Source organism: Phocoena sinus, chromosome 10 (genome assembly GCF_008692025.1).
Source record: "Phocoena sinus isolate mPhoSin1 chromosome 10, mPhoSin1.pri, whole genome shotgun sequence".
NCBI lineage: Eukaryota > Metazoa > Chordata > Mammalia > Artiodactyla > Phocoenidae > Phocoena > Phocoena sinus.
The window spans coordinates 45,860,304-46,146,748 of NC_045772.1; the positions used below are offsets into that span (position 1 = coordinate 45,860,304).

Here is a 286,445-nt window from a genome sequence, read left to right on the forward strand (position 1 = left end):
AGGCTGGTGGTTAGAACCAGCCCTCCATTCAAGGTTGGTCAATTTACAACAAAGTTGAAACGGAGGCAAAGTGAAATTAAACCCAGCTACTGTTCTCCTTCCCATTTCAGAATACAGTATTTCTCTAAAAGTCTTCTCTCCAGAGAAGAGAACATCACAAAGGAAACAGATGGCTACTTTAAGGCAAGGAGAAGACGCGCCATATTGCCTTTCCTTCCCTCCTTCCTTTAACAGGAAGAGCTTAAGCAGTTATGGTTATTCCTCACATACATTTCAGCCATCCGTTTATGCAATGCAAGAGATAGGCAGATAATTGTAGTACTGCACTACAAAACAAGCAGCTGAATGTGGAAAGGGACTCAGAAATGGAAACCTTGTTAGTTAGTTAGTGAATTACCACATGAAACAAATTGTTCACTTTTTGTTCAGTCCATTAGCTGTAGGGATAAAAGGAATTGCTCTCCCAACACATAATACTCCAATTTCCTATTTTCACTTAGCACTGTCCTTTCCTGCTCTGCAAATAAAATGCGTTTATATTCTGGATGTAATTTGTTCCCTCTGACCAGGACTTTATTTTCATCAGAGACAACCCTAAGCTCAATTGCTCTCTGAAGGGGAGCCTTGGGAGTGCAGTACCTCTGTCATAGAGGGGCTTGGCTGGGCCTGCCTTTCAGTACCTGGACTGGTGACTGGAACATATACCTACCAACCACTCTGCCTTCTATTCCAGTTTTTCTGAGCTGGACAGTTGGGGAGTGGCTCAGAGTCAACTTGCCACAATCCAATGAACTATGAATAATAGTTCTATTTGCTTAGTGTCATTCTCCTAGAAAGTTCCAACCTTTATATTGTTTCATTAATTTGAACAGGTTTTTATATTTTTATTCCCATTTCATAGATATAAATTTTGATGTTCAGATAGAAATGCAAACCATCTCTGAGGTCACTGAATCAGTTAGTATCCACTGCTTTTGAATTTCCAGGTAATGATTTAAGGCCATAGTGCAAAGGACCACAGTCCTACAGATTCACAGCTCAATGAGATTCCGTCAGTGCTACTAAAATCTGGTCAAATAAAAATATGAAAAGTCATAGAAATAAAAACAATGGCCCGTAACATGGTATAACACTTCTTTGGGCCATTAAGTTACAATGATTTTATCATTTAAAAGTGTGGGAAAAGCTGGAGATGGTTAAGAGCATTTAGATTTAAAAACAAAAAGAGGAGGAAATTAACATTTGTTAAGTAATTTTTATGATTAGGCATGTATAATGTTTAATTTTCATGATAATTATGTAAATGAAGTATTTTAATTCCCATTTTACAGAAAACAAAACTAAAACTCAGAAAATGTCAGTAACTCTGTAAAAATCACCCAGCTTTGTAAGCAGAAAAATGAGAATTTGTACCTCTGTTTACCTGATTTCAAAGCCCATGTTCTCTTTGCTATACTCTGAGAATTTATGTTTAAAAGTGTCCAATTCTAATGAAAATCAGATCCTCGTAATGCTAGTTACAGTTAAAAGCTGGAACAGAAAAAGTTTTATCCAGTTATCTTAAGTTTAATTTGCTTTGATATCCTTTTCCCACAGACGAAATCAGTGGCTTAGAGATTGAATTTCAGATGGTCACCTAGAACCCAATTAGCACCTTCTACTGAGCAGTTCTGCTGGCTACATCTCACTGGAATAAGTCCTACCATTACCAGAATTAGAGGAGGATAAAAGATCAGGCATCCCAAATTTCTATGTCTTGGGCTAAGCCAAAAGGACATAAATAGTACTTCTTTAGGAAGCTGTGATTTCTAAAACCAAGAGGAAAAATGTGAAAAGAAGCAAACGTAAAATCTCCTGCCTCTCCTCTTGTGTTTTATCCTGGGTATTCGCACTTTTTTGGTGCCAGGGACAGTAAAGGAAAATGACAGCAAGGGAAAAGGGGCCACTTATTAGCTCCCAGACCTGGGAAGTCCAAAGATACATGTTGCTTCAGCACAGCTAAATCCATGAGTTTGACAATGACATTAAGACTCTGGCCCATCTCTTACTCTTGGTCCTGCATTCCCTACCCAGAGGCCCCCCAGAAGTTCCAGACTCATATGCTACACTTTCCAACCACAGAAGAAAGCACACCTCTTTCTCAATGGTTCCAGAAAAGTCCAGGGGTTGACCTTAACTGGCCCACCTCAGAGCATGACCCAGCCCGGCACCAATCATTTAGGGCAGGGGAATATATCTATATCTCATCAAAGCCTTGGTCAGAAGCCCAACCCTTGGAACTGGGAGGGGGAGTCAGCCTCATCCCAGGTATGGATTAAAAGTAGGAGGGTGTTCACAAAAGAAAAAAGAGGGTGCAGTTATTGGACAAAAAAGGGTACGGATGCTGGGCAAACAACAGCTGGTAGTATAAGCAGAGGGACAACCACCCTCCAAGGCATATTTCCAACATGGGAAAAATACCTCCATCCAGGCTAGGTAGGAGTCGTGGTGATTTTTTCCCTCTGTTCCCAGGCAGAAGCTCAAGAGGCAGACTCAGTCTGGCAATTAGCTGTCAGCTGATCACCAATTCAAATGTGCTGGAGTGGGCTGTGCTGATGATCGCTGCTTGCAGTAATCATTTGGCTGGGTGAATCAAATTATACTTTCCAATGCCACTTCAAATCAGGACTGCTATGTCTGCACTTGTTTTCAGCAGTAAGTATAACCCTGCAAGTTATTTTCTTTGATACTGACTATACGTGGGCAAGGGAGGAATTTAGGCTTCTTTTAAGTTCTGCTCAACAGGAAAGACCAAAAAGTTTTGGAGATTTGTAAGGCGGCTAATTAGGATCTATTCCAACTTAATGGCTAGGCTTTCACACTGAAATGGATAGGGGGACATGTTCTGCCCTGGCAAGGCAGAGATTTTTCTTCCAAGTTATCTGATTTGGGAACCTCATTCTTTCATAATGCCACGTGCAGTGATCAATCAGATGTAATGGTCAAAAGGAAGTTTGCCTCAATCAATCCCGATAAACAAATAACTATAGTTGCAAACCTCATGCGCTCTTCACTTCAAATTCACTTGCCAATAATTGGCCTCATTAACGTCTGTGGAGTTAGCTGTTCACTAAAATCGAGCGAGCTGTACATCAGATGTGTCCAGTGGTTTGCAAACCTTTGGAAATATTAGACCTACTGAATCAGCATCTTGTGGGTTCCATGAAAATTAACAAGCTAAAAAGTAAGGAGACTGCAAAGGATCGGGAAGGAGTGAAGGAGACACCAGGAAAGTCCTACCACCTTCTTAGAATTAATATTAGCTTTCTCAACCTATAAAATGAGGGTTAGCTTTGCAGTGTTTTTAAAGATTTGATTTTGACAGAAAATGAACTTGATTTCTTTGTGCCACTAGCTTTCAAATTACCCTGCCCACATCTGTCAGATGTTTTTGTTGTTCAATTATAAAAACTGTATCCAGACTGGATTATGAGAATGCTGTTTGCAGGCATCATAACCACAGGTGCCCTTGGGTTGAACAGCAGGCTCACTACGATCCTCCCAAAGAAGGAAATAGACTTCCAGCTGCTGCACCAGACCCATCCTTCTTAGAGAGAGGAAGAAATCACAGCAAGTGAAACTTGCTGGTGGTATATCTCTCAAATATACATTTGGGGAGATGACAGCAGCGAGAAGAGTGGAAATAGACTTAACTAATTCACTTACATTTATATGACCTATTCCTATAGAAATGGCCAGAGAGTCAGTGAACACAACTATTCAGTTTGCCTGAAGGTGAGGGAGCTTTGTTGTCCTGAATCACCTTGTCAGCACTACCAATGTTCACCAATAATGCCCCATTCTCTATTTCATTTTTGCTTATGCAGTGAATATCTGTGCGTCTCTAGAAGAAAAAAAAATTGCATTTGCTTTCCAGTCTGGCTTTTTATCCTTAAAAGCTGTCCAGGAAACGTTTCACATGATGTTGTTTTGTCAAAGGAAGCTTTACGTATTTGCAAAAGACACAGGATATCATTGGATGTCTGCTTCTCCAGCCCAATGATAATCAACCCAGGTACTGGTTATTCCAGTTTTCCCTGGTGTTTCATCTGACAGTTCTGAGCCACCTACTTAACTTTGTAACTTATTTAATTACAACTATTTTTAGTGATGTCCACCATGATCCAGTAAGATATTGACTTTATAGAGTCTCAATATTGCAATGGTCTCCTAATTGGTTTTACAGCACTCTCCAATCCCCCTACAATTCGTTTCCACACAGCAGCCTGAGTAACCTTTGAAAATGTAAATCAGATCTTGTTTACAGCCCTCCAGTGACTCCACTGCATTTAGGGTCCACCTGACCCCCTCTGGAACCCTGTATTATCTCATCCTTGCCTCCCATGCTGCCATCTTAGCCTTCCTCTCCAGCCCACTAGCAATCAATCTGTCTTCCTTGAACACATCAATCTTCTGCCTTAGAGACTCTGATCTTGCTGTCCCCTCTTCCAGAAACACTCTTTCCATGGCTCTCTTCATGCCTGGCTTCTGCTCATCCCATGGTTCTTAGTCAAAGGCTATCTGCTCAGAAAGGTTTTCCCTGCCCACCTTAATCTCTCCCCTCTCCACTGCTCTTTATCACATCACCCCAACTATTTTCTTCATAAAATTGCCACAATCTCAAATAATGGTTTTTGTTTTTTGCTGGTATCTGTCTACTAGAATGTAAGTTCAAAGTGGGCATAAACTTCCTCTGCCTTATTCACCACTATATCCTCAGTTTTTAGAACAGTGCCTGGTACAGTCCCTGATATGGTCTAAGCCATTGAATGAATGTTCTGAGACCTCAAGTCACATTATAAAGACTCACCATTCAACGTTTCAGAACTGGTTTATTTTGAACACATGCAAATCTAATATGAGAAGAAGGAATACGTCACTATTAATTCCCTTGCCTCTTCCCAGAAAAAGTCAATCTGCATAACAATCATTTCCCCAAATAAGAGAATGTCTTTGGAAATTGGAGAAGAAAAAAAAAAAAAGCACTCAAGACACACTGGAAAGCTCTGGGCTGCTTTCTTTTTCATTATAAGTAAGACAAGGTTCATGGAAGTATGCATCAGCACTTGATTCTTCAGAAGTTGAAAATTAGATCAAGTGGATTGGAGGACAACTGCATCTTGTGTTAATGGTTTCCTCCTCAAGTGAAGAAAATGATGTGAGCCATGACTCCGTTTGAACATGAAACTTTCTATTTCCTTTCATGTTAAAGCATACTGTTTTTCATTTGAGAACTTTTCATGTTGGTAAATGTTGCAATACATCACATTCGTTAGGCTCAGGCCCGTTTACTATGCAAGCAAGACAAGCACAGATATATCATCCCCATAAAGCATCATTTCTAAATTACACAGTAAATAAATGAGACTAAGCCAGACACCCAAGTTTCACAACCCTTAACACTAATGTAAAAAAAAAAAAAAAAATTTTTTTAACCACTCTGGGTCAGAGTTCCCTACTCTTAAAACATGCAATTTATGAACAATCCGCTATGCCAAACAAACTGATCATCCAAGAATATACCGGTTGCCTGACCCCAACTCATAACAGACAAGGATGCTTTAAGAAAAAAACTGGACTAATCAGATTCCGGCTGTTTTTTGCAAGGTGTGATACATAAGAAACCTGGTCTTGCTAAGAACCTTGGGTTGACTTCTGATTAGCAGATTACAGAAGACAGCAGCAAAGCCAAAACAAAGTAGCGATTCACAGTGAGATGACAGTGAGCAAGTGTCTTTAAATTTATAATTGCCCTTGGATCTATTCAATTTAGCTTTAAGTCAGGAGGCATAACTGAGACAAATGGTTACACTGAGCAGGTATCAGACATGACAAGAAGCTGGCTGTGGTTATTTTGTTGTACTACTTCCATTTGGGGACTTTTTCTGCCAACACTTTTCCTATGATGGCTGTTAAATTTTATAGGACTTTTCCCACTATTAGTTGTAATGGCATTTGCGTGTTAAATGCTCACAACAAATGAAAACCATGATTCCATTGTTTCATATGGCAAAAACCACGCTATTCCAAATGGAGAACAAATCTAAGAAGAATCAAATAATTCCTCCTCCTTGTATGATACCTATATAAGCTCTGCAGGAAAGCCCATTTACTTTGCAGCGCTTCTATTTTTGAAACAACATAGATTTTGCACATGTAAGAACACTAAAGATGCCTCTATAGTCAATCAGAAGATAGCTCAAATGTTATTTTTTGTTGAGGGAATTTGTCTACAATTAAATATAATTCTCCTTCAGTACATTTAACTAAGAAGCTCCCCTTTCATTGGGGTTAGAAGGGGGAAGCTTGATGGCTACATATGGGTTTTTTTCCTTTTTTATTGAATTATAGTGGCTGTAATATTATATGTTACAGGTGTACAGTATAGTTATTCATAACTTTTAAAAGGTTATACTCCATTTATAGGTATTATAAAATATTGGCTATATTCCCCATGTTGTCCCTGTATCCTGTAGCTTATTTTATACCTAATAGTTTGTACTTCTTAATCCCCTACCCCTATCTTGCCCGTCCCCCTCTTCCCTATCTCCACTGGTAATCACTAGTTTGTTCTCTATATGAGTCTGCTTCTTTTTTGTTATATTTACTAGTCTGATGTATTTTTTTATTCCACATATAAGCGATATCATATAGTATTTGTCTTTCTCTATCTGGCTTATTTCACTTAGCATAAAGCCCTCCAAGTCCGTCCATGTTGTCACAAAAGACAAAATATTATCTAAAGCAACAACAGAAAAAGCAGACATTAAGAGTTTCTCAGCCCACTTTCTCCTTTGAGAAAATTCAGCAACTAGTTCTGGAAATTTCTAAATTATTGTTCTTATCTGTTATTGTTCATTGGAAATTTCTGGATTCATTTTTCTGGGTTATTTTTCTAGGTTAATATTTATAAATAGCTAATTACTCAGGGTCATCTAGATCTAGCAAAGCAAGATGTAAGAAACTATGTATTTATGGATTTATTAAATGATTGGACTTGACAACTACTTGATCATTCTAGATCCTTTTATTTGGGTTCAGCTTGCTCATCATTTCTCTACCACTGATAATTCTTCAAGGCACTGTCTCATTCACGTAACGTAGCATTTAAACTGCATGACTCTCACATTCTATGCACCAGATGCCTTCTCAAAAAGTCCATTGTTCTGAGAATCTTTCAGAAATGAAAGAGCCTCAATCATTAAGATAACCGATAGTCAAGCCTCTGATTTTTCATTGTAATTTCACCTCTCTCTGATATATATATATATATATTTTTTTTTTTTTTTGCGGTACGCGGGCCTCTCACTGTTGTGGCCTTTCCCGTTGCGGAGCACAGGCTCCGGACGCGCAGGCTCAGTGGCCACGGCTCACGGGCCCAGCCGCTCTGCGGCATGTGGGATCTTCCCAGACCGGGGCACGAACCCGCGTCCCCTGCATCGGCAGGCGAACTGTCAACCACTGCGCCACCAGGGAAGCCCTGATATATATTTTAACTCTTTCTCATATTCTTCCTGAATACATTTAGTCCAAAAATTTCTGACTCACAACGGGCCATACAACTGTATAAATTAGTTTGAAATCACATGTAGTTTCCTATTTAAAGAACATCCTTAGAAATTGCTCAAGTAAATGTTTTAGAATTGCTAACTTAAAAGTCATCTCGTCATCTTATTCTTCTCTACTTTTTCTCGTCCCCTCTTTCCTCCACCCAGTATTCTGTGCTACTAAAGCAGAATTAGAGGAACAGTGATTGCATTTGTTAAGGAAATCAGAAGCTAAAATTCATTCGCTCATTCAGCAATTTTTTATTTGTTCACTTAATCACCTGATTATACCTCTTATAGCAAAGATAACTGAAATTTGTGTTATATCACTATTGTTTACCCAAATTTGCCCAAACTTCAGGCAAGTGGACAGACTCCCAGAGACCTAGCTTGGTTGGGGGGTGTGAGAGGAAATTTCTGTACTGCTGTCAACCCTTGATCACAAGCCAAGTCCTATTTAGTGATAAACATTAGTTTTGATAAGCATTAGTTTCCCTTCTATGACTACACATCATAAATACATACATACACCAAGCTGAATGTCTTAGCAATCCAAAAGTGAGATGTGATGGGCTGTAAATGTTGGTGCACTGCTAACTGTGCTACTTTGAGCAAATCACTTAACCTCTCTGAGACTCAATTTCTATGTCATTGAAATCAAAGCTCTATGATATAATTATTCTCCAAGAGAAATGGGTTAACCAGCTGAGAATGATAATCACTTTATTCCAGCATAAAATTCATAGTCCCAAGGTTTTTCCCCATTGTTTAGTCTTTCATAATGTCCTTTCTGGAAGTGTTTTCTTCCAAAATACTTTGGGAAGCATGTCACAACTCAGTTTCTACAAGGTCAATGCAACATATATTTTCTATTTGTGGAAATTTCTCTTTTCTTACATTGTATAAATAATCAACCTAAAAACCATTCCAACTAGTGTGCTCACTACTTTCAATTTTTGAAACAGAATACTGAATCTTTTGTTTATGTGATGGGAAGTTTCATACAATTGTGGGTTTATCTCAAATAATGCTGTGAAAACACTGATACTAGAGAAAATAGAAACAGTTTCACTGCTATCTTCATTTTATCTAATGAACACAGAGGAAAGGCTCAGGTCTGAGAAAGGAAAGGTCACAAGCTAGAATCATAAGAGGGCTATTTGTTACCAATTTTCAATAGCTGCAGTTTGGTTAAGGAAACTAAGCTGGAATGTCAAATCTATTTAAGACATTTAAATGTATTACGATCTTTCATACAACGAGTGGTTATCTGTCATCAGGTTCTTTATGGTGTTTCATACATTATCACAGTAAGTTGCAAGTAGGTAGAAATAGACAGAATTGCATGCTTACTAGCCAAGCCAAGACACAGAAAGCTATTGGTGTTATATGACGTGGACTGAACTGCTGCTAAGCCCCCAAAAGATCAGGCTGGCAATGACACAGGTCCCAGACATCAAATTCCCAGATAGTGGTTCATTTTGTTCAAGGCATCACACACGGTGTTCAAATCGCTGCGGAGGTCCTGCACCACGTTTTCAATGCTCCTGGTGTCTTTCAGAATTTCAATACTCTGTGTGTAGGGATTGAAGTAGACTGAGAAGGGACGGGTAATTGATTTTGCAAAGTCCCTGCAAAATAAACAGCAAAGAGAAGGATATGGGATCAATCCTCACTGGTTCAAGAGACAGAAGGAAAGAACAGAGCCAGAAAAATTAAGTTATTTTCTCTAGATGGAAGAAAAATAAATTTACCTCATCTTTTCTTTGGCTTCTTCAAAACTTTCTGAAACAAAGTAGGCTTCCTGGAAGGTGGTGATAAGGCATTCCTGTAAGCAAGTTGTCTTTGGGTCAAAGGCTTTCACACACGCCTTGTCAGAAAGAGCATGCTGCAAAACACACCGCAAAGCCCGTTAAACTCCAGAACGAGGCGTTCCAAAGCGCCACCATGTCACATTCCTGCAGCACGGCTCCATCATTTCACAGAACTATTCAGCTACTCATCTACCATGAAATATGGCACTCTCCCACGTGCAGGGGAAATTGAGTGTTAAGGGGTTTTTTGTTTGTTTGTTTGTAAGTCTGTTAGTTGCTGAGGGAAAAAAATGAGACATGGCATTATTTTATTTGTTATCAACAAAATTCATACTGAAGGACAGTTCAGAGCTGTAACCCCATAGAAATGGAATTTTAGATCTATGCTATGAATAGAAGCAGGAGAGCACAAATATGGTCCTAAATTTATTGCTATAAGCAATGTACTGAGATTTCCCTTAAATGGCAAAAGTAATAATTACCTGCATGGAGAGGTGATGGGGACTCTGACTGAACTATTTGTGGACTCATTGCGAGACATTTTGAGGCCAGGTACTGTGTACCAACAGAGGCTGGAGTAGGCCTGTATATTCAAGGATACGTGCGAAGCATTCGTTTACCTTCCCCCAAGCACAGCAGAGAAATATACAGCAAATAAATATTGCCAGGCGGGGAAAAAAAAGAGCTAGTATTAATAGTTATAGTTATGCCCACAGCAGGCATTAGGGAAACAGGAAAGCCAATGTAATTACTCTTTGAACCATCATTAGCCCCGTTCAGCTCACTACATGACTGGCACTAAGAAGAGCAAGGAACAATGAATGATTTTATTCTCAACATAAATTCAGGGATGCTAAAAGTTAGCGCTCATTTCCTGCCAGGTGCCACCTGCCTATTTATAGCCCCTGGATTGACAGTTCTCACACAGAATATGCCTAAGAATCACTGAGGAGCTTGTAGAAAATGCAGATATGGGACTTCCCTCGTGGCGCAGTGGTTAAGAATCTGCCTGCCAATGCAGGGGACGTGGGTTCGAGCCCTGGTCCGGGAAGATCCCACATGCCGCGTAGCAACTAATTCCGTAAGCCATAACTACTGAGCCTGTGCTCTAGAGCCCGCGAGCCACAACTACTGAAGCCTGCACGCCTAGAGCCCATGTTCCACAACAAGTGAAGCCACCGCAATGAGAAGCCCAAGCACCACAACAAAGAGTAGCCCCTGTTCACCACAACTAGAGAAAGCCTGTGCACAGCAACGAAGACCCAATGCAGCCAAAAAAAAAAAAAAAAAAGAAAAGAAAGAAAATGCAGATACCCAGGCCTCAATATTATTTGGTAGGTCTGGATAAATCCCAGAAATCTGCATTTTAAAGGCATCCAAAGTGATTCACACACAGATGGTTGTGAACTATATTTTGAGAAATAACCCTCTAGATTCTCTCTTTCTTAATTTAAAGGGTAAATTAGTTGGGAGAGAGAGGCAAAGAGAGAAAGGGGTAGCAGAAACAGCCTTGAACTGAGAATTAGAAAACTCGGGCTCTAGTCCAGGCGTTGCTATTAACTGGGTAACCTTAGCAAATGATTTCACCTCTCTAGGCCTCCGTTTCCTCAAGTGTAAGTGAGAGGTTTGGGCTGGGTGATTTCTGAAGACACTCTATTCCAGTCTCTGGATTCCACCCAAAGCACTTTTCAATCTCTAACTGCTAAGATTTCCTGGAGAAACGCTGAAAAACCTTTCCTGTTCAGTATTCTTGGTACATTCCCCCAACAATTTCAAAATGCATGGAATGATTTACAGCCTTCCATGAAGAAGGCTACATAGTTCCCTAAGTTTGAAAATGTAATTGTGAACCCAAGGACTGACAGGCAAGAGAAAGGGCACATGGTCCTACCCTGTGTTTGATTTGCCTTCCCACAAAGTTCCGTTGTCCAGATCAATGCATATGTGAATCAGGGAATGCAGAGGGCCCCTTGGAGTGGACTCATAGTTTTTGGCCCACAGAACAACTTCACTTTAAGCGGAAGGTCACTACACCAGCAAATGCATTTGTGCTAGGTTCAATGCAGTGCAGTGAACATCAAGGGATTTGGTGTTCCACATGACAAATAATTCTGTCCACATTTTAAAAACAATTTCACAGTTTCAAGAAACAAAATGTGCTTTGATGAGAGCTATTGCTCCTCTGCAAAGAATAGGCCCCCTACTGGCTTTCAGAGCTATTAGTTCCTTTCTTCGCAGCCACACACTCTGGGTGCGTTTTATTTAGTATGTTACTCTAATTGTCCACTTATCCATCAGTACATATGAAAAGGAGGACAGTGACTGACCCAGAGTCCTAGATGTTTCCATGTTCTCAGCCCCGCATTCAGGGGCATGGCAGAGTGGGAGCAATATAGACTATATGAACATTTAAGCCATGACTCCCTCAGGGCTTTCCAGCTGAGCCAGACTTTTCACTACGTCAAGGACAAGCAAAGGAAGAGGGTGAAACTTGTCTGCTTAGGTCTGGAATGCTGTGATAGGACATTAGCACCCTCAGCGGTCACCCTGTGTAGAGGATACCTCCAGAAGATGTGTATGTAATAACAGAGACCGAAATCAGTGTAGTTTTAGAAAAATGTATCATGTTATGATTCTACTGGATACTCAAATGAGCTCATTTCATCTTTTTAACAGGTAAATGGGATGAGAGTGGATCAAGAAAAAGCCCAGAGGGCAGGGTGCTCTGCCCCAGACTTCAAGAAAAGTCAGTGGATTCACAGCATATGATTTGAAGCAAAGACCATCAGGTAATATATCTCACGCTTGCCTAATGTACTAATCAAAAGGAAAACGGGAAGCTCACTGTTCTAAGCTCTCAACAATGCAGTCTATCCTCAAGATCCTGCTGCGTCCAATACCTGGTTACGTGCCGGGGACCTCTCCATCCATGGAGCATGGGACCAGTTCTCTCCCTTGGCTGTTACAAATATGGAAATGATAATGGCACCCAAGGATTAGCCTGGAGAGAGCCCAGAGTTGTGGGAGCAGCCACGGAGTGAGGCCAACAAATGAGGTGGTGATCACACCTGTAAGTGGTCTCATTTACTGATGGGGAGCTCTCTTGTGTGATGAATGCCAGGAACATGCATGCAGCCCATGAGGGCCGCTGTTTCTGAACACTGAAGCATAGCTCAAGGGCCATAAAATAGCATTCATGTCTTTATTGATTCCACTGTCCAGTGGAGCAAATTCCTACTGAGTTTGCTTCTCAGCTCCTATCCATGTCTCTCTCTAAGCGACCTTGGTTTTAGGGAGCAGCTATCATGCCCTCTCCTCTATGTCCAGAGTAGCTTCTCTGTAAACATTGAGCCAAACTGCTTGATGTCCCTAGAGAGCTTCACGGTGAACCCCTTCCAAAGTGTTAACAGTCTGATATCCTGAAGTCTGCAAGAATTAATCCAACTTCCTGCAGAGAGAGGCTTTATAATGCTGAGAGAATCTGGCTGACAGTTTTTTACTCTCAAGCCATTTTTAAAGTGCAGGAATACTTGAGAATCACCTCTCGTCTACATGCTCTCAAAAAGGACTGTTTTGCATTTACCCATAGGGCCAAAGACAACAACCCAGGACTTGGAGCCAGGAGACCTAGGTTCTAAACATAGCTGTCCCACAGGTTTATCAAATGAGTGAAAATTCCGCAGGTTAAGATGCAGTTTCTTCTTTGATAAACTGAAAAGGTTATATCTACATGAATTCTAAAGCTCTTCTTGCAATATGATTTTAACAGGGCCTGCAAATACACAGCTCTCATACCACCATCCCCTCCCTCCACCCCAACCAGTGTAAATTCACCATAGCAGCCTTTCCCACTGGGCCTGGGCATGGCCTTCCCAACAGAGATGGCCGTTACCAATTAATTGGCTTTAGCACACAAATTAAGACTTATTTGCCAGTTCCAGTCTTTTAAATAAAAAATCTCTTTCAACATCAAAAATTTCCCAGAACCCAATTAGCTTCTACATGATCTGGGGCAAATTATTTCACCTCTGTCAGCCTATTCCTGTGTGAATCTGGAAAACGGAAATACTTACAGTTATCTATGATCCAGGAATATGGTGAGAATTAAAGGAGGCAATACATGGAAAGAGCCTGGCACATGGGACGTGTTCAGTAAATTATGTTGTCCTTGCTACTTCAGTCTCCAGATGATGCTTGGTGTACATATGCAACCAGCCACACCTTCTACCATTGGTACAGCTCCTCTGGAACCCATCAAGAAAAGAAGCATGGCCCTAGCTATGAGGCTGCCAGGTCCTAGACCGCAACAGTTCCTGTCCTGAGTTCATCAGCTCAAAAATCTTCCTTCCTTCCAGCCACCTGTCTTTGCAATGACACAGAGTTATTATCTCACCTCTTCTAGATGTAAACCTGTGATCCTCACCCTCTATATTAGGACTGGTTAAAGTTAGGAAAAAAACTCAAGTGTGAAGTCTAGATAGTTTGGGCCCTAGATTCTGAATAAAAATTTGCATACACTCACACTACAATCATCCTTTCCCACGTCAGAACAACAAATATATACATTTGTATATGTATGTACGTATGTGTGTCTATTAAATTTTTGAACCTTCCCCGAATGTTCTTCCTGCTAACCGAGCACAATGTAGTAGCAACATCCCTATTGCCAAACTGGGTGATGGTGGCATCACACTTCTTTTCATCAGTGATGTTGACAGTTTCAGCAGTTTGAATAAGCTGCAGGAGGGAGGGAACAAACTCGCTCTTCAAGAAATCCCAGTGTAAAAGCCAAAGACCCTTCTCCGGCTCCCAGTGTCCGGCATTTGCTCTGTTATTACTAACAGTGCTACTGCAGGAAAGGAAGAGGCAAGAGGAAGGGAGCTGTGAGCCATTGGAACGCAAAAAGGTGTGAGAGCTCAGACGCTCTCAGAGTCCCAACTCCAGCCACCCGCTGACATACTGGATGACCTCAGGGAACCCACGGGGGCCTTGGGCCTCTTCTCTACAGCCTGGCAGTAATTCTCACCACCTCACAGAGTTGCTGCAAGTGGTTGTAAATACAAATGATTGTAATAAATGTAAGGCTGTTCTGTGAAGGCTGATGAATAGCTCTATAAAAGCAGTACAATAAATTCACCATACAAGGATATCCTAAAACTAAAGCCAAAATATAATAATAATTAAAATTTTAAAAACCACCAGTTTTGTCAAAACCTGAAAAGCAGAACACGTGTATTTGTATGTAATATTCCAGCAACTCCTATGGGGTAGGTGCTAAAGCCATTTACCAAAAAAATCTAATCTCTGCCCTTAAGGAAACAAAGAACTAGACTTCACCCTAACCCATGAAAAAGGAGAGATTGCCTTTTGCTTTGAGATGGATTAACTTTTTGAGATAAGACTCAGCCAACTCATCGATTAGTAATCAGTTGCTCACCACCTCCTGTGAACAAGACCTCCTCACTGTTGCTTCTCCAAGGGAACTGGATTCAGCAAAGACCCATATTCATCACTTTCTTAGACCTTCCCTTCTAGAGACTCCAAGTTTCTTGAAATCTGAACTTTCAATTTTGAGTTTGTTGAATAAAATAAATGAATGAATGAGTGAATAAAAATTTTTTAATGAGAGACTTACATAGTTAGGTCAACTCTGAGATAGAGAGAAAAAGAACATTAAAGGAAAGACACATACTAGACTGTGGGTGAACAGCAAGCAATTATTCTATTCTCAACCTTTTGTTAAAGTCAGTTTTCCAGATGAGCTAGCTCATTACTAACTGCTCCCCACAGTGGTGAAGGCATGGAAAGGCCCTTCCCAAATACATTTTTGGAATTCATAAAAGTACATCACCGAAAAAATAATTAGAACAAGAGAGAGAGCAATCATTGTTGAGATTTTTTAAAAATTGTCTTTATAATTATCAGATTTATGTTAGATTTTATAAGCATCTCCATATTTATTTTTTTCTCTCTTCAAAGATAAAAAATAAGCACTGTCAAAAAATAAGAGGGAAAAATGAAAGCTATCCTTCAAACTATAGATACAGTACTTGGAAGTGCTTGGCCAGCTCTGACGTGCAACATTTACACTCTGAAAACTCAGCCTCTTAAAGCACACATTTTAAAATGTGTTCAGTTCAAGGAAAGAAGATGAACTGTGCATAGTTATGTAAAAATTATAAGGACTACACCAAAACCTCCAACAACTTACCAGAGACCTACATATGGCCTATAACTGGAACAGCAAAAACACATTTTACCACAAAAGGTAACTGTGTTCAAAACTGTAAGTGGGTTTGCACAGGAATTATTATAATGCTATTAATAAAGTTATCCCCCGGGCTTCCCTGGTGGTGCAGTGGTTGAGAGTCCGCCTGCCGATGCAGGGGACACGGGTTCGTGCCCCGGTCCGGGAAGATCCCACATACCGCGGAGCGGCTGCGCCCGTGAGCCATGGCCGCTGAGCCTGCGCGTCCGGAGCCTGTGCTCCGCAACGGGAGAGGCCACAACAGTGAGAGGCCCGCGTACTGCAAATAATGATAATAATAATAAAGTTATCCCCACCTGGGCTCAGAACTATCATTTGTTCTTCCAAATAAAAGTTGGACAGATGTATTCACAAGCGCTGGGGGAAGGCTCTGGACGCTGACACGGAGCGGGGCAGGGATGGGGTGAGGGTAAAGCTAAGACTCTAAGGAAAGGTCTCATGTTACGTATTCTCTGTGAACAGTCAGAAGACATTTCATATAGAAGGAATTTCTGAGTTGTAAAAATGGTCTAAAGTAGCAATCATAGGAGTGTGGAAATTTGGGAATGGAAGAATGCTAGCGACCAGAGGTGGTGGACCAGAACAAGGAGATTCGTGGCAGACGATGCCCTTCACATGTTTCTGGCTGATTTCCATTTCCAGACAATTCGGTCCATACCAATAGGAACAAAAACAACAGATTCACCCCAGTGCTGCCTACACATGCCTCATTAACCAGACCAGAGGACCCTGCTGAAAGTTGGGGCAATAAGAGAGACTTGTTTCTTTTGTTTCTGGTATCATTTATAAGCCCTCTGAAGAGAATGTAAATAGATGTAGCTCAAGAGCTACATAATTTTCTGACTAATTCTTTTCTCAGGGAAATCAAGAAATAATCTATAGAAGACACGGGTCTTACAGACATATGACATCATGCTATTGCTGTGGGCTTTGAGATTAACCCCAAATGGATTTTTTTGTTGTTGAGAATTTAGTAAAAAAGAAAAAAAAAAAAAAAAAGAAAGAAAAAAAAAAGAAAAAAATTTTTAACACATTACATCAGGCTTTTGTTACATTAAATATTATCATCTATTCCAGCCAGACAGGGCCTCAGGCAGCTCCCTTAATGGGCCAGGCTTTGAGTAGAGCACACACACTGCTACGTGCTGACTGATCCAGCATCTCATCCATCCCTTATTCATCCTTCCCACTCCTCCAGCAACAGCGTGGGCAGCAGGACCCTCATCAGGAAGCCTTCCCAGGCATGGGCTAAAATGTGCCAGGCACATTTGTCACACTGTCTGTATTATCTTGGTCATTTATCTCCTGCACTAGAATGTAACCTCCTTGATAACAGGGATCCCAGGCAATAGGGCCTAATGGTCAAGGGCTTGGATCCTGGAGCCTAGACTGCCTGGACTTGGGACCACCTCCAACACTTATTAGCTGTGTGACCTTGAACAAGCTCCTTAATGTCTTTATACCTCAGTTTTCTCATCTGTGATAATGGTGTTACTTATCCCATTGGGTTGTTATGAGAATTAACTGGGTTAATATGTTTAAAGCCCCTAAAATACTAAAGTCTATTTAAGTGTCTTTTGAGGCAGTTGTTATCTTCTTCATATTCTTATTCTTCATCATCATTATTTGTCCTTGTATCCTCAGTGCCTGGCATAGTACATGGTGCATAGTAGATGCTCAACCAAATATTTGTGGAATGAATGAATGAATGAAGTCATAAAGTGAATGGACTCAATGAAACTACAGTTAAATTGCATCTTTCAAAAGTACAAACATCTAAAAAGTTCCAGTAATCATATATATCCCAGTTACATTATGTAAGGATAATAAATACTCAAAATAAAAACCCTAGGATCATCCATAATCCTGACCTTAGTCTGAATAATCAAAGAAAGATTAAATTATTTTCAGTACCGTTTCCAGATTAGATATCACAATGCATTCTAAATTCATCAAAACTTGCTATCCCCCAGTGGTATACAGATAGCAATTCTTAAGTAACCAGAATATTTAAATGATCAGAATGCCCCGGACTCCAACATTTCTGAATAAATGATTTTTTAACTGTATCTTAAGGCAAAAAAAAAAAAACAGCATCCCTTAGGCATCACTACACATATTAGATACCTCTTGGACCACATATTTAGTTAGATTTTTTTTTATTGTATATGCCCATAAATGTTTTAATTTACATTAATTCTGAAGAAGCTAAAATAACCTCTAATTCTCCTTTGGGAAGCAGATGCTGGGGAATCCATGGGAGCCATGGTGATGACAGAAATGAGAGAGGCCAAGCCACCCTTACAAGGGAATTTCAATCAGTAGGACCACTGCTAGCTCAGTGCCCAGTTTTCAGCACTAAATTTAGGCCAGTCATTTGTTACCCAACATCTGAGCATACATTTGTCATTCCTGTTGATTCGTGCACATGGCTGCTCATCCATTTGAGTCACACCACAAACCCAGAAAGGCATGACCCATTTTCAGAAGTGCAAAAAGTTAGGTCAGCACCCACATATGAGGCACCAAATCCCCTGTACTAAATATTCATGGGGTATCTGCGAGTAGAGAGACTCAGACAGACAAATCAATATCTTCCATGACCTTGAACCAGTTTGCTCGGGAAGGATATTTGCGTTTACAGCTTCATACCTTTAATTCTCCAATGGAGGAAAGCAGTCCAGCTCCATATGCCCGCAGCTGCCCTTCTTGCTTGCAAAGGCCAAACTCAATAGTGAAGAAATAGCACTGAAAAAGAAGTGGACACACAGCCAGTGAAATGGGCAATAAGTTCTTCTGTAAAATAAAATGGCACCCAAAATAAAATGGTGCACTCTGCATAATTTCTTCAGCACTGTCAATTAAAACGCATTTAAGTCAAGAAGATTTATTGACATTTATTGCCTAATAATCCCTCCCTAGTTTAAAGGTAAATGGAAAAAGTATTAACTACTAAGAGTCTTATGCTTCCTGGATTCAGAAACCCTATGAGTCAAATCATAGTCCTTGCAATGACTCTAAAATTTAAAAAAACACAAATTCAGAAAGAATGAATATGTCACAGTGATAATGCCAGAAGAATATGCTACTATATTTAATAAGTTGTGGTTCAGTAGCACCGTGTAAATGTGGAAAAATAACTTGGAATTCAGTAATCCTAAACTGATTTTTGCAGTTTGTTTATTCATTCAACGAACATTTGTTGAGTACCTACTATGCGCCAATGTTTGGTAAAGAATTGTGGTGAAGAAACCAGGAAAGAGCAAGAAAACAAGTATATACCTACCAAATTGCCACTTTCTTAGCGAAATCTTAAATGGATACCTACGTATGCACTTACATGTATACATACTTATATACATATACATTAAATACATATAGCAAGAACGATTTCATTGGCCCGAGTTTTACCATCATCAACTACTACAGCTTCCCCAAGATATTTAAATCTACACTTGCTTCTGTTGAGTTCCTAGGAAATCAACCTAGACAGACAGAAATCTCTGTACAACCAAAAAAACTCATGACGCTCTTGAGAGGGGCTGAAATTACACTATCTGTGCTCCGAGAGGAAAGTGAGAAGCTGACAGTGAGCAATAAAAAATTTCATCAAATTAACACTGTCCTGCATTAGTGATGATGGAGCAATGAAGGGGTTGAGAAAGAGAATGAAAACATCCCTGAAAAGGAGCAGAAAATACTAATTATTTCTAGCCCATGGCTATTTGCTCTATTTTTATCTGGAGGTTAAGATGTCCCTTGGTTCTGGAGGGTTTTATATTTTTATTATGTGTGGACGATCTCTGAAGTTGAGTGGTCAATGCTCTGTAGCCCTGGGCTGGACCCGAAGGCCTGGTCATTCCAGGTCATGGAGCTGAGCCTCCAGAGGCAAAATTTCCTTTCTTGATTCATCTCCCAAAGAGGTGAAAATTACAGCCCTTCCTACCCTGTCACCACCCACAGCACCCACCGGCACCCCCTCTTACTCTGTTCTGACTTGCCTTTCTTTTCTGTCCCATCACTTTTTTGACATGGTCTTTATGTATGAAATATACTGTTTGTCATCTGTCTCCCCTCACAAAGCCATGAACTCCATGAGAGCAGTATCACGGTCTGTTCATCTAGAACAGAGTTCCCCAATCTCAGCAGTGTTGACACGTTGGGCTGGATAACTCTTTGCTGCAGGGGGCTATCCTGTACACTGGAGGATGTTTAGCAGCATCCCTGGCTCTGTCCCCTAGATGCCAGTAGCACCCCCACCCCCACCCCATCTGCAAGCGACCAGACATTGAAAAATGTTCCCAGAGGGGCAACATCACTCCTGGCTGAGAACAACTGACACAGACTAGCGCCAGAAACATAATAAGGGCTCAATAAATATCCGGTGAACAAATAAACAAACAGTGAATGAAGTATTTCTAGATTAGGCTTTTTGTGTGACAGCAGGACATGGAGGAAAGACACACACAGGGAGGCCTGAGTCCTAGTCTTACCCCTGCTTCTAATTAGCTCTGTGACCACAACCTCTCTGGGTTGTAGTTTTCCTGCCTATGACGTCTATTCATCCATCTACTTATTCTACAGACACTCCTACAAACCTATTATATGCCAGACTCCGCTCTAGCAGAGAACAAGGGAACAAAGTTCCCCAACCCATGAAGCAGGTATGCTCCTGGGATGAGACAAGTAACAACAACAAAAATCAACATACAGGATGAATGTCAGGCGAAATCTGCTATATAAATCTGCTATATAAATAATAATATCATGTAAGTGTCAGAGAGCAAGCAGAGGATACGGCTGTTTTAGATGGAGGGATCAGGGAAAGCCTCTCTGCAGGAGTGATCTTTAAGCTGCAACCTACTTGAAAATGGCCCTTTCTTTAAGAAAATGAACAAGCCAGTTGTACAAAGACCTAGGGGAAAGAGTGTTCCCAGCAAAGGAAATAGCAAATGCAAAGGCCCTGAGGCACGGATAGATGTGTATTTCCAAGGGTGTCTGGGAAGCTATTGGAAGGTTTTAGGCTGGAGAGACATGTGTTCTGATTTCATTTCCAAAAGATCACGCTGGTGCTCGGTAAAGAATAGATTATAGGGGGCAAGGGTGGAAGCAGAGAGACCAGTTGGAAGGCAGTGGCAGTCAAGACAAGGGTGATGAGCGACTTAGAGGATGACTTGGGCCAGGGGTAGCAGGGGGTTGGGAGAACTCAGTATCACAGAGGCCTCATGAGAAGAACCAAAATAAGAGATGTGAAGATGTGTTGAAAAGTTAAAATACAGAGGATGAAATGTACAGCATAGGGAATACAGTCAATAATATTGTAATAACTTTGTATGGTGACAGATGGTAACTAGACTTATCATGGTGATTATTTTGTAACGTATAGAAACAATGAATCATTACGTTGTACACATGAAACTAACATAATATTGTTAAGTCAAATATACTTCAATTACAAAAAAGAAAGAAATGTTAAAATACAGCCCTCAAGTCTGTCCTCCAAAAAATTTTGCACAGTCCTGGGCATGGTGGAGAAGTGATCATAGAGTCATAGAACATGAAGCCTGGAAGTTCAGCCTCTTACTTTACCAAAAGGAAAACTCAAGTTTAAGGAGATGAAGTGATTTACCCAGGACGGGTCTAGATGGTGATATTTAAGAGATCTGGAGCTCAGTGTTTTATGAGCTCAACATCTGTCACATTTTAAAGTTTCCAGGTAAAAGATTAATAGATGCATGATTTTTTCCTTACCACCAAAAAACTGGGGAAATGAAAGGCTAAATCAGGAAAACCAGAATCTCAGGACATCTTCTTAGTGTGTCTTTGGGTGATTTCTCTAATTTGTATTGCATTTATAGCACATGATGTGAAATCCTTGGAGCCTTAACATTGAATACAGAAGAGTTTGTGAAAAAATGTGCTCTCACGTTCAAAAGCCTCCAGAATAGTACACATATGGAGCCAGCTACAGGAGCATTTAGGTCAGCCTATTGTGTGCATTTTAAATTTTGCTTACGTTATATCAATGCGTACATAATGCACGGTCATGGTTATGATCCAAATCAAAGCAGGCTGAGAGAGTCCCTGAGAAAATCTGGTGCACCATTCTCACGGGCTTCCCCTAGATCTGGCATCCCGTCCTAGTGTGAGGCAGGAATTAAAAGGTCTGCGTCAACTCGGCTAAAAATTCCAAGGTAAATCTATCAGTGTGTCTTCGATCCTTGTGCTTCTAGAATCAGGGTAACCTCAGAGGGAAGAGCCACTGGCTGTCTTCCTTCCCGTTGCTTAGAATGCTCTCTGGCCCCATCCCTCATCTGGGAATCCTTCCAGAAACTCTGACCTTACACAGTTCCATCTGCTCATTCCCTAACTGTCTTTCCCTCTGGTTTCCTGCTGTCCTTGACCAAGGAATGAGCCTAGATGCTGCTTCTACAGCCTCCTCTCACCAGAGAATTAGACCTTTCACCTTGAGATAGCTTTCCATTTGCGGCTCCATGTGTGGCTAACAGATAAAGAGGGATGATAAAATGAACCTGAAGCTCAGGTGTTGGCAAAATTTGAATTATGGACTTGCTCAGGATAATTTTTCTCTTTCTGTTTCTAATGCCTCAAAATGCATAAGGTATAGACCTCAAAATGCAGAAGACCCTGGGCACGATCACTAATGGGGAGGAGGGGGCAATTGCACATGTTTTCTGCCTGGTTTTAAGTGCAAAGCCTACTTAGAGTTGGACTGAATGGCCCCTGAAGACCCTTCAAAATTCAAGGGTAGCTAATTGCTTCTTGAAATTTTAAGAAAATATAATTTGTTTTCCTCAGAGCACTTGCCATATGTGGATCTGTAATATATTCCCAAGAGATTTACCAAATAAATATCCTACCTATTATCAAAAAAAAAAACCCACAAAAAAATAAAAAACCTGAGCCCTATAAGAATTCCTGTAAAAGAGGACTGCAGAGTCTTGGTCACTAATGTCTTTTAAACAGAAACAAACAATAATACTAAGATTAACACCTCCCAAATTGAAGGGTACCTTTCAGCAAAGCTGATGTTCATGAATTCCAAGTTCTACATACCACTAATTATAAGTAATTATTTATAAATATTTTATTCGAATATAATTACATATAATCATTAACTGAAAACCAAAACAGGAATTATATATCGGACCTCTTCCCTAGAAGAAAAGCAGAGTCATTTTACATAGTCATGAAGCAGAAGAAGGTCTGAGTGACGATCTGAAATCCAAACACGGCTGTGGAACACAGCCACAGGATGAGCTAGCAGGGAGCGTGCTTAAGAAAATGAGATAGGTCGCCCAATGCTGCCATCTTCCGATCACTACTGGTAGTGCACCACTCTCGCAACAGTTCTGGCCTAGCCAAATGGACATTGTGAGAGCAGGAAAGAACATCGTCCAGAGACACTGAACACACCAACAAAATCCACCTGGTCCCACATAGTGATTTACAAAAGGACACGATGCAACATCCTTTTTACGTTTGGTGTTAGGTATCTGAAGCTCTTGCTAAGGCACATACCATACTCCAATTAAAGAGATGTACACCTTTTTCAAATTCTTGGTGAAAAAGAAATTTATTGTTCCAATTTTCCTCTGGAAGGGTCCTGTTGCCGCCTCCCAGTTCCCCAACTCTCTGAATCCTTTGAAATAATTATATCACCTCTTCCTGAGAGTCAGTCTGTATTCTTAAATTGGATTAAAATGGTGCGCAAAGTCCTGGGAAGACAGCCAGGTATCCTACTTCTTTTACTTTGTCTGGGAAAGTGGTCTATACACATCATTTAATAAATGCCTGAGCGAGTGAGTGAGTCAGTGAGTGATGTATATTCTCTACTGCCTTCACTAAAAATATGATCTTTTCAAACTGATAATGTATACTTCTAAGTAATTGCATACATACATCATTCCACATCTAGAATTCCATCATCCACATAGGCAGGACAGACAGGAACCAAGAAGTTAGCAAAGAATGTCGGTCAGGCCCTCACCCAGACCCCATTTATCCTTATCTAGTACACAGTTCAAATAAACTTCAGTTATGTAGCTTCTAAGCCCACACCCTAACATGAGAGGGGATCTAGAAAAATATACCAAAAGCAGATCCAACAACTCAAAAAGCACAGAAATACAATATTTGGTGTTTGACTAAACAACCCTAAACACTTCCATACTTGAAGTTTTCACTAAACAACAGAATTCAATCACGACAGTAAGACATCAAAATAATAGGAAAACTTAGCCAGTAGAGCTGCAGTTTAACAAAGTGTTCGCACATATGTCATCTTACTGCACGTCTGCTCCCTTCCTACTAACTTGATAGAGTAGTTACTATTTTTTCCATTGTACTGATGGGAAAGCTGAGTCTCAATGATCAAGGGATCGGCCCAGATTCCTCGAACCATGGTTGGCAGAGCTAGGAGTCAAACTCCAGCTTCCTAACTTCAGATCCCGCCTTGTTTCCTCACCAGCAAGTGCACTTACAGGTGCAGAGCCACTACCAGCCCGTCAAACTAGCACAACAGTCCCTGTTGCTGAAATACTGAACTACTTCCAGAATGGGTATAAATAGCTATGACTCCACACTCCCCAAGTGCCCTCAGCCAGACACGCTGCCCCAGCCCTCTCCTGGGTTCTGTTGCCCCTACCCTCCCCAGCACCATCACTTCTTCATGATCGAGAAAATAAGGTCTCAACACCCATGAAGCTGGGGCCTAGAGGACCCGGCTCCCACACAAGTGTGACGAGTATCGTTCTATTTGGTACCCATGTCATAACAAGAGGATCAGTCCCAGAAAGGAAGAATGCTATGCAAAGATGTTCTTACACCAGGGATCTGCACCTCAGTAAGTGCAGATAAAAACACAGAAAAAGAGCCATGTGTCTCACAGCCTTCCTTTCTCTAACATCTTTCCATCAAACAACTAGCACGTCAAAGAATACACTTGAAAAATTGTTGAACCAGTGAAGAGGGTCCAAGATCCCAACCCACTCACTCCTCTACCATGAATCCCCAGCTATTTGAGTTTGGATTTTAGCCACATCAAATTTCAGCTTACAAGCAGCAAGTACCTTCTCACCTTTGGCCACAATTCCCTTAATCTTGATTAAACTGCAAATAATAATAGGATTGGAACAGAAATGAGGCTTGATAGCTAAGGGGGAAACTTTGAAATAGAACTGCTAAGGCAATACTGTACAAATCCACACTGGGAAACGAAAGTGAAAATGGAGGCTGCCCTACTTAAGCCATGGAGGTCACCACTCAAATGTCACAAGATAGAAAACTTCTCACCAGACATCAATTTTTGCTGTTGTTTCTTTGACCATTTAAACTGCCAGGAGTCACACATAAAGCCAAGTCACACTAGGGTGCAACGATTACCCGCTGGGCTTTGTTTGCAGAGTAAGGGTTACTGGCTAGAGACATCCTCTGGAACTGGGCTTCAAAAGATAGCAGAAAGGGGGATTTTGCAGGCTTCATTAGTTTACTCTGGGCTACTCCTGTGTGAAACAAAAATGTAAGAAATGCTAGAAACTTAGAGCTGGAAGACATTGGTTTTTTGCAGTCCTGGGCTATAGCCGCTCTGTAACCACTGGCCCCTCGCACCCCATCTCGAAGCCTCCCCTTGGCCAAAGGAAGCCACCCGCTCTGTGTTCACAGATTCGAGGGCCAGTCACTGTCTAGATCCTAGGGATTATTGTTCAGATGCCTTGCAGGATTGTCTCCACACTCATATTTTCCACGAGCCTCTAAATGAAAACCACTATAGCTCTTGGCAGGTCACAACTTAATCAATACACTTTTAAAATTTATACTTGTTCAATTCTACTGTGCCGAGCTCTACTTGAGATTACAAAAGTACCTAAAGATACGGTCTCTATGCTCAAGAAAGGTACAATACAAACGGGTAGACAAGACTAGTGTAAAAATAAGAGCAACAACAGTAATAATAATGTCCTGCTGTTTTAATCCTACCATAAATTTCTGTCAAATTGCAGTGTGCTTATCTGTCTCAGAAGACCAGGAATATGAAGTTTATGTTGGACTTTTTGAAGGATAAGTGGGATCTCAGAGGGATTTCAGGAAGACAGGAAGTTGTTGGAAAGAGTAATATCGAGGGGCTGGGGGAGGGGAGTGATTTCTGGGAACCCAAAGTGCAAATCGTAGGAAGTTAAAGGTAAATCAAAGCATAGAATGGACCAGATCACAGGCTCCACTTGAATGGTAGAGACCGTCTCCTTCTTCAGGGGTTCTCCTCAAGCCGAGACAGACAAAAACAAGTTGAGAAAAAGAAGAGGGTTGGGATTTGAGTATGTTCTGTCTGCTAGAAAACAAGGACCCTGAATTGTGAAAAGAGCAATTAAGAAGAGCCATGGAATGAATTAAAATGTAAAAACCTAAGCTCTAAGGAAACATTACGGCAATCCTTGTGGAAAACTGATCATCACAGATAAAAGGCACACCCGTAGGGAGAAAAAGCAGCGTCAGCAGAAGACAACTTTTAGTGAAGAATACATTGACACAGGCGATTTTTAGCAGCACTGTTTTAGTCAGGACTTTTCTGGTTGTTTCTTAACTACCCTTTCCTATATCTTTTTTGGTTGCTTTCAAGAAATGGATGATTTGTTTAAGTGCCCTCTGGCCATTTCAGTTTTATTGCCCCTTCTTCAGCTTATCCGAGAGCATTTTCAACTTCAAAGGAGACCACCTGCCTTAGTATCATGTAACACTTACTAGTTTTTACATCAGGCTTTAATGGTATGTTTTAATTTAAAAAAAGACAAAGAAAAAAGAAACATCTCTCATCCCTTTGCCCCCTGCTCATGGACTAACAGAATGGCAAGCATTCACTTAATATCAGGGCCACCTGAGCCGTTGGTCCACCCCTAAAACTCAGACAGGATCCACTCTAAGACACTCCACCCCCAGGGCGTAATGTCAGGTCACGATGGCCATATGGTGGCCCAATTACAAACCAGCCTAGAGTACAGGTCCATAGTTCATATGGCAGAACAGACCCTCAGGGACCTTAGGGCCCCTGCCTCCTCCAGCCCCCTCCCTCGCTTTTGCCCACCCCCCAGCGCCCCCCCCGCCCCCCGCCCCCAGGGAATTTCACAATTTGCAATTGTGCAGATGGACACTCTCTTTTCAGCTTCCCATCTAGGCCTTCGCACACCACCCTTGCTCTGCCTGCGATGCTCTTGTCATTACTCAGCCCCTTTGCAGAATTCCTGCTGGTCTGCCAGATGAGGTGCCCTTCTTCTACCATCAGTGTTGTACTTCCAGATCCAGAAAGAAATCTCCAGTCTTCTTGCCTCTCCCTCCACCAGACTCTGAGGTCAGGGAAAGGGTCTGACTTGTTTTCATTGTTGTTTCATGGCTCGTCTCTAGCCCCCTGCCTGACATGTAGCAGGTGCTTAGCAAATATGGAAGGAAGGGAGGAAATAGTGAAGCAAGAAGAATTTCCCAGCAGGCTAAGCCAACAGTGTCCATGCCAATCTTCCAGATCAGTAACTACTACCCTCAGCACATTTTCCAACATTACAGACATTTTGAAAAGATGAAAACCCCTCTACTGTAGCCATCAAATCATTTTTTACTTATAGCTTCAGAAATAGATCAGTCCCTTGACCTCTCTCTATGCCCCATTCGACAAAAGCCAATGGGCCTCTGAGCCAGTAAGGAAGGGGGGAACCGGCCTTCTCGCAGGCCTTCAGGAGCCAGGATGATGGCTGATTGGCAGGTATCTCCTGCAGAAGCTCAGCAATCTTGTGGTTAAGTGGCTTCGTGACAAGGAACAACTCTGAAAAGTCGCCAATTCTGACATCTGGATCCTCATCCAAAAACATAAGGGGGAAAGTTTTTCAGTTTGCTGTTTCTAAGACTGGAAACGAGTCAAGAAAAATGCTAACTATGCTTGGTTGGGGTATGGGGGAGTTTGTGATCAACCCCGCCCTTGAAGTGCCTCACTGCCCAGACTGTTCAGAATTAGCACCCACGAGGAATTTCTATCAGCATCCCTGCCGGGACCTTCATTTAGCAGATGATGACACATGAGATCAGACAGATACTATTTTCTCCTGGAGATGAATTTGGGAGATGACCACCCGTCCAATTCCATTTTCCACAAAAGTCTGTGGCTCTTTAAAAAAGGGCTTTAGGAATACAAATAAGCTTCTTTTTAATGTCTTCTGAACCTGCAGGTATTTGGGTTCACAAATCAAAAGCTGGTCTCATATTCAGAATTACTGCCTGGACCCTAGATGTAGTGCGTGAGCCTCCATAACAAAGCGATTCACAGAGTTTGGCCCTTCTTGTAGAGAAATTCCATCTTTTATCCAAACGACCCTTTGTTGAACTTACTGTATAACTAGCTACCTTGAAATGGCTAAACTTCACTCCGAGGACACAGACACACACACCCCCATCATTTTCGTACCAGGTGCATGGATCAGCGTTCCGTGTATATATGTGCTTTAATCTACTTTGCACAGAAGACCTACTGAAGCAAACGCTATAGGTTTGGAAGTGCCCAAGAACTGACTTTTATAACCTAAGCAACTCTGAGCTCCTTGAAGGAGAAGAAAACTGATGAACACATTCTCATCCATTCATCCTTTGGCACGTTTTAAAATGTTCTGCATCAAATCACACATTCTCCCCAGATGTGGTGATTTTAAAGGTCAGCTCTCGAATGCCTGTATGAAAAATGAGGTTCTCATTGACTCCCAAGTAAGCTGAGGGTCGTCACCACCACTTCTAGAGGGTCGTTTTATTTTTATCCCTGTGTTAGGAAAAGCAGCGCCCTCCCAGACACTAGGACTAAAGAGCTGGCATTTGCTTACCTATTTATTTCCAGGCAAGACCAAGAATCTTGCAAAATGATTGTATGTCTGAAAACTGGAGAGAAAAGTACGTTTAACAGGGAGAGCCATTTTTACCACCACATTGCACTAAGCTGTCTTCTATAATAAGCTTTTATTAATGAAGTCATGTTTCTTTTCCATTCACTAACCAACACCACTACCATCATCATCTCTCACACTCAGAGTCAACACTAACCATCTATATGGGTAAATGGGGTTGGAAAGACTTACCTATGAACTGGGGTCCCTGTGACAACAAGGGTCTATAGGTAATTGAAGCTCTAGATAGAATTTCAGCTCAGCTGAGCTCCCCTACCTCTAATCATCACTGCCAATGACTGAAACCTACACTCTACCACTGAGCTAAACACCTTACATCATGCTCACCACAACCCCCAGAGGCAGGCGAAGTGAAAGTAACATAATATGGTGGTTTGAGAGCTTGACTTTGGAGCAGAAGACCAAGGTTCAAAGACAGGCTCTGCCATTTCCCTGACCTTAGGAAAGTTACCTAGCCTTTCTGAGCCTTAGGTTCCTTGTCTGTAAAATGGAGAAAAATAAATGAATAACTAACATTCATTGAATTCTTATTATGTCCCAGCGCTAAGTCACACCCCCCATTTTACCAATGGGAAGACTGAGGCTTAGGCTGAGCTACTTGGGCAAGTTTGGGGGCAACAGAGCTGGACTGGAATCAGTTGTGCCTGACCCCCAATGTCCATGTGGTTTGTACTACACCATCTGGTTTGCCTCTGTTCTCAGCGACTGCAGGCCCTAGAATTGATGTTTATGTCACCTTTGTGACAGCTGAGCTTGGTGTGCGTCAGGAAAGATAGGGGCCTGTCTAGCTTGCCTACGGTCATCCTGGCCTGGCTTGCACTGGGTTAGGTGCCTTCAAGCTAGGGTGTGGACCCTAGATCAGTCAAGTAGCACATCAGAGACCTACCCGGGGCCAGTGGGGAACACACACTAGAAACCAGCCATAACAGGAAGCCCAGTCTTCTGAGCCTTGCCAGTGAGTAACAGTACTGCAACTAACCCAGCTCAGGAGAGCTGAGACTACAGTCAATGAGGCTGGGTTGAAAATTAAATACATCATGTTTATGCTGAAAAGACATATTACAGGGCTCCCCTGGTGGCACAGTGGTTGAGAATCTGCCTGCCGATGCAGGGGACACGGGCTCGAGCCCTGGTCTGGGAGGATCCCACATGCCGCGGAGCAGCTAGGCCCGTGAGCCACAACTACTGAGCCTGCGCGTCTGGAGCCTGTGCTCCGCAACGGGAGAGTTCGCTGACAGTGAGAGGCCCGCGCACCGCGATGTAGAGTGGCCCCCGCTTGCCACAACTAGAGAAAGCCCTCGCACAGAAACGAAGACCCAACACAGCAAAAATAAATAATAAAATTAATAAACTCCTACCCCCAACATCTTAAAAAAAAAAAAAGACATATTACACAGCACAAAACCAAATACTACATAGTATTGCTTTAAACTATAGCAATCTACTTACATTGGATACAGATGCATTATTTGATGGGCACAAAAAAGATTTGCTACAGGATAGTGAGAATTCATGAGACAGTAACCTTGAAATATTTTGGTGTCTCATGAGAAGCTATTTAACCAAACTTACCCTCTGGCTCTGGCCACCAAGAGAACTGGTATGTTTGCTGCTGCCTAGAACGCCATTCCCTCTGTTCTCTCTACCGTCCCCTGATCAATAGAGTCCCCTGAGCAGTAAAGGGCAGGTGACTGGAGATGAAATTTCACTTCCCAACTCAGTATCACGCATCCCATCTAATGGGGACACCGACTCAGCGCTTTCCAAGTGTGTCCTTGGGTAAAGGCAGTCTGACTGCCAGAGGCGCTGGTCTTTTCAAGAGAAGCTAGGAATCTAGATGGTCATGTGATAGCCTCTGAAGTGGAAATGCAGGCCATTTTTTAAGTTTAATCAAGGTGTAGACTCTATTTTGTTTTTCCTCACAGACATTAACCAGAGCAGAGGGCTCTAATTTGTAATCCCTTTAGAGGGTAGCATGATTTAAAGAACCCGAATCCCACTTCTGTCACAATAACTTGCCTCCAGGACACCAAGCGCATGTCTCTGCTGCCTCAGCTGATCACGCGTTGCCTTGACATCCTCAACTCCTGAGAAGTAGGTTGGTGCACCAGGTCAGGATGCGGAAAATCTAGTAGCTCAGTTCCTGCCATTATTGTACTGTATGATTTGGGGCAAGTCATTTAACTTGTCTAAGCCTCCCTTTATTCATTTATAAAATGGAGATTCCTTTCCTTGCCAAATTTTTACTGGGCACCAATTTTGTGTATAGCACCATGTGGATACCAAGGAATGTGCCAGGGGATAATAATATGAGTCCTGCTTATCTTGAAGTGCCATTGTGAGACTCAAGTGAATAAACACATGTCAAATGCTAAATCAATGTAAGAGCTGAAATTTCGGTGAAGGTTCCCTGCTCTGAGGTGATTAAGACCATAGTCATGTTCATCCCTTGTCTCAGGTCTCTGATTCTACAGCGAGTCCCCTTCTGGATAGGCGATGGCAGGCTTAATTACAGGTCAACAGTTCCTGAAACCCAATTTAAGGCACTTTGCAATATGAAGAAAGCCTGTTGAGATGCAAATGTTCCCTGAAGTATTAACATCTGTTCTCTCAGTAAGCATATATAACAGCAAATTAAAAAATAATAACTTGACTGCCGAGAAAGTATTCTCCCAGGAAACCACTTTTGATCATGCATTCCTCTCCCTGAACCTGACCTGACCCAAGCGCCTTCCTTTCCCTGTCTTTGCACTTAAGTTATATTTAAATCCTTATCTGTGGGATTTCCCTGGTGGTCCAATGGTTGAGACTTCGCCTTCCAATGTAGGGGGTATAAATTCGATCCCTGGTAGGGGAACCAAGATCCCACATGCCTCAGGGCCAAAAAAACAAAACATGAAACAGAAGCAATATTGTAACAAATTCAGTAAAGACTTTAAAAATGGTTCACATAAAAAAAAAAACAATAAATAAATAAATCCTTATCTGTATCCCTTACTAAACTGCAAGTCCCCAAGAAGCAGGACCATGCCTACCTGTTTTACAGTTGAATTCCTGATGCCTGACACATAGTAGATGCTCATTCACTGAATGAATAAATGAACGGGCCATAATTCATTCTATCAGAGCTATGGAAAAGATATGCAGTAGAAATCCAGCAAGGTCATGCCTTTGCTAAACATCTGTGCAAAGAAGCAGAGTCCAATGCCCCTTGCTAGCCAGTTATTGCCATGACTTGGAAGAACTCTCCTTAATTAGATTTGAGAGAAGAAAAGGTGAAAAGTGCAAAAACAGTGTTTATGAGAGCTAAACGTTTAAACGTTTCTGAAGTATGTTATTTTAAGGTATCTCCCCTTGTTTTATTACAGAGAACTTTCAAGCCTTGCTAGTTAGACACCAACCTAGGACCTCTGTGTATAAATATGGAGACACATTCAAAACTAGAGCAAACAACATCTTCTGGAATTCTTCCAATAACTTCCTTACATACTTCTGTGTTAATGCAGCCATCTTACAGCAAACTGCAAACACCTGTCTTAAATTCTCAGGAACTTGAACTCATAAGGAGTGGGCAGCCAAGATTTGAAACCCCAAATTGATGCCTTTCTTGAGTTATTCAGGGAGTGCTGCATGTACCAATGAACAGCATCACTCCCGATCTGCTTGAAAAGTTTAGTCAGGAATTCCTATTTCACGTGCTCTCACTGGCACAAACAATATTTATTCATTTGTTCTCCCCGGCGGTCTCCTGCAACCTGCCTTTCTCTATGTTCACTCAGGGGAGGTATGCTATTAACTCAGGGGAGGCCTCCTCCATCTCCAGGCAGAAGCTTGACATCATTTAGATGAGGCCTTGCCTTTATTATTTATGGTCAAAACACTTTACATTGCAAAGCAGCATGCTGGCTCCATCTAAAACCCCTTTGTAATATAAACTGTAGAGTCTGCATTTCAGAAGGGAAAACCTGAGTTGTTGAAAGTTACAGAATTAACCAGTGTCACCCGAAGAGCAGAAATACCCTCCAGGGACCTTTCCTGCACCTGAGTCTTACTGATGTGGCCACCTCGATGCCTATGAGTGCGATCATGTCAAATACACTAGCTCACATTTATTGAACACATCTCTGTGCTAAGCAGCTTTACAATGCATTATTTCATTAATCTCCAATAGAGCTACAGGACTTGATATCTTATTTTTCTCATTTTAAAGATGAAGAAACTAAGGCACAGAGAGGTTAACTAACTTATCCAAGGTTACCCAGCCAGTAAGTGATAGAGCTGGAGGTGAAGTAATTTGACTCTAAAGCCTGCACTCTGAATACCTACTACACTATACTGCCTCGCTAGCAAGTCCCTAAAGTGCACAGGCTCAAGGAAAACCACCTAGTGTCGTCATATATAGGAGGGTTCACTCTATTTCATTCCAGCTCTCCCTTTTCCTCCCTACCTGTATGATTATCTGAGATCAAGTACTATGGGGAAGGATGTTCATGATCTTACCCAAAAAAAGAACAGTAAGAGGGGTGAATATTCATTAGACAAAAGTAGCACTCACTAATGGGGACAAGAAAAATGCAAAATTTGAAGACTGAAGATTAAAATGTATATGAAAACCAAATTTTAATTTTAAGAAGTGCTATGTGCTAACGTTTTTCTCAAAACAATAAAAGGAAAAGCAAACAAAACTCGTTAGCTACATCTGATGTTCACTAAAACACTTTGCAACTTACCTGAGGGAAAAGTCATAAACCCCATATTTCTAGAGTACTTCCAATTTATTCTTTCTTCTGTTGGTGTAAAAGATAAAGTCCCTCCTGACAGCACAAGTGTTTGATAAATGGATGAACATCTTGCTGCTTCTTTTTCCAAAGCCAAGACTCCCCTTTACCAAGTTCTTATTTGACGTGGCAAAATGACCTTTCAGAAAAACTAGGAGGCTCTATACCAAAATATTAACACTGGTTATTTCTGCTGTGATGTTACAAATGATCTTTATACTCTTTTCCTTGCTTATCCATTTTTAAAAATTTTCTACAATGAATATGTGTCATTTTTGTAATAGGAAGAGAAACGAAGGTTTTTGTAAAGATTTGTAAAGACTTCTCAGTAAAAGAGTCCCTAATTCACCCTGCCGTCTCTTCATTGCTAAGGGAATAGTTTTTTTTCCAGTTTTATTGAGGTATAATCGACATACTTCACTGTATAAATTTAAGGTGTACAGCATAATGGTTTGACTTACATATACTGTGAAACGATAACCGCAAGAAGTTTAGTTAACATCTATCATCTCATATAGATACAATTAAAAAAGAAAAAGCAAAAAAAAAAAATGTGTTTCCTTGTGGTGAGAATTCTTAGGATTACTCTCTTAACAACTTTCATGATTTTATATGGACACTATAAAGGACAGACTTTCAGACTCTGAAAAGAATGATGAGGGCCTGAGGTGATGTATTCCCCCCACCCCCCCAACATTTCTTATTTACACCTAGTCTGTACCGAAACCCTCAAATGAGAGCATTTCCATTTTCCGGGAGACCTTTCCCCAGTATGATATCCACCCATCAGAAATATTCCAGAAATGCCCATCCTTACAGTGACAAATACATGAAATTCTAAGCAAATTACAATATTTCTACAAAGGGAGCAAAGAGATTTTTAATCACTGTGTGTTCAATCTCATGTTGCTTTTCTTATTATTCTTTCATTCATTGTGGCTCATAGTGTACAGTAATACATTTTACATCTACTAAATGTGTTCTGGGTTGTTATATCACAGTTCAGAAGAATAGCTTTGGAAATCCTTTCAACTCCTTTATTTGAAAACTACATTTGTGGAATGGGGTAATTAAATTCCTATAGTTCGATATAACATTACCTCAGCTATTCTTCTTCATAAAAAATATTTCAACCATCTCTCTCTGCTTCTGCTAGAAATGGAATTACACCACAGATATTTCTGTTAATACAAGTCTAAGATTTTGAAAACCTAATTTATTGTAGTTAAACAAGAAAGTTCCTTCTTTTGTACATCTTTATGGAAATTAAAATGACTGCACAAATCTTCTGTGCTTGAAGAATGCAATCCATCTTTGATTAGAGAAAGTAAGGAGGATTCAATGTCAGGGCTTTTGAATCACAGGAAGAAGTTAGCTCTGGATGAGGATCCAGAGGATTTAGGGGCTTGAAATGACTTGGAAATTATTTAATCAACAACATAACGCCTTTAGTGCAGTTAGGATTTGAGGGGTGATGGTGAGATCGATGGGATCGTGGGAATGATAATGGCACAGCATACATCACAAAAGTATTTCATCTCATTTGCTCCTCACTCAGCATCAACTGGTAGAAGAACATCTCCATTTTAAAGAAGACATTTGAAGCACAAATAAGGAATGGAATTTGTCCCTGAGTACAAGATCAAGAAGTAACAAAGCTGGCACTCAGATCATCAAAATACAAGAGACAACAAGAGTTGGCAAGGATGCAGAGAAAAGAGAACGCTTGTGCACTATTGGTGGGAGTGTAAATTATTGCAGCCACTCAGGAAAACAGTATGGAGGTTCCTCAAAAACTTGAAACAGGGCTTCCCTGGTGGCGCAGTGGTTGAGAGTCCGCCTGCCGATGCAGGGGACACGGGTTCATGCCCCGGTCCAGGAAGATCCCACATGCCGCAGAGCGGCTGGGCCCGTGAGCCACGGCCGCTGAGCCTGTGCGTCCGGAGCCTGTGCTCCGCAACGGGAGAGGCCACAACAGTGAGAGGCCCGCGTACCGCAAAAAAACCACAAAAAAACCATTTGAAAACAGAACTAGCATATGATCCAACAATTCTACTTCTGGGTATATAACCAAAGGAAATGAAAACACTATTTCTAAGAGATATCTGCACTCCCATGTTTATTGCAGCATTATTCAAAATAGCTGAAATATGAAAACAACCTATGCATCCATCAGTGGGTGAACGGATAAAAACCTGGTGTGTATATATATATATATATATATATATATATATATATATATGGAATATTATTCAGCCACGAGAAAGAAGGAAATCCTGCCATTTGCGACAACACGGATAGACCTTGAAGGTATTACGTAAGTAAAGTAAGTCAGACAGAGAAAGACAAATACTGTTTGATATCACTTATATGTGGAATCTAAAAAAAGACTTCCCTGGTGGCACAGTGGTTAAGAATCTGCCTGCCAATGCAGGGGACATGGGTTCGAGCCCTGGTCTGGGAAAACCCCACAGGCCACGGAGCAAATAAGCCCATGTGCCACAGCTACTGAGCCTGCGCTCTAGAACCCATGAGCCACAGCTACTGAGCCTGCGTGCTGCAACTATTGAAGCCCGCGTGCCTAGAGCCCGTGCTCCACAACAAGAGAAGCCACCGCAGGGAGAAGCCCCCGCTCGCTGCAACTAGAGAAAGCCCGTGCGCAGCAACAAAGACGCAACGCAGCCATGAATAAACAAACAAAGAAATAAATAAATTTATTAAAAAAGCTGAACTCATACAAACACAAATTAGAATGGTGGGTTGGGGGGAAAGGGGAGATATTGGTCAAAGGACAGAAACCTCCAGTTAAAAGATATATAAGTTCTGGGGATCTAATGTACAGCATGCTGACAATAGCTAATAACACTGTATTATATACTTGAAAGTTGCTGAAAGAGTAGATCTTAAATGTTCTCACCCCAAAAAAGAAATGGTAATTATATGAGGTGATGCAAGTGTTAGCTAACGCTATCGTGGTAGTCATTCTAAAATAGATAAGTATGTCAAATGAACACATTATACACCTTAAACTTAAATAAGTCAGTTATCTCTCAATAAAGCTAGAAAAAAAACAAAGCTGGCACTCAAACCCTGCTGGGTTCACCTCAGGTTCAGACCCTTCCTACCACATCACACCACACCATACCCCATACTCTCCATCAAAACATCCTACTAGCATCTTCATCAAGTTCTGAGACTCCAACTGCTGACTTGCAATGCTACTGTAAGGATAAAATCAAGTGGGCACAGAGCTTAGCACACAGAGAATGAACAGTTACCAAAGCAGCTCTATTTTTATGAGTTTCCAAATATCTAAAATAGGTTGTTGCGGGTTTTTTTTTCATCATCTGCAGTATTATGATAGCTCTCTGAGGCCCCCAGGATACAGTTACAAATGATGAAGAAAGATTTGAGTTGCAAAAAATGTACAACTATTCCGGATTGCAAATAGATTTGTTTCTAAACATAGTGAGCAATGGAGAGAGCTCACTTTTTAATTCCAAATAACGGTGGTATTCTCATCATAATATAAATAGATGACAAACACCTGTAATGTCAACGATGAATATTGTAAGTGAAACATACAGCTAGAGCAAAATACCTTTCGCTCCAATATCAAAGATCTCAAAAGAGAGTATAGTCAGAAGCAAGTGTGGCCTTGGAGCACTCAGGTAGAAAAAGACCAAGGGAGGGGGTAGTGAAAACAATGACAAAGGACAGAAGTGAAGTTCTAAGGGGCTAGTTAAAGAAATACAGGGCTCCTTGCAAGGCAAGACCACTTTTCTATATGCACAGAAGACATAAAAGTGAAAGCAATGAGTTGGAATAGATATTATTAACTTTTAATTAAGTTACTCTTGCAAATAACACACAAACTCACCATCCACCCAAACATCTCAATTAAGAATGTATAAAAGTGCATTCCATCCAGCTTTTTGTCAGCTTTGTCTCAAATGGTCCAAATAGCTGAACTAGTTCAAAGACGCTACATGGAATAGATAAGCCTGGGGCTTATTTTGAGCTTTCTGTAGAGATACTAAAATGGTCTTTTTTTTTTTTTTTTTTTTTTTTTTTGCGGTACGCGGGCCTCTCACTGTTGTGGCCTCTCCCGTTGCGGAGCACAGGTTCCAGACACGCAGGCCCAGCGGCCATGGCTCACGGGCCCAGCCGCTCCACGGCACGTGGGATCCTCCCGGACCGGGGCACGAACCCGTGTCCCCTGCATCGGCAGGCGGACTCTCAACCACTGCGCCACCAGGGAAGCCCTAAAATGGTCATTTTGAATGTCATCCATCTTCAGAAAGAAGTAGAGCTGGGCATAAGTCTTTTAAAAGCCGAAAGTTCCCCACCCCCAGCCAGGTAGGCAAGGTCATGAGAGACCGGGAAACAAGCTAAGGTCCTCCACAGACAGGAAAACATTAATTAGGAATTCATAAACTAAGGTTACCTTTACAATTATACTTCTAATGTGAATTATAGTCAATTGTTAGTTTAAGGCTGACTGTATATTTCATTACTGCTCTCAGCATGAAAAAAGTCCTGGTTATACCTGGAAATTCAAACACACTTGATTCATGGCCATCAAAAACCCCAAACAGGGGCTTCCCGGGTGGTGCAGTGGTTGAGAGTCCGCCTGCTAATGCAGGGGACGTGGGTTCGTGCCCCGGTCTGGGAGGATCCCACATGCCGCGAAGCGGCTGGGCCCATGAGCCATGGCCGCTGAGCCTGCGTGTCCGGAGCCTGTGCTCCGCAACGGGAGAGGCCACAGCAGTAAGAGGCCCACGTACCAAAAAAAAAAAAAAAAAAAAAAAACCCCAAACAATGCAAACTTTTTACTTGGAACTAATAAATTATTTGCTTTGATAAAGTACAAACAGAACCCTATATTACTAATTTTTTGACAGCCCTTTCCTACAAAAAAATTAGCTGGTGATCAGGTCTCTGCTCACAGCGAATTTCATCCTGTGCTCCTCGGAATATTAATAGCTTGGGATGTTAATATGTCTTCCATAAAAAGAGACTTCGGCGACCATATAACATACTTTCTTGATTTTCAAGTTCACATTTTAACGTTTCTAAAATGGAGCTTCTCACAAACAATGTCAAAAAATTTTGCTAGTTGAATCTTTTTCCCCTTTAAAAAAAAACGATTAAATTAATTTAATGGCATCTTAAAATGGAGGGAACATGGTCAGTTTGTAAAAATGAAATTTTTATCACTTAATATGATTCGCTCTGCACATTATCTTATTAAAGGGCTTGAAAATCCTATACTTTGAAAACAAAGCTGTTTACTTCACTTAACCCAGTTTTTCCCAAATATATTTGCCCATTGATCCCTTCTGGCATAAAACTCATTGTAACATTTCATGTGACTAATGTTCTGGTAACACATTCTGGTTACTCCTTCATTACCCTCGGCCAAGACGCTTTGCTCATCAGCTTTACCAAGACCCAGTGACAGAAGCCCTTCATCAGGAAGTGAAGGTAAACATGTTTTGGAATTGACAGAACTGAATGGATAACCTAAAACTCTCTGTAGAGGGAAAATTCCAATTGGCCAGAGGCCGATTTATTCTGCTTGGGAAACATCTGTGGTGTATTCCTACTGATTGCTTTCTCCAACAAATGATGCACAGCTTTGTCTGTTTCAAATGCCTTTATTATGTGACAAGTGAATAGACTGAATTGAAGCCATCTGCATCACAGGATGGCACACAGTGTTTGGTGAAAGGCGTCCCTTTACATTTCCTAACATGTGGGGAAAGAGAAATCAATAATTTTCTAGGACTAGTTCCTAAATTTACCTGATCAGCAAGTTTCTGTTTGTGCATTCCTGTAAAATTGAATGATATAAGTCATATGGCAAAATAGCAGGTGGCGGGAGAGTGTGAGAGCAGATACACAAAATGGAAGCAGTGACATGGCACTCAGAGATACAAGGGTCCATTTTCAGGCCCAGGATAAGTCCTAAATAAACTCATGTCCCACCGCACAATATTTACCTGGCAATACCCTATTAGCTTAGTTTTTAGCAAAAGTATTGAATATGGAAATAAAGCTAAAAGCTTACCACATTCCTTTTTTTTTTTTTTTTTTTTTTTTGCGGTACGCGGGCCTCTCACTGTTGTGGCCTCTCCCATTGCGGAGCACAGGCTCCAGACGCGCAGGCTCAGCGGCCATGGCTCACGGGCCCAGCCGCTCCACGGCATGTGGGATCTTCCCGGACCAGGGCACGAACCCGTGTCCCCTGCATCGGCAGGTGGACCCTCAACCACTGCGCCACCAGGGAAGCCCCACATGCCTTTTGAAAGACATACTCAAGCATTGTCTAACAGGTGCACCTGTAACGGTCACCCGCTTCTCTTGAACGAGGAGCATTAGCTTTACCTGGGATCTTATCAGAAATGCCAGATCTCAGGCCCCATTCCAGACCTACTTGGCCAGAATCTGACTCGTAACAAGATCCCTAGGTTATTTTATACACATTACCATTTGAAAAACACTGGTCTAGGGAATATACCTTTTGTCTGACTTCCTATTTATATTGATTGAGGCCCAGATGCTGTTAATCTTATGAAGACTGATAAATTGCAAGTTATTTTTGTCCACTAGACATGTAAATGATTTCTGCCAGGTAGAAAAGATAACTTCAAGGTTACAGTGCTTTGCCCTGTAGAACATAAAACATTTTGCACCTTGTTCCAGGATTCTTTCTTCCAGTGACTGGATGGTCTGTCTCTCAAATTCTTCTTGGAGCTACATTTACCATCTTGCTTCTCCCTCATGACGGAGTTAAATAAATCTTTGACACAAGCTCAGCATACATGTATGACAGTCATGCCTGTGACTGTTTAAAGCTGTAATTCAAAATCAGTCACCTCTCAATAGCAATAAGATACTTATTTCTAATGAAGATGGTAATAGCCGTCCTTTCTTGGGAAAAATAGTCAGTTGTCCAGTGAGCAGTCATTGAGAACCTCCGATATGATATAAAGATGAATCTAGCATGGGCTGGTCACTCAGCATGGTATAGTATAATGTATAATCTAACTTTAAATACTAGGGCTGGCAACTGAGAGCCTAGAGTTCTGGTTCAGCTTGCAAACATGATTTGCAGCCAAAGAACACTTTGTTTTATTTTCACTTTTGAATTTGAAGGCCTTTAGGTGTAATGTAATGTGTATTCTCTAGTTCTCCACAGGCTCCAGTACTCCTTGTTATCTTCTATCAGGCTATTTCACACATACTGGCTACCTGTCTGGCCCCTGAAGGCACTTACGATTACCGTCCTTAAAGAAGACACTAATCTATTAAATCCATGTAAGCCAGTACTACAGTGGGATATGGCTGGTCTGAAAATTACAGCACGTGCTGTGCAACCCTTTTGGGGCATCTTTTTGCAGATCTATCATGCACAGAACCTGGACAGCTATGATGATGAGTACGAAAAGGGTGCAGCTGCCAAATCCAGCGGGCTTATTCATTATCCCCCAGAGGGCAAATTATTTACATGTATAACAATGCATTTCACATACAGTTACCAAGCATCATCATCAATTTCTTCAGACACAAGAGTTTCATCTAAACGGTTCTCAGGGAGTAGGCACCATGCCCACATAAAACAACAGAGATAGCTTCATTCTCAAAAATGAGCATTATTAAAATGTCAAAATAAATGTCATGCAGAAATATAGCAAGAAGAGGCAGTAGGTATAGGCAATCACCTAGTCCCTCTGAAATCAGACCCAGAAGTTCAGCAGCAGCTTTGAACAAAACAAGAGTCTGGCGGCGCCCAATATGTTTGGGGGAGGCTGTTTTCTGCCTTAGATGGATTGGCTGACAGCACATCACAGAAAGTTATTAAGTGTCTACTTTCACCAGGCATGACTTTCTTTTTCAAAAGTGCTTAAATTCACTAAACAAGGAAAAGCAGGCACTATACAAACAGAGTCATTGATAATATAAATCTCACCTAGAGTAAAAGAATAATATGGGCTGTCTCATTGTTCTGCATAAATAGTGATTTCTGTGGTTTTCCATTTGTCCTCTCTATGGATTTTTCTCCTTTGGTGCATCTCATCTCTCATTTTATTCAAGTACTTTTTCAGGGGACTTAATGAACACAACTTGGAGGAAATCAGCTAATAATACCTCCATTTCTCATCTGGACAGCCAAGAGGCCTCGCTAACCACCACGCTTCCCCTACCATTGGACCTTTCTACCCCTCCCAGTGAGGGCTTATCTCTTAATCTCTTAGTGCTTGCAATGGGGTCCTTAAATTGGTCTTCTAGCTTCAGTATATGGCTTGACAGTCCTTAATATGCATGCCATCCAGTAGGTTATTTATTCCTGGGTTTACTGTGAAACTGCCTGGCTGGAATCTGTGTTTTCTTTTTTTTTTTTTTTTGTGGTACGCGGGCCTCTCACTGTTGTGGCCTCTCCCGTTGCGGAGCACAGGCTCTGGATGCACAGGCTCAGCGGCCACAGCTCACGGGCCCAGCCGCTCTGCAGCATGTGGGATCTTCCCGGCCCGGGGCACGAACCCGTGTCCCCTGCATCGGCAGGCGGACTCTCAACCACTGCGCCACCAGGGAAGCCCTGTGTTTTCTTTTAAAACCAACTTCCAGCAGTTTTCTATTCACTTTGTTTTTAACTGAGGACTGGGACATGGTTCTAGAAGTCAATGGCAGTTACAGTATCATTTCAGAGAAAAACCTCCCTAGCTTCCTCACACTGAGCCCATCTTCCTCCATATTCTCCCCATCACATAGAAAAAGCTTTCCAAATTTCTCTTTGGTCTGCAAAACGCTTTTCCAAGTAAGTGGGCAGTCTATAACACTGGAAAATATTGGACCTGCAAGGCTTGTGAGAGACAGAAAATCAAAGAGAGCTGAGGTAGGGGCGACATGCAACATCAGGAAAAGAGAAATGAGCAGATCAGGCAAGACCTTGGTGAGGCACCACCCCCAGCCCGAACTTCTCCACTGCATTTAGAAGAGACTCAAAATCTTTTCAGTCTTTTGAAAGTTTATACTCTCTTTGGTATAAACTTTCAAAAGATTTAAAGGCAAAGCTACTATGAGGTTCCAGACATGTTGGCTCCCTTGGGAGACCCTCGATCCTCCCTAACCTGTCATCAATTATTTCTATACAGAGAAGAACCTCTCTGCTGGTCCCTGCCCAATTCTGAGCCCCAGTCTCCAACAATGAACTCAGAATTCACACACACTTAGAAGACTGACCTTAAATCCACTTCTCCTACATATCTGCTTATGTACGTAAATAAAAGTTAACACTGACTCTGGGTTTTCTGTATTTTGGTGTACTAGATCGTGAGTTCTTTGAAGTAAGTACAACTTCTTTGTCTTTTCCCTATTCCTACCTCATGGTACCTAGGATTCTTTAGCCACTTAAAGAATATCTGTTGACTTGAACTGGCTTCTACAGAAAAGCAGGTACATTCTAGGCAAAGAACAACTGAAAAAGAGGACAAAAGAAAGTGAGAGAAACAAGATTAATGATCTAATGATCTCTAATAGATGGAAGTGGTTTTGGCTACTGGGGCTAGGGCAATCCATGGCCAGGGGTGTTGGAACCATACTAAAGAATATAAATTCCAAAAGAAAACTTACTCATTCTCCAAATTCACTGGCCCTAGTAAAACAGGTTTCAAGGTTCAATTATTAGTTTTACCTTGCAAGTGTAAAAATAGAAACAATAATGGCTCCCCAAAGATATCCATGTCTTAATCTCCAGAACTTGTGAATATGTCACCTTTGCAGACATGGACTTTGAATGAATACCTTTGAATTATCCAGGTAGACCCCACATCAGTCCTTAAAAGCAACGGTCAGGGGCTGCCCTGGTGGCACAGTGGTTGAGAGTCCGCCTGCCAATGCAGGGGACACAGGTTCGTGCCCCGGTCTGGGAAGATCCCACATGCCCTGGAGCGGCTGGGCCCGTGAGTCGTGGCCGCTGAGCCTGCGCATCCGGAGCCTGTGCTCCGCAACGGGAGAGGCCACGACAGTGAGAGGCCCACATACCGCAAAAAAAAAAAAAAAAGCAATGGTCAGTGAGAGAGAGAGACAGATGTGACAATGGTAGGAAGGTCAGAGAGATGCAGCATTACTGTTCTGAAGATGGAGGAAGGGGGCCACAAGCCAAGGAATGCAGGCAGCCCTTAGCAGCTGGAAAAAGCAAGGAAATAGATTCTCCCCCAGAGCTTCCAGGGAGGAACACAGTCCTGCTGACACCTTAATCTTAGCCCAGTGAGAAGTGTGTCAGACTTGTAACTTTATGAAACTGTAAGATAACAGATTTATATTGTTTTAAGTCAGGAGTAATTTGTTCATTGTAATCATAGAAAATGAACACAAAAGGCAATCCTTGGCTTCAGCATTGCCCTCTAAACTGGTGAACTGGCATTCCCTGTGTAGCCCCCAAACCAGAAAGATTTCTTATTCTAAATGAAACTGTCCCTCTACTCTTCCTTTCCTCCTTCACCACTTGGCTGGCTTTTTCTCATCTTTCAAGACTCAGCACAAAGTTCCTCTCCTCTGACAAATCTTAGTTTTATCTATATAGACTATGAATTTTTGAAAAGTGAGGACCCTGTCATATTCTTTGTAAATGTTAGTTTGAATGATGCGATTAATCAATCATCATTTAATGAAAGGGACAATAAAACTGCTTTCTTTCTAAGAAAGAAATTAGATCACTCACTAGGATCTACCTACATTCACATCCATGAAGTTCTACCTCATTCCTTCTCTTCTCTTTGGACACATGGGCATGCACACGTGCGCACACACACACACACACACACACACACACACACACAGCCTGGCAGGGTTGAATCCCAGTTTGTAGCTGTTCAGAATAAGACTAGTAAGCAAAACATTCATCTCTGATCAAGAGTAAAAACTGTAGGGATCAAAGGCTGAAACCAGAACATTTCAAGAGAAATTTGAAAGGCACAGAAAAGTTCCAAAATGTGGAGTCTAAAGCCGGAGCTTAGGTTTGAGAATTAAATAACAGGACTTATGTTGTGGTGGTTTTAAAATACATCTACAAATATTTTGATGCTCCTTTCTCCAAACAGTGGAGACGAATTCTCCTCCCCTAGAGTATGGGCTGAAGTGAGTCCCTTCTAATGAATAAAATGTGGCTGATGTGATCAGCATATGATCAAGCCACAAAAGGCATTACAACTTCCTCCCTCAGTAACCATCTCTGTCTGCCTGTCTCCTCCCTTCTCTTTCTTTCTCCCTCTCTGTCTCTGTCTCTCTCTCTTCTGAAGGAAGCCTGTTGCCAACAGCCACATGACTGAGCCATCTTGGAAGAACTTTCCCAAACCTGAAGACACCTACGGGCCCAGCCCACATCTTAACACCAACCACAGGAAAGTCCCTAAGCCAAAACCACTCAGCTAAGCTACTCCCAAATCTCCGAACACAGAAACTATGAGATAATAAATGTTTATTGTTTTAAGCCACTAAATTTTGGAATTACTTGTTACACAGTAATAGCCAATATATGTGAGATACAATCCCTGGAGTACAGGTTACAAATTGGAAGCCTAGCTCCTAATTCAGTCTACAAATATATTTTCCTCAGCTTGTAATAATAGATTTCTTTTTAAGAGCCAACATTTTTTTTTTTCTTGCAGTACGTGGGCCTCTCACCGCTGCAGCCTCTCCCGCTGCGGAGCACAGGCTCCGGACACGCAGGCTCAGCGGCCATGGCTCACGGGCCTAGTTGTTCCGCGGCATGTGGGATCCTCCCGGACCGGGGCACGAACCCGTGTCCCCTGCATCGGCAGGTGGACCCTCAACCACTGCGCCACCAGGGAAGCCCAAGAGCCAACATTTTTAAATCATTAAATTTCGCCTAGAAATCAAGATTTCCAGCCTCTCTCAAAATTTTGGAGGTCCAGCCACACAAAGGCCCACATTCCCATCTGGCAGCCTCGTGCTGTAGAAGAGGCATGCTCTCCTGAGTCCACCGCAGTCCCCACTCAACCCTGCTCATCCCCACACTGACGCCAACAGCATGGCTTTTGCACTGCTATTTCTCTTTTAGTAGAAAAATATTTCTCAGTTCCTGTATCTCTATCAAAATCAGGAAACCAAAGGTATACTGAAAGGGCTTTGCATCTTAAGAAATCTAGGAGAACACTTGTTTCTTGGCGGGAGTGAAGAATATTCCTACATGCCTAATACGCCATCAATGTGTGTCTGTGTCAAATACACACAATTTAGGATCCTATATTTTCTTCCTCCAGTACCTTTGCTCATTAAGGCTAACAGACTGGACCCTGTAGGTAAGTGAGCTTGCTGAACCTGCTCTTTCTTACTCCGGGCTGCTTGAAATGGGGCTAGGATGCGGCATATGAGCTTGCTAGAGCTGGCTCTTCAGCAGCTTAAAGGTAGCCGCCAACATTATACCTTTCCTCTCATACTGATTGTTTTGAGAAGAACCTTGCTGAGACCATAGTCTCTATTAACTCTTTTTCTGGCTTTGCACTTATAATAATTGTTTAGCATGAGCTGCTTATTGCTGGCTCAAATTGTGTCTGACTAAACCCATACTGACTAATCAGAAATAATCCCAAGTACAACCTCTACTTTACCATAAATGCATAATTTTCATTATTACAAATGTTTCTAGGAAATAAACATTGAACTAGAACAAGAGTTGGCAAATTGCAGCACACAGGTCAAATCTGTACCACTGCCAGCTTTTATAAATAAAGTTTTATCAGAACACAGCCACATTTATTCATTTATGTACTGTCTGTGGCTGCTTTTACACCACACTGGCTGAGCTAAGTAGTTATGACAGAGACCTCATGACCTGCAAGCCACAAATATTTACAATCTAGCCAATCCCTGAATGAGAAGGATAAAATACAAAGATTTTGACAGTTAATAGGCCAAGAACACATTGCGCTTCAAAGGAACACACATGGGGAAGAGTAAAGACGCCATGCCCTCTCCAGAGTGTTTGCCTTATCACTCATAGTCAGTAACTCTAAAACTTTCTTTACCTTATGAATGGACATAAACAGAATGGGTTTTTAGGTTGAAAATGAACTCACTGTGGCTAGTTTCTGAACGTCTTCATCTGATGCTCCCAGAGATGCCAGGCCTATTTCTTGTGAAAATTGAGCAAACTTAGGATCCGCAAGTAGAGGGACATGTCCCAGGAGTTCGTGACATGTGTCTCTGAAAAGAAAAACATCACAGAGAAATGTTAGACAAGTTAAGCTATCACTGGCAGAACAAGTCCTAAAATTCTAATTATAACTTTGCTACTGTAATTAATGTTACCAAATTTCACCAATCCTAAGATTTTTTATCAGCTCTGAAATCCAGATACATCTTACAACCATGGCATCTTAAATTATGTGATATATAATATGCTAACAAAATAACAGTGACTACTATTTTCAAGAGCGTATCATATGCCAAACATGTGTTAAGTGTTTTATTACATGCACTGTCTCTTTGAATACTCAAGAGAAACTTGAATTAAAGTAACTTATTGGTGCAATATTCTATAGACCAGGGGTGTGCAAACTACAGCTGCAGGTCAAATCTGGCCTACTGCCTGTTTCTGTAAATAAAGTTTTATTGGAACACAGCCATGCCCATTCATTAATGTATTGTCTATGGCTCCTTTTGCCTAAAACGGCAGAGCTGAGTAGTTGTGACTGAGACCATATGGCCCACAAAGCCTAAAACATTTACTAGCTGGACCTCTACTGAAAAAGTTTGCCAATTCTTGCTACAGATAATGATAAAGCCAAAACTTGAATCCAGCTTATCATGATTTCTAAACTCTTGTTCTCAACCCTTAAGTTACACTGCATCCCATGTTACACTTTGCAGGGCACTGGGAAACAGCAGAAGATCCTATTGTCATCAACAGATGTCTTTTCCCGTGGACCATTTATCTGTCTATAACACAAGCAACTCTTTTGAGCCTTCCCACTGGAAGACCCTCCCAGTCCCCTGCTTTGACTAGCCTGGACTAGGTAATAATAGAAGTTTACATCCTCTCTCATTTGCCTGTGCTTTCACTTGGAGCCAGAGACCAGGCAACGGCAGGTATGTGTCACAATGAAGCAAGGCGGATGCCTTCCTGAGTCATTGCCATGAATCACAAACCGTTTCCTGATACCAAGCTATCCTGGAATATATGACTGGAAATGAATCAAAAGGCAACAATATTTTATTTTCTTGACAAAAACTAATGAGCCAGGTAGTAACTGAAAGATGTTTCCTAATTTCACCTGAGTTCCTCGTAAGTGTATCACTTCAAATAGATGCTATAACATAAATGCCAGGTACTGCCACCAATATCACAAGTATAAAGTAAGGTGGATGGTCATGAGGCTGAAGCAAGGGAACGGTGGTCAAAGGCAGACGATGGGAGCCAACATAAGACATATGGCATTACTTGGTCAAAAAGTTCTGTTCCCACAGCTCAAACCACATGCCCAACCCTGGCCAGCCACTTCCCAGACACATCAGGTTGAAAAAGCAGCCAAATGAATACGTGGACATGATACTGAAAGAAACTCCAAATTCATTCTCTATCAACTGTGTGCCAACAGCCTCCTTTTTGTACAGAAATTGAATTTGTGGAAAAGCATATGTGGTGGTTACTCTCCAGTCACACTCCTTAAGGTGGTGAATCAGACTCATCGGATTTTAGGGCATAAGGAGAATTTAAATGTTATCAGAGCCCTTCATTTTACCTATGAAGAAATTAAAGACAGAAGGAGGAAAAAAAGAAGGCTATAACATAGTGCCTTCCCTGGTGGCGCAGTGGTTAAGAATCCGCCTGCCAATGCAGGGGACATGGGTTCAAGCCCTGGTCCAAGAAGATCCCACGTGCCACGGAGCAACTAAGCCTGTGCGCCACAACTACTGAGCCTGCGCTCTAGAGCCTCTAAGCCACAGCTACTGAAGCCTGCGTGCATAGAGCCCGTGCTCCGCAACAAGAGAAGCCACCGCTCGCTGCAACTAGAGAAAACCCGTGCACAGCAACGAAGACCCAACGCAGCCAAAAATAAATAAATAAATAAATTTATTAAAAAAGAAAGCTAACATATACTGAGCTCCTATTATGTGCTGGGTACTGGGCTAAATGTTTTCATATCCCATTAGTAATTTCATCTTCACTTACAAAGAAGTCTTATTATTCCCATTTGACAAATGGGGAAACTAACATTCAGTAAATTTAAGCATTTTTTTTCCAAGGACACACTGTTAATAAGAGACAGAGACAAGATTTGAAATCAAATTCCTCTGACTCAAAGCTGTGCTCCTTCTGTTCTATTAACTTACAAGGTGGAGTAAACGAGAAGGGCTGGGCGGGGCACAGCTTCAGTTGTGGAGAACGTTTAACCAAGCTGGTTAGCACAGGTAAAAATGTAGCCAGTGTGTCGTCCTAAGTCTCTTTTCCTGCCACTCAGTCCTCAACCCTCCAGATTACCCGAGGAGCCATTTTAAAAATACCAATGGGGCTTCCCTGGTGGCGCAGTGGTTGGGGGTCCGCCTGCCGACGCGGGGGACGTGGGTTCGTGCCCCCGTCCGGGGGGATCCCGTGTGCCGCGGAGCGGCTGGGCCCGTGAGCCATGGCCGCTGAGCCTGCAAGTCCGGAGCCTGTGCTCTGCAACAGGAGAGGCCACAACAGTGAGAGGCCCGCGTACCGCAAAAAAAAAAAAACAACAATGACTGGGCGCTACATAAGAGCAATGCAGTCAGACTCTCTGGGACAGGCCTGAGCAGGTATAAGACACAGGCAGGGTGGAGACCCTCTGTCGTAACAGACGATACTCGGAACACCCTGAACAGGCTTCAAACAACTAGTACTTAAAACTAAAGCTAAACGTGATTATGTAATTTTGAGCTGCCCAAATTTAATGCCACTAAAATTACATCATACAAACATACATACATACTGAGGAACAACGAAAGGTGGTAAGGAAAGCTCACTAGGTAGCAAGTTACTCCTCCACATGCACTTGACTCAGAGATCAGTTAAAGGTGTCTGATTCAGCATACTTCTATGCTGAGAGTGGACCCTGTAGACTCACTCCTGTGATCAGTTTTTTAAAGGTCATGCAGTCTGCATCAATGTTGGAACTGAGAGGCCCACCATGGATAAATCTGAGTACCCCCACTGTAGCTTATGATGTCATGTACTAAAACACTCCTACTGAACCAGGCAGAAAATATGACAACAATAATTTCAAAATTAGACCAGATGTCAAACTCCAGGGAAATACTAAAGATAGTGAGTATTAGCTCATGGTATGAATAAATAAATTAAACAGTAGCTAAAAGAACAACTATTGTGGCCAAGAAGTACTGAATGCTTCCGATGGGCCAGGCACAGTGCTGGGTGCTTCCCAGTGTGAGAATGGGACAGGTCATGGTTACAGTGGTGGATTCTTGTTGCAAAACTGGGTTTACTCTTGAGCTTGTTAAATACTTGAAGACAGTCTTCTACCTGCCTAAGTACCAATGGAGTCCAAAGGCTTACAGGTAGAAGGGAAAGCGAAAAGTTGGCAGAAAGAGATTCCAGACTGTTGGGAATCTGCAGGAGAAGCCTGAGCCTCCTCTCCAAACTTTGTATCAATTAATTTCCGTGGGACTGAAGTCATGCTGTCTCACACCGCTTCACAAAGTGCAACAGTTATTATGTCCTGTCTGTAAAGTAGTTCACGATCCCTATGCTGGTGTTTCATCCACAGCTGGAACCCTGAATATCTAATTATGAACAGGTTTCCGATGTGAGTCCACAACTACTGCCTTATCTCACCAGATCTCTCTTAAAAGATTCAATTATTTGGCTATAATTGCACCTGTCAGCACACGCTGCCTCCAATCTCCATCCACAACGGCAAACTTTTCTCTTTTTAACTCACATCCCTTTGATGCATTTTCGCCTGAATAATGCTTCTCAGAGCCCTTTTCACAGAAGCACTGTGTTCACTGGAAATGTAGGACCTTTCAAAACTGTTAACACTGTAAAACATCATGTCTCCTTTTGGAAAAAAAAAATAGAAAGAAAGAAAAAGAAAAGCTAGAGCTGATATCAGACACTAAACTTTTTGCTGCTCTAAATTGGAATCTTCTCTGATAAGCCCTGTTAAGAGGATTCTAAAGCTCACAAAGGGACCTGGGCAAAATGCCTCCAGGGAATTCTTAAATCATTCTAAGGAAGCTGCAATCACTTTGCTGCTGGGAAAAGAAGGGTCCTAGTTGTTAAGTTCAAATTCAAAATGGGTCTGGCATTCTTCTCAGTTTTCAAAGCTGACTCATCCGCATTGAACAACTTTTTATTTTTGCTGTAAATTAAAGCTTTTAAGAAGCAGTGAGTGGGCATGCAGCCTTTGCTTCCCATCCCAAATCAGCACACCTGTCTTTGAAACCCTATTGCTATAGGTTTTGTTTGTTCTAAATAACAGGGAAGCCAACACTTTAGCTAAATCACGAAGAGAGGAAAAGGAAGATGGGGTTGGGGGATGGGGGGTGGAGGTTGCACTGATGAAAAGAAGCTGGAGGAGGACCTGGAAGCCAAAATAGCGTACTTTTTCAGCTTTCACGCAACCTTTGGTGGGCAAGTGCGAGTAATCTGGGATAACACACTGGGACGCGTTGAAAAGGGGGTGACTTGGTTTGTTTTCACTTCACTGAGGAGATAATAACAGGAATTAATTTGGTACTGAGGCAATTGTTTTCAGTGCTTGTTTTAGAGCCATATACAGAGTTTCTTTAGATTTAAAATAGCATACTGTAAAATCTGGCCGATAAGATAAGGTTTTAGGCAGTTCTGAGGGTCACTCCGCCTTATGTCCCTGTCAGGTTATAGATAAATACATATGTGGCCCTCTTTTTATGAAGCCAAGCACCTGGATATTGCCCTGGTGGAAATCTTCTTTCTTTTTTTCCCCCTAGGAATCATAAGGAAGGCCATCAATGCTACTCTTCTTCAGTACAACTCTATTAAGACTAGCAGAAGGTATTACACTTATTTTTTTTTGGAATTTAGTTCAAGAAGCATTTTTGTGTACCTGTTACATACCAAGTGCTATGTTAGGAACTGAGACTTAAAAGTAAATAAGACATTGTTAGACCCAAACGGTCTACGAGGGATTCCAACTCGCCCAAGAACCGCCAAGAGTCGAGAGCCGCTGCAACACGCAAGAGGTTTATTAGGAGCCGATGCACCGGGGTTCCCTGAACCTCACGCAGGAGGCCGATGGGGAACCCCTAAAAGCGGAATCACATACTTTTTATAGGTTTATTTACTCATAGGGCGGGTATATTCTCACAATGATTGGGTAAATGTGGTGACTTTTGAATTCATTGGCTTAGGAACTTTTGTCCCACCTTCTGGCCGTTATAGTTGTTTGTTCATTGTGGCGGTTAGGGCGTATACCTGTTACGGGCAACTGGAAAATTACCCGCTGTCTGGCAAGTCCCCGTTAACTGAAAAACTCCAAGAATTGGTTTCGATAGGGAGAAGGAGTGGCGCACGATAGGGAGAAGAATTGGTTTCGATAGGGAGAAGGAGTGGCGCACGATAGGGAGAAGAATTGGTTTACGGGAACAAGTGAGGGGGTGGAAAGTCCCTAAAGGCCCCACAACATAATCCTAGAATAACCCTTAGCAAAAGTTACCTCATGGTTCCATAAAAGAGCAAACAGCAAGTACTAACTTTCCTGATCTAGTGAAAGAAATAGTTTCCAGTTCTTACAAGTACCACAAAAGGGCTTCAAGGGAAACTGTCCATAGGTCTCCAGTTCCCCTTCATCTCAGATATTTCTTATCTCTTGAATAAATAAGAGATTTTTTTTACTCTTTCCCCGTGTGCTCCCCCTCCCCAAATTTTCACTAAATATTAAGGAGGTAATATCACATAAGGGTTATAAGAACTGTATATAGTCAGGGGTCAGCCCTAAGCCCATGTTGCACATTCCTGTGTAGGCAAGTTACTTCGAGCAGTGATGTGCAATAGGGCTTCCTGCAATGATGGAAATATTCTGTATCTGCATCGTCCAATATGGTAAGCCACTTGGTTCAGGTGATTATTGAACATCTTAAATGTGACCAGCACTACTGAGGAACTAAATTTATGGTTTTATTTCATTTTACTTAATAAATTTAAATAGTCACATCTCTACCATATTGGACAGCACGGATGTATTGTTTTTTCGTCTGTAAACTGGAGATTAGAAGGGTCCTTATCTCATGGAGTTCTTAAACAGTATCGTAAGATAATGCATTAGAAACATAAATTCCCAACAAGTTAGGTATTATTGCACATTAAATTACACTTACACCTAAGTCTATTGTCCTTCAGTAGGTTTTGCCCTTTTGGAAGATATTTTACCACTTAAATAAGCAGCAGTAAGTTTCTCCAGGACACAGGTCATGCCATGTTCATCTCTGGGTTCCTGGTGCTTAGGAAAGCCTGGCACGTAATAGATGTTCAGTAACTGCTTTCTGGACTCAACAGAATCAAACAGAGATGGTGGGGTTCTACTGTACTATACAGAGGTGAATCTAAATGAATCCCAAGCATAGTTTTCCTAATTCCCAGTGTAGCATAAGGGCTTGGACTAGATCTTGGTTTTGGTATTTTCTAGCTGTGTGTCCATAGGGAAATGACCTGACTTCACTGATCTTTGGAATTGCCATCTGTAAAATGGTGACAATCCTGCCTACCTCGTAGCCATGAGTGGAATGACGTCAGCCGAACAGAGCACATGTGGGAAATGTCAGAAAGGACATTTTTCCTTCTCTCCTGTGGTGGCTTCTCTACCTGTCTGTCAATAGATATAATTCTCGACATGGTGGTGAAGAGGTACAGCCAGTGGTTACCTCTTCCTTGCCTAAAATTCAGTCACTTCGAATTTCTTCTGAACTTGCAATTTTTAAAAGCAAATATTCCTAAAATAATTTTTTTCCCAGGTCACCTCCGTCTTCCACACCTGAAAGTACCTAAGTGAGCTTCTCCCTGAGGACATGGCACTGAGGGACTATGAATTGTGACTCAGGTATGGATGCTTATGAGTGCTAATTCTGGGTTACAGGCACCACACAAGGAAGGCAAACCTTGGCGAGGGTGGAGCGGTAGGGAAAAAAAGGGATCCTGCTTTGAGTCTGCTAAAATATATACATACACAAGCTGAAAGCTGTATCCCAAGTCACTACCATTAACAGCCTAAGAGAACAACAGGGCTCTAGCAGGCACTTAGGTACAAATTTGGTTTCAAAATGCACAGGTTTTAAATAATGTATAGGGTTGTGTGCGGTGGGGGGGGGTGGTTTATAGAATGTCTATTGTTAGAGTGCTCAGAGCTTTGGAGACAAAAGGCTCCCATAAAAAGTCCTAGGGGTTATTTTTGCTTTGAGGCACCTCACAAAACTAGACACAGTATTATGATTGAAAACTTGGGAGTCCAGGTCTAGGAACGTGTGCCTTGTAACTAAGGATGCTCTGGAATGTTACAAGGCACCTCAGCCTCCACGTGAATTTAAGAGGTGGCAAGGAAGAGTAAACCTATTTGGTATTTATATAAAGCCTTTTTCTCTGCAAAGATCAAAGAATTATTTCATCAGCCCTCACACAGGGAGGTTAAGTGGCTTACCAACAGTCACACTGAGAGCTGATAGTGGGGCCTAGAGTTTGGGCATGTGGTCCATAGGGCCTTCTGCCTGAGGATGCAGACAGAAGGCTGCATCACTGCTCTGTAGTGAGGCACTTTCCCCTTCTTTTTCCCAGTGAAATAAAAGATGCCTCCTCTAGGGTTTCCCTGGTGGCGCAGTGGTTGGGGGTCCGCCTGCCGGTGCAGGGGACGCGGGTTCGTGCCCCGGTCTGGGGGGATCCCACATGCCGCGGAGCGACTAGGCCCATGGGCCGTGGCCGCTGAGCCTACGCGTCCGGAGCCTGCGCTCCACAACGGGAGGGGCCGTGGCCGGTGAGGGGCCTGCGGAAAAACAAAAACAAACAAACAAACAAAAAGATGCCTCCTCTTGATAAAGGGGCAGACTAATGGTGGCCCTGTGAAGATCAGAGGAGAGAGCGGGCTTCTAACAAAGCCTGGTAGTTGGACCGAATGCTGGATGGGACAGCACAGCACTAGACCATCCAATAAGCACATCTAGTACTTAGGGTTGTGGCAAAGCAGGGCCACCAAATTCAAGAAAGAAAGTGTCAGTCTCAACTATCTTACATAAAATTTATAACTGGAAAATCAAGAAAGAAGCTATTCAACTTCAGCACATATACAAGTTTGAGTTTTCCTCTATAGTGTTACTTTTGAATATAGAAGAGTGGTTGATCCAAAAGATGCTGGCACTACTCCCTGAGTTCAAATCCTGACTCCCCTATTTACCAGCTGTGTGACCTTGAGCAAGTTAATTAAACTTTCTGTGTCTCAATTTCCTCATCCATAAATCCAGAATAATAATAGTAACTCACAAGTCAGAGGGTTGTTGTGATTATTGAGTTCATCCACATACAACACTTAAAATAGTGCCTGCACATATTGATATATACATGTTGGCTCTTAGTAGTAAAAAAATATCTTATTATTGCTTCTGCTGCTATTGTTGTTGAACTTATCTATGTTGGAGAATGGAAGGGGTGAAAATATTCTCGGCTTAGGGCCTCTAACGTCTTAACTGACCCTGGGTGTAGCCCAAACCAAGTTTCTCCCGAGGGAGACAATGGCTGCTAAGCTTGGAGTGTGAGCTCCGGGTTAAAACTCAAGAAAGGGAGGCCAGATGGGGTCAGCTTTCTGAGAACATGCCATTTTCTGAGAATCGCTGGTACGATGCTGCTCTGCTCTCCTGAACAGCAAAATGATGATAGAACCATGGAGGAAGCCAGTCGGCTGGGCAGGAAGCCTGGCACTGTGCTTGGCAGGGATGAGGGTGATCCATGGGAAAGAGCAAGTTTAAGCTAAACCAGAGCTCGTAGGAATGAAGGTTAAACTCGATAAAGCTCTGGCGTATCTTCCTGGCTCTTCAGTAAGACCTTGCCCAGATGTGACTTTAGCAAGGCCCAATATTAAAAACACCCATCACGGTCAGGGCTTAAATCAGACAAGTTCACAGACCCAGAATCCCTCAGACGGCAGCAAGGAGGGAAAGTCGCAGAAGGAAAGGTCCTATCTTCCCCCTCATTACAGACCTAGGGAAAGGCATCTCTTCGATCAAGAGAGGGGCTGTCCATGTTTCTTATAAATTTGAAAGCCTGTGTCTTCACCTGCTGGTATTGTTATTTAACAGATAATGTCAGGATTAATGACTGAGCCACAGGAAAAGGAAATGAATGACATCTGCCAGCTTTAGAGCGGGTTCTGTTCTAATAAGCAAGGGCTAAGCATAAAATTCACTTGCTTAGCTTAGAAATAGATGAAAACTAAAGTTAGAAATAATTCACTTTTATTTTTCTTGTAAAAGCGGAACACAGCGGCAATGATAAGAAAAATCACCTGACTGTAAAACCTTTTTTAAACTTTAAAAGTTCTATTTAAAAATAACATTAACTGCCCCTAAAGTGTCCAACTATGACAAGAAAGATTTTCCTTAACGCAGACGCATTTAGTTGCATTATGGCAGTAAACACTGCAATATGAGTTAATGGTGACATGACTTCTTTCCTAGTGGTGAAAGTTTGCTCTCTGATTTGAAAAGTGACACAGCAGGAAAGAGCAGAAGAATACAGACCCGCATCAGTCTGTACTGAATCATCAATCATCCCAATGCCGCCCTGAATCCGAAACTCCCTGGCGGAATAAGCTTATGCTATGCTGTGCAAAGGATATTTCTGTTACTAGTATATTAAGCACAACATCTGAAAAACAAAACAGAAAGCATATTTTTTAGTGTTTTCATTAAAACATTTTTTTAAAGGGATTTCTGGTGCAAAACGGCACTATTACTTTGGCGATAGCTCTACTGGAAAGACAGATATTGTACTGGCTTGATCTCCAAGAACTGATGTTGAAGAACGTATGTTTATATTGAAAATGCCTGGTTGCTTCTCCCTGAGCAGAGGACAAGGGGTAAGAGGGTTGTGCTATGGATGTGTGTTTCAACACTGCTCTGGGCAATGTTTTATGTTCCAAAGGTAAAGAACCTTGAGGCATCTGGCCACCTCTGGTCTTCATCCAGAAATCTAGACGGGATGGGTGGGTTTGGCCTACATTGGAGAGAACAAGACTGGATTATAATAATACCTTAGAAAATAGGACCTTCTTGCCTTACCCTCCTTCATTTCCAAGACCTCTGTCAGTCCACACAGCCTCTGAAGAAAAGTATGAGATTTGGCCCCAGGAAAATATGGTTTGATTAAACCGTATTTCTTATTAAAGAGCTCTGCACTTCTAAGATACCACTGGCCGTCAGGACTACAGATAAAATTGAAAGCCATATACACAAGTACATGTGCACATGCAAATTCAGTGAGCAAGTATTTAACATCCACCTTGCACAAAACACATTCAAGAAGTCTGTTGAAACTGTGAAGAATAGAGACCACAGATCCCCTAGAAGGAAGTGTCCGGGGAGGAAAAGCCAAATGACCTAAAGAGGAACTGGGGGTGGGCGGGTAGGATGCATATGACAGGTGAAAATCCAAAGCGCCCTCTGAACACCAGAAGGCTGACATCAGAGACGAGACCAGGCCAGACAAGACCAAGGAGTGAGGGAAGGATACCTCCCTCCAACTCTCTTCTCCCTGCAGTGTGCCCAAGACCAGTTTAGGAAACACACTGGATCTCCACCGCCCCTCTCCAGCAAGAATCTTCTAGAGGCAAGTCCAGAGATGCTCCTACCACTGTCCTGGTACACTGTCCCCCCCCTCACTTCAGACACGCACAGCACACCCACACACAGGACAGTCCTGCAGGGACCTGCACCACTGCTTGCCAATTTCAGAGCGTAGCTTCTTGATCACATTTAAGAAGTTCAAATATAACTGAGAACACATCACAGACTGACACTGTTCTTTAAGAGAGAGCAATGAGCTTTGCTGCTGTTAAGGTGAGACTATATTCAGGGTTTGTTACCCAAAGGGGGAAAATGTCTTCTTAGCACCATGTGAAGTGCAGTTGGGTCTCTCTCTTTTTCCTTCCCTCCCTCTGCCTCTGTCTCTCTCTCTCTCTTATTTTCATAAGGGGGAGGTGGGGACAAGCTTCACATTTCCTTTCCCTCCTCTCCTTCAGCTTCACAGTGAACAACCACTTTTTTCTTTTGAAATGATCTTCATTCCCAAAGCAGAACAGATGAGCAAAACAGGTTGCCCCTCCTGGGTATGATTTATTCTGGTCCAAGTGACCTATCCTCACAGCCTCAACTGGTGTCTAAAATCCCACCATTAATGGTTCATGACTTTGCCTGAAGACACTGAATATATAAAAATGCCTTATTGATGGAGGGGTGTCCAGCAGCAGTTCTTGAAATCAAAGTAGAGCTGCAGGAAGGAGTGGAGGGGCTGCAGCCCTGCAGATGGAGGTGCTACCACCACACAGGGTGCAGCCGGGACTTCCCCTGTTCCCTTCACTCCACAGATCTCAGACTGAGCCTGGGACTCTGTGCATGTCTCAAACCTGGCACCTTCTGGTGGCAGTGGCATTCACGGCTTCAGTCCACTGTGGACTCAGTTTTTACTTTATATGCCAGGTTCGGGGATCCACTCCAACCTCAGTCTGGATCTTCTTGTTCCCGTATTGCCTTTGCCAGCTGGCCTTGAGTTAATCACAGTCTGATGAAGGAGACCGACACATGAACAAATAATTACCATGCAGTGTTGTAAGTGTTAAAATACAAGTAAGGAAAAGTACTACAGGAATATCTAGCTCTGCCTGGCAAAGTCTTCACAGAAAAGGTTGCTACTGAGTTGTAATCCTGAGAATTAAAATGATTTCACAAGAGTCATTCCAGGCCAAATGAACCACCTGCGCTGGCTCATGCCTGTGCAAAAGCATGAACCAACAGGCTCATGGGGATGGTGAGAAGTCCAGTATGGCTGGAGCATAAGGTTTTGGAGGGGGTAGAAAGAGAGACAGAAGATGTGATTTGATGATATCAGACACTTTTTACTTTTTCCTTGTATGTAACAGGGAAACAACAGAGGTCAAACCAGGGAAGGCTACAGTCAGATTGGTGTTTTAGAAAGGAAACAAAGTCTACAGATTGCTTCTAAGAGAAAAATAACTGTCAGACAGAACAACAATGACCTGCCAAACTGCTTCTTCTCAAACAGTGGTTCTCACTGGGGAAGATGTGTCCCCCTGGGGACATCTGGCAGTTTCTGGAGACATCTTTGGTTGTCACACCTGGCACGGATGGGAGTGTACTCTTGACGTCTAGCAGGTAGAGGCCAGGGATGCTGCTAAACATCCTACCACAACAAAGCACTATTTGGCTCAAAATATCAATAGTGCCAAGGTTGAGAAACGCTGTTCTAAAAGATAAAGTGGCCAGAGGGTGCAATATGACACAGACCACAATGGACTTCCCAGAGAAGCAAAGAGGAGAGCAGGAGATTGGGGGGATGGCTTCTCAAATGTTTGTCCTGCCACTATTCGCATGCCAGGTGATGCTCGCACACCCAGGTCACTTAGAGCTCTGTCTCTTTCCCTGTCATTCCACTGAGTGAGAGGGATGCTCTTATTGGAATAACCTTGAATTTGACCCAACTGATTTTTTTTAAAGAAATCATTTGTAAACTTCAATACTCCATTAGTGACAAAGTTGCTCGCGATCACAGCTGATCAAAATAAGTAGCTATGCGACAACAGTGTACAGAATCCCTGCCTCAGGCAGTGCTCCAAGGGAGAAAGAGCCTCACTTCTAGCAGAATCAGTGACCTTTCAATCCAGGTAGAAACACATGGAAAAGCAACTCTTCCCACCAAGAAAATCAGGAGTCACTGATTCTCCAGGACTTTCTCCACTGTCCTCCAGGCCAGAACCTCCCCAGGGAAGCAACCCAATCTACCACTGCTTTTTAAAGTCAAGCCCCAGTACCTGACCAGTTTTAAAATGTAAAATGGTAAAAACAACCTAAGTTTAACACCCCATATGTGTTGAGAGCTAGGCTATCAAAATACATTCTTCCCAGACTGAAGAGGAAAATAACAAAATTCTTTTTTCGGATAGTGTATTTTCGCTGCTTTCACTCCCATTTCTAGCTGCCTCTTCAGGGCCCGCCTCTGTCTCATTACTGCTGCCTCAACTACAACAGTTCAGCAATTAGAAGCAGTTACTTGGAAGCAGCGTACAAGCACCAAACACAGGAGCCAAGCTGAACTTCACAAATTGGAGAAGCTGCCCTCTTGGTTCTCAATAGAGGAAATGGGACTGCATTTCAAAGACAATGCCTGTGAAAGTGCTTGGGCAGGAAACGGCACTCCCGATCTAGTGTTTCATAGATTCAAACTACAGCATGTGGCTGGGAAGAGACTTGGGACTTTGTTATACATACGGATTAAAGGGACCTTTACAGAGAACTGTGTCTGCACAGAGTATATCTGGAAGGATGCAGTGGAAACTGGTAGCGGTGGTTGCCCCTGGGGAGGATGCAACAGGTGTCAAGGGAGCAGAAGAGGGAAAAAAGTCACTGTTCAGAGCGTGCCCTTTCGTAAGCTTCGAAGGCTAAATCATGTGCGTGTGTTACCTACTCATAAAATCATAACAATAATTTAAGAATCAAATGAATGATATAAAACCCACAGAAAGGAGCCTGCCAAAACAACCCCAAGGTAGTGAATCCCGAGTTTCCATGCTCTGACTTAGCTTCCTCTTGCCTGTGTGGTCAGAGGAGTCATGGAAGAAGAAAACACTCAGATCGATAGCAGGAGCTCTAATTCACTTCTGAACTCTCAGCCCTTATTTCCAACTGCCAGGGGCTTCTCCAACTGGAGGTCCCACCCATGGGCCCCTCAAAGACAGGATACTCCAAACCCAAATCCTCCTCTTTGCTCCCTCTTTTATTCCCTCTTGCCTCCAAGCCTAATCCCCCTCCAATATTTTAGAAAAAAACTACCCATTCAGCCTCCCAATCTATTGATAAAAACCTTAGCATTGGGCTCCCCTGGTGGCGCAGTGGTTGAGAGTCCGCCTGCTGATGCAGGGGATGCGGGTTCGTGCCCTGGTCCGGGAAGATCCCCCGTGCCGCGGAGCGGCTGGGCCCGTGAGCCACGGCCGCTGAGCCTGCGCGTCGGGAGCCTGTGCTCCGCAATGGGAGAGGCCCCAAGAGTGAGAGGCCCGGCGTACCGCAAAAACAAACAAACAAACAAAAAAAAACCTTAGCATTGCCTTAGGGACCCTCTCATCTCCTGGCCCTCATTATAGTCACCAAATACTGTTAATTCCATCTTGATGACCTTTCTCAGAGGTGACCTCTCGTCCTATCCCACTGATGGCTTATAAACTGTATCCCTTCACTGGAATGGGAGCTCCTGCTGGTTTTCCAGCTCGTTCATTCTCCATACTTCCAAGTCCCCACCCTCATCATCCTTCTCAAAGACGATTATCTGATCACGCTTAGGAGCCTTGGACAGCTCCCTGCTGCCTACAGAATTAAGCCCAAAGGTCCTGTTTTGACAAATGACTGCTTACATTGTGGACAGAAGAGTCATTTCATCCCTAACACATACCTATGTTCTGGCCCCTCTAAAGTAACAAGCCTTGTTCATTTATGCCTCTTTTGTGCCTCCACATCTTTGTACTGGTTGTTTTCCTTGACTTGAAAGCTTTCCCCTCCCTCCCCACTCGGCTTTATCCAAAAAAGAAATTCCTACCCACCCTTCCAGACCCCCACTAATTTTTCACTTTCTCTGAAATGCCTTTCGGGACTGTTCCCTCCCCTTTGCCCCTCTGACACTCTGCACACACACACCCTTACAGGCCTAAACACATTCTTTCATAATTATTTATGTTTCTATCTCCCCTGCCAGAACGCGACAGGCTTTAAGAAAACAGCTGCGACATTTTATTCATCTTTGAATCCGCTGTGCCTCCGTGCTAGCACTGCACATAAATGTTTGCTGAATGAATTGGTTGAAAGTACTTTGGTAAAAATGTAACACATTATTCCCCCAATTTTATAGACCTCTGTGGCTAAAATCTCATCTCTTTGCCCTCTCTCTCTGCATACATTTTGGTAGCTACCACGGGTCTCAGGAGGGCCAGTTATTCAAAGGCAACTAACAAAGTGCCTGCTATTTGTAAACCCTCTGGGCTAGATTTAGAGATTGCCTTTCTTAGCTCTGACAGCTCTCCTTTGAGCATTCATCCACTCTAAGAAACATTTCTCTCCCAGTGTCTGGAGTCCTATAAGTAACCTTTGTTTACCCTGAAAACACTTTCAGGGATGCTGAAAGGAGCTAAAAAAAGAAAAGAACAATGTAGTGACCCTGCCGGGTACCCAGCTGGTCAGTGAGCCTCTGTCCCCTAGGAAGAGGAGGGGACTTCGGAGACTCAGCTCTAATCCCCACCCACTTCTGTCACCATCAGCTACTTTACTGCTCTCTGCTCCCCAGTGAAGACCTTGGCAGCCCATTCATCATAAGACTATTCAGGTAAAACAGCATCACAAGCAAAGTGATAACCTCGGTGGCCTAAGGAACAGTGGTCTTTAGCGTTCCTGGACCCAATTTACTCTCAAGTGAAGTGAGCCCTGACCACTTTCCAATGTGGCGGTCCCCATCCAGCCCAGCTTTACAGTGTGGGTACTCACGGTTCCGGGGTGTAGAGGGGGTCCGAGCCATGGCGGATGTACTGAGTACAGTGGAACACTCTGTAGGCCAGTCCTGCCAGAAAGTCTCGAGGACTCAGGTATCCAGCCACTGGTCTCACCGTGAAGCCAGACCTTTCTAAAGAGGCAACAGAAAGACTCAACTAAATATTAACCCGACAGGACTTGATGGTCCAAGCAGGGCTTCCTATTATTTATAAGGCTGTTTTAGAAACAAAGTAATCAACGTCCTAAAACTCTTGACAATTGAATGACATACACTGTTAACAGCTATCGTGTTTGTGGTTTCGGATGACTAAAATACACTCACGAATGATGGTTTCCAGGGGCATAAGACATTCATTAAAATGGAAAGAAAGGCAAAAAAAACCTTTAAGGATTTAAATTCAGAGGTTGAATTAGGATAAGAAAGCTCAAATACACAAGAGAAGATTACAATCTAAAGTGATGTAAACTAAATTTTTGGTGGTGAGCACAAGGCAGTGTACATAGAAGTAGAAATATAAGGTTGTACATGTGAAACATATAATATTCTAAACCAATGTGACCTCACTAAGAAATAATTTTTTAAAAAATACATCAGATGCAAAAGACTACACATGTTGTGATTCTATTTATATGATGTCCAGAAGAGGAATATCTATAGATAGAAAGTAAATCAGTGGTTGCCCAGGGCTAGGGGTAGGAACAAGGATTGACCATAAAGGGGCAAAAGAAAACTTTTTGCAATGATGGAAATGTTGTAAAACTGAATTGCTGTGATGGTTACACAACTCTATAAATTTACTACCATCACTGAATTGTACAGTTACAGTGGGTAAATTTTATGTTATGTCAACTATACCTCAATGAATGAAGCTGCTAAAAAATATAAATAAATAAAGTGATGCTTACTACAGATTACCTGATATCTTTCTAAAGACACACCTAGATAGGGATTCTTCCTGCGTGTATGTGGTCAGTGAACACAAAGCTAATTCACCCCCTTGACGGGCATCCTGGAATCAGTTCACACGACAGCTTTCTATTGTCAAAACCACCTAACCCCTTCATTCCACACTGCAATATCCCATTTCTGTGATATTATGAAAACAATTATATTAATTACCGCAGTTTGAAAAGGTACTCGAAGGCTCTGCATGCTTTGTTGGTTTATGGTAAGAGGAAAAAAACAAAATAAGCAGAATACAATAAAATCTATGAAATCAGCCTAGACTGCTAACCCAGTTAAGGACTGCTTAATACTTCCTGCTCATGAAGGCCCAGAAAATTTCAACAGGAGGGGGTCTTCTTCTGATATCAGCACTGTAAAGGCTCCCATTCTGAAAACCTCAGCTCATTAGAAGAGCATCTCAGAATGGTTAGAAATGGTTTTGAAAGATAAAAACCAATTAAGCGTATAAAACAAGTCCACTCTGGGATTCTGGGTACCTACAAGGAAATAACCCTGTTCTCAGGCCTCCTCAGACCTGTAATTCTAACAGTGTTCAGTTCATTCCAAAAGTTCTCAGGTGGATTGATTGCTCTCCACTGAAAATCAAAAAGATAAGTGTATTTTTTTCTTTTTGAATTTTATGTCAATTAAGCCAGTATCCCACATGTGGGGTACAGGGGAAGCATCCTTTAGTTTAATAGTTATGTATTTTATTTTCTTATAAATTTAAAAATATATGTATCTATCACATCAAGAAATTTGAATTTGTGACTACCATTGCTTAAGTTTCCTATTAAAATAAATTTGGTATTTTAAAAGTGAGTCAATTAAAAGAAATAAAAATACACACACTTACATTGTGCTTGCTGTGTACCAATGAATGATGCAAACTGAGTGCCCAGTACCCAGTTCATCAAAGGTGTGAAAATCGATAACAATAATAGTAGTAATAGTAACTAAAACCCTGCTATGCTTAATATGTGTCAAGCAATAACTTTAGGGCTTTAAGGTATATCAATTAGTTTCCCCTCCCAACCCTGTAAGGTAGATAAAATTATTATCTCTGTTTGCAGAGAGGAAACTGAGGCACAAAGAAGTTAAGGTAATTCATCTATCTAAGGTCACACAGCCAGGAACCGGCAGAGCCATGACTCAACCCCAGGCATTCTGCATCCAGAAACTGTACTGTACTGTACCCCTCATAAAAATATTAAGTTGGGTGACAGATACAGCAAAACTCATGAGATGGTAATCTAATTCCTGGGGTTTGAGAAACAAAGCAGTAAAAAGCATCCCCACATAGGAATAATCAAGACCATGGTAAATATATAATACGCACATAACTCCATGGGAAACAGAGGGACATGCCAGAGGCAGGGCCGTTAGGGAGAATATAATCTAGTTAAACAACAGCATAAGGCATTATGTATTTAGGCGCTAATTAAATGACACTGATCACTGGTCCTCAATCTCTTTCTCTCGGTAACACGTATCATGGATGACATCCACACAGGGGGCCCTCCCATCATGCTAAGTGTGGTTCTCAGTGAACCAGCTGTCAGGCCATGCCCACCTCTCTCCTTATACACACATGAGCTAGGATGAAACTGTGGTGGCTCCTATGATGAGGATTCATAAAGAAGGCAGGACTTGTCTGAGCCTTGAAGAACAGGTAGAATCTGAGCAGGTGAAGGAATGGCTTTTCTAGCAAGGCACAGAGCCTAAGCAGTGGTATGAAGACCCACAGCTAGAACAGAGGGTTTGTGCGGTGCAGTCATAGCAGCAGACATAAACGGTTATAATAAGTACCTGCCTAATAGCCTCGATTTTGCCTCTTGGCCCACAAAGTCTAAAATATTGACTATCTATCTGGCCTTTTACAAAAAAATAAAAAGTTCGCCAACCCCAGTAAAATCAAAGGGGAGCCACTGATAGCTTCTGAGCAGAGATGTCAGGAACGAAGAGATGCTTTAGGAAGCTTCATCTGGAAACAGTGGGCAGGCGAGTAGAGAGGAGAAACAGGTGTCAAGGATGCAGTGACGGGGACCTCAGTGTGGATGGCAGCAGCGGAATGGAAAGAAAAGGACAGGCTCACCATGGGTCACAAAGCTAGAAGTGGCAATACCCGGAGACTGGGGTAAGCTCAGTCCTAACTAGGCTCTCCTAATTAGCCCCTACCCTAATGCCCTGAACCTGGGAATATGTTACTTTAGATGGCAAAATGGACTTTCAGATGTGATTAAGTTAAGGGTCTTGAGCTGGGGAGATCATCCTAGATTATCTCGGTGGGGCTGATATAATCACAAGCATTCTTATAAGAGGGAGGCAGGAGGGTCAGAGTCAGAGGACTTGTGACAATGGAAGCAAAGGCTGGAGTGAGGTAAGAAAGGAGCCACGAGGCAAGGCATTGTGGGTAGAGACTCTAGAAGCTGAAAAGGCAAGGGAACAGAAGCCTTCAGAAAGAACACAGCCTAGCCAACTCCTTGATTTTAGACTTCTAATCTCCAGAACTGCAAGATAATACATTCATGTTAAGTCACTAAGTTTGCGGTAATGTGTTACAGCTGAATAAGAAGCGTATACAAAGGCTGATTAAGTGTGGCAGGGAGGGGAGTGGGGGTAGGACTTCAGAGGAGTAGTGTAACCGAGCAGAACCCTATGAGGGGGCTTCCCTGGTGGCGCAGTGGTTGGGAATCCGCCTACCAATGCAGGGGACACGGGTTCAAGCCCTGGTCCGGGAAGATCCCACATGCCACGGAGCAACTAAGCCCGTGCACCACAACTACTAAGCCTGCGCTCTAGAGCCCGCGAGCCACAACTACTGAAGCCCACGCACCTAGAGCCCGTGCTCTGCAACAAGAGAAGCCACCGCAGTGAGAAGCCCGTGCACCGCAACGAAGAGTAGCCCCTGCTCGCCGCAACTAGAGAAAAGCCCACGCGCAGCAACGAAGACCCAACGCAGCCAAAAATAAATTAATTAAATTAAATTTTTAAAAAAGAATAAATTTAATCAGAACTGAGAAAATGCAGAAAGAAAGGAAAACAGTCAAGCGAGACAAAATAATAATACTTTAGCCATTAAACAAAGTCAAGGACCTTTAGTTCTTCCTCAAGGACTATATAGATAATATTCTGAGCCACGTCCTTTGAGCTGTTTTGCAGACACTGAAACCCACACCAGGTGGAAGAAGTTAACTGTATGCTGTCCACAAGCACTAGACCCCAGACCGGCTGGAGCCAGAAGGTTGATGATGCTGGCTCCCAATTACGTCCCCACCGACCAATCAGAAGAACGTCCACGAGCCGACCACGCCCTGCTCCTTGAACACTGTAAGACTGCTCGCTACCCCCTCCAGGGCGGGCACACAGTCTTGAGGGCATTAGCCCGCTGTGGCCCCCTTTACCTGGCAAAGCAATAAAACTATTCTTTTCTACTTCACCCCAGACTCTGTCTCCGCGTTTCTATTCGGCACCAGCGAACAGAGGCCAAGTTTTGGCAACAGGAATCCCTAGAGCCTGATGAGTCTAGAGAATCTATCATCACCCATAGAAACAGGGAAGACAGGTGAGGAAAGGAGCTCCAGGGAAAGAGGTAGGCAGCAAGGCTTTAGCTTTTAGAACTGTTGTGCTCGAAATGGGGAAGAGAGAGAAAAGAGGAGAACCCGAGGACTTACCTGCCGTGAAGGACACAGAAGGAAGTGCGGCCGCTGTAAAACTTCACCTCCACCCCCATCCCCGCAAGAGCCTGAAGTTTTCCCAGTTGCTGTCCCGGGAGGGTCAGTGAGGAGAGTGACCACACAGAGAACGTGGACGCCAGGGGACTCTGCTCCACCTCACTCCCTGCTCTCACACCAGCACTACCGTTCCGGGCACGGTTTATACTTTACAATAGCGATCTGATTAACTGACTGACCTCCTCCCCAGAGGAAAGTCACTATGCTCAACGTTAATCCGTGATACTTCTTCATCCGGTACAGAATTCTTAGCAAAGCAAATACAAAGCTACCTTTGAGATCATTCCATGCCTATGTAGCCCACCAGAGTCGCTCCCGGATCAGAAAAAGCTCAAAGCTGAACTTGCAAATGTCGGTTGGGGTTCGCCGTATAAAACAGCCCAGCAGAGAGACCTCACCAAGGCCCTGGGCTGGGTGAAGAGCTGAGTCCATCTCCCCGCCCAGAGGCCCTGCTCTGCTTCCCACAGGTGGCGCAGGCAACTGTTGGTGCAGAGCTCCTCTTTTTAAATCAAAGGGAGCTCTTAATTGGAAAAAGGGTGATTGCTGTCACGTGTGTCCTTAGACGGCCCATGAGGATGTGGGGTAGGAAGACAGAGCCCGTGTGAAGCTTACCTTTCAGAAAAACCGAGACGTCTTCAAGTTGGGGCACGTTGTCCTCCCTGTAGCCACAGTATTTAGTCAGCAGAGGGAAGTTTTTCAAATACTCCCGGCAAGCATGAGTAGGATAGAGTTTGGAGAGCTCTCGGAACACGACACCCCAAGTTTTAGTTTCTTCCTCTGTGTACTCCACTCTGGGGATGGGCTGACCACTAGGCAGGAGAGAAGAGAAATGAATGAATCTGGCTCTGGGTCACTGGGCTAAGTGTTTTCTCACCTTCCTACCTATGTGAGTCAGATTCCTGTAAAGTGGGATGCCTGAGTGTCCAAAAGGATCCCACGAAGTGTTATTTTTTGAAGAAAATGCTAACCTTCTAATTTTGTGTATGTGTTTAAACTTGCATATAAATGATTTAAGTAACGTCTTCACACATTCTTATGGACATTTGATAAGATTCTTGTTCTGACACTGGGATCAGTAACAAGAGTTCTGGGTTGGAAGGAACTGGTTTAGGTCCAAAGCTGTGCTCTGAGAACCTTTTCTGCAATCACCTGACAAGAGTAATAAATGGATGTTGTCTTTTGAAAATAAAATTGCTTGTGGGTCCCCTTTGTCCTTTGTAGGGAACTCACCCCAATCTCCTAGTGTAATTTTGAGGTTATTTATTCAGTGAGAGAAATGTCTGAGAAATACTAAAAGCCTACGCCAAACTTAAGTGAGAGTTTTGCAAAGTGCAAAATTGGAACATTTATTATACATCATACTGAGAGGTGCACACATTAAGCCCTGTCAGTTAGGAGAGAGGCCAGCAAACTTTTTCCATAAAGGTCTAAAAGGTAAATATTTTAAGCTTGTGTGCCATACAGTCTCTATCAAAACTGCCCACGTCTGCCACTATATCTTGAAAACAGCCACAGATAATATGTAAACACATGAACATAGCTATGTTCTAATAAAACTTGCATTACAAAAACAGACCAGATTCAGCCTGTAAGTCATAGGGAGCCAGTGCCTGGTTTGGAATATTGAGAGGCAGCCCTGGACTGGGGTGGTCAGGGAGAGCTTCCTTGGAGAAGGTACAACTTAAGCTGAGACTTGTTGGCCAGGTAGGATCTGCAGGTGCCCTGACAGAAGGAAAGGTGAGTTTTAAAATGCTCTTCTAACAGCAGCCAGCAGCCATGAGCAGGGACCATAGCTCCTGAGGCCACGTGAGGTCAGGAGAAAGGAGAGAATATGTACACGTGCTTTTGCAAACTATGGCTTGAAGAGCCAGAATCTGAATTTAGCCTCTGATTAAGAAACCTATCCTGAAAGTGAAAACTTTTCATGACCTGCTCAACAGTAACCTGCAGTAGTCCCCCACTGCCCTCCCTGGCCACTTGTCACAGATTCTGCCCCTGCAGTCAGCAAAGACCCACACGACATATGGAAGTCCAATATATACACATAAACCTAGGGATTCTGCCCCTGTGAGCTCTGTAATCCAGTAACCCAGCCTGCATAGGCAGCAACTGGCCCTCAGGGCTGCTGCAGCCTCAGGCACCTTCAGCAAGCTGGGGTCATTCAGAAGTGCCCCCTTAGGTAGAAAAAAGGGCAGGAGGACAGTAACAAGATCAGGCTCATAAGCAGAGCCCTGTCCCCAGCCCTCTGCACACTTCAAAGTATTCTTACCGAAATCTTTTCTGTTGAAGGTTCAGGTCCAAATGTGATTCTTACTGCCTCAAATTATTTTTACTGAAAAAAATTAACTGCAGTACATGAGGGATGAGGGAACAACACATACTGAAGAAAAAAACAGAAATTAACATTTATTTTCTCTACGTATCAAGACTAGGGCTTATGACAAACCGAATTAGAACAAGATTAGCCTTGTTTAAATATGGCTGTTGATAACAAATAAAAAATTACAACCCGACAAATATTTGCTGAGAAGATCAAGACTGCTAAGGCTTAGCCTCTGTGATGAATTTAGAAGAAAGCTTGAAATGGAAAGATAAAAATAGAAAGGATGTAAGGAAATAAAAACATGAACGGTCTGCCTCTGGTACCAGAAAATTCAACAAAATCAATTTGAGTCGGGGAAGCCAATAAAGCTGATAAGGGCTGTGCACAATCAGAAGGTGGAAAGCAATGAGGCTGAAACAATAAATGAAATACTGAGAAGCCATTTGAAAAGAATCATTAGGTCAAACATTTCCCTTCGATATCAGTCTGCAAACATGCAGCGTTTCAAAGGGGAACTGACTGTAGACAACAGGAAGCTGCAGAAGAAAGACGAGTGTGAGTCTGGATAGGAAGAAGGAGTTATACAGACCTTCCTCCACTTACAATGGGGTTACCTTGTGATAAACCCAACGTTAAGTTGAAAATATCATCAGTCGAAAATGCCTTTAATACACCTAACATACCAAACATCATGGCTCAGCCTAGCCTACCTTAAACGTACCCAGAACACTTACATTAACCTACAGCTGGGCAGACTCATCTAACACAAAGCCTATTTTATAATAAAGTGTTGAACATCTCATGTACTTTATGGAATACCGTACTGAAAGTGAAAAACAGAATGGTTGCCTAGCTACAGAATGATTGTAGGTGTTATCAGTTGTTCACCCTGGCCATCCAGCGGGGGCTGACCATGGCTCCCTGCCGCGGTTCAGCATCACAAGAGAGAATTACACCGCATATTGCACTGAAAAAAAAGGTGCAAATTCGAAGTATGTTTCTACTGAACGCATTTCACTTTCACACCATGGCGAAGTGGAACCATCCTAAGATGGGCCTGTCAGTGCGTATCTGTTACTTAATAATGAATTCCTAGCATCACGACCTTGGGAATACAAACGACCATGCATACAGTCTCATCTGTTTCCACTTGTCTGTCCTGCCTGGGTAACTAATGAGCCTGCTCTTTAAGTGAATAGCTGGTGCAGTGCCCTGCAGCTACCCTGAACGGGTCTGACTGGTCACGCCAAGAGATTTCTCACACCGCTCTGACCCCCATATCCCGGGTAGCTATTTAAGGTAAATGTTTAAAAATCAACTTCACACAAAGTAAAGGCTACTTTTACCCATTTAATTTCTGTTAAAAAATATCCCAAATACAGAAAAAATAAGAAATTTCCCACTTTTCCATGTAGTTAATCAAGGTATATAATAATAGCTCATCTTTGAGAACTTACTATTGGCCAGACACTTTTTTAAAGTTAAGTGTTTTTATATAACTTAGCCCATTTGATTCTCACAACTCCATTGAGGTAGGCCCCCCCCCCATTTTACAGATAAGGATATTAAGGCTCAGAGAAACTAAGCCATTTGACTAAACTCATGGTGCCAAGCTTAACACCCAGTCTGTCAGGCTCAGGACCGGCTGTGGTCTTAACTGATTAATGTACACCAATGAAATAAAAAATGTACCCCAGGCACCAGCTTATTTTCACATACCAAATTACAATAAGGCTTATAGGTATATGTACTTATATATAGAAAACCTCGTATACAATCATGTAATTATGATACTCGCATGTATTTGTATAGATCTCATAAAATACTTTCATATTTCTTCACTCCTTTAACCTTCTCAGTAAGACCAGTAGGTAGTGCTTGGGGTACCAGGAATGCAGGGACACCTATTTTTTTAAAACTTTGAGATTTGACATTTGGAAAAATAAAAATTGTCATGAGAAAAATCAAAATGTGTTGCACTTCTCTGTCCTTGTTGTGGGTTAGGCTTGTTGTAGGCTTTTTGTGAATTATATATGAGAAGAATGACAGAGGGGTGTCCTGATCTTTCTAGGGCCTAGGACATATACCCACATATCATTATGCATCTATCTCTGAGTACATGTCATAACATGTATGTAATAAGCATCATATCCCAGTGTCCTAAAATTGCTCTGGCCTACAACTAAAGTCACTTAAGTACTCCACATTCTAGAGAAAGCTCTCAGCAGTTGGAGCCAACCATCTCCCTGCAGGGCTTGTGAAGAAGCGGCAGAAATGGCTCTACCACCAACAAACCCCCCTCATACTACCCTTCCCACCCCATCCCCAAACTTCACCTACCAGTCCAACAGGGAATCAGACATGCAGGATTGTGGGGAAGGCTGGGGTGAGAAGCAAAGGCCCCGTTCCTTCTCCTTGGAGGGGGGAAGGCTGTGCCACAAGAATCACTTGTAAGGACTGCAGGCGCCCTCAAGAAGTAGGGTCTGGCCTCTCCTTTCCCATCTGGACGCTTGCATAGCAGCAGGACGCCCTGCTCCCCCTGGTGCTGTCACCAGACTGGAGCAATAGAGACAGGCCCTGGGAGAGCGTCTGGAAGCCCAGCAGTACGGCGTGCTATGGGGGAGACGAGGGGACCCTTGACAGGTGTCCTCTGAAACTTGAGGTTTGTGTGAACATGGAGCCTGATGCCCAGTGACATCTAGAAATTCCCATGGGACCCAATGTGGTGTGCCTGGTAGGAAGATGGGGAGGCCCCACCCCATCCAGGTCTGCTCAGTTCTCAGGAGACAGAAGAATGCTCCAGGGGCTCCCCTCATCCCTGGCGAGGAAGTACTAAAGGCCAGGTGCATGAGGGGTACCCAAGTTACCACGTGGCCAACCTGGAGAAGAGGATGACGTTGTGAGCACTGAAAGGCCAAGGGAGGACAGGAAGCTTATCTGCAGGGGTGGAAGTGGAGGAAATGGTCTTACCCCAAGAAGACTACACACAACACCATGCAGAGACCATTTCAACAGAGACACCGCATCAGAAAGAACCTGTCCCAACCAGGGCGAGAGTGGCCAGAGGCCTGCCCACCCCGGACGTTCTCACGCTCCTGCCAAAAGCCCTCAGCCTCCTCTCAGCTCCCAACCCCAGAGGAACTAGGTCCTAGAAGAGAGAAGGAAAGGTATCTCAGAACCGTACACACACACAGACACACACACACACTCCAAAGAACAGAGGAGGAAGAGAATACATTTTGAATCAAATTTAAGATTAATCTTTTTTTAAATGAATGGGACTAGGTCTTAAATACTCCAATGAGACTCTACTAATCATTGAAAATGAAAGGAAATTAGTTGTTGCTAAGGAACTAGCTTCCCAGCAGGAAAGTAGGATTCAACACAATACAGTGGAAGGCAGTGAGTAGAGAAAATAAAACCATTTTACGTTGGTATAAACCCCAACAAGATGAGACTCCTCAACAAACTAATTACAAGTGAATATTATCATTAGATCTCCACTTATATGGAATTAGTTGCGCTTCCAGAATTCTTAACACCCACCAAAATTATTATTCACAGATTCCTAATTTACTGGAGAAAAACAGATGTGACTTTCAGCAGTTTCCACTCAGCGCAGATTCTGCCCTCTTGCCAAAGAATGGCAAACTAAGACTTTACAAACACGACAGGGAACCATTGCTCAGTGAAGACAGTACAAGGAAAAGGGCTGAAACCTTCACTGTCAGGATTTAGCTCGACAATAGGAAAAGCTTCCCGGTGCAATATGTGACTAAGAGATGACTAAGAACTTCCTCTGGAAATACTGAAGACTGTGGAAGGCATCTTTCTGCCTGTAAGGTTAAATCCCACTCTTCCTAGAGGCAGGGCGATGATTCTGAAAAACCTGCGCATTCCCTGCAAAGAGGAGAAAGTAGAAAGTGCATAGACAAGCCTAACTGGGGGCAGGTACCGATAGAGTTACTCTATGTTAAGTCCTGAGCTTGTTAGAACAATGCCGTTTAACAAACACAGTTTTACACTGAAATCCAGGGACATAAACCCCACTGGGGCTGAAATTATGGGAGTTCTCTCTCCAGCCAGATGAATAAGCAATAATGCTTTTGTTTTAATTATTTGTTTGATCTTCTCCTCCAGCAGGTCCAACAGCAAGCTCCTTTTCTTATACATATTTTTTTTAATTTGGGGAATTGGAAAACCTTTGATTATGGTGGTACAGGCTGGCTACCTCCTGGAGTCCTTGCTGCTAGAATTCCTAATGTGAGATGCAGTTTCTCTGCTTGTGTTATCTTTAAAGGAACTCCAGTGCGGGGGAAGTAATTCCCCTATTCAGTGGAGGAAGATGAGACAGGCTGAAGTTGATAGTATTTACATCAAGATGGCAAGACTGACTGAATCACAGTGCAGACTGTGTTCTTTGGAAACAGCTGGATTTCCTCAGTGGCAAGGACTAAACAGAGCAGAAGGGAAACTGAGAATTGGTTGAGGGGGGACCAGTGAATCTCATAGAAACAGTTAGGAATGAACTCATTTTCTATTTTATTTCATTACATGTTCCTCCGGGCTGGAGATGCCTCACTTATTCAAGACCTGTTTATCTGCCTGGAATAAACCGTCCTTTTCATCTCCGCCTCATCTTTTCTCTCCTTCCCCACCTTAGGCATTTCTCTTGTGATTGACACTTCTACCTGGGGGTGCCGAAGGGAAATGAGAACAGGAAATATGTAAAAATCCACCATCTTCGCAACTCATTAGCAATTAGCGGCTCCTCTAAGGGTTTGGACAAAGCCTTTGGAGAACGATTATTGGAACATGAAGGCAGGAGGTCTCTGTTCTTCCTCGAATTATGAGATGTGTGTGCTGCACTCCTCAATGGGCATACCCTGAATTCTGCATCATTTCCAGGGAGCTATCTATAATTCACCCTCTCTCCTCATTCTAGAAAGCACATAAGAATACAGAAAAGTGAGACTGACATTATTCCAACATTATTCTAAAAATAATCTTGATTTTGATCTAATGTAATTTTAAAAACGAAACATTCATCATTCACAAAACTTAATTATTACCCAGCATTTGTTATACTTCTAACAACTGAGGTGACACACCAATGTGTAGAAAGTTCAATCAGTACCGAGTACTGACTCTCACCCATAGCCAGTGATGTAATGTCACCTAGTACTATGCTGGCAGGTACCCCCTTCATAAATAGTATCACCTGCAGCCAGGTGTCGCCAGAGTAGAGCCATGTAGTCAATAAGTGTTCCACAAGATGATGGCTTACACCTTTGAGACCGGAAAAAAATGTTGCTACAAGCCAGAAAAAAAAATCCTCAGTAGAGTGGATGAATTCCATTAAAGTTTAACCAGAAAGCAAATGCCATTTATATCTACTGATTTTTAAGAGTCAGTGAGAAAAGTCTAAGGCTCTCGAACTTGATAAAATTACACTTCAGAATTCAGACCACAGAGGACACTCAATAACTTTATGATAAAATACTATCAGTAATACTCAGGGGAAAAAAACAAGTAAAATATCTAAAAGTACTCTTCTGCTAAATCTAACCCCCCATTACCATGTACACTCCTTGAAGACAGGGATTTTTGTTTGCTTTGTTCATTTTCATATCCCTGTCCCGCAGAATTAAGCCTAGAACAGACAGGTGTTCAATAAATAATATTCGTTGAATATGTAAATCAACCAATCAGACCAAAACAAGCCACGCACTTAAAGTTTGAGAAAAAATTATAGTTGTTTATCAGGAAGTCTGGCAGATAGGTATTTGTCTTACCTCATCCCTACCTCATGTATTTTAATTGCTATGGAAAAAGCAACTCTTAAAAGACTAAGATTTTAAGAAGTTTTCTGGTAACTTCCGATTAACCTTATGTCCTGCTTACTTTACAGGTAGGGGTTTCTCTTTTCTAATTTTCTCACTCCGGTTTTCTAGGTATTGTCACCCATCACACTTATAGCCAAAATTTTCACCTGGAAAGAAAGCGGTCTATGCAAACCCAAAGGGACATAAATAAACACAGAGATGTTTCCTTGGCTAGATATCTTAATGAATGAACTCTCAAAGCCACAGGCACGATGGTTAAATGCTATTTTTCAAAAAGGAAACTCACAAACCAGATCTTGAGTTATACCAAGATTTGAAACCATTCAAGTCATCTGACATTAAGTGGCTTGATAAGGGGTTCATTTGATGAGGAGATTGGGCAGACTGGGACAGCTAAATTACACCAGAAAGAAAACGTAAAGGCACAAACTCATTTTCAGCAAGTCCCCTAGGCTAGTCAGGTAAAGAGCATTTATGAGCACATATTTTATTTGCTTTTGCAAATGAGTTTTGCACACCTGAATTTTCGTAAATGAGTCTACGGGCCCTAAGGAACTTTCAGATGGTAGCAAACAGAAACGTTAGTTTGTTTTGTTCACATTGTTAATATTGGTGCTGCCTTTACAAGAGACATAATGAAAATAAACTACCACACCTAGGGAGCCTCAGGGAGAGGGAAGATTTAACTCCTGGAAATTATTTGTTTTTATTTGTCCTGTGCACCCCAGGATAGGGCTTCTCACCATCTTCTCACCTTGCAGAAAGCCCTTGTCACATTCTAGAGGAGTGATTTTCTTCTGCCAAAACTACCATGAAATTAAATATGAACAGCAGCGACAGTGGGTCTAACATTCACCAACACGTGCCTGCTCAACATATGCAAGGGGAACTCGGGGAACGCCACCCAGAAAAGAACTACAAGTTAAGAGCAGCCAACAAGCTCAGGCCACTAGGATGAAGAGACACAGGCTAGGGTCTCCAAGAACTCCAAGTTCAATCCCATGTATCTTGCATCTTGATCAACAGGGACCAAATGTTGCTGACCACTGGGCCCTGACCTCCCTCTTTCGGTAGCAGATGAGGGAATGCAGTTTTCCTACAGTTCACAGGCCTAATAATAGCATCCATTCATCCGTCCATCTAACTGTAGCAATAACAATAATATAATAGCACATGACATGGATTTTGTCATATAATGCTCACCTTATACAGTAATTAAATGACTGTTTATGGTTGAGACTAAGGCTTATAGACATAGTCATCTATCCAAGATGAAACAGCTAGTAAGTGGCATAGCAGGTACTTGGATTCAGGAAGCCTAGCTCTAGAGACCCCACTCTAAACCAACACACCTCAGAGCAAGGTCTTGAGTACCTAGCATTGAGTTTGGCCTCTGTTTCCTCATTTGAAACTGAGGGAAGTAAGAAAACCACACAACACAGAGTATCAGATGAGACATCATCAGCCAAGTGCCAGGGCCAATGCCTAGTACCTAACAGGTACTCGATATAGTGGGCTCACTTCCTCCAGGTGTATAGAAATGAAAAAAAAAAAGTGGCATCACTTCCCTGCAGGGTCGGGAATAGGTCTGGAGATAAAAAACCACCTTCTTCCCTATAAATCCATTCACCTCTGAGACATTACTTGTGAAAGTAATTTTAATCCTTCATGTTTGTGGAAATCATTTCAAAGTAAAAATACTCATACCTCATTCTCCGTGAAAGACATTAGAATTTGGTGTAACTTCTGTCCTTGTCAGTAAGCCGTATTGTGTGAATGTTTTCCACAGCTGTGGGAGCCGTGCTATAATCAGACAACATCCTACCGAGGCATTGACGCACATCTAAAAAACCCACCAAGCCCCAGAAATGGAACGGAGAAACCTTTTCCAAATCAATTTTCCCTTTTGTCTTTCTTTGCGACTCTCAGGCTCCCTTCCTTTTCAGCCATTGAGTTAAACTCCAGGTAGAGAGAAACATTTGGCATGAAAATGATTCTCCCATAAAGCCTGATGTCTTTTAAATACTTACAAGCACTGTGCATTCCAAATATGCAGAGAATTCTATACAGAGAATAACTTTCTAGAAACCCATGTCATTTAATTCTGTTGCTCTTGTTTTCAACTTGTGTATAATACCACTTATGTCAAATGGAAGTAGCTATGCAGATTTTCTTTTAAGAAAACCAAAAGAAAAAAGTGTTGCCTCTTGGGCAGAAAAAATATTTAGATTCTGCAAGAGAGGGACTCCTGAAATCCCTCATGTGACCTTCCTCAGAAACTATTCAAGTCATCTGGGAAAGGACCCTAGCACGACGAATATTTGGGTTTGTTCTGCTTTGCAATTTATCGCTCCATTTCAAAGAAATTAAAGCATCAACAACTGGTGCTTATGCAGGACTCACAAAGTACCTCAGCAGCCGCATACATCTCAGCTTCGTTCAAAAGCTGGGAAAGCAAATCAATGGAGGATAATGGAACGGGATAAAATTAGCTCAGTCGGGGAGAAAACATATTTGCCTTCTCGGGTGCCTCTTCTCAAACGGGCAGAGAAGAGAAAAAATTAAAACTTGGTCCCCCATCACCATAAAGCCTACAATTCATCAAGGTGACCATCTGCCAATGAAACTGATAAGGAAAATGTTATTAAGGATAAAACTTGCAACCCCCGTTAAGTTCTTTTCCCACTAAGGAAGCATAACTTTTCCCTTTCATTCTTCCTCTACCTTCTATTTATATTTCCAATTAAGATTTGTCTGTCTAAAAATCGGTAATGTGGCACTCACGAGCCCTGTTAGTAATGTATTCCTCTAAGCTACATTCTAAAACCAAGCAGGATCCATAAACCATGCCTCTTCTTGCATGAAATGAGAAATGCTACGGTCAACTGAAATTTCTGGAAAGGTGGAGAGGTGGAGCCACCCCAGTTATTTTTCTGCAATTTGCAATAATTGCAAATGCCTCCTAGGAAAAACTCTGCATCAGTAATCCTCCAGCTCACACGTAAACTAAATCATCACAGCTACCTATGAGCAGGGAAACCCCAGTATGCACAGCATTGGGCGTCCAGAGGTAAGAGGAGGGGCAGCAAACAGCTCTACCCCGTACCTGTCTGGAGCCTTTGTCTCTATCATCCATTTCCTTCCTTTTCTGTACAAACCTATGGCTGACTCCTGCTGAGCCACCTAGTGAAGGGAAAACTGAGGAGACCTCCTGAAAAGTGAGATGTTGGCTTGGAAGCCCAATATGTTTATTCCAAGGCAAATCCATTCCACAATTATGTATCTATTCAACAACTTAGAATGCACCGCATGTTACTGAATCTTAGCCCCAGAAGGTTTCACTTGACAACACGTGGTATTTGGGGCTGTGGGTGGGAGGAAAGAAGGTGGTAAGAAAATGCCCCTCTCTGCTTTGATGGGAAGAGGAGGTTAGAATCATCACTATTCCATGTTGAATGGGAGAATTTTCTCTCTCTCTCCCCGATGGGGCTGAGTAGAAAATTCACAAGCTCGCCCAAATTGAATGAGCCTGCTGGGCTGGGTGATTGCACTTTTCAAATATGCTAGTCCCCATTTGGGGCTATTTTGTTTTAGAGCTTCTGTTTAGCTGTGTACTTACACTCCAAGCAAATGAATCACAAAGGGTGCAATTTTGTAAATCAAAAAATCAAGAAATAAATAGGCTAGCAACTAGAAAAAGCCAGAGAGGGACAAATCCCTGGCAATTGTTTTTCAAGCCTCAGCCCAGCTGTGTTTATTTTCAGCCGATATATATCCCACGAGGGTCAGGCTTCGGGTGGAAGGAGATGAGCACAGGGCCTGAGAGAGCAGAACAAAGTCACTGTGCAGGGCGAGGACGTGGCTCTAACACGCCAGGGCCAGGCAGATGTCCTGGGCGCCTGTCCTGGGCGCCTCGGAGAGACAGCGCAGCCTTGAAGTCAGACGGTCTCCATAGAGTCTGAAGTGTATTAAGTACACACAAGAAATGTGCATTTCAAATATGCTGAATTCTGTAAAGAGAAGAATGACTTTTTAAAATGCCAAGTCCCTTCGTTCTGTCACTGTTATAGTCAACCTGTGTATGATGCCACCTATGTCAAAGGGAAGTGCTATGGCCACTTCCAGACCAAAAAGGAGAAGAAGGAAAGAAAAGATGTGCCTTCTTGAGCAAAGAAAGACATTTAGATTCTATAAGAGAGGTACCCGTGAAAGTGATCTTATTCAGAAACTATTCTGGTCACTGGGAAATAAAACTAGAACTACAAAATATTTACTTTCATTCTACTCTTCAATTTACTACTCAGTTTCAGAGAAATTAAAGCATCAACAACTGGTGTTTATGCAGGTGACACAATCTGCTGTGTCACCTTTAGTAAGTTTCTTAATGTCTCTGAACCTCAGTTTCCTTATCTTCAAAATGAGAGCAGTAATGGCACCTATCTCAAAGGCTTATTGTGAGGCTAACGAGAGACCATAAGCAACGTGTTTAACACAATGTCCAGCACGCATCAGGAATTTAACAAAAGGAAGCTAAAACTGCCTGAGCCTGACGGCTGAGAAGTCCAGCTTTGGTGAACATTTCTACCACCATCAGCCATTCAGAAATGAGTCCAACACAGCCCAGCCACCAACTGCTCCCTTTAACCTTAGCTGAGACTCACTGGCCTGCGAAGGCATTCGAGAGAGTCAATTTTTCAGACTAAAGAAGCAAGCTGTGTGCATGAGTTACCTGAAACTGTAGTGTACACACACACACACACACACACACACACACACACCCCACATATTTTTTTAAAAGCTCCTTTAACCCAGTCCATCATGGAGCCTGAAATTCCCTAACTCGTTCACTCCTTAAGGTACTTTGTTCATTTTAGGTGAGCTTAACAGACGATTACATGGAATCGAGGAACCATCAGCTACTTAACACTTGATAATAATAATCATATCTATCACAGATTCAACACCAGTTTGTACCAATCAGCCCTGTAATCATTGATAATCCTCCCAACCATACAAGGTAGATATTGTGCCTATTTTAAGATGAGGGCACTGAGACCCAGAGACTAGGTCAGTGCTCACAGCCACAGAGCTTGTAAGTGATGGAGCAGGAATTCAAACCCAGTTCTGTTTAGCTCCAAAGCCTATACATTCTGCCACATGTTCTGCTACACCATGCTACCTCTGCTTTCATGAGAATTAGTTCTACAGAAAATGCATTAGTACCCACTGTGGTAGAGCAGTTAGGGAGGGTCTTAAAGAAATAAAATTAAACACAATTTAAATGTATTTGGTAGCCAGCCTCCAAGACAGTCCCCAATGAACCCTACCTCCTGGTATCAATGCCTGTGCGTAGTCCCCTCCCGCAGTGTATCAGAGTTGGGCTATGAAACCAACAGAGTATATCAGGAGTGATGGTAAGTCACTTCTGAGGCTAGGTTATAAAAAGCATGGTAGATTCTGCCCTGTTCTCTTTTGGGCCACTTGATTTGGAGGAAGCCAGCTGCCATATCTTAAGGACACTCAGGCAAGAAACTGTGACCTCCTGCCAACAGCCATGTGAATAACCATACTGGAAGCAGATCTTCCAGCCCCCATCCAGCCTTCAGATGACTGCTTCCCTGGTCAACACTCTGACTCCAGCCTCATGAGAAACCCTGATGCAGAACCACCCAGCCAAGCTGCTCTTTAATTCCTGACCCTCAGAAACTTTGTGAGATAATAACTTTGTTGTTTTAAGCTGCCCAATTTGGGGGTCATTTGTTACACAGCAATGAATGATACAGTACAAAAATCAGACGGAAGTCAGGGCTTAAAGAAAGCCTTGGCCAAGGGGAGTGAAGAAGGGTATTCACCAAAGGGTAATAAAAAGATCTGGTGCATGAGGACAGACAAAAAGGAGAGATGGTTTGAAGTGAGAAAAATATTGTAACAGTAGTAGCAAATACTTATACAGCAGTTCCTGAGCAGTGTTCAAAGTGCTGTTGATATATTAGCTCATTTAATCCTTACAACAATCCTACAGAGCAGTGGTAGAGTTATCCCCACTTTACAGATAAGGAAACTGAGGCACAGAAGACAAATAATTTGCAGGCGTCATTCAGCTGGTAAGTGGTGAAGCTGGAATTCACCCCAGGCAGTCCAGCTCCAATTTCTGCACTCTTAACCACTCCACACAGTCTCTCAGATCAAAAGAGAAACTGGAGAAAGCAACAAAAGCCCTCCAAGTGGATCAGGGGTCTGAGTAAACCCCAAGCTTTTGGTCTAGATTCCTTCATTATTGTTTTGATAAAGGTAACAATAAAGTACACCATAGAGCAATGTTCCATTGATTTCATTTTACCCTTAAAACAGTCCTGGCAGAGAGGCAGAAGAGATACTATTATCTCCATTTTACAGAGGAAATACTATTGTCTCTATTTTACTGAGGCTGAGCGATGTTAAGGAATCACTTGGATCCCTCAATCTGAAATCAAATGAGTTTTCTTGGCAAATTAGGGAATTTTTCAACTTTTTTTTTCAACTTTTTTCAACTTTTCAGCAAATTCTGATATGTTGGAACTCCCTTGTTTACCTTACTCATTGATATTTGCATTTACCTGTTTACATTTCAGATTCCATGGACTAACAAAATAATAAATCAAAGAGGAAGCAACCCCATGAAAAGAACATGAGATTCATATACCACCTCGATTTCAACCAGAAGAAAACACATTCATAACTAAACACAATCACAGTAGTATTCAATTTAAGCAAACAAGAGTGGCAAAATTAAAGTCAGAGCTCGGGGCCTCTTTCCAAGACAGTAAGATGGATTGAAATAACTACGGCTACCCCCACCAAAGATATAATTAAATTAAATATGCATGCCCATTGTTGAGGAATAATCATTACAGTAGCTCCCAAAGAAAAAGGTGTTTATATCTAGTCAGCTGAAAAAATATATATTACTGAGTTTTCTTCCCCAACAATACAGCAATGGTGAAACCTACAGAAACGTAGCAAAGCTAATGCCAGGCTTAAAATATGAAGGTGCCAATGGCAGAGAACTGGAGGGTTTCAGACAAACCTAACAGCTACACTATCACAGTCATAATTTTCTCTTCCCCCTCATGCCATCTGTCCCCCTCCCCCAAGCACTTCCATTTCATCTGAAGTGCACATCTATAGGCCCTTCACACTGTCTAATCACGGGGGGCTTCTTTTTCTGTTTATACTAGGATTTCTTTTATTTGGGTGGAGGAGGACGGGGTGTGATCTGCCCGTTGTCTCACCGATTATTTTAGAAACAGTGCCCTCCCCATCCAGCCTTCCTTCTCAGGTCTGCTATGGAGAATGATAATTTGCATTAATGAATGTTTCCTCTGCTGTTACTGGTCAGGCAGTTAGGCCTTCCAGACCCTCGTGGCCCCGCAGCTCAGGTCTGTCTGCAGGCCTCTGGGTAATCAATCCTGTTTCTTGGCAACGCTGTCAATCAGAAACTCCCCTGAGTGGCACCTGTCAACAGTTCCCAGCAGGCTGAACGTCCCCACTCCCTCTCCCCTTTAGGTTTCATGGTAACACAGACTTTGAGCCTGCTGTTGTCCCATCATGGAGTGGAATTTGTTTTCATTTTTCTCTGCTTGTGTTGATTCTTTCCCCCTGCTTTATCCTCTCAAGACTATCATAGAAAATACAGTATTCAACACGAATTCCCCAGAGGGCTTCTTGGCCGTGGTTTCAATATACATTATTCTGTATTTCTCTTCTTTTCCTTCTCTTGATCTTTTGACACCTCAGACTCCATCCTGCCAATTGCTACAACACCACCACCAAATACACCACCATATATTGGACTTCTTCTCAGTGCCCATAAACCTGAACGAATTACCAACAGGGAATTGAGTTATTTTCCCCATGTCCAAACAGTCCCTAATTTTAGTATTACCAAACTATATTTGCAGAGACGGCACATGCTGGATTTTTCAGGACCACCCCAATTTCAGATAATCTTCTCTTCAAGCCAGTGTGGTTCCAAGCTTTGGTTTGGAAAATCAGATCGCAGCACGCTGCCAGAAGCCACACAAATGAGCTTATTTTAAGTAATTATTGTATTGACGTCTTTTTCCTTTGCTCACTCGGAAAGCCATCAGCACTAGAAAAATACGTATTGCAATTAGAAATTGCATCTTTATTTTCTGTTAAACCGAAAGGAAACCTTCCTTACTGCATGGCACATTGGAGACCATGGCTCAGACCCACTTGGGATTTGTGAGTACCTGTGCCCCACCCCACCAGCACTATTGCATGAGCTTGCACGCGCATGTGCGCGCACGCGCGCGCACACACACACACACACACACACACACAATGGCTAGCCCTTATCCATTCTCAAGGTCATACTCAGAGAAGCCACAGCAATGATGGCATGAGGGGCATTAAGGAACGATCCTTTTCTCTCTACTTTCCTCAAGTCTTAGGTTTGTGTTTTCCAGGATTAACCACTCCTGGCAGGCACTTTCCTCACACTGTCCACGTACAAGAAACACCTAAGGCAATGGGCGATCTGTTCTCAGTATCTTGGCAGCTTCCCGCACCCACAAATGGGAATACGATCGCTTTCTATGAAATCTCCCCATAAAGAGCGAGGTTGGTCAGCACAAAAAGTATCAGTATATGAGCAGCCTTTAAATGAGAAACTGGAGGAGTTTCCTTTCAAGGATTACTTCTACGGACGTTTGAGCTATAGTATTTGCTAAGGTGGAGCATAAACAATGGCGTTAACATAGCTAAAGAAGAAACCAGTAGATAAACAGGAAACTGAAGACAGCCTGAGGAAAGGGAGAGGGAGGATGTAATAGCAGTAACAGGCACTTATGATCACAAATCACGTGCCATCTCCATGCCCAACACAGCATATGCATTCTCTTTCGTGATCCTGACGTACGTCCCAGATGGAGGACCTGAGAGGCAGAGAGAGGCTGCTCACCCAGCTAGGAAGTAGTGGAGCTACAGCTTGAACCCCACATTGCCTGACTCCAAAACCCTAGGTTTTAATCACTTTGTTATTCTACGTAGCCAGCATTGTCCAGGGGAGAGGGTTAATGTCCCTGGATTCCAAACTCCCTTAGCTAAACACCCTTTGCTTTGACTCTGTATCCACCGAATAGTGTAATTTGGCCTCTCTGGGGTCATGACAGGGGGAGTTTTGTGCATGCTGTGAGAGTGGTTTCTCCCTGTATAATGACGAATTGGTGGTGCCCTGCCTACCTCAGCCTCCTGAACTAAGAGTCAGGCACCTCCAAACCGGGACCAGATTCTGAAATGCTCTACCTGCATGCAGCCCTCCTTCGTATAAAACCTCCACCACGTCCAACCTCCAGTTCTTACTTTTGTCTTCCATAGACACCACACCTCAATTTCACGCTTTAGCTAAGGGAAAATGGCAAATGCAAACTCTTGTTAACACTTTGAGGGCCTCACCCTCCATTGTTTTAACTATATGCTCTTTTCCTCTCCTCTCCACATAAGTGTGTTTTCTTAAAAACCATAAGACCCCCCATTATCAATGTTCCTTGAAACTGGTTGACTCACATACCAGTTTCATTAGTGCCACCACATTATCAGCTTGTCCTTGTCCAGTTTCTTGGCTCTAGTAAGAAGAAATAACTAATATTTGAGGTAGTCCCTTGGTCACCATGCTAACAAAATCTTTTATGTACATACATACATATTTTGTCCTTATATATATAATACATTACATACAGCATCTATGTACAAAATACATTTTTATCTATCTGTTTTATCTAAAGAGAAAGTCTCTGCCAAGAACTGTGCTTTTACCAAGTCCTAGGCAGGTCATGCCCCAAAGGCCTGTCCTGCCTACACTCATCTATGCAGATATGACCTGATTCCACAGGGAGGATCTGTGATCCAAGGGGTACTAGTATTAAAGCTCCATTTATCAGGGCCTGATGTGAAAAAGTGAATGTGGCCAATCAGAGTCCTCTCTTGGCATTTGCCTGGGAAACACTGGGAGATGGATCTAGTGAGTGATGGTGCTGAGGGTAAAAAGGGGGCATGAGGTTGGGCTCGGGCCAGGACAAGCCATGAGCATGCTGACGTTGTGAGGGGGCAGAAAGTCACAGTTGTCTAAAGAGGGTCGAGAGCCTGCCTGGAACAGAGGAGATGGGGCTGGAGTAGACAAACGTGGAAAAGTGTCTGCCAAAGAATCTTGGTTTTCATGATAATAAGCATGGTGGAGAAAGAATGAAGGATGTCTGGGAGAAGGAAGAGAAGAGCAACAAAGCATCAAAGGAGGTTAGAAATGAGCAAATGACTCTCAATCAAAGGTGTGGTTGGGAATCCTCTCACTTTGCTTTAAGCACCTATGTCAGATTCCTTTAAAAAAAAAAAAAAAGCAAACACTGGTACCCACTGTAACACGTGTAATGTCCTAAATTCTCACCAAAGACAAACTTGCCCTACAGGACAGTCAAGATTCTCACTAGTCTCAACTAGAATAAGAAAGACACTTCCCTACCAGGTATGGATTTACGTTTTGTTCTGATCAGAAGATTCATACCAAAGGAAAGACAGTGACTGTGCTACAATGGTCTGTAAGCTTTATTAGTGTGAGCAGAATAAACAGAGGCCTAACATCCATTCCAGCTTTCTAGGTGTGGCCTGCGGTCACGACTACTGCATTGTTGCCGGTCACAAACCTCCTGTCACTGCCACTTAGCACCACGCACTATGCACAGTCCTCAGCCCAGTCGGGAGGCTCTCCAGTTCCATCCCAACACTGATCCCAGACTGGATATGAAACTCTTCCATAAACCCTCCAGTTTATAGGAAGCTTCCCTTTTCCTGTAAAGCAAAGACATTTCTATTATGGCTGCTTACATGAGTCTTTTCACCATTCTTGCTGAATCCTCTACTTTCACTGGGGAAGCTGGACATGGAAGGGCGTTACTGAAAAGTCAAGTCAAAAGTAAAATTAGGGGGCTTCCGTGGTGGCACAGTGGTTGAGAGTCCGCCTGCCGATGCGGGGAACACGGGTTCGTGCCCTGGTCTGGGAAGACCCCACGTGCCGCGGAGCGGCTGGGCCCGTGAGCCATGGCCGCTGAGCCTGCGCGTCCGAAGCCTGTGCTCCGCTGCGGGGAGGGGCCGCGACGGTGGGAGGCCCGCGTACCACAAAAAAAAAAAAAGTAAAATGAAAACACATTTTCCAGGCCCTGAAGAGTGTACAAAGATGGCTCCTTGCCTTAGCTGAGCTATGAGTACAATGGTGAAAACGTTAGCACTTGGTATGTGGCCCGCAGCTCTCATTATTTTACAATTATATCCCGGATGTCAAATGTCCGTGTTGGCATTGAAAGCCTACAGAGCTGGTGAGTGTTTAAAATGGTTCATGTCTACTTTCTGCAAAAGTTAAAGGGAAGAGAAGACAGGTCTGTTTAACACAGCATGTGTTTTTCCTAACTCACCAGCAACAAGTCACAGGAAAGAGTTACACAGGTACTTACTATTTATAACCCATGGCTACATCCACAAAATACTTCCTTCTCTGTCGATAGACATTGTCTTTAAATCCCTTAAACAGAAAAGAGATTAAGTTATTTAACAGACTGCCAAAAAAATTAGCTGCAGAAGACCTAAAAAAAAATCACTGTGATGTTTATTGAGTGTCCAATTCAAATGTAAATTTTTTTCCTTGGATAACCACCTTGATGACACAGGCAGAAGCGAATTGTACTTACAGTAAAACCTCATTAAATTTGGGCTGTCTTAATTTGGGATGTGTGGGAATTCAGACTAAAGTTAACCTTTCCATGAAGTAGGCAGAACGGCTTAGTTAAGCAAACTGATATTGTGACAAATATCCTTTGGTTTTCACGTATCATTTACATGTAATTGATCTTAATTACAAATTAATCTTATCTGTTCATTAAAATAGGTCCCTTTAACATGGATTTTTCACTAAGAACCTAAATTTAATTGCTTGGTGTAAATTACCAATAAGTGTACATGTATTAAAATTCTATCATTCAAAATAATCATCAACACCCCAAATTAGGATGAATAAAGAGGTTTTGCTGTATGTTATGAGTACAGCCACACAATGCAAAATCGATTACAAGGGATCCACGCAAGACAGCAGGCTAGCTCCATTCCCCTGAGTTCCTATAGCTCTGACTAGTCTTCAGCCAAGTTCAAGATTTTACCCATCATCATGCACTTGGGAAATTAAACATCCTGTCTGCCATTCTCCCATCAAGTGGAATCCTTCTAAGAGGACTTCCTGGTTTACTCAAGCATCTCCTCTTGCCAACAGACTTTCCATTTTCTTTTCCTTCAGGTAGTTTCAGACAATCAATTCTTTGCAGGGTTGTTTGTTCAGACAGCTGGAAGCCCAGCAGGAGCTGTTTCAATTTAACTTCTTACCTGCTCAACCCTGAAAACCCAAAGGGAAACCAGGACATGCTGACCAGTCTGAGAAGGGAGGCCAGGCAAGGAGACAGGCTGCAGGGGTCGTGGGCTCTGGAAGGAGAACTGGGACAGGCCCACAAAGGCCTGGACTACCTCTGCTCACCCAGTGTCCACTCAGACACTTACGCAAGGGGGCTGCTCAAGAGGAACCTCGACTCAGAGAAACTCGTTCTGTTCTCTCTTCCAGCTGAAGGAGAACTGGCCTTGCGGTTAGAAATCTTCACAGGACCGTATGCTGAACAGAAACAAAGAACGTCCATTGCCAACAGCCTTTCTCTCAGGAAAGACAAAAGGTCACTAACAGAGGGAGAGAGCGAGTGCCCTGAGGTCACCCAAAGGCCCTGCAGAAGTGAAGTACCCCCGCCCTTAAAGCTAGAACTTTCTTTCTTCTGCTACAAATTGGGAGTTTTTAAACAGGAGTTCATAGGCAGGCTTGCGGAGCCTTCAAATGTGTATATGCAAAATTCGTGACCATAGTTACAAAATGTGTGACCACCTTTACAAATGGGTATGTGAGCTAAGAAAAGGTCTTATGCCATAGAGGGTAGACATGGTCACTAGAAAGTATGAATTTCAACACTCACTAGTCACACCAAGCAACCTGGTGGTGGTAAACAAGAATTCCAAGCACCTTGATTACTCAAAAAGAAAGCAGCCCGTGACAAAAGGAAAAGAGTTATGTGAAAAGCTCAGCATCTGTTCCCTGGTTCCTGCCAAACCGGACACCATGGTGACAGCACCGTAATCTGCTGGGCTTCCCAGAGAATCTCGAGTATCTCTCTTTGGCAAACACCTGCACCCCTTCCAGGCATGAAAGAGAGTGATTTACTCATCACGCCTCATCAGCCTAGTGTGGCGGTGATTACACAAGTGTTATGGGTGAACCAGAGCTTCCAGCATTGAACTGTGGACTGGCAAAACAAGGCAGGGATGCTAGCTACACTAGCGATTACAGAGACACAGCATTCCTTGGCCAGCCATTCTAAATTGATGCCAGGGGTAAGGTTACCAGATAAAAATAGAGAACACCCATGCAATATTTGGGGCATACTTATACAAAAAAAAATTTGTTGTTTATGTGAAATGCAAATTTAACTAGGCATCGTATATTTTTATTTGCTAAATCTGGCAACACTAGCACCCAGAGAGTATCTGCTGCACACCACCCTTCCTCTCTCAATTTAAATCAAGAGGAACTTGATTTAAATCAAGACCCAGCTGGCACCCAAAAGTGCTCAGCTGAATGTACGTTGGCTATCCCAAAAAGTCAACCTGGGGGAATACTGGAATCATTTGCGGAGCTTTAAATAACACTCCAAACCTGGACACATTCCCAGAGGCTCTGATTTAAGCGCTCTGAGGTGAGACCCTGGCATAGGAAATTTTTTAGTTCTCCAGAGATTATCTGAATGGAAAGCTAGGGCCGAAAATCACTGAGTTAGGACATTAGTCCTCAAACTTTAGAGTTCATCAGAATCTCCGGCAAATCTGTTTAAATGCAGATTCCAGGGTCCCTGGAAGTTCTCATTCAGTAGGCTTCAGATGAGCCTCCACATGTTGCATTTTTAATAAGCACCTTATGCAGGGACGTTGAATCACACTTTGAAAGACCCTCTCAGTGTAGATCCTTGATACTCAAAGCGTGGTCCGCAGATCTCCACTGTAAGCCTCCACTGGGAGCTCACTAGAAATGCAGAATCTCAGGTGCACCCATCTGCATTTTGCAAAGATCCTCCACGTGATCTGTTTGTCCATTAACATTTAAGATGCATGGACCTACATATTTAACCCTTTCTAGGGAGCCTCAGCAGCCTGACACATTCCAAGCCCCTTCTGAGCCATCTCAGCACAAGAGTGCCATCCTAACGTAATAATCCCTGCCTTAGGACTGGAATTATTCCCAAGCACAAAAATTCCTTAGAAACTTTTTTCTATCTTCATCAAATAATACCTTATAAAAAACCACCAACTTACCAATATCAAATTGTGCATAATGAATATTTGGTGTGCTTATAAAAGAAATACATACGGTAAAAAAAAAATGATGAGTGAGGTAGGAGATTGCTAAGTACTTGCAATTATTTCAAATGGCTGCATAGAAAAATAAGAGAAGGTATCATAAGGTGGGTGTAATTAGGAGTAATGGAACAAAATTAAGCCCAGGAAAATTTATGCTGGGTATTAGAATAAATTTTTTCACAGCAAGGTCAGTGGTTCCTGTGGTTGTTCTAACCCCCTTCTCCAGGCTGAGTAATTTCCAAACTAGACTAAGGGGAGCATTTGGAAATAAGAGGTTAGCAAAAAATCCTTTACCGTCCAGGCATTGATCAGGATGATTTAATACAGCATTTCCTTTCCTGGAATTAAGCATTCACTCTTGCCAAAATGCTTTCCAGTTGTTTTATTAACTAGGCTTTTCAAACACCCGCTTTGAGCTCAATAAGCATTTTATTTCCACTTTTTACATAAAGAATTTGAGTTGCAGAAGTAAAGGAACTTGCCCAAGGTCATCCTGCAAATTAACAGCTGGTGTCTGGGCAGTCCTGTTACTGCTAAGCTCTTAAATCAGGCTTCTGTGCTAATTCTGACTCCTCTGAGGTGGAGAAGGGGAAGAGAAACAAATGGCCGATTATTAAAAACACTTCTGAGTGTTTTTCTAAAGTTCAGGAGCTTACATGTGAACTGCTGGGAATTATGCTGGCAATATAACACACTGTGTCTTTGAGCGAATTCAGCTTTTTGAAAATCATGAAATTGAATTAGGTTTTTTTGACCATTTGTTTGGATGGTATGCTATGAATTGGTTTGAATTTGTATTTTTACCAAAGGACTGGTTCGACTGAGAAATTCCCTCTTGCTGAAGTTGTCAGTTTCCTTTAAAGCAATGGTTCTCAAACTGAAGTGTGGGCTTGTTCAAACCAGCTCCCAGGTGATACTGATGTGGTTGGTCCCAGGACCACACTTAGAGAACCACTGCCTACAGTCTATCAGATTTCCAGATATCTTCCATTTAAATAAAATGAATATCTGAAAACCATTACCCTCAGACCACAAAGTCTCCTATAAGCATGACCAATCTGCTTGGGTTTCACCCTTTAATATGCTCATTTTTAGAGAAGGGGCACAGGGGGAAAAAGTTGCTTGTAACAAATGAGTATATTGATTGCTTCTCCCAGACTATTAACTGTACTTCATTCCAACCATAAAGGGGCTCCAGGCCTCTTGTATTAAATAAAAACTGATGTAAAGGGGGAGAGAGGGAATAATGGGAAATGCTTACTACATATCATATTTCTTTAAAGGTGGTCATTTTTATTGGAGTAGAGGAGAGATGGCGATAAATAGATTCAGGGTAGATGGGGAAAGAGAGGCATCTTCCATTATGGTCTTATTCTATCACCCTCTGCCTTTCCACTGAGACTGAAGTCCACCACATTACTCTACCCTTACTACCTCCAGTCAAGGAAAATAGCAAGGAGAATTTTACTGTCTCACTGAGCCCCTTAATGCCTACAGTCCTTCCCAGTTTCCCAACGAGGTGGTCAATTTCAGTTCATTGTTTTTCCAAGGGTCACCATCTTCAAGTATATTTCAGGCCGTCTAATTCTACAGAAATATTCTCCAAGGTTTATACCCTCCTCCTCTCTCCAACCCTTTTAAAAGTAAATGCTAGGTGGAAATGCCATCCTTCTAACCTGCTTCCAGCCAACGCCTATGTACAGGGAAACTATCATTTTAAAGTCTGCTCTCAGTTATGGGGAATAAATAATAAATTGCTCTATAATACAGCATTACAGCACAGAAAATGGCACACTGCCTGGCAGACGGGCAGAGCTGGAAGAGCACACGTGGAATGGATTTTACTGCACACTTACTGGGTGATCGGCATCCAGCTCAGAACCATACATGAGAACTCTGTGAGAACATTTGTCTAACTCAGAGATCTTCCGGGGAAACCAGGGCACATCCTCTAGCTCTGCTGGAAACACAGTGCAGGTTCAAAATATTAGCTCACAGATTGTATTCTCCCCTTTGCAACATTTGTCAGATTTGCAAAATCACCCGACAAGCAAAAACTGGCCTTGCCTTCTTCCTCTGTCCAAATGTTCTCTGGCGGATTCAGCGTCACAATCGTGGTTTGAAATTTCAGTGACTGAATGAGCTCATTGAATTCCGTTTTGCCACACTCACAGTCCACAAAGATTTCAACTTCCGAACTTCTTCGCCGGGATTTCCTGGACTCAATATGAACCATGTTGACATGTTTTTCCTGTGGAAATATAAGCAACATCTCTTTTTTTTTTTTTTTTTTTTTTTTATGCGTTACGCGGGCCTCTCACTGTTGTGGCCTCTCCCGTTGCGGAGGACAGGCTCCGGACGCGCAGGCTCAGCGGCCATGGCTCACGGGCCCAGCCGCTCCGCGGCATGTGGGATCCTCCCAGACCGGGGCACGAACCCGTGTCCCCTGCATCGGCAGGCGGACTCTCAACCACTGCGCCACCAGGGAAGCCCAGCAACATCTCTTAATCACCTTCAGGGCACAATAAAACGGATGCCATGGGCTGCTCTTGTCCAACTCGTAAGCAAAAAGGTACCAAGTGCCCACAAAAGAGGAAAAGACAACCTTCTCACCATTTGCTTGACTGAAACATGGAAATGTTTTCCAACCATTGTCTCTACTAATAAGAATATTAACTGTGCGTAGGATTTCCTGTCTCATTTTTAACAAGGGGAGGACATTAAGATATATAAAGGGCCCTATAAAATGTGTGATAATTATGAACCTTATCATTTCCCAGATCAATCCACATCCCACTGGTGGTATGCATGATTGTTTGGGAGGAAGTTAGTTTATTGTCATATAATCCCCAGATTTATTTATTTATTTATTTTTATATATTTTCCAAAAAAAACCTAAAACTCAAACTACTGATTTTCTAGTAGTATAACATCTCTTTTTGAAATAAAGCTTAAAATCTTGGAAAAAATAATAGTATGAATAGCAGGCAAATGAGGCAGAAACTGGGAAGGTGATATGAAAATGACTGAGGTTTGGGAACCACTGGCCAAGGCGTGGCTCCATTGTAGGGGAACAAAAAAAAAGGAAGCAAGAAAAGTGGCTAAGAAAGGATCTCTGCAGGCAAAAAAAAGAAGAATCCTTAATGGAACCACTTAGTAACTGGTCTCTTTCGGCAACCTCCAGGCTAGCTTCATCCAAGGATATGTTGCTGCAACTATCATGATGGATTTCATGGGTAAAAGCTCTTACAGTAAGGTGTTCCTAGAAGGGCAGCAATTTAATACTTAAACCTCAGGTTTAAATTTTCCCAGTGATATAGTCTTCCTTTGTCCTGAGTTAACTGAAGACTAAGTTCTCCTCTCCACCCTAACCCACCCCCAAATAAGCAGATCCCTCCCCAGCACTCCATGATACGCTCTGATTATGAGGACAATTCCACGTACACTCCTGGATGACCTCAGAATTTTCAGCACAGCAGCAGATAGGTAGTTTCCGGTACCAGACTAAGATAAAATCTCATGGCATCCTTCTCTGTATAAAGAAACTAGTCTTTTGACCAGGACACTAAATGCTCTATTTCTGTTTTTAATAACTTTTGCAATAATGCCATATTTTCTAAATCGGCAGATAATAAAGGTAAGACTAACATTAGGTTCAAAGTTCAAGAGTCTTCTCACACACTGTGTCACTTTGGGCTCTTAATGTCCTTTGGTTGAAGCAAAGTGGATATTTTTAGACAAGGAAGCTGAGGTCCAGATGGGTTAAGTGATGTAACTAAGACCCCATGACTAGCTGATGGCCGAGTAAAAACTCATGGCTGCTCACTCCTTCTCCAGGGATTTTTTCCACTGCACCCAGCTGTCTAATTGAATTGCCCTGCCTTTGGGAACTGTATGGAGACAATGCTGGATGATATAATCATGCGTAAAATATTTCCCCAGATTTCCATTACCACTCTTTATGGTGCCTGATCCTTTCTTCAAGGTCAAAAGAGAACAAGGAAATATTTGCAAAAACAGGCTGCTAATTCCCCCTCTATGGTCATCAGAGAGGCATCACAATAATGCCTCATATCTGTACACTTTACAAAGCACTTCCACTCGTATTATTTCATCACAACAACCCTGTTAGGTGGGAATTATTACTGCTATTTTACAAATGAAGCAATTGAACCTAGGAAGCAGCTAGTGATTAGCCAAGCCAGGAGAACACAGGTCTGAATCCTCTGACTGCAATTCCAACCCTCTTTCCACTGCACCAGCAATCCAAGGCACCATGCAGAGCTAGGCTCCCTATCCTACAGCTCTAATCACAGCCCGTGCCCCCAAACAAAATGCACTGACAAAGGAGATGCTTGCTGAAGGGTAGGGGAGCCATCAGGTGTGCCCCGGCAAAAAGGCAACAGTTTTCCTGGCCTTTTATAACCTCCCCCTCAACGGGGCTCTTTCTTGAGGTTACAAACCACCCACCTGGGCTTAGGAAAAGGCTACTACATTTCTACAAGATAAAAAGAGAGCTAGCCCTAGCTCATACATAAGGAGAATGACTCATCTTTACAAAAGACACATTAAGTTCTTCAAACAATGGGGCTTCGGGGAATATCGAGTACCTATACTAATATATCTCATTTTATGCAATAAATGTGCTCTAGGACATGTGCACAATTCAAATATGAACAAATCAAATCAGGCTGAAGGCTCTTGATGTTTAAAGATACCCTCTTTGACCGCTTTTGTGTTTGCATTTCCAGGTGTGAGGCTCACACTTTTTAATTACCGACTTCCTCACCTGGCAACAGTGTGCAGAATTACTAATAGGCTGACGCTGAATTAATAAAACACGGTTTCCACGAATCTGCTTATTTCTTTGTTTGACAGACCAACTTGTCTTGTAAAGCCTGATGAGGCTTGGTTTCTTTGAAATTTGCAACACATTACTCAGAAATGGTTCAGTAATATTTCATAACAGATGACAAGTTTGTAACCCGGCACACAGACGGCTTTAAAGTTAGATAATGATATTTTACATTCACCTGAAAGAGTTTCAGTGCTTTGACCAATCCACCAACTTCATTTTTCAAGGAGAATACAACGGCCATCTTGCTGCTCTCGGTAGCAGTGTCACTTTTGCTGCTTCCCTTGTTGCCTTTTTTATCATCATTTTTGCCAGCGTTAGTTTTATTTAGCTTCAAGAACGTAGAAACACACACACACAAATGTTAGTTAGGATTCCAGAGTTCTCTACAACTAGATCCTTTTTCAGACATTCCATTTATACGCTGGAAGCCCCAGCAATCACACAAGCTCGAGGAGAAGTTGCCAAGTCACTCATAACTTTCGTACAAGTCTAATTTACTCAGGGACACTATTTTCCAATGCTCAAAGATATCACCAGTGGTTGAAATTAAAGGGGAAGCATACTTGCTTCACTTTAATAGCAACAAAAATCTGATCATCATAAAGTATAAAGTATCATGTATGAATAATTCCTGTCTTTCTTTCTAGGTTTATTTTACAGGATGAAATTTGATCTGTTAGCCTAGCTGAATCATATAGAAGCTATATTAATTACTAAACGTAACAAAATTAAGACTAAACATATAATTTTTGTTTCGATTAAATCTTAAAAACAAAATATTCGTTTTGTTCTGAAATATGTCAGGACAGGCACTAAAATTGATCACCTTACATTCTGTAATTAGATCCACACTGTCAATGTGAATCTATCTGCAGAAGTTCGCCACAGAGTGTATTCAATTAAGGCCATCTGTGTCAGCAGATGATATCTGAAAAGTGGCTATTAAAATTCAGCCACAAGAAAAAAGTAAAGAAAAGAAAGAACTAGCTCATCATCAGGAGCCAAGAGTAGAATCTGAGAAACTGGAAAAGATTACCACTTTATTGGCCAGTCAAATACTATAATACATGACTAAGTAATGGCTCTTAGTCTATTAGCTAAAGACAAAAATGGCAGATTCCAGAAACTCAGATCGCATTGCCAGAAATACACAATTAAAAAGCTGGAAACTTTTACTTAACAGACAAATCAAATTAGAGTGTACTTTTTCGTGTTCTTTATATGCAAATGAAGAACCGGGCAAACAGAACTTTCTCCCTGGCAGAGAGTAATAGAATGCAGTCATTCCAACCTATTACTTCCTCATGAAACTGAAAAATGTACATTTGATATGGAACCCAGTGAATAGTGCTTTGCTATTTTCTTCCTCTGATTTCTCTACTGGCTTTATTTTCACACAGTCTCTACTGCCTCACTCACTAGGTTTATATGTCATAGAAATAAATATTTTATAATTTATGACTTGAGGGAGAGAAGTTCATATAGGCATTGGCATTTGACAGTCTGTTTAGTCATTAAAAGCTCAAATGTTGTAGTACTCTCAACATCTGCCACAGATCTTATATATTTAAGTAGCATTTTTTATATGAAAGTATTATTATATATTAACCATAACTCTGAGTTTTCCTTGTTTTCCTTCTAGCAGTTCATTGTGGCTTCAGAATTCCTCATTGTAATATCACATTCAAATATACATGTTATTTAAATGTTAGAAAACCTATGTACGTTTTTAGACTCATTTTTGCAAATTGGTTTAAACAGTTCTCCAAAACTTGCCCTGATTACTTTTCAACATTTTTAGGAGTGATAATATACCAGTACAATACAACCCTCTGGCACATATTCGGAGCTACAATACTAAAACAGATTTTTCTATGATACAGACTAAATTTCAATTGGTTGATAAACTCTGGTAGACAGTAATGAAATATCATTTAATATTTTTAATAACTAGAAATCTGAATACATTTTTCTTTCACTATCTTTTTTATTAAATCCTATGACTATTACCCCATATCAGGATCTAAAATCCTGCAAAATATTATTTTTATTCTGTTATTGTTTAAACACAGAAACTGCCTTAAACATTGAAATAAGTGATGTATTGCTTTCATTACTCCATCAGTTAAACTGAAAAATAATGGAGTAATAAGGAACACAGGAAAACTTTTGAGAGGAATCTGATCTTTCTCTTATTCCAACAACCAGCACCTACAGACAAAAACAGAAAATATTACTTTGTGTTTAAAGACCAGGTTTTGTAGATGGAAGGGGGTACAGAAGACACAATAATCTTGCAGGAACCACAGAAATCTATTTAATTTCTTCTCCCTGTTCCAACTCATAATAAATGGCCTTTCAAAATTCTGCACACTTTTTTTTGGTTTTGATATAAGACATTGATTGGTTTATACAACCTCTCATTCATAACGTTCGGGAACTTCTTTACTTTCAACTTATAAACTTTGAGGAAACGAAGTTTAGCACATAGCGATCAGGACACCCACTTTACTTTATGGAGAGAGAAGGAAGAGTGGAGGCAGGTTAGACAGATGATAGAGGAAAGAATTGAGGTGTTTACAGCAGGTGTCCAAATGGCAAGGATAACTATCGCTACCCTAGAAAACACTCCTCTAGAGAGTGCCAGCTACTCAGTACTCACTGTTAAGCTGCCAAGCAGCTGATGCTCTTCCGGCACTGCTGAATCCAGAGAAAGCCCTCTCCTTGCCCAGTATTTACTAGAAAACATCATCATTGCCGGCTGCATGGATTCCGATGTAATTTTCTCTCTCTGCAGCAGGGGGGGACTAGAGAGGCAGTAGCAGCGCTGGTGGAGATTGAGAGAAGAGGCGTGCGAGCAGTGGACCTCTCAGGGCGCTGCCCAGAACCCTGGTGCTGAAGAAAAAGCAATGTGAATCTTCCCCTCCCCAGGCTCCTTTATATGAGTGACTGGGGACTGATGGAAGGCTGATTAGAAAGAAACTCATTTCTGGCTGCCGATGGCCACAGTCAGATTACAGACCTGAAGCCTGGGGTTATCTGTGTTTGTGGTGCTATTTGTTTCATAGGTCGAGTAGCAGTTTGGGCATGGGTGGTGGAGAACAATATCTAACGGTGTTATTTGTAAAAGAAAACATCTATCCCCTGACATTAGCTCTCATCTCTCAAATCTGCTACTGGCAAGTTAACCTCAGCCTTTAGGTAACTATGAATTCAAAGTTTTCCAAGGAAAATAATTCAAGAAAGATCAGCAAATGCAGAATCCCTAAGCCATTGTACTTTATGTTAATAAGCTTTTTCTGATCTGATGTGTTATGACTGTGTGTGTGCACTTGTGTGTGTGATGGCGTTCATAAAATACACTGCTTTCCAATCACGTGATGCCACTATGCAATGATGTTCAGGCAACTGTATTGTAAAGGAAATGTGAGGCTGTGATTTAGCCACATATAGATATAGTTGAGACACTAACCCTAGAATCTTCCTAAGTGGGAAGGAAAAGGAAATGAAATGCCCATATAGTCATTCCTTTGATGACTTGAAACTAGAACAAGTCTAACAATTTGAAATGCACATATCAGTTGATGTACTTACTATTCAAACTTTAGTAAGCCATAAAATAACCATGGAAAATATTACCAGCCTCCTGAAGGATGGAAGACTCTTGACCAAATGGACTTGTTTGACTGTAAAACTAAACAAAACCTAGGACTGGCACTACTTGTCTACATAGAAAACAGGATGAAAATTTTTCAAAACAGGAATGGCTGAGCAAAAATTAACTGGATTTTAATTGTTTCCGGAGTCTGGAGGGGACATAATTATTACTTGATCTAATTTTTGAAATATTAAATATTTGGCTTGAATTTCCTCTAAAAATCAGCTCTGATAACCTAATAGGAAAGTGAAGTTTAAATACTTTGGTTGGGACTTCCCTGGTGGTCCAGTGGTAAAGAATCCACCTTACAATGAAGGGGATGCGGGTTTGATCCCTGGTCAGGGAACTAAAATCCCACATGCCGCAGGGCAACTAAGCCCGCGTGCCACAACTACTGAGCCCACGTGCTCTGGAACCCGCACACCACAACTAGAGAAGAGGCACGCCACAACTAGAGAGAAGCCTGCACACCACAACAAAGAGCTCATGCCGCAATGAAACATCCCACACGCCTCAATGAAGATCCCGCGTGCCGCAACTAAGAAAACCCGATGCAGCCAAAAATAAATAAAATAAATAAATAAACATTAAATAAATACACTGATTGAAGTAATAACAATAATAGTTAATATTACTGAGTGCTTAGTATTTGCCAATTCCTATTCTAAACACTTTTTTAGATAAAAATGTGATTCATCATCACAACCACACTTAGAATGCAGTAACTACTGTTTCCATTTTATATAAGGAGAAACTGGGGCACAAAGAATTTAGGTAACTTGCCAAAGGTTTACACAATTAAAAAGTGGCTGAGGCAGGATTTAAGTTCAGGCAGTCTGGCTCCAAAATCCACGCTCTCAACTATTACATTACACAGCCCCTTGAGTATTCCAAACAAGGTAACTCAAGAAAGTAGGTAACTTTCAAGAAAGTACTTTCAAGAAAGTAGGTAACAAGGTCCCTCAAGGTAGGCTCAAGAAACCATACATGGATTACTTCAGCTAGAACAGGATTTGGGAAGCTGTGTAATTTTGGGAAGCTGTAAAGATTTGCTAAGCACCCGCTCTGTTAGCCACTGAAACTGAGTCCTGGGGATGCAAAGATAAATGAGATACAGTACCTACCCTCAAGCAATCACAGCCTAGCTGAAAGAAATATACGTCAAATCAGTAAGTGAAATAAAATACATTGAATTCTCTGCAGAAGACATTAGAAGCACAGAGGACAGACTGCTCAATGTTATTGATATTTCTAATAAGATGAGTTTCCAGAAAGTGATATTTGTTATGTTCTGGCTTTTAAAAGGAAAAATTTTATAAATAAATTTCATAATTTATCCAAAAAAAGAAATAATATTCAGCGAGTCACCAACTACTTGTTGATTTTTATTTTGACATTCCTTTTTCTAGTCATAACTGCCACCACTCTAGTTGAAGCCTTTATCAATTTTCTTCCCTCTAACAGACTGTCCTGCCTAGACTACATCTTACTAAGGCATCATTTTCATTAGGCTATAGTCCCAATACAAAAATAATAAATGCTTCCTTTGTAGATATAATTTTTTTATCCTGGCATTCAAATTTCCAAATAATCAGTCCTTCAATCTGTCTTTCAAGTTTAATATTTGTCTTCCAAAAACTTATCTTCCCTTGGTGTTCCTTTTTCTACCTGACAATTTTTTTTATTTTCTTTTTTTGTGTTTTTTTCTTTTTAATTGTTTCTTAAATTTGGTGTTCCCCAGGGTTTTATTCTTGACTCTCTTCTCAAACAATATATTGTGAGTGAAGCTATATCACATAGATTCAGTTATTTGACAATACCTGAATCTCTATAACCAGCTTAGGTCTCATCAAGTTTTAAACCCATATACTCAAATGCTTACTGGACAGCTTCACTTGGCCATTCACATGCAATATGTATAAGATCTAACTTTGAAGAGTTTTTTTTTCTTAAATTGCTATTATTTATGTGTGGTCTGGTTCAATGAATGACACAATAATTTAACCAGTCCCCCAAGTCAGAAACTTGGGAGTTATTCTGGCACCTTTTTATCTGCTCCCACATCCAAGTAGACATGTTGTCTTATGGATTTTACACCTTAACATCTCTTTTTCTTCTCACTGCATGCTTAACGCTATTGCCTTAATCCAGGTCATATCTCCTGGCTATATTTCAACTCCTAAGTGGTTTAGGCCTTCAGTCTTAAAGTCCTCCTCTGAGCTGCTACTTTTCTAAAATACCAGTATGGTTATGCTATTGCTTTGCACAAAGCCCTTCCCATTGATCTCTTTCCCCTACAGGATAAGGTGATAAAGTGAAAAGCCCACTGAATGCCATTCAAGGTTTATCAGGATTTGGATCCCACTTTCCTCTTCAGTCTATCTTTCACTGGCACCCTTGCCCCAAACCCACACTCCATCATTGTTGAGCAACAACAGTTCTCTATATATTTTCTTATATTAATTCTCTCTACCTGGAATCACCTCCTTACTATCTCCTATTCCATTCAACAAATACAAACTTATTTTTAAATATTCAGCTCAGGCAACACCTCCTAGAAGCCTCTTTCAACGCCCCTAAGGTATTGGGTTGGCCGAAAGTTTCATTCGGTTCTTTTCTATACGATGTCTGTAGTAGCACTTAGGTGTCTTTAACTTCATTCAAAACAATTTTGTTAGATTGTATGTGACAGCTGTCATATCAGCATGTATTTTAAAAAAGACATCAAAATTGGTGAATTTTTCTGTAGCCATTTTAATATTAAAGATGGAAGAAGAAAAGCAACATATTCGGCATATTATGTTTTATTATTTCAAGAAAGGTAAAAACACAACCAAAATGCAAAAAAGGATTTGTGCAGCGTATGGAGAAGGTGCTGTGACTTGACTGAATGTGTCAAAAGTGCTTTGCAAAGTTTTGTGCTGGAGATTTCTCACTGGACGATGCTCCACAGTCAGGTAGACCAGCTGAAGTTGATAGTGATCAAATTGACACATTAACTGAGAACAATCAACATTATACCACGCAGGAGATAGCCTGCAAAATATCCAAATCAAGCATTGAAAATCATTTGCACCAGCTTGGGTATTTTAGTCGCTTTGATGTTTGAGTTCCACATAAGTTAAGCAAAAAAAAACCCTCCTTGACCATATTTCCGCATGTGATTCTCTACTTAAATGTAATGAGGGCTTCCCTGGTGGCGCAGCTGTTAAGAATCAACCTGCCAATGCAGGGGACACGGGTTCAAGCCCTGGTCCGGGAAGAGCCCACAGGCCGCGGAGCAACTAAGCCCGTGTGCCACAGCTACTGAGCTTGCGCTCTAGAGCCCGCGAGCCACAACTACTGAGCCTGTGTCCCACAACTACTGAAGCCCACGTGCCTAGAGCCTGTGCTCCACAACAAGAGAAGCCACTGTAATGAGAAGCCCGCACACCACAACGAAGAGTAGCCCCCGCTCGCTGCAACTAGAGAAAGCCTGCACACAGCAACAAAGACCCAATGCAGCCAAAAATAAATAAAATAAATTTTAAAAGACCAAAACGAATAAATGTAATGAAAACATTGTTTTTAAAACAAATTGTGACGGGTGATGAAAAGTGGGTACTGTACAATAATATGGAATGGAAGAGATCATGGGGCAAGCAAAATGAACCACCAACAAACACACCAAAGGCCGGTCTTCATACAAAGAAGGTGATGTTGTGTATATGGTGGAATTGGAAGGGAGTCCTGTATTATGAGCTCCTTCCGGAAAACCAAACCATTAATTTCAACAAGTACTGCTCCCAGTTAGACCAACTGAAAGCAGTACTCGATGAAAAGCATCCAGAATTAGTCAACAGAAAACACATAATCTTCTGTCAGGATAACGCAAGACCGCATGTTTCTTTGATGACCAGGGAAAAACTGTTACAGCTTGGCTGGGAAGTTCTGATTCATCCGCCGTATTCACCAGACGTTGCACCTTCGGATTTCCATTTATTTCGGTCTTTAGAAAATTCTCTTAATGGAAAAAATTTCAATTTCCTGGAAGACTAAATGGCACCTGGAACAGTTCTTTGCTCAAAAAGATAAAAAGTTTTGGGAAGATGGAATTATGAAGTTGCCTGAAAAATGGCAGAAGGTAGTGGAACAGGGCATCGAGGCACATATTGGACAAACCACAGATTTGGTGTCTGTGCTATGGGATAACTTGCAGTGTGCCACAAGTCCTTTTTGATCAAAATTCTTCTCAGGGCAGTAAGGACAAGGAGAGTATAACGGTTTGGGACATTCCTTGGCTGAAGCAATGCATCCATGGCGGTGGTCTTCACACATTCCATGATGTAATTCTGGTATTTGGAACATGTAGCCACGTGCGCCCAGATCTTGGATGGGAAGAAGTTTTTAGAGCAGTCATGGCAAGAAGTCTCTGTGCTTGTGCTGTCAATCTATCGCTGGAGCTCCAGGGCTCCGAAGCCAGGTGCTAGAGTGCTGTGACACACTCCAGACTTCTTTGGTTTCAGACATTCCTGCAGGCATGCAGAGCAAAGGACGTGTCCATGCGGCACCTGAGCCGCATGGGACACCGGAAGTGGCCCAGGGTCTCGGCCTCTGCCACGGGCCCGGGCCTGGCCAGCAACACACTACCCTATCTCGGTCCTGCGGCTGCGCCACCATTTTGCCGCCCGGGGGCGCAGGGCAAAGGCAGGAGGTGGGGGGTGGGCGAAGCGGGACGGAGCGGGGCGAGGACCTATTACTTCTGAAATAGGTGAATTCCCATATAAGAAACAGATTAAATTATCAAGCTTTCATGTTGTAAATAGTAGTATTTCCACTATTTCTGAAGAAGGAATACGTTTTGGGAAAAAAACAGGAGTTTTAGGGACAGTGAATTTGAGTTGACTGCAGTACTATCAAGTGACTTTAAACAGCATGCAATTATAAATGTGAGACTGGAATTTGGGAAATAGATTAGAGCTGGGAACAGTAATTTGAGAGTAATTCAGTGATGTTTGCTGATGCAGGACATGAACTCTCCAAATAAAATAATATATATAGAGAAAAACCCCCTCTAGAGAGATTGGAAGCCTTTTGCACTATTGAGGGAAACATAAAATGGTACAGCCACCGCGGAAAACAGTAAAGCGCCTCCTCAAAAAAGTAAAAGCGTGGAGCTTCCCTGGTAGCGCAGTGGTTAAGAATCCACCTGCCAATGCAGGGGACACAGGTTCGAGCCCTGGTCCAGGAAGATCCCACATGCTGCAGAGCAACTAAGCCCGTGCGCTACAACTACTGAGCCTGCACTCTAGAGCCCCGCCAGCCACAACTACTGAAGCCTGTGCTCTGCAACAAGAGAAGCCACCACAGTGAGAAGCCCTTGCAAGACAACGAAGAGTAGCCCCCCAGTTCGCCACAACTAGAGAAAGCCTGCGCACAGCAACGAAGACCCAATGCAGCCAATAAATAAATTAATCTATTAAAAAAAAAAGTAAAAGCAGAATTACCATACGATTTAGCAATCCCACTTCTGAAAGAATTGAAAGCAAGGACTCAAAGAGATATTTCTGCACCCATGTTAATAGCATTGTTATTCACAAGAGCTAAAAGGCTGAAGCAACACAAGTGTCTATCAATGAATGAAGGGATAAACCAAACATGGTATACACACACAATGGAATGTTATTCAGCCATAAAGAGGAAGGAAATTCTGACAAATGTTGTAACATGGATGCACCTTAAGGACATTATGCTAAGTGAAATAAGTCAGTCACAAAAAGACAAATACTGTATGATTCCATTTATATGAAGTATCTAGAGTAGTTGAACTCACAAGCAAAATGGAGCTTGCCAGGGGCTGGGGGGAGCAGAAAATGGGGTACAGAGTTTGTTTTGCAAGATAAAAAGTTCTGGAGGTTGGTTGCACAACAATGTGAATGTACTTAACACCACTGAACCATGCACTTAAAATTGGTTAAGAAGGTAAATTTTATGTTATGTGCATTTTACCACAATCTAAATTTTTTAAAATAAATATATAAATAGAGAACCCAGGAACTAAACCACGAAAGATGCTCACAATTAAAGGTAGAATGAAAAAGAGAAGTCATCAAAGTAAAAAGATGATTAAAGGAGGTGAAACATAGAAAGGAGATAAGATAAAACTTGTGGTCAACGGTTTCAACTAGAACAGAGAAGAGGAAAAGAATGAGAACTACAGAAAGACCACTAGATTTGGTGATGAAACTGTCACTGGTGACCTTAAAGAGTGCAGTTTTAACAAGACAGAGGAAATAAAACCCAAATTACAGGAGTTAAAGGGTGTGGGTGCCGAAGTGTAAGCAATAGGTCTAGATCATTCGTATGAGATTTTAAAGGACTCTTTCTGTGTAGATTTCACTATTTTTGCTTCCTCCAGAAATCCTACTAAAGCAACAGTAAAAGACTTCCTTTCCTTTTTAAGGCACAGAAGAGTAGCATAAATTGGAGAAACAACAGCAACAAAAAACTGAGAGCTTAAAAGGAGATGAACAAATGATCAAAGACTCTGCAGACATGAGAAAGCTGAACCCGAAGCTATCAATGAAGAAGACTGAGAAGCAACTCAGTTAACACTGTCGAATCCCCTAAAGGATCAAATACCTCTAGAAGTGGAGGTAAATGGAGGAGACCAAAAAAGAATGGCTCAAAGACTGTTTAAGAAGCTGTGAAAAAATTTCAAGACTTAACAACAGTTAGACTAATCAAAACAGTGTGGTACTACAAGACGATCAACATACAGGTAAATGGAATAGAATTTAGAGTTCGGAAATAAACTCTTACGTTTATGGTCAATTGATTTTCAACAAAAGTGCTAAGGCAATTCAATAGCGAAAGAATAACTTTGGATATCCCCATGAAAAACAATGAAGTCAGACTCCTACTGAAGCAGAGCAGGACCCTACGGTCCTTGCCCCCCACATCCTCAACCTGCCTTTTGTCTGTAGAAAAACTTTAGCCAAAGTATAAGTTTAATCAGAGAAGTGAGAAAATGCAGAAACAAAGGAAAACAGTCAAAGGAGATCAAACAATAATAGTTCAGTCATTAAGCACAGTCAAGGACGTTTAGTTCCTCCTCAAGGGCTGTAGATAATATTCTGAGCCATATCCTGTGAGCTCTTAAAGATACTGAAACCTCCAGCAGTTGGAAGAAGTTAACTACATGATGACCAGGCTGCAGCCATGACGTAAGCTGCCACAATTCCGAGAATTGGCCTCAAGGAAATGGGAACCAACCAACCCTGGAACTGAAGATTAACTGTACCTAAAACAATCAAGATGACGCTGGTCAGACCACCAATGACAAATTTCAAGATGACTGTCTGAGCTGACTGTGCTGTTTCTGCATGGAGCCCCCTCCCTCCACCTATAACAGCTCTTCCCCACTGACTGCCAGTAGGGGGGAGTTGGCCTTTGGACAGACGTCCATCCTACACCCCACCCCCACCCCCCAGTTGCCGGCATCCAAAATAAAGCAGTTTGCTTTCCACTGACCTTGCCTCTTTATTTTTTAACTTTTTTTTTTAAACACCTTTATTGGAGTATAATTGCTTCACAATGTTGTGTTAGTTTCTGCTGTATAACAAAGTGAATCAGCTATACATATACCTATATCCCCTCCCTCTTGCGTCTCCCTCCCACCCTCCCTATCCCACCCCACTAGGTGGTCACAAAGCACAGAGCTCATCTCCCTGTGCTATGCGGCTGCTTCCCACTAGCTATTTTACATTTGGTAGTGTATATATGTCCATGCCACTCTCTCACTTCATCCCAGCTTACCCTTCCCCCTCCCCATGTCCTCAAGTCCATTCTCTATGTGTGCATCTTTATTCCTGGCCTGCCCCTAGGTTCTTCAGAACCATTTTTTTGTTTTTTGTTTTTAGATTCCATATATATGTGTCAGCATACAGTATTTGTTTTTCTCTTTCTGACTTACTTCACTCTGTATGACAGACTCTAGGTCCATCCACCTCACTACAAATAACTCAATTTCGTTTCTTTTTATGGCTGAGTAATATTCCATTGTATATATGCACCACATCTTCTTTATCCATTCATCTGTCAGTGGAAACTTAGCTTGCTTCCATGTCTGGCTATTGTAAATAGTGCTGCAATGAACACTGTAGTACATGACTCTTTTTGAATTATGGTTTTCTCAGGGTATATGCCCAGTACTGGGATTGCTGGGTCGTATGGTAGTTCTATTTTTAGTTTTTTAAGGAACCTCCATACTGTTCTCCACAGTGGCTGTATCAATTTACATTCCCACCAACAGTGCAAGAGGGTTCCCTTTTCTCCACACCCTCTCCAGCATTTATTGTTTCTAGATTTTTTGATGACAGCCATTCTGACTGGTGTGAGGTGATACCTCATTGTAGCTTTGATTTGCATTTCTCTGATTAGAGATGTTGAACATCCTTTCATGTGTTTGTTGGCAATCTGTATATCTTCTATGGAGAAATGTCTATTTAGGTCTTCTGCCCATTTTTGGATTGGGTTGTTTGTTTTCTTGATATTGAGCTGCATGAGTTGCTTGTATATTTTGGAGACTAATCCTTTGTCAGTTGCTTCATTTGCAAATATTTTCTCCCACTCTGAGGGCTGTCTTTTTGTCTTGTTTATGGTTTCCTTTGCTGTGCAAAAGCTTTTAAGTCTCATTAGGTCCCATTTGTTTATTTTTGTTTTTATTTCCATTTCTCTAGGAGATGGGTCAAAAAGGATCTTGCTGTGATTTATGTCAGAGCGTTCTGCCTATGTTTTCCTCTGAGAGTTTGATGGTGTCTGGCCTTACATTTAGGTCTCTAATCCATTTTGAGTTTATTTTTGTGTATGGTGTTAGGGAGTGTTCTAATTTCATTCTTTTACATGTAGCTGTCCAGTTTTCCCGGCACCAATTATTGAAGATTGCCTCTTTATTGGCTTTTGAGCTGCGAGCAGTCAGCAAGCAGCCGGGCCCCGCTTTCGGTTATGCTACCTTACTTCATATACAAAAATTAACTCAAAATGGATCACTGACCTAAATTTAAGAGTTAAAACTGTAACACTCGTAAGAAAACATAGGAGTATCGTCATGACCTTGGATTAGGCGATTTTTTCTTAGATATGATAAAAGCATAAGCAGCCAAATGTAAAGTCTGATTTCATCAAAATTAAAAACTTTGTGCCTCCAAGGACATCCTCAAGAAAATTAAAAGACAACCCACAGTATTGGAGAAAATATTTATAAGTCATGTATCTGAAAGAAGACAGTATCCAGAATATATAAGGAACTCTACCAACTCGACAATGAAAAAACAAGTAAACCAATTTTTAAATGGACAAAGCATTTGAACAGACATTTCTCCAAAGACTACATAGACAATAAGCACATGGAAAGATGTTCAACATCATTAGTCATTAGAAAAATGCAAATCAAGCACAAAAAGAGATACCACTTTATAAACCACTAGGATGGCTAAGATAAAAAGGACAGACAAGTACTGGAAGGGAAGTGGAAAAACTGCAAGCTTCATACATTGTTGGCAGGATTGAAAAATGATACAGCCACTTTGTTTGGTAGTCCTTCAACATGTTAACTATCAAGTTACCATATGACCCAGCAATCTTACTCCTAGATGTATGTTACTACGGTGTGGTCACTTTGTAAAGACATTTGGCATTTCCTCAAAAAGTTAACCCTAGAGTTACCATGACTCAGCAATTTTACTCTTCAGTATACACCTAAAATGAAAACATATGTCCACACAAAAACTTGTACATAAATGTTCATAGCAACATTATTCATAATAATCAAAAAAACAAAATTCCTAGTAATTCAAATATCAACTACTGAAAAAACAAAACAAAACATGTTATGTCCATAAATGGTAATATAAAGGAAGTACTGAAATGTCTTCGGACATAAATGAACCTTGAAAATAACATACTAAGTGAAAGAAGCCAGTCACAAAAGACCACATATTGTATGATTCTTTATATAAAATGTCTAGAAAGGGCAATAAGAAACAAGAAAAGGGATGGGGGAGAGGAGAGACAGACAGACAGACAGAAGTAGATTAGTGGTTGCCAGGGGCTGGAGGGAGTCGGGAGGTAGGAATGACTACTACCGCGTACAGTTTCTTCTGACGGTGATGAAAATATTCTAAAATTAGATATTGGAATAGTTGCACAACTCTGTGAATATATTAAAAACCAGTGAACTGCACACTTTAAAAGAGTGAATTTTATGGCACATAAATTATATCCTAATGAAACTGTTATTTTTTTTAAAGGCAGTTAAAACCCCATATTCCCTTCTATTCTACATAGCCAAGCCACTTCCCCTCCTGCCCCCAGGTAGATGAATGGAGCTTATTCTCTGGGAACGGTAAAACAGAGGGCCTCTGGTTTGAAGGGCACTAGACGTGGTTGAGAATAGTATCACCCTGAAAGGGAAGTGATTAAATGAATGCATGCCCTGGATACTGAGACTCAAACCACAGGAGGCTGAGAACCAGGCATTTACCCTGCAGCCAGGTAGTGGGAAAAGCTTGGAGACTCTGACCAGGAAAAAAGGAAAAACCTAAAAATACATTAAGAGCTCTGAACAAAATGGAGCAATCAGATTACCCTATGGTAAAGCCTCCGTAGTTGACAAGCCCCAATTTAAACATTTGGTAGATTGGATTAGTGACAATTATATATAAAATCAGCAAAAAAAAAAAACACCCAAAGAAACAAAAACAAAAAACCTTAATAAGAATTAACCCCCAAAGAAAAATGAAAGGGCCAAAGAAAGACACGTCTCAGCTAAGAACTGCACTGCCCTAACCAATATTATATCAACTATATGGAAGATGGAACAATAAAGAAGAGTATACTGTGGGAACTGAGGGGAGGGGGAAGAAAGCTAAGTCTCCATCTTTGAACACAGGGAGTCAATGGATAATTCCTCAAACTGGAAATTAAAGTAGGAGCAACACAAGCATATCACAGCATTGAGAGATATAGAAATAAACACCAAAAGAATCAGCTGAAAGTTGAAAGTCTTGCCACTGGGAGGAGGAACTGGAGGGTAGGGAGAAGGAAAAAAAATTCTCATAACAACAAATCTTGTGGAAACCATGTGCAATGTGTGATGTTGATGACAAAAATTAAAACTTTTAAAAATAAACTATACTGCAGAGAAATAGGGCATTGGTTTTGACAAACCTGAGTTTAAATCTTAGCTCTGCCACTTACCTAGCTATGCTTGAGGACATGTTATGTCACATTTCTCAGCCTTCATTTCTGTAATACAGGGAAATAATATCTACATTTTTTTCTTTATAAATTTATTTATTTTATTTATTTATTTTTGGCTGCATTGGGTCTTTGTTGCTGCACGGGCTTTCTCCAGTTGCAGCAAGCAGGGGCTACTGTTCATTGCGGTGAGTGGGCTTCTCATTGCGGTGGCTTCTCTTGTTGCGGAGCTCAGGCTCTAGGTGCGCGGGCTTCAGTAGTTGTGGCTCGTGAGCTCTAGAGTGCAGGCTCAGTAGTTGTGGCACACGGGCTTAGCTGCTCCGCGGCATGTAGGATCTTCCCGGACCAGGGCTCGAACCCGTGTCCCCTGCATTGGCAGGCGGATCCTCAACCACTGTGCCACCAGGGAAGTCTCAATACCTACATCTTATAGGGCTATTATGCTGATTAAATTGGATGTGTATACAGTTCTTATCACAGTGTCTGGCAGATATTAAAATGCTCAAAGTGTTAGTTATCTCCCTATCCTTCACTGATTCTGAAGCCAGAGTGATATAAATAGGGGAACTGGTTTGGAATCTTTGGCAGAAATTAAGGAGATACGTATACCTAGGTTTTGATGAAGTGACTGTCCTTATAGTCCATGATAACCAGGCAGCCAACAGTCGTAAGAAGAGCCTACAGAATTGGCTTGGACCAAGCAGTTACAGAGCCCAAGAGTCAGAAAGTAGGAAAGTATAAAGTGAGATATTGCCAGATAAGGAGACCTTCAAACACAAGATCTTACCGATGAAGAGGGCCATGTGATCGTGAATGGCCATGCTGATAAACAGCTGACAGATGAGACAAGGCCCACGAAATTAAGGAAGTTTTATGTTAAGGACATCAATGAGTCCTCAACGTAGGTATCTGTCCTACTGAAGACAGTTGTAAAAACAAGAGAGAAATAATATAAGCCAGTCCTTAAACCACCTGGAAAATGGAAGTAGATCCTAGGAGGCTGAAGACTTCTAGGAAAAAGATATGGAAAACGTGATATAAATAAAGGAGTATCCATGGTGCACAATTAGGTCAGACCAATCTTTCCACTCCTATCAACTTCTCCCACTACACACACATACTTCCATTTGTAGGCAAAAGATGAGAGACCCCGAGGACTTCTTACTCTTCCCTTCCTCCGTCACCACTCACCCTCACCACCCTGGCCAAATAAAAATCCAACTGGGAATAAAATGTCATCAAAGGAAAGCTAAGCTTCAGAGATGTAAAGAAATGTGTTTGAGGGGAAGGATAAAAGGAAATAAACTGAAAGTACGAAAGAATTCTCCTGGTCATTCCCCAAGGTGAACGGAGAAGGCAGGTGAAGTTATTAAAGAATAGATATGGGATGTGAGAGTATGCAGATATTTGGAAAAAAATCAATAGTGATTACTTTGAGATTGGGAATCAACACAAAGTCTGATCTCTTTCCCTTAAGTAGCTTGTCCTTTTGGTTTTAAGCCATCATTCCAGCCTATCAAGTTTGTGTCACAAGCAAATTTGATATGTATGCCTTCTATGATTAAACTACATTGAATAGAAAAGGCTGAACTTTATAGCACAAAACCAACCTAATCAGTTTGGTTGGATTTTTTTTCCCATTGACATTTGACTCCTAGAGCTTACAGGGTACATTTTAGGTTCTTTGGCAGGAACTGTTCACTATTACTACCATCCACTCCTAATTCCTCCAACCTAACCACATGAATACCATATCAAAATAAATTTATGCCATAGCTAAAGTATTTTCTTGATTTGGTAGTATACTATCAATAAAAGGAAATGAAATGAGCCTGCCATGATTAACTTTTAAGAAACTCAAGCAGGCTTCTACATAACAGCATTTTCTTTTCAACATATTCACAAACCAACGTCACGTACATAGCTAACGAAGTTGTCATCTATCCTGTTACTTTAAGTATCTACAACTGAATTAAAAAAAAAAAAAAAAGGTAGCAGTATGGGGAAAAAAGCCTTAGGCTCACCTGAGACCTTAGAAGATCCCACTCTTTTAAAGAGAAGTCTTCATAAAATTGATTATGCCATGATAGAGTGAGGGATGAGCCTGTGCTCACATGAAGAAAATCTCCAAACTATATCAACTCAAGTGGCCTCCACCACTTCAACCCGTACTACAGCAGATGAAAGTGAGCCTGCAACACCCATGGAAAAGAGATATACAATTTGGCCATACAACATCTAAAGCAATCTAAACACAGCTCTAGTTTTTTTTTTAAAGCAGTCTACTAACCCATTGGGTCTGGTACCTCCAGACTAGTGTGGTGTTGGAAATATCTATTACTGACTGTTACAGCAAAAGCCCATTTCTGAAGTTAATAGTCTTCTTAATTAAAAAAAGCTGAAAGAGAACTGGACTGCTCATTGGTCACAGCTAAGCTTACTGGAATTTGTTCTTTTCACTCTGTCTACTTTTTCACATAGAGAGAGATGTGAGGAACAATATACCACAGAGATATTTGAGGAGAAACATATTTAACAGCTGACCTATTATCCTAACATTTCAATTCTAACTTTAGGGATTGAACTACATTAGGCAAATATGATATTTTTGATTCCGGAGCGCTCTTGAAGAAGAGACTTAGATTACAATCAGTTTTTCTTTACAGTGACTTTGTTAACAATGTAGTTTCCCATGGGCTAAAAGAGTGCTTTTGGATATCCCAAAAGTTATAGAAGTATGTCCCATCGCACTGCCCTACCCCACCCCACCTTTGCATCTAAGGATGAAACACTGTTTTTCCCTAAGTCAAGACAGATAACCCGAAAAATAGGAGTCTATTTATAAAACAGTGAGAAAAATACTTGCAATCAGAGCAATACTCAAAAATCTACAACTTAAAACTCGCATATTATAAGGACCCAAAGGGAGATTAGGCCAAATACATCATATCATTCAAATGGCAGTATTCACATCAAAAGTACAATTAAGTACAGATGTTTAGTACTGGATAATCACATTAGATACTAATGGAAACCTTTCAGATTCATCTCAAATTTAATCCTGTTTCATGTTCAGAAATAAAATGACACTGAAAGTTTGTCTTCAAAATGTAAGAAAGGGGCTTCCCTGGTGGCGCAGTGGTTGGGAGTCCGCCTGCCGATGCAGGGGACACGGGTTCGTGCCCTGGTCCGGGAAGATCCCACATGCCGCGGAGCGGCTGGGCCCGTGAGCCATGGCCGCTGAGCCTGCACGTCCGGAGCCTGTGCTCCGCAACGGGAGGGGCCACAGCAGTGAGAGGCCAGCGTACTGCAAAAAAAAAAAAAAAAATGTAAGAACGGAGGGGGAACCTATGGGCTAAGATGACTGTCATCACTTTTTACTAAAGATGGTGACCAGAACTAGGGCAAATTCCACCTGAGAAAAATCAAGGAACTACTCTCTAACAACTTAAGGATTTGCCTACCTGACCATAAGTCAAAATGTTAAACTATAAAATACACTACATAATTCCAGTTCTCTAACTTCAGGGAGGCTCAGGAACCACATGGAAGCCTGTGAAGCATTTTAATGCAGATTCCTTAACCTCACTTCCAAAGATTCTGATTCTGTAGCTCTGAAGTAGAGCCTGGACATGTATTTTGACAATACAGACCAAGAATTTGGAAATGAGCACTCTAAACATATTTTAATTAATGGAGGTTCAGCATATAAAATCATTAGCGTGGGTCAAATTATGTCATTATCCTCACATTGCACAATTTATAACAATGGTTTTCAACTTTTGGGGAAAATCAGAGAACCTTCTGAGAAACTATATGACCTTTCCACCAAAATATGCATGTATACACACAAGATTTCAAATACAATAAGAGGTTCATGCATCTTCTGAAAGCCCAAGTAAAGAAATGCAAGCTGGAATGATGTTACCTATTACATAGTTACACACAAAGTCAAGTGAAATTCTAGGTTCTTCAGTAAACATTTTGGGTTACTTTATACAAAGTATCTTTGATAATGGGCATAATTACATCAATTTCCCATAAGAATTAGTTGGCATCCATAAAAACCTCTGGAAAGGTCAGGTTCAGCAAGAATCACTGTCATTCTCAAAAAGTTGTTTTCCTTACTCAAAAAAGCTTTAGTCATCACCAAGTTTCTAGCATTATAAAGAGGTGAAGAATCCTCGGCACATGAAACAATCAAAATAGGAATGATCTCCAATGCAAAAAGGTTTCCCACAGACTCCTATCAGAACTGTAAATACGTTTTACAGCTAAATTACTTGAATTGTAACTTTAAATATCATATAATATAGCACACAATATTTTACATGTTATCAGCATGGACAGAGCATCTTATGAAAACTGAAACAAATCTTTAAAAAGTTAAACTAAGACATTTACCTGAACTATCTATTTTAGCAATATCAAACAGCTCAAGTTCACATGGTATTTGCTAACTGGATTTTGAGGACTCTAATCAAGTAAGACTTTACTTAGCACTACATTAGTATCATTTCCATATAAAAAATGGGCTAAAGAGAAATTCAGACTGTTTAGTAAAAATGTTTTTAACAAGTAGTTTTAAAATAATAGAATTTGACAAAAGTTCAACTTACTAAATGTATTAAGATTTTTTAAAACTCTGAAGTAGATATTATATTACATAGTAGAAAAAAACTCCCCCAAAGCCCCTGTCCAGGAAGAACAAGAAGGACATCAAGATGTTCTCAGCAATTTCCTCAACAGCAGGAAATGAAAGGCTGGAGATGCCAAGGTTTTGATCAGTTTACTTTTTTTTTTCTCTGAATAGGCTTACTCATTATTAACTGATGAAAGATAACACACATATGATATTAAAAACTAAAAATCTAATGGTTCTACTATCATGACTGTCAGTTAATGCTCAAGTAAGAAAAAAGTTCTTTTGGTTCCCTAGCTCTCTGGGGGGGAAAAAAAAAAATCTACCTACTGGACCATTTTAGAACTGTGTAGCTTTTATTTTACATTATTAACATCAATTGTAGGAAGCTGATTTACTGATTCAGATAATTATATCTTCCAAGGCAACACTATGCCCAATTTCATGCTAATGAAAAGTTTCTTTAGTTCTATAAACGGTCATGTTTCTTGCTTATTTCCACAATTCATTCAAATGATTGTTTCTACAACATAAAAATATAAGATGCACTGGGGCCCATCTTGGATTTTTTTCTTCTGATGAAAAACTAGCAGATTATTTCTGGGTGTAATTTAACTGAAAACACTACTTCAACTTCAAATTTATTTTAATGATATGTACAGAATTTAACAAATTACAATTAAAATGGAATCAGTTATGTTAATTACACATAACTTAATATCATGCAACACTGCATGGTAAAAACAACAGCTTCATTCATATACAAAAAAGTATTATTTTGAGACTTGTGATAGTATATTGAAATTTTTGACATAAGCTTTTTGTAAAGAGTATTTCATAAAAATTTAAAGACCTGATTAATCAGTTAATACATTATTAGGAAAGATAGTAAACATTACTAGTAAAGTGAGACTACAAGCAATTAACTTGAAAATTATACCAGATACAGGGTTGGATGTAGTCTCGTGAAATAAATGTTTGGTTAAGAAAATAGTTTTGAAAAAGATCTTATATTGAAGCTATGTATTAACTTTGTGAAATCAGGTTATATAAATCAATAGTCAAGTTTATTCAGTTAAAGAAAATATGCCTATCCTTTCTTATACTCATAAATAAGTACTTATACAGTCTTTATATACAAGTGAAGAAAAATTCAATGTAAAAATATACTGCCAATCCACTTCTTATGGTTGAAATAGCTCTTTATCTACACATTAAACTGCATTGATGAAAATGTCCAATTCATGTCACATTCAACCAGCATAAATATTTAAGCTGTATTGTTGTAAACAAAAGAGAAAAACAAATTCTTTTATTTCATCACTGGGTAACAATCTACTTCTCAACTTAGAACGCTATAGAAAGGCTCAACATTTAATCAAATCCAAACCCACTGAACTTGGAGTAAACAAAGTGAATGTTTTCAAAGTGCATAATTTCCAACTCATCCACTTGTAATATTTATCCAATTCTAGTTCATCAGCGAGAAAATAAAATGTACTTAGCTATAAAAATACTAAGGAATGTTATTGAAAAGGAAAGGCTATTTGGTAGAAGTAACTACAAAAATAATTAGTTTAAATCTTCATAAAGCTTTAATGCAAGAACATCAGTACACTTTCTTTCCATAAACCTTAAAGCATGATCAATACCAAGATTTTAAATTTCCACCTTTCCAGTACTTGAAAAGAAGTTGCAATGAAGTGTCTCTTCAAAAAGCAAGAAGAATGATCATGCAGGTGTTACTCTGCTGACATTTGGGGACATGGATAACTCTGCTGGGTTGTCATCTCTGGCTCCACTGGCAGCAAGTACAGGCAAGGAGTTACTCTGAAATGCAGATGTCGGACAACTAGTCATGCCAACATTTTCATCTTCACCATTGTCTGAATCTGGTGTTGTAACTTCACTGTCCTGAAGCCCCAGGATCTCACAAACTGCTTGTGGCAACTCCTGAATAAGAAAAATCAAATATAAAATCATCATTCACCATAGAGGAAAAGTAATCACAAATTAACACTTCTGTTTAATACTACATCTAAGCATTTGCTTTAACAGTGTAATTGTTATGCACCCTCTCAAACCACCCTTCTCCTCTCCAAATGAAACCCTTAACCACTCTTTTTAATAAGTGGTTCTCTGACCTTCTATTCTGAATTAGCCACTCTCCACCCCATCCCACCACTCCCACAAGCATATTGTTTTCTAATATTCTGCATTTATTTCATTCTCCTTATTGACACCATCTTTCTCCCTCAATACACAGAAGTTCCTTAAACATAAGAAGTATCTCACTGACAGGTTTTTTGGGTTTTTAAAAAAATTTATTTTGGCTGCGTTGGGTCTTCATTGCCACACACGGGCTTTCTCTAATTGTGTCGTGCAACTCTTCGTTGCAGTGCATGGGTTTCTCATTGCGGTGGCTTCTCTTGTTGCGGAGCACGGGCTCTAGGTGCACAGGCTTCAGTAGTTGTGGCTTGCGGGCTCTAGAGCACAGGCTCACAGTTGTGGCGCATGGGCTTAGTTGCTCCGCGGCATGTGGGATCTTCCGGGACCAGGGCTCGAACCCATGTCCCCTGCATTGGCAGGCGGATTCTTAACCGCTGCGCCACCAGGGAAGCCCTCACTGGCAGGTTTTGAACAGAACAGCTATCAAATAACTGTGTGTAAAACTGAACCAAAATAAATATTTGGAACCATGATCAAATGACACGAAGACCAAATAAGAATTCTCATAAAAAATATGAAAACCAAAATACATCAAAAGTCTAATACTTTGGTTTAAATTCAGAACATAACACATCAACTTCGCCTTGTTTTTAGAGATTATTAAGAGTTTGACTGATACAAATGTAATGACATTTCTGATTAGCATCTGTCTTTACTTAAAGATACTACATATTTAATATGAGGTCCTTTTCTGTGTTCTTTGATTAGGTAATTTATCAATGCTTCTGCAGCCTCTTTATTGTTTTCATTACTTTTGTCATTTTGCCTTATTATTATATGTTTCCTATCTAGCATAATTAACCAATTGTTTTCAATTAAGTGCTGTAAATTTATAATGGTAAACAAATGCTAGCCAATGCTTTGTGTCTGCCTTCAACTTGCTGCCAATTTTACTTCTGAAAGGAAAAATTCTTTCTTGACCTCAATCCACCAAAAATATATGAACAAAAAAATCTTACAATTACTTAAAACACTGTATACCTTGCATTTTACCATCTGTAGAGAAATTGCTTCTGCCTTGCATAGTACATCTTCCACATCAATTTTCATGGACAATTCATTGATATGCTAAAATAAATCAATAAAATAAAATAACTGAAACTGAAACACTATTATATTCTACTATACAACTTATTACCAGTTATATTACACTGTAGATGAAATCCTTAAAATAAAAACACCCTCATACTACAAGTGAACAGGAAATTTAATATATCTTTCATTAGATCATTTCAAGTTTTAAAGCTAAAGAATAGCTAATAAGCTTACAGAACATTAAATCCAGCAGTTGTCCCAAGTCTACTATCTCAAGTTATAAGCAAAAGAATTATTTTTTTAGAAAATTGAACTACATAAAAGAGCACTTGCTGAATTTCCTTTTCTTCCTAATTAGCTAGGAAAAATAACTGGCAATACGTACTTGCTGAACTGTCATTCTCAGAGAGTCAGTCCTAGTACTAACTGTCATTGATAAAACTAAAATTACTTGAGGGATTCAATAATGTTCCAAGGAAATGTATGTATATCAATACCACCAAAAAGAGGAAAGAGCCAAAATATTAAAATTTAAGTTAAAGTAACAACTACCTTAAGTATTTCATTAAAGCCATAATGCTTTTCCATTATTTGCTGCTTTTCTGATTCCAGAATAGCACAACAGAGAAGAAGATGGAAATTTTTACATGGTAGTTCAGTCCACATTACCTATAAAAAACAGAACACCTATTTAGTAAACTCTATCAATTCTAAAATATTTTCCTCACAGATACAATGCCGAACTCTGAATGACTTCTGTGCAAAGCACGAGTTGCCTTGATGGGGTAGTCCACTCTTTTTCTAGTTAAGAAATGAGGTGTGGGGAAGGAAAGTCTTACTTTTACCTACAAAGTAAATATTATATTAATAGTTAATATAATATTAACTATTATATGAATATGATGAGTTCCAAATGTGGCTCTTTAGGTAACTACAGTAACACTGAACCTAACCAGTATGATAAATGGTATTAACTAAGGAGCCACAGTCATGAGGTTAAAGTGTAAGGGCCAGAGGCATTTCCAGTATTTTTCTGAACCTTCAGTTTTTCACTTTTAAATCATCTTCAGTCTTGGTGGGGCGGGGGGCGGGGAGGGGTACAGGGGAGCTAAATCATGGGAATAAAGATTCAGTTATACACTGCATGGAATTAAAAACACCCAGAGGTAGCTCTACATTCTAAACATCGTATTATATAACTCAGAATATCTCTGACAAAAACTGAATTGACCACCCAAAATTTATACCCAAATGTATAAAACATTTGATCAATAGCTGCACTTCTTCCTAAGTATAGCCAATGCCCTAAAACTTAAGTTCTTAATTTCCCCCTGGTTAATGTACCTAATAATATCTTTTTTAGAAAGATCAAAAGAGCCATGTAAACACTATTATTAAAGCATACCTGAAATGTTTTTACTTCTTTTACCAGAAGTAAATTAAGCAGAATAATTTTCAGACTAAATCCAATTCTTAAAAGTTTAATTACAATGCAATTAACCTCAAAAGTTTCATTAAAAGTTCCAATTTATTTGGTAAACACAAACTAAGGAATTATTACAGCTATGTTGATAATTTTTTAAAAAGAAGTTGAGATAACAATTTAATAAAATTGATTAACTTTAAAATATGATTCTGGGTCAAGAACATGTGCGTTTTCCTTCTAATTTCAAACAAAGAAAGTGATCCTCCATAAAGTGGTGATCCTTCAATCAGTGCATCACCTTCTCTAATGGCAGCACAGTCACCAGAAGTACAGGAATCAATTTCCAGGTGTAAAAGCCTCAGGGTGCCCACTGTATACAAGTCTATTTATTATCCAAACAGATTATTTCCCCCATTCTTTCCTTGGGAATATTTCTGTCATCTTTACTTTTATAAAGACAAGGCATCAAGCAGTCATTATACCAATATTCTATTTCAAAAGCACATCCATCTGTTAACTTAACAATTAATAAATGTATAAGAAGAAAATAATAATTTTCTGTTTTTCATCAAGAGTTGCCCTGGGTGCAAGAGGGAATAAAAGGATATAAACCAAAAACATGATCATGAATATCCTCTAGAGAGGGGAAGAGGGAAATGGGGCTTGGGGTGGTGATTAAAGATATGAGCTATATCTTTAAATACTTTTTGTTTTGGAAAGAAAGAGAAAAAACCAGAAGTGAATACGGCAAAATATTTACATATGTTAAATGTGGATAGTGGGATATTTGTTATATTATTCTTAGTATTCTGATGTAACTTAAAGTTCTTTAAAAAAGCAAAACACAAGTCAGTTCCCTCCCAATATTTCAGACTACAAATAAAGTACTATCTCAATTGACTGGCCTGCCAAAACTTCCTTAACTCTATTCAAATCTACACCCAAATGTGGCAGGGCCTCACATAAAGTCAAGCCTTCCAAGGAAAGAACACAGGCACAAGTGGTCCAGAGAACTAGTTCTGGGAAACTCACTGGACCCAATCGCACAAGGATTTGATTTACAGAAAAAAGCTCCAAAGACCACACATTCATTTCAAGATGGTTAATTTTTTTTTTTTTAAGGAGAGATCACAAATCATTAGAATTTTCAGAACGTAACTGCTTTAGAAATTTCAGTCAAGATATTATAATCCATTTACACTCTACAGATACAAAATGTTTCCATAAAAAATATTAATTTTTACAATAATTTAAGAACTTACCTCCCATAATCGAAGAATATCTAGAAAACTAAATTCCCTTTTAAATCTGATTAAAAGCCATCTGAAGCAAAAATAAAGGTATCCAGAGTCCTGGGATTCTACACAGAAAAAAATATATATATGGCTTACTCATGCTAATTATCTCAGAATACAGTGACCTATTTCAAACTCAAGTTTTTCTATTCATCTTAGGCTATTAAAAGTCCTATAAATTTAATTGCCTTCTACTAATTCAAGGAAACAGTTTAAATTTGCAGGCTAACTTCTTTAAAAGAAAACCACCAAATAACAACAAATACAGTTGACCCTCCATATCTGCAGGTTCTGCATCCGTGGATTCAACCAATCATGAATGGAAAATTTTTGGAAAAAAAAAAATTTCCAGAAAGTTCCAAAAAGCAAAACTTGAATTTGCCTTGCCTAGCAACTATTTACATAGTCTTTACATTGTATTTACAACTATTCACACAGCAGTTATATTGTGTTAGGTACAATAAATAATCTAGAGATGATCTAAAGTCTACAGGAGGATGTGCATAAGTTATATGCAAATACTGCACCATTTTATGTAAGGGACTTGAGTATCCTCAGGTTTTGGTATAGGGGTGGCGGGTGGGTCCTGGAACCAATCCCCCACAAATAATGAGGGACAACTATAATTCACTTTATAAATAAACTGTTTTAAGGCAAAATTATACAAGGACTGTTTGGTCCCACACTTTTATTCCTCAGAGGAACCCAGGCAACACTGGTAGAGTATATACATCTTTAAAAGAGCTCTTTACATTTTTTCTCTGTTAGTATTACCTTACAATTTGCTGGGTATAGTTTTGTTTCATTAAACTTACCTAAGTAACTGCAAAATCCACTGTCCAACAATCGAAGTAAGGTACTTAGCTGAATTAGCTGGGTCTTCATGCCTTGCATTTGTTCTTCAAAATTTTGATGCTTTAAAAAAATAAATGTTATCACATAAGTTATATTTAATAAATATTTTACAGTACATAATCACCAATAACTATGCCATGAATATAATGACAAATGCTGGATTTATACCACACTAGTTATATTTTAAAATCACAACTAATTAAAATGCTAAAGCAACATCAAAAAGGAGGAAAGAGAATCTTTGGTCTCAAACTAAGAATTATTTTTTCCCTCTATTCATTTTTTTTTTAGATAAAGAATAATGCAGAGACAGCAGGGGTAGACTGACTGATATATCAATACTTATTTCTTATGTCAAATAAGAGACTTGGTGAATGGAACACACATTGGAAAATAGACTTTTATCAAATCACTTCACTGTTAAATATTTCTTCAATTTAACATATGAAATAAAATTAATTTTAGCTTTAACATATCATGTTAAAGAATTAGCTAATTATTTCTTAGATTTGATGACATTAGGGAATCTATGAAGTCAAAACCATTTCATAACAACACTAACACAATCTATGCATTTTGCACTTTAAATTCCCCCGTAAGTGTAAAGGCTATATGATGTGTGATATTGCAACAGACTGCATACAGGAGCGGATATGCAAGTCAGCTGTGTTCTATTAAACTAAACTACTAAACTAAACGTTAAAGAAAATGAAAAATGGAAAATAATCCCTCTTCTCAGTAAACTGTTTTGGAAAAGTTATTTTTCATTAAAAAAAATGTATGTATACCAAGATGTAGCAGTTTACTGTCATTTTTAGATGAATGAATAAATAAATATTTATAAATTTCCTAGCATTAATTTTTCATATGACAAACATCAATAGATATAACCCACATAAACAAAAGCTCTTGGAATCCTCAATAATATTTAAGAGTGTGAAGGGGTCCTGAGATCATAAAGTTTGAGAACTACTGTGGTTACACATGTTTTAAATAATCTTTGAAGTTTAACAGATTCCCTACCAACACTTCAGTCAAGATTTGGGGATGGGGAGTGCACCAAAATAAAGGCTTCTTAGATGATTCTGATCCCTTTAACCCTAGTGTTCTAACCCCTTTATGGTGAACTACTGCCCTAACCTTTGTGAAAAGCCTAAGAACAACATCCCCTCCTTCACACTTCTTTTTTCGTTCCTGAGACAATAATAGTGCTTTATTAGAAGTATCCATCTGATTAGAAACCATTCATTCCTGGTAAAAAAAAATTTGAAAATTAAGGGCTACTGATTCTCAATAAAATGGCTTCTCTTCAGTGATTTAAATAGTTTAATTAGTGAACGAAATAGTTTAACAGACTAACGCAAGCCTTTGAGATATAGTTTCTTCACATTTCCCACATGGAACTATAAGGGAAAGGCAGAATTAACTCTTTAATTAACAGCATAATTTTTGTTGTGACATGACCAAAGGCTAAAATTGGTTTGGAAGTACCAACATGGCATAGCCACTGCTACCCACTCTGCTATAAAAAGCAGCACTCCCAAAATGACAGAAGCCGACTTCAGAAAAGTAGCTACTCCTGGAGAAAGGGCAATGAGGTCAACAGTGGATATACAAAGGGCATCAAGTGTAACTGTAAATAAATATGTGTGTGCATACATATACATAGGAATGCACACATGCATGCATGCATACATATATGTATATGTACATGTATACAGGTGTGTGTGTGTATATATATGGATGGGGGTGAGAAGGAAGGGTGGGACAAAACTATATGGCAAAATGAATGGTGGCTATAAGAAAGTTCGTCAGATCATTCTGCAAATATTTCTATATTTCGAAAACAAAGTCTATGCCTAGGCCTACATTAGATGTGAGTAAATATCAACAAAAGTAAATCTACAGACACTGAATTCAGCTTCACTAAAGTAGTTAAAACTTATGTTAAATAAATCCATAAAACAAAAAGGAGTCAAACAGCAGCACAGATTCAAGGACACCAAAACAACAGCAATGCAATGAAAAATAATTGTGCGGATTATTTTGATTGTAACTTATTGCCCTTTCATTCAAATATTATGAAGCAAAAGATGTTAGCAGACAATATATTAAGAGATCTTTTTAGAATAAAGACTAGAAAAATCCCCAGATCATTCTCAATGGAAAAGGCAAACAGAGAACATTTACTGTGAAAGAGACAGAACAAAGAACTTGAACCTTCATACACAAAAATGACAAATAGACTGTGAAGTGGTACACTGCAGATGTTCAGAAAGTAGTCTTTACATCTGACACCTAAATACATGCACACATATGCATGTACATATGTATTTGGCACCACAAGCCAATATATTTGAACATGCCAATAGTAGCTCAGTTTTATGAAAACTATTACTATAAAACACTAAATGCCGTGTGTTTGTGCTAATTCTTGGAATACCTACTGTAAGTAGAGGTCTAAACTAAGCACTGGGGAAATATTCATGTGTTTATTCTACAAAAATCTGTTGAACAAAAACCTCATGTCAGGCATTAGGAAAATTCTGGAAGCATATCAGAGAACTAGTTAAACAAAGACATGACCCCTTTATCAAGGTGCATACTAGCTCTAGTGAAAAGAGGATAAACAACAAAAACACAAGGAAAGCAGACAACAGTTTCTACACAATTAGTTATCAGTTGTACAGACCTTTATAACAAATTCCTCAGGTTTCTAGAGCACCTGGGAGTAATTGGAACTAAGAAGGCAGGTAAAATCAATCAATCAAAAGGTAAGGAATACAAACTATGATATTACCATATTACTGCAATTAATAATCTTTCCAAATAATCCAAAAACATTAATTCATGGTATCTTATCAAGTATGGAAAAGAACTAGGAGAAGTGAGGATGAGTTGGAACCATGGATAAGAGACTTGAGGAAACAGATAAAATTGGAACAAATTAGAAGGGGAAACAAAAAACAGGCAAGCAAGAGAGGAAGAATAGAAGTAATCAAAAAATAGAACTAATCAAAAAATTTCACATCTGTATCCCAGACTCTCCACTACAGGGAAACATTTTATATGACTACATATTCAAATCTTTATTCCCTTGCAAGCAAGCCATTTCAATATCCAACCATCAAGGCCCAGCAACAAGTGTATTTATTTTATTTTGAAACAGTACAGTGACCTATGTAGTCAGGTCTTTGGATTTCATATGCTTTTATATGCTCTTAGCCCCTTTGCTTTTTTTTCCCCCTTTCTAATAGATTACTTGAGAAGACTGTTCTATTTTCCTGTTAATACTGTACTATTGTCCTAGAACTCTGTCTTCAAGATATATCAATGATAATAGATAAAATGTTCCTTATAATAATATGTATATATAGACACAGTTCAACTCTAATAATCGTATGCTTAGGAAAAAACTAAGAAGCTGTCAACGTTACAAATAGTTCAAACACATCTGGAGAAAAATCAGCCACTATAATGACAAAATACAAAATGTTCACAAAAGGTAAGGATATTACTTGGCATGACTAAGCTTTATCTCTGAAACAGATGATATGAAAGTTCAACTACTTCACAAGAACTGAAATCATCTATTTCATCAATATTCTATAATGACTCATGGTTCTTCTGCAGATCATAAGCATTTACCAATATTAAATCCTGATAATTCCTGTTCTATAGGCACTTACTATCTACTTTTTGTATTAAAAACAATACCAGTATTTCCAAGCCTCTTGAAAAGGCTATTTAAAAAAGAAACAAACAACATAGAGCAGTTTTTTTAAGTTCTACCATAATTGGCTAAATATAAACATCAATCTTATAAGATTATTATGCAACTAAAATTTTCAGAATTAGTTTGGAATGGAACCTTACCATTTGGTCCATGTAGGAGGCAAAGCACCAAAAGGCATCTACTTCATTTTCCATCACATATAAAAGAGGGGAAAGTAAGTCACTCATTCCTTGCACATATCCTAAAGAAGAACAGAAAAAACTAATCATATCTCTAAAAACCTAAGCTTTATGTATCCATCTGTGCATACCACCACCATTTCACTTAAAACTGCATCGTTTTTCTTGGTTTCAGAAACTGGTCGAGGGCTTCCCTGGTGGCGCAGTGGTTGGGAGTCCGCCTGCCGATGCAGGGGATGCGGGTTCCTGTCCCGGTCCGGAAAGATCCCACATGCTGCGGAGCGGCTGGGCCCGTGAGCCATGGCCGCTGAGCCTGTGCGTCCGGAGCCTGTGCTCCGCAACGGGAGAGGCCACAACAGTGAGAGGCCCGTGTACCGCAAAAAAAAAAAAAAAAAAAAAAAGAAACTGGTCGATACTGATGTTTGTAAACAATGAGGAGGAAATCTAGCAATCAGGTGAGAAAGGTGAGTTGTTTTGTACTGAGACGTCAACAGATACATAACTGCTAGAATGTGTCTTAGTGTAGATATCATTATCAAGAGAGGGTAATATTATTAAAAAATAATATGCAAAAGCATTATGATAAAGAAGAGGGGTGAAGGGAAACCCAGAGGAATATCAAATTTAATAAATATTTAAAAAAAAGAAAAGTCAAAGGGAAGAAAGCTGCAAGGCCAGAGTAGTCAACCACCACCAAACTACGATGAATAAGCCCAGTAAAATAAGAACTAAAAAGGGTCCAACTGCTTTATCAACCAGACACTGGTAAGCTACCCAAAAGGAATCACAACAAAATCACCTCTTTTAAGTGGTTGTATTTATGTTCTCTTTCTTTTTTCCTTTTGCTGTTACTCTAGACCCAACCAATGCTAGCAAATTGGGCTTATTTAATCCAATCAATATTTTGTACCTAAAGCTACCATCTGAACCACCCTTCTCTTGTGCTCTTATAATTTCTCATCATGACACTAATTTGCAGCGCTAGATTAAAAGAAAAATTGGAAAGTTAAAGAATCAGGCCCCTCACTTAAAAAACAAACAAAAAATCTTAGTTTTGCTTTTCACCTGACCATGTCAAACGTCTTATTTTTTAGTTCCATCTTATAAAATCCTCAATTTTCTTAATTGTTTTACAATTAGATTTCAGACTTAAGATACAGATTCTTGAATCCACAAAGGGACAAGAGCTCTTACTAAGCCTTTTCACATACATATCATTCAACTTTGGTAACTTTTGTACATTCATTAATGTTACATAGAGATTTTTTTCCCCAGTGATAGCTTGGGAAGTCTGTGGAAAACATACAGTCTTTCATTCGCAGAACCAACACTTACATTCTTATCGTTCACCAATATCTGTGTGCAATGAAGCCATTTAAAACAGTATACATTTTTAAAAGGGAGGGGATACTTCTGCTTGCAGTTATACATAATTTTACATCACTCTTCCTATTCTGGAAGACAACTTTAAAAATGACCCCAGGAAGCATGTAAGCCAAAGTCTCTTGAGAAAACTCAGATTAAAAGTATAACAGAAAGAGACAGTTCACTTCAGGATCTCCTTACACATAAAAGTTTAGTTCTATCTGCTCTTAGCCTCTACCCTGTTGAAATGGAGCAGGACCCTACGGTCCTTGCCCCCCACATCCTCAACCTGCCTTTTGTCTGTGGAAAAACTTTAGCCAAAGAATAAGTTTAATCAGAGAAGTGAGAAAATGCTGAAACAAAGGAAAACAAAGGAGACCAAATAATAATAGTTCAGTCATTAAGCACAGTCAAGGATCTTTAGTTCCTTTTTAAGAGCTGTAGATAACATTCTGAGCCATATCCTGTGAGCTGTCTTAAAGAAACTGAAACCCCCAGCAGGTGGAAGAAGTTAACTACATGATGACCAGGCTGCAGCCATGAGCTGCCACAATTCTGAGAACTGGCCTCAAAGAAATGGAAACAAACCGACCCTAGAACTGAAGATTAACTGTACCTAAAACAAACCGACCCTAGAACTGAAGATTAACTGTACCTAAAACAATCAAGATGATGCTGATCAGACCACCAATGACCAATTTCAAGATGACTGTCAGAGCTGACTGTGCTGTTTCTGCACGTAGCCCCCTCCCTCCGTCTATAACAGCTCTTGCCCACTGACTGTCAGTGGTGGGAGTCGGCCTCTGGACAGACATCTGCCCTTACCACCCCCCGACCCCCACACTGACAGTATCCAAAACAAAACAAACTTTCCTTTCCGCCAACCTGGCCTCTTTATTGGCTTTTGAGCAACGAGCAGCCGGACCCCACTTTCAGTTACAATACCATCTACTGCTACGCCTAATCCCTCCCAACCTCACTATGTCTACACTACACCCTGCGGAAAAGTATGTCTCTACACACGTTAGCACACACACAAAAAAACTTAGGTTCCCATGGCAGGTATCCAATTATTACAGTACCAAACAATGGAGTTACCAAGACATTTAGAGAAAAGTGCTAGAAAAAATGGCATACGACATGATATCTAAATGTAAGCATTTATACAAATTTATTACAGATGCTTTTTTTAAAATAATACATACGACATGATTAATTCTGTGTGTCAACTTGAGTGGGCCACAGGATGCCCAGATGTCTGGTTAATCATTATTTCTGGGAGTATCTGTGAACGTGTTTCTAGAAGAGATTAGCATTTGAATTGGTGAACTGATTAGAGCAGATGGCCCTCAGCAATGTGAGGAGGCATCACCCAATCCACCGAGGACCTGAATAGAATAAAAAGATGGAGGAAGACTGAATTTGCTCTCTGCTTGGCTGGTTGAGCTGAGATAGTGCTTTGCCCTCAGTGCTCCTGGCTCTCATGCCTTCAGACTCAGGACTAGCATCTACACCACTGGCTCTCCTGCTCTCAGGTCTTTAAACTACACCACCAGCTTTCTTGAGTCTCCACCTTATAGATGGCAGACTGTGGGACTTTTCAGTCTCCATAATCACATGAGCCAGTATCTTATAAGAAATCTTTTTTTTCTTTACTTCTTTCCCTAATACAACACTTTTAAGAAAGAACAAGTAGGTTAGAAGGAAGACTAGACTGTTATCATCAGAACTTTCCTACATGGCAATGACACAGTGAAAGCAATGACAAATATAAAAGCTAAACCAATTAAAGCATGAAGGAAATTTATGTGAATTTCACAAAGTGGAAAAGAATACCACTTTCCTGGGTCTGACCACATATAGCCTGTAACAGAAATATTTCAAAGCATGCTGTTCGAAAGGTTTACAAAGCACCTTTCCTCTGGGGGGGGAAAAGTGCTTTATTATAAAGTTATAATGAATAAAAATTTCTAAGAAGCTAATTTAATCCTTTAAGTCTTCAGCTTTCATACGGGATCACTACCATAAAGTTTTAGTTAAAGCAAGCAGTCAAATTAATCTTCATATTCTTGTTGCTTTTAATCTATTTTATTTTATACATGATGTTCTTTGGGGTATGTCATGAGTTGTGGGTGTGGAATTAATGTACAAATTCCTTTTAATTAAAAAGATTAAAGCTGTTTAAATTAGCATTCAGTGATGCTCAAATTCTGCACTAGTGCTGACTGATGTACATCTTAATCAGCACTACTACAATTTCTGAAGTAGTTCCCCCAAATTATTTTCATAGCAAAGTTGTTTCAGTGTGGAGGTGTGAGAAATGAACTCCTTACCATCCTAGTGTACACATTCTTAAAGAGAAAAGAAAAATTTCATCTATATACAGGTGAACATTCCAGGTTAACTGAAGCTTATTCGGTTATTAGAGGATCAATTTTATTTTTTTAAATCTTAAGAGGTGGAAATCATTTTTTTTAATTAGACACTCTCCTGCCTTCTTACATACAGTATTTTGAGTATAATTTAACCTTTTACTGCTTATTCAGGATCAGATTATGAACATACACTGTAAAAAAAAAAAAAAAGATACCTCCCATAGAAACAACTTAGATATAGTGTCTGCACTAACTAAAAATTACTCTTCCTTGAGTTCTTCTGTCTGCTTTTGTTAATTTTTATCTTCTTCCTCACTATTAATGAAACTATATTTAACACAAATACACCTACATCTCATCTATGGGCTAAGAAGCCAAACAACTCAATAGGAAAGAATCAACTATAAGAGTAAATTTATATCCCGGATTACTTTGCTATGAGTAAAAAGCAAGAAATTTGGTCCAGTGCTTTATGAAAACTACCCTGGCTTCTCCCAAGGCCAGAGTTCTTAATAAAATGCCTGGGTATGTTTCAAATAATTTAAAGTATTTGACTGGAAAGAATGTGGGGTTAATATAGACAAACGGGAACAGCAATTTATCCAAATAGCTGGTCTGGGACCCAGTTCCTGAAAAAACTGAGCATTCAGGAACTCCTTCTGAGAATATGCATTAATTCCTATCTCAAAATTACCAACTTAGAGTACAGGGCAATGCCTCTCATTCCCTAGGACGACAGCCCTATTCCCCACAGTGGTTAACAGAAACTAAAATGGCAGTGGGTCAGGGTGCTGAATGTGTAGAGGTAAGAATGCCAGGCTGCAATAAAGACCTGGGTCTCTACCCCCAGTCCAATATTTACTACTTGTACAACCCTGAGTCACAGTCTAAATCAATATAACTTTACTTATAAAGTGGGGATTATTTCCCCACTTCTTCAAAAGGCTTCTAATAGAATCAAAATTGAAATCAAAATTAAGTAATAACAGCATTCTGTAAACCTAAGAAGCAATCTACTAATATTTTCAACAATCCAATTTGAGGCTCACTATAGGTGTGATAGACAGGACTGGCTACATTTCACATTTTAAAGAGAAATCTGTGATATTCAACTACTGTCACCAGAGGCTGATGCCTCAAGATCCACAACAGAGTTTATTTACATCTTCCCCTAACTTACATATAAGAATCCAAAAGGAATTCTTTTGGATCAAGTTCTCTTGTCCCTTAAAATATTGGTTCCTTAGGCTTTCTATCCCTTAGCATCGCTTCCCCATGCAATCCCCCCAACTCCCACCACCAACCCCAGTCTTTCCAACCCATTCTTGGTAGAAAACAGACTAACCAAGAAAAGAGAGTAAAGCTCCACACGCCCTAGATAATTATATGCACCATTTGTCTATAATATCAAATCAGCATTTTTCTTCACAAGGGATAAGCCTATCAAAAAAAGGTTCCCAAACTTTCTCAATTCACAGTACCCTTAGTGCCTCAGGAATTGTTTTCCAAGGCACCCCTACGCTCAAAAATATTACTAACAATTTCCATGTATTAAACAGATCCAAACAACTTAATTAATATTTATATCCTATTTAACTTAGCACCTGTTGGGCACTACACTACTCAAACCTTGGAATCCAATTGGATGCCACCATCCTCATCTATTTTCACACAGTACTTGCTTATCATGGCAAGGCCAAAAACTCTGCTTTGTAAAGATATAACTTCATCAGAAGGAGTCTGGTGATCTAATGATGAAACCCTGAACTACTCCAGTTAGTAGTTAGAGCAGTGTCCTACAGATGTCACTATATTTCCCTCAAATATTTAAAATATCCCACATTGTCCCCATGAGTTTGCATGAGCAACCCAGTGCTCCTTGGTGCACAATTTGGGAACCAAAGCCTTTTAAGTTTCCAGTCCCCTGTGGAACACCCCTATAAAAACTAGGCCACGGAACTATTTACATGTTCCTAACAGGTTAATAAATTTAAATTCTAAAATAAACATACATAATATATTTAAATTAGGATGTTAGAGGAGAACTTACCTAAATCAAAATCATACATACAGTAGGTCATCAAAATGTCATGAAGCAAAATCAACCCTGGATTATCTTGGCCTTCATAAAACTTGTTTGTTCGATCTGTTCTGTTAACATCTTTTTCTGAGGAAGAAAATCATCACATATTTGAAAACCTTTAGAATAACAGATTTTTACAAAGCTCACATCTTACAAGTACAGAGTTATTCTTCTTGTTATTAATCTTACTCTCTTGCCAAGCTTTTAAAATGAAAAAAATTCATCAAATTCCATTTCAGATATGCAATAAAGTAACATTTTGGAATTTTTTTTCCGAAGTCAGTCAACCTCCTCTTGGGTATATTTTTAAATATTTTTCAATTTTTATCTAAACATAGAAATCTTTTAATTGAATAGCAGGAAATACATTCAATTAATTAAAACCAACACCAAGTAATAGTTCACATTAGTTAGCAATAAAAATGCCAGTCATGGGCTTCCCTGGTGACCCTGTGGTTAAGAATCTACCTGCCAGTGCAGGAGACATGGGTTTGAGCCCTGGTCCAGGAAGATCCCACATGCCACGGAGCAACTAAGCCCGTGCGCCACAACTATTGAGCCTGCACCCTAGAGCCCGTGAGCCACAACTACTGAAGCCTGAGCGTCTAGAGCCTGTGCTCTGCAACAAGAGAAGCCACCACAATGAGAAGCCCGTGCACTGAAACAAAGAGTAGCCCCCGCTCACTGCAACTAGAGAAAGCCCGTACAGCAACGAAGACCCAAAGCAGCCAAAAACAAACAAATAAAATAAATTTATATATATATAAAAATGCAAAAAAAAAAAAAAAAAAAATGCCAGTCATGAATACACGTGATAGGCAGTATTATTTGAAAACAGTAATGAAAAAAGTTACTATGCAATCAAGTGTAATCAAACAGATTTGTTTCATTCATAATTGCTTCATTCATTATGAGTACTGTCAACTTCTTTGTCATGTTCCATAACCATCTTCAGGACAAATTACTTCTTTATTCTCATATATACATTATTCAGTTTACACATAAAATAAATAAATAGTTTACATATAAAATAAGCAATCTATTTTAATTTTGAAAAAAAAAGAAAATCCACATTTTTCTGGAAATGATTTTAAGACATTAAAAACGGTTTTAGAAACATCACCAGGAGTGTATCTCAAGTTGTACTGACAATTCAATTAACAAACACTGATACCTGCTAGATGCATCTTGTTGTGAAACAACTAAAAAGGCATTCCCCAAACTTCAATCCCTCAGTAAATTATGAAAAAATAATTTAAAGAAATTTAAAGTGATTAATTTACTCTATAATCAATTTTGTTTAAAAGTTATAACTGTCCTCTCCCCCCATTAAATTTAATAATCTGAAAACATTCTCAATAATTGTTGTGAAGAGATGAGGAGGTATTTTACAACAAAGCAATCTAAACTCATGACATGAGTTTAGATTCTATAAGGGCATTTTAAAAATCAGCAGAACAATATTCTAGCTTTTTGTTGAGCTATCTTAAAATAGCTTAATAAATATAAATATAGCACATATCTATAGAACTGTGAATACATTTTTCAAACAAGGAAAAGCAATACCAAAAAATCATGCTATAAATGTCAAATTTTATTTAAAAACACCAAAATGTTTCATTCTCATATCATAGTTGATAGAGGTACATAAGTTATTTTTATTAACTCAAGCACAATTTACATAGTCATAATGCCAATATAGAATATCTGCCTTAATAGGTGTTTTAAACACAGTAAAATGTTATTTGTGCCCTCATGAACTATCTGTCTCTCTTTCCTCTTGTATAGTTATTTAGTACTGACATGCCAGGCAGAAAACAAAAAGGTATCAACGATATCAAGGGACTTCCCTGGTGGTGCAGTGGTTAAGAATCCGCCTGCCAATGCAGGGGACATGGGTTCAATCCCTGGTCCAGGAAGATCCCACATGCCATGGAGCAACTAAAGCCTGTTCGCCACAACTACTGAGCCTGCGCTCTAGAACCAGGGAGCCACAACTACTGAAGCCCGTGTGCCTAGAGCCTGTACGGTAGTTCTATTTTCAGTTTTTTGAGGGACCTCCATACTCTTTTCCATAGTGGCTCCACCAATTTACATTCCCACCAACAGTGTACAAGGGTTCCCTTTTCTCCACATCCTCACCAACATTTGTTAGTTGTGGTCTTTTTGATGATAGCCTTTCTGTCAGGTATGAGGTAGTATCACACTGTGGCTTTGATTTGCATTTCTCTAATGGTTAGCAATGCTGAGCATCTTTTCACGTGCCTGTTGGCCATCTGTATGTCTTCTTTGGAAAAATGTCTACTCAGGTCTTCTGCCCATTTTTTAATTGGTTGCCTGGTTTTTTTGAGCTGTTTATATATTTTGGATATTAACCAATTATCAATCCCATCATTTACAAATATTTTCTCCCATTCAGTAGGTTGTCTTTTCATTTTGTCAATGGTTTCCTTTGCTGTGCAAAAGCTTTCAAGTTTAATTAGGTCCCACTTGTTTACTTTTGCTTTAGTTTCCTTTGCCTTAGGAGACAGATTCAAAAAAATATTGCTACAGTTTATGTCAAAGAGTACTCTGCTTATGTTCTCTTCTAGGAATTTTTATGATTTCACACCTTACATTTAGGTATTTAATCCATTTTGAGTTTATTTTTGTATATGCTATGAGGAAATGTTCTAATCTCATTGTTTTATACGTAGCTCTCCAGTTTTCCCAGCACCATTTACTGAAGAGACTGTCTTTTCTCCATTGTATATTCTTGCCTCCTTTGTTGTAGATTAACTGACCGTAAGTGCATGGGTTTGTTTCTGGGCTCTCTATACTGTTCCACTGATCTATGTGTCTGTTTCTATGCCAGTACCATGCTGTTTCAATAACTGTAGCTTTGTAGTATAGTCCGAAGTCAGAGAGCATAATACCTCCAGCTTTATTCTTTTTTCTCAAGATTGCTTTGGCATTTTGGGGTCTTCTGTAGTTCCACATTAATTTTAGCATTATTTGTTCTAGTTTTGTGGGAAAATGTCATATATTTTCAACCTCTTCTTGCTCTCTCCTCCTTCTGGGACCCCCATAATGCAAATGTTGGTATACTTCATGTTGTCCCAGTGGTCCCTTAAATTGTTCTCATTTTTTAAATTTGTTTTTCTTTTTGCTATTCTGATTGGATGATTTCCATTATCCTATCTTCCAGACCACTTATGTGTTCTTCTATATCAGCCAGTCTGCTATTAATTCCTTCTAGGGTGTTTTTCATTTCAGTCACTGTATTCTTCAGTTCTGATTCTTTTTTTATATTTTCTAGCTCTGTGTTAAAATTCTCACTATGTTCATCTATTACTTTCCTTACTTCAGTTAGCATTCTTATTGCTAATACTTTGAATTCTTTATCTGGTAAATTGTTTATTTCTATTTCATGACTATTTTCAGGGGTTTTCTCTTACTCTTTCGACTGAGACAAATTCCTGTGTTTTCTCATTTTGCTTAACTTTCACCTAGTTTCATAGAGAAATCATTTAAGGGTGTCATTATGTGGGAGAACCCCTATACAGTTAGCGTGTGCCCAGTGGCTTTGGAGGGAGAGCTGGATTTGACTTGAACACGGGTCACATCTTTCCTGAGAGCATGCTGGTAGCTATCACCTTGGTAGGAGGTGTGGTTGGAGATGAAGGGCCTAGGGCCAGAGCCAGGTGTGACCTGGGGCTTCCCCTCTGCTTGGTGGCTGTCACCTCCCTTTTAGGGCCAGGGCCAAGTCCAAGCTCGCTTCCTCCCCTCGGAGTGTGCACCCCCATGTATCTCCTCCACTGGGGACAGTGCTGGAACAGGAAGGGCTGGTGTGGGCATTCCGAGTGTGTAGGGGCATGGGCTACAGTGGTCCAGCAAGGGTCAGACATTCACACTGCTTCTGATGTTCTGCCTGTGTAAGTGCCAGTAATGGCTGGCCCACCCTGCTCATATGCTGCTTCAGGTCTGAGCTGCTTCTGTGTCTCACAGCCGATCTTCCAAGTGGGGCTGGGGTGTTTGCTTAGCTCAAGCCAGGGTGTGCACTGGGGCGGTCACAGAAAACCAACCAGTCACTTGTACAGTCTTCAGTCCACCCCCTCCACCTTGCCTCAGGAGCAAGAAAGCACGTGCACATTCCTCAAGAGCGGAGTCCAGGCTTCCCACAGCCCTCCTGTTAGTCTCACAGCCCTCCAACCAGCCAAGAGGGCTTGTCTTCCCTCTGCTGGACCCCAGGACTGGGGTGTCCAATATGTGGCTCAGACCACTCATTCCCCAAGGAGGCTCTCCACCCATGTAATCTCCCTTTTCCTCTGAGTCTCCTCCCAAGGACACAGGTCCCAACTTCATCACTTCTCTTTCCTTCCCACTCAATATCGTGTGTTATCTTTCTTACTGTACAGGAGTCTTCCTGCCAGTCTCCAGTTAGTTTTCAGTGAGAATTGTTCCACATGTAGATGATTTTTGATGTGTTTACGGGGGAAGGTGAGCTCTGCATCCTCTACTCCACTATCTTGATCTCCTCCTCTCTGAGAGAAAGTTTTATAACCTTTATTATCTGGCCCAAGTTCACAACAATGTCAGCTTTCTTGGAGGGCTTGAGAGCCAGATAGAGGCTTTGCAGCTAGAAAGAGTGCCCAAATCACATTCTGAAGGCTGCCCTAGGAGGTTCTAGGTATTTCTGTGGTAAGAATCTTTGCCACAAGCCTCTGATTTTTCATTTGGGCCCTAACTCTGTAGTATATACCTGCATTTCTTAAATCTTATCAACACTTCCATGCAACCCTCTCATGCATTTTCAAAATTAAGAAAAAATTACCAATAAGACTTCTATAATCTCTTAACCTCGAATTTCTCTTCTCCTGTTCCTCGCTGACAGATTTCCACTGTAGTTTCATTCTGAAGTATTCATCACTATAGAAAACAATTTTATACCAAAAAAGGTTATTTGAACACCTAAAAAACAAATTTAATGTATCAAAGCATTTATGGTGCTAGTGAGATGTAAATTTATAAATATGATAGTGAAATGTTTAAAGTTACAATCAAAGGAAAAATAAAATAACCTTATACATGTCATAAACTTTATTTAAACTACTAGAATAATTTAGATATGATTTTAAAGAAACATTTACTTCAGTCCTTAATATCAGAACTAAAATTATTCCAGTCATTAAATACTTTTGCCACTAAAGTTTCCAAATAATTACAAACCTATGAGATTTTTTTTTTTTAATGTGACATAACAGTACCATTTTCCAACCAGTTTACTACAGAAACTTGTTGATGTGAAAATGTCTTAGAAGGACTGGCAAACATGTTGAAAAGAGAAAGGACTGTCTGAATTTGAATATACACATAATGATTGAAAGTGAGCTTTAAATAAAAGGTTAGACTGACAAACTGGGAATAAGTATACCTGGGAAGTTGGTCTGTGTTTCTTTTCAAGTCTGATAATTACTTAAAAATAGAAACACAACTCTAAAAAAAAAAAGGCCAGTTTATGTTATAAGAGCACCAGGAAAATAATTTAAAGGTAATTAACCTAAATAGCAAATACAATTATGAGCCATTTTTATAATTTCATAATAAATTGTAAAAATGAATCAAGATAAATGAGATATATTTTAAAATCTATATCTTAGTATGCTTAAAATGTTTATACAAGGGGACTAGAATTTTTTTTACCATCATTCTATATATTCACTAATGTAACTGCAATGAAGTCCCTTTAATAAGTGTTTCTGGTTTGAAATTAACTACAGTGCTCACAATATTTAAATTAAAAAGATGAAAATAAAAATATGTTCCCTTACCCTAGTCTATTCCACTTTATATGGTTGAGTTACTTGGATTTCTTTAATGAGCACACAAAAGACCATTACTTACGTTTTTTGTTTTTGTAATTGAGTTCTTTCCTCTTTGGTACTGTCCCAAGGAAAATAACCCAGAAGAAATTTCCATGCTTGTTTTCTCAACACATGACTAAGTCCCTGAAGAAAACATGCATATTAAACACATTTGTAAAAAATGAATGCAATACTTTAAGTTCACAAAACTTGCACAGAAACAGAAAAACTACTATTTAAGAGATAGTTTTATATAGGCATACGTCATTTTATTGCACTTTGCTCTACTACACTTCTCAGGTATTGCATGTATTATTAAATTGAAGGTTTGTGACAACCCTGTGCCAAACAAGTCTACCAGTGCCATTCTTATAACAGCGTTTGCTCACTTCATGTCTCCACGTCACAGTTTGGTAATTCTCCCAATATTTCAAACTTTTTCTTTTTTTTTTTTTTTTTGTGGTACGCGGGCCAGCGGCCATGGCTCATGGGCCCAGCCGCTCCGCGGCACGTGGGATCCTCCCGGACCGGGGCACGAACCAGTGTCTCCTGCATTGGCAGGCGGACTCTCAACCACTGCACCACCAGGGAAGCCCCCAAACTTTTTCTTTACTATTGTATTTGATATGGTGATCTGTGATCAGTGATCTTTGATGTTATTGTTATTTTTTTTGTTTTGTATTTTTTTAATTAAAATACATACGCTGTTTTCTTAGACATGAAGCTATTGCACACTTAATCGACTTAATACAGTATAGTGCAAACATAATTTTCATATGCACTGGGAAATCAAAAAATGTGAGTGACTCGCTTATTTGCAATAGTCACTTTACTGCAGTAGTCTGTAACCGAACCCACAATACCTCCAAGGTATGCCTGTACATAAAAATAACTCAATTCAGTAAAAACTACCTTGTTTTTGACTTCCAGATTCTGAAGATGTAAGCAGCTGCCAGAAAGCGTAAACAATGAAGAGTAGACTGTATAGCAGACAGTGGAACTGATTAGTCTTTCTAAACCCAGTCCTTACTAGATAAGGGAACTACCACTGAGGAACACAAACGCCTCCTTCACATAACCCACAGAACTTCAAGTAAGAAAGAATACCCTTCCATAGGCTTAATGGTATATCCCTCCAACCCAACCCTCAGGGACATCACAAACACCTCACTCTGTCCTACACGGATTTTAAGGCAACACTCATCAAAAAGGAGTTCATCTCTCCCACCTCCCAAAAGAAAACGAAAACTTGAACACCAACAGTTTAAAATACTAAAGTAATTACCCCTCTAAATATCATCTGCTTCATATTATCTACATTTAAAATTCTTCCTTCAGAATCAATGTTCTTAGTCCATTCTTCCAATGATACTGGCTCTCTCCTTTGAACAACAGGTCGTTCGCCCAAATCAATCTAAAACAAAAAGATAAGCAATAAAGAGTACACCTTTAACAAGTGAAATGAAATCAAGGTATATAGAAACTAAAACTAAAATACTATTACTCAGACATTAAGTTCTAACATTTCTAATATTTTCCCTTAGTTTCCAATGTTTAGTTTATAAACTGCAATAGCATTCCATACATTTTACCCTCCTACTAAACACACAGATAACTGGGTTATAAATTCAGAAACAAAAAAACATTTGTTGTTTTGGGTTTCAATTACGTAAGTACAGAACATTCAACACGTAAATTCTAAAACAGACCCTTCACACTAAATGGTATGCTATATTATTAAAAAAGAGTATTATTCCATTAATCATATTTAAAATTAGCTTTTCTTCCAATCTAAAATTTGTAGCTCTCAGAATTGATTCATGATCCATTAGCTCTACTTGGCCTTTTCTACAGGTTTTCATTCAATTAATAGATGTTGGTAATTTTAAAATGCCATTTGCAAGATAAGCCCTTTAATTAAGTACTACAATTTAGATATTTTATAATGTTCTAACTATGTGCAGCCTAGAATTGTAGCAAATTCAAGTCTTGCTGAGCATATATAAAGATTTACCATAATTCAAGGCTAAAATCCATCTTACTTAAAAAAGAAAAGATTCACATAAGAATAAAAGCCCACGAGTAGTGTCCTGACTAGCTGCCTGTGCAGTGTCTGAGAAAACAAAAATTAGGAAGAACAGAACTAGGGGCAACATGCAAGGCTTACTATTTACTCACTGCTATACACTCAATGAAACAAAAACCTGTTCATTATTATCGAAAGGTAATCAAAGAAAGAGATCCAACACTGATGAACAGAGAAGTAGTAGTTGATGAAGAAGAAACCAGGAATTTGGTGGCAGGACAAGCATTAGTTGTTAGATATATTAGTGAGCAAAAGTTATAAAGGATTGTGAGAAGAGGCAGGTATGACCAAAATTGAGTTTCTATTTCTGTAACATTCAGTACACTTTAAAAAGCATTTCTCCTGCTAAAATACAAGAGCTATATTAATATAAACTCCACTCACTCTTGTGATGACTTCAAATCCTGGTTCTTCTTGCTGATTTATCTTTAAACCTGGAATAGCATCACTAAGAAAATCTGCCATCTCTGAAGGTGGTCGTTGATGTGCAGAAGGATCGCTGCCTCTTAAACTATCAAAAATGTAGTTTGTGACTTTGGAAAATCCTACCATAGTGGCTGTATAAGGGTCCTTTTTAATCTTCTATGCAGTAGAAAGAAAAATATTGGCAAAATTAATTCAGATAAAGAATAAAAATACCTCATGACAGGCAAAAGGGCAAAGGTTTTTAAAGGGGAAATCAGAACTAAAACAGAGCATTCTAAGATTATTTTAAATTTTTATTTTTTTCTGGGAAGAAAAATTTTAATTTTCTAAGCCAATTTTTTCATTTGGTTAAAATAGTACATTAAATAGCAAGCTAATGCTACTGATTGAATTGCAGGTAAACACATGATTTGCAGGCTTCATTCAATCTGCACACACCAGAAATATCTGCAGTGCTTACTTTCCACTGATGGACGGCCCACAACAGCTTTCTTCTCTCTAACAGTCCTGCCTTCACAGAAAAAAATATTTCTTGAAGTGGGCAGTACTACACTAGTCTAACACAAAATATTTGATAGCTAAGTTTAAACGCTCACAATATTTAAATATTAGCTGACATTTTTTTTTTTTTTTTTTTTGTGGTATGCGGGCCTCTCATTGCTGTGGCCTCTCCCATTGCGGAGCACAGGCTCCGGACGCTCAGCAGCCATGGTTCAGGGGCCCAGCCACTCAGCAGCATGTGGGATCCTCCCTGACCGGGGCACGAACCCGTGTCCCCCGCATCGGCAGGCGGACTCTCAACCACTGCGCCACCAGGGAAGCCCTTAGCTGACATTTTAATCTAATTATATAACTGGTGAATCATGCCAACAAGAGTAATTTGTTCTGGACAGTGCTGTCCTAGAAAAGTTTTTCTACTGCTAGAGTTACTTCTAAATCCCAAACTGCCTGCTTATTCATATTTAGCAAAAATAGTTACTTCTTAAAGGTCTATCTTTAAAATGATTATTTTCACAATAAGAAAAACAGTTCCCTCACATTTTATTTTAATCAGTATTTAGCTCTTTTGTCCTCCCTCCTAAAAAGTTCCCTCTTTATCTTCAGAACCAAAAAGAGATACCATGTGGGACAAAGAAGCACTCAAACATTTGTTGAATGAATAAATGAATAAATGAATGAGTAAACAAAAATGTCATTAGTTTACATAGCAACCTGAGTGAAAAATAAATTATCTTTATTTCTGCCTGTGTTAAGGGCACATTTTTAGCCAAATGCAAGAATATACTCAAATACTTTAAGAGGAATTAGACTAAACTGACCACAAATGAACCAACTTAAACATCAAATAAAAACTCAAACCAGATTTTTGCATAAGCTTATCACTGATTAATTCGAAGTGGCTTACCCAGTGACTTTTCACCTAATCAGTGCAAGCTATGATAATAAAAATCTGATGTCCAATTTCAATTATGATAAAGGGGAAAATTGCTGTAAGAGTAATTAAGAACCAAGGAAGCTTCTGAGTCTTACAAACAATATGACACATATTATTCTTTCTATAAAATTACAGAGAATAGTTCCATAAGGTTTACACATGCAGACACTTGCCTCATTCTGTATAATCTCTGAGAAAGTGAGGGGTAGGATGCATATAAAATAATGCGGTCAGACAAACAGATTAATATAAGATAGACTAAGGAAACATACTTGTATTATACCATATGCTGGTTCATCAAGAAGATTTTCAAAAGACTGTGAAAGACTCTTATTCTGACAATTCACAAGAAGTGTTCTTCTGTCTTGCGGAGATCTGTAATAAAAAGAAGGGATTTGTAGAAAACAGTAGCACTCCGCATCAATGACTACCTAAATAATTACTAATGCACAGTTATTTTTCCGTAACAACAACAACAAAAAACCTTAGGGCTTCCCTGGTGGCTTAGTGGTTGAGAGTCCGCCTGCCAATGCAGGGAACACGGGTTCGTGCCCCGGTCCGGGAAGATCCCACATGCCGCGGAGCGGCTGGGCCCGTGAGCTACGGCCGCTGAGCCTACACGTCCGGAGCCTGTGCTCTGCAACGGGAGAGGCCACAACAGTGAGAGGCCCGCGTACCGCAAAAAAAAAAAAACAAAAAACCTTAAATGTCCAGTTCTAAAAGTGTTTCCCATTAATTCAATATTAGCAAGTACTTAGTAACTATCTTAGGTGAGTTCCAAAACTACATAAACATTAAATATTAAATTAACAAATATAAAAGGGATAAAGTATATTTTTATTCTAGGTAAAGCCAAGAGGACTAAATTATAATGAACCCAAACTTTTGTTTAGAATTATAGTAGAAAATTCTTACAAATGTATCTTCCATTATAAGAATATATCTTCTCTTATAAAGAAAGTTGAAACACACTTTAGGATTCATCAGTATATATAATATGTACACTACAGGAAAATGTCCTATTTTGAAATGGTTTCCAACTTCACTCCACAGCTTGGTAGTACTGCAATATAAGATGTTAAAAATACAAGATACAATGTCTTAATTATTTGTTAAAGATCATTAATTATGCCAACCATTATTATAAACACACATGGTTGTAATGTACAGTTCAGGTACAGTATATATTTAGTTCTTGCTTATTGAGCTCCGGATATGTTTTTCTCCACACTTCCTAATAACTACAGAATAAACAAAATGCTTTCCAAATAGACATCTAATTTGAAGTAATCAAATGAATTATCCAGTCTTTTTAAGTTTTATAATTTAGTAAGTCAGCTGTAATAAATCCACAACTTTTGTGTTTAAAAACAAAAATTAAATGCATTATTTTGCTGCTATCTACTTCTAGTTTATTATAAATGTTTGAGATAAGAACTTTAATAACAGTTATCTCTTCTCAATTCTAACATAACAGGATGCAACAGCAATGCTGGGGGGATATGAAATCCAAAACAGGATCTTATTCTTACTTAGAAACAGCACTCGATCATCAAAGACAATAGTAGCTGAATAAGCCCCTTAGCTTCTTAAAAGAGCTAAGGTTGAGTCATTTGAAGTAGGAAGAAAATAACTTTTTAAACGTTCAATTTTCATTAATCACCATTTTTCTGAACATCTTCTGGGGGTCATGCTTATTAACATGAAGACCTATAGGTTCTCACAAGGCATTTTTTAATGATAGGTCAACTTGTAAACATAGCACCAGAAGAAGAAAAGTAACTAGTATAGAAACATATTTTTTTCCTAACACAGTGCTGCTGGTGCTATGGTTATTATTTTTTGTTTCTAAAAATAGATTAAGTCAAATTTTTTCTTTAAACTACAAATAAAAAAATGATCGTGAAAGTCAAAACACTGGCTATGCATGCTGAAGGGGGACACATACGCAACCTTCAGTTATCTGTGCCCAGCCAATTATTATGGCTTCAGATCTAAAACTATGGTCACAAAGCTGGAGATGGGAAGAAGAAATGACTGCTCAACCAACAAAGAACCACAGATACTTTTTTACAAAGGAAGGATTTCTTTTTTTTATACCTAATGCTCTGTGATGAGGGGCTGGGGGAAGTCACATTAGACTCGGTTGACACTGAAGAAATCAACAACATTTTTTAAAGTATATCAGTAAGAGGACAGGTAATAATGTTGCTAAGAACTTCAGAGCTCACCAAAAGGAGGGCCGGCATTCCAGAACATTGTTACATTTCCACCTGCCAGGTTACCACACTGATTTAATCTGGGAAGATTAAATATTATATTTATATATTCTAGGGATATTATGGATTCTGGGAAGTTGATCTCTCATGACAACATTATTCAAGGCTTTCAAAAACTCATTGCAGCAGTAAGATAGAACTTTTAATGATGCTAACATCAGCAATTCTATTAGATCCTACTAAAGGGCTTAAAGAAAACCATTGTCTAATATCACAACTACAGACGCATAACTACTAAAACTTCAGAAGTACTTTGGAGTGAGCCTCTCCCAAAAGCTTCACAATTCAGAAATTATAACAGTTGAAGAATTTTTGTGCACTGAGATGTAATAGTAACTATTTTATATTGCCACCAAGAAGACCAATATGGAAAGCTAAAGAAATAAATAAAAATATCATTGCAAAAGATATAAAGCCAAAAAGGTTAATAAAAAAAAAGTACAGAATATTTACAACAAAACTATATAGTTTATTCCCATCCATATAATTTATACATATATATGTGTGTGTGTGTGTGTGTATGTATATATATGTATGTGTGTGTGGATATATGTATCTCACAAAGGGAATAAATGAGGGTCTAGGACCTAATCTCATAAATGACTGGTGCTATAAGATGATACAACCAACTTGGCTTTTTAAGGAAATATTTTACTGCTTGGATATTTATATATTAGTTTTAAAATGGCCCAATATATAAAATCATTTTAACAGAACCAATAACTTTCATTCATATCCTAGCAACCACCTTGGTTCCAGAAATGTAACAAAAATGTATCTGTGGCTCATTCTTTTACCCAACTGAATACCATGTTCTAAATGGTGATAAGTCAAAGAACACTAAAGAATATCAATGAATAAGACAATTTGTTTATCCCAGTAGATAAGAAAACCATTTGAGAAATAATAAGCCTCAAGAAGCTGGCCTATTTTGCACTGGCTAATCCAGTTAATGAGACTGAAAGAAGGAACTGTGCATAGTTACCCAACCTTTACCTCGATATTTCAAGGCTGCACATCCCTAGCAAATCTGCAATTTCTGTTTGTCTGTATGGTAAGACCCTTAATTCGTTACAGGGAGTGTTAGGAAGACATCATGGTCACAGGTGCAAGCCACATTCTTCAATTTAGGTTAATCAGAGAAAAAAGATAATGTGGTCTGAATCTCCCTCTATTGATGTTTTGAACTCAGAAAACACAAGAAGGATGACCCAGGAACAGAGTGGCTGGGATCCCAGCGAAGCTGCTGACACCAAGGTTTTCCTGGTCTACTCTTCTTCTTCCGGTCTCCACAACAATCTGCGACCATAGGAACATGACTCTGGAAGTACCATTTTGCTTAGGATAACTGCTCCAGAGACAGGAAATGATACCTAATAAAGTAAAAAATGGGGGATATTTGGGACTTTTCATTTCTTTGGACTTAATTGTGAATTCCATTTATTTAGATCATAAGTAATGAACATAAAAAACAAGAACCTTTAACATCTCCCTAAGAATCTGATAATGGAAGATGGTTTATACAAATATGGGATTTATTTTTATACTGGTGACTGTTTATCTGGAATATCTATATTCTACCACCTGGACTCAGCATATATGACACAATGCAGTTGGGCATAATTTATGACGGGAAAGAGAATGGGGGGATGCTTATTTTCTGCCTAGTGTACAAAGGGGCCTTCAATTGGGGATAAAATATTTGATGTACTATTCTTACACATTTCAGACTATTCAGGGGGCAAAGAATAAACTGGCCCCTCAGTGTCACAGGAGAATACACAATGGAGAAGTGGCTGGTACTAAGGATGAAGCTTTTAAAGCTCACTTTACACAGCTATCTCCTCTCCCAGAAACAGCCACATCCTTGGTTGACCATAAATGTGATTAAGCCTAGTGGGAAGAGAGGAAACAGAGTGTAGGAAGTCAGACTCCTCTGCTAGGTTCTTCTCTTTGACCACGTCATTAAAGGCTATAATTAATCACATGCTTACATTCTATCCCATTTTATCCTCTTCTTAGTTAATCTCATTCTCTCTCAGAGCTTCAATTACTACTAAAACACACACACACACACACACAAACCTACATATTATCCTATTATATGCTCTCATCGTGCTATATCCCTGATTCATAGTACTTATTACAGCTGAAAACTTGTGATTATTTGTATAAGCGATCTTTTTCTTTTCTGCAATAGTACAAACTCCATGAAGACAGACACTATATCTTTTTTGACTAAGTGCTCCTTTCCAGCACTTAGTATGATGCCTAGAACATAGTGGGTCCTCAAAACAAAAATACTTGTTGAATGAAAAAGTAGAGAGAGGGGAACACCATTCCCATGGCTTCTTATTTCCAGGTGCAAATATGCACTCCTATTAAATAAAATCTTCACAGGGACACATCTGACTGCTGAGATCAGGAAAGAGTAAGGTGCATGCATGGCATAACCCCTTCCAGGCTCTCTTTACCTCTTGGATCTGCCTGCCAACAGAGAAGGTGGTTTCTAGTCTGCTCTCATTCATGTCATAAGTGGTCTGCCCTCACTAGGGAGACCTGTGGTTGTCCAAAAATGATAACTGGATGACTTCAACATTAATTTGGGCTGAATTATTATGATGCTACATATCTAAGCCTAACCAATACAGAAAAGGAAACATAGTTTCACTTACAAACGTCATTAAAACATCACCAACACATATTTAAGGTACATATTCTCTTATAAGCACCTAAGTAATTGTTGAGTCTATCCTTGAACCCATCCAGGACAGAAAACTCTCTACCTCATGAGCTAATTCCTTGTAATTTCTACCCCTCGAGCTATTTCCTTCTAGTTTATCTCTGGAGTCATACAAAACAAATCTAGTCTACTTCTTTTAACAATCCTTTTGAAATTATTTGTAAAACTGGTAAGTACCATGCCATTTATTCATTCAACTAAGATTTACTGAACAAATGGGCCAGGCACTCTGGCTAGGAATTTAGGAGAAAGTGTAAACAAGATAGATGCAATCCCTGCCTTTATGGGCTTATATTCTAGAGGAAAACGTAACAGAAATAAACAGACAATGATTTTATTCTGTTAAGGGCCATGAAGGAAGCAAACAAGAGAATGAGAAAGCAAAAAGGAATGGCGGTGGGAACCTACATTAAATGGGAGACTAAGCATCCAGAAAAGCCCTTCTGAGGAAGTGACATTAAACTGAGACCTCAGGGATAAGAAAGGGAGAAGAATATTCTAGACAAAAGAAATACATATAGGACCCTAAGACAAGAAAGAGTTTAGGGCATTTCAGGAACTGAAAGAAAACCATGTGGCTAGAATATATTAGAGAATGGCATGAGATGAGGTTTAAGAAATAAACAGAGCTAAGATAGGGCAGGCCCTCACTGACCATAGTAAGAAGCTTGGGTGTTTGCTTTGTTTTGTTTTTTTGCAGTACGCGGGCCTCTCACTGCTGTGGCCTCTCCCGTTGCGGACGGAGCACAGGCTCCGGACGCGCAGGCTCAGCGGCCATGGCCCACGGGCCCAGCCGCTCCGCAGCATGTGGGATCCTCCCGGACTGGAGCACGAACCCATGTCCCCCGCATTGGCAGGCAGACTCTCAACCACTGCGCCACCAGGGAAGCCCAGCTTGGGTTTTATTTAATGGTTCACCACAACTCCTTCAAGTTAAATCGCCACATCCCCACGTTTTTCATGATACCATTTTGATCCCTCTCATTACACTAGCCATCTGTTTCCACGTAGTATAGTCTAACACATCTAAAATCTAAAATGCAGTGTTTAAATCTAAGTGTTTAAAACTAAGAGTTCTCCAAAATATGATCTTATCAGTACAGAGTAGAGAGGGACTACCACTTCATTCTAGATACTATGCTTTAATCAACAGTCTCAGAATGAATGAACTCTTCTGTAACAGTTACATCACAACACTGATTGATACTGAGCTTGCTATGATGCTAAGACCCCCAAGTCTTTAACAGCTGCTATTCAACAGCCAAGCCTTATGCCCCAGTCATGATAAATGCTCCTCCTGAAATCTACTTAACCCCGTAGGTGGTAGCCTATTCACAGCTTCTCACTTCAAGATCCAAGACCCGCATACTACCAACCAGATCTGACTTTATGATTACAGGTACTAATCAGCATGCCTAGTGCCAGCCAGAGGTGGTCAACATGGTAAGGGAAGAGAATTTCATGCCGAAAAACATAGAGTCAATATCTTTCAACTTTTGCATTACTCCTAGCTTTATATAATCTACATTTAGGCATGACATTACTCTATTAAAGTGAGGACATTATTAATGAAGTTAACAATCATCCCTACGATTCCCCAAACTAAAAATCTCAAGTTCTCCCTTCTTTTCTCCTCCACATATCCAATCAATCACAAACTCTAACACTAAATATTCCTCCAACACTTCTTTCTTGTCACTCCCCTATTTCATGCTACTACAAGCTCAGCTAGATGACTGGAACAACCTACTAACATGATTTACAAGATCCTTCATGCTCTGGCCTTAACTCAGCTCTTTGGCTTCATCTTTAAATCTTGTACCCTCCCTTCCCCCACTATGCAGACCTGTGATACTGAACTACTCTGTTCTGTGATTACGTCGTGTTTTACATACCTCCCTCTATGTAAAACATCTCTCCGTCTAAATATCTCCTTCCCTTTCATGCTAACGTTCACACAGTTGTCAAGTCTCAACCTAGATGTTAACTCCTCCAGAAAGTCTTCCCTGACCCCTACCCAACCCCCAGTCTGAATGAAGTATACTTCCTCCCTTCCTTGTACTTCCTCCATCTTATTTCTTGAGTTTATTGCTATTTACTGGTCAGCATCCTTCACAAGACCATAAACTCTCAGATATCCGGGAACATGCCTGTTTCGTTCACTACTAAATATCAAACAACCAGCACAGTGCTTAGAACTTAATAGATACCACAACTGTATTTGCTGAGAGTGAAAGCGAGAAAGAGTATGTGTGTACAAATGTACATGGGTAAATAAATGGAAGACACAAGATTTCTGGAAAGTGAGAAAGCCCTAACTTCCACACTTACAATAATTTTATTTAGATTTGTCTGACTTAAATTTGTAACATTACAAATGAAACTCTATGTTTAACAGAAACTACATAATAAAAGATAAAACTGGTAAATATATAATCCATAAATTATTGATGTATCATCATTCATTTGAATGTGTATTAAAATACTGAACCATTCTTTTCTTTAAAACACTAATAAGGTGATAAGTTGCAGTTCCAAATTACTAAAATGGCAAAATTTTATTCATTCACTCATCCAAAGCAGTCAGTATTCCAGAAAAAACAAACCTGCTTGAGCCCTAATATGCACATAGGTCACTGATACCCAATGACAAGTAAAAATAGTTTGCCTTGGGACCATCACAACAATCCGGTTTTGATAAGTAGGAAATAATTTGATACTTACTCACACAATACCACATATTTTTCAAGAGAGTCAATCAGTAGTTTGCTATCTCCTTGATGAAAGTGCAGAGCAGGGAGAACGACGTCATCCTTTAGACAGAATACCAAATACGACCAGCCCATACCCTCTTTGTTTTGCTTGATTGATTTCAGGTCTGTCAAACTGAACAGGAATGACCATTTGCTTTTCCCATTTCTATGACTTGGAGCATCTTAAAAACAAGAAAGTGGGGCAAAATATTTTTGTTCACCTTTTTAAAAGGTATTGACAGCACTCTTCATGACTGCCTAGCAGATATTTGTTGAACCTAGGGAACAACTACAGCACAGATATTACCATGGCTTCCACCTGTATTAGAAATGGCTACATACATTTTCTTAAAAGAATAGTTTTTAAAATAATTATCTTACTGTATACAAATTGAAAAAAATACTATCCTTATTTAAAATATCAGCTTTGCCCCAAAATGATCATGGCTTTGGAAGCAAGCAGGCCAGACTCAAACTGCAGCACCATCTTACTAACTGAATGATTTGGGGCAAATAATTGAATCTCTCTGAGCCTCAGTTTCTTCATCTGTAAAATGGAGATAATTATACTTACCTCCCAATGTTATCCTAAGAATTAAAAGAGATAATACTTGTCAACTAATGAGTACAGTGCCAAGTATATAGTAAATATTCAATAAATATTCATCTTTTCCACTTCCCTCAAATACAAATGGCATGATGCATTTGGAGAGGCATTTAAAACAAAACAAAAAAAACAAAAACAAAACCAACCTTTATTCCCCACTTCCTTTTGGAATTATTTTTACTAGATTACATTGAGTGAAGGTAAAAGTATACCAGTATAAAAAGTAAGGGGGGAAAGTGGGGGTGTGTGGGATGAACTGAGAGATTGGGATTGACATATATGCACTATTGATACTATGTATAAAATAGATAACTAGTGAGAATGTACTGTATAGCTCAGGGAACTCTACTCAGTGCTCTGTGGTGAACTAAATGGGAAAGAAATCCAAAAAACAAGGGGACATAATGTATATGTATAGTCAATTCACTTTGCTGTACAGTAGAAACTAACACAACACTGTAAAGCAACTATACTCCAATAAAAATTAGTTTTAAAAAAAAGTAACATTAGAGTGAGTACACAGACAGACATTTGCAAAAACCCAAAGAACAGTGGGGAATTGAGGATGAAAAGGTAATTAAGTTGTGAATGCTTCAAAGAGAATAAATACATTCAATCTTCCTGCTAAATCAACCTTCTACTAAATTAAGACCTCAGTTCAAACCAAACTATAGCTATGTAAAATAAAGGATTTCCTAGTGTGTGTGGGCTGTTTACAAAAGCTTAAAATCCTAGGTTTGTGAATAATATTGCAATTGATAACAAGCAATGTAAAGATTATCTATTTAAATAAAAATTTCAAGAACAAGGGAAAAAGGTTATCTAATACTTATATTTAATTTCTAATCTAAAAATGTTATTTTACTTGAACATTTTAACGCAGACTTAAGCATGTCATGTCTCTGAAATTTTAAAAGACCTTTTCTCTTATGTTATTTCCTAAGAAGTGTCATACTATCCTGTTATTGAAAATCTTTATTAATTCCATCCCAACACTATCAATTCCACAAAGATAAACTGCATAGATAATATCTGCTTATAGAACTTACTCAAAGGGTAGATCAGTCAGTACTGACCTGCATGTATGTCACCCTCCTATATAGTCAGAACACTACAGCTCCATCACCTCCAACAAAATCTCCTAAACTGACACAGAAACCTACAGCTTACAGAAACCTCTACCTGGCAAGGAATGCAGACACCATTACTCTTTCATGGACACTAGCAAGTTATCATTTGAAATAAAGTCCAGAAAGGCTAAGTAACTTATCTATGCAGTGCCCTGCCTACTTCCACACCGGTTCAGACGGTGAACTCATATCTAAGGCTGATCCCAGATTAAGTACCACGTGCTCACTTTACGACACATCGTGTTTCACTGCAATTTATATTACAGAGCTCATAACACCATTACAAACTAATATCAAAGTGAGAACAATTCTAGAATTCCAACATTTTATGAATCACTTAAGTGTGAATGCACCTGGACTACGTAGAAAGGATACATACTACTAGATTACCTGCAAAGACCAAAAATATTTTCACAGCAAAACAGCAATGAAAAACCAGATACGATTTTTTATCTTAAATTCCACAAAAAGTATTTAATAAAAGTCATGCAAGAAAATCATATGAAGAATATTAAATAATATATGCAGGCATATCAGAAGTTTGCACATATTCAAATGTAAAAATTTTACACAGATTTTTCCCTTGTTAATGACACACATTACATATTAAATACAAAAGAAAATTCCTCACACATTTCCTCACTTAAAGTTCTGATAAGCAATGAGACAAACATTACAAGTCAATCCCAGAAGTCCCTTTTCTAGAGTATAAGCTTCATGAGAACAAGAACTTAATTCTGTTCACAGCTATATCCCCAGTGCCTAGAAGAGTGACTAGCAGATAGTAGGTAGTCAAAGATGTGTTAAATAAATGAATAATCTACTAACCAAGTCAACAGAAAAGTAATCTGCAATTTGGTCTACCAATAATAGCTAACCAGAATTAGAAGTTGTTACAAAGGAAAACTAACAGAATCCAACAGTTAACTCAAAATTTCCCTCTTTCTCCTTAAACAAAGGTAAATAAAGCTAATTAGTTCTGATGAACTTACTGTGTTACCCAATATATGTAAAAAATAACTCCAACACACTGACGTGGGAAAAATGGCCATAACAGCAAAAAAGTAAACAAAACAATTCAGTAAGTCTCCATATGTCTTGAACAGAATTAACAGCAAGGACGTGACATTTTATCTGAATGAGTTTCCAGAACATCACGGCAGTCTGCTGTTCTGGGAAGATATATTTTCAAAACATTTGATCTAATATATAAAAACAAAGACGTAGCAGTATATTTAAGAAATATAAAGTTTAAAAAGTCTTCAATAGTCAATTTTTTTTAAAGGTTTGTCCCCATTTTGCTCTGTGAATCACAAAAAAGGTAAAAAGTTAAAAAATGTGAAGTTTATAATAATAAAAATTTTATTTGAAAAAATACTTTTCAAAAATGTAAAAAATTATGGCAGAAATTTAAATTCTGAAACATCAAGATTAGAAAATGTCTTCTTTAAGAAGGAGTTTTGATGAAATATGATTGGATGCGGTAGACAGTCTAGGATAAGATGGGATGGAATAGGATGAGATGAAACAGAGTAAATGTACTTCATTAACTCCTTGTTCTGTTAAATATGTGCATGTGTATGCACACTGGGCCATACTGTGCAATGTGTTTCTTACTGCTATCAAAAAATTTTTTAAACAGTGGAGAAAAGAAAGAAAAAGAAATGTGTCCTTAACTTTTAATAATTACTAAATAAAGGCTCTTTACAAGGCATAATGCAATGCCAAGATACATAAGCAGTATTTAGATCTGTGGGTTTTTTGCTAAGCTACACAGCTACACAAAGGTTCTCAACTCTGCACACTAAAATAACCAGGAAAGCTTCTGAAAAATACAGAAAAATAGGGATGCCCAGGCTCCATCTCCAGAGTATGATTTAATTTGCTGGATGAAACCCAGGCACTGGTACTTTTTTCAAAAGCCTAACTTCCCCATGTGATTTCAATGTGTAGCCAGTTAAAAACCATTAATCTAAAAAGACCTTTATTGTCAGATTATGCTCTTCTCAAACATGTAATGCTTCTTTTATGAAATTTTGAAAACTCACTCCTTTTGCTCATTTCTGTAACCTTTTTCATTTTCAAGGATTTAACAATATTAGGCAAACAAAAAATAGCAATTCACATAAACCAATCCTGAAGATCCAGTCTAGAGAAGTTAAAAATCCCTCACATGTTAAATATACTAAAATCCTGTGGTTTTATCCTTCCTTAACATTTCTGCATTGTTCTGGTTCAGAACCTTCCCTAGAATGGGAATGCAAAACAACAAAAAAAAGACATATATGCATGAGTTGGCTGTTATCGAAAGTCTGTGACTTACTATTTTTTTTTTTGACTTACTATTTCTTAATTGCCACTGTTCCCAAGAAATGATACAGTACAAAGTATAACTACTGTATGAGAATGATTCCCCAGGCCATACATGAAAATCAATTTTACTTAGTAACAATGCTATATAAACGTAGCAATACATATTCTAGTCAATTTAGGCTAGACTTTTTGAATCTGGTAAATGTGGATAAATCCTAAACTGAGATCAAAATCACTGAAAGATAAAATATCCTACTAGTTATAAAACACAAAGAAATCAATAGAAAAAAATTTTTAACTCTATACAGTGTTTAATATTTTTTAAAGAGATCACAAATAGGCGGGCCACATCACAGGTGGGCTAGCTAGATCGTATCTGGGGTAGTATACATGTTCTATCAGATTGCTAGGTTGGCTCTTTTCTGTCATCTACATGTAGGTAGTCACCACACAGCAAACATAAATTTAATGTATATATAAAGGAGAACAGATGTGGAACATATACAAAGGGGAGTTGCAATGAGCTGTGAAGATACCAGTAAACTGAAATTAGAACGGCATGGTTTAGTGGTATACTTCATCTCCCCCTGGTGCTTTAGGATGAAATAACATGATTTTTTTTTTTTTATTCTACTGGATTAAGAAAAATGTGCATGAGAGATAGCCAAAGCAATTTTTTTAAGTGTTTCTATTTTCTGCCATTAATAACTACAAAACAGAACAAATATTTTTAAAGCCTTTCTATGCGGTCACAACCAAAAAAAGATGAAAAAGGAATATAAATAAACTGGGAATTATACATATTAATCAAAGCACCAACTCATCCTTCTTCTAAGAAACATTAAAGGATTTTCTTTGCACTTTTGTTTATATTATATAGTAGCAAATCAGCTTAAGATTTCAAACGATTTAATTCATACCTCCATTGGTATGTGGTTTCTTTTTAAATGAAATTGTATTAACCATGTCCCACTCTGCTTCGTAACTGTTCAGATGTTCCAGTCCTCGATGAGCTCTTTCTTTTGGGGCCTGGGTCCATTCCACGACTGAACTGGAGTCCTAAAATAATTATAACATATAAGATATTTAGGGACTAAGACTAGAATTTCATTTCAATCAATAATGTCTTCTCAGCTTCTATATAAATTAAGTTTGTAGGCTGTGGCAGATACCTCTGGTGGGAAAGCCAAACACTATTTCCTATCCTTTTCTCCCTTGCTCAGCTGACCAAAAAGACAAGAAAACCTTGTCCAGATTCTCCTGCGGTTAGGGTTGCCAATGAAATAAAAGCATAAGTCAACAGTAGGGCCTTGGAAATGCTTTTGCTTTCCTAATAAAAGCTCCATCCCTTTTTCCCTATTTCCTGCTTTTGATGCAGCTATGCTGCCTAAAAACATAATAGCCACCTTATAATCATAAAAACAAACACTGCAAATAGCTCCAAACCTCCAGGCTTCTGGTTATTTGAGGAACATACCCAATGGTGGTTACTTATTTAAACCACCATTGGTTGCACATGTCTCTTAATCAAAATTAGCTAAAAGCTACAAATACCATATCTACATGTTCAGTTCTAAAGAACTTTCTATTTTAAAAGAGAATAAAACCGAAAGTCTAAAATGCTATGTAATAATCTGACTAAATCAAAAAGTTCAACTTCTATTCAACAAAAGATACCACACATAAGTTAAAGATAAGCAAAACTGTGTGAAAATGTTTCCAAAACATATGGAAGATGACAGAAAAACATCCAGAATACAAAAACAACTCCTACCAATGTACTGAGAAATCAACAAACATCAAAAGAGAAAAATAAGGAAATGGTATGAACAAGCAAATCAAAGAAGAAATATGAAGTGACAAAAAAAGGAAGATGTCCAACTTCAGAAACAATCCAAGAAAAGCAAGTAAAGATGAATTTAAATTTTTCTGGCCCATTCAATTAAAAAATAAAAATATGGAAGACAGTGTGAGGAAATGCTGTATCTCACACTGTTGATGACAGTGCTAATTAGTACTGACTCAAATGTATAATTGAGTCATATTTATTAAAATTCAAAATATGCATGTGTTTCACAATAACTCTCTTCTCATCTACTTTAGAGAAATACACATGTATACAAAGAGGCAGATACAAGAATTTTCATCACAGAATTGTTTGTAAAAGTGAAAAGCTGAATATATCTTATCATCCATCAATGAAGGAATAAGTAAATAAACTAGCAGGTAGCCAATAAAATGCTAGGCAGAAGTTTAAAGACTGATATCTGTTCATGTGTATATATGTTCAATATGTAATAGTAAATAAAACGAAGTTAAGAAACAATGTATGCAGTATAACAACTACATGGAACATATGTAATTAGAAACATACTAGAGAAAACCAGGGATGAATGAATGAATGGATGGATGGATGGATAGATATGATAGGAAATGTGTACCAATAAAAGTCTGGAAAGATATACATTAAACAGGGACAGATTAGGGACAGGATTCTAGTCAAGCAGGACTTCAACTTTCTATTATTTGAATTTTTACAACAAGAATGTATTCGTGTATTGCTAGTGTGTAATTCTTTTTAAAAATGGAAAAAGGGGGCTTCCCTGGTGGCACAGTGGTTGAGAGTCCGCCTGCCGATGCAGGGGACATGGGTTCGTGCCCCGGTCTGGGAGGATCCCACATGCTGCGGAGCAGCTGGGCCCATGAGCCATGGCCGCTGAGCCTGCGCGTCCAGAGCCTGTGCTCCGCAACGGGAGAGGCCACAACAGTGAGAGGTCCACGTACCGCAAAAAAAAAAAAGGAAAAAGGAAGATTTATAGGAACAGGAATATATTATAAACAAAAGAAATTAATAAGAAATAGAAACAGACTGAAGAATAGGGGGAAAAGCTGAATGAATGAAGTTATAAAGTGTAGTGTTTTTTCCTCCAAGTCCTTCCTCTGATGTCATTTTTCAGGGAGCCCTCCTCGTTTGCCCAATTTAAAAAAATGCAACCCTTACCACCATCACTACCAACTTTCCCATCAAAAGTAGGGAAAGCGAAGCAGCATTTACAGAACCCCACCCCACACAAAGGCTTGGAACTAGTAAATCAGGTACTTCTGGAAACTGGGATAAAGGTTAAGCTGAAAACAGGACTACTAACAAAAGTCAAGAAGACTGAAGGTTTATTCATTGTAAAAGGTAAAACAGATTATCTGTGGATTAGGAGAAACCAGGGACACTGAGCAAAGAGATAATACACTGAAAACAGGAGAATTAACTGAAAGTTCATCTATATAATAAGTTGGCAAGACTCCCAGCTCTCTTCCTCCACTCAGTTCCCAGAACAGTGGAATCCAGGTTTCCCTCTCCAGGCAGGAATCTGTAGATTCTTCTCTGACAAATGACTAGCCCACAAAAAAAGACCCAGGTTTCAATATCGGGGATTCCCCAAGGAAAACAGCCTAGCCAAGTCACCCTAAGTCCCAACTATTAACAAACCTACCCATACATAGAGAGTATAATCAGTTTTTTGTGTTTGCTGTTAAATATGAGCACCACAATACAAAGCTCACCAAATGTCAAAGGCAAGTGTTTACATAAAAGATAAAGTCCAAATGAAATACGAAAAAAAAAGTCAATTAGAGGAGGTGGACTATATACAGAGATGAAAACATCTAAAAAACTATCCTTCAACTCCTCAGAAATAAGGAAGAATAGTACATCCATGAAGAACAGGATGCTATTTTTTAAAAGAGCGGAAAGGGGACACATTAACAAAATGTATTAGAAATCTAAAAAACAGCAAAAATGAAAAAGGCAATAGAAGAACTGGAAGATAAAACTGAAGAAATTTCCTAGAAAATAATACACACATACACAAAGAATTAGAAAATAGTAAAGTATTAAAATATTACAGGACCAGTCCAAAGCATGTAGAGTTCCAGAAAGAAAGAAAATAGAAAATGGAGATGAAGAAGAAATCATCACTAAAATAATTCAAGAATATTTCCTAAAAACTAAAGGATACAAGTTTTCACGTTAAAAAAAAGCCTATCAAGTACCCAACACAGTGGATAAAAAAGACCACAAGGGCACAACATTTCCAGAACATCTACAACACTAGAAACAAAAAGGCAATTCTAAAAGCTTCTAAAGAGGAAAAAAACATAGCAAGGATCAGGAATTAGAATGCAGCAGACTTAACATCAATAAAGGAAATTAGTCAAACCTGAGACAATAACTTTCAAAACTACGAGGGGAAAATTATTTTCAAACTGTAATTCTATGCCAGCCAGCTACCAATTCAGAATAAGGATAGAAAAGTCTGAAAGCAGAAATGTTTTTGCTCTCATACACCCTTTTTCTCAGGAAGCACTGGAGGTGCACCAAAACTAGGGAGTAAACCAAAATATAAGATAGCAGAGGATACAGGAAATGGGGATTAAAATATGGGAAAGAGGCAAGAATCCCCAGGATAATTGCTGCACAGCAAGCCAAAAGAGCAACCAGTTCAGAAGGAACTTGTAAGAAGGCTCTGGAAGAAACGTTTCTAAGAAGATGACATTGGAAGATCATCTATGTGATTAAATATTTTGAGAAGAAATGTGGACAACTGGGCCATAGTTTCAAGGTGAATTAGAGATAAGATAGAGCTAAATCTCTACCTTCCATAGTGAGATGTCAACACAATACAAACGTTAAACATAAGTTAATCCAACTATTCCATTCCTGGGTTTTCAAGGGAAAATGTATCCACACAGAAACTTGAGTATGAACGTTCACAGCAGCATTATTTACATAAGCCTAAAAATGAAAACAACCTAAATGTCCATCAACCGATGAACGAATAAACAAAATGTGGTATATATCCATAAATGCAATATTACTCAGAAAAAAAGGAAAGAAACAAAAGTACTGACAGGTGCTACAACATGGATGAACCTTGAAAACATTATGCTAAGTGAAAGAAGCCAGTCACAAAAGACTACATATTATATGATTCCACAGATAAAATGTCCACAACAGACAAATCCTCAGAGACAGACAGTAAATTAATGGGTGCAGAGGACTGGAGTTAAGTGGGAATGGGGGGTGACTGCTAAGAGGTATAGTTTCTTTTCTGGAAGTAATGGAAATGTTCAAAAGTTAGATATTGGTGATGGTTGCACAACTCTGTAAACATACTAAAAACACTGAATTATATACTTTAGAAGAGTGAATTTTATGGTATATGAATTATATCTCAATAAAGCTTTTATTAAAAAAAATGGCATTCCTTCAGCCATGCATTTTTTTCTTAAATACCTTTCCAGCATACAGAATACTAGAAGAATCTAATGCATCATCCAATGGTCTCCAGTCCACTATTACTTCAGCATCCTAGAGAAAGAAATTATTAACCATATTTACTATTCAGCAATATCTTATATTTTTAGTCACCTATACTTAATTCCCTGAGCTGAAAATGAAATTTTTAACCCCTTAAATTTATCAGCACATTAAATATGGAATATCATATGTAAACCACTATTTGACAACAATGTATATAGATTTCTAAACTCTGCCTTTCATTATAAAAAAATTATATTACTGCAACTTTTACATAAGTTTTAAAATATTCCATACCATTTTACTGGCTTATCTAAAGCATTTTATTTCTAACACCACTTCCATGTTAAATTTACAACCATTGCTCAATTACATAGTTTTATCTTACATGTGAAATTCAAGCCTGCTGATAATGCCCCAATTATTAATTATTAAATTATTTAAACAAATAAAAATATTTTATTTAAACATAAACAATTATTAAATGAAGTCTTTTACTAGAAACATACCTTTTCTAAAACACGTAATATTCCTGAAATCAAGCTGTCTTGGTCACTGGTCTTTCCAAAAGATGAATGAATATACACCCCTTCCTGTTCATATATAATCTGGAATGGCAAAAATAAGATTAAATCACACCATTTTTATTCAATACTATTTCAACGTTTTAAAAAAACTTAAGAGATGTTTTCCTATAATGCCTGAACCAAGTTTCTGGTTATTTCATATAAAAATGTATTATCTTAAAAATACTACTCAGACTTAAAAGCACTTCAAACAAAGATAGACTAGAAGGAAATTTGCTTTGTTATGCATGCAAGTTTTTTGGTTTAGTGATAATCATGATCTTGATCTTCTCCTTAAACAAAGATGTCAGGCTAATTGTTATGTGACCCTATATGCAAATTCCACTTAACATATATTTTTAAAAAACATTAAGCAAAGTATTGGGTTCAAACTGAAAATATCCAAAAATAAGAACAGATGAAATATAATGAAAAATTAATGATTTCTAACTATTTCATAACAGCACATAAGTTTATTTTGGTGTGCTTTTGTAGCACAGTGGCATAGAAAATAAGATGGGACTATTAAAAAGTAATGATGAGGACTTCTTGGAAAAACTAGTTTAAACTAGTTCAAGCTCACAAACACTGAGTGCTTCTATATGTAAAAGCATGTAAGACTGTAGGTATAAGAATATGACTAAGACATGGCCCCTGAACAGTGTCCTATGGGAATACAGGGAGACTTAAGTAAATTCCTGAGTAAACTGAAACGTTTATAAAGTTAAGCCTTATGCTCTAAAGGCATAATGTTACATATTAAGATTCTAGGGAGCTTCCCTGGTGGTCCAGTGGTTAAGACTCCACGCTGCCAACACAGGGGGCACAGGTTCAATCCCTGGTTGGGGAACTAGGATCCCACATGCTGTGTGGCATGGTCAAAGGATAAAACAACAACAACAACAAATATATATATATATACATATATATATATATATATATATATATATATATATATATAGAACAAATGGGGAAGAAATATTTGTAACATATACAATAAACATTAAAAAAAAAAGATTCTACTCCTGGGACCAATTTCAAACTTAAAAATTTTTTTTCATTATGAAAATAAGTAAAAGGGAAATAAAGTAGTCACTTCCAGACATTACAAACTTATGTAATTTTGACATAAGTTTGGAATACAGTGTACTTTCTATTTATGTAAACCTTTTATTAACACAATCACATCTCTATTCAGAATAGCATGGGGACCAAGAACGCAGGACAAGCAACACAGGTCATCACTATCGCCCCCCAGTTGACATTTGTGGAACACTTATGCACTAAGAATTCCACGTTATAGTTTAATCCTTACAATAACCCAAGACCATAGGTTCTATAACTATATCATTATAACTATATCATTAGGATGAGGAGCCCATCTGTGTAAACAAGAAAATTGAAAGAGAACGATACAAATGGTAAGGGGTGGTGTGGAGTATGAAACCTGGGCAGTCTGACACCAGAGAACTGTTCTCTTAGCCACTGCACTACAAAGCTCCCACATTACTTTTACTGCCTCTCCTGTTATGTTAATCACTTGTGATATAGACTTACATCATGTCAAGAAAGAGTCCTTCCAGTAATCAAGATCACCAGAGAAGTTTTGATCTCAAAAACCCAAGATGGCCTTCAATAGTTGTTAAACACAAGACTAGCATTAAGCAGAAGGCAAAGACTGGGGACAGCATGAGTTGGGGAGTGGTGAGAAACAATTCTATACTGTTTGTATAGAAATGAAAAATCAGATTTATTCACTCATGTGCACAAAGATATGCATAAGAATATTCACAATAGTATTATTTATAACATGGTGGGTGGTAGAGTAGGAAAGGAGGAAAAGGAAGGTATGAATCTAAATGATTACAAAGAGGAAAATTATAAAATATATTCTGTGATATTCATTCTATGGAGAATACTATTCAGAAGTTAAGAGGTAGATTAAACAGAGACATATATGGAAAAATCTTCCAATTATACATAATATGATGACACTTATACTTTTAAAAGTTTCTCTATATCTGTGTAAAATACAGAGAACAAGCTCTGGAAGGACACACTTTAATGTTAACAAAGGCTACTTCTGAAAAAGATAATGGGATGGGGAAAGGTTGAAAGAGGAACTGTAACTTTCTATGTTAATGCTGAACTTATTTGAAAATTTCAAAGTATAAAGTTATATATTACTTCAATAATTAAAAATTAATTTTAATGAGTAAAGTAAAAAGAGGGAATTCCAGAAGTATAAACTATAACCTTTCTGGACTTTCGTTTATCAATGTATAAAACAGGGGCCACAAAACAGAAGTATGAAAAGGCTATGGGAAAAATAAAATCCCTTAAAATCTCAAGCTTTTTTGACAAAAGATATCCAGAAACTTCACTTTAGCATATTGTCACCTAATACTCAGCTATGAGAACAATCAAGAGCTCTATAGCTGAAAAAGGGACACTCATTTGCCAAGAAAAGCTTGGTATCATTAATAGTACAATCAAAGATTCTGTGGTACTATTAATACTAAAGAGATTCCAGAGTCTTTATGAAATAAATGAACCCTAAAGAAAATGAAATACTTCAGGTAACTGAAGCACATTAAGCAGCTCTTCCTTCCCCATACATATGTTAGTGAAGTGTTGCCTTATTCTCTTTTTCATTTAAGAACAAGTTGAGCTTCCGAAGTAATTTAGGTGGGAAAATATCTTAAAAAGTATTAAAGTACCAGGTACCTCACAAAAAGTTAAAACTGCACTCATCTCACGTTCTGTGTTCTTAACTTTTTAGCACTTTTTGAGGGACAAATTACATGCCCAAAATTCCACAATCCCAAACCCAGACTTGTACTGTCTTTAGAAAGCGGTCGTGTTCAGCTTTTTGATTTGAAGAGTGTGATATTACATGCTCTTACAATATTACACCCTTGAGATATTACCCGCTCAATACAAATTAATTCTGCAGAAGGAATAAAATCTATAAATTTACCTTCATGTGCTACTAAACCTTATGAAGTCTTATAAGACTTAAAGGCGCACAGGTACATACACACACAATCTGTATTAGTACATAATTTATTCCAAATATAAGATAATAAGTTTTAACTGAATTGCACTTTGTTTTCAAAGCACTCTGATTTCATTAAATCCTCACAGCCAAACTGAATGAGTCAGAATAGATCTCATTACCTCTATGTCCATTTTACAGAAAAATAAACTGAGACACAGACCTGTTCAGTGACTTTACATCAAAGGAAGGAGTGGATTTCATATTTCCTGGCATCTTCACCCATTAAATCTCAACTGTCTCAGGAAACTACCAGAAAAATTCTACATGGCTTCCTTAGAGGAAAGTGGTTTCTGAAATTGCTTAGATGTACAAAATAATGCTGCTTAAAGGACTAAAAACAATTTTTTTTTTTTAGGCTGCACCACGCAGCTTGCAGGATCTCAGTTCCCCAACCGGGGACTGAACCCAGGCCCTCAGCAGTGAAAGCAAGATGTCCTAACCACTGGACCGCCAGGGAATTCCCTAAAAACAATTTTTAAATGCCTTTAATTTATAAATCAATACCGCAGCTAACTATTTAACAATTTGGCCTTTCAACAAAAATCCTTAATTTCTCCCCCATCTGAACTCCTAAACATTCCACAGAAAAAGCTTAGTCCCTTTTATAGCATCTTGGTTTGAATAATTCATTTTAATATTATAGGGAATGATTTTACTTATTTTTTTATTCATAGCATATATATGTTCATCACCACAGCCTGTGGATACATGTATATAATAAAATACAATTGTATCAACTACTTGAAACAGCTCAAAATATAGAAACAGAAATCCAATTAAAAATTTGATCTCAGGGAATTCCTTGGCAGTCCAGTGGTTAGGACTCCACACTTTCACCGCCAGGGCCCGGGTTCGATCCCTATTCCCACAGGCCAAAAAAAAAAAAACAAAAAAAAAAACAAATTTGATCTTATAACAATAGCATGAAGATAATATTTCTTCATTAAACTCTACAGTGAATTGATTCCTAAGGAGTACCATTCTTCCACAGGACATTCTGCTTCTTACATTTATCAATGGTAACGATTAATACTTGAAAAGCTATCTCCACGCTTGTTTGAAATGAAAAATTATTTTGCTACAGCGAACAATTATGATATCAGGAATTTCACCTAAGATAATACTTCCAGTAAAACAGGCTTCCAACTTCCTTACTCTGGTTTTGTTCATAATCTCTAATGCAAAATAAAAAGAAAGGTTCAAATGCTATTACTGGCCATGTAATATTTCTATAATGCATTACTCTGCAAAGCATTTCTACATTATCATTTGATCCTCACAACTCAGATATGTGATATCACTCCCACTTTGTAATTGAGCGAAAAAATGCAAAGAAGTTAAGTGATTTGATCAAGGTTCTCCCATTACTTTGGGGTTCAGACTCAGGTCTGCTCTGATAAGTTTTATTTGCCCGAGCAGTACATAATGTAAAAGGCCATCAACTTAAGGCTTAGCATATGTGGAACTGACAACATTGTTCCAGTATCCTATGTGCTCATATTCCAATCTAAAGCAGTCACCAATTAGCTACATGAGTAGGTCCTCTGTGCTACAGGAAGCAAAGAAAGGGCATCAGTAATGCCTCTTTCTTTCCACTACCTAAGATTTGAGGGGAGACGAAGAGTTCATAGGCATAACAGGAAAATAATATGTAAGTCAGAAAGACAGACAAGAAAAAAATTATATTCCAAGGAGGTCAAGGGCAATGAAAACTAATGTCAGGAAGCTGGCAAATGGAAAGCTATGAGAAGAAAAAGACTGAAATGAAAGTCTATACTACTAGAGATGTACAACTTGTTTGAGACTCCTTTTGCAAACAATCCAGACTCTGCGAGTTATCAGCACCAAACATCCCGAATAGCAAGACAATGTATAGTCAGTGAAGACTTCCCATGATTGTTACCTTAGGGATACAAAGGCACTAAATGTAAACATAAAACAGTCTAAACAATTCTCTAGCATATATACCCGAGATATTACTAAAAGTCTATGTCAAATTCTCCAACCCTAACAACTTATTAATTTGTGATACTTTACAAGGGAACAAATTACATGGCAAAAACATATCTGGAGTATATCTCTAATGGAAACAAAAATGTGTTTTCATTTTATCTTCCCGTTCATATGGCAGAGAAAGCTCAGTATGAAAACTGTACACAACAGAACATACAGTTGTTATCAAAAATCAGGATTTGGGCGGTTTGGTGTGTTTTTTGTTTTGTTTTGTTTTTTGATGATTCCTGTATATCCAATCTTTTGAAATCAAGAAGTATTGTGTTTGATACAAGGAATTTAAATTCAAACGTGATTCAAGGAAAAATAAGATATCAAATACCATGAAAGACAAAGGTGCAACTGACTGAGAAAAACAAAACTGGAAGAAGTACCTAGTAATACTAAGTGGAGGACAGAGAAGGAGGACAAAAAAAAAAAAAACAGGATAGCAGTGTTTAAAAAAATGCTAATAGTAATAAAGAAATGAAAGAAAGTAAGTTCTATAAAAGTTAGGATAGTAGTTACTTAGGGGAAGAGGAGTACCTGCAAAGGTCTATTTCTTGACCACCGTGGTGGTTACAAGGACATTTGCCTTATGAGTTATTAAGTTATGAAAGTGTGATTTTTCTGTATATAAGTTTTGTTTCACAACCAAAATGCTAAAAATTACTGGTGATAAACACAAAATGTTGGGCTTCCCTGGTGGCGCAGTGGTTGAGAGTCTGCCTGCCGATGCAGGGGACATGGGTTCGTGTGCCGGTCTGGGAAGATCCCACATGCCGCGGAGCGGCTGGGCCCGTGAGCCATGGCCGCTGAGCCTGCGCGTCCGGAGCCTGTGCTCAGCAACGGGAGAGGCCACAACAGTGAGAGGCTCATGTACCGCAAAAAAAAAAAAAAAAAAAAAAACACAAAATGTGAAGTTTTAAACAGAATTTAAACCATATCTCAAGGATAACAGAGGGATACTGTCAGATGCAAGTCATGACATGAATTCAACAATGGAAGGACAGGTCTTGAGAAGAAGGAGAAGGATAGATCAAATAGAAGATTTGAGGGAAAAGCACAACCTATTAATAAGTGTCTCTGCCGCCCCCCCAAAAAAGATTGGTGGGGGGCGGGGTGGTGGCAGGGACAGGTGAAGGAATGCTGTTGTTGTAGAGACTACCAATGGAACAGGGAAAAAAGAAAATTTAATATAAATTACAAACTGCTATAACCCACTCTATAAATGTGATGATTACCTTCAGCTACCCAAATATCTACTGGAATTCTCTAAATACTTAGCATTTCATAAAATTCTTGAATGTCTTGCTAACTATGTCACCTCTCAGAAGGTACAGAAGAGAATACAGATCAACGAGAAAGAAATATTTATTAACAAAAACTCTGGAAGACGGGCTTCCCTGGTGGCGCTGTGGTTGAAAGTGCGCCTACTGATGCAGGGGACACGGGTTCGTGCCTTGGTCCGGGAAGATCCCACGTGCTGCGGAGCGGCTAGGCCCATGAGCCGTGGCCGCTGAGCCTGCGCGTCCAGAGCCTGTGCTCCGCAACGGGAGAGGCCACAATAGTGAGAGGCCCGCGTACCATCCCCCCCCCAAAAAAAAACTCTGGAAGAAAAAAGACGATCTCAAAGTTTGTAACAACAAAGGAAACAAATTTGGAACAAGGTAAAACAGTCAGCCTGATCTTGAAGGGGGGGGGAAGAGATGCATATAGAAGAGGTATGAGAAGAGGTATGAATCCCACCAAAACTGGAGAGGAAAAGAACCCTGTAACAGCTTACACTTCCAGCCAAGAATCCCACCAAAAACAGAGGAAAAGGAACTTCCCTGGCGGTCCAGTGGTTAAGACTCTGTGCTTCCACTGCAGGGGACACAGGTTCGATCCCTAGTCAGGGAACTAAGATCCAGCACAGTGCAGTGGGGTCAAGGGGAAAAAAAAAAAGAGAGAGCGGGAAAAAAAACCTGTAACAGCTAATGCTTCCAGCCAAGATGGAGTAACAAGAGACTGGATTTACCTTCCCGCAAGGGAAAAAAAAAGGCCAAACAATGGTTTTCATCAGGTAATGAAGGATGGTGACTGCTGAGTGAAAATAAACAAATGAGATAAGTCATACTATTGCCCTAGATTATTGTCTTGAGAGAGTTCCCTGCTGTGACAAAGGAGAGAAAACCCATTAGATGCTCAGTGGTCTCCCTGAGTTGAGGACGCAGAGCTGGGAACTGGGCAAGGCCAAGACAGAGTACCAGACAGAGAAAAGTACACCGATAGAACTGAAGAGATCTGCAGACATCCCCGAGTATTCAGCAGAGTACTGATCAATGCACGCGCGTCAGTAAACTACTTAAGGCCAGAGAAAAACCACCTGAAATTATTAGAAGAAACAATCTGCACTCACACAGAGCTGCTCCCATCAGTGTGGGAAACTTCATAATTCACAAAGCTCTAGGTAGAGTACTCAGAATTGTCTTACCTCAGCAGTGGGGCAAAATTAGTTTCACATCAAATGCTGTGCTGATAAACAAGGTCCTACTGCAGAGCACAGGGAACTATATTCAATATCTTGTAATAAACCATAATGGAAAAGAATAAGAAAAAAAAAAAAAATATATATATATACATTAACTGAATCACTTTGCTGTACACCAGAAACTAATACAACTTTGTAAATCAACTATATGCCAATCAAAACATAAATAAATAAATAAATAAATGCTGTGTTGCTCCCATCTAACGAAGTTTAAAAGCAAGACCCAAAAGTATTAAATTGTTTCCACATAAGTGCCTTACAGGATAAAACTCAAGAACATTTTATAGGAATACAGAAATATCTAGCACCTAAAAAGATAAAATTCACAATATCTGACATCTGGCTTAAAAACAAAAACAAAAAAAAACCTAACAGACATGCTAACAATCAGAAAAATATGACTCATAATGAGGAGGAAAATCACCCAATTAAATATGACCCAAAATGACACAAATAATAACATTAAAAGAGAAAGACATTAAAACATTACTATAACTCAATTCCATATGTTCAGGACACTAGAGAAAAGTTAGAACTTGCTAAGAGAAGACATCAAAAACATGAAAAAGATCCAAATTGAACTTCTAGAGATGAAAACTACAATGTCTGAGATGAAATATACACTGAATTGGATAAGGACAGATTACACATTGCAGAGGAATAATGAACTTGAAGTTACAGCAATAAAAACTATATAAAACAAAATACAAAAAAGGGGGAGGAGGGACTGAGAAAAATTTTAACAAAGCATCAACGAGCTGCAAGGAAATTTCAAGTGGTCTAGTATATGTATAACTGAAGTACCTGAAACAGTTGATGGAAAAAAGAAACAGAAAAAAAATCTTTTTTGAAAAAATAATTGCAGAAGTTTTTCCAAATTTGATTAATACTATAAACCCATAGATATAAACACCAACGAACCAATGAACTCCAAAATGAAAGCAAGAATCACAAAGAAAACTAGATACAGGCACGTTGTAATCAAATTATGCAAAATCAGTAATACACAGAAAATCTGAAAATCAGCCAGAGGAATAAACATTAAACCGCAGATTCCTTTTTAGAAACAATGAAGACTGAAAACAATGGAGCAATACTTTTTTTTCCACTTTATTGAGGTATGATTTACATATAAGAAGCTATACATATTTAATATATATAACTTGATAAGTTGAGAATAAGTATACACTCATGAAACTATCACCATCAAGTCACAAACATATCCATCACCTCCCAAAGTTTCCTCCTTCCTCTTTGGAGCAACATCTTTAAAGTAATGAAAACAAAACAAAACAAAAATACTGTTCACCTACAATTCTATACCCAGAGAAAATATATTCAAAAAAGAAGGTAAAATACAGACTTTTTAAGACATATAAAAGCTAAAATAATTACTATCAGACCTACACTACAAAAAATGTTAAAGTAATTCTTTCAGGCAGAATAAATTACACTAGAAGGAAATCTGGATCTACACACAGAAATGAATGCCACCGAAAACAGTAGCTATGTGGATAAATATATTTTTCTTGTTAATCAAATCCCCTTCTTTAAAACATAAACAAGCAGATAAATGAATACACGTTTTTTGTGGGGTTTGTAATATATGCAAAAGTAAAATAACAAAAAAAAGCACAAAAGCCAGGAGAAGAGAAGTGACAGTATACTGTTCTAGGTTCTTATTCCTTATGTAAAGTAGTATAACAACTCTTGAATGTAAATGTCATAAGCTAAAGATGTACTCTGTAAGCCCTAAAGCAATCACTGAAATAGCAGAGTTATAGTGAATTAGTCAACAAAGGAAATAAAAAATAAACACAGAATAATGAAAACTACTTGACTAATCACAAAGAAGACAGAAAAAGAAAATGGAACAAAGGAGAGATGGGACAAATAAAAAACAAACAGCAAGGGCTTCCCTGGTGGCGCAGTGGTTGAGAGTCCGCCTGCCGATGCAGGGGACACGGGTTCGTGCCCCGGTCCAGGAAGATCCCACATGCCGCGGAGCGGCTGGGCCCGTGAGCCATGGCCGCTGAGCCTGCGCGTCCGGAGCCTGTCCTCCGCAACGGGAGAGGCCACAACAGTGAGAGGCCCGCGTAACGCATTAAAAAAAAAACAAAAAAAAAAAAACAAACAGCAAGATGATAGACTTAAACTTAACCATATCAGTAATCACATTAACTATAAATCACCTACAGACTCCAACTAAAAAGAGAGAATCAGAGTGAATAGAAAAGCCCAAAATCTATGCTACCTACAAGAAAAGTATTTTAAATATAAAGACACAAATAGGTTAAAAATTAAAGATGAAAAGATATGCCAACACTAATCAGAAGCTAGAATGGCTATATTAATATCAGACAAAAATAAATTTTAGAGCAAAGAAATATTACCAGGTAGAAAGATATTTTCATAGTGATAAAATGGTCAGTGCCTCAAGATGACCTAACAATCCCACATGTTTATGCACCTAATACCAGACCTTCAAAATACATGAAGCATAGAGTGATAGAATTGCAAGAAAAAACAAACAAGTCCACAATTACAGTCAGAGATTTCAAACCCCTCTCTCAATAACTGATTAAACAATAGACAGAAAATCAGTAATAACACAGAAGACTTGATAACACCATCAACCAACTGGACCTAATTTACACTCAAAACGTTCCACCCAACAACATTTGCCAAGACAGATCAAAACTTGGGCCATAAAACAAATCTCAATAAACTTAAAAGAATTCAAGTATATTCTGTGGAAGTAAGTTATAAATCAGTAATAGAAATAGCTTCAGAACATTCTCACATATCTGGAAATTTATAACATATTTATAAATAACCCAAGGGTCAAGAAGAAATCAAAGGAAAATTAGAAAGTATTTGAACTCAATGAAAATGCAAACGCATCGTATTAAAATCTGCGTAGGGCCACTAAAACAGTGCTTACTGGGAAACATAGCATTACATGCCTTCATTAGAAAAGAAAAAAGGCCTCAAATTAATGACCTGAGCATCTACCTTAAGAAACTAGAAAAAGAAATGCAAATTAAACCCAAAGTAAGCAGAAAGAAAAATCAGAGTAGAAATCAATAAATTAGAAAAAAGAAAAATGGGGGAGGGGAGAAGAGATCAATGAAACTGAAAGCTAGTTCTTTGAGAATAAAACTGGTAAAACTCTAGCCAGACAGATGAGGAAAAAATAAGAGACACAAATTAACAATATTAGGAATTAGAACTTTAACATCACTACAAATGTATACAAGTAAAAAAGATACTAAGAAAATTTATGAACAATTTAGACTAATAAAACTGACAACTTCGGACTTCCTTGGTGGCGCAGTGGTTAAGAATCCGCCTGCCAATGCAGGGTTTGAGCCCTGGTCCAGGAAGATCCCACATGCCACGGAGCAACTAAGCCCGTGTGCTGCAACTACTGAGCCTGTGCTCTACAGCCCGTGAGCCACAACTACTGAGCCCACAAGCCACAACTTCTGAAGCAGGCACACCTAGAGCCCGTGCTCCACAAGAGAAGCCACCGCAATGAGAAGCCCGCACACCGCAACAAGAGTAACCGCTGCTCGCTGCAACTAGAGAAAGCCCGTGCAGCAACAAAGACCCAACGGCAGCCATACATACATACATACATAAGTTTATTTTAAAAAATTGACAACTTAGACAAAACAAATAAATTCCTTAAGAGGCACAGCTATCAACACTCACAGATGAAAAAGATAACCTGAGTAGCCTAGTATAAATTAAGGAAATTCAATTTTTTAAATTAATTTTTATTGGAGTATAGTTGATTTACAATGTTGTGTTAGTTTCTGCTGTACTTTTTTTTTGGCCACACCGCGAGGTTTTGTGGGATTTTAGTTCCACGATCAGGGACCAAACCTGAGCCCTTGGCTGTGAGAGCACAGAGTCCTAACCACTGAGACACCAGGGAATTCCCTGAATTTTTAGTTAAAAACCTTCCCACAAAGAAAATTCCAGGCCTAAATGGTTTTACTAGTAAGCTCTGCCAAATATTTAAGAAAGAAGTAATACCAATCCTATACAAACTCAGGAAAATGAAGAGGAGGAATACTTCCCAACTCATTCTAGGAGCCCAGCACTACTCTGACACTAAAATCAGACAAAAACAAGAAAATAAAACTATAGACCAATATCTCACATGAACTTAGGTACAAAAATTTTAAATAAAAATTGAATCCAACAATATGTAAAAAGGAAAATACTTCATGACCAAGTGGGGTTTACTCTTAGGGTTGGTTTAATATTAAAAAATCAATCACTATAATTCACCACAATGAAAAATTTTAAAAAGAAAAACCATATAAATCATCACAAAAGATGCAGAAAAAGGATTCAACAAAATCCAACATCTATTTCAGACAAACACTCTCAGCAAATCAGGCATAGAAGGGAAACTTCTTCAGCCTAATAAAGGGCAACTATGAAACAGTACAGCTGACATCATATACTTCAAAGACTGAATGCTTTCTCCTAAGATCAGGAACAAAGTAAGTACGTCCACCCTTATCACTTCTACTCAACACTTTACTTGAGGTTTCAGACACTACAAAAAAGAAGAAATAAATGGCATCTAGATTAGAAAAGAACAAGTAAAACAACTTATTTACAAATGACACGACTGTCTATGTAGAAAAGCCACTGGAATCTACCAAAAAGCTACTAAAACTAAGTGAATTTAGGCTCCGGCAAGGCTCCGGCAGAGAAAATATATTTGCAAATCATATTGTATATGTAATAAAGGACTTGTATCCAGAAGATAAAAAGAACTCTCAAAACTCAGTGACAAGAAAATGAAGAAAACAATTTATTCAATAAAATAAAGTGGGCAAAAGGTTTGAACAGACACTTCACCAAAGAAAGTATAGGGATGACATAAAATCCCATGAAAAGATGCTCAACATCATAAGTCATTAGGGAACTGCAAACTGAAGCCATCTATTAATTTTAAAAACAAACGTGGAAATGTTTCTTTTTTTGGGGGGGGCACCATGTGGCATACAGTATCTTAGTTCCCCAACCAGGGATCGAACCCACACCCCCTGCAGTGGAAGCATTAAGTCTTAACCACTGGACTGCCAGGTAAGTCCCCAACATGCCAAATGCTGACAAAGATGAGGAGCAACTGGAACTTTCATACACCACCAGTGGGAATGTAAAATGGTACATCTACTTTGGAAAATAGTTTGGCAGTTTCTTAAAATGCTAAACATGCAACTAACATTTCAATCCAGCTATTCTACTCCTAGATATTTGCCCAAGAAAAGAGAACGCACATACTCATATGACACATACTCATATCAATGTTCACAACACCTGTATTTGTAACAGCCAAAAGTGGAAAAAACCCGAATGTCTATCAATGGGTGAATGGATAAGCAAATTGTGGTATACCCAATACGACAGGAAACTACGTGGCAATAAAAAAGAGTTAACTAATGATACATACAGCAACATGAATGAACCTCAAAATAATTACGCTGAATGAAGAAGGTCAGACCAAAAACAGAGTACATACCATATCATTTCACTTATATAAAGTTGTAGAAAATGCAAACTAATCTATAGTGACAAAAAGCAGCTCAGTGTTTGTCTGTGGACAGGATGAAGGTAGTGATAGATTACAATAAGTCAGGAGGGAACTCTGAGTGGTAGACATGTCATTCTCTTGATTCTGTTGATGGGTCCATAGTGTATATATACATCAAAAGTTAGCACATTATACATGCTATGTGCAACTTACTGTTTGTCAAGTGGCACCTCAATAAAGCTGTATAAAAAATAACTTACAGGAAAAGTCTATTTTTTTAAACTTCAAAACGCTGTATAAAAGTGAATACGTTAAGTAAAGATATTTTACTTAAAAAAAAAGCAGAAAAGAAAGAAAAAGCAGTTGATCCTGCCTCAAAAACATTAAAAAATCACACCCTACCTGTTTTTCATTGTGGATTAAGTGTCCATAGGGAGCAAAAACTATCAAGGACATTCAAACACTTGCCACTTGGTGGTGCTAAACTAATTATCTAAACTTGAGTCGAGAAACTTTTATTAGGCACTTATTATGCACCAGACACCATGGAGAACAGAAAAATAAACAAGATAAAGTTCCTTGCCTGTATGTATCTGGCAATGTTATAAAAAAGATAAAATCTTTACACAAGCTATAATATTCTAAACTGCTCCCCACCCTCTTGGGAGGAAAAAAAAGAACAATGTGTAAAGGTACTAAAGAAAGGAAAAAAGTTCTCCGTTTGGAATAAAATTGTCTCAGGCCCTTCAAGTTCTCCTTTATTCTTAAATATTTGCTAAGATGCATAAGCAGGTAATTATATTTATAAAACTTCCAATGACAGCCTGCTGATGGCAATAGAAAATTCAGATTTTTTTCTTCCAAAGGAACCATGTCCGACATAACTCATTAAAGGTGCTCTGGGGACCACAGCAAATGTTTTAGAATAAACTTACTGACCTCTAATTTAGCAAAAGTTAGAATGAAGTTGCACAATATAGTAGCAGATAAATTTTTATATTGCTCCTACACTTAAGTGGGATTGGATTTTTGTGTTATAATTATTATAATATTTTCAAAAACTAAAGATAAATGAAAACATTCAACCCAAATATTTGAAATTTACTCTTAGGCTTAGGGATAAAATTCTTGCCTTAAATCTCTGTCCAAACCTGGAAACCCAACACCTACCATACACAACATACATTCTTGAACTTTAGGAACTGTGAATTTTATAAGCTAAATTTAACAACAAGAAAGTTACAAAAATTCAGTTTCTTTGAAATCATTCAGCATATAAATAACGTAAATTTTGGATTAGAGACAGTATCACCAGGAAATGCCAGTGTAAGCCCTGAAACTCTAATGAGTTCTACACCCAAATATCTAAGCAGCCACTTGATATCTCCACTTGAATAATCCACAGGCATCTTATACTCAGTATGTTTTATCCTAAATCTGCTCTTCTGATATTCCCAACTCTGTAAGACATTCCATCCACGCAGTATCCTAAATGCCTCTTTCACCATACTCATCCTACCTCCTAAATCCCTCAAATCTTCTCTGACACTGACCCCTCATCATATGTAGCCTGGGTTTACTAAAATAACATTCTGGTCTCTCTTCCCCAATCTAATCACCTTCCAATAATCTGTGTAAACTGTATAATGTATAACTACTGCCAAAAATGATCTTAATAAAACGTACATCTGACCAATCCACACCTAAGCTCAAAATCGTTCTGACACCACACTTTACATCTACAGCTATGCAACACCTGACACTGCCCAATACTTCCTGCCTTGGACCCCTGTGAACTCACCTGTTCCCTCAAAACCTTGTGCCTTTTTGTGTGTGTGCATTCTGTTCCTTCTACCTAGAACACCCTTTTATACCTTCTCTCTGCAAACAACTTCTATGAAGTCCTTCAAAAGAACACAATAGCCCGTCCAACACTTCCAATCACCCCCATTCCACCTAATCTGATTTAGAAGTTTCTTTACTCATACACATTTATTAGGCACCAACTAGATGTGGGGAGTAAAAGGTACTGGTGGAAAAACATACATCGTAAAAAGTGTCTAACTAAACTAGTAATGTCATGTAAATCAATGGTCACAGAAGAGTGTGACAGAAGTATGCACAGGATCCTGTATGAGATGTCAATTTCAGTTATTTCTTCAACAGATGTACAGTGAATGCCTAACAATGTGCCAGGCACAGAGTAAGCTTCTAGGTATAAATAAATAAGACTCAGTCACTGCCTTCATAGCAATCTAATTGGGGATTAGGACAAGAAAACAGACAATTACAACATATGATGGAGGTTGAATAGGCTGCCACAGCAGACCCTAATAAATTATAGCTAACCTAGATGTAAGGGGCTCAGGCAGGATGAGAAATCAGGAAGACTTTAACTAGAGTGACATATAGCCTGAGACCTGAAGAATGGCAATTTTAACTAGAAGAGGGTATATGTTCTTGGAAGAAGCTGTATGTTCTATACAGAGAGCAGTAGTTCAGTGCATGGCTGCAACCCAGATCAGACAGTACTAAGAGTTTAGAGACAAGAGTAGAGACCAGATCAGATCATACCGGGTTTTTAAGCCATGCTCAGGAATTTGGGAGTTTGGAATTCACCCTGAAGATGATTATTTGCCACTAGAAAGTCATTAGAAAGTTCTTGCACGGGAATGGTATGTCAGACCTGCCTTTTCTAAGCCAACACACCGGCTGCAGAGCCAAGAATGAACAGCTGCAGTAATCCAGGGAGGAAGCGATTCATGGTTGCTTGAACCAAGGCAGTGGCAGAGGGATGAAGAAAGGCAGATGGCTTGTAATGATATTTAGAAGGTCAAAATGATAGGACTTTGTGACTGATTAGATGTGGGAGGTGAAGGGAAAGGAGTCAAGGACAAAACTGAGTGTATGCGGTTATTCACTGAGAGAATACAGAAGGAAGAAAGTAAACAATGAGTTTTATTTGGGGTGTGTTAATCAGTAATGACTGTGTAACTCAAAGAAATGCAGAACACAGGTGGTTTTAAGAGTAACAAACCACACAAATTTTGAGAGTGAAGACAGAGAGATACTGAGATACTGAGGATGGTACAATTCTCAATAAAGAGCAGGCAGCAGAACTATTACTGCATCTTAAGGGTATCAGTGTGCCAAACAATGTCAGACAGGAGGGCAGTATGGAAGGTATAGTATAACAAGGATTAAACGAATGACTTCTCTTATACCAACGACTACAGACACACCATAGATTGCACAAGAAACAGTAAATGGATTTCATAAGGATTTCCTTCCACCAAAAAGTGAAAATTAAAAGGCTGGGTTACAATTTTTCATTTAGTCTCAGCAGCATTTTGAATTCTTCCCCAAAAAGTCATGTTTTTATTAAATCACAAATTGAAATGACTTGTTGCAGACTACTGTGCTGTGTCGAGAGTAAAGGACTCCGCACACAGAAGGTACTCAAATGTTTGTTAAAGAATGCTAGAAAAATAAAGAAGACATACTCATACTGTATCCTACACGAGGAAGGTTACTACCATGTTACAAGATCTAGTCTAAGAAAATTCTCCAGGAAAATCTGCTAGATACTAAGAATATTAATCTTTCTTAAGCAAGGGGTTTCACAGGACTACAAGCATATCTAAAAGGAACTGGAAGGGACCAAATTTAAGCTACAAAATAAATTCTTACTAAAAATGCCATAAAAAAACTCAAAGAAAAAATAACAGGTGATTTCCCAATTGTTTCAAGTTATTTTCAATAGAACCAAATTCTAACACAGCCTAACACAGTAAAAACACAGACCTAGAGTGAAATGCAAATATACTAAAACAGGACTTTTTAACTCCAAAATAAGAGTGCTCTTAATGAACACACCTCTCTTCCTCTAGTCTCCCTTCATTTTTTTCTACTTTCTTGCTCTTTTTTCTTCACTGAATACCTACTATATGCCAGAATGTCTGCCAGACACAGGTAAAACATTTCAGGCCCTGCCCTCATGAGGATCAGTCTACAAGTCTCAAGAAAACGAACATTCACTAAAATTAGCACCACTTCAAGGACCTAAAACTCATATTTACTTTCTTATTTAAACAAGCGAGTGGTTTTTAGTGAATGTTTTCCTTCTGAAGAACTGAAGTCTGTAATCTCCAAGGTAAGGGGCTATCTGACGTATCCCCAGTGCCTAAAACAGTGCCTGGAAGAAAGCAGATACTTAATAAATACTTGTTGAATAAATGAATAAAAGTAAACTGCAACCATCAGAGGCACTGGGTATAAGGCCAAAACCTATTACAGACTATCTCTTTTCTCCCGCCTTCTCTGCAATCAACTCATTCCATTAATTCAACTCACTCCATTAATTATCCTAAAGCAGGATAGCCTTTGCAGTCAGTGTCCCTATTTCTCCCCTAAAAATTCACAGGAGGATCTATATGAGAAGATGAGTGTTAGCTGAACCTACTGTGATAATCATTTCACAATATATATAAATCAAACCAATAGGCTGTATGTCTTAAGCTTACACAGTGATGTACATCAATTATTTCTCAATAAAACTGTGGGAAATAAAGATCACAGCCAGGAAAAAAAAAAATTCACAACAGAATGTCAATCTTTCCCCCCTATTTGGTTGATTGTTAAAACATATGGTTCTATATATACATAGCAACAAAGAATAGCTGAACTCCAAGAACTAATCAGGGTTTATAATCAAACTCAAACCCACTTTCACAGGCTCAGCTAAGAAAAATATACATAGATGAAACACTGAATCCATCCACTCATGTTGACAACAACCTACCCCTGAATTCAGTCAAATCATCAGAGACCTAAATACATCAAATCAGTACCCTGTATTTACTGAACTGCTTAGCTAGCCATTGGTATAAAACCATCAGCATACTAATGGGCATTATAGGGTTGTGGGGTTTTTTAACCATAAGGATACAATATGTTATATAATCCAATTCATTATAGTACATAGTATAAAGAAACTACAGAAGAGTTTATCCTTGGATCTAATCTTCAGAAACTAGTTTTTTTGGGTTTTGCTCCTGGTTTTATTTTATTGTAGATCCTGTAATTCTTATTATTGATCAGGTTCCCCTCTTTGGCAAAACTGTAGCCCACTAAAGCATAAAGTTTATTTAATAATCGTACTTCCAGTTCCATTTACCTTTCTTACCCTTATTCACTTTCCTTTTGCGTTTTTTCCCTCTGATTTATTTTAAATAACTATAGTGCTTTAATATTTGTAAGCGGCCTTAATCTCTCTGTAGAAAGTGGCAGCAAAAATAAACATTCAACTACTTCCAAATCAATAATAACCTTACAACTTTAAGACCGTCTGAAAGATCTTCCTTAACAATAGTAATAATAGCAGCTAAAATTTAAGCACTTACCTGATGCCAGGTACTATTCTAAATGCTTTGCAAATATTAACTCATTTAATCCTCTCTACAATTCCATGATGGAAAATAATTATTACCCCCATTTTACAAATAAGAAAACTGGTGCACAGAAAGTTAAGAAATTTGACCAAATTAACACAACTATAAAGCAGTGGAGCTAGGTTCTGAACCCAAGCAATCAGATTCCCATCTCCTTAACCACTGCCCTACTGTGATGATTTTTCATTCATCAAAACTATGTGACTTCTAAAACATGGTATTTTTCAAATCCTAAAATAACACTGAGAGTTAGAACTGAAGTAATTTCAAAAATGAAGTTCAGGGCTTCCCTGGTGGCGCAGTGGTTGAGGGTCTGCCTGCCAATGCAGGGGACGCGGGTTCGTGCCCCGGTCCAGGAAGATCCCACATGCCGCGGAGCGGCCGGGCCCGTGAGCCATGGCCGCTGGGCCTGCGCGTCCGGAGCCTGTGCTCCGCAACGGGAGGGGCCACAGCAGTGAGAGGCCTACGTACGGCAAAAAAAAAAAATGAAGTTCACACCCATACCAAAAACCGTATTCTAAACCTTTAAAATTCCGCCATACCCAACCAATGACTTGCCGGGAAATTAAGATGATGAATAACACCTACACAGTATCTACTTCGTGCCAGGCTTTGTTCTAATACATTTACTTATTAACCTTAAAAATCCCATAAAGTATGTACTATTATCATCCCCATATTACAGATAAGGAAACTGAAGCATAGAGAGGTTAAATAATTTGACTGAAGTCACCAGCAAGTGTGAAGTTAGTTTTTGAAACTTGTTTGGCTCCAGAGTCCAAGCTCTTAACTGTTATCTTACACTGCTTCTCCATATGACAGAGATTAACTTCCTCCCCCCATCACTTCCTACACTCAAAGTTCAAAGCAAGCAAAGTAGTCTTAGTAGAAAAGTTACTCTACATCCTAGATCTCAACACCAAGAGGTTCTAATTCAACAGAGTTGGGTTGTGGCCCAGCACCTATATTCTTTAAAAGTACCACATGTGAGTCTTACAAGTCTTGGTTAACATTCACTGCCCTAGGTTTCTAAATTAGACAGGTCTTAGCTTAACCTTTGGGGTGGCGGGTTAGGAATAAATAAATACAGAGAGATATCCATATACACACTCTTTCATAAATGTGTGTGTGTGTGTGTGTGTGTCTTCTTTGCATTCCCCTGTCCCAAAGAAACAAGACTGGGAAGTAGGGAAGCATAAGACAAAGCCAGAAAGACAATATGGCTTTTTATGCCATGTTAACCAGCCTTGAGTATTATTTCAATGGGGACAATAACAAAATTAAGATTTTTTGTTTGTTTTTTAAAGCAAGAGACAATCAGACTTGTGCATTAGAAAATAACTCCAGCGGTTGTGTAGAGCAGACGGTGGGCAAAGAGACTGCAGACAAGGAGAAAAATCAGCCAAGAGCTCAAGACTAAATGCCTGAAAGCACTGAGAATGAAGAGGATGAAGCAAATCTAAGAAACCTCTTTAAGGTAAAACTGGTAGGGCTTGGTTATTGCTTAGATGTTGTTATAGAAATGGACGTCTCCAAGTTTGTTTTACATGCAACCAGGTGAATGATGATGCCATTAAACTAGATCTGAACTTGCTGAGGGAAGAATAAGTGGCTTTTGCTGGTCATCATACAATTATTTGGCAGAAGGGCAGCTTTGGGCATGGAAAAATAATTTAGATGGAGTGATGAGAATGGGTATAAATTTGCAATGAGTGAGAATAAATGAGGTGACGAAGCAGAGCTAAGAAATAAAAGACTAATAAGTCACATTATGAAAGGCAATGACTGGAAGGAAAGGGTGGAAAAAGTCTTATATTTTACAACTCTGCTTCATCTCAAGGGTTCTATCAAAATCAATCCACACCTGAAAGAGTGTACTTCAAACAGAAAGGATCCCTTCTTGGAAAGTCCTAGATAAAAAAAATCAAACAATATAACCTTAAAATATGTAGTGAGCCAAGCAGAAGATCAGCATCCACCCTGAAGACAAAACTGACAAGACAACCAAAGACCGTGAAAATCTGAAAACGATGACCAACCCATCATTTAAAATACTCAGTATGGAGAAGTATGTAATTTTTTATAAAGTTTTTATTATTTCATGTAATCTTAGCAACTCCAATACAAGAAATAATGCCTGGCACCACATCCATTCTGGGGATAAAGAAAATGAAGGACGGAGAATTCATGCTTGCTCAATTCCCCAAGGTCACCCTCCAGAGTAACAGTAGTGTGTTATTCTGGCTAGTGGTCCATACACTAAAGCACAAACGCTGTCAAATAATTCAAAATGGGATGGAGAGGGCAGCATAAAGAAAATGAGTGAAACTCAAGGAACGGAGAAAGCTATCTGCGAAAAGTAAGTAGTCCTTGATGTTAGATGAGTCACTACCCGACCCAACTGTTTTCGAAATACTCGCGCAATGGGAAATGCTTCCAGTAGCATGCCACGACAGTCCTAACCAACAGGCATTAAGATGTGTCCTCGGAACATGAACAGGCACTATGCGATAAACTATCCTCCGCATCTAATCCGAATTCCTAACGAACTATCACGACGGGGTCAATGACCACCTCCGTAAGACGGTACCACAGAGTCTCCCAAGGGAACATCACAGATTTGTCTGGGAAATAAATACCGTAACTAACGCCTTCCCAGACAAGCGTGCGATGCTGTAAATCTCCAGCTCCCTGAGGAGAAACATGCCCTGCTGTTCACCATCACCAACCAACTCGGCAACCTGGTAAAATGGATCCAATACAGTCTTGGTTTGCACAGCTGCAAAGCACCTGTTTTCAGCTCTTCCCGAAGAGGACAAAGATGCCTTCACCAGAGTGAAGCAAAGGCGAGTTAGATTAGGAAGAGAAAAAATCCTGGAGTCCGAAGAGCAGACATAAAGAGGTCCAGTCAGAGAAAATCAACCCAGAAAAAGAAAGCAACGGGGCAACCACCTGTCTCTTAAGAAGGCAATACAAATAAAAGCCCCTCGCCCTGGGAAAGAGCCGACCAGAACAGCGCCGAGGCCTAGCTGGCCTTGGAGCAGAAGCCGGGTCTCTTAATTCCCGGACTGAGCCGGCATTCTCGAGAGAACAGCTGACACCACCTAGTCATCTTCTCCTGCATCCTCCACAGGCTGTTCCTGACACAGAAAGGCCCTCGCATCACTCTCCGGCCAGGCTCCAAGCAGCAAAAACAGCCCCATCTCGAAGAAAAACAGGAATGTTTCCCGCGGCCGTTACCTACCTTCCCGCTCACAACCACCGCCGCCGCCATGTTTGCTGCGCGTGCCTTTGATGACGTAGCAGCGCCTCACGTGTCTCTCGGACTCACAACAACATCCGGCAAAAGTAGGCTGATATCCGGGCGGGAAAGGGGCGGGGAGTGGCGGGAATGGCGAGGAGTGACGGGCGGGGACGGGAGGAGCCGCCTGACGCATGTGCACTGAGTAGGCCTCGGAGGCCTCTCGGGTGGAGTCGGTGGTGCATACTGCGCATGTGCCAGTTTGTTTTCCTTGGAGGGTAAGTAATTTGAAGTGTTTTTGCTTTGGGGATTGGCTGGGGGCGAGGCTCCGAGCCGCTCGCAGGCCCCTTCAGCTTGGTATGATGGAAAGGACAGCATATTGGGACCCAGCAAACCTGCTCTTGGCTTTGTGGCCACGGGCAAGTCACTTCCACTTTCAGCCTCAGGGTTTCATCTGTGAAATTGAGATAGGGCTGTGGTGAAGATTAAAGGAGCCCCAGCCCTCTATCCGAGGCGCACACACAGAGACTTCTCGCCTCTATGTGAAGTTTCTGAAGTTGAGTCTGGTAACTGCCACTCACACATGACCAAGAGCGAGGTATTTTGATAGGAACTGTTTTGATACCACGCCCTCGTTGCTCCAGAGTCCATCACACGTAGCTCACAGTTCCTACACAGTTGCTTAATGGCTGTTTGGAAACAGGTTTCTAAATTTATCCAAGCTTCAGGATGGAAAATGAGAATTACCCATGGGGTGGTTGTAAAGATTTCATGGGACAGTGCATATGTGGTAAGATGATTTGTTGAAATATTAAGATAATAATTTGTTTTGTTAGTGCTGTAAAAGAATGACTGGATACTACCCCTGATAGCTCTGGCACAAGATTTGGGACTTCCCTTGCCCTAGGGCGGAATAAAAGGCCCCTTTGTACCAAAACACCTGTGCCCATTGAGGTACTTCTCTCTTCACACAGTGGAGAGAGGTTAGAAGCTTTCGAGGTTGGTTGAGTAAGTGGCAACCAAAGGGAATAACAGAAGAGGAGAGTTGCTGGTTCTGTGAATATTGGGGACCTAATGGGTGAAGGAGGTGGCAAGACCTTAGATGGGAATGGATGTGTAGTACTACTAGGAAGGCTGCATCAGAGATTTCAACCATAGCCAAGACCCCATGCCCAAGCTTGGCATTCACTTGGCAAAACAGCTCACCTGCAAAGGATAAACCAGCTGGGGAAATGAGCATATTAGCAGTAACCAACATTGAATGAAGACTTGAGGGCCTTCCCCAAATGTACTGGACTAAGTATGATCCCCTAGAACTTTCATGCAATCTTAGGTGTGATGTGTAGAGCCATGATAATGACCCAGGATAAATTTTCCGCCAGCTCAGAGTAACAGGGTGTGGTTACAGAAAAGTTTTAATGACGTTTCTTATGCCCTGTGTTTTGGAGAAAAGTTGAAGCCCTTAGTAGAGTACTAGGAATAAAATACTCAATAAATGGTAGCTATTATTTTATATAATAAGCTTGGGAATTAAAGATTTCTCATTGAAAATTTGGCACCCTAGGTTCATCTGCTACTTCATATTCTTAAGCCTCATCCTCCAGCTGCCCTTTAAATTCTGGTGCTACTCATGGGCTATCCTTAGACTTCTTTACTTTTTTCCAAAAGCTGTTCCTGGGCTATTATCTTCATATTCTGATATCACCACCTCCTAAATGCTGATGACTGCCAAATATCTCAAGCCCAAGTCTCTCTTTCTTTCCTAAAATCTAGAGCCTACACCTACTGCCCCTTTTTACTTGAATGACCCACTCACACCTCAAAAAATCCTAAATCTTTACTACTCAAAGTGTAGTCTGCAGACCAGCAACACCATCATCACCTGGGAGCTTCTTGGAAATGCAGAATCCCAGGTTCCACCCCAGAACTACTGCATCAAAATCTGCATTTTAACAAAACCCCCAGGTGATTTGTGTACACATTAAGGTTTGAGAAACATGGTCTTAAATGAAGCTTAAATTTTGCTTTTGTTCTCTGAAAATTACTACCATTTGCTGAACTAGAGATGCAGTCAGACCACAATTTCTCCAGGAAAGTGTTGCTATCATGTTACCCCTTTTTGATGTGTCTTCTGGGGAACATCCCTATTATGTCTTTCCTTCCTATCCCCACTGCCACTCCGATGGTTCAGGTCTCTCATTACCTCTGGTTCGGACAACTACTGTGGCATCTTAATTCATTCTCTTGCTTTTGGCTTCATATTCCCCCTACTCCATCACTTATATTCCTACCAGATTAATCTTTCTAAAGCATAAACATGATCATGTGAACTCCCTGCTTAAAATCCATTAATGGTTCCCTATCTCTTCAGGAAAGAGTACAGATTCTCCAGTGTAGCATAGAAGGTCCTTCATAAATTGTTGCTGCCTACCATTTTAGCTTTATCTTCCCGACTCAGACCCAGTTCTCCAGCCATAACCAAATAACTGCTGTACCCTGACTGTTCCATACTGTGTCCCAAGATTGCTTGTCACTGTAGCAGATTGGCTTGGCTTGGATCATGGAACCATCCTTGAGCCAATCACAGTGGCCCAAAGTATATGATGTTCTGATTGGCCAGATTTGAATTATATGCCCACAGCTCCAGTCAAAGTACACAGAATGAGAAGAAGGATAATTCCCAGGGCAAAATCCAGGAACCATTCCAGAAAAAAGGGGGAGTGGCTGCTGAGCAAGTAAGCAGACATCAATTACAGAGGTTCCATTTCTGCACTTTCATGGTGTCACACTGTAAAATACTTAGTGGTTTACTGAACTTCCTTTCTTTCCCTACTAGGCTATGAATTATTGGAAAGCAGGGACTATGCTTTTTATATGTGCAACCACCGCACCTGGCACAAATGCCTGACCCACAGCAGACTTAAATAAGTGTTGGTTTAACAAATTAATGTCAACTAATTCCCCTTCACCATTTAGAAATGGCACAGTTATACTTTACATTCAAGAGGAAAGAGACCATTTTCCTTTTTCAATAATATCCTCTGTCTATAGGCAAAGGGAAGAAGGAAGGTCAGGATTTCAATGTAATTTGTTTCATGTTTTAGGTTTTTACTACAATAGAAGGAAAGAAATCATAGTACACTTACATATAACAAGTTGACAGCTTTTTTAAAGCCACATACATATGTTTAATATAAATAAAGTCAAGTTACCTATAACTTAAAATAATGACTTTTTTCATGGAAGTGAGTAATTTTATAGTTTCTAAGTTCACTCCCATAAACTATATGGCCATTCACTAATTATAACATCACTCAAAAAGTCATATGATGCAAAAGAATCTTAAGAAGTACCTTAAAGAAACTCTGGACCTGGGCGGGACTTTAGAGATAGTCTCCCAAGTTTTTCAGTTGAAGAAATTGAGGCTGTCAGAGATTAATGGTTTGCCAAAGTCATGAGCTGCTTTATGGCTGAATAGAGACTTCATTAGAGATACGTGTCTTAGTCAGCCATGCTACACTATCATCTGAAAGTGATCACTCCCCTCTCTAAACTACAGCATGTATTAACTGTTCAGTTTGATTCTCTCTTGCCTCAGTTTGACTAACCTGTCTTTCAGGGCTTATCCCACATCACACATCACTTATTAAGATTCCCCCAACATTGCTGCCACTCGTTGATCCCTACCTTGCCTGAACCCTTACAACAGTCAGACTAAAAATTTTGTTTTAGCGTTTAACTATACAAGGTAGTGCCATGAAGAAAGCATAGACTTTGCTGACAGCCAAGAGAATGCTGGAGTTCTCTCAGGATAAATTGACCAGCTGAAGAAATCAGACCAGTATTGACAGTTGGGAATCTCCTTTGAAATGACCCAACCATGTCATTCTACCACGAAGAACAAAGATCAACAAGCCCCACCTATATACCTAAAACTTCCAATCAGCTTTTCATTCCAGTCTCTTACATATGAACAGAGAACCATGGATCACTCCACATTTGAAGAAAATCTTTAAGCAGAAAGGCAGAGACTAAAATAAACAAATCAACAGCAAGCAATTAAAGACAAACAATGCAGAGAACAGAAGAAAATGTTTTAATTATAATTAATTCCTTTAGAGAGATGAGAGAAAACTTTGCATCCATGGAAAAATAAAATGTCAGGACTTCCCTGGTGGCGCAGTGGTTAAGAATCCACCTTCCCACGCAGGGGACACAGGTTTGATCCCTGGTCCGGGAAGATCCCACATGCCGCAGAGCAACTAAGCCCGTGTGCAGCAACTACTGAAGCCCATGCACTCTAGGGCCCTTGCTCCGCAACAAGAGAGGCCACCGCAATAAGAAGCCCGTGTACTGCAACAAAGAGTAGCCCCCGCTCGCCCCAAATAGAGAAAGCCCGCACGCAGCACCAAAGACCCAACTCAGCCAAAAAAAAAAAAAAAAAAAAAAAAGGCCACGTAAAGGAATATTTAGAGGACCAAAATGAGCTCTTAGAAATTAAAAACATGATAACATAAATGAAAAAGTCCATAAGTGGATTGAAAGATAAACCAAGGAATTGTCCCAGATCGTAGAACAAAAAGACAAAGCTATGAAAATAAGAGAGAAAAGTTAAGAAAATTAGTGGATTAGAACAGGATATCTAACATCCAAATAAAGGAGAGAGAGCAGAGAATATGGAGGAAAGGAAAATATTAAACAAAATAATCAAAAAATTTTCTCGGAAATGTCAGATGTGCATTTTCAAACTGTACCAGCGCACTAAGTGCCCAGCATAGTGGAAAAGAAGACCAACAGCAAGGGACATAATTGTGACATTTCAGAACAATGGGAATCAAAAGAAGATCGTAAAACCTTGCACGGTGGGGTGGGGGGGAGCAGAGGGGGAACCATGTTGCATGAAAAGGACAAGAATAAATATATCTTTGAACTTGCCAGTAAAAGCACTGGAAGCTGTAGGACAATGGAGTAAACAATTTGAATATTTTTAACCTAGAATGTTATACTCAACCAAATAATCAAGTGTGAGAGCAAAATAATTCATTTTCAGACACACAAGTTCAAAAAAATTGTATCTCTTACACACCCTTTCTCAGAAAGCAAATGGAGGCTGTGTCACACCAAAACAAGGCAGTTAATTACAAGAGAGCAACATGGAATCTCGAAAACAGGAAACAAACACAGGGGTCTAATGCAAAAGAGGACATTTCTGTTGGGAATGTGAAATGGTACAGCTACTGTAGAAAACTGTATGGCAGTTCCTTAAAAAATTAAGCAGAATTGCCATATGATCCAGCAATTTCACTTCTAGATATATTTTCAGAATAATTGAAAGCAGACAGGTATTTGCACACCAATATTCATAGCATTATTCACAATAGCCAAAAGGTTGAAACAACCTAAAAATTCATCAACAGCTGAATGGATAAACAAAATGTCATGTATACATACAATGGAATATTAGTCTTAAAAAGGAATGAAATTCTGATACATACTACAACATGGATAAACCTTGAAAATATTATGCTAAGTGAAACAAGCCAGCCACAAAATGGCAAATACTGTATGATTCTGCTTATATGCGGTACCTAGAAGAGTCAGATTTATAATTACAGAAGGTAGCATAGTGGTCTAGGGGTGGGGGGCTGGTGAGGGAGAATAAGAATCATTGTTTAAATGGTGCAGTGTTTCACTTTGGGATGATGAGATGGACGGTGGTGATGGTTGCACAGAAATGTGAATGTACTTAATGCCACTGAATTGTGCATTTTTAAATGGCTGAAATAATAAATTTTATGTTATGTTTTTTATAGCACAATTTTTTAAATAATTAGAAAAAATAGGAGAAAAATTCAGGATATAGGATTAACAGAATTCTTGGACTTGACATCAAAATCATGATCCATAAAGAAAACATCAATAAATTGGACTTTATCAAAATTTAAAACTTTTGCTCTGTAAAAGACTCTGTGAAAAGGATGAAGAAACAAGCTACAGACAGGGTAAAACATTTGCAAACCACATATCCCAAAGGACAAATACCTAGAATATATAAAGGACTCCCAAAACTTGACATTAAAGAAACAGTGTAATTAGAAAATGGGTAAAAGAGATTGTATTATTTTTCTATTGCTATTGTAACAAATTACCACAATAATTGCTGAAAAAAAACACATTTTTATTTTCTTATAGTTAGATATCACAGGTCTCACTAGTCTAAGATCAAGGTGTCAGCAGGATGAATACAGCCCTTTCTGGAGGCTCTTAAAGGAGAATCTATTTCCTTGCCTTTCCAGCTTCTAGTGGTCACCCGTATTCCTTGGCTCATGGCCCCCTATTTCCATCTTCAAAGCTAGCAATATTCCATCTCTCTGCAATCTCTGCATCTCTAATCTTTCTTCCTTAGTCACATCTCCCCCTGAAAGCTTCTCCGTGTAAGGACTCATGGGATTAGATTAAGCCCACCTGTATAATTCTTGACAGTCTCCCCATCACAAGGTCCATACCTTTAATCACATCAACAAAGTACCTTCGCTGTGTAAAGTAACATATTCTTGAGGTTCTGGGGACTAGGGCATATCTTTGGGAGGCAGTTGTTCTTCCTATCACACACATCAACAGACATTTCACTAAAGAAGAAATAAAGATGGCAAAATGAGCACCTAAAAGATGATCAACTTCATTAGAAGTTCAATCTAACTTCTAACTTCAATCTAACTTCATTAGAAATGCAATCTAAAGCCATAATGAGGTATCACTACATACTTATTAGAATGGCTAAAATAAAAAATAGTGGTAACACCAAACCTTATAAGGAGGTGGAGAAACTGGATCACTAATACATTGCTGGTGGGAATATAAAATGGTACAATCACTCTGGAAAATACTTTGACAGTTTCTTATAAAACTAAACATACACTTACCATATGACCCAGCAATTGTACCCTTGGGCGTTTATCCCAGGGAAATGAAAACTATGCACATACAAAGACGTGTACATTGGACTTCCCTGGCGGCGCAGTGGTTGAGAATTCGCCTGCCAATGCAGGGGACATAGGTTCGATCCCTGGTCCGGGAAGATCCCACATGCCACGGAGCAACTAAGCCCATGCAACACAACTACTGAACCTGCACTGTAGAGCCTGTGTGCCACAAGTACTTAGCCCACATGCCTAGAGCCCATGTTAGCAACGAGAAAAGCCACCACAATAAGAAGCCCACGCACCGCAATGAAGAGTAGCCCCTGCTCGCTGCAACTAGAGAAAGCCTGCGCACAGCAACGAAGACCCAACGCAGCCAAAAATAAAATTTAAAATAAACTAAAAACTTGTACATTAATATTCATGGAAGCCTTATTTGTAATAGCCAAAGCTGGAAACATCCCAAGTGTCCTTTAACAGATGAATGATGAAACAAACTGTGGCATATCCATACCATGGAATACTACACAGCAATAAAAATGAATGAACTATTGATATATGCAACAACTTGAATGGATCAAGAGAATTATGCTGAATGAAAAAAAATCAATCCCAAAATGGTTACATGCTACATGATTCCATCTATATAATATTCTTGAAATAGCAAAATTATAGATACGGAAAACAGATTAGTATTTCCAGGGGTTAGTGATTAGGGAGGAAGGAAAAAGGGAGGAGAGTAGCTATAAAGGGATAGCACAAGGAAGCTTTGTGGTTATGGAACAGTTCTGTTATCTTGGTCATAGTGATAGTTACATGAATCTACATGTGATAAAGTTGCATACTCTAGTCACTATTCACACACGTATACAAATAAGTGCATGTACAACTGGTGAAATCTAGTACATTCTGTGGATTGTATCAAAGTCAATTTCCTAGTTCTGATATTGTACTACAGTTATATAAAATATTATCATTGGGAAAAAGTGGGTGAAAGGTATATGGAAATTCCCTGTACGATTTTTTGCAAATTTCCAAAGTTTATATGTATATTAGATATTTTTTAATTCAGTTGTATATTTTCACAGGTATATCAATTAGGATGCCTTTGGCTGCAAGTAGCAAACAATTCAAATAAAAATGTATAACATTAGTGGATTTTGTTTTGTCTTACATAGCAAAAATTCAAAAGATAATCAGGGTTGATTAACTCACCACCTCAACTTGGTCATCAAAGACCCAGCCTCTTGCTGTATTTCTGCTCTTTCATTTTCAGAATGTTGACTTTTGTCCTAAAACTGTCCACTGAATCTCAAAATGGCTACAGCAGTCCCATTAATCACATCTTTCTACAAAAACATGCAAAGGCCAGAAGAAAGTTTCTTTCATGGATTCCTTTTTTAAGGCTAATGAAAAGACCTCAGGAGTTGTCCTCTCAAACCATATTGGCCAGAATTGCATCTCATTCTCATTCCTAAATTGTATGGCTCTGGACATGTAGTAGGGCCCTGAATATACGGCTTTCAATATCAGAAAGCAGTTAGCAACCAGTTAGCAGTTCCCTTTAAAAGAAAAAGGGAAAAATGGCTGTTGGGTAGACAGCCTATATGTCTGCAACACCATATGTACAGCTGGGATTGAAAAATTTGTTTAACCCTTAGGCAATTGAAAAGTAATAGCTCTATAGTTATCCGTTATATCTAAGGCCACTGTCATCTCCCCCATGAATAACTGTAGCAACTGCCTTGTACTCCCTACCTAAAATATTGTTCCCTTCTAATCCTTTCCCCACAATGAAGCTCAGTGATCTTCTTAATCTTTTTTTATTATTTATTTATTTTGGCTGCACTGTTGGGTCTTTGTTGCAGCGCACATGCTTCTCTAGTTGCAGCACCCGGGCTCTCTAGTTGCTGCGTGCAGCCTCTAGAGCATGCGGGCTCAGTAGTTGCAGTGCGTGGGCTTAGTTGCAATATGTAGGATCTTAGTTCCCCAATCAGGGATTGAACCCAGGAGGACCACTGCGTTGGGAGAGTCTTAACCACTGTACCACCAGGGAAGTCCCAATCTTCTTAATCTTCTTAAACTTCTAATGACCCCAAGCTATTTAGGTTCTCTGAACCCTATGCTATTTCTTCCTTTGCTGATGGCTGGCATGCCCTTGCTTTCCATTTCCAAACCTATGCATTTCAACTAGGAAATGGCTCCTCATCCTTTAAGAGTCAACCAGGATATCAATCTTTCTCCTGGAAGGCTTCTCCACAATTCTTCGTCATAGCAGTGATAGGGAAAAGAGTCTCTACTAATAGAATTGTAAGAGGGAGCTAGAAAAGCAATAAAGAGCAATTGAAAAACTAATAGACAAAAACTTCAAACCCGAGACATGGTTATATATAAGGAGTTTGTGAGTGTCAATTGTTTGTATCTCAGTGACAGCCTGTACATACCATAATTTTTTCTCTGATGTTATGATGCTTTGGAAATGAAAGACCTGTTACATATATATATATATATATATATATATATATATATATATATACACACATATATATTGAAAGACCTGTTAGGCAAACAATAAAAAATAGCTTCCCAAACTGCTGATTATTCATAAAATGTTTCCATTTATTTCAGAATCATAACATTGCTAACTATTGAGAAATGGAGTTATTGTTGAAGCCTGAGGAGGTATTCTTGTTTTCTCCTGTCAAGGCACATATTACCCAGTATCAAATGTTTCCTTCTCAGCTTCATTGCTAACCCACTCACATTTTTCTCTCCTTTAACGTGTCATGGAGCTTCATGCTGTTAAATGCTTTAGAAAAAAAACTATTTATAAAATGAAGAAAGAAAACAGGAAATTTATAAGCTATTTGGGGAGAAAAAGGAATATCAATGTAATTAATAATCATTTAAATTACATTGGTATGAATCTACAGCATTTCTCTTTTGTACTCTGATGAAGCTAATGGAAAACAAAACTAGCAAATTCAAATATATGCATAAATTGAGCCCTTGAAAATAACAGTTGTTACAGTTTACTATTCCATCCAAAGTTCCAGGGGGTATGCTTCTCTACAAAAGGTGTTAAGGCATTATATGTGAATGTTCCCTACAAACAGCATGTTTGTGCATAATTAGTGTACTTTCTCTTACTTCATGCCCCCAACCTTGAGTCAATATTAAACATTAAGAAAAGACATACAGTATACCTGGAACCTGATTCAATTAGCTGATAGATTCAGGAATCATACCTTCTAATCCTGTTATTGGGATTTAAGAATGTTTGGAGCCAACTACTTAAGTGAACTATTTGGTTTCCTTACCTGTTAAGGGCATAAAGGATAAAAGAGAAAAAACAAAAAGCCCTAAAGATCTACAGTGCAGATTCTAAACCAAACACCGAACTCCTAGGAGTATAAGAGGAATTCCACTTTCTACTTTAAGCAATTTGTATTGTCTGAAATTTTAAGTCAGTTTATTTTTTCCCCCTCATTGTTAGAAAGTTCTTGTATTATACTGAAATTGGATTTCCTGGTATCAGTGGAGGCTGGTAATATATGAAGGCAATCTCGGGTAAATCCTTACCATCAATATGACTCTGGGCAAGTGATTTAACCTTCTGATATTTGTTCCGCCAGCCTGTCAGTAGTTTAATCTGACAGTGCAATGATATATAAGATCCTGAACTTGTGTTCCTATGAATCAGAAGCCTTGCAGCTTAACTGGAACAGAGCCACCAGATGCCACACAAACCAGTAGGAAGTCCAAACTAGAAATCTGGATGAATTGCTGGAGGCCAAGCATGGACCAGCTCCAGAGTGTGAACCTTCTGGGGGCTGTAGCCATAGGCGGGGGTTACCATGCTCCTGCTGACTTCTTGTAAGAACCCCACCAGGCTCCCATAGCATTGGAGGATTGGGAGAATCCAGAGAAAGCCACCCCTCTCTATGACACTGGCTCTATATTACTTTCAAAATCATCAATCAGAATATTTTAAAGACACTATGCCTGGTGATTCTGTATGTATCTTTTTTTAATGAGGAGAATCAAGAAATTCAAGCCTCCAAACACTCCCTTTATTCTATACAAAAAATTTTTGAATATTTTACTTGAGGAGTTGGATATCATAGTAAAAATTTCCAAATAATTGATTTAGTTCTTCAGATATTCACTACTCATATTTTCTTAGTGCCTATTCTGTTAATATGCTGTGCTAGGAACCATGGGAATCAAGAACACATGGGAGAAGCCCTGAAGAGGATCATTTAGCAACAGACTCAAGAGAAGTGCCGCCACTTAACTGTTGTGTAACATTTGACAAATCAACCAATCTCTAAGTTAGGGGTTACAGTAAAACACAGGGATTGAGTTAGATGATTTCTCCATCTCTGTGTTAGATTGCAAAACTACCCACAATTATCTATCCCTTCCTGTATGCATGCCTTTTTACAAGGTCTCTTTGCACCTCCTGGAATCAAAAGGTGGAATATATTTCCTTACCCCTTGAATCTGAGCTACACTTGTGACTTGCTTTGGCAAGGAACGAAGAGCACTAGAAATTTATCTTTTGTATATAGGGTTTCAAAAAAAGAGGAAACGTATCCTTCTGAACTCCTCAAAGCACCACAAGACCTATTACTAAAGCAAAGCTATATCTAGCAGTTACTTCAGTAAGGGAGACCACTACCTGACAGAATCTTAGCAGTGTGTCAGAAGGGGGAAGTCAGAAATGGAATATTTATAGGACTTTGGATTCTGAGTTCAAGTGGTTTAAAATGGGTCTTTCAAGGCAAAGAGCTGATTGGGATCAGGCAAATTTGAGATATAATTGTTCAAAATTTAGTGGACAAAGAGAAGGGAGGATATTGAAGTGATTCTTGTCACTTGTCATAAGTATAAATTGTTGTAAATACTTGAAAGCTAATTGCAGAAGTGAGCAGTCTACTGTCTCAGATAAACTGATCTCTGGGGTTTTCTAAAGTGAAATTATTTATTGTTTACAGCAGTATCCATTCCAGGCAAAATTTCCTCAAATAGCTAAGTCAATTTGACAAAGGTGGTCTATAATCTTATCTAAGTCATATTTCCACAGATTCTGAATTCTTAATCCATTTCAACTTTATGGGCATAAAATTATTGATAATATCTTCTTGTTATCTTTTATATTTCTAATGTAACTATAGTTATATTTTATCATTCATTATATTACTTATATGTGCTTTCCTTTTTCCTTGAAAAAATTTCCAAAAGTTTTTCTATTTTAAGATTTTCATAGAACTAATTTCTGAACTTGTTTTTTCTCTTTATGGTATCTTGGTTTTCTCTTTCATTGAACTCTGCTTTTATATTTTTAATCTCCTTCCTTCTACTCACTTTGGGATTTATTCTATTGTTCCTTTTCTAATTTCTTAAGTTTAAACTTTATCTTATTACTATTCAGCCTTGTCTCTTTTCTAGTACAAACCTTAAATCTATAAATTCCTAAAAGAACCACTTCTGCTGCATTTCATGAGTTTTGGTATATAGTATTTTCATTTATCATTCAACTCTAAGTATTTTTTAGTTTACAATATGATTTCTTCTTTGACCCATAATTATTTTACATGTGTTTTTTAAATTTTCATATTGGGTATTTTATTTTTATTCATACTTTCTTCCAGCATTATTTAGATATAATTGACATATAACATTGTGTAAGTTTAAGATGTATGTGTTGATTTGATACATATATATTGCAAAATGGTTACGACAGTAGCATTAGTTAATACCTCACATCACCTCATGTAGTAGCCATTTTTTTGTGGTGAGAACATTTAAGATCTACTTTCTCAGCAACTTTCAATTATATAAAAGTGTTAACTATAGTTAACTGTATTGTTAACTATAATCACCACATTGCATGTTAGATTCCCAGAATTTATCCATCTTTTAACTGGAAGTTTGAAGCTGTTGACCTAAAATCTCTCCAATTCCCCGAACTTCCAGCCCCTAGAAACAACCATTCTACTCTGTTTCTAAGAGTGTGGCTATTTTAGATTCCACATATAAGTGATATCATATAGTATTTGTCTTTGTCTGGCTTACTTCACTTGGCATAATGTCTTCAGGGTCCATCCATGCTGTCACAAATGGCAGTGTTTCCTTCTTTCTCATGGATGTATATTTATATCCCCATATCTTCTTTATCCATTAAACTCTAGATAGACAGTTAGGTTGTTTCCAAATTTTACCTATTGTGAATAATGCTGCATTGACTGTGGAAGTGCAGATATCTCTTCAACATACTGATTTCATTTCCTTTGGAAATATACCCAGAAGTGAGATTGCTGGATCAAATGTAGTTTATTTTTAATTTTTTGAGGAACCTCCATACACTTTTCCATAGTAGCTGTACCAATTTACATTCCAACAACAGTGCACAAGGGTTCCCTTTTCTCCACATCCTCTCCAACACTTGCTATCTCTTGTAATTTTGATGACAGCCATTCAAACAGGTGTGAGGCAATATCTTATTGTGCTTTTGATTTGTATTTTCCTGATGATTGGTGGTGTGGAGCATCTTTTGATCAATGATGTTGTACATCTTTTCATGTACTTGTTGGCTGTTTGTTTTCTTTGGGAAATGTCCGTTTAGTTCCTCAGCCCATTTTTTAATGAGATTGGATTTTTTTCCTATAGAGCTGTATGAGTTATTTATATATTTTGGATATTAACCCCTTATGAAATATATAATTTACAAATATTTTCTCCCATTCCATAGGTTGGGAATTTTGTTGTTTCCTTTGCTGTGCAGAAGCTTTTTAGTTTGATGTAGTCCCCACTTGTCTATTTTTGCTTTTGTTGCTTGTACTCTTGGAGCCATATCCAAAAAATCCTTGCCAAGACCAATAATAAGGAGATTTTCCCTATGTTTTCTTCTAGGAGTTTTATAGTTTCAGGTCTTATATTTACATATTTAATTCATTTAAAGTTAGTTTTTGTGAGTAGTGTAAGATAGGGGCTCAGTTTCATTCTTTTGCATATGAATACCCAGTTTTCCCAACATCATTTATTAAATTGACTATCCTCTGCCCATTGAGTATTCTTGGCTTGCTTGTCAAATATTAGTTGACCGTATATGTGTGGGTTTATTTCTGGGCTCTCTGATTCTATTCCATTCTTCTACATGTTGATTTTTATGCCAGTACCACACTGTCTTGGTTTCTATAGCTTTGTATTATAATTTGTAATCAGACGAGATCGGGCATGTTCAGGGTGGTATGGTCATAGACTATAGTGTTTGATCAGGAAGTGTGAGGCTTCCAGCTTTGTTCTTCTTTCTCAGAATTGCTTTGGCTATTTGGGATCTTTTGTGGTTCCATAAAAATTTTAGGATTGTTTTTTCTATTTCTGTGAAAAATGATATTGGGATTTTGATAGGGATTGCATTGAGTTTATATGTGGCTTTGGGTAGTGTGGGCATTTAAAAAGTGTTAATTCTTTCAATCTAGGAACACAGTATGTCTTTCCATTTACTTGTATCTCCTTCAATTTTTTTCATCAAAGTCCTGTAGAAAAACAAATTAAGCCCAAAGTTAGTAGAAGGAAAGAAATAATGTATCAGAGCAAAAATAGATAAAATAGAAAATAGAAAAAATGAGCAAAACTAGGAGATAGTTTTTTGTAAAAACCAACAAAATAGCCAATCCCTTAGCTAGACTAAGAAAAAAAGAAAGAAGACTCAAATAAATAAAATCAAAAAGGAAAGAAGAAACATTACAACTGATGCTTCAGAAATAAAAAGATCATAAGACAATTATAAACAATTATATACCAAAAAATGGTTTAACATAGAAGAAATCAATAAATTCCTAGAAACATACCACCTACCAAGATTAAATCTTGAAGAAATGGAAAGTCTGAACAGATCTATAACTAGTAAGAAGATTGAATCAAAAACCTCCCAACAAAGAAAAGCTTAGAACCACATGGCTTCAATGGTGAATTCTACCAATACTTAAAGAAGAACAATGCCAATCTATCTCAAACAATTCCAAAGAATTGAAGAAGAGGGAGCACTTCCAAACTCATGTTATTAGGCCATGATACCAAAGCCAGACAAAGATACCACAAGAAAAGAAAACTACAGGCCAATATCCCTGATGAATATAGACACAAAAATCCTCCACAAAATACTATCCAGTACATGAAAAGAATCATACACCATGATCAAACACTGGCCCAACATACGAAAATCAGTTAATGTGATACACCACAGTATCAGAATAAATGATAAAAATCACATGATTTTCTCAATTGATGAATAAGTATTTAACAAAATTCAATACACTGTCATAATAAAATCTCTCAACAAACTAGAAATAAGGAAATTACATCAACATAATAAAAGCCATAAATTAGAAGCCCACAGATAACATTATACACAATGGTAAAAAACTGAAAGCTTTTCCTCTAAGATCAGGCGCAAGGTACGGATGCCCACTTTTATTCAACATAGTACTGGAAGTTCTAGTGAGAGCAATAGGCAAGAAAAAGAAATAAAAGTCGTCAAAACTGGAAAGGAAAAAGTAAAATTGTCCCCATTTGAAAACAATATAATCTTATATTTAGAAAACTCTAAGCACTCCATAAAAAACTTAGAACTATTAAATGAATTAAGTAACAGTACAGGATACAAAATGAACACATAAAAATCAGTTGTGCTTCTATACACTAACAACAAACTATCTGAAAAAAAAATAGGAGACAATCGCATTTACAGTAGCATCAAAATCAATAAAATGCTTGGAATAAACTAAACTAAGGAGGTGAATGATTTGCATACTGAAAACTACAAAATATTGATGAAAGAAATTAAACAAGACACAAATAAATGGAAAGCTATGCCATGTTCATTAACTGAAATACTTAATATTGTTAAAATGTTCATACCGCCCAAAGCCATCTGTAGATTCAATGCAATCCTTATCAAAATTCCAATGGCATTTTTTTACAGAAATAGAAAAAAATTCTAAAATTCATATGGAACCACAAAAGACTTCAAATAGCCAAATCAATACTGAGAAGGAAGAATGAAGCTGAAGGCCTCACACTTTCCAGTTTCAAAATATATTACAGTACAAAGCTACAGTAATCAAAGCAGTATGGTACTGGCAAAAAGATAGACATATAGACAAATGGAACAGAATAGAGAGCTCAGAAATAAATCCACACATATAAGATCAACTCATCTTCAACAAGGTCCCAAAAATATGCAATGGGGAAAACATAGTTTCTTAAATGGTTATGGGAAAACTGGATATCCACATGCAAAAGAACGAAATTGTAGTCTTATCTTACACCATATACAAAAATTAACTCAAAATGGATTAAAGACTTTAGACATAGACCTGAAACTAACATTTTTAGAAGAATGCATAGGAGAAGAGCTTCATGACATTGGTCTTGGCAACGCTTTCATGGAAACAAAAACAAAAATAAACAAGTGGAAATACATCAGACTAAAAAGCTTCTGAACAATGAAATGTTCATTGTTCATTGTCAATGAAAAGCTTCTGAAAAAGCAATGCAAACAACAGAGTGAAAAGGCAACCAATGGGATGGGAGAAAATATTTGTGAATCATATATCTGAAAAGAGGTTAATCTCCAAAATATATACGTACTAGAACTTAATATTTTTTAAAATGACAACAAATTTTTAATGGACTCGAATAGACAATCCTCCAAAGAAGACATACAAAAGTCCAACAGGTATATGAGAAAATGATCATTGTTATTATTCATCAGGGAAATGCAAATTAAAACCACAATAAGATATCACCTCACACCTGGCATGATGTCTATTATCAATAAAAACCAAAAGACAACAAATGTTGGTGGAGAAATTGGAACTCTTGCACACTGTTTTTGGGAATGCAAAATGGTACAGCTGCTATGGGAAACGGTATGGAGAGTACTCAAAAAATTCAAAACAGAATTATCATAAGATCCAGAAATCCCACTACTGGGTATTTATCCAAAGAATTTCAGTCAGCATCTTGAATAGATATTGGCACTCCAGTGTTCATTGCAGTGCTGTTCACAATAGCCAAGACATGGACACAAACTAAATGTCCATCAGTAGATAAGTTGATACAGAAAATGTGGCATATACATACAATGAATACTAGTCAGCCTTAAAAAAGAAGGAAATCTGAAATATGTGACAACATGGATGAGCTTTGAGAACATTATTCTAAGTGAAGTAAGCCAGTCACAGAAAAACAAATACTTCACAATTCTACTCATATGAGTATCTAAAATAGTCAAATTCATAGAATCAAATAGTAGAATAGTGGTTGCCAGGGACTGGTGGGGTGGGGGGTAAACAGGGAGCTTTTAATCAATGGGCAAAAAGTTTCAGTCAAGCAAGAGAAATAAGCTCTAGAGATGTGACTATACAACACTGTACTTATAGTCAACAAAAATGTATACTTCAAAACTTGTCAAGAGTGTAGATCTCATGTCAAATGTTGTTACCCCCCACACACACACACACAAAGTAAAACAGAGGATATGCATACTCTACAACCCAGAAGTCCCACTTCTAAATATATTCCCTAGTGAATCCTCCACGTGTATGAAGAGTCATGTGCAAGAACGTTCACTACAGCATAATTTGTAGTAGTAAAAACCTATAAACAACCTGAATGATCACCAGGGAGAGAATGCCTGTGGAATGCCATATGGCAATTCAAATGAATAAACTAGAGCATTTGTATTAGTATGAGTATGAGTATTATTTTTAAAATGTTAATTTAAAGAATATTTTTGAAATGTTTTCCCAAAATCTGTGGCTCATTTACTTTTATGCACTGCTTGAAAATTAGTCATTTTTGTCTTTTTCATCTTTAAATGAATCCTCTTTACTTCTTACAATGTCCTTCTCTTTTCATTTGTTAATATATAATTTTATTGCTGTTATAACAGGAAGAACAATACTTGTTTCCTGCCTTGTTACAGGATTGTATTTCCATTCACAAATTTGTCATGGTATATTAAAACACAAATGAGGTAGCTATAATCAATGGCAGTGGAACTCTAAAATACAGTTACAGGGCTTCACAATTCGACTGGAAATGACAGATTGTAATTTGGATTACAGTGTGTTACAATTAATGCTAAATTGCCAACAGCGAATACATTTAACCTCCCTTCACACTTGTAATCAGTCAAGCATAAGATAAAGCATATCAGGGAACACAAATCATTACAAAATAAAAAGTACAGGCACTTGAGAAAGAAATAATGCAATATCCATTTCTGTTAAAGTCAACTTTCATTTAATGCTTTTGTTTTGGAATGTAAAAGGCAATTCTTGTGATAAACCATTTCATCAAATATACTGTCAAGAACCAGTTAATCTGAAAGAAAAAAAACTTCTAATATATTTTATGAAAATAGCTTACTCTTTACAAAGGACTAGATATAACTTAGCCTTCTTTATTTTTTTTAACATCTTTATTGGAGGATAATTGCTTTAAAATGGTGTGTTAGTTTCTGCTTTATAACAAAGTGAATCAGTTATACATATACATATATCCCCATATCTCTTCCCTCTTGTGTCTCCCTCCCTCCCACCCTCCCTATGCCACCTCTCCAGGCGGTCACATGGCACTGAGCTGATCTCCCTGTGCTATGCGGCTGCTTCCCACTATCTACCTTACGTTTGGTAGTGTATATATGTCCATGCCTCTCTCTCGCTTTGTCACAGCTTACCCTTCCCCCTCCCCATATCCTCCAGTCCATCCCCTAGTAGGTCTGTGTCTTTATTCCCGTCTTGCCCCTAGGTTCTTCAGAACTTTTGTTTTTGTTTTTTTTTAGATTCTATATATATGTGTTAGCATACAGTATTTCTTTTCTCTTTCTGACTTACTTCACTCTGTATGACAGACTCTAGGTCCATCCACCTCACTACAAATAACTCAGTTTCATTTCTTTTTATGGCTGAGTAATATTCCATAGTATACATTTGCCACATCTTTATCCATTCATCTGTTGATGGACACTTAGCTTGCTTCCATGCCCTGGCTATTGTAAATAGAGCTGCAATGAACATTTTGGTACATGACTCTTTTTGAATTATGGTTTTCTCAGGGTATACGCCCAGTAGTGGGATTGCTGGGTCGTATGGTAGTTCTATTTTTAGTTTTTTAAGGAACCTCCATACTGTTCTCCATAGTGTCTGTATCAATTTACATTCCCACCAACAGTGCAAGAGGGTTCCTTTTTCTCCACACCCTCACCAGCATTTATTGTTTCTAGATTTTTTGATAATGGCCATTCTAACGGGTGTGAGATGATATCTCATTGTACTTTTGATGTGCATTTCTCTAATGATTAAGGATGTTGAGCATTCTTTCATGTGTTTGTTGGCAATCTGTACATCTTCTTTGGAGAAATGTCTATTTAGGTCTTCTACACATTTTTGGATTGGGTTGTTTTTTTGATATTGAGCTGCATGAGCTGCTTGTAAATTTTGGAGATTAATTGTTTGTCATTTGCAAATATTTTCTCCCATTCTGAGGGCTGTCTTTTCATGTTGTTTATGGTTTCCTTTGCTGTGCAAAAGCTTTTAAGTTTCATTAGGTCCCATTTGTTTGTTTTTATTTCCATTTCTCTATGAGGTGGGTCAAAAAGGACCGTGCTGTGATTTATGTCATAGAGTGTTCTGCCTATGTTTTCCTGTAAGAGTTTTATAGCATCTGGCCTTACATTTAGGTCTTTAATCCATTTTGAGCTTATTTTTGTGTATGGCGTTAGGGAGTGTTCTAATTTCATTCTTTTACATGTAGCTGTCCAGTTTTCCCAGCACCACTTATTGAAGAGGCTGTCTTTTCTCCACTGTATTTTCTTGCCTCCTTTATCAAAGATAAGGTGACCATATGTGAGTGGGTTTACCTCTGGGCTTTCTATCCTGTTCCATTGATCTATATTTCTGTTTTTGTGCCAGTACCATACTGTCTTGATTACTGTAGCTTTGTATTATAGTCTGAAGTCAGGGAGCCTGATTCCTCCAGCTCCTTTTTCTTTCTCAGGATTGCTTTGGCTATTCGGGGTCTTTTGTGTTTCCATACAAATTGTGAATTTTTTTGTTCTGGTTCTGTGAAAAATGCCAGTGGTAGTTTGATAGGGATTGCATTGAATCTGTAGATTGCTTTGGGTAGTAGAGTCATTTTCACAATGTTGATTCTTCCAATCCAAGAACATGGTATATCTCTCCATCTACTTGTATCATCTTTAATTTCTTTCATCAGTGTCTTATAATTTTCTGCATACAGGTCTTTCATCTCCTTAGGTAGGTTTATTCCTAGATATTTTATTCTTTTTGTTGCAATGGTAAATGGGAGTGTTTTCTTAATGTTACTTTCAGATTTTTCATCATTAGTGTATAGGATTGCCAGAGATTTCTGTGCATTAATTTTGTATCCTGCTACTTTACCAAATTCATTGATTAGCTCTCGTAGTTTTCTGGTAGCATCTTTAGATTCTCTACGTATAGTATCATGTCATCTGCAAACAGTGACAGCTTTACTTCTTCTTTTCCTATTTGGATTCCTTTTATTTCTTTTTCTTCTCTGATTTCCGTGGCTAAAACTTCCAAAACTATGTTGAATAATAGTGGTGAGAGTGAGCAACCTTGCCTTGTTCCTGATCTTAGTGGAAATGGTTTCAGTTTTTCACCATTGAGGATGATGTTGGCTGTGGGTTTGTCATATATGGCCTTTATTATCTTGAGGAAAGTTCCCTCTATGCCTACTTTCTGGAGGGTTTTTATCATAAATGGGTGTTGAATTTTGTTGAAAGCTTTCTCTGCATCTATTGAGATCATATGGTTTTTCTCCTTCAGTTTGTTAATATAGTGTATGTGTCACATTGATTGATTTGCGTATATTGAAGAATCCTTGCATTCCTGGGATAAACCCCACTTGATCCTGGTTTATGACGCTTTTAATGTGCTGTTGGATTCTGTTTGCTAGTATTTTGTTGAGGATTTTTGCATCTATGTTCATCAGTGATATTGGCCTGTAGTTTTCTTTGTGACATCTTTGGTTTTGGTACAAGGGTGATGGTGGCCCTGTAGAATGAGTTTGGGAGTGTTCCTCCCTCTGCTACATTTTGGAAGAGTTTGAGAAGGATAGGTGTTAGCTCTTCTCTAAATGTTTGATAGAATTCGCCTGTGAAGCCTTCTGGTCCTGGGCTTTGGCTTGTTGGAAATTTTTTTTTTTTTTTTTTGCGGTACGCGGGCCTCTCACTGTTGTGACCTCTCCCGTTGCAGAGCACAGGCTCCGGACGCGCAGGCTCAGCGGCCATGGCTTACGGGCCCAGCCGCTCCGCGGCATGTGGGATCTTCCTGGACCGGGGCACGAACCCGTGTCCCCTGCATCGGCAGGTGGACTCTCAACCACTGTGCCACCAAGGAAGCCCTCAACACCACAACTCTTGAACCTTAGCTCTTAGTTCTGCATTTAAGAAAATTCCCCCTCCCCCACCCCCATATTTTAGAATTATAACCTTGTTAAACATTCCATAGATGAGAACTGCTTATATATGGTGATTATTTTGTAAATAATTCTACATCCAGTTAATAATTTTTTACATTTTTGATTGGAAGAGGCAGCAGCACAGCTGTAGTTGTGGCAAAACAGTGAACCAAATGTTGAGGAATTAGGACTGTCAAATGTCAACTTCAAGGCAACATACCAAAGATAGGTTCTCACTAAATTAACAATGCCATACCTGACAATCTTCAATAAAGCTCATCCAGGATTATATCCTTAATAAATAAATTTCTTGCGCCACTACTGTTGGCCTTAAGATCTTTGATACGGAGGAACTACTAAATGCCACTTCTTCAGCTAAAGAACATTTTCAGGTTTAAAAACAGCAATATGGGGAGGGGGGAGCTTAAATTGTATTGTTTTTGGACAAGAGGAGTAACTTTGTCACCCCAGAGACAGCCAAAAGTCCTCAAAGCATCTTCTTCTTACTATATAGTTTTTCCTTTACAGGCTTTTTACCTTTTGAAGGGTTGTCACTAGATTAAAAGTATTCACCTTTTGTGAATTAGTGCAGATGAATTAATGCAGAAGAATAGAAGTTACTTCTTGATAACTGGTTCATGGAATAGTTTTTTTAAAAAAAAACAAAACAATGATTTCCCTCTATTTTCTTCCCAAAAGGACCAAGAAGGGACCTGGATAATTTAACTTTAAAAATACACTGTAGGGCTTCCCTGGTGGCGCAGTGGTTGGGGGTCCGCCTGCCAATGCAGGGGACACAGGTTCGTGCCCTGGTCCGGGAGGATCCCGCGTGCCGCGGAGCGGCTGGGCCCGTGGGCCATGGCCGCTGGGCCTGTGCGTCCGGAGCCTGTGCTCCGTGGCGGGAGAGGCCACAACGGTGGGAGGCCCATGTACCGCAAAAAAAAAAAAAAAAACACTGTAATATCAAAAATATTCTTAAAAGGTACTTGAACGATTATTAGGAAATCCTGATATTCATTAAGCTATCTTTCTGGCCTATATCTTCAATTTCAGGTAGGAAAAAGGCGACCCATACTCTCAAATTGGAAAGTGCCTTTAGAAATACATGTTGTATCACGTTACGGTCCCCAAATGAGCCTACTATGACTCAGAAATGGATTGTGTCCTGGGTTACTATCTGGCAACAAGGCAACATCTGTCAAAGGCAAAGAAAACAATATAGTTGCTTTTTTAAATGCATTTTTTTCTAGATTAAAAAAAAGCAGCCATGTAAACAAGCAAAAGGCATCTGTTTCTTCAGTGCTACAACAAAATTTGGAAAAACATTTTGGACTTGAGGATCATTTAATTGCCACTTGAGGCTAGAAAACAAGTTATTCTATTTTAATCTGGCTTGAAAATGTATCATTTTGCAATACTCAAAATCAGTCTGGTCAGCTTTACATCAAATTCACTATCAACTTCAACTACTGTCATTCTAATTACTGCACCTGACAAGTTTGACTGGTATATATCTATGTGATCAAATACAGAATGTGAACATGTGTGTTTGGCTGACCTCATATCCATAGATAAACTATCTACATCCTAGACTGTGGGCAATGGTAGAATGTGAACATGTGTGTTTGGCTGACCTCATATCCACAGATAAACTATCTACATCCTAGATTATGGGCAATGGTAATCAGTTTCCCATCTCCAAGCTCTCACTGTAAAGGAAGTCTGGTTCCCCTGTGTATGTTCTGGGCACTCAATTAATGAATGAAATTGATAGAACAGTCATGATGAGCAGAACATCTTTTAAATTCTTTTAAATACCATATGGAAACAATTAACAAAATCATGTAAACTTGTGCTTAACTTGCTTTCTGAATTATTTTCACTAAAAGTCAAATATGAATAAATTTGTTGTTCTGGAGCACATACATTTAACTTTGTGTCACAGCACTCACATGCTAAGCTATAGCCTTGACAGTGCAGAGAAGTACTCATAAATTGCTGAGGACACTGCAATGCTCCCCAAGCAGGAAAATATACCAAGAGAATGAGCCAACCCAGAATTACATGGGTATCAAGGACTTTGGACTTCCTCACCCCTTTTTCCCAGCACCATTTCCACAGGGGGCAGAAACTGAAAATTTGATTTGACTTCCCCAGAATGCTACAGTTACTCCTTAAGCTTAATTTACGATAAACATAAAACATCTTAAGAGTCAGGTAGTTAACTTCTAGTTCAACAAATGTTACCACTGATTTAACTTTCTTTAAGGTATGATTCTGGGCTTCCCTGGTGGCACAGTGGTTAAGAATCTGCCTGCCAATGCAGGGGACACGGGTTCGGGCCCTGGTCCGGGAAGATCCCACATGCCACGGAGCAACTAAGCCCGTGTGCTATTAACTACTGAGCCTGCACTCTAGAGCCCACGAGCCACAACTACTGAAGCCCATGCACCTACAGCCCATGCTCCATGACGAGAAGCCACTGCAACGGGAAGCCACTGCAATGAGAAGCCTGCACACCCCAATGAAGAGTAGCCCCCGCTCGCCGCAACTAGAGAAAGCCCGCGTGCAGCAACGAAGACCCAACACAGCCAAAAATAAATAAAATTAATTTTTTAAAAAAAAGGTATGATTCAGGTTTGTTCTTGGAAAGTTGGTCAGTTGATTGAGGACAGAATTTGACATAGGGTAGAAATTGCTTTCAGGGAAGTGAAATTTTATAAAGGCCAAATATAAATTAAAACATTTATATATGAGATACAGACACATACCAAATTGTTAACAATCCCTCTAAAGAGGGATGTGAGATGGTGGGGAGACATCTGAAGAGGGACTTTCATTTTTTATTATATATTAAAGGCACAGATCAAACAAGTCTTAATTTTTGGTAGCATGAAGTCTTGTGTTACGTAACTGCTCAAAGTTGTATAAAGACTCGTTTTAGTTTCCCCTGTCCTCTTTTCCTATCAACTATATACCTTCCCTCTTTTTCCTTCTTCCCTCAAGTAAAAACCTATTCTGAATAAAGAAAAATCTGCTAAATTCCTGAATTTTATATATTAGTCAGTCAACAGGGGGCCAAAAGTAAAATACTTCAAATGAATTGTAGGCAGATGCCTTTCTAATTTCCTGACTCACATGCTTAAAAGAGACCCTGGCTCTGTCTAAGGTAAGCACTGGCTGGCATTTAAATTCTATGATTCCAGTGAACTCCACCTAATTGACCAGATTCCTTTGGGGAAGTTTTTTTCTTTTAGGTCACGTGGCATGTGGGACCCCAGTTCCCCCACCAAGGATCGAACCCATGCCCCGTGCCTTGGGAGCATGGACTCCTAACCAATGGACAGCCAGGGAAGTCCCTGGGGAAGGTTTTATGGAGAGTCAGAAGTTATATAAAAAGGCAAAATACACCCAAAGAGATTTGGGACAAATGAAAGTGTATATATTCACATAAGAGCTCCTAGACATATTGGTAAGAAAAAAAGCAAGTTGCAAAACATATGCATAGTAAGACACAATTTATGTAAAAATTTTAAATGCACAAAATTATGTATTTCTATAGGTAAATATATATGTATATAAATGCATAAAGAAAAGGTGATTGAAGAGTATACACTATAGAGCAATAGTTACCATTTGGGAGGGGGTACACTAGGGGCACTTCTATAATAATCTGTATTTTTTATTTTTTCCTAGAATATAGTCTTACTTACGTAATTAAACACAAACTGAGGAACTTTTATACTTCTAGGAAGTACTACATAAGATGGTTTCCTTAAAAGAGCTTGCTACCACTGAAGATACAGTTTAGCAAATACCACTGTTCTGTTTTTCAACATCATCATACTTTATCCCTGCTGTCCCTCACCTTTCTCTCATTGCTCTACAGAAGTTCAAATTTAAGGAAATCATATTAGCTTTTTCTTGAGTATTTGATAATAAATGATTCAGTTGCCAGGAAGTATCAAAATCAAAGTGAGAACTGATTCAGTGGGAATAAAGGTCATTTAAGTAGGCAGGCTCATCCTTTGGCTTTAATGCAATGTACTTGGAAATATGTGCAGTATTCTGGAGAGGACGAGATGCTTTAAGATAAGATTCTTTCTGGGTGGGCCATGTAACATGCCATGTTCATTATCTACTGCAGAAAGGTTAACACTCAAAAGCACACTCAGCTTCCTTAGAAAACAGATGATATATAAATCCCAGATAGCCCAAGCAGTGCTAAAGATCTATCAAAGTGACATTTGTTTAGAAGCAAAGTTCTTTTGCTTAAAATTGGAAACTCTTAAGAGTATTTCTAAATTTTTCTCATTACATATGATTAATACTAAAATACTTACATTTAGGAAAGTTTGCTCAGAATTGTAATTAATTTGTTTTCTTGAAAAGGGAAAAGCCATCCAAGTCAGACATAGGTGTAGCATGAATTTTAGTCCACAACATCAACTATATTCCTCTGTTTGGTTGATAAAAAACTACAGAACAGCAACTTACTAGAATCAATGCCTACTATGAAATCAAATAAATGTGTTATGTTCAATGAATCCCAGCTTTTAATTATTAAAATCTAGGTAATGCATTTTATAATTTAGAAAAGAATACTTAAGGATTTACTAAGTCTCTATATCTTTAGAAATTACTGTAAGGCTCTTGCTGGTCATTACTATCTAAACCCTTTTCTAGAAGATCTCAACATTTTAAATGGTCACAAATTATGTATTCCCTCTTTGTCACACTAAAAAGACTGAAAACTATAATGGCAAACAGAAGTCAAAAGATAAATTTCAAAAGTCAAAGGCATAAGTCAAACCCTTCTAGACATAAGTGGTAATTATAAATGTAAGTTATATTATCTGAAAATAATATAAGATCAATGATCGAGACCCCTGGTAGTATTTATAATATAGAAAATTGCAAATTATGTATTAAAAGAAATAAACAGTATAACAATTCATTTTTAATGTTCTAAATATTTGGCACAATGCATAACTTGCCTTATTTAGAAACCATCTGATAAAAGTAATGTAGTATTTTAAATGATTTTAAAAATTGTCAGGTTGTAGAATTTCCTATCTACCTTTCATTCTACTTCTTACTACCCTCCTTGTCTATTTCTCAAATTTTACTTTTTCTTACTGAAAATCTAAAACTGAAATATCATTCTTCTGTTATTTTAATGCCAAATAAAAAGTAATCACTAATAATATATGGCTAATATTTTTTAAACGATTTCAATTTAGCTGTAACAGCCACAGCTTTAGGCTATTTTCAGGAGATAACCCCAGAAGAAAAGAAATTCAAACACTCATATTTCATATGGTAATGTGATGCTTGTTTCTTTTCAGATTACTGTTTACCCCAAAATTGTTGCAATATATTTAAAAACAATAATCTTCCTCTATAATCACAACGCAAAACAAGAAGCAGAACATGCATCATTACAGAAACAGTGATTGTATACTTTAAATATTCAGATACCTTCTTAATGACTATCTTAAACCAATTTTTATTTATATATACGAAGAGTATACACTTACTAGTTGAAAAATATATTGGTTCTATCTACCTACTACTTTTAATACACAACATGATAACTTGTGTCTTCTTCCTAATAGCACAATTATAAGGACAGGAACACAAAAGATAGGTATTAGAAAGGTGAAGAAAGTATCAGAAAAACTTCCTCAGCCTTGGTTTATCATTTTTTTATCTTTCCTTTGTATACATGCTGCAATTGATTGGTCCTCTTTCATTACCCTTTCACCCTGTTCCTATCTAAAGACCTTCTAGGCTTCAGAGCAAGGTCAGGTATACATATTATCTATTGTTGCTACTGAATTAGTTTAAATTACAGGTTAAAAAAAGAAGAATGAAACGCTTGAGGTTAAGAAGGGTACATAGAGGGCTTCCCTGGTGGTGCAGTGGTTGAGAGTCCACCTGCCGATGGAGGGGACGCGGGTTCGTGCCCCGGTCCGTGAGATCCCACATGCTGCGGAGCGGTTGGGCCCGTGAGCCATGGCCGCTGAGCCTGCGCGTCCGGAGCCTGTGCTCCGCAACGGGAGAGACCGCAGCAGTGAGAGGCCCGCGTACCGCAAAAAAAAAGAAAGGTACATAGAAACCAAAGAAGAGTAAAGAAAAAATAAATAAATAAAACAAAACATCGAGAGTGGTTGTACCATATCAATAATTATCTGGCAACTCTGGAGCAGAGGTTTCTATCTAGACTTTATATCATTAATATAGGGTCAAAAATCGAGAGTACAACTCTCCAATTATCAGGCTTTATGATTTTATTTTTTGGAATAAAGCTCAATTTCATGTCTAATTAGTTTTAAAAACATACTTCACTCCAATGGAGAAGAGCTTCTTTCCCATCTACATCTACAACAGTAGAAATGACAAGGCTTTCTTTACTACCACTGAAAGAACCAGGAGGGCAAAAACAATTTTTTCTTTTATCTGTACTCATGATTTCCCCTGCCTCCCTCCACCTCCTGCACAAACAGTAACTTCACAGGAAACCAAGAGACTACACAGACAATTTTAGCTTATCTTCCTGAAGACTCTTTCCACTCCGCCCTCTCTGAACACACACAGTGGAGAAGCAGTGGGTTGAGTTTGACAAGGACAATAATTAAGGAAGGTAAAATGAAGCCTTATAGAATACTTAATACTAAGTTAAAATTCTAATATCATAACATCAAGGTGTCAGTTTATTCAACTTTAACCCATCTGGGAAAGTTACTTCTTTAGTAACTATAACCTCATTATATTCTTTTAATTGCTCATGCTAACAACTTTATTGTATACTATTGCATCTTGTAAGAAGTAAATCCAGGGACCATTCCATTTTATCTTAGACATAACATTTACTAGTTTTCCAAGCATGACAGAAATGGAAAAATATATATATTAGAACAAGAACAATTTGTTAATTTCCACAATTTGTGTTCCTCCTATGAGCAGTGCCTGATTCTATTCTATCAGTCCTATGCTTAAAGAAAGAAAAAAAAAAAAAACTTAATGAGAGACTAATTTACAAAGTATACAAGAATATAATTTTATAATAAATCTTTCCAGTGTTCGTTATAACTTCATTACATGAAATGTTTCCCTTCAAAGAAACTCAGAAGGATAGCTCTTATAAAATGAAACAAAGCTTTCTGTGTTCATCTCTGGCAAGCAGTGACCAGAAACAGCTTGCTCACAAAGGATCTAAAAGTGCTGCCTGTGGAGGAGAAACTACCACTAACATGCTGTATGAATGAGTCTTGGTGAGTGGCTACTATCTGGGACTTCTTCCTCTCTTCTCCTACCAATGAGTCCATCTCACATAAAGCCTAACAGAAAACTAAAGCCTTGTAGCAGTGAAACTCAGCATGCTCCACTCAAATACTTCTAAGGTAACCATTCTAAAGCAAAATTAGCAGAAGTCATCTCTTTTATCCAAACAAAAAAACCAGAAAACAAAAAACAAACAAACAAAAACCCCCACAAAAGAACAACAACAAAAAAAAAACCACCCAAACCAAAAGGCAAATGCTGTTGCTCAATCATTAGATGGATTTACAGAGGCAAAAAATGTGACAACAGCAATAATTCAAGTGAAGTATATGAGAAAATTTAAACAGGCCACTTTCAAGTTAAGACAAAAGTGAAGGGGAGCTATGATCAGAGTCAAAAAGCTTAGACATTATCACCAAATGTTAATTCACTTTACAGTCATCAATGAGACTACTGTATATATTTTTGCACCTTGCGCTTGTAAAAGCAGATAAAATATTTAATATGTAATTTACAATGTATTTTATCAGCTCAGCATACAGGATGAATATAGATTATATCAAAGTGTAGTAGACAGGGGACTGTGCAAACCCTGCAAAAATAGTACTTCAGGTATCTGCTAATTTAAAAAAAAAGAAAACAAAAACAGTTTGCTGTTTAGAAGTGATACAATTCAAACTACCACAAAATACAAAGGACTGCAAAAATGTATACCATTCCAACAACATATATAAGTTATTAAATAAAGATTTGATTTAAAAGAATATAAATGAAGCCTTTAAGTAGGTCTTTTCTACATGCATATTACTCCTTGTTAAAGAAAAAAAATATGTAAAAAGGCCATTGGTAACTGCTTTGTTAACATGTGTAGAAAATGCCAATTCTCTGGTCACGAACCCCACTAAGTTTAGCACTTAAGGTCTCTGCAGTGTTATAAACGTAATTTAAAATACTGTTAACTCTCTAATTCCATTGGTAAAATAATGTGACTTGGAATATGGCAGTCTTTGTGTTGAGGGCAAGGATCCACAGTTTGTTTTTTTATTCCTTAGGGGTGAACAGTTATCCAGAAGAACAGCACCCTCCGCCACCGCTCTGGGCTTGAGGTTCATCATCAATAATTTGTACACCTCGCCTTGCAGCTCCTGGTTGACTGGAGCCATTGCCTTTTGCCCTTTCATCCACTTGTGCCGTTTCTATCATCCCTAAGAGAGGGAGAAAGCAGAAATTATTTAGGACCACAATTGGCGTTTTCTGTTTCTGTAATTTCAGTTTACCACCATGATAGCTATTTCTGACTTTCAACCAACAAGGAAACTAGATAAAATTAATAGCAAGCGTACCTGTCCAGTTGTATAACAGCCACAGTGACATCACCAGAGAAAAAAAGTTTTTGATTTAAACAAATGACTGTATACAAGTGTCATCCTTAAGATTTTCCAAGTATACTTAGAAATACGTCAAAGAAGGTCAAATTGTTCCAAGTACAAGCAATATTTAGGGTACAAGATTTATTCTTCAGTAAGTCATGTAAACTTTTAACCAAATAACATTTGAAAGAACAAAAGAGTTTAAGATGAAAGAGGAAGAACAAAGCTGGAGGACTCACACTATCTGATTTAAAGATACAGTAGAAGTTGCTCGAATGATGACAGTGAGATACTGGTGATTGTGTGGTCCAGTACAATCTTTTCAAGAGACAGTACTGGAACTGGACATTTACGTGTAAAAAATAGAAGTTCAATCTATACTTCCCACCATATGAGAAAATTAACAAAAAATTAATTACAGACTTAAATATAAAACAAATTTCTAGAAGAAAACACAGGAGGAAATCTCTGTAGAAGAAAATCTTTATGACTTTGAGTTACCAAAGGTTTCTCATGTAAGACAAAAAAACATGACTCATACAGAAAACCTGATAAATCAGACCTCATTAAAATTTAGAACTTCAGCTCTTTGAGAGACAGTTAAGAAAAATGAGAATATAAGACACAGACTAGGAGTAAATAGTTGCAAAATACATATCTGAAAAGATGAGGAAAGAAAAGAGAGTCCTTAAAACAGAATAAGGTTTCTTAAACTTGGGTCCAGAGATTGCTCTTGAACAATGGTTTCCAAATTGAGGTATACGGGATAATCCACTGAGGTAAAATTAGAAAAACGTTCAATTTATTTTTCCTTAACCTTTCAAAATTTCTATTTTTTTAATGTATATTTTACAATATGGAAAATCATAAGTACTTATACATGTTCTATAATTTTTAAAATAAACGTATAGAGAATATTCAATTCTTTTATATAAAGATATGATATATAACATTTATAAGCCACTGATCTAGAACCTCAGTACTCAAAGTATGGTCTGAGTACTAGTGTCATTACCGCTTGGGTGTCTGTTAGTAAAGAGAAGCTCAGGCCCACATCAGACCCATTTTATCAAATTATGCATTTTAATAAGCTCTCCTAGTGACTGATATGTACAGCAGTGGTTCTCAAATTTTAGTATGCATCAGAATCATAACGAGGGGTTAAAACACAGATTCTGGGCACCACCTCCAGAGATTCTGATTCAGTAGGTTTGGGGTAAGGCCCAAGAATTTGCACTTCTAACATACTCTCAAGTGACGCTAATGCTGCTGATTACAGGACCACATTTAGAGAATTAATGCTCTAGAAGAATTATGAATGATCTTCAGGCTTACATAAAGCTGAAATTTACTTCGAAGTTTGTATATATGTACATTTTTTTAGAGCAAAAAACCATCTTTCTGAGGTCTATAACTATAAGGAATATAATTTGACAAAATCATTTCAATCCATTATTCTATAGACTAGGGTTTTCCTAAGTATAGTGTACATTCTATTGGTGATATGAGAAATGACTTTCAGATTGTATATAATAAACATTTTCCTTTCTCTTTTTTTAATATGGAAAAGCTCAAACATATATAAAAGTAGAAAGAAGAGCATAATGAAAATCTGTATGTCCATCACACAATTTCATCCATACCTGGCAATCATCCCTACCATTATTTTAAATCAAATCCCAGATACATAATTTTATTCATAAATTATTTTAATATGATTTCTAAAAGATAAAAACATTTTAAAAAATAATTCTTTTTTTAAGCATAACCACTACACAATAACCACGCCTAAAAAAATTTACAATAATTTCTTAATATCATCAATATCCGGTGAGTGTTCATATAGTCCCAATTGTTTCACAAATGTTCTTTTTCACTAGTTTGTCAAATTAGGATCCAAATAAGGTCCATCCACTGGAACAGGTTGTTACAACTCTTAAATCTGTTTTATTCTGTCCATTCCCCTTCCATTTTAATTTTTAATAGTAATGCATATATTTTAATATGTATTTAGCGAATACTACACATAAGATTTCATAGCCATTGATTACTACTTGAAATAGGGCTAAAGAAGGTATTTAAGCTTCAAAAAATGAGTTAAAGATATTAAGTAAATAATAATACTGGTCGATGCGACAAATCATCAATATGGTCAAAATGGAAACTGTAAAACATCACCCCAGGGGCTTCCCTGGTGGCGCAGTGGTTAAGACTCCGCCTGCCAATGCAGGGGACACAGGTTCGAGCCCTGGTCCCAGAAGTTCCCACATGCTGCGGAGCAGCTAAGCCTGTGCGCCACAACTACTGATCCTGTGCTCTAGAGCCCGCAAGCCACAACTACTGAAGCCCGTGCACCTAGAGCCCGTGCTCCACAACAAGAGAAGCCACCGTAATGAGAAGCCCGCGCACTGCAATGAAGAGTAGCCCCCACCCGACGCAACTAGAGAAAGCCCGCGCGCAGCAACGAAGACCTAATGCAGCCAAAAATAAATAAATTAAATAAATAAATTAAAAACAAACAAACAATCACTCCAGAAATATTACCAATATTTTAAAAAGAGCCATATACCTACTTTTACAAAGGTCAAGAAAAAGTTCCTCAATCCCTTTGTTCTGTTTGGCTGAAGTATGATAATGTTTCGCTCCCACAGATTCTGCATACCTTAAAGAAAAGTAACATCAGTAATTGAAGTACAAATATGTTTCATGTTTTGTCATGACTGCTGTTTGAACTTTTTTTACAATAGCAATTTTAGTGACTTATTACTAATTAACCCAGGTTTAGTGAAATTAAGATTATATACCATTTGACGTTTCTATATATTGAATGAACTTTTAAATAAGAATAAAACAAGACTTTTATTCTAAGTTAATTTGCAACCCAAATACTTTAGTTTTTGTGACTCACTGACTATTTGGCCGTGACGGTTTTCTTTTGCATCACTCTTAATACTTTTTACTGAAACCAGAAAGAGAAGTGAAAGTGGAATAACTTTAAATGTCACCAAAAGCCAGAAATTGCCAGTGTAAACTCGCTTCACTGAATCCACTAGCTCAATCTATATTAAGAGGTTTGAGTAATAACTAAATGGTAAAGTACATTGTGCAAAGAGGAAGACTTCTTACAGAGAGTGACTGAAGGAAGGAAGAGAAGGGATAACACTTACGATTCTGCTTCTTGAATGGAAACATGTCTCTCCTTCTCCAAGTCTATTTTATTACCTAATTTGAAAATGTAAATGCCAGTCTTTAATATTGATTCATTTTTATAATGAAATTAAGCCAATTCTAAATATACAATTGCCATTTTAATCATCTGGAAAAATAATACAAATCCCCACCAGACTTCTAAATGTCCTGAAACTGTAAGGTTTCAGGACATTTGGATATGAGGATATGAGGGCTGATCATGACTGTCAAGGTGAATGCCTCAGCCTCCCTCAAATGGCTCAATGCACATCCCTCCTGAAGCTGCAGCCTCTGTCAGAGAAAATAACTTTTCCAAAGAGATAAGCACTATTTTTGATTTAGGGTATAAATGGGACTAAGATTCACTAGGGAATCCTAAGGATAAACCTATGAGTCTTAGCCAAGTGTAAATGGTCCCCAATCAATAATTATGGTTCATGAAAATATATTAGGCTAGCCTCTTGGATCCTAAGAATATTTTGGTTTTCTCGATGATATTAACTGGTTAAAGAAAGCATTAAAATATATGGCTTTTGAAGTACTTCACCACTGCAGGGGAAGAAACTACATTTGTTTTAAAAACATGAGACAACTTAGTATATGAACATCATGCAGATTTTAAATTACTGAAAATAAGTTTAGCTCTCCTTAAACAATGGAACCAAACTGAGATTATGCCATAAAGCCACCAGAACAAAAGTGTAGAAACTGCAAAATGCAGATTCCTTATTATATACAGGGTAGAGATTAAGGTAAGTAGGCTGGACAGAGTGCTAAAGGCAATGGAAATAACATACAGAAAAGGGGAAAAATACCCTAAGAAAGGACACTTTAAACAAATATTTTCATTTCTTCTATTATGACCTATAGGGGTAAAAAAGGAAACCTTGTAAATAAGGTCATTTTTTCTCAGGACCTTAGAGAGTCTAGAAGACAATTTCAGATAAAGTATTGAAGTAAGCACCCAATGAAAGATGAGATGCTTAGAACTGAGAGGTACAAGCCCAGAGGTTCTGTATATGAAGCCCTCAAATAATCTGAGCACCTAATCACGCGCAGCTTTAAGCAATGATCTGACACCATAGCCTAAGGTTGAGGGAGGGAAGCAGACATACTAAAGCTCAGCTGGTACTAACAAATTCAGTAGTAAACTCTTCCTTCTTTGAACAGTTATCAGCCTATCTCAGCAAGAAGACACATATCAGTTCTGATTTCCCACATTATACTTTATCAATAAAATTTTAATTTGCTAAATATTACAACCAATATATCCAACAGTCACCAGTGGAATAAGCTGTTTCATGCTATGAAGAATGCACAAAGCACCACCTAGTGGCAGGCAGCTCCAACAAACGGAGGCACAAGATCCTGCCATTGTAAAAAGGTAAAACAGCCTCCTATAGATCAAAGGAGACTTTTGCAACTAACTAAAACCCTATGAGTTGGTTTGTTAGAGCTTTAATGTCTCTTTTTTCAAAATCCACCATAATTACCAACATCTATTTGTGAAAACTGAGGATAGGGAAAGTAGACAATCACCTTGTTGCCTCACATGAATATCTGGGGAAAATTATTGACACTGCTTTATTATTTAACAGCATTTTAAACTTAACTAAACTTTAATAAAGCCAGTATTTTTTTGTTTTTGTTTTTTAATCTTTTGGCCATGCCACACGGCTTGCAGGATCTTAGTTCCCCAGCCAGGGACTGAACCCAGGCCACGGCAATGAAAGCGCCAAGTCCTAAACAATGGACTGCCAGGGAGTTCCCTAAAACCAGTTATTATTAAAATGGCTAACTATTTTAATAACATAATTAATATTTTAAACAAAAAAATCCCTCTACTAAATAACTACTATTTCTTTGAACAATAAGTGCTCATAATGAATTAACAGCACAGACCAAGTCACAAAACTGCCTGTCAGTGACTGACACCTTTCCAAAGTTCAAGACCTTTTTAGCTATGTTCTTTTAAAAGCAAGAGAGCTAAAGCTTGTGGTTGAGGCTCATATCTGTTTCAATACTACTGTGCAGCCACAATGGGAACTTTCTAATAGGCTTACAACACCTGAAAATAAGAATAACCACCAAAGTAAGCACCTACTTGAAAGTATAGTACAATAAAGGCTAGGGGGGAAAGCTGACGGAAGCTATTGGAGAGGAAAAGGCTATCCTGCTAAGAATACTAAAAATTTTATCTTCTTTAAAAATACCTATTTGAATTAAGAACATGGAAGGGATACACCCATTGCTAAGGGCAGATGGCCTAATAGCAATAAAGAGCTAGAACTTTATTTTGCTTAGGCTGGATGTTGTGTGGCCTAGTGGAAAGAAATTTTTAAATCTGATCAAACTTGTTTTTAAGTCCTGGCGCATTTCAAAACTATAAGATTTGGGGCAAATTACTTAACCCCTTAGTCTCACTTTGTACAAATGTAGCTAATAAACTTTGCAAGGTTAATGTGAAAATAAGATATATGTAAAAAGTCTAGCACATAGGATGTGTTCAATAGAGTATTTTTCAGCCATCACAGTGAATGATCAAATGGAAAATGACAGTGAATGATCAAATGGAAAATCAATACTGTTATGAGAGAATTAAACTCATGATAATTAACACATTTCCTACCACAACCCTGGCTGGCTTCAGAAATCCCTTAACCACCCCTTCCCCAATTTAGTTCGGTTTGCTTCTGTGCTATCACAGCACACCCCCAACCCCTTGATAGCATGTATCATAATGTACAATAAGAGCTTGTTTTTCTCTCTCACCCTACATGATAAGCTCTGGGGAGATAAGGACCATATCTATTTTTTAACTTATTCACTACATTATTCTCAAAACCTGGTACATAGCCAGCAATATACATTATTGGTTAAGTATATGAGCTTGAAGTAGCAGACAGACCCAAATGAAAATCCCAGGTCTATCTCTATATACTATGTAGTTTGGGAAGTATCAAGCTCTCTAAGTCCATTTTCTCATGTGTAAAATGGAAATGGCAACAATGCCTTCTTGCCGTGTTGTCAGGAGGCTTAAATGAAATAAGTGTGTAGTTCTTAGAATAGTACCTGGCACTCAATAAGTGGTAACTATTATTAATAATAAATATTTGTTTAACAAACATACAAATGTTAAGGACAGACTAGAAACAAAATACTCTATTAAACAGAGCAACCACAGCCAAGAGTGCCGATCAATGGATTAACTAAAACTAGAGGGAAAAGTCTGCTAGTAGAGTTCTCTCTTCCTGCTTTACACATTATCAGTGATTTAGATAAGGACCTAGAAGGTTCTGCATCTAACTTACACATGAAAAAGCTAGTAGATTATATATCAAACATAAACATTCAGAAACATATGACAAGTTGAAATTCCTACACTTAGGTTTAAATAATTTAGTTATGTAGGAAGATGGGAAAGCCTGACAGAAGACCAATACTTATAAAAAAGGAATTCTGATTTTTGTTAACCATAATCTACATAAAAGAGAAATTGAGTTGACATGACTGCTAAAAAGTATATCCAATCTTGGGCAATGCTGGTAGAAGGACAGTAAGAAGATTTTAAAAAAGAGAGAGCTATGGTATACATTGAGTCAACAATGTTTGGATTCTAGTATTCATTTCAAGTGTAGGAGACACACTGATACACCGAAATAAACCTAGGAAAAAATAATCAGGATGATGAGGATGTCTGAAAGTTAGCCCAAACAGTTGAAAACCTAGGGAAGATTTTAGGTGAACCATCCAAGTAGGCTTCAAATGTTTGAAGGACTGTCTTGTGTAAAGGGAAAGGAACAAATATTTGTCATATGCCTACTCTATACCAAGTGTTTTCCAAATCATTATTTAGTCTTCATCACAATCCTATGAGGTAGTATTATTTTGAAGTTAGTTTTAAAACAGGAGAGAAAATAAACACTGAACATATATAGAATGAAATGAAAATCAAGACGTGGAAAAAATAATGCAGATGTCCATCAACAGCAAAAGGATAAACTGTGGAATATTCATAGAATTAAGTATTAGATAGCAAAGAGAGTAAAATGAAGTACAACTATATACAAGAACATAGAGGAATCTTGTAAACATAATGTAAAGCCAAAAAAACAGACAAAATAGCTCCCATACACATATGATCCTATTTTCTGAAATTCAGAACACAACCAGTCCCTGCAGTAAAAAGTCAGGATTATGTCTGGGGTGAGGAGAAGGCAACTGGGGTAGTGTTGGGATGAGAAAGGAGCACAAAAAAAAAAAAGAAAAAAAAGAAAGGGGGCTTCTAATGTACTGGTGGGGCTTCTAATGTACTGGTTACACAGATATGGTAACTTTGTGAAATTTTCCTTTTGTGGTAAATGGGCTCTCAAAATTCTTCCAACTCTGAATTACAAACAGAATTCCATGTCACACTTGCCAATGGAAAAGGGAGAGTGAGAGCTTTTTATACTTTATACAAAACATTAATAAACATTATATAACATGAAATGAGACGTATCTAACCCTACTTGGGGGCAGTAAGCTACCAGTTTCAATATTACTAAACCTTCTAAGAATATGAACATGAAGAATACAAAGTTTAAGTTAATTATCCTAAGTTTATTCACGCAGCTAATTTTTTTTTTTTTTTTTTTTTTGGCCATGCTGCGAGGCTTGTGGGATCCCTGGTCCCGGTAGCAGAGATTGAACCCGTGCCCCCCTGCAGTGGAAGTGCTTAGCACTAACCACTGGACCACCAGGGAATTCCCACCCAGCTAATTTTTTAAATGTTATTTTGTAACCTTGGTCAAGTAACAAGTTCTTGAGGCTTCTTTGACTTTCCTTTTTTCTTTCTTTTTTTTTTTTAAAGATTTTTTTGATGTGGACCATTTTTAAAGCCTTTATTGAATTTGTTACAATATTGCCTCTATTTTATGTTTTGGTTTTTTGGCCCCAAGCCATGTGGGATCTTAGCTCCCCAACCAGGGAGGAACCCACAGCGCCTGCATTGGAAGGCGAAGTCTTAACCACTGGACTGCCAGGGAAATCCCTTCTTTGACTTTCTTAAGAATATGTTAGCTATGTTTCTTAGAATGTGTTACTTCCTTCCTCTCTTCTGAGAGATAACCAGAATCCCAAATCATCAAATCTTTAGTCATTCACCTACTGTGACCACTTCCACTCCCAGTAAGTCCAATATACCAGACAGACAAAAGCAGGCCAAACTCACTAATGACTAGCTGCAGCTTTGGTCCCAAACTCCTATGTGGTCTACGACTCCAGTGTTCTTGTTTGAAATATTCCCATCATCTAGCCTAACATCTAGCATCTAGACTAAAAAGCAGGCCAGATCAGCTCCTGTTCCTCTCCCAAAACTTGCACCCTGATCTGGACCTGTAAAATTTACCAGTCTAATGGTGACAAAATATAAGAAATGTAAACTCAGGTTAAAACAAAAAAATTCTTAAGGCTAAAAGCAGAATTTGCCCACGGTGACTACTCCATTCTATGTCCTCCACTAAAACTACCCTGGTTTCTCCCAAGCCATTTATCAGTTACATAAAAAGGAAGAGAGAAAACAGCCTGAGGCTATTCATAAGGATTAATATCATAAGCAGAGGAGTCTGAATGACTCAATTTGAATCCCATCTCTGATAGCTGCATGATATTAAGCAAGTTATTAAGTACGTATCTCCAGGGCTCAGCTTCCTCTACAAAACCCTCATAGGGTTGTGAAGATTACATGAGATAATGTCCACTGAGTACACAGCATAGTGTCTGGAACACTTTATTGACCAATAATTAGCTGTTATATCATAGAAATAATACTCTAAAGAAAAAGGAAACCAAAGAGAAATGCCAGAAGTCCAAGAGTGAATTCTAGAGTTAGTTGTTTTACTTTACTTCTTAAGATATTTTTCCAGTCTAGTATATCATGATCTACTTATATCTTTGGAGTCACATTTGTTCTTAACTCAAAAATGGGTATAGTTAAATATAGAGAACAAGAATACAGCTTAAGTCATTGATTTTAATTATATTGTAAAGTAGTTGCTGAACTCTTCTTTTCTAAAATAATCTTATGATGAAAAACCAAGGGTCAAGTTGAAGCAAGGCTGGGGGACTTGATGCCCTACATGTTTAGGGCTTCCCACTTGCTCCCCAAAGGCATTCCTTGAAGTACAGATGTCTGAACCTCCTGAAAGATCACTTCCAAATCCCAAATTATACTAAAATATTAAATACTAAAATACCACTCTTCTTTTCTCATGTAACTTTAAAATGAAAATTACTGATTTACTATTGTTTAATAAAGTGTTAAGGAAATAAAGGACATTTTTTAAAAGTAATGATGCTTACCAACTATACATAAACAGATTTCATTTCCCAACATTTTCCGTAATTCTTTGACCCAGTTTTTAACCTGTGTACACAAAAGAGTAAATATTAAAACAAATCCTGTAACAATGACTACCATTACAACACCCCAAAACTCAACACTGTCAAAATACCTCAAAATTTGGTCTAACAGTCCATGTGTTTAGTTATTACTAGGAATGATTCACTGTAGGATCATTTATATCGCAAACCACACACACAAACATCCAATGGAAAGATTTCTCTCTATATCTACACATAAGAATAAACAGAAGCATCTCTAATTACAGACTTTCATAACTGCCCATAAATACAAGCAAAGCTGTTCACCAAAGCAAAAGCATGTCAATTCCAGCCTCTGATAATAGATGCTTATAGAGAATCACTTTGGACTTAAGAAAACATGGGCTTAATTAAAAATCTTTTGTAACCCAACTGGGTCACAAATAGAGGGCACAGGAGCTTCTGTGTCACACATTTAAAGGAAAACAAAATGTATATAGGTACCAAAAAGAGTAAAATAAAATTTCATCCTTTGGTGTAGGATAGGTTTCTTCAAGTTCAGCACTACTGATATTTTGGCTCAGATAGTTCTTTGTTGTGAGGGACTGTCCTGTGCAATGTATGATGCTTAGCAGTATCCCTGGCTTCCTACCCACTAGATACCAGTTCCATCCTCCAGGTGGGACAAAGATGTCTCTAGACATTGCTGCCCCCTGGTGGAGAGCCCCTGGTGCACAATGGCTCCAGTGGCAAACTGATTCTTCACTACGGATGGAGCAGAGCAGCAAGCACCGTGGGGAGTAAACTGAAATTAGGTTTTTTTTTTTTTTTTTTTAATGCTGGGCTTCCTTCCTTCCTTTCTTTCTTTCCCTCTCTCTTTCTTTTGCTGTGTCGGGTCTCAGTTGTGGCACACAGGCTCTTTGTTGCAGTGCGTGTGCTGTCTAGTTGTGGTGTGTGGGCTCCAGAGTGTGCGGGCTCAGTAGTTGCGGCGCTCGGGCTTAGTTGCCCCGCGGCATGTGGGATCTTAGTTCCCTGACCAGGGACTGAACCCACGTCCCCTGCATTAAAAGGTGGATTCTTAACCACTGGACCACCAGGGAAGTCCCTGAAATTAAGTAATCTTTTGAACTCATGATTTTAAATATATTGATTACCATAAAACAGGATAAAGAACCAACTTGGGATACCTACTTTCATTTTTGTGTAATGGAATTTAGTACATATGTAACCAAATGACACAGAACTTATATACCTTCCTAAAAAAAATACACACACATCTACAAATAACAAAAATTACATTAGATATGTGTGATAAGCATTTACTGTGCATATGTTCCTATGCACAAAGTAACAATAAGAAAAATCTGACAGTACTGGTATAAAATGTACATCCTCATCACTTCAAAGGAAACATGCCAGAATCCAATTATGTTATTACCCTACTCCCTGTACATATAGTATCACAACCTACTAAATCTAACCAATTTTTTAAAAATTTGTTATTCATCTGCAATCAGATCCCCCTCCACAGGCATCCTATTCATTACCCCCATACACTCTGTAATGAGTTAAAGATGGTCACCAGTTCTTTGCCAAGAGTATTTCCTCTCTCTTTGACTCTGGGCTAGCCTTGTAACTTGCTTTGACCAAGAGAATGTGGCAGAACTAATGCCATGCCAATTCCAGACTAAAGCCTTAGGAAGGTCAGGCAGCTACACTCTTGGGATCCAGCTGTCACATAAGAAGCTTTGGCTGGAATATGGAATAATGAGAGCATGTGGAGAGAGTACTGGAGAATGAGACACCAAATGGAGTGAGAGGCCATGTGGAGGAAAACCAGGCCCTCTTGGATGCAGGTTCCCACCCAGCCAAACCCCCAGTTCAATGCAGCTGCATGACTGACTCCACTGACACCACATGGAGCAGAGGACTTGCCCAGTCAACCCTTAAAACACCACGAGAAACAATATTTCATTGTTTTAAGTCACCAAATTTTGGGGGTTTTGTTATACAGCTGGAGATAACTGGTTACTTTTCAACCTAATAGACTCCACCTTCTTTTAAGCAATAAAATACTTAAACCATTTCTTTTTATGCCAAAAGGGCAGGGAGGGATAACAAACAGCACCCCACATATATATCTTTTTAAAATGTCATTAAATCTGAAAGCTACCTATTGCCTCATTTTTCTACTCCTTGGACTAAGTTTTTCCACATGGCATTAATAATCCAAGGGCTAACTTGTACATCTGCTTCATCAGTTAAATACTAGGAAATAAAATAAAAACAAAAAACTAAAAAGGCAAGTAATTTCAACAAGTACAAACCTGTAACTCAAGGCAAGAAAAGTTTCTACCTTGGAAATTACCCCCTTTAGTTAAACATCCTTGACAAAGTTATTCCAAGAAGGGCTTTCAAAGAAAAGGTCAAATAAGTAACTAGTCACAATCCTAATTGTGATGAGAATTCAGAGGTAAGTTTAATGGTCACTCATTTTTGGTCCCAAACAACTATAAAAATTCTTTATTTTTGGTGAATGTTTAAAGAGGGGTTAAAAAAAAATGGAGGAGCTTTAAAATGAACACTACCTAGATTGTCCTTTTAAAATTTATATTATATCCTCCAGGAAATTTAGTGAGAAGAAAGAGCTTAAACTTGATTTAGTTCTTCGTTTTCCTCCCCACAATTATGGAACCTGCCCATGCAGCCATACCAAGTTATCAGGTGGCCAGTGTGTATGAACCAAAAAAATGTATGTGATTTTTCTTTAATAGGGAGAAAAAAAGCCTCTATATTTTTCTGAAGCTTTACTTCACATTATTTCCCTTTCCTAATATCTGAGAAAGCCATGAAATAAACTATTAATAAATGATATCCATATTGTTAACATGAATTAAATACTCCATTAAAAAATATGAGTGGTCATCATTTATGCACAAACTATACTTTACCTTTAAAGCCAAGGCTAATCACATTAGTAAACAAAAGATGTTAATGCAGACTTGAAAAAATCAGTGTTGTTCTATTAAGTCATCTACCCATAAGTAAACAGAATACCTTCTGAAACGAATCTTCATCTGTTATATCATAAACTAAAATAGCTCCATTTGAATCTCTGTAGTAAATTGGACCCAATGCATGGAATCTCTCTTGACCTGCTGTATCCTAAATAAAGCAATAAACTCTTATTAGATCAGAAGAAAAAATACATCTGTTATTGTAACTACAGTGAACTTTCGTTCAATTGGAAAGTGGGGTATAAAGTTATAGATAACCCCAAAACACTGTTAAAAGAAACAAAACAGGTTACAAATAAAAATTTTAAGTCAAGTTATAATCAATATTTAATGTTTTACTGTTACATAAAGAGTACTTCTCCCCTCCCCAACCTTCCTCTTCCTCAGCAATCTTCCCACCCTCACTAAAAAACCATTTCAGTTGCCAAAGGGTCAGAATGGGCCACAATGGCATTATAAGCCAGGAACAGGCCTTGCACTAAATTTAGGTTCTCCCCAGAGAGAGGAGACAAGGAGAAAGAGCATGCAGCAGGACCACCTGCCAACAGGTACACTACTGCATTATCCTCACCCTACTCTCCACTGGCCATTCCCTTGGAGGATTAGAGTATGGAGATGGGGGGGAAAAGGCCAGGCAGGCTGTCCACCCCTTTCTCTGACATGGAATCCCTCTGAGTTGACCCTTCTCCAGCTAAAAAGTTATGATAGAACTATTCATGTATACAATTGTATGCAAGATAAAATTCTTAGCCAGATTTTAGGAAAAAAATGTTTATTTAAAAAAGGTTTTGGGGCTTCCCTGGTGGCGCAGTGGTTGAGAGTCCGCCTGCCGATGCAGGGGACGCGGGTTTGTGCCCCGGTCCGGGAAGATCCCACATGCCGTGGAGCGGCTGGGCCCGTGAGCCATGGCCACTGAGCCTGCGCATCCGGAGCCTGTGCTCCGCAACAGGAGAGGCCACAACGGTGAGAGGCCCGTGTACCGCAAAAAAAAAAAAAAAAAAAAAAGTATTTGGCTAAACTTCAGTTAACTAAAATAAATCCAGAAAATTTTGAGCCAATTAGTTATGAGAGAACCAGGAATAGGTACTCTAGGCCTTCACTCATACAGTTGAAAAGGTTAACTTACCCATATAGCAAGATTTACTCTTTTCCCACCAATATTTAACTTCTTTGTTAAGAATGATGCCTAAGAAAAGAGAGATATACATTAAACAATGTTTCACATAAAATAACATTTTTTATTTCCAAAACTACAGATGAATGAATCATATCAATATGAAATAAGTTATCTGGGAGAAAAAGTAATCACTGAGTTTTTATTAATGATTAAACATTATTTCCACTGAAGACAGAACATTATTTTTACTCTAATCTAAGAAAAAGATATTTTGTTTTATGAATACAAGTTATGAAAAGTACAAAAAAATGGGTAAATATGTTTTCTTAGTTTTTCCTCATTACAGCATTTTCTTCGCATTTAATTTGATGCCACCTACCTACTCATTATAGAAAGCGTCTAAGAGACTTCTAAGATGAGATAAAAGAAATGTTTACTGATAGTTAACTGTATGAATGCCATTATTATTGGAAATTTTCCTGCAATTATTTTATAATTCAATTATTTAAACTATATCTAATAATTGCCCTAGGTACTAATGTCACAGAAATGAAAGGAAATGGTTCCAGCTTTCAAGGAGCTTATAGTCCACTGCAGAAACTAAAATATAAAGAGAATTAAAATACCATGTGATAATCGTTAAAATGGACGGTCTTGCCAAGTATACAATAGGAAAATGCTGAGGAAGGAAGTGTAAAGCCTGCTTGGATAAGTCACAGAAGGCTTCAGAAAGAAGGTAATGATCTCCCCTTTAGGAGTAGTAGGGGTTTTTCCTGACAGATGGGTGAAGCCACCGAAGCCTGAAACACATAACTCCCCACCCTATGGGAAACTCCAAGTTGGTCTGGTGGACGCTAGAGATGAGACTACAAAGATAGGCAAAGGTTGAATTAATCGAAAAAAAAGTCCTGACTCCATATCTAAGCCTATGGACTTTACCTTGTGGGTCTCAATAAAACGTGTTCCAAGACACTAGACAAGTTTTTTGTTTTTTAATGTATACTACAGTCAGGTATATTTGGGGACTGCTGTATATTGCTCTATATCCCCTTTGTGCATTCACAGTACCCATTAGCACACTAAAATTCTGCCAAAAGGAAGGCTGACTAACTGCATTTATACAAGCATTTCCCAAACTCATTTGACTTCTTTTTCCCTAAAAAGACCCCTAACTCATCCAAAGGAGTGTTAGGAAATAATACTGTTGACAATGGATAATCAATGAAGGGTTTCTAAGCAGTGAGGACATATAAGATCTATATTTTAAGAGAATGAATACGATAGGAAGAAAGAACAGGACTAGACCTGGAAGACAGGAGTCTATTTTAAAGTTGGAAAGAAAAACATAAGGGGCCTGAACTAAGTGCATGAGGATAGAAAAGAGAAAAATGAATCAAGTAATTGAAGAGGGAATATAATCAGAAACCAGAGTCAGTTGACCTGTTTAAAATAGGAACAAAGAGCCAACTTCAAAGCTATGCAAAGACAGTCACATTTAAGTGTATATATATAGAAGAAAGTGCAGAGATGGAAAGTAACACAGATAAAAGGCTAGGATGGTGAATTATTACTGAAGGAGAAGGAACCTAGATTTCAGGAAGGACTTTATGCTGTATGTATACCAAGGAAAATTAAAACTAAGAAAAGGCCACCAGATTTCGTGATTAACTAAGGAATCTACAGAGACACAAATGGCAGAGCTGAGATCAAATCCAGCAATGTCTGCCTTCAAAGCCCAAGCTACACTCAAGATATTTTACTAAATAAAACACAGGTTAGGGGCTTTCCCTGGTGGCACAGTGGTTAAGAATCCGCCTGCTAATGCAGGGGACACGGGTTCGAGCCCTGGTCCAGGAAAATCCCACATGCCGTGAAGCAACTAAGCCCGTGCGCTACAGCTACTGAGCCTGCGCTCTAGAGCCCATGAGCCACAACTACTGAAGCCCACGTGCCACAACTACTGAAGCCCGCGTGCCTAGAGCACGTGCTCCACAACAAGAGAAGCCACCCAATGAGAAGCCCATGCACCGCAACGAAGAGTAGCCCCCGCTCACAGCAACTAGAGAAAGCCCGCGTGCAATGAAGACCCAACGCAGCCAAAAAATAAGTAAATAAATAGAATAAATACATTTATTTTTTTAAAAAAAACAAAACACAGGTTATATAGAAAAGGGTATAAAATAAATTCAATGGCAAAATGACAAAGAAATAACTTGGAATATGAGAAGACCAAATACATGTTACGACAATAAATATGAATAAAGGACTATTTCCCACTCATAGCATAAGGGTGAAGAATATAAACTTTGAAGCAGAACTTTGGATTTGAATCTTAGCTTTGCCATTTATTAGCTGTATAATTTATTTGAATTCAACTATTTGTTCTGTTTCAATATCAATGTTATATAAAGAAGCTCAAAACCTGACTCCTATCCTAATATTTAATAGTAAGTAAACTTAAATGCCTCCCTCTCTTCTTTCAAACATATTTAAACTGATCTTCCCTCCAAAATCAGCTTTCCATTCCAACATTAGTATTTTGATCACATTCTCCAAGTCACTGAGGTTTAGAATCTTAGGAATATCATCACTGAATATTCTTCCTCCCCTGTCATCCCATATTCTAAAAAAAACCTACCAAGCCTTGCTTTTATATTTCCTCTGGAGTTCTAGGACCACCAGTCTCATATTATGTCATAATATAAATACCTTTGGTCTCACCTCACACTCTGGTTCTCTGGTCTACATGCTAAATTATCTTCCCAAAGCCTCCATGATTAAAAACAAACAAAAAAACCATTATCATATCCATAGCTGAGCTCTCTAATAAGTTATCATTTTTAATAAGTATGCTTGAACTACATCCCTGCTGGCAGCTAATACCATAATAGCCTTTTTGTCATGAGTTTTGTGGGGATTTCTCAGCATTGGGGAGTGAATTATAGCTGGTAAAGCTCCATCATTTTCTTTCTACTATTCCCTCTGAAACTTACCATCACTCTCCCATGGTAAGTTCAGAGACAGTGTTAAGTCTCTCCTAAGGAACTACAGATGTATAAAACAATTTTATGGAAAGAGTGCTCATTACAGTGACGATTATTAAAAAAAAAAGAAAAAAGGAAAGAAGAAGAAAAAGACAATTACCTAAGTGTCCATCAATAGGCTATTTTTTAAAAATATACAAATATAGTCCATCCATATAGTGAGACACTACGCAGTCATTTCCACTACTATTGCTAATACTAGCTAACAGTTATTGAATGCTTACCTTCCACCAAGTACTGTGCTATGCACTTTTTACAAAATCATTCATAAGCTTCTCCTTTATAAAAGTCAGGGAGCCCTAATCTACAAATAAAAGTCTCAAAGCCTATCTTTGTATCTATGGACCTCCACCATTTGTCCACATCTATCTTCCCAAGAAAGCTTCCAGTATTTCTCTACTTACTCAGAAACTTTATACAGTCTATATTATACATTCCCTCCAATTCTGTTTGTTGATAAAATTCCTCTCTAATTTGGGCCTATTCTTTCTCTATCTGGATCTCACCTATCAAGACCAGTTCATGACCTACACTCTTCTTCCTTGAATTTTTAAGCTTTCTCATATGACCCAGACAACCCACAGTGAATTTCTCTATGCAGAAGAACTTTAGGGAACTTAATCTTGTAATATACAGCATATACCACCTTGTATTTTAAGTTAAGTTTTCATGAGCATAAGTCTTCTGTTAACTAGAGTACATATTTTTATTTATTTAACATTTTCACAGTGCTTATAATGAAATGGGCAGTGTTCTAAAAGCTTTTCCATATTAATTCACTTCTCGTAACACTCTGTGATTAGATATAATTATTATCCAAATATTACAGATGTGGAAACGAGACAAAGGAATGGTAAGTATATTGTCCAAGGTCACACAGCAAGTGACAGAGTAGGATTTGAAATGAAGGCAGTCTGGCTCCAGACATGACTCATAACCACTATGCTATGGTACCTCCCAGACTGAGATGTGAGCTAACACTTCTCTAATAGAGGGGGCAGGGGGAACCATAGTGCTGCCCACAGCGGACTTGCAAATGTTGTTACCGTAGATAAACATATCCACAATGTGACTCGTATAACTCAATTTACATAAAAGATGTGTTCCTAAAAGTTTCCTTATAAACCAAATTATTTTAACTCAAATATGTGATGCATTCGTAAAGCACATTACCATAGGGTCCCCACTGTATCGTTTTCTTCCTTCATAACAAAAAACTTAAGTCCCACTCTATAGAAAGAGTCCTTCTGTAATACAAATCATCTCATTTTACATAAACCCTAAGTTTTTAATATTTTATAGATATTTTCTTAAAGAACAAACATCTGTTTTAAAAACAAAAACAATTATATTTGAGAATAAAGCTGCAAGATTTTATGTAACATCAAGACAGCAGCAAGGGCTTCCCTGGTGGCGCAGTGGTTAAGAGTCCGCCTGCCGATGCAGGGCACGCGGGTTCGTGCCCCGGTCCGGGAGGATCCCGCGTGCCGCGGAGCGGCTGGGCCCGTGAGCCATGGCCGCTGAGCCTGCGCGTCCGGAGCCTGTGCTCCGCGACGGGAGAGGTCACAGCGGCGAGAGGCCCGCGTGCCGCAAGAAAAAAAAAAAAAAAAAGACAGCAGCAAACGATCAAATGGTTGAAATCTGTTTTGGTCTCTTTTTCCTACTACCTCTATGACGCATACTTAATTTGGCCAGACTACTGAGATACCATTCATGGTTATATAATACTTACTCTGGGGCAGAGGTTCTTAATTCTGTTACATGGTAGTAAGAGTGGGAGGGAGGCATGATCACAGACTTCTTTGAGAATCTGATGAAAGCTATGAACCCACTCACTCTCAAGAAAACTGCTCATATAAAATTTTTTCCCCACACTTTCCCAAGGGATTTATAAATCCCTGGCAATATCTCAGTGAAGAACCCCATCTAGAAAGAGCAGGGGACAGTGGCATAAACAACGTCAATTCAAAGGTTCTAGGAATATGGGAAGGAAAAAAAAATAGTACATACTGTGTGCCACCATGCTTTGGCTTTCTCATTTATTCTTTGTAACAACCTTGTGAAGTAGGTAATTAGCCCTATTTACAGTTGTGAACCTGAGATTTAAGGAAATACAGTGACTCACCCAAGGTCAGCCAACTTAGTCAGGTACTTCAGTGGGTGGAAGCCTGTCTGACTCCACAGTGCTTTTTCCATTGCACAAAGCTGCCTATTCCAGAACATACACACATTCTTGTCTTGGCACTCCTCCACTTGGACACTAAGTGTTCCTGGATACCAACTCATCTCCCAGAATATTCTCAGGGTAGGCACAAAGTAATGAGGATCAAAGTAATGGTACATTTCCCACCTTACTCCTCCAAACCCGGAGTTACAGCACCACTATTTCTTCTAATTCCAATGATTTCATCTTCCAAACTTTAGGGGTACTGACAGACTTAACAATCTCATTAGACATCTGTCATCTGCACCTGATGCTTATTTACCCAACATCTTAACTGAAATCACAGTGAATATTTTTTTAATCACTATTAAAAAAATAAGATTACAGGAGAGATAAAATAAGAACAAAGTACACTTGCCAAATGAAAGTCTTTTCATAACTTGTTTCATCAATGTTTTTTTGTCTGTTTTTGTTAGCCAGATCACTTGTTCTTGCTCATCACTGGCAAAGCAAAATACCTAATGCAGCACAGTAACTGATTGTGGACAAATACTTTACTGTCTTTATCTAAGTTCAATAGACTTTCATTAATAATATGTGTGTTTAACTCTTCGAGGAAAACATAGGAAGAACAGTCTTTGACATAAACCACAGCAAGATCTTTCTTGATTCACCTCCTAGAGTAATGGAAATAAAAACAAAAATAAACAAATGGGACCTAATGAAACTTCAAAGCTTTTGCACAGCAAAGGAAACCATAAACAAGACGAAAAGACACCCCTCAGAATGGGAGAAAATATTTGCAAACGAATCAACGGACAAAGGATTAATATCCAAAATATATAAACAGCTCATGCAGCTCAATATTAAAGAAACAAACAGCGCTTCCCTGGTGGCACAGTGGTTGAGAGTTCGCCTGCCGATGCAGGGGACACGGGTTCGTGCCCCAGTCCGGGAGGATCCCACATGCCGCGGAGCGGCTGGGCCCGTGAGCCATGGCTGCTGAGCCTGCGAATCCAGAGCCTGTGCTCCGCAACGGGAGGGGCCCCAACAGTGAGAGGCCCACATACCGCAAGAAAAAAAAAAAAGAAACAACGCAATCCAAAAATGGGCAGAAGACCTAAATAGACATTTCTCCAAAGAAGACGTACAGATGGCCAAGAAGCACATGAAAAGCTGCTCAACATCACTAATTATTAGATACATGCAAATCAAAACTACAATGAGGTATCACCTCACACCACTTAGAATGGGCATCATCAGAAAATCTACAAACAACAAATGCTGGAGAGGGTGTGGAGAAAGGGAACCCTCTTGCACTGTTGGTGGGAATGTAAATTGATACAGCCACTATGGAGAACAGTATGGAGGTTCCTTAAAAAACTAAAAATAGAACTACCATACAACCCAGCGATCCCACTACTGGGCATATACCGTGAGAAAACCATGATTCAAAAAGACACATGCGCCCCAATGTTCACTGCAGCACTATTTACAATAGCCAGGTCCTGGAAGTAACCTAAGTGTCCATCAACAGACAAATGGATAAAGAAGATGTGACACATATATACAATGGAATATTACTCAGTCCTAAAAAGGAACGAAATTGAGTCATTTGTTGAGACGTGGACGGATCTACAGACTGTCATACAGAGTGAAGTAACTCAGAAAGAGAAAAACAAATATCGTATATTCACACATGTATCTGGAACCTAGAAAAGTGGTACAGATGAACCGGTTTGCAGGATGAGAATTGAGACACAGCAATGCAGAGAAAACACATGTGGAAACCAAGGGGGAAAAGCGGCAGTGGGGTGGGGATGGTGGTGTGCTGAATTGGGCGATGGGGATTGACATGTGTACACTGATGTGTATAAAATTGATGACTAGTAAGAACCTGCAGTATGAAAAAAAAAATAATATGTGTGTATATAATTAATCAGTTATATTATTTTTGCTACAGTTACTAACATTGTTTCAGGCTTAAGTATTTAAAGTATCTATTGGGAGTTCCCTGGAAGTCCAGTGGTTAGAACTTGGCGCTTTCCCTGCCGTGGCCTGGGTTCAATCCCTGGTCAGGGAACTAAGATCCCGCGAACAGGAAAAAAAAGAAAAAAGTATCTATTAACTACTTTCAACTTAAGACATGGACATGAAAAGATTCAGCAAGATAATTCATAAAATTAGTCCTCTGTAGTAAGGCAATAAAAATTAGCTATCAAAAAACTAAGATGGGGGCTTCCCTGGTGGCGCAGTGGTTGAGAGTCTGCCTGCCGATGCAGGGGACACGGGTTCGTGCCCCGGTCTGGGAAGATCCCACATGCCGCGGAGCAGCTGGGCCCGTGAGCCATGGCCGCTGAGCCTGCACGTCCGGAGCCTGTGCTCCACAAGGGGAGAGGCCACAACAGTGAGAGGCCCACGTACCGCAAAAAAAAGAAAAGAAAAGAAAAGAAAGAAAACCAAGCTGGGTGCTTGAATACTTCATTTCTTGTCCTTTGCTTCTAAAAAGAGGTATTATAATCAGTTTAGAGTCCAAGTAAATACTTTGAAAAGGAGAGTCAAAAAATCACTTCTAAGGACTGGCTCAAAACACAAAGCAGAAAACAGCAGTCAGATATAGAATATTTATATATTAGGAGTTCAAAGCCATAACTCAGAAAAACTCTTCTTAAAAAAAAAAATCATCCACCCTTCTATAGCCCACATACTCTAGTAAAAATACTAAGGGAAAAAGGAAAGATTTCAACTACTGTATTTTATGAAGATATTGTAATTAAATTGGCTGAATCAACACTAAAGTGGCTTCAAGAACTACTTAGAAGATACTTCAGACATTCAAAACATTAATCTTACAAATAAGATTTGTAAGGAAATTAAGATTCCTAGACCAGGGGACTGTGACACCAAGTATAAAACCAACTGCTAGAACCTGAATGCCAAGTGTTGCTCAGGAGGTTAAGGTGTATGGAAGAAAAAAAAAGTAGTTGACCTAGCTTAAGAAAAAATGGTACACCATTACTATATGTGGGACCTCAGAAATCTAATCCAAGTCTTAGTTTCCTCATTTGCCAAACTGTTAGCATACTATCTGTATTCCCAGCCAACTTTACAGCACTGCTTTGCTAATCAAATGACAGGCACCTACCCTAGACTTCAGGAGGCAGATAGGTGGAATTCCAGTTAGAATTCTAAAAGGGAAGATGATTTATGGTTCTGATTATAAAGAAAGTTACTTTTACACAGGAGACTAGTTGAAAGTGATAGAAGACATTTAAATTAGAATGCATAATCTTACAATAAGGGGAAAAAGAGAATTCAGCTAAAGAAAAGGAAGTGATCACCCAGAAGCACAAATATAGAGAGAGAAACCAAAGACAATAGAAATGGCACTAGCATTTAAGAATAAAGAAAGCTAACAGCTGGTTAAAGTACCTTACTCATCTTTATTTTATTTATTTATTTATTTTACTGGTGACGGTACTATAATTTTAATTAATTACATATTAAATGTTAAAAAATGGAACTGAGGAGGGAATTCCTTATTTATATTAAAAGGTAAGTTACCAAAAATTCTATTCTTTTTTTTTAACATCTTTATTGGACGTTACTCATCTTTATATTCCCCCGTTGGCACAATGTTTGACATGTAACAGGTATGAAATAAACAATTCTTGAATTTGACTGCTTAGGTTCAGCAGCTAATTCCAGAGAAAAATCAGTAAGCCCCTCACTCCAACTGTCTTTCTTGTCTCTGTCAAGTTTAACATAACCCCAAACCAATGAGAAAATCACATAAGAAAGCTTTTAGGACTCTACATAAGATCAAGTTTTCTTTGTAAGCAAGGTAAAGGATCTTGAGTTCTCAGAGAGCTCACCTACAACATTACTTCATAATTATCAGAAACCTAGGAGGATGTCTGCAAAAACGGAGCAGTACTAAAACACCAAAGCATAGCAAATGTCACAATTTTCAAAACAGAAGTGACTTTCCATAAATGTTAATCCCAGACAAAACTGTAGAATGGATAATAAACAAATACATATGTATGCATAAAAATATAAAATGTAGCAGTCCCTCAGACCACATGCATTCTCAAAATAATTCATGTCAAATTAACCCCACTACCTTTTCGACTGGGTTACTATGAAAGAAACCAACACAAACTAAGCACCATCTATTCATCAAACAGCAACAGCAAACATTCCTTAAACAAACACTGTGCCAGGAGGTTTAAATACTATGGCTCTCTAATCCACATAAAAATCCTATGAGTGAGAGTCTCCCATTTCATGGATAAAGAGCCAGCTACAAACAGCAGAATAATCTGCCAAAGTCATGACGGCTAAAAATCAGGAGCCAAAAATTCAAACTAACTTCAAAGTCCTGTCCCTTTTTACTACATCATATGGCCTCCTAATGCAGAAAAAACAATGTATCTTGTTCTTTTCCAAGCATTTGACAAAGTATCTCATGATATCCCCTATGGGCAAGATTGATGTAGCTAGGGCAAATAAAGTTAGATTTGTAACGCTGGAGTAGCCATTTTCATTAAAGGCTTCTTGTCCACTAGGTAGCAGCCCACAAGTCAGTCTTGTTTCCTGTTTCTATTACCATTAATATGTATAACACTCCATTTATAACTGTTTCTCAGTCAAGAGGAAAGAGGACTGTGGCCTGTGCATGGTCTGGAAAAAGCCCCACCCTAAGATTCTGCATATTTAAAGAGAAATATACCTCTGGTCACGTGTCACTGGACTATAGTGAGACTTGTGAAGAGCTTTGTACTTGGCCCTCTCTCTCCCCTTTCTTTCAGAGTCTGTTAATGACTGATGAGAACACTGAAGACATTCTTACCAAATCTTCAGGTGACAAAGTTAAAATGAGTAGCTAATCCAGCAGTAGAGACCATGCCTTATTTTTCTTTGCATGTCCAGGACCCAACCTAGTGGCTGACCCACAGGAGCTCCATCAATGTTTCTTGAATTACAAAATCAAAATTCAAAAGGATATTAACAGACACTAACCACTGGAGCAAGTTTATCAAAGCCAACTTTAATGGATCAAATTCATTAGGGAAAAAAAGATTTAACTACAAAATCAAAGGAAAATGAACAAATGTAAAGTCAGTCTTTCTTCTTTCCTCCCTCCCTCCCTCCCTCCCTCCCTCCCTTCCTTCCTCCCTCCCTCCCTTCCTTCCTCCCTCCCTCCCTTCCTTCCTCCCTCCCTCCCTCTGTCTCTTTTTTTCAGCAAATAAGTCTAAGACAGCAGGCCCAATATTAATCAATGGGACAGCTGCCCAAAAGCTCAAAGAATCTTTTCTGTAATACTTCAGTATTAGAAAAGGATTCTCCACAGGGGAGGTGATAGACTGCACTTCTTTGCACAGATCAAACCACACTTGGAATCATTTCTACAGCTGAAGGCATCATATTTTAAGAAAAGTGGACAATGATTAGTGAAATGTCTAGAAGAGATGTCAAAATAGTGATATGATTTAGAACAATGTTATAGGAGATCCACTAAAAGGAACCAGAGCTGTTTACCCAAAAGAAGACAAGACTCAAGGGGATGTAATAGCCATCTTCAACTATCAGAAGGGATGCCATGTATGACTAAGATTCAGAGAGCAGGGAAAGAGATTTTGTCTCTAGATGCAGAAAAATGAATTGGAAAGTAGACCTGTCCAAAAATGAAATGTGCCACCTCAGGACATAGAGTTTTCCACCTTCTATAACAGTTCATCTCACCTCCAAGATGTTCAGACTAAAGTAGACAATCACTTGACTGAAATATTAAACAAAAGACTGAATTAGTGGGCTTCCCTGGTGGTGCAGTGGTTGCGAGTCTGCTTGCCAATGCAGGGGACACAGGTTCGTGCCCCGGTCCGGGAAGATCCCATGTGCCACGGAGCGGCTATGCCCGTGAGCCATGGCCGCTGAGCCTGCGCGTCCGGAGCCTGCACGTCCGGATGTCCGGAGCCTGCGCGTCCGGAGCCTGCGCTCCGCAACGGGAGAGGCCACAACAGTGAGAGGCCCGCGTACCGAAAAAAAAAAAAAAGACTGAATTAGTGAACCATAAATTATCTTGGGTTCCTCTCAGTCTTTAAAATAGGAATGCATGAGAGTGTACTTTGCAAGGCATAAAATATTTTACAAAGATAGGTAGTAGGTAGTTCCGCTGACAAGAAAAAAGAGAAACTCTTCCCCTCATATCTCATGATGCATTAGCTCCTCTCCATCTGGAAATGAAAGGCATACAAGACTGTGTCTTATGGGTCTGACAGAAGTCAAATTTCTCTGAAAACATTATTTAAAAAGATGAAATGAACTGATATCTAAGAGAAGGAGATTGAATATAATGCTGTTTCCATACATTGGTATGGGAAAATCCTCAATTCTGGAACATAATCCAGATACCGTTTGTGATGACAGTTATATGCTATGCTTTTGATACTAGAGATCTACCATAACTTCATTCTCTCCTATGTATCAATAGATTTCAGTGGTTTCCTCTCAGATATTTAAAATCTTTAGCCAGCTTTTAGCTTCGAGGATGTTTTTGGAATGTATAATGAAAGTGTAATTTTTAGGTTGAAGGGCTAAATTATCTTTAAAAAAATTAAGAGCTCAGTTACAATGGTCTTCTCTTTTCTCTAAGGTCTGTAGCACAAAAGAAACCACTAAGGGGTGGTTTACCAATATCCAGAGATAGTGTGACTTATTGCTTAAAATCTGAAGTCATAACTAGATTCAAATTTCAGCTTGGGCACCAAGACTTGTGGCAATAAGATAGCCAGCAAATTACTCAACTTAACCACGCCTGTTTCATCACCTGTAAAATGAGGTTAATAAAACTATCCACCTCAAAGGCTGTCATAAGAACTAAAAGACAGAAGAAAAGTAAAATACTCATCACAGTAAGAACTCACTAAATGTTAGCTATTGTTATTACTTTACCTAAATGAATTTCTAAATTTCCAACTGAGCGTAGGTATTTACCCTAAGAATTTCCTTGATCTCACTAATAACACTCAACAGTAATTATCAAAATTGTGTTAAGTGACCTTGTATAAGAATGTAGGGGGAAAATGCAGGTTCCTGACATTCACTTTTTCAGATAGTATGCTTTATATAGGAGTAAAAATAGAACATGGAATCAGAACCAGAGCATCTTTGTAAATTCTAGACTCAGTGGTTTAATAATAGCATCAAACATCAAATGTCACAACAATCAGGAGACTGTGCATTCTATTAAATAGTGTCCATGTACTTACACAATCACTAATTAAGATCTATTGTGCAATTTAGGGTAATAATAATCATGGAGAGCTTACACTGGACCAGCTCCTAAGTGCTTTTATGTATATCTGTCCTGACAACCCAATGAACTAGATACTATTATTATGGCCATTTTAACAGATGAAGAAACTTAGGCACAGACAGGTTAATTAACTTGGCCAAGATCACACAGCTAGTTTAAACGGATGGAGGTGCGATATGAACCTAGACAATCAGGCTCAAAAATTCATTAGACTTGACTGCCTCTGACTGAATTATCAAGGCAGATTCGCTGTATATTTCTTCTAATACGTGAAAACTGATTTCTTTGGAAGAGGGGGAGACTCCAACGACCTCGAAGGCCTGACTTCACACCCAATTAATGATTACATTTTAACACTTTTCTGACTAACAATCACGTATCTGCAGGTGAAAGCCGGTCCTACATTACAAGCAAAGAAAATAAATAGCAGCAGCAGCTAAGCTGTTAGTTTGAGGACCAACTGTTGGCCAGTATTCACATAACGTTTCCATGTGAATATGGGTCGACCCACATCGCCGAATATGTGACCCACAAGTCAGCAATGGAACTGCGTAACCCACACGGGCAAGCGGTCATTTCAAAAACCCTCCGGAGAGGAATGTCTTGCCAATCAGCACGTTACTCGAAGACAGGACAAAATGGAACTTGCATAAACACTTAGTCATCAGTAAGCGCTGAAGTTACAAATCACCTAGTTAGCAAAATCAAATCCGCAGCTAAATTCCTAATTCCGAAAGAAAGAAAAAGGGCTGACACTCGGTTGACTGACTGTAGGGTGAAGGCACCTAGGGCCCAAGCGGAAGCAAATCAAAGGGGAAACACTAGCGCACCGATGGGGATTCCACGACACGCGCTGCCACACTGGGGACTTTTCAGGGCCCTTCCACTCCCCTCCCAACAGCCTGTCCTTACGTGTCCAGGCTGCCCCGACCACGCGTGTTCCCAGGGCGAATTCGGAAAGGCAATCTGAACGCGGAGGTGATAGGCCTGAGATGTGAGAGCCCACACCCAGACGACGGCGGCAGCAAAGTCCTCAGAGACCCGGAGGAGTAGGGGCCCCGAGGCGCCACCTCCCGCTCCCCGAGGCCCGCACCTGCAGAGTGGTGATGTGCTTGTCGTTGAACTTGTTCTCGCAGTAGCGCAGCACCAGCGACGTCTTTCCCACGCAGCCTTCCCCCAGCAGCACCACCTTGAACGAGTAGGCTCGCCCGGCCGCCGCCCCGCCGCCGCCGGCCGCAGCCATCCCGTCGCGTGCCCGCCGCCGGAGCCCTAGAGCCGCGCCGAGCTCTCCACAGCCGCCGCAGCGACTTCACAGCCGCGGCCGGCGCAGCCCCTCCGCACCGGAGCTGCCAGCCCCGAGCGCCGTCTCCACTCCCGCCTCCGGGCGAGGCCTGGAAAGGCCGAGGGAAAGTCCGAGAATGAAGGGCCCCAGCCACCACGTCAGGCACCCGAGGAAAGGCGAACAGCACTCCCTCTCCACCTCCCTCTAATGGCGTCTCCTTCCTCCTACGTCACACTTTCGGGTCACATGACCGCCGCGGCCCCTGGGACTCGGCCCAGGAGAACGTGCCTGAACGTAGGTGGGGCTTCTGCGCTCTTCCCGGGGGCGAGCTGGACGCGAGGGGACCACGTCTGGGCCGTCTCCCGCAGAGCTAGGCCGTCTGCGGGCCACCACCACTCTGCAGTTGGCGGGAACCTGCGGGAATAAGGAATGAATAATTAGAGGCAAGCCCAGCTCAGGTGGAATATTGAAGTGCAGAATGTTCTCGTTCTTGCCCAGGGGCTGTCCACCTCTCCCATCCGGGGTCCCCGTAAACCGAATCTATCAAGGTGTCTTTCAGTACCTTGACAGTGTTTCTCTGGGGGATCCCAAATCCTAGCTATTGAACTTCTTTCAGTTCCCCAGACCACCTGGACTCCTCATCTTTCAGGTCTCAGCTTAAACAGGAAAGGCTTCCCTGACCACCCATCCTTCTCCCTCTGTCCTTCCATCACTCTCCCCACCCAAGTTAGGTATTTCATAACACTGGTATACCTTGTCTAGCGGCGCTTACCACGCTCCGTGGAAATTACTTTGCTGAATATTTGTCTTTCCTTATTAGGCTGTAGATTTGTTAAGGACAAGAACGAGGTGAGACGTGCTTTGACTTTCTGACTCCAAGCCAGGCACATAAGAGGCATTCTATAAATATTTGGGAATGAATGAGTAAACAATACATCTTAAGCCATTATGCCTTGGTTTCCTAGTTTTTCTGTCTTCCATGAAGCTTCCCGCTCCCCCACCATTAAACTTCTGACCTTCCCTATTGACTCCACCTTGACAGACCTGGCTTGTTTGATCATCACTTATATTTCCTTATCTGCCTCCCCTTTCTTTCATGAAATACACTCTTCCAAGAAACCATACTAGTGTTTCTAAAAGTTTGCAACTAGAAATGTGACGTCAGTTAGGTAAACATATTCTTTCTCATGAGACTCCTTTCCCACGTCAAACCAGATAGTCCATTCATTCATTCAACAAATATTTGAAGGTGCCCACCATATGCCAGGCACTGTGCTGAACAAGATACAATGTCTTTCACTGCAGCACTATTTACAATAGCCAGGACATGGAAGCAACCTAAGTGTCCGTTGACAGAAGAATGAATGAAGAAGATGTGGCACCTATATACAATGGAATATTACTCAGCCATAAAAAGGAATGAAACTGAGTTATTTGTAGTGAGGTGGATGGACCTAGAGACTGTCATACAGAGTGAAGTAAGTCAGAAAGAGAAAAACAAATACCGTATGATAACACATATATATGGAATCTAAAAAAAAAAAGTTATGAAGAACCCAGGGGCAGGACAGGAATAAAGACGCAGACATAGAGAATGGACTTGAGGACATGGGAGGGGGAAGGGTAAGCTGGGACTAAGTGAGAGAGTGGCACTGACATATATACACTACCAAATGTAAAATTGATAGCTAGTGGGAAGCAGCCGCATAGCACAGGGAGATCAGCTCAGTGCTTTGTGACCACCTAGAGCGGTGGGATAGGGAGGGTGGGAGGGAGACGCAAGAGGGAGGGGATATGGGGATATATGTATACATATAGCTGATTCACTTTGTTATACAGCAGAAACTAACACAACATTGTAAAGCAATTATACTCCAATAAAGAGGTTAAAAAAAAAAGATACAGGGCTTCCCTGGTGGGGCAGTAGCTGAGAGTCCGCCTGCTGATGCAGGGAACACGGGTTCGTGCCCCGGTCTGGGAAGATCCCACATGCCACGAAGCGGCTGGGCCCATGAGCCATGGCCGCTGAGCCTGCGCGTCCAGAGCCTGTGCTCCGCAACAGGAAAAAAAAAAAAAAAAAAAAGGATACAATGTCTTCATCATCAAGAACTTACTCTTTATCAGGAAAGACAGACACGGTCATTATATGATAGAATGCTTTCATCTTGATAAAGTAGTTCAGGGTATTTTGCAGATGTATATGGGGACCCAACTGGTTTAGCATACTAGGGAAAGCTCCTGGTATGCTACCTTTGATATCCCCAATGCTACATTTGGGTAGGAGTAACCTAGGCAAGAAGGAAGGAGAGCTTTGCCAGCAGAGAGAATAGCATGTCCTACAGCCTTGAGGTAGGAAGGAGCATCAAAAGATGAGAAACAGGGCTTCCTCGGTGGCACAGTGGTTGAGAATCCGCCTGAGGATGCAGGGGTATACGGGTTCGTGCCCTGACCCGGAAAGATCCCACATGCCGCAGAGCAGCTGGGCCCGTGAACCATGGCCACTGAGCCTGCGCGTCTGGAGCCTGTGCTCCACAACGGGTAGAGGCCACAACAGTGAGAGGTCCGCGTACCACAAAAAAAAAAAAAAAAAAAAAGATGAGAAACAAGTGCGAGAAGAACACGGAGAGCTTCAGATGAGACTGGCATGGAAACCAGGAATCAATACTGAAAGGACCTTTCAGCAAACGAAGGGTTTTAATTAAAGGTGCTGATATAATCAGAGTTGACTTTTAAAAGATCACTCTGGCTGTAATTTGAAAAATGGATTGGAGAAGGATAATACCACTTCAATTTATTTAGAATCAGCCATTAAAGAGATCTTATGTTTTAAAAAATATATATCCTCTACTTCTCTCTGCATTCCTCCTCTCAGGGTCTTTGCATATTCATGAATTCTTCCAGAATAAGGAAGAAACTTCACTTTGAACTGGGCCCTTTCCATTATCCATTCTGAATTCTTAATATTGGATTGAAATTTGCCTCTCTCTGCCTGCAATTAATTGTTCCTCATTCAACCTACACAACATGTATCTAATCTCTGTTCTTTGTGAAACATCTTTATACATATGAAGAAAGCTGTCTGATCTTCCTTTAAGCCTTCTTTTTTCTTCCCTTCTCTTTTCAATATAGCCAATGCTCTCAACCACTGTTCAAATGATATGGATCCCAGATCATTTAATAGCTTGATCATCTTAGAATCTACATGCAGTACTTTGTATTTATCACTGAAAAACAATGCAAATTTTTTTATTGTAAAATAAAATAAGTTTAAAGTTAAAATAATTTTCCAGGTTTAGCTTACACTGGGATTTAAGGAATGTGCGCCAAATGTTCACAGATTATAAGTCAGTTTGGCATAATTTTGAGCACAGAGTGGGTAAATATAGATGTAAATTGTGGCAGGTTGGTAATGGCCCCTCAAAGACATCAGGTTTGAATACCTTGTGCCTGTAAATGTTACCTTATTTGGAAAATGGGTCTTTTCAGATGTGATTAAATTTAGGATCTTGAGATGGAGAAATTTTTTTGGATTATCTGGGTGGGCCGAAAGGCAATCACAAATATCCTTATAAGAGGAAAGCAGAAGGAGATGCTACACACACAAAAGAGAAGGCAATGTGACCATGGAGAGAGAGATTAGAGTGATGCAGCCACAAGCCAAGGAAAGCTGACAGCCACCAGAAGCTAAAAGAGATGAACAGATTTCCCCCCAGAGTCTCTGGAGGGAGTACAGCCCTGCCAACACATTCATTTCAACCTAGTGAAACTGATTTTGGACTCCTGAACTCCAGAACTGGAAGAGACTAAATATATGTTGTTTTACACCACTAAGTTTGTGATAATTTGTTACAGAAGCCATAGGAAACTAATACATAAGTATACTGGAGCTACACAAGTGGCTTATATTAGTCTAAGCATTGAAAGAAATTCAGGCTAATTCTGGGATAGCTTGTGTGCTCATAAGAACTTAGATCAGTTTTGGAGTCAACTGTGATTGGTCTGTATAAACTTGATAGAAAATGCCACAAAAAACTGGAGCTCTAGTTCCTTCATAGATGGGAGCTACAAAAATGTGAGGACTCCTCAGTCAGTAGATATCTCAAAATAGATTCCTGATTGGTGAGGGCTGAGGCATGGTAGGGTGCAAATTCCAAAGCATATAGCTCCTTTTCACCAAAAACAATCGTCTTCCTGCCTCCCTCTCCCACCCACCCAAAAAACTCCCCAAACCCCAAGCATAATTATACAGGTGAAATCTACTTAACCATGAATGTGTAGCACAGTATCATATGGGAAAAGTTGCCACAGAAAGGTAATGTGTAGCTCTAACAGCTTCTGTAAAAGGGGAAGAATCATCCCACCAGTTTTGTGGCGGTTATCAGATTGGGTTTATGGACTACTTTTAAAGTCTGTAAGTCCTAGTTTTTTTAATAGCCCCTTCTTTCTCTCCCTGTTCTTATACTATATTGTGGATTAAGACTAACCTCATGGTCTCTAGTGTGACTACCTGGGGCTCTCAATTGTTGAATTTTGATGAACTATCCAGCATTGAAGAGTCAGGGAATGTTTATTTGTTCATTTGGGAGGGAGGGTGACTGTCGATGGCCTTTTGTACATCCTTGTTTCATTCATTCTTTGTTCATTCATTCATCATTGAACAAGTATTTATTTAGCATTTACTATGTGTCAGATACTGTACTACAAATGTAATCCTGTCAGACATGACTTCTGCCCTTATGGAATTTATAGTCTAATGGGCACCACAAATAATTAAAACAGTTACAATAAAGTATGGTAAATGGTCTATAGGACAGGTACAAGGAGCTATGGAACCACATAGGAATAGCAACTAACCCAGCTGTTCCACAAGATAAATCAGATCAAATGGACACATTCCTTTATCTTCAATTTTCTCAGTATTTGGGCAGATTTGACTCAGCTGACCACTCTCTCTTTTGTGGCATGTGTGCCTCCCTTTGCTTCTGGGTCATCACAGTCTTCCAGTTTTCCCCTACTTTACTGGCTACTTCTTTTCCATCTCTTTGCTTGCTTCTCCACCTGTTCCCAACCTCTAAATGCTAGTGGGCTTCCAGACTCAGTTGTCTCCAATAAAGCTCTCCCTCTAAATGATCACACCCAGTCCTTTGGTGTGAAATATCTGTTACATATTCATTACTCCTAAATGTACATCTTTCACTCCTGATCACTCCCCTGTGCACCAGATACGTATAGGCAACTCCTATTTAACATCATCATTCAAATGTCAAATAGACATATCAAACACGATAGTTTAAAATGGATCCCTCAATTTCTCTCCAAAAGTTGTTCCTTCCCCTGGTTTTTCCTGTCTTGGTAAAGAGTTCTATTATACATCTATTTGCTAGAGCTAAAACCTAGCTGATATCTTTTTGTTTTCTCTTACTCTTCGCATCCAATCCACTACCACATCTAGTCAACTGTACCTCTAAAACAGATCTTGAGTCCATCAGTTCTCCATCTCCACCACCCTAGTCCAACCCACAATCAACTTTTTCTTAGGCTACTACAATAGGCTTCTAACATGCCTCCCTGCCTCTACTTTTGCCCTATTACCCACTGCAATCTATTCTTCAAACAGCTGCCAGAGTAAATTTAAAAATAAACAAACAAACTCAAATTCCTTACCATGACCTATAAAGTCCCTACATAATGAGGATGTTGCCTGACTTTCCACCTTCCTCTCATCCAATCTTCTCTTCCTATCATTATGCTCCTGTCTTACATGCTTCCATTCTGATCGTCTTATAGGCTTAGTCCTTACCTGCCTCTCGGCTCTTGTTTGGAGCAGAGAAAGGTGTATTGCAGGGCCAAGCAAGGAGAATGGGTGGCTCCTGCTCAAAAAACCCCAAACTCTCCAATTTCAGGCAAGTTTTTATAGGCAAAATTTGGGGTGAGGGCTGCAGGGTGTGTGAGTTTCTTCTGATTGGTTGGTGGTGAGGTAACAGGGTGGTGCTCTAGGAATATTGTCCTCAGCCTAAAGTTGCCATCCTCCACCTGGATGGGGGTCTTAGCTCCTGCAGAAGAACTCAAAGATATTGTTATATATATCCCTTGAGGAAGAACCAGGACCTTGCCCCATCCTGCACTATTTTTTTCTTGACTGCTCCTCCCTTGCTTCTGCATTCCCTCACTTCCCTGATTAGTAACTGTTTGAATATGCTCTTTGGAACTCAAGGAAGGTGTAGGAGACTGAAGCCTTTTTCCTGCAAACAAGAAACAGGGGACACAGGAAGGATTTGTACCCAGGAGGGCCCCACAGGTCCTGCTCAGTTTCAATACTTTTGTCATACTACTAACATTTATTTGTTCCCATGTTTATAAGCTCCACGAGAACAGATACCTTGATGACTGGCATACCATTGAGTCTCCAGGGCCTAGCACTGTGCCCAGCATATAATGGTCACTCAATAAACATTTGTTGCATGGATTGAGGTAGGATAATATCTTGATATTTTAACTTATGGGAATTTCCCCCTAGTATTTCCATAAGCTATGAGGCTTCCTATGTACCAAGGAAAGATAGGGACAGCAGAACACAGTACAACAAAGATTTTAATTTTTATATTTTGATTTTTAGAAGCCCAAGCCACTGGTATTTAAAGTTGTTGGGTTTTTATTTTTGTTTTTTGGTGGTTTTTTTTTGCGGTACGCGGGCCTCTCACTGTTGTGGCTTCTCCCGTTGCGGAGCACAGGCTCCGGACGTGCAGGCTCAGTGGCCATGGCTCACGGACCCAGCCCCTCTGCGGCATGTGGGATCCTCCCGGACCGGGGCATGAACCCATGTCCCCTGCATCGGCAGGTGGACTCTCAACCACTGAGCCACCAGGGAAGCCCTGTTTTGTTTTGTTTTTTAATAGAATGTATAAGCAATCAGAGTCACTGCTTGATTAATAAGTATTAGTCAAGGAGAATTAGAGGAAAAGCAAGGGAGTTAGACATTGGTGAGTATTCCTGCGGCAGATACTGATGTTTCTCCAACATTCCAACCCCTTCTGCCTTGTCTTCCTCTACTACAGAGATAAGGAGAAAAACACTCGAATTAATAGTCTTTGAGTTATGAGTTATATTACAACTCTGAGGATCAAAATCATGTACTAAAGATGGCAGAGCAGTAAGTTAGAAATAGTCTTGAATAGACATCCTAATCCACAAATACCTAATTTAGATAATCCACTATAGTATGATTATCTGTTATTTGCAGCCCAATATATTCATAATGATAGCATCCCAGATAGTTTTGGGGAATATATGACCGAAGGAAACAAATTTCTCTTTTGCTCAACAAAGCCCGAGAGGGTAACAAGCTTTGTAAAGTTCACCTGTATCTAAGATAGACATGGAGCTATAGAGTAGCAGTGGCTGCATCAAGTGTCTAGAGAGAAAACCTGAAATAAACTTACAGAGCTTCCTCAATGCCAGTATTAAGAGAGTCTTCAAATGTTTCTACAAGCTACAGAGGAAAACTGATAGAGTTAGACTTGGAGATAGGGTGATCTATCATCTCAGTTTGCCTAAGACTGTCCTGATTTGAGCACTGAGAGTCCCACATCCTGGGAAACCCCTCATTCCTGGACAAACCAGAATTCTTGGTCACCCTACTTGAAGAGATTTTGTGGCTAAGACAAGGAGGACACAGCAGTACTTGAGGGCCAAGTGGCTATGAGAATGCAATAGGTGACAGATGCCAGCACGTTTGGATGATGATAACTGAGACCCCGATGCCCAGCATCTCCAAATTTCATAGTGTTACCAAGTCTGTTGCCCCAGAATCGTCCCCCTGCCCCTCCCTTGAATGGAAACCAATTACTCTTATCTAAATTTCAGGAGGAAGTTGCAAAGAGTAAAACAAGAACTGGTTAGAACCAAGTAGGCCCAAGATATCAGAAGATTTGACTTCCAGTAGACCTTGAGCCTCATTATACGCTCACTGTAATACATTAGCATGCTAAATGACACACCCACCAGCACCATGACAGTTGACAATTGTCATGACAGCAACCGGAAAAGCCCATACAAGGACTGAAAAGGAGTGTTGCATCAGTTTCGGGTCCAAATCACGTCCCTGTTCTTCGATAAGTTACGAATATTTCTCCCTCTCTTTCCAATTCCCTCCCTTTTACCTCAAACCTCCTATATATATGGTGTCTCCGCCCAAATCGGGTTGAGAAGTTGATTTGCGAACGAAGTTCCTGCTTCTCCATTCTTTGGCTATTGAATAAAGCTTGTGCTGTTCCAGTCTCAGCATCAATTTCTTTATTGGCTGTACAAATCTGAGCAGAAAAAGAAGCCGAGACAATGGGTCTCAGCCCGGGCTAGGACCCCGGCGTGGGTACAGTCAACCGATTCAGTAACAGTAGGTCAAATACTGATACGACCTGGGCAAGATGTGAAGGACACTCTGAACTGACTAAGATTACCCACATTGAGATTTAGTTTCTATTATCTAGTAGAAGTCAAATAAGTTCAGTTTTAGAAAAATTAAATTTCTTGTTTGTGGACAAAGGTCATGTGCCTTCTATAGAATAAATAAATGATCTGAACATTGGAGGAAGAGTAGGAGTCAGCCAAGCAAAGAGATAAACATTCAGATTTCAGGACACAGCATGCCATTAAGCAAGCACCAGGAATGAGGTGAGCATGGTGAGAAATGAATGTAAGGAAGTAAATGAAATCATGTAGAACCTTGAAAGTCATGCTAAAAATTTGGGGCTTTATCATAAAAACAGTGAGAAGTCCATTAGGACAGTGTGACACAAAGTATGGTCTGTAGGGCTTCCCTGGCGGCACAGTGGTTGAGAGTCTGCCTGCCAATGCAGGGGACACAGGTTCGTGCTCTGGTCCGGGAGGATCCCACATGCCGTGAAGCGGCTGGGCCCGTGAGCCATGGCTGCTGAGCCTGCGCGTCCGGAGCCTGTGCTCCGCAACGGGAGAGGCCATAATAGTGAGAGGCCCGCGTACCGCGCAAAAAAAAAAAAAAAAAAAAAAAGTGTGGCCTGCAGACCACCAGCATCAGCTGGAAGCTTGTTAGAAATGCAGAATTTCAGTCCCCACTCTCACCCTCCCCCTTAAATCAGAATGGGGCAGGATCCAGGAATCTGAGTTTTAACAAATCCTCCTTGTGATTCTTATTCACACTAAAGTTTGTAAAGCACTGATTTAGGAGACATGGTTAAGCAAAGCAAGAGAGACAAAGAGGAATTGGAGCCCTGCATTTCTGGCTTAGGCAACTGGTAAATGGTGACACCTTTCACTGAAATAAGAAACACAGCAGAAGAAAAAAAAATTGGTTCTGTTCTTTTGGTTTGGGGCATTTTTATTTTGAAGCCCTGAGAAATTCCCAAATAGAAATATCTAGTATTTATACCTGGCTATATGGGCTGACAGCATAGAAGAGAGATATTGGCTTGAGGCAAGTATGAGAGAGTCATCAATATAGACAGGGACGTGGACTCCACAGGAGTGGATGAGATCACACAGAGAAAGTGTATAAAAGTAAGCGGCCCCAGGGCCTAGGACAGAACCCTGAAAGTACTGACTTTTAAGGGATGGGCAAAGAAAGAGGAACTGCAAGGGCTACCCAAAGAAGTAAAGGGAAAACTAGGAGAAGTCAACGTTAAGGAGAAGAGAAGGTCTTAAAAAAGAAGGAATCATGAAATACTTTGGAGAAATCAAGTTAAATAAAGACCTGTGAGTGCCTACTGGTTTAGCTACAATGTAGTAATTAGAGATTTGGTTTAACAGTTTTAATAGGTAGGGGTTGAATTAAACTTGTAATGCTTAGGAACTAACTGAAAATAGTTGATTTAGTTCAGTGGTTCTCAACTACAGGTAATTATGCTCTCCAGGGGACATTTGGCAACATCTGGTGACATTTTAGCTACTGGCATTTAGTGCGAAGAGGCTAGACATGAGGCTAAACATTCTATAATAACACACAGGATGACTCCCCTCCCTGCCCCAACGAAGAATTATCCTGCCCCAAATATCAAAATGCCAAGGTTGAGAAACCCTGCTTTAGCCTAATAAAGTATGTATACTTTTGCAGCCCATCATAATTATAAATCCCCTAGGTGTATTATATTATTGAGGCCAACAGAAAGCATGGCTGAACAAGTAGTAAAAGAATGAGAAACTCAAGGGCTCAGGAAACTATTTCCAACTTTGCCACTATTATCTATATATATCTTTTAAACAATCATTTAAGTGTTTTCTCAGCTGCATTTCTTCATGTAGAATCATTTTGTATCCCCAAGGCATTTATAATCCTCCATGAACATTCCTTCCTTTAGCAACTGTTACAGGGAATACATTCTTATTCTAATTAGGTTTCTCCTTAGGGACAAAAAAGGAATTCAAAAATACCGCTATAACTACTTATATCAATAGAAAATTCTAATATAGATGCACTGTTTCTGTATAGCTTTTCTACAAATACAAAAAGTTTGGGTTTCGGCTTCCCTGGTGGCGCAGTAGTTGGGAATATGCCTGCCAGTGCAGGAGACATGGGTTCGAGCCCTGGTCCGGGAGGATCCCACATGCCGCGGAGCAGCTGAGCCCATGCGCCACAACTACTGGGCCTGCGCTCTAGAGCCCGTAAGACACATCTACTGAGCCTGTGCTCTAGAGCCCATGAGCCACATCTACTGAGCCCACGTGCCACAACTACTGAAGCCTGTGCACCTAGAGCCCGTGCTCTACAACAAGAGAGGCCACCGCAATGAGAAGCCCATGCACTGCAACGAAGAGTAATCCCTGCTCGCCGCAACTAGAGAAAGCCCGTCAGCAGCAACGAAGACCCAACACAGCCAAAAATAAATAAATTAAATAAATTTATTTTAAAAAACTTTAAAAAAACGTTTGGGTTTAATATACTATAATATGCAATTATTTGAAAAAAAATATATTGAGTATTAGGATATAAAGTGGAGGAAAAAATAGGGATACAATAATAGAGATAAAGGAAATAGAGGAAACAGAACTAAAGATATTATTCCTGCAGCTGCCAGAGCAAAGGGAGCTGAAATTTGGTGCTTGGCAGCAAAACGGGGATTTTCAATATAATAGTCTGATGTACTTTCCACTGGGGGCTAGAACTCTGTCTGTCACATTTTTGTATCTCCAGATCCTGGAATGTAGTGCTCAATTCATATTTATTAATTAAAAACAAGTGAATAAATAAAGCTAAGCCTATAAAATGCTGAGGTTTGAGAAATGCTCTTGGACATAGGGGGCTTTGTTAAATAAAATCAAAGCATTTTCCATCTTAAGCATCTAATAAGAATAATTAACAATAGAAAGAAAAATAGCTATCATCTACTGTGAAACTTCTGTGAACTAAAGCCATTTGTTCCTTTATTTGCTCAGTTGTTCAGCAACCTTTGTTGAATGCCAGGCAAGATATTTCTGCCTTCACGGAGCTAATATTCTAGTGTGGGAGGCAACACAGAAGTAATTACAAGGTGTAGTGGCCATCCCAGCATCCACAATTCCTTCTCCTTTCAATCAAAATCTGGTCCTTGCTCATCTACTCTCTCCTGTGCAGCTATGTGCCCCTAGCTTCCGGTTGGTTCTGATCTCATCTCCCTGCGGTTCTTTCTAGCTTTTAGAGGCCACTGTTCATGCATGTGAAGCAGCAATTCAAATGCTTCTCCCTGGCAAACAAAACCGAGCTGTAATTGTAAGCACTGGCCACAAAGGGGCATAAGCAGCTCGATGAAATTTACCAGGTTGGCCAGAGTACATTCAAGACTATGACTTAGAAGTATATTCTCTTCTGAGTTGTAGAAAACAAGAATATTCCAAGGGACATATAGGCTAGGGAGGAAAGCCATTTATCCTTAAGGCGTCAATGTTAACTAAAAGTGTCTCAAGACAGGAACAAATACGCAGATGTAGAGAACGGACTTGAGGATACTGGGAGGGGGAAGGGTAAGCTGGGACGAAGTGAGAGAGTGGCATGGACATATATACACTACCAAATGTAAAATAGATAGCTAGTGGGAAGCAGCTGCATAGCCCAGGGAGATCAGCTCGGTGCTTTGTGACCATCTAGAGGGGTGGGATAGGCAGGGTGGGAGGGATATGTAAGAGGGAAGAGATATGGGGATATATGTATATGTATAGCTGATTCACTTTGTTATAAAGCAGAAACTAACACACCATTGTAAAGCAATTATACCCCAATAAAGATGTTTTAAAAAAAAGAAGAAAAGAAACCAACCTGGAGCTTTCCCTCCTATTCCCAGCCCAAGACTTGTTAGATGTCTGTTAATACCCTGTACCTAATCTTTATTAAACATGTATCTTACTGTATATTAAAAAAAAGTGTCTCAAGAAACTCTACATATTCTTGTCAAAGAAGGAATTTAAGCCAAACTTGCAGATTCTCAGAACTTACCAATTTATACTAAAAATACACAACCTCAAGAGTTAAAAAGGGAAGGCAAACAAAGAAGCCAAAGAGTTTAAATGTGATGTGCATTTTATATTACTATTTATAAATTGTATGTGTATTTTGAAATAACCAGAGCATGAGGTTGTATCAGAAGGAAGTGTACGTTTGACATGCTTGGCAATAGAATTGTGTACCAGCAGTGTGTACCAAAGTACCCTACTAAAAAGCTCCGTTCAGAAAGGTAGCAAGCAGTCTGAGTCAGTCTCTCTTTTTAAAACTAGATGTCAGTAGTTAAATGGAACTGGAAATTCTGAAGAGTTGTCCACTTAAACTAGGTCTGAATGACTGTCCTTTTCCATCTTCTTGAGAAATAAATCAGTGTAAAGACGGAAAAGCCTCTTAGAAAAATTGTTTTGCCCTGGTGAAATAATTTGGCTGAGGGTTCTAATGGGAGATTTGTGATGTTGAGAATGGAGAGCTTTTTGATAGCTGTGGATGGTCTAATGGGAAATTCGTAAGTAGTACACATAAATACTGAGGATTATAGCACTCAGTACCATTTGCTTGAGTGTTTTCTTCTCTTGGCTATTCATTCCTGCCTTGTACGGTCTCATTTAAAATTTTACCATTCCTCTATACCACTTTCTAAATACTTCATAGCATGTATCATTGAGTATTACAATTACCTATTTATTTATCAGCACTAAAGCTGTAAGCTCTATGGTAGTAAAGATCTGTCTGCCTTGCTCTCCATTATATCCTGTGTCCAGAATAATGCCTGGAACATGGGAGATACAAAACAATTGACCAAACCTCCCAAATACCAGCTCTCTTAGGCCTTCATTTTCAGTAAGGTTTTTTTGCCTTTGTACAAATCTCCAACTCCTTGAACCTCCATCTGTCACCAACTCCCAACCTCCATTCACATAGATGTCTCTCTCTTGAATCTTTTTGATGAAATTCCAGTCTTGTGTGTGAAGGGTGGAATTCCATGAGGCAGGGCAAAGAACAACTGCTGAGGAAGGAACATTTACAGAGGAGTTGTAATGCAGAAAATTCACCCCCATTTCCCAGTCCATCTATCAGCTTTCTCTTGGTCTCTCTATCCCCTCTACTTCTAGCTCCCTCATATTCCCACTCTCCTCCATCACTATGTTTGGACTCCTTACTGAGCATCTAAACTCTCTCTTACCAGCATTCTTGATTCTCTTATATCCTTATATGTCTACTGCATCATCACAGAACACTAACCTTCAAGTAAACTTCTGGAAAATTATTCTGAGCCATCTAGATTATGTGCATCAATACAGAATCATAGTCATCAACTTCATTCTTGGGCTACCTGTCAGTTCTTTTACTTTTCTGGCTTCAGCTTCCTCCCACCCCTTTTTATCACTATTACAAACTTTCCTTAGTCTACTTCTGGTCTTAATTTAAATTATTGTTCATAGGATCTCATTATCATTTTAGTGTCTGTGCATAAATAGTGATTTCCCCTCTCTTATTCCTGATATTGGTTATTATATATTCTCTGTGTTTTTTTCTTGGTCAGTCTGGCAAGAAATTTATCAATTTTATTTATTTATTTTTCTAAGAATCAGCTTTGATTTCATAGATTTTCTCAATTATTTTTCAGTTCTTAACTTCACTGAGTTCTTATCTTTGTTATTTCCTGCCTTTTGCTGGCTTGCGTTTAATGTGCTCTATTTTTCTCCAGCTTCCTATGGTAGAAGCTTAGATTACTGGTTTGAGATTTTTATTCCTTTCTATTTAAGTGTTTATAATAGCTGCATCCATAAATTTTAACACTGAATATTTTCATTTTCATTCTGTTAAAAACTATATATCTATATGTATTTTATCGTTTCCTTTGGGATTTCTTCTTTGACCCATGGGTAATTGTGGCAGGCACAATTATGTCCCTCTCCTCCCTCTCTTCAACCCCAAAATGTCTATATCCTAATTCCTGGAACCTGTGAATATGTTAGGTTACATGACAAAGGGGAATCAAGGTTGCAGATGGAGTTAAGGTTGCTAATCATTTGACCTTAAAATAGTGAGATTATCCTGGATTATCCAGGGGGGCCCAATGTAACCACAACGATCCTTAAAAGTGCAAGCAGGAAAAAAAAAAAAAAAAAAAAAAGTGCAAGCAGGAAATAGAAAGGATGTGATGACAAAAACAAGGTCAGGGTGATGTGATCCACTTTTACCAACTTTGAAGATGTAGGAAGGGAATCATGAACTAGGGAATGCAGGTGGCCTCTGGAAGCCAGGAAAAGCAAAGAAACACACTCTTCCCTAGATCCTCTAGAAGGGATATAGCCCTTTCAACACCTTTATTTTAGCCCAGTGAGACCCATGTTGGATGTCTTAACCTATAGAAATGTAAGATGATGAATTTGTTTTGTTTTAAGCCAATAAAATTGTGATAATTAGTTATAGCAGCAATAGAAAATGGATACAGTTATTTATAAATGTCATTTAATTTCCAAATATTTGAGGAATTGCCATATATCTTTCTGCTATTGATTTATAAACTTAACTATTATGGTTTGAGAACATACTTTGTACGATTTTATTCCTTAAATTTGTTTAAATCTGTCTCATGACCAGGAATCTGGTCCTCAGTGAACATTCTATGTGTATTTGAAAGGAATGTGTATTCTGCTATTGCTGGGTCAAGTTTTTAATAAATGTCAACTAGGTCAAGTGAATTGGTAGGGTTATTTTGATCTTCTCTACCTTTATTGATTTTCTGTCTACTACTTCTACGTTGAAATCTCCAACTCCAGTTGTGGATTTGTCTAATTCTCCTTTCAGTTCTATCAGTTTTTGTTTCATGTATTTGGAAGCTCTGTTGTTAGGTGCATATGCACCTAGGACTGTTATGTCCGGAGACATATCTAGGACTGTGCGTCCGGAGCCTGTGCTCCGCAACGGGAGAGGCCACAACAGTGAGAGGCCCGCGTACCGCAAAAAAAAAAAAAAAAAAGAAAAAGAAAAGAAAAGTAGGGGGGAAATATGAAACAACTGGACAACAGGTAGCACAGGACTGTGATCTTTCAGCAAAGGGAAACAAAGTAGGTGAGCACTAGGAATGCCCTGGCTTTCTCCCTAAGGACAATTTTCATCACAGTGCAGGAAAGTCTCACTAAGATGAGAAGATAGAGATTAAAGTTCAGGGATGCCAAGACAGCTAAAATGTGTGGGACAGTGAATAGGAGAGAAAGGTACTAGAAAAAGAACTCCAGAAGTTTTTCACAGATGTCCCTCCTTGATTCTTTCAGACTAAATTCCAGTCTTGTGTGTGAAAGGTAAAACTCCACGAGGTGAGGCAAAGAACAACTGCTGAGGAGGGAATATTTACAAAGGAGCTGTGATGCAAGAAAATTCCTAGGGCTCACACAAGACTTGGGATCATTCTAGTGTCCATCAGACAGAGTGAACAAACCTCACTGAATAAATGGGTCATTCAGTAGAGATCTCAGAGGTTCCATCTTAGCAGTGGAGCTAAACTGGTTCTCTGTTTCTCCTCTACTTCTCTTTACCAATATGTTAAGGTCTTTAGAATAATTTCACTCTCCTCCTTCTTCCCTCTGTCCATGAGGTCTTAGAAATTTTAATTCCTCTCTTCTTCCACTAACCCTCTTAGATTTTGAGAGTTTCATATTTTTACTTCTAGATTCTTAGAGTTTCCTTTCAAGTTTTTCTATTTCTATTACAAGTTTACTTTACACGTGCCCAATGTATTCTTATCTCTTTACATGTAACTGTGCATATACATAGCAATGTGTATTGCTCAGTCTGCTTCTTCTGTTTCTCACTATTTTGAAGCATTTGTGCACATTGATTTGTTGTCTTTAATATTTTTCTAGATGAGGCATAGGAATGATCTACTCTCTGAGTTATTGCACATTCTCAAAGATCGTTCTTTCACTTGACAGATTAATTGTATCATAGCTAGGTAAAGAATCTTGCTTTTTCTCTCTGTAAAGATGCTAATCTACTGCCTTGAAGCTACTAGTGTTACAGATAAGAAGTCCAATGCAAAGGAGATTCTTTTTTTCAGCAGCTGGTTCTTTCTAAATGGTAGCAAATAATATTTGTTCTTTAGAGTTCAGGAATTTTACCAGATTGTGCATGTGTCTTTTCTATCAATTCAGCCTGCCCTGGAATTCTGGGAGCCTTTTTAATTTACAAAATTAGGTCTTTTTCTCTCTTGAATGTGTTTCATTTCCTCTATCTAGAACTTGAGAGTTCTTTGTGATTATCAGTAATCTTATTATGTGTAACCACATATATTTCCCAGCCAAAAAAATTCATATATATATATATACACATACACATACACACACATATATATGCATATGTGATAGATATATTACATATATATCACATATCATATATATATTATATATATATATATATATATATATATATATATATATATACTTCCCTACCTCTTTGGAGTAATTCCTCAGAGCTACTGAGAGACTATTTCCCAGTCTATAGGCCTCAGTGAGGCCCTGAATAAAACTTAACCTACAACTTTTAAGTTGTGTGTTTTTCTTTCAGTTGACACTGGCGGTGGAGAAAGCAGGCAGGTTGTCACCTCTCTTACTCCACGGAGGTCTTACAACAAAGCAGGTAAGAATGTATACTTTGAAGCCAGACTGCCTCAGCTCAGATACCAGCTCTGCTGTTTACTAGTGATGTGGTCTTGGGCAAATTATTCACACTCTATGTTTCAATTTCCTTATTTATCCAATGGGGAAAATTATGAGTATTCTTATGGGCTTATTGTGAGACTCATGAGTCTACTTTTGTGAAGTGCTGAGAACAGTTCCTGGCAAGCATATGGGTTGTTTTTAAAAATTCCTTCTGAAAATAGATGCATATGTGGTGAACAAGAACTGTTAAAACTCTGAGCTTTCTAGCTTTCCCTTTCAATTGTACTCAGTTTTGGCTGCACATTTGAATCACAGAGAATCTTTCAGAAACTCTCTTGCTGTACCCCAGGCTAGTTAGATCAAATCTCTCCATAGGAGAAACAAGGCAATAGGAGTTGTCAAAACTTCCCAGGTGATTTCACTCTGCAGCCAACTCCTTAACTCCTACACCAAAGAAAATTCAGTGTTTGTAGATTGATCTCCTCATGTATTAGTCACTGCAAATGAGTTTCCTCAGATTCTTTTGCTCTGCAGAATACAGATCTTAGAGAGAGGACTACAGAGTAAGGCTAAATTTCAGAATCACGGAAATTTGGAAAAACTTTGCAGTCATTTTCCATTGCACTGAGATAGAATCCAAAGTCTGACAAGGCAAGGCTCTATGGAGGTCCAGTCCCTGTCTGCTGGGGGCTCCATCCATCCTCCTTGAATCATTCTCCCCACTGTTCACTATGTTCCAGCCTGGCCAGACACCTTTGTGCTCCTTTAACAGGCCAAGCTCTTTCCTGCCTCAGGGCTTTTCTGCTGGCTATTTCTTGTTTCAGGAATGCTCTCTACTCCCCACCCTGCTCCCCCCTCCTTTTCTTTAACCTGGCCATTGCCTAATATCACTTCCTCAGAAAAATATTTCTTGACTTTCCAATACATCAGTCCTTCTAGGTCCCGTTGTTGTAATCATTCACCAACATTATAGTTTCCTTCACAACACCTATCACAATGTGTAATTACGTATTTACTGGTGGGATTATTGGCTTAATGCCTAAACTCCTAGCTAGACTATAAGCTTTATGTTTATTTTGTCCTACTTCCTTGTCTCAATGCTTATGCTTAATACTGTACAATACAGACGGTCCCTGATTTACGATGGTTCGACTTACAATTTTTCTACTTTACGATGGTGCAAAAGTGATACACATTCTGTAGAGATCATACTTCAAACCTTGAATTTTGATCTTTTCCCAGGCTAGTGATATGAAATAGGATACTCTTTCATGTTGCTGGGCAGTGGCAGTGAGCTGAAGCTCCCAGTCAGCTACACGACTGTGAGGGTAGACAACCGACACAGCCATTCTGTATCCAGATAACCATTCTGTTTTTTCACTTTCAGTACAGTATTCAATAAATTACATGAGCTATTCAACACTTTATTATAAAATAGGCTTTGTGTTAGATGATTTTGCCCAACTGTAGGTTGATGTCAGTGTTCTGAGCACGTTTAAGGTAAGCCAGGCTAAGCTCTGATGTTTGGTAGGTTAGGTGTATTAAATGCATTTTAACTTATGATATTTTCAGTATTCATTGGGTACATCAGGATGTAACCCCATCATAAGTCAAGGAAGATCTGTACAACCAATAGCTCATGAATAAATATTTAATAAATGAATAAATGAAATTTAGTCCTGAAAGGAGTTTTTGATCTTCCATTTCGAATAGGTTGTGGTTTGGATAAAGAAATTGACACTCAAGCATTTAAGTGACTTGCCCCAAATCATTCAGCTAATTAGTTCTAGAATTAGGATTTGGTCTCGTTTCTCCCATTTCTCGGTCCAGTGAACTTTCTAGCGTTAAGTGATTCGCTGCTGCAGATATAAAACAAGAGGATCAAGAAAGTAATCTAAATATATGGAATGAATGAAAGTTTAATTCAGTCATTCAAAAAAACAACTTTTACTGTACAATAATGTAAAGTGAGTACTAGAAGATACTGGAAACTGAACTGAGTTTCAGTTTTCAAGTGAAAGCAGAAGTGACTAAAGGCTTAATTGTTTCGAAAGTTTGTTAATCTTTAGTTCAGACTGGATTACTATTTGGAACGTGCCCAGTTCCTCAGAAAAGTGTACCATCAATCAATAATAAAGCTACCAGTCATTGAATTCCTCTACAAGTGCTTTGCATACATGAACTCCAAATCTCTTTGCAACTTTGCAAAGTAACTATTCACAGATAAGAAAATTAGGCTTGGGCTTCCCTGGTGGCGTAGTGGTTAAGAATCCGCCTGCTAATTCAGGGGACACAGGTTCGAGCCCTGGTCCGGGAAGATCCCACATGCCGCGGAGCAACTGAGCCTGTGCTCTAGAGCCCGTAAGCCACAACTACTGAGCCCACGTGCCACAATTACTGAAGCCCGTGCGCCTAGAGCCCATGCTCCACAACAAGAGATGCCACCGCAATGAGAAGCCCGCGCACCACAACGAAGAGTAGCCCCTGTTCTCCACAACTAGAGAAAGCCCGCATGCAGCAACAGAGACCCAACGCAGCCAAAAATAAATACATTAATTAATTAATTAATTAAAAAAGAAAATTAGGCTTATCACACAGTTTGTAAATGGTTAACATAAGGGTTAAAACCACATTGGTGGATTCCAGTTTCTCATCTGACAACAAGGAAAAAGCTGAACTAACAGAATCTACAACTCTGATTTATCAAAGAACCAAGGTCACAGGGCAAACTACTTCCCCCAAAACTGGAGAGACAGACAGGTGGATACAGAGAATCACAGCTAACAGGGAACAGCAGCCCAGGAGCAAAAGCCAGCAGCTGGAGCCAATATAAATAGAAAAACTTTAAACTGTAATTAACAAACTGCTGGAAGCTCAGTGTAGACTGCCCAAGAGTTAAAAACTCCTAGGCAGCCCCGGATTAGGGAAGCCCCATACTTTCCTGAATTTTACCTCCAAGAGCCATACCAAATTCTCACTGTAAAGATCAGAGAAAATCTCTCCAGGGATTTTCCAGGGATTTCCAGGAGAAAAGTAACCATTTAAAATATGCCCAGAGCTTTCAGTTTTCCTTACCAAGGTTGTCCCTCAAGGAAAACTATTTTACTAGAACCTAAGTGACTGTGATTTCACCAAGCCTAACCCTCCTGGGGATGGGGAAATACCCAAGTCCAGCCTCCTCTAGCTTTTGACATGGGGAAAGACTTTTACTAATAACAGAAAGGAAAGAGGTGCCATCACTACCAATCTCATAGACACTAAAAGGATAATAGAGGGATATTATAAACAACTCTTATTTCCACAAATTTGATAACTTAGATGAAATGGACCAATTCCTTGTAAGACACAATCTACTAAAACTCACACAAGGAGAAATAATCTGAATCGGTCATCTATTTAGGAAATTGAATCAATAATTAATAATCTTCCAAAATAGAAAGCACCAGGCCCAGACGGTTTCACTGGTGAACTTTACCAAGCATTTAAGGAACAAAAGATACCAGTTCTCTATAATCTGTTACAAAAAAATAGAAGCAGAGGGAACTCTTCCTAGCTTACTCGATGAGGGTAGCGTTATCCTAATACCAAACCAGAAAGGAAAACTACAGACCAACATCTCTCAAGAACATGGTTTCTGTGGGTCAGGAATTCAGGAGCATCTTAGTTAGGTGGAGTCCCTATGAAATTGCAGCCAAAATTTTGGCCAGGCTGAAGGCTTGAAGAGTACTGGAGGATTTACTTCACATGGTGCTGGTTGTTGACAAGAGCTCTCAACTTCTCTCCATGTGGGCTTCTCCACTGCTTGCTTAAGTGTTCTTGTGACAGGAAGGCTGGCTTTCCCCAGAAATGAGTGATCCAAAAGAAAGCAAGGTAGAAGTTGTGATGTCTTTTATGAACTAGCCTCATAAGTCACATACTATCATTTCTTCCATATCCTATTGATAATACAGGCCAACTCTATTCAATATGAAAGGGGACTAAACCAGGGGCCATCTTAGAGGTTGTTTATGACATCATACAATGGAATACTTTTTAGCGATGAGAAGAAATTACATACACATGTAACCATATAGATAAACCTCAGATCTTATAATGAAAAAAAAAAAGCCAGACACAAGAGTACACGCTGTATGCAATTTGCATGATGTTCTAGAACAGGCAAAACTACTTTATGGTTATTACCCCTGGGAAGAGGAAGAATTGACAGGAAACGACACAAGGGGATTTCTGGGGTGATGGAAATGTTCTATATCTTGAAAGGGTGTGCTTCTCATGGGTGTATCATTTGTCAAAGTTAAAAATATTTGTGTTCCAATGTAGAAAGACTTACTTCAAAAAATAGAACCATAAGAAAAAAATCAGGTGAAGACTGGGAGTCAGTGGCAGTATAGATGAAACAGGAATGGTAGAATGTCAATAACTGTTGAAGCTGGGAGATGGATACACCAGGGCTCATTATATTATTCTGTTTACTTGGTATGTGTTTGAAAATCCCAAACTTAGAAGTTGAAAAACTAATACCAAACTGTTTTGTGTAATAAGCTTCCAATTCCTTTGTGTAAAAGTGTATCGCTTCTTTTGTTTTACAGTGCTAATTACAAGAGCATTGGTGTCGTGTGAAGGCTGCATTATGAATTGCACACTAAGTCATCTTAGCAACCCTGACTATAACTGGGAACACAAAAATGTGGTGGTGGGAGGTGGGCAGTGAGAAAAATCTTACAGGAGCACATTTTAACCTGTCATTATGTAAAAATTGGTGAGAGCCCTCCAGTTCTTAAGGAAAGTGGGACAGCAAGTATGACACAAAGATGGCTCAAAGACATTTCCTCTCAAGCTAGTTGATGTTTCTCTTCTTCTACCAGATGGAAGCCCAGCAGGGACCATGGTGATCTGGATATTTAGACAGCACCTTCTACTTTTTGTAATAGCTCTTGTTTCTTCCCTCAAAGGCTCTAAAGGTAGGAATTTGGGGGGGGGGGAATATGAGGTGGAAGTTAAGTAAAAGAGTAAAGGAATTTGGAAAGTGGACACAGAGGTTATTTTCCATAATCCTATCACTCAAGGATCTAATTTATCATGTGGAAGTACATATGTCTTCTCACAGGTGCCAGTGAAATTCCTGCCAGAACAGAAACAAGAACCCTCTAGTAAGAATGTGTGGAAGATATCGAAAAGCATAGGATATATTCTGGGACTATTAATAGTCCAGATGGCCCAGATGCATGAAGCGTGAGTAGGGAAATAACCTTAATAAGTCTAAACAGCATAGGGAGACTTGTACTTACTATTAGGCACCCATTATCTCATTAGGAGAAAAATCATCCCGAAAGTTTAAGAATGAGGTTTTGGTTAATATATTTTGATGTAAAAAAATATACTTTTCTTCTCTCTTGCAAAATGAATTACATGAACCCAGTTCATTCATATAATATTGGGAGTTATCTTTTTCATAGAATAATAACAATAATACCAAATATAAAAGTAGAAGCAACTTGCATTTGCATGGCACTTTAGATGTGTCAACTAGTAATGATAACATTTACGGACTGCATATTATATGCTAGAGACTGTGCTAGGTATGTCAGAAGACTGAACTCATTTGATCCTCACAGCAACAATAGCCCCATTTTATGGATGAAGAATCTGAGACACAGAGAGGTTAAGTAAACAGGGTCATGAAGCTAGTGAGTGGCAGAGCTAGGATTTGAACCCAGACAGTGTAGCTCCGAGCCTGTGCTGCATTTTGCTGTCTTTCAAAGCTGACATGGTCTATTAGTTCTGTGGCTGCTGAAAAAATTACCACAAACTTAGTGACTTAAAACAACACAGATTTATTACCTTACGGTTCCGAAGGTCAGAAGTCGTAAAATCAAGGTGTCAGCAGGGCCACCTTCCTTTCTGGAGGCTCTAGGGAAGAACACGTTTCCTTGCCTTTTCCAGCTTCTAGAGGCTGCCCACATTCCTTGGCTTGTGGCCTCCTTCATCCATCTTCAAAACCGGCATCTCTCTGACCCTCCTTCTGTTGTCACATCTTTCTCTGATCACAGCCAGGAAAGGTTTTCCACTTTTGAGGACGCATGTGAGGAGACTGGATCCACCAGCATAATCCAGGATAATCTCCCGACCTCAAGGTTCTTAAGCTTAATCACGTCTGCAAGCCTCCTTTGCCAGGTATGGTTGTCACAAGCTCCAAAGATTGGGACATGGACATCTTCTGGGGACCATTATTCTGCCTACAACACATGATTTCTTCAAAGGCTTTTCACTCACGTGACTGATTTGATATCAATAATATGTGAAACTGAAGTATGCCTATTAACCCCATTTTCCATACAGAAAGACTATGTTTTGCCCCAAGGTCATATAGCTAGTATTAGGGCCCTCTACAAATGGATCTCAAACTACCTCTCTAGTATCATTTCATACAACTTCCCTCTACCTAATCTCTAGTCACAGCGAACTTTTTTTTCCCCTCAAAAATGTCACACCCTTTGCAATTCAGTATTTGGATGTGTTGTCATACCCTCTGGGAGGGAGTCCCCACCATCTTGACTTGGCAAACTTTTACTCATCTTGTAATGTCCCACTTAATGTTCTCTGCCAGGTGTTCCCACATCACCCAAGCAGCTAGTGGCAGGGTTCTCACTGCCTTTGTCATACTCTTGCTATACACTAGCCACACATCGTAACATATGTGAACACATGGTGTTAGGATGCAAATGATTCTAACTGCCTGGTTTTGATGGAGATGCTACCATGATTGACATCAGGAGACTAAAGTAAGGTAACACACACACCCTTCCATAGAGAACCTGAGAACCTGCTGCATAACTCCTAGACTCCTCAGCCAGACCAGAGTTATAAAATGGGGCCAGAGAAGAGAAAGCTTCTGTGAGGAGAGTAGTGAACAGTTTCTTTAGAGGGAGTGGTAGCCGGGCTGTGAGTCCCCAACCTGGGGACGAAATTTCAAGTGCACCTGTGGAGAGTGTTTCGTTTAGTTGAGAGAGAGAGAGAGAGATGGCCCGTGCCTGACTCATGCCTGAGAAAGTTAAAGCCAACATTCATCCTGGGGGCTGACTCCTGCCTGGGACTCCAGGGGGCAAGAAAGTGCCTATCTCCTCTTCGATGGTAAAGCCAGAGATTGCACTGAGATTGGCTAGCACTTTCAGAGGTTGTCAAAGCAAGGGATTTTCCCCATGGAGCACATGAAGTTCACCTGGTGAAACCTTATCATGAGGTTGTCTTGAATCCTATCCAATACAGTTACCTGAGAGGTGAGAACACCACAGCGGAAAGAGGCTAGATGCCCAGGAGCTGAGAAGTAACAGTGGTAGTTTGTTAGAATAATAGCCCCCAATGCATCACATCTGTCACCTTTCTCCTTTACAGTGTGACTCTACTACTCTTTCCATGATGAGGTGGAGTACATTTCCCCACCCCTTGAATCTAAGTAGCCTTTTAACATTTTGAGCCAATAATTGCCGCAGAAATATCATGAGACTTCTAAGGCTAGGCCTTGAGAGAACTTGCAGCCCCTACTTTATCCTTCTTGGAACGCCTGTGTCATCAAGAAGCCTACTGGAGGATGACAGATGGGTCACGTAAGCCCAGCCAAGAGTCAGTATCAAGGTGTCAGTCATACACATGAGGCCATCAAAACTAGCCCCCCAGCTGACCTGTCAACTGACTGCAAACATGGGTGAGTGAGCCCAGCTGACATCACGTAAAATCGAATTGCCCAGCTGAGCCCAACCCAAACAGCCAGCCACAAACTGAGAAAATAGTTTTTGCTGTAAGCCACTAAGTTTTGGGGTGGTCTGCGTTAATAGATAACTGATGCAAGCAACCATTTGAACTAGAGATGCATCTGCTGGTGTAAGAACTGTAAAAGAGGGGCTCAGCAGGAAACCTCCAAATAGCCCACAAAAGCACCCCCAAGCTAATACCAATTTTAACCTTCTATACCAGACTCATCCAATATCACCAGCTTTTGCCATCTGCCATGCCTGGAGAGGCAAAAGTATCATTACAGATTTATCTTCTTCCTGCCTCTATCTCCCTTCCCACTTCTACAGCAGTGTCTTAGTCTGTTCCGACTGCTATAACAAAAATACCAGAGACTGGGTGACTTATAAGCAACAGAAATTTATTTCTCACAGTTCTGGAGGCTAGAAGTCCAAGATCAGGGTGCTAGCAAGGTCAGATTCTGTGAGGGCCCTCTTCTGGGTTGCAGATGGCCATTTTCTCAAGTGTCCTCACGTGGTGGAGAGGACAAGAGAGCTCTCTGGGGTTTCTTTTATAAAACACTGATCCCATTCATGAGGGCTCCACCTCATGACCTAATCACCTCCCAAAGTCCCCCATCTCCTAACACCATCACGTTGGGGGGTTAGGATTTCAACATATGAATTTGGGGGGCAAACAGTCAACCAGCATCAGCAAAATTTTAGTTTACTGAAAGTCTCAATTCAGCATTTAGAATAGCCAAACCTGGGTAAAAAACAAAAGCCAAAAACACCCAAACCCAAAACCAAAGAAAAACAAATTCCAACCCTCACCCTGGACCTGCTTTAGCTGGAAGCCTGCAGTGGGAAAGGGGAACATGGTTCTTTGCTCTTTCACAGTTCACCTGTTCTCCTACCTGTTTCTAAGAATAAGAAGAAATGTTCATGGCTTGCTGGAGTTTTTATATAAGGTTATGGGAAGTTTAAAGGGCCAGTAGAAGACAAAAATAAAGTCACTGAAAAAAATAAAGTCACTTTGAAAAATCACAGACCACACGTCATATTTGTTCAACATGCTAGTTACACACATTTGTCTTCCCCTCTCTTATCTCACATGGATGGCACAGTCCTTGTTTCATTCATCTTTTTTTTTTTTTTTTTTTTTGCGGTACGCGGGCCTCTCACTGTTGTGGCCTCTCCTGTTGCTGAGCACAGGCTCTGGACGCGCAGGCTCAGCGGCCATGGCTCACAGGCCCAGCCGATCTGCGGCATGTGGGATCTTCCCCGACCGGGGCACGAACCCGCATCCCCTGCATTGGCAAGCAGACTCTCAACCACTGCGCCACCAGGGAAGCCCTCTTTCATCTTTGATTCACCAGCTTCAGACACAGTGCCTAAGGCATAGAGACACCAAGAGAATGTTGCACTGGATTTATGTTGCGCTAAACCCCATTTTACTTTTAAATTCACTGCTAATAAGGTCTTTTATAAAGAGAAGGAATACCATTTAAAATAACAATGGGGAAGGGTAGTGGGGAAGAGGGGTTATTCCCAGAGATTATTTTGTTTACTTTGAGCATTTTTTGATTTGTAGAAGAAACATATTTGACTGTAGACTTTTTAGGAAAGTATTTAAAATTATTTTTGTATAAGTATTTTAATAGCAGTTTTATTGAGATATAATTCATATACCATAAACTTAAAATTATTTACTTTAACAAAAATAAAAATCATCTGTAATCTTAACAGATAACACATTAATGTTTTGGTATACATCCTTCTAATCTTTTCTCCTAAACAGGTTTTTCTTGGGTGTAAGTACCTGACTTGAAGCAGCAAAATGATAGTACAAATGATAACAACATTTCACTTATTAAGAAGAATATATGTTAGGGCTTCCCTGGTGGCGCAGTGGTTGAGAGTCCGCCTGCCCATGCAGGGGACATGGGTTCGTGCCCCGGTCCGGGAAGATCCCACATGCCGCGGAGCGGCTGGGCCCGTGAGCCATGGCCGCTGAGCCTGCATGTCCGGAGCCTGTGCTCAGCAACGGGAGAGGCCACAACAGTGAGAGGCCCGCGTACCGCAAAAAAAAAAAAATAAAAATAAGAATATTTGTTAAAGTACACTCAAAACAAATGTTACGTGGAAAATATCTCAAATTTCTAGCAGTAGTTATCTTGGGGAAGGTGGGAGAAAGCTAGGTTTGCTGAGGAGTGGAGGCAAAGCATATTTTAGTTTTACCTCTAATGTTGTAATTTTTTAAAAAGAAGGACAGATTCTGGGTATTAACTATGCATTTAAAAAAAAGAGAAAAAACTCCAAACATTAAAAAAAGAGTTGCCATATGTATAAAATAAGTTTTGAAGGGGGTGGTTATGATAAATGTAAAAGAATGAACATGTCTAGTCTTGGCAGGGAAAATAATTTCAGGAGCCTTGCCCTGCTAACCTGGCCTCACCCTCACTCCTTCTACAATCAGTTCCTGACTCCTTAGTTCCAAAGCCATTAAACATGCATCACATGATTGAGAAATGCTGGCGTCATCTCAGTCCTCTGAAATTCAGGTAGCTAAACTGTTTTTTTAATTTTTAATTTTCTTCCAGAAATATATTCCTGATTATCAACTTTCATTGATTCTTAAAGGGAGAAATGATTAGCGTCAAATAACTTAACAAACATACATATATTAAACACTTACATATTTTTAAAATGTTCAGTTCAGTTTCCAAATGTTCCACTTGGAGTTATAGCAATAGTACTCCATAGTTAAGCTGCATAATTGTGTTTTCATGTTTAAACCACGTGCAAGCCACCTGGGATTTGGTAGCTAAGTACAGTCTTTTCTCGTTGCGATGGCATCAGGAACATGAGATGATGGGGGCTCCAGGTCACCCACTATGCAAACATGTGGCAGCTGTTCATATTGCAGGCATGTGGCAAAGTCTGCAATATGTCACCACACATGATTTTTCTCTATACTAGGCCTATACCTAATTGGGATGAGGCTGGCATTTCTGAAGCCAGCATCCTACATGTAAAGCAGCTAGAAATAAGAAAGAGACATATGGGGCTTCCCTGGTGGTGCAGTGGTTGAGAGTCCGCCTGCCGATGCAGGGGACACGGGTTCGTGCCCCGGTCCGGGAAGATCCCAGATGCCGCGGAGCAGCTGGGCCTGTGAGCCATGGCCGCTGAGCCTGCGCTTCCGGAGCCTGTGCTCCGCAAGGGGAGGGGCCACAACAGTGAGAGGCCCGCGTAAGGCAAAAAAAGTAAAGAAAGAGACATATGCCCCTAGGCTGAGGCATAGATAACTCAAGTAATGAGAAAAGCTAGGAATGGAATGACCTGTTGTAGCAGTTCACTGTTCTGTCGGCTCCATTTGACACGTCTTCAAAGCTCTCCTTCGGGAGCTGCCCTGAGCCACAAACACCTTGCTCTTTTCTACTGTGTGACAGCATGGCAAGAAGTAGTATATATGCCTGTAAGCTGCCTAGGTAGGCAGTAGTACACATTATTTTATCATACAGCTACATGGAGCTCTTTCCATGAGAAGTGTTTTTTACACAAACTGTTTACTCTTTCAGTAAGATACATATAAGTTTTTTTTTAAAAGTGCTTCATTTTTAAAAAAATCTACACTTATCATATCCAAAAGTGCTCTGAAAACAGAAAGTTTCTTCCTAAATTCTGTGACAAAAACTGATCTGACCTGATCTGAGGCTCTCATAGTCTTTAGTTAACACACTTATTGGTGGTATTTGCATTTGATAATGGGTGCCATCCTAGATTCTTTTGGGATTTTTTTTGTTTGGTTGTTTTTTTAAAGAAGATGTTGGGGGTAGGAGTTTATTAATTAATTTATTTATTTTTGCTGTGATGGGTCTTCGTTTCTGTGCGAGGGCTTTCTCTAGTTGTGGCAAGTGCGGGCCACTCTTCATCACGGCCTCTCTTGTTGCGGAGCACGGGCTCCAGACGCGCAGGCTCGGTAGTTTTGGCTCACGGGCCTAGTTGCTCCGCAGCATGTGGGATCCTCCCAGGGCTCAAACCCGTGTCCCCTGCATTAGCAGGAAGATTCTCAACCACTGCGCCACCAGGGAAGCCCTCTTTTGGGATTATTGAGTAAAATATTTTATAGGTACCCTATCACTTGCTAAAATCTGAAAAATTTTGATTCTAAAACACAACTAACCCTAGGTTTTCAAACAAAGGATTGTGAAGCAGTATGTCCCCAAAGTGTTACTGATGTGGTGATTCTACCAAACCGCAAATGGCTCCAATGAGTATTTTTGCCCCAAAGTATGTCATGAGGATGAATCTCCAGGAAAAGAGAAAAGAGGCATGTTAGAACAGCTGTAGGAGTAAAGAGGCTGCCCAAAAAACTGCCACAGGAATGATCTGGTAAGTGATGTAGCTGTAAGACTGTATAATTACCAGAAGCTATCCATCCATAAAGACAGCACACTGCACTGCTGCTAATAGTTGTCTGCATAAAAATGAAAATTCCCACTCTTTTGAGACTTTTAGGTATAGGATATTCTTTTCTTTTTTATCTTTTTTTATTGACATACAACATTAGTTTCAGGTGTACAACACAATGCTTTGACATTTGTGTATGGATATTCTTATTTAGTAGTTCTCAACCTGTTTAACCATTAGACTATCCCAGGGAGGGAGCTTTCTAAAAATGACCCATGCATGGGTCTCACTTTCAGACATTTTGATTTACTTGGTCTAGAAAGGAGCCTTGACAACAGCGTTTTAAAAAACTCCCTACATGACTCTAATGGGCAGCCAGAGCTTTAAAATGTCCCAGTACCCAGGCTGTACCCCAGACCAGACACAATCTTTGGGTGAAGCCCAGACACAAGTAATTTTTTTAGAGATGCTCAGGTGATGCGAATGTATACACAAAGCAGATGGGTTGCAACCCACTGAGTTTCTTGGCTTAAGGCTTAAGTGTGTCAACTGTTTTTTAAAAAATTCTTCCTGGGGCTTCCCTGGTGGCACGGTGGTTGGGAGTTCGCCTACCGGTGCAGGGGACACGGGTTCGTGCCCTGGTCCGGGAGGATCCCGTGTGCCGCGGAGCGGCTGGGCCCTTGAGCCATGGCCGCTGAGCCTGCGCGTCTGGAGCCTGTGCTCCGCGGCGGCAGAGGCCACGGCAGTGAGAGGCCCGCGTACCGCAAAAAAAAAAAAAAATTCTTCCTTAACCAAGTCATTTCTAGATAATCACTGTAGCAGGGTCACCAACAAAGAAAATAAAGCTTTCTCCACTCTGACAGTGGCTTATTCATGCAATCTCTCCTCAATTTTTTTATGAATGCAAAAGGGGAAGGGGAAGAAAGGTATGGAAATCACAGGAGAAATATTTCAAAATACTTTAGCACAATAATCCATACTATGTTAAACCCCTTTAGTTCGTACATCAAAGTCAAGAACAAAAGTGAAAAGTAGAATTCACTTTGTTTGAGGCTATATGTAAAGGAGAGCACAACTTAGAAGGTACATAATAGGAAATCATAGCATTTTCCAGTGAATTCTAGGACAGCAAATGAAATAATAATTGCAATAATTTTCCAGTGACTCTTTTACTGGTCAAGATGCCAATGTAAATCAGATTCCTAGACAAATTTCAAAGAAAGCTAGAAAATACATTAAAAATATTAAATTCAAGATAATTTCTGCTCAGAGACAAACTAAAACATATAGTAAGGAGCATATTTTTTAGACGTATCTCTTTTCCTTTACCTAAAAATAAATTTTTTTCATGCATTCTAATGGTCACATGAAAAAGACATTTACTTTTCTTCATCACTAACCCTGAGGAAGGAAGAACAAACATGGAGTAGACCTCACAGCTCACCAGGAACCAAACTCCACACTTTTTTTTTTTTTTGCGGTACGCGGGCCTCTCACTGTTGTGGCCTCTCCCGTTGCGGAGCACAGGCTCCGGACGTGCAGGCTCAGCGGCCATGGCTCACGGGCCCAGCCGCCCCAACTCCACACTTTTTACAATAATAAATGGCAAGTAATGGGAGAAGTCCAGGATGCTACACTTATTCAGGCTTCCACACACATCGGTTTAAATACTTAAAACATATACAACATTTGGATAATTGGCATGGTGACATTTCTCTGCCACAACTGAGCCATTTAAAAATTTTATTACTTTTAGTCCCTTTACTGATTTAAACAAACAAAATAAAATTTATATCTACCATGCAGGAACTTTCATTTCAATATATAGGGACATTATAGTTTCACTGCTCAAGTTCCATTCAGCAGAAGAAAAATATGCATAAATTCTATGAGCCTTGTCTTTCACCAAAAAGATATTAGTTGTTACAATGGAGTTCAGAGAGAGGAAAACGTGGAGTTCCATTGTAATGGAATAGAGGAGAAGCTGGCATTTCTGCTTTGTCATTACAATTACTCTTCTTGGGATGAGACTTGGAATTGCAAATTTAGCTGAATTTACCGAAGTTTTAACTTTAGTAAATGAAATAAAATTCACTGTCTGGGCCAAAACCCCCAAGCAGCTGCTGTTGGGAGCAAGAGGGCAACAAGGACAGAAGAAAACAGATTCACGGCATTGTTATCAAGAATGGGTTTCCCTGCTATGTACTTCACCTCATTAGCTGGGCTGCTGACCACCATGCCAGTGCTTTCATCCAAACCTGCAATGAAAAAGAAGCAAGTGAGGTGGAAAATCCAAATGACTTGAAAAAAAAAAAATTAGCTTTCTCCTCCAAAGGAGATAATGTTTCAAAGATTCTCAGCCATTCGTAAAATGACTTTAGAGGATAATGTATATGATGAGTGATACGGAACCCATGATTACAAAAGGTCTCTTTGAATAAATGGGTTTCAATACACCTCAATGCTGCTCTCTCAACAATGCTGGAGTTCTTTCCAAAGTAGAAGGGAGAAACTGAAAAGCAGAGATGGCATGAAACTGGCAGACAGGGCTTGCCTTCCCAGTGGCTCCCCTCCTAAGACCAATCTGTGAGACTCCTGAGAATAGGAGCCTCTACAATGGATACCCAGGAGTAGCAAGGTGCTTACACAAAGAAGGCACACAAAGATGAATCTAATCTGCTCCCCAGCCCACATTTTTTCCCCCAACCCACTCAATATGATCAGAAACTTCCCAGTTAGAGCCCAGTTTAGAATAAAACCTAGGCTCTTTACAAAAACGTGTAATGGGTGTGTGTGTGCACGTGCATGTGCATATATGGTTACTAACCCTTTAGTATAAATTAAAATCAGATTGCTTCCTCCTCAGCATCTAGATAAGACTAATGAACCTGAGAGAACAAATGTTCTGATGGTGGAAAGGGGAGTGGAAGGACAAGTCGATTATCTTGGGACATGAAGAGAATTGGGGGCACTGTATTCAGGGAACCATTCTCCAGATGTCTAGCCTCTTCACTGGATGAATCAAAGGAGAAAACGTGGTTGGTTAGATGGTGGAGCAAATACACACCTAACAGAACATGTCAGTACACTGACATGACAGGAGAGCCTGAGATGCAAAGCACAGAAAATTCTGGAGACAACGGACTCTCTCATATATCTTGAGTGGGACTAAAAACTCAGTGGGGAGGAGAGCAAACATGATGTCACAGTAGAAAAGTACATCATATGTGTATAGTCAGATTATTAGAATAATTATTTCTCAAATGGACTTGGAAAATAAATGGAAGGAGGGACATTATAATGATCTGACTCCAAAATTCTGCGTCCGTGGGATTAGGTAAAGTCCCATAAGCAAAAGCATCTGTCTCCTGCACTATCCTATCTTCCCTGCATAGCTTCTACGCACTGCCTTGTAGGAGTAATTCTCTTTCAATCAATTTGACACAAAAGAATGAGAAATTCAAAGTGGTAGAGGAGACTTTGCTCTTTCATTCTGGGTCCCCCAACAACCTGTGTCTTGGCAATTGTTTTTATTATCACATCTCTTTTTTTTCCTTTTCCATATTTCTTCCCCATTTCTTTCTTTTTTTAAAGATTTATTTATTTATTTATTTTTGGCTGCGTAGGGACTTAGTTGCAGCACGCAGGCTCTTCGTTGTGGTGCGCGGGCTTCTCTCTAGCTGTGGCGTGCGGGTTTTCTCTTCTCTAGTTGTGGCGTGCAGGCTCCAGGGCACTAGAGCTCTGTAGTTGGTGGCACGCAGGCTCTCGAGTTGACGCGTGTGAGCTCAGCAGTCATGGCACGTGGGCTTAGTTGCCCCACGGCATGTGAGATCTTAGTTCCCTGACCAGGGATTGAACCTGCATCCCCTGCACTGTAAGGCGGATCCTTTACCACTGGACCACCAGGGAAGTCCCCCCATTTTTTTTAAGGACACATTTATTCAGTGTCATGATCAGACTACTGCATTTAACAGTCAACAGCATGGGTGAAAAAAACAACCCTACATTAAAAACCCTTGCTGTAATGCTCTACACTTTCCACAGAAAAGAAACTAAAATAACTTGTTATACAATTAGTCAAAAATACAGTCCTCGAATTTTTTGCCCATAAACATGAGTGTTGTCTAAAACATATCTTCTTTGTAGCAGCTAGGCCCCGCCACCAGTGTGCATGGCTGAGTTCCCATTTCTTTAATACACCAATAAGTTACAACAATAAGGTAACGTTCTTACCACTAAATTGCATGGTAGCTCCTAAATACGAATCCACGATTGATCCTAGTAATCCAGCCAGACCCCCAAATGCAATAATTGGCCACTGAGGAGCAGAAATGTCTAAATCATTAACAAAAACCAACTGCGTGAGGAAGTATGCAATGCCCACAAAGGTCCCTCCAAGGAGACTGGAGGCAAGGCCCACCATCGTAACTCCTCCGTTGGTCCCTAAAGAAGAACATGGATAAAATCATCTGGTTAACAATCAGCAAACACATAAAGTCAAAAAAAGCAAAATATTTTGGTACCTATCTAATCAAGACTAATTTAAAGAAAGGGTTCACTTTGAGGCAATCCAAAGACCATCCTACTTAGAAAACAGGCTTTTCTCCTCAGTAACTCCTGACATTCTAAGCAGTGATGTGGAAGAGTTTAGTAGAGCTAGACTGCCTGGTTTCAGTCTTAGTCCTGTCATTTCCAAGTCTGGTTACTGTGGTGAAGTAACTAAGTTACTTAACTAAGTTACCTAACTTCTCTCTGCCTTAGTTTACTCATTTGTAAGATGTAAACAATAAAAGGACCAATTCACATGGTTATTAAGAGTAAACAGTAATCCATGGAGAGCAGTTAGAACACTGCTTTGCACGTAGTAGGTACTCAAATATGTTAACTGTTATTATGATGATGATGATGATGAAGGGGAAAAGAAGGAAAATGAGAGGAAGGAGGAGGAGACAATGATAAAGTACTAGTAGTAGTACTAGTAGTAGTAGTAGTTGATAATGATAATGGGGAAATGAGATATACATTGAAGCACTAACCACATAACAGGCTCCCAAGAAATATTGTATCATTTCCTTCCTTTTCCTTTCCCACTGATAAGCCTGTGGGCCAATCTCTATGTTTCTATATTATTTATCTAGGAATTACTAACACTTCCTGCAAATATTATTTATTATCACCGATTTAATATCCTATAGCGATTTTCCAATTAAGGAGACAATCTGAAATTCTTAAAAGGCTTTTAAATAAGAAACACAATAAATCAAGAGGCTTTTTGTTCATTTTTTTTTAACATCCTAATTGTAGTATAATTGCTTTACAATGGTGTGTTAGTTTCTGCTTTATAACAAAGTGAATCAGTTATACATATACATATGTTCCCATATCTCTTCCCTCTTGAGTCTCCCCATTTTTGTTTTTTAAAGAAACTTAAATAAAGACTCACCTACTGGAACTTTCTCCCAGGTTGTTATCAGCCTCGGTGGGCTTTTACTCAGAACAGTGCCAACTTCTGAAGCCCATGTGTCTCCAGCAGAGCAGGCCAGTGCAGCCAAGAGAGACAAACACATCCAAGAAGCAGTGTGCTGCTTGGAAAAATCTATTGGGATTTCCCCAGGGCCATTTTCTATCATGTATAGCAGGGCCAGCTCTGTGGGCACAGCTCCATTACAGAACACCTGAATCCAATTCCTCTGCCCACCTAGGAACAAACAAGGGAATGAAAAGGACAAAAAATGTTTTCTCCTCAGGAGGAAAATCATGCATTTTTAGGAACTTACATTTCAAAACTTAAAAGAAAAATGACTAAAATTTCAAAAATGACTAAAAGTGGGATGGTAACTTTGCCCACATTCTATATTGTTTTAGAATAATGAATGAGAGACTTCAGTATTTCTACAGTTCTGCTGTTATTTGCTATTGTGGTAAAGTAATAATAAACTATATCAGGTTACTACTAAAGTAATTCTCATAAAATTTATGTTTCAATAGTCTAAACATGTTCTGATTAGAAGCTTATGATATGTTAAGATGAAATAAAGGTTCCTCTTTTAAGTAATGTTAAACATAATTCATTCTACCTTCCTTGTATTCTGAATCTAGACGTTTCTTTGTTTCTCCCCTCCATTTAGTGAGTCTTGAGGAAGAAAGAAAAAACATCAGCAAAGAGGTGAAAAAGCTGAAATTTGCAACGGTTAGGATAAATCCAACCACAAGCCCTGAAAGAAACACATATATACACAAAATTACACTTAGTCCATACATTAATGCTGTGAAAAAAAGAATGATTTTTTTTCAGTTATTTTCATATTATAACTGGAAATGTTCATTTCCCATACCTTTACATTTTTACCAACTAAGGTATTACCAAACAGTATAGGGTCTTTCAAGTTTCTATTTTTTACATTTTCCCCCCATAGCCTGGGATGTTTTTCTACTTTACAAGGAAAATTCAATAAATAGAGCATCCAAGAGTAAACCTGGGAGAGAGAGGCATATAGAAAACAAATTCCAACATGACAGAAGTAAGTCTCCCCTTATTAGTAATTATTTTAAATGTAAATGGGTTACATGATCCAATCAAAAGACAGAGATTGGCAAAACGGATAAAAATACGTGGTCCAACTATATGCGGTCTACAAGAGACTCACTTTAAATCCAAAGACACAAATAGTCTGAAAGTAAAAGGATTGAAAAAGATAATCCATGCAAATAAGTGACCAAAAGAGAGCAGCAGTGGCTATACTAATATCAGACAAGATAGACGAGCTCAAGACAGCATTCGTGTGACATGATCTCCCTCTCTCCCTCTTTTTTTCTTTTTTTTTAGCATTTCTTTTCTTTTGGGCATAACAAAATGCTCAAGGCTCATCTTAGACCTACCTTGCCCTAGCCCTGGAAGCAGCCGTTTCTCTGAGGAGCTCTGGTTCATTACAGTGGGGAATGGAGAGCAGAGGTCAAAATCTAGGCTTATGGTGTGTTCTAGTATATTTGCTTTTTGTGGACAAAGCAAGTGAATACACAGACATACAAATATACACACATGCATATATATGCATGCTTATATATGGGCACATACACCTGTATATACACATATACATAAATATTTGGGGAATCACAAGATCACACCAGTAACTCCAATTCCAATCTATCTCCACAGGTTCTCTCTTGCTTTTCCCCATTCCATATTTGTATGCCTTTTTCCTTAGTTAGAACTCTGGCCTCAAACAACAATGACAATTTCACTCATCTGCTCAATCCTCTATTATATCTAAAAAACTGTTTTAGAATTGCTTCACCCATACTACAACAAAGACAAACCTACTAAAAATAGTAATTTGTAATTCTCCCCTTCCTGTAACCCCAGACTGAAGGAATAAAGAATATAGTTAAATACTGGGTCCATAAGTTACTCTTTTTCTTTTTCTCCCTTCAGTGAGCTTATAGTATTCATTTAAAATACAGTTGGGTTCATCTGTTTTAGTTTGCTTTCAGTTTTAGATCCCCCCCTTCCCAACTTCACTGATATTCTTAAACATGCTTTTAAAAGTCACACTTATACAAAAAGGTATATTTAGAGAGGTGTCACTTCCTCCCATGTCCCTTCTGCCCCTCCCTCTATATTTTGCTCTCTTTCCATTCTTTGTATGTATTCAACATCATTGTTCTCCAGTTTATCATTCCTGTGTTTTCTTTTTTGAAGATAAGCAGATATATGCATGTTTTCTTATTTTTCCTTCTTCCTTACACAAAAGGTAGCATTCTCTATATGTGATTTTGAACTTCCAAGCACACTTTTGACAATTTTATCTTCCTTCTTTCAGGGAGAGAATGTGCTAGTCTGCCACTGAGTACTCAGATAAGTGGCACCCAAGAGTGGCAACCATGGGGTTCATGGTTGACAATTTCTGCTCTCTGGAACTCTTAAGATAAATAGATTGAGTTTTGCTATATGAAGATTTATTTTTATTAAATAACACAATAAGCAAAGTTCTACTAAGTAACAGAATAGATATTAAATAATTATTAAATAAGTTACCATGTATTTAATAAATATTAAATAATAGAACAAGAGACCAGGTTCCTATTTCTGTAGCAATAGGAAATTTTCTATTGGTTAGCTCCATCCTGACTGATTGATCCATCCAGAGATACTCGGTTATTGGCATGTTACTTATGTTTAGTACTTTTTTACTGAGAGTGCAAGAAATCGCTATAATGCTGTATAAAGTAAAATAAAGTGCTTCAGCTCTGGAGTTGAACAGTCTCGAGTTAAAATCTTGACTCTTCCACTTACTTCTGCATGACTAGATGTTACCTAACTTTAAGCCTCAATTTCTCATTGGTGTATTAAGAAGAAGAAGAATTCCTACCTCACTGGCTTGATGTGAAAAGTTAAATGAGATAATTTTTATAATATGCTTATTATAAACCCAGCATGTAAGAGGCCCGTAATAAATGTTATCTAATATCATTGGCAATAATGGCAGTTACAGTGGCAAAACCTCAACAAGAACATCATTATTATTGCAATTATGTGTTATTATTATAATAACAAAGATGAATATTATTATGTTACCCAACCTTTAAGTTTTTTCAATTTTTTAAAATTTATTACAAAATTACTACATGGGTATTGGAGGGGAAAGCCAAAACATACAGAAGTCAAAGTGCCTCCTTCCCTCACCACCGCCACTCCCATCCCTTCTCCATGGTCAGTCACTGTTAACAATTTGTTCCACAGTCTTAAGCACACCCAAAGTGAGATGGCCCTAAAAAAACCTACACTGATATGCTACAAAAAGGAATCTACATCCTTTTTACTTCAAACACCTCAAAATATCACATGAAGTGATCAGTGTTCAAGTTGATGACAGGTTCGGAATGAGGAAATAAATTGAAGCTAATGTGCTTTGAAGGAATGATTTCTTTTATGTAGTCTAAAAAATATCTTAGAACTTTTTGCATCTCCCAGTTATGACAACTTTTAGATTAGTAACTGCTAACTCCACTTGGTGTCTTTTCCACCTCTTCAACCCACCTCTATCATCTTTAATCGTCCGTGCTAAGGAGTTAATTTGCATAACAATCGGATGCTCCCAAAGACTGTGAAGACTCAAGAATTATGACTGCCTTCTAAGCTTAAAACAGGTAAATTCTATAACTGGCAGATGCCATCTAGGGAAGTAAAACAACACTGTCTACAAATGTCTTTGATAGTGGGAGTAGAGTTACCCAAAATTCCAACCAAGGGGACCTGGGAATAATATCTGGGAGACAGGAAAGGGAAAGGTAGGACTGGAATTTTATAACTTAATAAACTCAAACCTAATCAATTATATTATAAGTAATTTGCCTAGAGAAAGACTATGGGAATCAAAAGAAGGCTGGTTAGCCCAAAATATAGAATATGAAGGCCAAGAGAACCAGAGGTCGGCAGACGTAAATACTATATAAGGGACAGGACTGTTTGACCTGCGGATTTGCATTACTGACTGTTTCTCAGACTCTGTACTCTGCCAAAGCAACCTTCTCATTACAATCTGACTTCTCAAGTGGTCTGACTGCAAGAACTGGACATGCCTGAACAGTGATGTTTGTATTCCAGTTGGCCCAGTAGTTCTACATTTTATCAGATTAATAAAGCAGCATTCTGGCTCATATATTAGTCTCTTATAACAATGGCAACATAAACCAGTTTTCTTGGCTCTAATCAACTCTGGGTACCTGATAGAATGAGGTTTCTATTTCAAAAGACTGAACGCCAGACCCGAATTATGATAACCAAAGAGGTAAGGCCATCCTTGTGAGAACACACAGAGCACAACCACTGGCCCTTCCTGACAACACCTCATTGGCTGTGTACTTCCATTACACTTACAGCATCTCCTTCTGGGGATTAAATGCCTCAAACCCATCTTACTTATCATCTGTCTCCTCTGACAGTGGGATTTTTATCTATTTTGTTCATTACTAAGTCTTCAGTGCCCAGAACAATGTCTGGCATACAGGGGACCCTTACTAAATATTTGTTGAATGAATGAATAAAAAAAAATGGGAAACCATTAAGCCTAAGCGTCTTGGCAAGTGAAATTAAATTTAAACTTGTCAAGCCAAGAGACTGATGACAAACTGTCCACACAGACATGTTCAAAGGAACACACTGAAAAACTAGACTAGACAACACTTTCTTGGAGCAAATCACCTGCACAGTGCTTTACAGTTTACAAGTACATTCTCACATAACCCTCATGTGATCCTCTCCTTATTCTAGAAGCATTCTTTCTCTCAAGGAGACAAGAGCCCTTCACTTCAGTGTCCACCCTAAGCAATGCCTCAACCCCTCCCCTCTTCCTTCAACACTGAGGTATATGTTCCTGTGTCACAGAGGACTCTAAATACCCAGATCCTGAGGAAGTTCTGAAACTCTTCTCAATCCCAAGCACACTAAAGACATGGTATGGCAAACCTTAGTAAAATTCCTATGACTGTAATAGTAGTTGTGGAAGGAAAACAATACTAACATTTATAAAATACATGTTGCTATTTTATGAGTGCCAGGTCCTCTGCTAAGCATTTTACACGTATGACTCCTCATGATAAGTCAATGCTATAGATAATATTATTCCCTCTAATTTGATGGGTGGGAAAACTATAACACAAAGTTTAAGGGACTTGCAGTTATACTTCAGGACAGTATTCCCAAGTACTACGATATACCTTGAATCAACATTACAGTTTTTTGTCCTTAAGGAAAAAAAAAAAGCTCCAAACAAAAAAGATAACAAAATTCCACAGAATGCAATGATTAGGAAAAGGGTAGTGGTTTTAAAATCAATCTACATATATTTCCTAAGCACTATTATAAGAGCATGTAGCGCTATTCAAAAAAGCTTAGGACACAGAAGAATATGATACACTCTGTGTCTTTGGGGAGTTTATTGGATAATACTTTATAGTTTAAAAAGATATGTTGTCCCACACATTATCTTGTTTGAGCCTCACCAATAAGTCCATAAGGACCTATTTCATAGGAGATGAAGAAAGTGAGTCTCTGAGGAGTTACGTGACATGGACAAGTTCACAAAGATAGTAGATGGCAATGCTACAATTCAAATATATATCTTTTAATTCTTTTTTTTAAAAGTCTTTACTGAATTTGTAATAATATTGCTTCTGTTTTATGTTTTGGTTTTTTGGCCACAAGGCATGTGGGATCTTAGCTCCCCGACCAGGGATCCAACCTGCTCCCCCTGCACTGGAAGGCGAAGTCTTAACCACTGGAACACCAGGGACGTTCCTACATCTTCTAATTCTAAATCAAGCCAGGTAGGAGAGGAGTAGAGGCCAAAGGGCCAGGAGGCAGAAAAGGAAATGGTAGTAGGAAAGAAAAAAAAGTGGAGATCAGAAAAGTAAGAGGAGAAACAGGATCATATACAGCATGGAAGCCAAAGGAAGACAGTACTTCAAGAAGAACTTGACGCTTCTTCCCACAGGTCAAGAACAATGAAAAACCAAGGCAAGGCTACCTGAGAAAGGACATTTTTAGCAAAGCATAACTCTATATTGTTATATTCAAATAGAGATTGCTCAAATTATTTGTTATAAATGAGTAATTTCAAAGTGCTAACAACAGATTTCTCAATTTCTCAACAGAACTTGAACAGTGTATCTCAATTATGAAGAAGGAAAATGAGCATGATTCTGAAGAACTGTGCCTAATAATAAAAAGCACCCTATACGTGTTGGCTATGTGCTAGGCTCTGAGCTAAAAACTTTAGAGTAATTATCTCACTTAATTCTTACTGCAATCCTAGGAATGAAATCGGGGTGGATCAAGATTTTGTGGGTCCTGACGCTTATAAATTGGGGGCCCTCTTTTTAAAAAAAAGCACAAAAATATCTTTTACCTCTGTAAAATTTACAAAACAAGAAGACCATGAGAGCACATTGCTAGGGTTCTTCCTAGAACCTTGAAAGGTGCCATGAAGTTTAAGCTTTATTACTTTCATGATTTGTCCTTCTCTAGGTTAAATTTATTTTTATGCACAGGAAGCATTTATTTATTTTTCGAAATTTTAAAAAATTGAAGTATAGTTGATTTACAATGTTGTGTTAATTTCTAGGTTAGATATTAAAAACCCATTTCTCTGAAAACTGAGGTACAGAGAGGTTACGTGACTTTTCCAAAGCCATAACTATTACTCAAACTCATCCTGCCTGATTTTAGTGCTTGTTCTTTTACCTATCAGGCTATATTGCCTCCGTGAAGGCCTGCTCTAGTTTATAAAACTTCATGAAACATCTGCTGTATGTGAACACAGAGGGGATAGGGTGTCTCCACAGTGCATTAGGGCTAATGATTATCAGCATTTTGAAGGCTAGGTAGGCAGCTTCAAGACCTGCCAGTTCTAAATAATCCTTATCCTGTAGTGATCTCAGCCTACAGGAAGTATTTAGTGGGGGGGGGGGGAATCCTCATGTCTTGGGGCTTATAACACTGGTAGGATATGAAAATCCCAAAGTCAGATCAGATCCTATCAATCCCCTGGTTCAAGGCAGGGGGGATTCTAGTTTGGGATAAAATCTTTACTGTGTCCTGATAAGCCCTGTATTATCTGGCCCTTACCCATTTCTTCAACTTTATCTTACTCTACTTTTCCTTTTCTTCCTATTTTCCAGTCAAATGAGCCTTATTCTCACGCCTGAACAAGCCAGGCTTGAACATATCAGGGCCTTCCTACTTGTTCTGTCAGCGGAACATGCTTCTCTCAGATCTTCTCATTTCTGACTTCTTCAGGTCCCAGTTCAAAACAACCTCTTTAGAAGAAAGGTTAATCCAGACCCTATCCACAGAAGAATGCCCCACATTCCCCAATATACACACTTTATTATCTTTAATATTCTTCTCATAAACTTTATCGTTATATTAAAAGTTTTATGTATTTTATTTGTTTATTATCTATCTGTACTAAAGAATAAAAGTTCCATAAAATCTGAAATCAGCTATAACCCCAGTTTCTAGAAGAGTGGCACACAGTAACTGCTCAACAAATATTTGCTAGAAGAATAAATAAATGGCCTGTCCCCATCTCAACTCTGAAGGATGAATCAAGAATACTCAGTTGGGACTACTCTGCCTGAGGCTATTAATAGCAATTTCCAAGTACTATTCTTCTCAATGGCTCCTCTATTTTACCTCGAGGAAAAATGTTCCAATGTTTCCACTAGCAGAAAACTTAAACCAACTCAGGAGCAGAATAACCAAGGTCCTCAAAAGTCTATCCTACTAATCTAGTTGTTATCAATTACAAGGTTCAATTTGTACATCACACTAAAAGGGTATGTTAGTATCTGAAATTTTGACAGAATAGTAAAGTTGAGTAATGCATAACTTTATCATTGTCTAAAATATGCAACATTGTGATTTATAGGCTCATATATTCAGAATTTAGAAAACATGAGTTTAAATTATATAAGCAACCACTTATTATATGGTTAAACATTCAAAAGAAAAACATACCTCCTAAAGCCCCAGTATGATTTAGACTTTTCTTTTTAAAGCCATTAGAGACGATCAAAACAGGAACAAAAACTGAAAACAGCCAACGCCAAGGAGAAATAGGCTGTAAGTTACCTGAAAAATTATAAAGGTAGAGCATAAATTGTATGAAGCCTGCACAGGTTAGCTTTGGCTGCAAGTTTTATTTTGTTTTGTTTTGTTTTTTCGGTACGCGGGCCTCTCACTGTCTTGGCCTCTCCCGTTGTGGAGCACAGGCTCCAGACGGCGCAAGCTCAGTGGCTATGGCTCACTGGCCCAGCCACTCCGCGGCATGTGGGATCTTCCCGGACCGGGGCACGAACCCGCGTCCCCTGCATCGGCAGGCGGACTCTCAACCACTACACCACCAGGGAAGCCCGGCTGCAAGTTTTGATAACTGCATTCTGGATTAAAATACTGTGGTAAGTAGAGAAACTGAGATAAAGTCACCAAAGTAAAATATTCATGTTGAGAATTATATATTTTCAGAGAGACAATCCTAGTAGGGAATGACCAAATAAGTCCTGTCCAAGTTTAGAGAACCATTTACAACTATTTATAATAATGGGTATTTGATAGATATTTGGAGATCTGAAATGAAGCTCTGGTTCTTTATTTTTTTGGAAAGGAGGCATGTATTCATTCTCAAGAACTGTATAGAACAAATACCTTTCTTAACAGGATCCAATTATTCCTCTCTCTACCTTTCACAGAGATTTTTTTAAATCCTCCCACAGGCTACACACCTCAGGACTCAAAAGTTAGCAACTGATTTTTCCAAAGGTTGCATCCAGCTCACAGATGTTTTGTTTAGCTAGCATAACTTTTTTCAGTTTGAATCAATATTTAAAGTTTAGGAAATTTCGTATAAAAATCCAGATTCTTGTTTTCTGTTTTAAAAACTGGAAGTTCAGGCCCACATGGCAGAATTGACTACAGGTAGAGAAGTCACCTCCTTTAGACAGGTCATGGCTTTCCCATTTAAAGTCCCCGCCATTCCTGACAGACTCTTAAACACCAAGGCTGAGTGATTATAGTAAAGAAAAGTGTGAACTATTGCTTGTGCCCAGGTTTCTATCAAAAATTGGAAAATGCAAGACAAAGAGGGTGAAATGTTAAAAAAAAAATTGGGAAAATCCTATTTCTAGAAGTGTAAACTGTTCCCATGTGTTTAATATGCAAAGTAAAGCCTTGGAGAGCTTCACTTATCTGCATCAGGTGCCTGGCCCCAAGGGGTCACTTCAATTTACAAATCCTGATTTATTCTATGTAGTTCAAGTCATAGTTAATACTGGCATTAAGGAGAATCTTCTCACATACCTCTCCTCCCCGAGCCCTCATCCCCTACTGGGAATCATTATGAATGAACAGCCTTGAAAGCACGTGTACCCTGGAGAGCACGCACTCGATTATTCACATGTTTTTTTGCAAAAGGACTAAGGTCTAAAAAGGTAATCATTTATGATAAAACCATTTATAAGAGTTGACTTTCTCACTCTGTTTTTCACTTTTCCTTTGAACTGAACGGTATTGTTTTTATAAAGGGGTACCAAGGAAGTTTGTACAAAGGCATACTTATGCTCTAAGGCAGTTTCAAAATCTTAAAGATTTGGGGGCTTCCCTGGTGGTGCAGTGGTTGAGAGTCCACCTGCCGATGCAGGGGATACGGGTTCGTGCCCCGGTCCGGGAAGATCCCCCATGCTGCGGAGCAGCTGGGACCGTGAGCCACGGCCGCTGAGCTTGCGCGTCCGGAGCCTGTGCTCCGCAACGGGAGGGGCCACAACAGTGAGAGGCCCGCGTACCGCAAAAAAGATTTGAGTTCAGAGTACCTCATATTTATGCAAATTGGCTTCAGCCTTTAAAACAAGTCTGTTCTTTTGCAGTGACCAAACAGCAGACAAATCTTCCAACTCTCCAAATGTAAACATTGTATCATCATTTATTTTTACTTTTTATTTTTTACAGGACACATGAAACTGATAAACTTCCTTACTAATATTCTTATTAAAAGCATCACTGCAATTGCTTTGCAAAATTATGTTTAACCTCACTTATTTTTCACCAAGCTAGATGTAATAATTACATGAAATAAAAGACATTTTGGAACCGGTATAACTAGTATTATGACAAGCAGCATTTACTAAAAGCTTTAAAACGTTCAAGGCACTGCATATTTCCATGTTAGTAAATGCAAATCAGGCCGTGGAAATTAAGTAAACACAACAGTTTATAACCATTCAGAAGATATGAGTTTTGGCTTTCACAATGGTACTTTCTAAATTTCACCGATTAGGTTATAGAAAGACAATTTAGAACATTCATACTCACCATAATAGGTGCTTGCAGTCATAGACATAATCCAGAAAGCTAAAGAAATGCAAATGATCAGACTCAATATAACTATATTAGCTATCATCTCTATGTATTTTTTGTATGTATTGTGGTCAAGATCTGTCATGAAAAATAACAGCATGAACACCTGGGGGGGAAAATATCTCGCGTTTCTGAGAAAAATAGTCATTTAAGTTCCCAGCAAAACATTCGTGTAGAGGCGAACATAAATGCCAACATCTTCCACCGTCCGAAAAAATAATATAAACCCAAACTATTTCCGGAAACTGGGCTGGTGGGGCGCTGCCGCAGAAGCCTGAGCGAGATTAACGCCTCCCTGCGAGAGCAAACCGCAACCTCTCAGACAGCGGCGGGCTCGCAGACCGCGTTCCCTTCACAAACTTGAACTTCGCAGCCGGGAAGGTGAAAGGGAAGCGGAGGCAGCCAATCAGCGGCCCGGGAGGGCGAGCTCCGCCCCCCACCGCCCGCCCATGCGCCGACGGTGGGGGTCGGCAAATGCAGAGAGGCGAGGCGCGGTGCCGGAATTTGGGGTGTCCCGGTGGCGAGCCCCGAGTGACGCAGTGCGGTCCCTCTCGACGGCCGCTCGCGCAGCCCTAGAGGCCGGGTCCAGGCGGCCAGGGCCGAGGACCCTGGAGCTCAGCTCGCTCCTCGCCGCTTGTCAGCGTCCCGTGGCTCGCTCCTGCGCGCCTGCGCCGCGGCCACCCGTGGGCGTCGCCTCGCTTACGTGAGCGTTTAAAGGGCGGCTCCAAGGTCTAGAGGACCAAGCGAGGACTGCCGTCGGCAGGGCCCTGTACGTTTGTAATGCTCTTTAGAGTCTGGACCTTTGGAACACCTATAAAAGTCTTGTGTTTGAGGACATACCCAAACGCTGAAAAGTGAAACCACCACCAAGGCAGTAACAGAATAGATGAATGAAAGCAAGTGAACTTAGACCCAGTAGACCATGTCAAGCATCAGATTCGAATGCTTTTTCGTCTGTGAACAGTTCATGGCATACAATATTATGGACTTCTTTGAGGTGGGGGATATATTGGGCTGTGGAAAGGGAATTTTATGACTGAGAAGATCACTTAAAAACAGCACCTGTAAGGTGCTGGACACTGTTAGCTGCTGGAAATGTAAAGATAGCTCGACATAGTTCCTGCTATTGAATTCTCAAGTAATTATTATGTGGAACATTGTGGAAATTGTTCCTGCACCTCTCCTATTTAAAGTCTGTGCACTCAGTCAATTCACTTAGAAAGCAGAACGGCTTGTCACCTTAAACAAATGAATCGTGTGGCTTATTTCACGTTTTAATTAATTTTTGTTTGCTGGGTTAACAGTAACTAATTGATAATTACATTACATTCTGAACTTTTTCAGTTAATTGCTGACAGTGTAAAAAGAGGAAGCAACTCACTTTCAGACATAGTACCCAAACGTGTTTTAACCCGCTAAAAGTAATTACTTTTTGAAAACTCACACTGTATTATATGCCAAGACTATTTGAAGCCCTTTCCTTTGGTAAGGCATACGATTAATTACCTGAGAACCAAATTTGTGAAGTAGGACTAAACAGTAGTGGACTTCTCTTACTATATGCATATGTGGTCTTTATGCAGAAATTATGTGCCCACTTAAGTTTTGTCTGGTTCTGTTCAGCACAGGTAAGTAATTGGATTACCTTAGAAAGCTGACTGGCCCATATTAGTGATACTAGACAATTAGGCATAGTTATTATTAATAAAACCTAATATTTTTGTGGTTTGCATAGTGACCTTATTTTTGTCTTTGCTTAGACAAAATTATGAACTGGTATTGCTTTGTTCCCCCTCTTCACTTTAGTACAGTTACAGGGTTATCTTGCCTGATTTTGGTGTTCTATGAGATTTTTGTGTCTAGTAGGAAACCATGGGCTGTGCAGGCCATCTTCTAACAACAATGAAGGCTAGCTTTGTCTGGCTAGTTCCTGAATGTCACGGATGATTTTCTCTCTCATGAATACGTAGCTAAAATTGCATATTAAATAGTAACAGTGTTGGTGACTGACTCTTCAAATGAATATTTCTCTTCCATTTTTTCCTGGTGTCCAATTATTGCTGTCGTTCTTCATAAAACAAGTTATTTGAGCTTCAGGCTGAAACAATTTGGGGGAATTAATGTAGTTAAAATATTCTTTAAAAAGAAAATGATTTTACAATCTGATAATGTTTAGAGACTTAATCTGAAAACATTTCAACAAAGTCTTTTTCTATTTGCTTTAAAAGCCACTTTCTAGCAACAGAGAATTTTATTGTTAAGCATTTTCTAAACTATATTCCTCAAGATATTGGTAGGTACGCTACCCTCCACCACCACCTCCCCTCCAAAATACCTCTGATCAAATTTAAGGTTCAGAAATTTTGTTTCCTCATAGGACTGTGAGAGTGCACTAAAGGCTCTGAGAAGTTAAGAAACTTTGAACACTTTTGTTAAATCTTGCCAACAGTTAATTGTTTTACCACAGATTACTTTCCCTCAGAAAACATTACAGTTTGAGAGTTGTTATTGTAATCAGAGCAACAGACTGAAAATTCATTGTTGGAGTAATAATCTTTAAATTTCACAATATAAATACCTATTTATGTTTAAGTGTTCTTTGACATAAACATTTTCTGCGATAGACATTTGATACATAATATCAATTGTACAAATCATCCCAATGGCAAAAAGCACTTACTGATGCTAGGAAAATATCAGTGGGTTCTATGTACAGTCACTTTGAATCTAAGCCAAAGGAGTGATTTAGATTTTGTGAAATCTAAAGAGAAATGTGCTAATATCAGAATGGCTAATATATACATGCCAGACCCCTGAGTCCCAAAAAGAAAAAAACATACACACAAACACACACTGCCTTGAAGGAACACAGAAAATGAAGACAGATGTGTAGACAATAACATTATAATGAGATGATGACTTTATCCAAGTTATGTATAAAACAGGACTCAAGGAGAGAAGCACCTATGTCACTTTGGTACGTTAAGGAAAAGTGTCACAGAGAGAGAGGGAGCATCAGAGCTAATACTTAAAAGATGACAGGGAGATTGCTAAATGACCAAGCTAAAGTAAGGGCAATATGTAAAGATGTGGTGGTTAAGAGAGTGAAAATAGAAATTCATGAGAATGGAGGATTTAGACATAAAAAGGTCTGAAATACTAGCTAAATAATTAAACTGAAAATTCATCTGAGAGATAGGCACGTATCTGCCTTCTTGGCATTGAACCCAAAGTTTTTATTTTTTTAAGCTTTTGGAGCACAAATTTTAAAAGCCTAGGCAGCAATTTGAAGACTGGTATGTTGTTTTAGATTCAACTTATTCTGACAGGGCATTAGGAAGACGGTAGGGGGCAGTGAGGGCAGGAATAAACAAATGGAATTTTCTCCCCCCCACCACCCCATAGACTTGAGGACAGGAACCATTTCCATCTGGTTCATTCTAGTTTGCTCAGTGTCTCTTAGTGAATGTTAAAAGTGTTTTTTAAATTAAAGTACTAAATAATATTTTAATACTTAGAAAAAATTAATAAGAAAAAATCATATCTTATTTCCTTGCTATTAAAATAATGCTTTGGTAAGCATATCTACAAATAAATCTCTGTGTGAGCCTCAAATTATTGTCAGGGTAGACAGAACATTTTTATAGCCCTTCATATATCTGGTGTAGATTGTATAACCAGTATTCAAAACAGTGCAAATAAAATATAATGTATGTTTAGATTTAATTTGAGCCATAAAATGAAAATGATAATTCCTTTTCTAGGCTTTACATATCTTTATTTTGCTTACAGTTTGCTTCATTTTAAGGAGGCAGACTTCTACAGAAGTATTTTAGGGGATCAATTTAGGGGATGGATTTCCACAGAAA

At 39.3% G+C, this 286,445-nt stretch overlaps 4 protein-coding genes and 1 pseudogene across 6 annotated transcripts; all 5 read right to left on the reverse strand.

Moving 5' to 3' along the window:
* Positions 1-7,755: 7,755 nt before the first annotated feature.
* TPH2 (tryptophan hydroxylase 2) lies at positions 7,756-112,034 on the reverse strand. Its single transcript, XM_032647183.1, has 12 exons — positions 111,299-112,034; positions 97,041-97,273; positions 94,554-94,706; positions 91,588-91,771; positions 91,377-91,477; positions 86,538-86,605; positions 67,477-67,673; positions 62,179-62,314; positions 46,500-46,626; positions 18,321-18,416; positions 9,341-9,474; positions 7,756-9,217 (listed from the first exon to the last, which is right to left on the reverse strand). The coding sequence occupies exons 2-12, from the start codon at positions 97,143-97,145 to the stop codon at positions 9,043-9,045; spliced, it is 1,476 nt and encodes a 491-aa protein (XP_032503074.1). The 5' UTR covers positions 97,146-97,273; positions 111,299-112,034; the 3' UTR covers positions 7,756-9,042.
* LOC116761156 lies at positions 98,096-103,049 on the reverse strand (annotated as a pseudogene).
* An 899-nt stretch (positions 112,035-112,933) lies between the features above and the next one.
* TBC1D15 (TBC1 domain family member 15) lies at positions 112,934-179,919 on the reverse strand. Of its 2 annotated transcripts, XM_032644363.1 has the most exons (18): positions 179,830-179,886; positions 157,933-158,031; positions 157,400-157,474; positions 153,030-153,168; positions 148,031-148,241; positions 140,557-140,659; positions 139,310-139,360; positions 138,808-139,005; positions 137,623-137,751; positions 136,378-136,481; positions 135,308-135,402; positions 130,462-130,578; positions 124,633-124,733; positions 120,717-120,816; positions 119,869-119,966; positions 117,733-117,849; positions 117,127-117,213; positions 112,934-115,869 (listed from the first exon to the last, which is right to left on the reverse strand). In XM_032644363.1, exons 1-18 carry the CDS (start codon positions 179,857-179,859, stop codon positions 115,648-115,650), a joined length of 2,076 nt encoding a protein of 691 aa, XP_032500254.1. In that variant the 5' UTR covers positions 179,860-179,886; the 3' UTR covers positions 112,934-115,647. The 2 variants fall into 2 exon arrangements, with proteins under 2 accessions (XP_032500254.1, XP_032500255.1); XM_032644364.1 differs by lacking the exon at positions 139,310-139,360 and having other exon boundaries at positions 179,830-179,919.
* Positions 179,920-206,206: 26,287 nt separating this feature from the next.
* RAB21 (RAB21, member RAS oncogene family) lies at positions 206,207-237,664 on the reverse strand. Its single transcript, XM_032644365.1, has 7 exons — positions 237,232-237,664; positions 223,619-223,678; positions 222,533-222,640; positions 219,455-219,518; positions 213,091-213,145; positions 212,497-212,585; positions 206,207-209,758 (listed from the first exon to the last, which is right to left on the reverse strand). The coding sequence occupies exons 1-7, from the start codon at positions 237,379-237,381 to the stop codon at positions 209,616-209,618; spliced, it is 669 nt and encodes a 222-aa protein (XP_032500256.1). The 5' UTR covers positions 237,382-237,664; the 3' UTR covers positions 206,207-209,615.
* A 25,854-nt stretch (positions 237,665-263,518) lies between these two features.
* Positions 263,519-283,251, reverse strand: TMEM19 (transmembrane protein 19). Of its 2 annotated transcripts, XM_032646798.1 has the most exons (7): positions 282,532-283,226; positions 280,186-280,299; positions 272,744-272,881; positions 272,110-272,364; positions 270,900-271,109; positions 268,878-268,924; positions 263,519-263,647 (listed from the first exon to the last, which is right to left on the reverse strand). In XM_032646798.1, the coding sequence occupies exons 1-7, from the start codon at positions 282,722-282,724 to the stop codon at positions 263,615-263,617; spliced, it is 990 nt and encodes a 329-aa protein (XP_032502689.1). In that variant the 5' UTR covers positions 282,725-283,226; the 3' UTR covers positions 263,519-263,614. The 2 variants fall into 2 exon arrangements, with proteins under 2 accessions (XP_032502689.1, XP_032502690.1); XM_032646799.1 differs by lacking the exon at positions 263,519-263,647 and having other exon boundaries at positions 268,195-268,924; positions 282,532-283,251.
* Positions 283,252-286,445: the final 3,194 nt, after the last annotated feature.

What these genes read in the sequence shown, in the direction of transcription:
- RAB21 (XM_032644365.1), bottom strand. Translation starts at nt 237,381, where the DNA reads ATGGCTGCGGCCGGCGGCGGCGGGGCGGCGGCCGGGCGAGCCTACTCG. An exon ending in ATGAAGATTCGTTTCAGAAG is followed by an intron (nt 219,519 to 222,532) that starts GTATTCTGTTTA and finishes TTGTGTACACAG; the next exon opens with GTTAAAAACTGGGTCAAAGA. An exon ending in AATCTGTTTATGTATAGTTG is followed by an intron (nt 213,146 to 219,454) that starts GTAAGCATCATT and finishes TTTTCAAATTAG; the next exon opens with GTAATAAAATAGACTTGGAG.
- TMEM19 (XM_032646799.1), bottom strand. Translation starts at nt 282,724, where the DNA reads ATGACTATTTTTCTCAGAAACGCGAGATATTTTCCCCCCCAGGTGTTC. An exon ending in GACTGCAAGCACCTATTATG is followed by an intron (nt 280,300 to 282,531) that starts GTGAGTATGAAT and finishes ATAATTTTTCAG; the next exon opens with GTAACTTACAGCCTATTTCT. An exon ending in AGCTACCATGCAATTTAGTG is followed by an intron (nt 268,925 to 270,899) that starts GTAAGAACGTTA and finishes TTTTCATTGCAG; the next exon opens with GTTTGGATGAAAGCACTGGC.
- TBC1D15 (XM_032644363.1), bottom strand. Translation starts at nt 179,859, where the DNA reads ATGGCGGCGGCGGTGGTTGTGAGCGGGAAG. An exon ending in AGCAGATGATATTTAGAGGG is followed by an intron (nt 136,482 to 137,622) that starts GTAATTACTTTA and finishes TGTTTTCTTCAG; the next exon opens with GGACTTAGTCATGTGTTGAG. An exon ending in TATGTATGATTTTGATTTAG is followed by an intron (nt 124,734 to 130,461) that starts GTAAGTTCTCCT and finishes GTTCTTCTTTAG; the next exon opens with GATATGTGCAAGGAATGAGT.
- TPH2 (XM_032647183.1), bottom strand. Translation starts at nt 97,145, where the DNA reads ATGCAGCCGGCAATGATGATGTTTTCTAGTAAATACTGGGCAAGGAGA. An exon ending in CGTCTCGGTTTTTCTGAAAG is followed by an intron (nt 62,315 to 67,476) that starts GTAAGCTTCACA and finishes TTGCCTCTTTAG; the next exon opens with AAAGGTCTGGCTTCACGGTG. An exon ending in CCTCCATTGGAGAATTAAAG is followed by an intron (nt 9,475 to 18,320) that starts GTATGAAGCTGT and finishes TGTGTTTTGCAG; the next exon opens with CATGCTCTTTCTGACAAGGC.